At 46.4% G+C, this 288,358-nt stretch overlaps 2 protein-coding genes across 3 annotated transcripts; one reads left to right on the top strand and one right to left on the bottom strand.

Moving 5' to 3' along the window:
- Positions 1-102,048: 102,048 nt before the first annotated feature.
- On the top strand, positions 102,049-165,830 carry TYR (tyrosinase). Its single transcript, XM_035116603.3, has 5 exons — positions 102,049-103,039; positions 128,733-128,949; positions 145,655-145,802; positions 153,053-153,234; positions 165,179-165,830. Exons 1-5 carry the CDS (start codon positions 102,215-102,217, stop codon positions 165,397-165,399), a joined length of 1,593 nt encoding a protein of 530 aa, XP_034972494.1. The 5' UTR covers positions 102,049-102,214; the 3' UTR covers positions 165,400-165,830.
- Positions 165,831-176,455: 10,625 nt separating this feature from the next.
- On the bottom strand, positions 176,456-268,186 carry NOX4 (NADPH oxidase 4). 2 transcript variants are annotated; one of them, XM_035116490.3, is made up of 18 exons: positions 268,039-268,186; positions 263,913-264,008; positions 255,978-256,088; positions 253,800-253,884; positions 252,280-252,377; positions 250,735-250,762; positions 249,066-249,138; positions 247,253-247,333; positions 238,602-238,824; positions 237,426-237,593; positions 234,094-234,156; positions 221,318-221,378; positions 205,550-205,631; positions 188,146-188,265; positions 186,440-186,548; positions 185,279-185,347; positions 183,687-183,787; positions 176,456-177,026 (listed from the first exon to the last, which is right to left on the bottom strand). In XM_035116490.3, exons 1-18 carry the CDS (start codon positions 268,093-268,095, stop codon positions 176,906-176,908), a joined length of 1,746 nt encoding a protein of 581 aa, XP_034972381.3. In that variant the 5' UTR covers positions 268,096-268,186; the 3' UTR covers positions 176,456-176,905. The 2 variants fall into 2 exon arrangements, with proteins under 2 accessions (XP_034972381.3, XP_060129869.2); XM_060273886.2 differs by having other exon boundaries at positions 255,978-256,084; positions 268,039-268,184.
- Between the last annotated feature and the right edge of the window lie 20,172 nt (positions 268,187-288,358).

Raw genomic sequence — 288,358 nt, 5'->3', positions numbered from 1 at the left:
CATATTGCTGAAAATTATTCTCTAGCTGCTGTACATCATATCATTCACATTGCTAGTGCCTCTCCTCACCTTCTGTGATCTCGCCTGCCTTGTCCTACTTTTCATCTCCAGCTGACATGCCCGGTTATCTTGACCTCAACTAGAGCAGGACAACTCTATTTCACTCTTTGTCAGTTCCTAAAAAATAATAATAAATCACAGCCAAGTTCAGCCCTAAACAATTTGGGTCCAGAATACCTTAAGTGTCCTGGATAGCTTAAGGACAACTCCATAGCCAAAGAAGCCAGAGGCAGCAATGTTTCTGAATATTACTTGCCGAAAGCCACAGGAGAAGAGAGGGCTCTTGCGCTCAAATCCTGTTTGTGGATATCTCACAAGCATTTGGTTGGCCCCTGTGAGAACAGGAAGTTGGACTAGATGGGCCATTGGCCTGATCTAGCAGGCTCTTCTGGTGTTCTTATGATCACTGAGATCTGGATAAGCCTTTTAGCTGTTACCCAGTGTTACAGAATTGCCTTCTATATGTTTTGATGCCTCTTGGCATTGACTCCCACACCTACATCTCTGTCAACTGCCTATAGCTCAGCCCTATGCCAGAAAACTCTGACCCTAAACTCCCACTGCCTTGTGGTACACCTTCGAGAGAAGAAGAGGCTAAGCAGTAAACCCTACAGAAAACTGGAGTGGAGGCCCTAAGACGGTTGGATGGCGCCTTGTACCTTAGCTGCCAAGTACCCCGTTTTTCACGGGAAACCCCTGGATTTTAATCCGTTTCCCGCTGTTCTCCCGAACGGAGAAAAATCCCGGAAATCCCCTGGATTTCCTACCTGCCAGGGAGCCTCCATTTTGAGTGCCGCTCTTCCCATGTGTGGGCACCAGAAATCAGGCAGAGCAGCACCAGAAGTTGCTTCTACGCATGCCTGGCGGCCATATTGTTAGTGGCTGCATGGCGGCGGCTGTCACCAAGATGGCCACCGCTATGCGGTCACCACCAAGATGGCCATTGGGCATGCGTAGAAGCGACTTCTGGTGCCGCTCTGCCCGATTTCCAGTGCCCACACATAGGAAGAGCGGCCCCGGAAGTTGCTTTTACGCAACTTCCGGTGCCATGCCGCTGCTGATCCCCACATTTTTCAGCGGGAGACTTGGCAGGTATGCCTTGTACGCCTCCTTCCGGCAACTCCTGCAGCCAAGCTGGTGTCAAACATCTTGCTCTGTTTTGCTTTGGACCACATCAGCGAGGCTGAGAGGGGGGTATCTTTGTCTGAGGAGCCTAGGAAGTTAATACCCATTGCCTAGGCTCGTGCAACAAGGAGGTCACTTCAGTGCTGCTAACATAATGGTTTACTTCAGCCTAGGAGGCACACGTCACTGTCTCTCGAGACAGATGGATGTCAAGAACCCAGCTAGGGAAAGGCTGTAGGGAAAGGTATCAGGGATATTTTACTTGGGAAACCAAACCATTGTGCCAAAGCTTTCTGCTTTGCTTTTGTGTCAACAACACAGTTGCAACTTCCAGCAGTTGACAGTCAATAGACAATGGAGTCCCCTGGTTCCAGGTTATGGTCTGATGGCCCATGAGGTCACCACCTTGGTCTGTCTCTGGTCAGTGCCTGTATAGGGGACTGCTTGGGAAACCACATCTTGAGTTTCATGACAGAAGATGGAACATAAATATAAGATGATCATTTTTAAAAATAAAAGCATGAAGCTCCCGGCATGCATTTCCCCATTTTCCCAGAGCAGCAGTGAAGGACAAGCAGCTCAGTCGCTGACACTGCCCATCTTCCATTTCCTATTTGTCAGGCTCTGCAAGATTAACCTGTGTACGGATGGGCAATAACTCCATCCGTCCTCCAATCTTTCATTCTGCTGCTAGCACAGTTTCCTTCCTGGCAGTGGTGGAGGTGGGGAGAGGGGGATGCCACAGCAGGCAACTGGGCAGTAAATTATCAGGACAGAGATGAAAAAAGCATCACCGACAAAGAGAACGCTGGCAAATGGAGAGGCCAGCATCAGGGAGACTGGGGCTCAAGGCATCAGAGCCGCTGACAAATATTGCCTTTGCTGCGGAATCATCACTTTTCTTCTCAGCTGTCTCTTGTGTGCCCCTGTATTTACTTAACGTTTCACAGAAGGTGAAGAATTTGTTTAAGAAAAGGGTGGGGCATAGGAAGTGGAGGAGAAACCTTGTCTTAAGCTAGTAGCATCTGCATATGGTCGTAAAAACAGCAGTGCTTGCAAAGAGAGCCACAGAAAGGGCTGTACTAATAATGGAGGGGTGCATCCTGAACTTACAAATCTCTGCATGTAAAGAAGCTGTGTTTTGCATTTTTGAAGGGTGCTAAGTGGTGCAAAATTGCCTATTTGCATAATATATTCTGTCTCTCCTAGTTAGGGGTAGGAATAGGCAAAGCTGCCCATTTTGGTCTAGCCCCATTGATTCATTTTTCCAAGTACAATTCATTGTATTTCCACATCACTTTGGGACATTTCTTTTTAAAGTGCTCGTGCAAATTCATCTGCATATTGATGCTGCTTTTTCTTAAGCTACACATCAAAAATATTAATTTACTGTAAAAAAAACCCAAAATCTTAATGTTTACATGAATTCACTCTCTCCACTAAAACAAAATAATATGAGCAGAAGGGCAAGCTTACATAGAAGTAATAGGACTCGGCTACATTAGTAAAGAAAAAGTGTTATAAATGTGTTATAACACTGTGACACCAGATGGCACTATAGAGTTCCGTCTTTCGCCAACGTAATTTCCCATTATGTTGTTTACAACATGTTTTTGTGAGACATTTTTTGATGTGTCCAGCCCTAGTTTCCCGCCCTCTTTATTCAGTTTTAGCTACAAGTTAGGCAAAATGAGAGTTTATATTAACTTTGGAGATAGAATCTATGCCTTAAAAACCCTGCCAGCTGGGCATTTAATAAATGAGACCCACAAAGGGGTGGGTTGAATGGGGCGGGGATGGAACAGGCAATTCCCACTTACACATGTCCTGGAATTGAACCCCAGTGTAAGTGGCTTCCACAGCTGAGCTGCAGAAAGAATGTGGTTGGTCAAGGGAGCTGTGGACTCGAAAAGGTTGAAAACAACTGATCTACCTGTTGACTAATTAAACAAATGAAAGTGTCCATTCTGCCCGGATGCTGAGGTCCAGCACTGAGGGCCTTCTGGCAGTTCCCTCATTGCGAGAAGCCAAGTTGCAGGGAACCAGGCAGAGGGCCTTCTCGGTAGTGCCCTGTGGAACGCCCTCCCATCAGATGTCAAAGAGAAAAACAGCTACCAGATTTTTAGAAGACATCTGAAGGCAGCCCTGTTTAGGGAGGCTTTTAATGTTTAATAGATTATTGTGTTTTATTTTTCTGTTGGAAGCTGCCCAAAGTGGCTTTGGAAACCCAGCCAGATGGGTGGGGTATAAATAATAAACTATTTATATTATTATTATTATGAAAGGTAGATGATTGAATAACCAACTACAAAGTCTTCAGTTGAGCAACCTGATGCAGTTATTATTAGCACTTAGAATGTACTTTATCAACATTTCAAGATGGTCACATGCATTGGTCAGAGACTGCACCATCCAGCTTCTGCTTGAAAGCCTCGAGCTGTCAGGATGCTGTCAGCGGCTCCTGGCTGGTTGCCCAGGAAAGTATAAAGACAAGGGAAAGTTTCTTACAGTCCTTTTTTAATTTCAGTCTTTACAGAGAGAGGCTATAGAACCCAGTCTCTTGGATAATGGCGTTGTCCCGGGTGAATCTCCACCCACCCCCTGACTCTCCCACTTCCTCCTTCCTCCTTCTCATCATCTCCTCTATGGGTGCTGATACGTGCCCTTTGCCTTTGAACTCTTTGCTCTGCTGCTTTTAAGGCTTGCTGGGTTCTGGGTGGGTCAGGAATGCTTTCTAATGACAACCTGTCAGCCGGGTGTTGTTCTGGCTCTCCCATGATTTCCCAGCTTTCCCCCTCATCTGCCTCTGAGCTGTGACCTCTCTCAAAGCCCTGTTATAAATCTATACTGCCTTCCTCTCCCTCCTCCCTGGAAGGGTTAGGATGGGGAGGCGGTCTCTACCATTCCTCCTCTGCCCAGTCTCTGACACTAGCGAAGGGAAGTCCACCACCTTCCACAAGACACAGGAAGCTGCCTTATTTCTAGGCAGACTATTGGTTCATCTAGCTCAGTGACCTGTTAGATGGGAGTTGTAGTCCAAAAACAACTGGAGGCCCAAGTTTGGGAAACCCTGGTCTAGACCAGGCATCCCCAAACTGCAGCCCTCCAGATGTTTTGGCCTACAACTCCCATGATCCCTAGCTAACAGGACCAGTGGTCGGGGAAGATGGGAATTGTAGTCCAAAACATCTGGAGGGCCGAAGTTTGGGGATGCCTGGTCTAGACTGAGTGGTTTCTCTAGGGTAAATCTCTAGGATTTCTGACAGGGTCTCTGCCAGCACTACTTGGAGACACGAAGGATTGAACTTGAGACATCTGCTTGCAAAGGAGATGCTCACTAAGCTACAGCCATTTCCCTTGACAACCAAACAGCTTTTTGTCACTTCTTTGGGTCTTTCTTTTGGTGCAACAGAAAACCTCTGGTTTTCTTCTGTCAGGTATTTGAAGATGGCTATCATATCAGCTCTTAATCAATTGTTATCCAGGCTAAACATACCCTCTACCTTCAATCTTCCCTCTATTTTTTCCTTGTCCATCTTTGTCGCCCTCCTCTGGATGCATCACAGTTTGCCTTCTGTACAGCAACATACCCAAAGAAATTAGATGCAAACTGTGCCTGCATGGTGTGATAAATACAAAAATTGGGGGGGGGGCACGCAAAATAACAGGGAATTCCTGATACAATGGAATCTTACATCAGAAGCAAAAATGGGAAATTGAGGGGATGTTTGGAGGGGGAGAATTGTGCAAGCACCTGCAGAACAGATCAATTTGTCTCGCAAACCTCCTGGCCCTGTGATAGCTCTCTGGAGAATAGAGAAACTACTAAGGAGACAGAAATTGGCCACCTCTGCCCTAGAAAGCATTGGATGGTTTCCCTTCCCTTACTGTAATCTCCGGTGAGAATGGAAAATTGCCGCAAGTCATTTAAATTCCTTCTCACATACATACATACCAGTAATAATCTGCAGCTAAGCAATGCCTCTGAAGGTGCTCATTTCCTTGTCTTCCAAGAAGAGTTCCCTTCCAATTATCTCATACATAAGTCACATCAAACCAATGGGGTTAGCTTTTTATGCTCCCTATTTTATTTTATTTTATTTTGTTCCTTGTATATTTCTGTGTTGTTGTTGTTTTAATTATGCCAAGGCAGAATTCCTGAAAGTCAACTTTCTTAATGATTTTCTACTTTCCAAATATAACATTGATATTTATCTCAAATTTCTGCATTTTTTTATTTTTTTATTTTTACAACAACGTCTTGCATCACTGTTGGGTTGTTTGAATAAATGTCAAAGGATGTTGCATTAGGGTGTTTTTGGTGACCCAAGTGTTCAGCCTACATCAATACAACTCACTTTGGTAGCAATGCGACTCACCCAATGTAATTGGGGATGAGGGTGTAAGGTGACAGATGAGGAAGTGTGTCTGCTGTTTGCTATTGCAAACTTTATTTGGACATCCAGCTAAATTAGTGACACTAAGGCCCCATCTGCACTATATGTTTAAAGCAGTATCTTACCTTATTAAATCTCAGCCCATCTGTTAAGGGTGTTGAGAGTTGTTAGGAGATCTCCTGTCATACCCTCCAACATTTCTCCGATGAAAATAGGGACATCCCATTCCATAATGATAATTTCACTATTTATACCCCACACACATTTTCCTGGGTTGCCCCAGTCACTCTGGGCAGCTTTCAACATATATAATAACATAATAAAACATTAAACATTAAAAAACCCACCCCATACAAGATTGCCTTCAGATGCCTCTCAAGTCAGATAAGTACATCTTTTCCAGCATTTTTTCAATGAAAATAGGGACAATCCTAAGGGAAAATGGGACATTCCTGGATCAAATCAGAAACCGGAACAGCTTCTCTAAATCAGGGACGTTCCTGGAAAATAGGGACACTTGGAGAGTCTGCCCTGTTCCCATTGAAGAGGTACAATTCCCAAAATTCCCTGAAAAGAAGAATTGATTGATTAACCATTCTGAGAACTGTAGGTCTGTGTGGAGAATAGGGGTCTCCTAAGGACCCTCAGCACCCTTAGCAAACTACAGTTCCCAAGATTATTTGGGGGAAAGCCATGATTGTTTAAATTTGTCTCATACTTCTTTAAATGTATAGCGCAAAGAGGGCCTTAGATCTTATTGGAATCAATGTGGAAATTTAATCATGATGGCTTTATATTGTTGCAACTAGCCCTAACCTCAGCCCCATATGTTTATGTGGATATTCAGTGGGAAGGAATATTCATGGAAATAAAGGGGAAAGTTTTGCACATGTCTATGCATTGCACAAATCACCACACAATGGAAGTGGCAATTCAATTTATCTAAAGTTCCCAGCTCTCCATGGAAACAGGATCAGGCAGGCTTTTCAGCCATTGTTTCTCAAGCACTAGGCACACCGGGGTCCAAAATGAAAGTGAATCTAATTTTCATTCATTTATTCACTGAGATTTATATCTCACCCTTCACCCTGAGGTTGCAGGGTGGGTTACTTCAACAGAAAGAACAACAAGTTATAAACAAGATATGAAATATAAATGTTACATATGTAAAACCAGCATGCTGATATCTAATCTGATAAAAATACAGGATTGTCTCCAATGGAGTTCTAAGCAACCAATTTTGTTATCACAAGCCATTATGCATGTGCAATGGAACTTCCTACTCCTGTTCACTCCTAAAAGTGTTTTTGCAGTTCCAAATCCCCTGACTGGTTATGTTTGGCAGAGGTGGTTATTATTATCATTTTTAAAAAAATCCTTTTCTGGGGGGAAAAACCCTAATCTTTTCCAAACTGGAATAAAGTGTTTCTTGATTGACAGATGGATCATCCACATGGAGCTGTTTCTTTTACAAACTAGGAAACAAAGTCTCCTCTGAATTTGATCAGGGGCAGAATCATAAAATCTTAGAATTCTACAGTTGGAAGGGACCCTGAGGATCATCTAGTCCAGCCCCCTGCAATGCAGGAATCTCAGCTAAAGCATCCGTAGCAGGTGGCTACCCAACCTCTGCTTACAGATGCATCTGCCTACAGATGTGCCTACAGATATCCAACCAGTGGTGAGTCTGCTTCCATAGCAGTCTCACCACTAAAACGATGTGCCTTGGTACATGTCTCCCAATGTCTGCACATGAATTCAGAGAGTTTTGATGTAATTAGCTGAAACGGTCCTCTGTTTTTTCTTGAATCTTGTTTTCTCATAGCCATGCAAAATGGACTCATCTGCTCTGATAGTAATTTTTCCGTGGCTCATGATAAAAATAAAAATAATGGTAATAGCTGCCCCAAGGAATCCAGCTAGATGGTAGGCTTGTCTATGCAAGAGGTTCACGAGGTTTTTTTGATCATGTTAACCAGTGACTGAATTAGGTTAAGAGTCCTGCAGTTTAAAGCTACCATTTTCTTCCCTTTGCCTCCTACTGTCAAAATTATTTTTTCATAACTTTAGCCTACTTGGTATATTTAGTTTCTGACTCATCTCTTTAGAGAATGAGTCAAGGCTTTAGAATTCTCTCTCTCTCTCTCTCCTTTTTTTTCTGACTCATTTGGAATTATTATACAATTCTTGTATCGGTAGGGCAGGTTTTCATATTTCATTTTCCCTCTCAGATGCCACCACTAATGACTCAAATCTTGTGTAGAAGCAAGGTCCAAGGCACATGGAAGAAAGTTATGGACACCAACTGGTCATGTTGACCTCTAAGCCACTTAGGTGTGCCAGGCTGTGATTGTAAGAGAGAGGGGGGGGGGAGAGGTGGAAAAAGAATGTAGTTGTTTTACACTGGTCACAGGAAGAACCTGATGTGTAGCTTTTGGTACATCAAGGAGAATTGGACTAGATGATGCTTGGGTTTCTCTTGCAACACTACAATCCTATGGTTCTAAGAGGTGGTGCTGTTTCCACAGTAGCCCTTCAGACTTTTGCCTGCTTAAGAAAGCCTGAAACCGCCTCCAATACAATCTGAGGAACTGCTGCTAGAAGAGAAAATTCAGATAGTGGATATAGATCATGAGAAGACCCTGCTATATCAGGTCTAAGGCTCATCTAGTCCAGATTCCTGTTCTCACAGTGGCCAACCGGATGCCTATAGGCATAGCTGCCAAGTCTCCCGTATTCCCCGGGAAATCACCGTTTTTCCAGCCGTTCCCAGCTGGAAAAACAGATTGTTTTTTCCCAGTTTACTTACCGGCCGGGGGAGGCTGCTTCTGTGCATGTCTGGAGTCTCTGGACATGTGCAGAAGTGATTTCTGGCACGGCGGCCATTTTGGAACTGGGCGGAGCAGGCTGAGAAGCGACTTCTGATGCTGCTCTGCCCAGTTCCAAAATGGCCACAGCACAACTTCTGGTGTGGTGGCCATTTTGGAACTGGGCAGAGCATGCGCAGAAGTGACTTCCGGTGCTGCTCTACCCAGTTCCAAAATGGCGGCAGCGCTACTTCCGGTCTGCCGATTCCTTATTTTTCTGGCAGGAACTTGGCAGGTATGCCTATAGGTCCACAAGCAGGACTTTTCAGTGCAACAGCTCTCTCCCCATTTGGAATTCCTAGGAACAAATATTCAGAGGCACTGCCTCCAACAGTGGAGGTAGAACATAGAAATCATGGCTACTTAACCATCCAGGGGTCCTTTACCTTTACATTTAAAGTAGTATCAGACCACTTTAAATAATTATGGCTCCCCCCTCAAAGTATCCTGGGAACTGTAGTTTGCAAAAGGTGTTAAGAATTGTTAGTAGACCCCTAGTAGACTGTTACTGTTTTCAACGTATAATGCAGGTGGGACCTAATTCGTACTTTCTGAATTAGAACATGAACTGAAATATAGCTATTGCTAAGCATTTGCACTTCTCTGAATGTTTTGCGATAGTCCTCCTAACCCAAAATATAAAATTGCATTACGTTAGGCGAAAATATTAGGAGGAATGTAAACAAATGGGGTGTTTTTTGGTGAGGACTTATTTAATAATAATAATAATCATCATCATCATCATCATCATCACAAAGCGATGCAGTCAAAGGGGTGAACTGAACTGAAGACTGAGAGGAACTGAAAGTGACAGATCCGTCCATCGTTAGGTGCATATATGCTCCCACCTTGGAGCCATGCTACTGGAGAGCATTCTGGTGTTGCCATGGCATTGCGCAGAAAGGAGATACCCGGCAGATGGCCACACAGCCTCTGCTTAAATATATTCAGCAAAGGAGAGCTTGCCACCCCCAGAGGTAGTCTGTTCCACTGTCAAAATCCTCTTTTGGAAGTTTCTCCTACAGGTAGGGCAAAACCTGCTTCCCAGAAGTTTTTTTAGTATTGCTATTTCTTCAATTTATATACAGCTCTTCATCTGAAGATACAGGTCAGTTTGCAGCATAAAAATACAAAACAAAAATGCAGAATACATATATTAAGAACACAAAAGTCCCCACCACCAATAACCCCCTCACACAAACACATTAAAATGGCCATAGATTGTTCAAGTAGCCAAAGGCCCGGTAGAAGAAAAAGAATATTTTTGCTTTGCACCCAAAATGTATGTAGTGAAGGCACCAGGTAAGCCTCCCTGGGGAAAGGGTTCCTCAAACAGGGAGCCACTACAGAAAAGGCCCATTCTCATGTTGCTACCCTCCGGATGTCTTGCACACAAAAAAGGGCCTCCGATTTTGAATGCAGAGTCTGGGTCAATTTATATGGGGAGAGGCAGTCCTTGATATATTGCAGTAATGGACTGTTTAATGTGTTACAGGTCAAAACCAGCACTTTGAATTGGGACCCAGCAATGAAATGGCAGTCAGGCTGTCTTGTTCCGGTGAGCAACCTGGCCACTAAATTCTGCACCAGCTGAAGTTTCCGAACCATATTCAGAGACAGCCCCATGTATAGTGCATTGCAGTAATCTACCCATTGGTTCCACCCACAGTTTTTAGTCCTGTGGTCTTGGACAATAGAGGATGAGCTTGTTCCATCTTTGCTTCCCTTCAGAACCAGGGGGAGCTGGTCCATTAGGGCGAATGGCCAACCTCAGGAGTTCAAATTAAGCGAGTCCGAGGTAAGTAGGATTGTGATAGTGCCTTTGGCCAAGGCTGGAGCCAAAGCCAAATTAGGTCTCTTTGGAGACACCCGGGCATCCAATAAGTCAGGTTCAGGCAGCCACAAATAGCTATGGGTCAGGGTGGATCGCCCAGAGCGATCTGTGGTTGTCAGGGAATAGGGCATCAGGCAGGAAGGGGAGGCAGCCAGGGTGAGAAAATCCTGTGAAAACAAACTTACATCTGTTCGCTCACTGCATCTTCCAGGAGAAGGTAGGCCCCTAATTAATTAGCCCCTTCCAGTGGTGGAGCTACCTGGAGGCACCTGGAGTGGCATACATCCAGGGCTGTGGCTGGCAAGTGTCTCAGGGGGGGTGGCGCATCGCCCCTGGGGGGCATGGCACATGTCAGGGCGTACATGGCAAGCGGTGCGCATCCCAGGGCGTGTGTGGCAAGCGGTGAGCATCCCAGGGGTGCACGGCAAGTGCCGAGTGCCCCGGGGGCAGGGGTGGCCATGATGTCACCCCCCTCCAGGATGGCACCCGGGCAGACCGCTCCCCCCACCCCCACCTTTGTCTGCCAGTGGCCCCATCCCTGACTCGGGACTGGATCCAGGGAAGGGGTTGCTTCCCAGGTTAGCCCAGCTCAGGTAATTTCTAACAGCGGAAATTACTGGCATGAATTGTGCAGGGAATGTTACAGCCTTCGGAAATACATGGATCTTTTTTTGAAACTCAGATGACAAAGAAAACACAGTATCAACGAATGCAAGATAATGCATCTTGGTATCAAAAAACAGAACGATGAATGGCATTGATTTGCATTTGAAACCCCTTTAAAAGAAGCTGTATCATGGTGGGACTCTTATTAAGTAAAATAAATATAAAAAAATCTTGGAGAACCCAGGAAGGTAATTAAAAATATATACGTGCTTTCAAAAAGCAGAGAAAAAGAAAGAGGGAGAAGGCACGCCATCTACAAAATATAATTCAAGGGTTTATTTTAACCAGACAGGAGGGGGCCAACCCCTTAGATAAAAAACAGTTCACCTAGAGTTGATCAAAAGCAAAGAGGTTCCTATTGAACTCACAGAATACCATCTTACTGGATTTTCCCCCCTACCAGGGTTGGATATTTGCTGCGGTTTTTTTTGTGATTTCAGGTTTACACTATTCAATGCCCAGCACCAGAGTACAACCCAGCCATCAACATCATTAAAATTTGCATACCACCCTTCATTGGAAGAACACAGGGTGGTTCACAACATAATTATTTTTAAAAAATCTAAGCTGAGTCTTTGCTTCCACCAAGGTCAGGGATTACTTCCCACATCAGCACCATTAGTGAAGAAGGAAGAATGTTTCATAAATAAGGCTGGATATGTTTAGATGCTCGGGAAGCTGTGGAAGACAGGAGTGCCTGGCATGCTCTGGTCCATTGGGTCACGAAGAGTCGGACACAACTAAACGACTAAACAACAACAACAACAACATGTTTAGGTGCTATGGGAACACATGCCATTCCCATCACCGTGTGCTGGGGATCGGGATCTTGATGGGCTACAATTTCCTTCACCCCTGACCATTGGCCATGCTGACCTTTAAAGCCCTAAACAGCCTCGGTCCAGTATACCTGAAGGAGCGTCTCCTCCCCCATCATTCTGCCCGGACACTGAGGTCCAGCGCCAAGGGCCTTCTGGCGGTTCCCTCGCTACGAGAAGCCAAGTTACAGGGAACCAGGCAGAGGGCCTTCTCGGTAGTGGCACCCACCCTGTGGAATGCCCTCCCACTCGAGGTCAAAGAGAACAACAACTACCAGACCTTTAGAAGGCATCTCAAGGCAGCCCTGTTTAGGGAAGCTTTTAATGTTTGATGGATTTCTGTATTTTAATGTTTTGTTGGAAGCTGCCCAGAGTGGCTGGGGGAACCCGGCCAGATGGGCCGGGTATAAATAAATTATTATTATTATTATTATTATTATTATTATTATTATTATTATGGCTGAGGCTTATGGGAATTGATATCCAGAGGGCCAGATTTTCCCCATCTTGGCCCTTCATACATCAACCCTAGCCCTGACCAATCTAGTGCCCTCCAGCTTTTGGACTACAACTCCCCAGCCAACATGGGGGCATATATGAGTTGTAGTCCAACATCTGGAGGCCACTGGGTTGACAAAGGCAGCCTAACCCATTAGTGTGCCAAAAGCCTTGTTACAGAGAGGAAGTCCGTCCATCCATGTTTTCAAAATATGTGCTGCAGCGTACACGCAACTAAAATGAAAGGATCTTTACTGACGGGGGCACTGCTGCTTCAGAAACAGGTAGGCTTGTACAAGCTGGTGATTTTTCAAGAGCTACATCAGAGCATATGCTGTACAACCAAGCATGGAGGCACTGCCATCTATTTATTTAACTCGTCCATTTGATGTAGACCAAAACAGTGACTGAATTGGAATGAAGTGCATGCAAATGGAGGGGAACCTGCTGACTTGGCACTTTTGCCCATTGGTGCTTGCTTAAACTTTGAGAAATAAGACATAATGTCAGAAAGAGGCTGCTAGCCTCTTCCCTCCATGATCTATAAGCCTCAAAATGGTTCTGAGCTGGAATCACTTCCATTAATGCCCTTGGCCTGCACGATGGTATGTTAGCTCAGTATCTTGGCCCTTAAATTTAGGGAGTTTGTTTGTTTTCTTTTGTTTCTTTTTACAAATATGGCCAATGCGCGAGTCAGGATCCAGATCACAACCATAGCATAGAGGAGTAAATGTCCTGGCTCACATCCAAAACACAGAAAGGCTCTTAACTTGCAAGAAAGTGATATTTATCCAGGCAAGTAAGAGGACAGGCTCATCAGCAGACATAGAGCTCAGGAGTCACAGTTCAAGAGTGTCAGAGCAGGGCAAAAGATTCAGAACTGGCTGGAAAGTGTGAAGATGTCCCAACAAGTTCTGCTGCCCTTCTTGCCAAGCTTTCAAAGATGGGGTAGGGTTGCACGCACTTGTGAGACTCGCTCTCTCTGCAAGAATGTTGAGATTGCAAGCACATGCTCCCTTAGGGTAAGTCTGTTCCCCTTTGTGAAGGCAGTGCCTGGTTCTAGGTGACAAAGCTTCACCGTCCTCTTCACACTTTTGGTTGCTGCTGACTCTTGTTCAGACTCCATCCTCAACTGATCGAGGTCTTTCCCAGCCCCTTCTCTGTAGAAGGGTCAGAGGGGGGAGCTGACATCCATGCTCCCCCCCCCCCAAAAAAGCTGTTGAGGTGGAAAGAAGAGGTTCCCCCTCTTCTAATACAACTTCTCACTCCCCTTTTCACGTTGAATCCAAGAATGAAAAACTGGAAAGCAGGAAAGTATCTATTGCATTTTGATTACTCCTTCAAAATCTTTGAGTATCTTCCAGGCTTTGTTCAGGCACGAGCTGTCAATCAGCTGCATGACCGTGAGCAAAGAATCTCAGTGCAAAGGGGGGGGGGAGATGCTGTGCTTCTCAGTGCGAACCAAAGTAGCTGACTTAATGCTGTCAAGCCAGATTCCCGGAAGAGAATTCCACTCAGAGACCTGAGAATTCTAAGACATAAAAATGCCCATTAGGCAGTGACAGGCTTGGCGTAACTCTGGGCCGCTGCAGAAGATCAATTTTCACATAATATAATATAATATAATATAATATAATATAATATAATATAATATAATATAATATAATCCTCTCATCACATAATTGATCTGATGACCAGGGAAGTGGTGATTTGCACCCAATGAGGGTGCTGGATTCCACCTATCCCAATGCTTTGCCTCCCCCTTTTTTCTCACTGCCTCCAAAATCATTGGGGACTGCAAAGGCAGAAACATTTTCTTAGAGGTCAGTTCAGGCCCCTGAAATCATTCCTGGTGTTCAATAAGTGCCATTAGGATCAGTATACTGCCAGAGCTTCCTGTGGCTGCTATGGAGTTGTTTTTTTATGTTCTCTTTTAGGGTATAATATGTTTATTTGTGTTGTCAATCGATTCAGGATACCTTTGGGTAACAACTAATTAACAAGTCTAATAAATGCATTATGACTATTTGTTGTTTGAATTGGAATGATATGCATAGCTGTTTCATGTAAGTTTTTTTTTTAAAAAATGTTTGTTTGTTTGTTTGTTTGTTGCATTTATATCCCACCTTTCTCTCCAAGGAGCTCAAGGTAGCATAAATAGTTCTCACCCTCCTTATTTAATCCTCACAACAACCCTGTTAGGTAGGTTAGGCTGAAAGGCAGTGACTGGCCCATGGTCACCCAGTGAACTCCATGGCTCCCAGGTCCTAGTCCAACACTCTAACCACTATGCCATACTGGCTTTCCACTGCCACACTTGGAATTAAGCACCCAATTGCGTCTCTCTCTGTCTCTCTCTTGCCGGAGAAGTTCATGAGAGAGAGGTTGGTGCCTGTTCATTTTGCCCTGTAGCAATTTCTTCTTCACATTACAGCTCTCTCCATTAAATGACTTGAGTCGAAACTATTGATCTACTGAGCCATTTCTGAACTGCGTGGCCCTTCTGCTTTGCTCTGAGTTGCTAAAAGTCTGAATGTCGCTGAAGTTATGAAACATCAAAGTAAACCACTCAGAGTTGAACCTCTTTGCAGGATTCGCAGTGCAGGGATGCTAGGCGGTTGAAAATTGTAGACTGGAAACTGTTAAGAATCCAATACTGAGGAAATGTGAATCATGGGGCTCAAATGTATTTTCTTCAAAAAGTTATTGCCATAGTTTTCTCAGAATGCTGGTGCCAAATAATTTGTTGTTAGGTTCTGAATGTACAAATTTGCGCTAAATAGGTGTGATTATTCAATATTGATATTTGACATTTGATTGTCTTTGCAATCAACATTTGGTATTTTGCCAGTGTCTGTGGCATGCTGTATTTTACTGACAACACATGAGATCTCATATTTGACACCCTACTGTAATTCTTCAAATCAAATAAACTCAAGGTATATCAAGGAGCTCCAAAAATTCCCATTTACAATTCAAAATGTAAATTTGAATCTTCAGAATGTGAAGCTTTACTTGATTTTTTTTTTGAAATATAATTTCAGCTCTGTTTATGTCCATATGTTTCTCTAAACACTTCCCTCCAGATTCCCTGCAGATTTATATCTGTAAATGGGATTATGGATCGGTAGATCTGTTGATCCCCCCCCCCAGGTGATCATTTTTCAGATCTTAAATTCACTTCTCTACATCAGTTTGTGATTATTACTTTTTAAAGGAAAAAGGTCCTTGCAAATATTTGCCAGGGACCCAGGTGGCGCTGTGGTTAAACCACTGAGCCTAGGGCTTGCTGATCAGAAGGTCGGCGGTTCGATTCCCTGTGACGGGGTGAGCTCCCGTTGCTTGGTCCCAGCTCCTGCCAACCTAGCAGTTCGAAAGCACCTCAAAGTGCAAGTAGATAAATAGGAACCGCTACAGCGGGAAGGTAAACGGCGTTTCCATGTGTTGCTCTGGTTTGCCAGAAGCGGCTTTGTCATGCTGGCCACATGACCTGGAAGCTATACGCCGGCTCCCTTGGCCAATAATGCGAGATGAGCGCGCAACCCCAGAGTCGGTCACGACTGGACCTAATGGTCAGGGGTCCCTTTACCTTACCTTTTTAAATATTTGCCATTATTGCTATTGTGCATGAGGGAGACTGCAGGAGAGAGTTTGGAGTAGCCACACCCACTTCTTTAGGCCACAGCCTCCACTGACATTCAGCACCCAGTGAATTAGCCATGGGTGAATGTAGTCCTCTGGCCAAAGAAGTTAGCCCCTCCTTCTTATGCACTGTGCAAGTTTACAAAAGATGACTGCTTGGACCAAGTGTCCTTGTAGGGTAACTTGAAGTCTACACTTACCACTACTCTCCACTACGGAGGTGAAATCCACAGTCATGTCAGCTTTAAGCAGGAAAGCTTAAACTCGCAGTGTTGCTGGTCATATGGCTACCCCACATAGAATCATAGAATCATAGAGTTGGAAGAGACCACAAGGGCCATCCAGTCCAACCCCCTGCCAAGCAGGAAACACCATCAAAGCATTCCTGACAGATGGCTGTCAAGCCTCTGCTTAAAGACCTCCAAAGAAGGAGACTCCACCACACTCCTTGGCAGCAAATTCCACTGCCAAACAGCTCTTACTGTCAGGAAGTTCTTCCTAATGTTTAGGTGGAATTTTCTTTCTTGTAGTTTGAATCCGTTGCTCCGTGTCCGCTTCTCTGGAGCAGCAGAAAACAACCTTTCTCCCTCCTCTATATGACATCCTTTTATATATTTGAACATGGTTATCATATCACCCCTTAACCTTCTCTTCTCCAGGCTAAACATACCCAGCTCCCTAAGAGCACATAGCACAAAGGGTTTTTTATGACAGCAGCCGCTAGGCTTAGTAAGTGGCAAAACCAGTCAAAGACCAGATGGAAGGATTGCACCATGATTGGGGCTATATATGATACTATTGGGCTGTGGAAAGTCATTGTGCAGGGTTGGCTACTGGGTTCCTCAGCGAGAGTAACAGTAGTACAGTATTACAGTGGTACCTCGCAAGACGAATGCCTCACACAACGAAAAACGCGCTAGACGAAAGCGTCTTGCGATGTTTTTGGTGACTCGCAAGACAAAGTTTTCAATGCCCAAGCTTCGCAAGACGAAGTTTTTGGGCGATTGTTTGTTTGTTTGTTTTTGCCGTGACAACCCGCGCTTCACAAGACGAAATTATTGCTAGACGAAGCGACTTGTGGCACGAATTAATTTCGTCTTGCGAGGCACCACTGTACACTCTACTTCTCAGAGCAGTGAGAAGACAACATAGCACAGCAATAACCCAATTTGGTTTGGTTTCCTCTGAAAGGAGCTCCTTGGCGACTTAATAACATGTTGTAGCATGTGTGTTTGTTTAATAATAATAATAATAATAATAATAATAATAATAATAATACCGGTAATAATAATAATAATAATGTATTGTACCCCACCTATCTGACTGGGTTGCCTCAGATACTCTGGGCAGCTTTCAACAATGTACAGGTACAAAGGAACACACCAAAACATCGAAAATCAAACCTTCCCGATACAAGGCTGCCTTCAGATGTCTTCTAAAAGTCAGATAGTTGTTTATTTCCTTGACATCAGATGGGAGGGTGTTCCACAGGGTGGGCACCACTACCGAAAAGGCCCTCTGCCTCATTCCCTGCTACTTCACTTCTCACAATGAGGGGACCACCAGAAGGCCCTCAGAAGGCCCTCAGTGTTTGGGCTGAAGATAGGAGTGGAGACACTCCTTCAGGTTTACAGGGCCAAAGCTGTGTATACTTGAAAGTTGGGAACTTGGGACCTTCTGCACTGAACTCAGATGCTCTACCACTGAGCTACAGTCCTTCCACAAAAATGTGGTATATTGTTGTTTTCATCACCAAGAAACATTGTCCCTTCCCTGGTGGCTAAAGAAAGGAAATGTGGATGAGTGATCCGGCCATCACCTAACCTTCATGGGACACCTTTGTTACCACCAAGCATTATACCGTAGCTATCAACAGTCTTTTGTCACATCTAGGAGGCTCGCAAGATACTGCCTCAGGGCAACCCACACTTACAGAGAAACCCATTCAGAAAAACCCAATAGAAAACCGATAACAGTTGCTTTACTGCTGGAGTAAAAGTACTGCTCTTCTGAGCTGTCTGCACAGCCAACTCAATTTACTCCCAGCTGTGTTGGCAGAGCGGATAGCACAGTAATGAAGTATTTTTCTTGCTGAAGGAAACCGCTGCTGTTTGAGAGCCACTGGGCAGTGCAGACAATACGGAAATGAAGTACTTCATAGCTAAATGGCTCTATGACCATGTCAGCGAAAGCACATCCTTAGGTACCAAAGATTCTGGTTGCAACAAGCATACTCTGTGTCTGTTTGCACAAAAATCATAGAATCATGGAGTTGGAAGAGACCACAAGGGCCATCCAGTCCAACCCCCTGCCAAGCAGGAAACACCATCAAAGCATTCTTGACATAAGGCGGTTACTGAATTTCTTCTAAAAATGCAAAGATAATTTGAGAATTGTGTATCTATCTATCATCTATCTATCTATCTATCTATCATCTATCTATCTATCTATCTATCTATCTATCTATCTATCCATCTATCTATCTATCCATCTATCTATCTATCTATCTATCTATCTATCTATCATCTTCTGTCCTTCCTCCCTGAGGAATCCAGGGCAGCAAACAGATAAACAATTTAAAAACAAAAAAATCCCCAAAAACATCCTAAAGCAGATTAAACCAGTCTAAAAACAACCACAATTCAAAGCATCTAAATGCAGTTACAGTTTGAAATATTCTAAAAGCAATTGCAATTTAAAAGCACACCTCCATCTCAAGGTTACCGGGAACAGTATTCTTCCACCAAATACCAGGACAAGCAGGAATGTTTTCAGATTCTTCCTGAAAGTTAATACTGGTGGAGACAGGCACACTGGGATGGACATTCCACAAACAGGGAACAACATGGGTTCAGAATTGATCAGGACTGGTGCCAGGCTGGAGAGAGCCCTCACCTCTAAGGACCTTTCTAGCAGGGCCTTATTGGCATGGTTACTGGCTTAGGTGGGTTTACCTGATGGAAGCAGTGGCAGTACTCTTGTGATGGAGCACACCTCCTCTGCTCCAACTGGGGCTGGGTGGCCAGCTAGGAAGTCCCACAATGCTCTGGGGTGCCCAGTGTAGTGCTGGCTGAAAGAGACTTTCCCTGGCAACCTTGAAAATACTAGCAGGGAGTAGGGATGGGGGATTCTGCCAGTTTTGGTTTCTCATTTTTCCAGTCTTAAATTCAGTTCTCTGCAATAATAATAATAATTAATACAACAAACCCCAAGTCCTCGTAAAAACTGTCAGCACTGTAGTGTGGATTCTCTTGATGTACACATATTTGTATGCAATTTCTCTATATATCTTCCTGTTTTGCAAAGCAATTTACCCTTATATGTTATGTGCACTAATATATGCATCGTTAGGCACACATTATCCCATAGCATGCATTTCTGCACACATTACTGGGCTGGCAAACTGCATTGCAAAATTCAGAGAACTGCAAATTCCGAAGGCTGCTTCTCTTTCAGTTTGCATATTGTTTCAGAAGTTGCCAGATTCTCACCTATAAATGCAAATTGAATAAAATTTCTCCCCAAACCTTACTGCGATGGTTTTTGACTGCACTTAATTTTTTCTCCTTAAATACTTTTAACTTTTTAAATATATGTTTATTTTATTTTCCATGTACTCTTTAGCCACATGGTTGTTTGCTATCCTGAACTGCTTTGGGAGGAAAGGCAAGGGTAGAGCTGCAATAAATAAATAAATTACATATCAGCACTCAGCATTGGGCCCAGAAATGGATTGGAAGCCAGTGAGGATGGCAAATTAATTAGCATGATTGGCATCCTATCTCCTACTCTCACTTAGCAGATTTGCAGCCGTGTTCTGAACCATCCAAAATTGCACTCTGTGTTCAAGGGCAGCCCCAAGCACAACACATTACAGTAGTACAAGCATTTCATTCAATGGTAGTCACCAAGCCTGATATCCTAATGGACATGTTTTCACGTCAAGATGACATAAATCCATAATAACATAGTCACAACATGTCTCACTCACCAGTCACAAAGGTTTGCATAGCATTAAGCTAATGAAAAAAGTATAGAAGCTGGCACAAAACTTTGGAACCCCCTACAGCAGGCATGTCAAAGCTGCGGCCCTCCAGATGTTTTAGACTACAATTCCCATCTTCCCCAACCACTGGTCCTGCTAGCTAGGGATCATGGGAGTTGTAGGCCAAAACATCTGGAGGGCCGCAGGTTTGACATGCCTGCCCTACAGGTAGGGATGCGGGTGGTGCTGTGGTGTAAACCACTGAGCCTTGGGCTTGCCGATCAGTAGGTCGGTGGCTCGAATCCCCATGACGGGGTAAGCTCCTGTTACTCGGTCCCTGCTCCTGCCAACCTAGCAGTTCGAAAGCACATCAAAGTGTTAGGATTAGAAGCAATCGAGTTTCATCAGCAGAAACTGGTTGAGGAACTTGCACATAGAGACCAAGGCTTAAACAAATGCTTGGTTTAATGGAGAAAGGAAAAATTACAAAAATTAAATTAGGCTTACACAGAATACCCACACAACCAAACCACCCACCAAGAGCACACTGGGAAAACGCCCAGCACAGAGGCAACACACAACACCCCTGATATACCCTGCATCATCAGCTTCACAGCAACACCTGTAGAGCTGCTCCACAGCTGCAGAGCCCCAGTCATTAAATCTTTCCTGACTCTTAAAGGTACAGTGAAACAATAATGACACTTTTACACAATCATTCAACACAAAGTGCAAGCAGATAAATAGGTACTATTCTGGCGGGAAGGTAAACGGGGTTTCCATGCACTGCTCTGGTTTCGCCAGAAGCAGATTAGTTATGCTGGCCACATGACCCGGAAAAACTGACTGTGGACAAAACGTCGGCTCCCTCGGCCAGTAAGATGAGATGAGCGCCGCAACCCCAAAGTCGTTCGCGACTGGACTTAACTGTCAGGGGTCCTTTACCTTTACCTTTTTACAGGTTCAATGTTGTGAGAAAACGTTAACTATTTAGACTTAACTGGGAGTGAGGCCCATTGAACTCAGTGGGGTTAACTTCTATGTACAGGATTGCAAGGTTTCAAACATTTCACTTTCCAAGGTGTTTCAAGCACAAAGACTCTGGGAGGGGTACCACAGCTGTTTGCAAATCTTGCTACAAACAAAAACTTCCTCGAGATTTTATGCAAATGTATTTAAATTTAATCAATGAATGAATCAGATAAGAGGGAGATGATCAATCAGAACATCCTTTAATCAGTTGGTAGGTCTAATTCAGGAATGGCTACCTCTTTCAGCTGAACGGCGGTTTAGCAGCATTACAGCCAAAACAGCTCACTTAAATGAAGGGCAAAAGGTGTCTTGGCCTTCATTCATATCCTGTAACAGTAAGTAGGAGAAGATGGGGGAAATAAAACTCTGTAGTTTTCAGAGGCTGGAGTTCAAAGGGTACGTTTAGACTTTATTCTATAAATGTCAAGGTGACAAATGGCTGTGCCACACAACAAATGAATTTATCACACACACACCTTAGACCACCTCAGGACGTATTTTTAATCCATTTCACTTGAAGCTATCCCAAGAGATTTATGAGGTTAACTCAGGTCCAGAACCTTAGCATGCATATTCCATGAAATTCTCAATAATAGGAGTTGAGGTAAGACAAGATGTAAATACATTGCATCTTAGTGTATTGCTTATGGGCTAAAGTGGACATGTATACTGCTTTACAGCAGATAGTCGATTAATTACTTACTTAATTATTATTCTTATCTATTAAATTTATATACTGGCCTTCATCTGAGGAACACAGGGCAGTATAAAAACAAAAATATGTACAAGGTAATTACAAATGAAACAAAACCCCATCCCTGATTAAAAGGCCATAGATTGTTTAATTTGCCAAAGGCCTGGGAGAAAAGAAAGGTTTTTGCCTGGTTCCTAAATATATGTAGCGAAGGCGCCAGGCGAGCTTCCCTGGGGAGAGCATTCCACAAACAGGGGGCCACCACAGAAAAGTCCTGTTCTCATATTGCCACCCTCCAAACCTCAGATGTTGATCACAGGGTCTGTTGATTAATATTCCTCCCTTCTTCTCAAAGGAGCTAAGGGAGGGGAACGACAAGGGATAAAATAACAGAGCTTCTTTAAAACATCATAAAAACCATACTGATACAGAGGCAGACTGGGTAATAACACAAACCAATAAATAAATGTCAGGAAGGGAAGGGGAAATCTGAGAGGCAGATGCACGAACCTTTTCAAAAAGAATCATAGAATCATAGAGTTGGAAGAGACCGCAAGGGCCATGCAGTCCAACCCCCTGCCAAGCAGGAAACACCATCAAAGCATTCCTGGCATATGCCTGTCAAGCCTCTGCTTAAAGACCTCCAAAGGAGATCAATGGAAAATGAGTGAGGTCCCAACTAAAGAAGAATAGCAATTTAAGATGATGGAATATGCACAATTCACAGACTTAACATACAGAATAAGAGAACAAGAAGACTGGGAAATGTTTATTGAATATATGGGGGGGGAATTGTGTACACTTGAAAACGTTGGCAGCAATAAGATGAGTTCAACAGTGATAAGTTTTGATGGGTGTAATAATGGAATACTGAATGGTTTAGTTTATGTAAAATATGCAGGGATTTATTACAGTATATGCAAAGTGAACCATTGAAAGAGAAGAAGGGAAGTCACTGATATTTTAAGGATGTTTAAATGAGTATTCTAAGTGTTTGGGGACCCTGTACTAGACAGCAACGGGTTATGGGGGTGGGGTGGAGAGGCAGTGGGTTCCTGCTGGCCATGGTGCCACACTCCTCAGGATGTGTATGGGTCAGGGCAGCATGGCAGTGAGGTTAGGGGTACTTCTGTTGGTACTGGTTTGCCCTGCACACACTCCTTGGGGTCACCTCATAGTTCCCTTGTCTTCATGTCACCCCATCCCAAAGAGCACAATGCTGCTGTCAAACGTGTGCCACTGCCCACACACCCTGCACAAACCACCACTGGTGCTTGGCTAGATGTACTCTTGGTATGAACCTATATTATTAAACAGAAAGCGAAACAAATGAACAAACCATTGCTTAATAGTTGCATTTTTTTCACTCTGCTCCTTGTCTATGTTTCTTTTCTAAAGTTACAAGAAGTCTGTTAAGAAGTCCGGTTGGCTTTGCCAATTCACATGTGGATTCTTGCTGCACAAATGTTGCTTCTCAACCATGTTGATCTTGTTTTTCTTTGTTTCACCTTTACTTGATGGCACTTATGTGTGACAGCGCCATCACCAATTTCCCGCCAGTTCTATGTAGGTCACAGCGGGGCGAGCTCTAACCGCTCTTCGTGAGACTGCGCAATTCTGCACCATGTTAGAATTCCATTCTTCCCTCTTATTTGATATGTGTTAATTTGGGAGCCTAATGATGCTTTGATTATAACCATTCGAGCTCATAATCATAGATTGTGGACCTGCAAAAGGAAGCGACGGTGGTAATTTAAATGTAATTCCTGATTCATGTTGAGCGTGCGAACTTTCCTTAATGCTCCCTGAAATGCTAAGCAGACTCCAGCTAATTAAAGACAATGCACAAGCAAGGATGTTTTTGTCTTATTTTCAGTCTCGGTGCTGAGAACAGCAGAGGACTTCTGCATCATGGCAGGAGATACAATTGCTATGGTGTGTCTAACTCTTTTGTTTTTCAAAAAAAGCCAACTGAGCTGCTGACCACTATCACATTCCATGGCAACAAATTCCAAAAGTTAATTATGCATTGTGTGAATTAGGTAAGAACATCTGATAGCTATCAGTAGCTATTTATGCTAGGAGCCAAAAGGTATGTTGGGCTCCAATTGCCTACACCCCACCTGCTAAAAAGCTTTCCCAGTTCCTTCTGCAGCTTCCGAGTCCCACCTACATTGTCCACCTACATTCAGTTATTCTATTTATTTTCATAGCCAGGACCCTATAAACTTGGGGGGGGGGGCTGGGTTTTCTTTTTTAAGAGAGTTCAGATTCTCAGAATGCTGTATTCTGTACCCCCAAAAGCTGTGTCCGTATTGGTATGAGAAATAATCAATTCTGGTTTCAACTGATCCTCAGTTGTTTTTGAATGATTCCCCAGTTGCACAAAATCCCCATCAGATACCCCCCCAAACAACAACAACAACAACAACACCCCGCCCATCTGGCTGAAGTATAAATGAACAAACTCAAAATGTCCTTTGCTCATTTCTTACACCCTTGCATGAGTTTCTCCATAGGAGCCAGTTTTTCCTATCTACTCTACAGTGATGATTCATTTATGAACCTGCCTGAGTTCAATAATCTACAGGCACAAAAAGATTAGGAGTATTTTATGGGGGATTCACAAGGATGCGATGAAGTCTTACCTGTCTTACCACCCCAAAAGAAGTGAGTGTTTTAGTATGGTTTGAACAGATTGATTTAAGGATGGAAATAGAGCACATTCTACCTTTGGGTACATGCTATCCTTGAATGACTCTGCTTGACATTTAAGTGCTGAATAAACATATACACTTAATGTCCAACTTCACCCATGTTTCTCCAGCTTCACCTTATTAGCTTTCCAACTGCATGATTCCCCTTCTCCAAACTCTCCATTTTGTGTCCTGTTTTTGTTTAGGTGTTTAGGCGTGTCTGACTCTTTGTGACCCCATGGACCAGAGCACGCCAGGCACTGCCTCCCGCAGTTTGGTCAGACTCATGTTCGTAGCTTCGAGAACACTGTCCAACCATCTCGTCCTCTGTCGTCCCCTTCTCCTAGTGCCCTCCATCTTTCCCAACATCAGGGTCTTTTCCGGGGAGTCTTCTCTTCTCATGAGGTGGCCAAAGTATTGGAGCCTCAGCTTCGGGATCTGTCCTTCCAGTGAGCACTCAGGGCTGATTTCCTTAAGAATGGATAGGTTTGATCGTCTTGCAGTCCATGGGACTCTCAAGAGTCTCCTCCAGCACCATAATTCAAAAGCATCAATTCTCTGGCGATCAGCCTTCTTTATGGTCCAGCTCTCACTTCCATACGTCACTACTGGGAAAGCCATAGCTTTAACTATACGAACCTTTGTTGGCAAGGTAACGTCTCTGCTTTTTAAGATGCTGTCTAGGTTTGTCATTGCTTTTCTCCCAAGAAGCAGGCGTCTTTTAATTTCGTGACTGCTGTCACCATCTGCAGTGATCAAGGAGCCCAGGAAAGTAAAATCTCTCACTGCCTCCATTTCTTCCCCTTCTATTTGCCAGGAGGTGATGGGACCAGTGGCCATGATCTTGGTTTTTTTGATGTTGAGCTTCAGACCATATTTTGTGCTCTCCTCTTTCACCCTCATTAAAAGGTTCTTTAATTCCTCCTCACTTTCTGCCATCAAGGTTGTGTCATCTGAGGTTGTTGATATTTCTTCCGGCAATCTTAATTCCGTCTTGGGATTCATCTAGTCCAGCCTTTCACATGACGAATTCTGCATATAAGTTAAATAAGCAGGGAGACAATATACAACCTTGTCGTACTCCTTTCCCAATTTTGAACCAATCAGTTGTTCCAAATCCAGTTCTAACTGTAGCTTCTTGTCCCACATAGAGATTTCTCATGAGACAGATGAGGTGATCAGGCACTCCCATTTCTTTAAGAACTTGCCATAGTTTGCTGTGGTCAACACAGTCGAATGCTTTTACATAGTCAATGAAGCAGAAGTAGATGTTTTCCTGGAACTCTCTAGCTTTCCCCATAATCCAGCGCATGTTTGCAATTTGGTCTCTGGTTCCTCTGCCCCTTCGAAATCCAGCTTGCACTTCTGGGAGTTCTTGGTCCACATACTGCTTCAGCCTACCTTGTAGAATTTTAAGCATAACCTTGCTAGCGTGTGAAATGAGCACAATTGTGCGGTAGTTGGAGCATTCTTTGGCACTGCCCTTCTTTGGGATTGGGATGTAGACTGATCTTCTCCAATCCTCTGGCCACTGCTGAGTTTTCCAAACTTGCTGGCATTTTGAGTGTAGAGCACCTTAACAGCTACACCTTTGTGTCCTACTGCACACTAAAAGCAACAACACTGTTTCCTCAGGACACATCCACACAACTATTTGCAGTTGACTGGAACTCCAAAGCAGATCATCGGTGACTCACAAATACACATTTGTGAAGAAGGCCACTCTGTCGATGGCCAAAAGTGGCATGATGGCTCTCAACCACTACAACAGGAAGCAGCAACTTAATGATGGAAGGACCAGTTCAATATTTCCTATTCTTCTTGTTGTTTTCCTGCAGCTATCATCAGTTGGCCCCATCTGTGCCTACCTGAATTTCAATTTCACACTGATATCGCAAAGTAGACATCACAACCTGCTTCCTATACAGCCATACCATACCCTTACAGGAACATTGCCAGCACACCAGGAAGAGCCAAGACAACCAAATGTGGATAAATAGGTTGTTTTTATTAAATATAACAACCTGAAGATTTGCAAAACCAATTAACTAGTCAGATTCAACCAATGTAACCAAATCAACGAAAGTCCAGCCAGGCGTTCATTAATAGATGGGGGTAATTTCTACCCCCATCACCTAGGCAAGTTAACAACAGCACTCTGTGTGCACGCAGCCAGGTTTTCTAAGACCCTCCCTCCCCACAATGTGGACCTGGGTGTAAGAGACCAACATTCAGCCCCATGTGCCTGTCAGGTCAAAGGGCGCCTCCCAGCACCCATAGGCCATGCTTGACAACAGTGACTAAGAGATGCCCACAAATCAATACTGCCTCAAGTAATCATTTCCATTATTTCTGACATCTTCTCACCTGCCCAGACAACATGCCAATTAGCCAAACTGAAGGAATGCCACTCCAACAAACAACACCCAACAGTATGGAATAGGCAAAAAAGAAGACCCTGGTCAATTAGGGTCTCTTCCCCCACCAAATTCTATTCAGCCCTAGGAAAACAGTAGACTAGCCTGTAAGCCCACTGCAAAAGGGAGGGAGGGTGCCAAATAAAGAAGAGGGAGGAGTGTGGCGTGGGGCAAGCTTAAATAATATGTCACCACCTTTCCCCATTGGGCTAAATCGCCCATCAGATCATGACATTGTCACCTAGGGAGATACCACCTCCCCTCTTCTTCCAGGGGAGGAGGCGTGTGGCAAATTCATCTCGCCCCCTCAAAAAAGTGGTGGGAATGGCTCTAAGACTGAGGGTGGAGGGTTGGTGTTCCTCTAGACTAGGATGGGGAAATTCAGGCTCAGAGGTCAAATGTTGCCCCCAAACGTCCCTAGCTGTCCCTTGTGGGTCTCCTCAGGCCAAAGCCTATTTGAGCCACACTCCTCAGAATCCCTGCTCTTCACGCTCCTTGGGTGCTTTTGCCCAGCTGCAGTGTATGGCTGACTAAATGGAGTAGAGAGAGAAATGTGTCGCTGTGAAGAATCCAGCATATTGTAAAGTCAAAATTTGCATTTGTTGCTCTGATCACTTTGCCCAGAAGGGAATGTAGTCATCAAAGGGTTCACCTGTGTTCTTCACCTGTGTTCTAGACTTTGTAATCCTGTTCTAGACAGGACTACAGCTCCACCATCCTTGACCATTAGTGATGGTGCATGGGGCTGATGGAAGCTGGAGTCCAGCCATATGTGGCAGAACACAGATTCCTCTCCCTTTGCCTAAGATGCCCGAACCACAATTTGCCTACGCAAAATGTTTCTTTTGCTCCCAAGTTAAGTAACCTAGCATTGGGTCTGAGGAACAGAGAGCCTTCATAAAGGTTAAGAACAGGAAATTTAATGTGCAGACTGTGATCTGTATTATTAGCATCCTACTGTCTGACCTAAATTGAGCAGAGGAGAATATTGATCAGTATCAGAACTGCAAGCCAGGAAGGAAAAAAGGCGGATATGTGAAATTCACAAAATGTATGCATGGACACCTGTGAATCAAAATGAGTGTTTTGTACAGGGAACTTTAGCATTAATTTTGGTTCAGTTGTGTACTGTTGAATCTACAAATGGAAAAGAAATGTCCTCTCTAGGATAGCTAGGCATCGAGTGTCCATGGAGTCAAACAGTTCAAACAGAATCAGGCTACTTACGAGTGATGTTACCAGTTGAAATAAAATTACAATGAAAATTCTGTGTGTGCTGTTTGGGATTAAGGTTGCAATCCTGAACACACTTAACATGGAAGTAAGTCTCTTTGAACTCCAAAGAGCAGAGCATAGGATTGCATTGTAAGTGGGATTTACTTCCAAGAAGACATGGGTGGGATCATGGTTTACGCAAAGCTAGGTAGTAACACTTCCTGTATGGAAGTGAGAGCTGGACCATAAAGAAGGCTGATCGCCAAAGAATTGATGCTTTTGAATTGTGGTGCTGGAGGAGACTCTTGAGAGTCCCATGGACTGCAAGAAGATCAAACCTATCCATTCTTAAGGAAATCAGCCCTGAGTGCTCCCTGGAAGGACAGATCGTGAAGCTGAGGCTCCAATACTTTGGCCACCTCATGAGAAGAGAAGAATCCTTGGAAAAGACCCTGATGTTGGGAAAGATTGAGGGCACTAGGAGAAGGGGACGTCAGAGGACAAGATGGTTGGACAGTGTTCTTGAAGCTACGAACATGAGTTTGACCAAACTGCGGGAGGCAGTGGAAGACAGGAGTGCCTGGCGTGCTCTGGTCCATGGGGTCACGAAGAGTCGGACACGACTAAACGACTAAACAACAACAACAGGTAGTAACCACATCAAAAGTGTAGAATATTTGAGTCAAGAAGAACTGGTATTCTATTCACCCACATTTTGTTAAAAGTAAGGTTTGGACCAAAAAAAAATTATGTGTGTGGGTATTTTAGGGGGCATTCAGGGAAGTCAAAATGTTCCCCACAAACAGCAGATTTCTTCCTTTTTCTTCCTACACCTGGGTGGTCACATATTCAGGCTGATTTCAAGCAGATCCATTGACAGGACAGCATCATGAAGTCAACTCCGAGTAAGGGCAATGGTACCCCTTTGATGGCACTATATAGCCAACCAGATTTGGTCCCCTAACTGCATCATTAAGCCATCTCAGAGTGAAGGTAGCATATATTAATCTCTTGGTGCAGTATCTGTTTATGTGTGCTGTTTAAAACAAAAGAAAACATCTCTGAAATGGACAATATGTTTTAAATAGATAAACTGATAAAAAAACCCAGCAGTTTGCAAGGAAATGTAAAGATAAGAAGGATAAACATAAAATGTGCAGAACATACTATAGAGGGGTACATAGTAAATAATTATTTCTTACTTACATTTATTTACTGCCTTATTCCAACAGTTTAGGATAAGTTACACTTACCTACAGCACATCATTATCTGATGAAAACAAGCAGTTTATTCTTATCATAACAAAGGGGCAAAGGAAGCTGACTTGTACTGAGTCAGGGCACTGGTCCATCTAGTTCAGCATTGCCTACACTGACTGGCAGCAGCTCCCCAGGGTTTCAGACAGTCCTACCTGGAGATGCTGAAGGTTGAATCGAGGACCTTTTTCATGTAGAGCAGATGCTCTATAACAAAGACACAGCCTTTCTCCTTTCTAAAAATGTTGCCAAATCATGGATATTTGTAGTTACAGGTAGGTAGCCGTGTTGGTCTGTCGTAGTCGAAACAAACAAACAAAATCCTTCCAGTAGCACCTTAGAGTGCTAGTCTCTAAGGTCTCTAATGTGCTACTGGAAGGAAATTTTTTTATTATTTTGCATGGATATGTGGTCAGGGTTCGTGTCAGAACCTGGTAACCTTGGACAGACACAGATGCCTTAAGTAAAAAAGGTAAAGGTAAAGGACCCCTGGATGGTTAAGTCCAGTCAAAGGCGACTATGGGGTTGCGGCGCTCATCTCACCGATGAGGGGGACGTCGTTTGTCCACTGGTCATGTGGCCAGCATGACTAAACCACTACTGGCGCAACGGGACACCGTGACGGAAACCAGAGCACACGGAAATGCCGTTTACCTTCCCACCACAGTGGTACCTATTTATCTACTTGCATTGGCGTGCTTTCGAAATACTAGGTTGGCAGAAGCTGGGACAGAGCAACGGGAGCTCACCCTGTCACAGGGATTCAAACTGCCAGCCTTCTGTTCGGCAAGCTCAGTGGTTTAGACCAAAGCACCACCCGCGTCTTGTAGCAGGATCAGTGTCTGAAACCTGCCCTGGACCTCCCTTTTAAAAACCTGCATATCAGTAGCAGCTACTCAGATGCCCAGTGATGCTCCCTGCTCCCACTACAAAGTAAGATGATGTGAATTACCCTGAGATCTGGGGACCCAGGTGGCGCTGTGGGTTAAACCACTAAGCCTAGGGCTTGCTGATCAGAAGGTCGGCGGTTCGAATCCCTGCAATGGGGTGAGCTCCTGTTGCTTGGTCCCAGCTCCTGCCAACCTAGCAGTTCGAAAGCACGTCAAAATGCAAGTAGATAAATAGGAACCGCTACAGCGGGAAGGTAAACGGCATTTCCATGTGCTGCTCTGGTTTGCCAGAAGCGGCTTTGTCATGCTGGCCACATGACCTGGAAGCTGTACACCGGCTCCCTCGGCCAATAATGCAAGATGAGCGCGCAGCCCCAGAGTCGGTCACGACTGGACCTAATGTCAGGGGTCCCTTTACCCTTACCTTTACCCTGAGATCTATGGCTGAAGGGTGGTATACAAATTTTAATCATCATCGTCATCATCATCAGTGCTTGTTTCTAAAAAAAAGTTTAGAGGTACTCTCATTTTGACTCAAGAAAATCACCATTTTATAGTTCAAATTCAGATCAGGGCAAATAAATACAGTAAATGGACAAAAGAACAAAGTTTCACAAACTGTTTAGGGGTATGCGTACCCCTGCATACCCCCAGAAAAAGCACTAATAATAATAATAATAATAATAATAATAATATCAGGAGCCAATAACAGATGACAGGGTTCACTAAAGGACAATTTAGCCAAATCCCCTTGTGGACCTCACTCTGATTTCTGCCACTTCCCACATCAGTAAAGCAAGCCAATCAGGTCATCCAAAAGGTGATCACAGCAACCGCTGTATAGTCAGGGGGACCTTGTCATATTCTTTTAATTGTTTTAGATATCAAATACAGAGTTGGAAAAGCAGGTCAGTCATCCTTAATGGCCATTACGGCTCTTACACAGCTCTTAAATTTTCAGAGAAGGTACAATGAACAAAGAACAGCGTGCCATCATTTTACAAAACAGCTTACCTAACTTTTTATTTCGTTCAAAGCCTACTTGAGAATTGCCTTTTGTTGCCAGCAGAATAATGTTTTGAATCTGGAGGCCTGAATGACTGAAGGCCGGGGAAAGGCAGATATTTTGAGAGTGGCTGCCCTCAAAATAGGCATGCATTTTTTTCTGAATGTGCAGCGAACGGTTAAGAAAACCTGTTTCTGCAGGTCCTCACACATGGTTCATGTTGAGGTAAGGAAAAGTCAGATGCAATAGGCAAATATTGGCTAGTGCTCAGAACCTCACCAACCCAACTCCCCTACCATCCTGGAGCAGTTTCACAACTGGTTTAGTAGGTAACGATTGGCCAGTGCCCAGAACATCACCAACACTACTCCCTTACAATCCATAGCTGCCAAGTTCTCCCTTTTTTAAAAAGGGAAATTCCCTTATGCTGAAGATAGGCTTCCTCGTGAGAAAAGGGAAAACTTGACAGCTATGTTACAATCCCCAGAAAAGTTTTTAAATCGGATGTTTTTTTATGTATATAAAGTGAATCCATATATGCCAAGCTGGATGAGGTCAATGGTTCATCTGATCCAATATCCTGCTCCAGAGAAGCGCACACGGAGCAATGGATTCAAACTACAAAGAAAGAAGATTCACCTAAACATTAGGAAGAACTTCCTGACAGTAAGAGCTGTTCGGCAGTAGAATTTGCTACCAAGGAGTGTGGTGGGGTCTCCTTCTTTGGAGGTCTTTAAGCAGAGGCTTGACAGCCATATGTCAAGAATGCTTTGATGGTGTTTCCTGTTCGGCAGGGGGTTGGACTGGATGGCCCTTGTGGTCTCTTCCAACTCTACGATTCTATTATTCTGTTTTCACAGTGGAAAAACCTGCAAGCAGGACCCAAAAACAAGAGCACTCTTCCCTCCTGTGGTTTCCAGCAACTAATACTCAGAAGCATTTGTAGAAAATGAAATACTGACTGTTTGTCTGTATGACTGGCAAAAAATAACCCTGTTCATTTTGCAAACACTTTGAGGTTGAATGAGCATGCCCTTTGAGCATGCATAAAACTAGTGGGAAGACAATCCTTCAACCACTATGTCTTAAGTGCTATTTTTAAAACAAGTTTACTTCTTTTATAGCCCACCTTTCTTCCATTATAGAACTCAGGGTGGCAGACATGGGATTCCTAGGTGGTTTCCCTTCCAAGCCCTGACCAGACCCGCACCTGCTTAGCTCAGCAAGTTGGCATTATGACGTAACCTTAGACCATGGATGGAGAACCTGTGACTCTCCAGATGTTGTTAGACTCCAGTTCCCCAAACCACTAGCCTGTGGCTGTTCTGGCTAGGGCTGATGGGAGCTGGAGTCCAGCAACATAGCCATCTTCAAATATCTCAAGGGCTCTCACATAAAAGATAGAGCAAGCTTGTTTTCTTCTGCTCTGGAGGGTAGGACATGAACCAATGGCTTCAAGTTACAAGCAAGGAGATTCTGACTAAACATCAGGGAAAACTTTCTGACAGTGCAGCGGATAACGTCTTTGCCAGGCTTGTTTAAGCCTCTAAAATAAGTTTCCTGGTAATTCCCCTTATTCCCTCTTAAAAAGATTAGACATGACACAGTCTTGTATAAAAGTATAAAAGAGTTTACTCACACACATTCTGTTCACATATGGATCCCAGAAGGCAGACTTAAGTGACAAAATATATACACTTGTAATCTATCCCATAAGGAGATAGCTCCTTTGTCTTCTCTTGGCTGGAAGCATCTCAGAGCATCTCAGACTAAGAATATGAGGAATGGAGTCAGAAAGAGAGATGGCTGCCTCCCCTGTGCTGTTTTGTTACCTGCCCAGGTGAGGTCACGCCCACCTCTAGTCACATGCAGAGGAAGTCTGTTCCAGCCCAGGAGGAAACAGGAAGTTCTGACTGGCTGGTCCAGACACACCCTTTTTGTGTCCACTCTAGGAATGTTGCATTTGACTGCTCTGTGTTTCACATCCCACACCTATCATATACAGCCCTTCTGATTTATCAATCTTCCTCCAATACTATTATTCCAAAAATAAAATCAGATTTATTGAGTTCAAAGCACATCATGCTCTTAATAACCCCTGAACCCTGTAAGGTAGGTTAGTTGAGTATGATTCTCTCTGTATGGCAAAGGCTGGGAGACAGCAGTTTCCCTATGCACACCCAGTGACTTTGCGGGTGAATTGAGCCACTACCTGAAATCAACAGTCCATAATTATTACCCTTCCCTGCAAAAGAAGCTTTTCATTTGTTTCTTTTTTTTAATTGGGTGTTTTGTGTTGCTATACTATGGTGGGGCTAATTTTACATCCTGATTCTGGGGCGCAGACCAGCTTTAACCAGGCCCTTGTGAATTGCACCCAGAGGACAGCAAATGTCAGGGGGTGTGGGTGTATGTTTCTGGAATAAAGCACACATAAATCCTTGCTTTTATGTGCCACACTGCAGATTGCTCTGAAGTCACACACCATGGGTTTGAATGGTAAGGATGCAATTTACATAATAGACTTCTAATTCTCTGGAGATTAAGCCAGTGAGGCTTAAAAATGACAAGCGTTCCCTCGGAGAAGGAGCGAAAGAGTGGGCAGTGGCAATCAGATTCCACCCGTTCCTCCTCTGTGCTTCCAAAGCCAGGTCCTCCTGCCCTCCAACTTTTCAGTAATGGAAACAGGGACACATTGCAACTCCTTTCTCTCTCACACACAAGGCCAGATCTCAGGGGCATCCGATGAAATGGGATGGCAGGAGATTTGGGACAAGCAAAAGGAACCCCTTCCGCACACAGCATGTAACTAATGCAACAGAAAACCCCATGATGTGATGGGTAGTTTATATGGTTTTTTTAAAAAAAGAATTGGACAAATTCAGACAATGAATCTCTCAATGCCTATTACTCCTAGTATTATTTTTGAAGTTATTAGTTGCTTTCTCTTGCCACTAGCCTTGATGGCTATATAAAATCCCCCCAGGGGACCACCAGGGGTCATCAGGGAGCCCAGCGGGATGGTGCAAGGGCTCCAAGACACTGCGGCTTCAGAGCATCATCCCAAAGGTGATGTTGAGGCTCTTGCAGTGGAGGAGAGCTCAGGGGATGCTGACAGCTCACAGGAGCAGTGGGCAAGGTCTGAAGTGTCGAACCTGAGCACTGTGGAGGGAGAAGTGACAGTAAGAGCTGTTTGACAGTGGAATTTACTGCCAAGAAGTGTCATGGAGTCTCCTTCTTTGGAGGTCTTTAAGCGGAGGCTTGACAGCCATCTGTCAGGAATGCTTTGATGGTGTTTCCTGCTTGGCAGGGGGTTGGACTGGATGGCCCTTGTAGTCTCTTCCAACTCTATGATTCTATTATTCTAAGTGTCAGAGACCAGAGAACCTGCTCAACAGTCGAGCAGTTCAGGGGGGGGAAGGGAACATCCCGCCCCTTCACCCCAGGAATGCAAAGGGGGGGGACAGCGGGAACAAAAGCAGAAGCTGAGGGCTCCCAAGTTCCCTTGTTGGCGCCAATCTAGGCACGCGCCACTTCCGGATTCTGACTCAGACTAGACGGTCATGGTCATTATCGCCCTGTCTTGTACATATGTATATAAATAAACTCTGTAAAAACCAGTTACGGAGTTTGGAGCACGTTACTTGTGAGAAGGCAACACAGCGCCCTTACAGCTAGCATTCCCCCCCGCCTTGATTCCCTGCCCCCCACCAGCTCAGATGATGATTCAGATGAGGAAAGGTCAGTCATCACTGCTGCTATGCACTGGAATCTTCCAGATCAGAGCATGTTGCTCTTCTGGGCTCCTTGTACTCCAAAAGCCCACTCCCATTGCACCCCCATATGGTAGGCGACAGTGGCTACATAACAAGGCAATGGTCCTTTCAGGGCTCAGAGAGCTCAAACTGGAGTAGGGCTAACAGCAGACTGATGATTCTTCCAGAGAGTGCAGATCAGCCTATTTCTATTCCATGTTAGATTTTACAGGCACTGGCATTAGGAAATGGTCCCTGGTAAATAAGGACAAATGGAAAATGTGCCTTGTTAACCTAAATATGATATTCATGCTTCTAGTAAGAAAATAGAAATGGTCACTGATTTCTTGTCATTGGCATCTGTCTGCCTCAGGACACAATGGAGGAGTGTGCCTTTGGGAGTGAAGACAAACTGTTGGAGAGTTACAGCGTCTGCTGTGGCTGTAGAGACTGATACATACTGGAAAAGACATGTTTTGTTGCAGCTGGGGCAGATGAAGGCATCCAGTTGTGCTGATGCCAGTGTAGCATGGCATTTCTTCTTCCTGCACTCCTCCCGTGGCCACCTCTTCCCTGGTCACTGCTGTGGATGCATGGCCTGTCTCTCTCTGTTTCTCCAGGCACTGCATATATCTGCAAGGGATTCCCACATGGCAGGGCTAATGTTGCTAACTTTCATGTCTCCTTGTAACATCTTTGTAACACAGAGTTGGTCTGCCAATGGGCCTGGTGCCTGAGGCCAGCTTGGGGTCCTTGGGGACCCTGCCATCTTCTATTCTGTGACATGACCAAGTCAGTGTAGACATCACTGAGACAGAAATGGAAACATGCTGGGAATGTGAGCTTGGGAGAGCGCATCTTTGTTTGAGACAGGTGATGCCTGAAATCTTCCTGACACAGTGCATGTGGAAGGTGTTGAGGTGTTGCTCCTGGTGACTGTAAGTTGCCCACAATTCACTTCCATAACACAGTGTGCACTCGGTGTAAACAAGGCATAGATGGTAGCTTTGAACTCACCAGAACATCTTCACTTGCTGCTCACACCAGTGTTGACTAAGCACATAGGAACTGCATTGATATATATTGCCAAGGTCTATCGAATCTAGCACTCTTATTCCAGTTATCTCTCGGTATTCATAAGCAAAGCATTAAGGGGATGGTATTATCTTGTGGGTATGCCCACCTCTGGTCTCCAAAGTATACCGCAGCTGTGAACTTGTCCTTCCCTCTGCATAATGACTTGCACAATCTTATTAAAAAGTCACAGCAGAAAAGGACATGCCACCCACACCATCTCATCAAAGCAGCAGGGAAATAGCAGTGCAAAGAGTCGTATGCACATGCAAGCTTACTTCTGTTGAGCAAGGACTATGGCATTCTACTTTATCTATGCAGACCCGTACTACAAGGAGAAGAGTGCTAGCTCAGTGGTAGAGCAACTGCTCTGCCTTCAGGCGGTTCCAGGTTCAAACCACAGCTGGGCAGGAAAATTTAAATTATTTTATTGCATTTATATCCCATCTTTTTTTCACCCAGGAGCTGAAGTACATAGCACTCCCCATCATCATTTAATCCCCATAAACAATCTTTCAGGTTAGACGGAGAGGCAGTAACTGGCCAGAGGTCATGGAATGAGGATTTGAACCTTGGTCTCTCAGGTCTGACACTGAAACCACTACAACACACTAGGGTTAGATCTCAGCCTAACAGCTGGCTTGGAGAACTGCTACCTATCAGAGTTACCAATACTGGGCTATATGGACTAGTGTCCCAATTCCACATAAGGGCTTTCGTTTGTCCCATGATGTCTAGTCATGGTTCTGAGAGTGGTTTTGTCTTGTATTTTTGTCCCACCACTTTCCCCAGGAAAACCCGCTGTTTACTACCAAATACTTGCCATTTCTTCAGATTCAGCAGTAAACAGAAGGAAGGTGGCAGGACAAAAAAAAATCCTTTCAGATTCATGATTAGAAATCACAGGAGAAACGAAACTTTAGCTGGGCCCTAAGAAAGCTTCTCATCGTGTTTTTGATATATCCATCCCTTTCCAGAACTGAGGATCTCTGCTTCCGATTTGTTGATTCATGTAAATGTGCAAAAAGGAAAAGCTAACACATAATCCACATTGTGAATGCTGCTGTTCTTGAATCTGAGAGGCTGATTTCTGTCTTTCTGAACTGTGTTTGCACATCAATCACTATTACCGTAGCTTTGGTGTAAAATGTTGCCTCTGCACCTTACGCAGTTGCTAACTGAAGTCACACTTCTAAATACCTGAAATATAAACCTAACATGCTGTTTGCTCCTTACATCCTCATCCCTCAACAGATTCTGCAGCTTTTTAGATGCTTTGTTAAGGGAGAATTTAAAACCACTTCCTTTACATTGTTGTGCACACCCCAATTTTCCAGATGGTGTGGGGGTTTTTTAATCAAGCAAGCAACTTAGACCCCCTCTGCACAGCTGAAGCAGTATCATCTTAAACAGTCATGGCTTTCACCAAAGAATTCTGGGAACTATAGCTTGTTAGAGGGTGCTGAGAGTTGGTAGAGCATCTCTATTCCCCTCACAGAGCTTCAGTTTCCAGAGCGGTCAAATAATGAACCTTTCCCCCCAAGAAGATATCTGAACTATAGCTCTTTGAAGGGAATAGGGGTTTAATGAAAAGTGGGTTTTCACTCGGGATTTTGTTTCTTTGAAATGACATCACTGGAGTCTGACAGGCATTTTTCAATATATGGTTTATTTACACATAAACACAGGCTGAAAGTAGATGGAGATTCACAACCAATACTGCTCCCCATTTGTGGGGAGGGGCAGGTCCTTCTGAGCTCTCCCCAAATCCCACAGTTCTAAGTTATTCCTCAGACATATTCTTTCTGGAAGTCTCAACCTGCAATAAATGTGTGAGGTTGTCCCCTGAGAAGTGATTGGGAAGACAGACATACGCGTTTCCAGATGAGGTCACTTCCTGCTGGAGCTCAGAGAAGGATGAACTGGGAACATCTAGCGCACGTGCCCTGGTTCTTCCAAGGGCTGCAGGACTGGTGAGAGAGATGAGATGGGGAAACCCTCATGCTCTCATCCTGATGGAACTGAAATTGTATGACAGGGAAATGAATAGGACTAGAATGTATGTCAAGGATGTACCCACTATGAGCCACACTGAGGCACTTATGCCAGGCAAAAGACTGGGAGGGGCAGCAGCCCGCTTCTGATGCCTGGCCAATCCCTTCCAGGCTGTCAGAATGAGTGCACCCCTCTGGCCAGCCACTGGCATGTCACAGAAGCCCTCATTGCCTGTAGTTGCCTGGCCAGAAACCTTGCTGAAGCCTCACAAGACTTGTAGTGGCTTCTCAGCTATCTTTGAGGCAAGAAGCAGTTGCTGGTGCTGCAGTGTGCAGCAGTGGTGGGAAGAAGGGATGCTCTGCCTTGTCTTCCGTGGCAAGTGCATCATTTTGTTTCATAAAGAATCAAAATGGTCTTCATCCAGTTCTTTTAAGTTGCTGTTTAAGCAACTTATGGCTCAGTGGTGAAGCATGGAGAAAGTCCCAGGTACAATTATTGGCATCTCCAGGCTGGGTTTGGAAATATTCCTTTGTAAGCCACTGCTGGTCAGTGTTGACAATGCTAAACTAGATAGACCAAAGATCTGATGGTATAAGGCAGTGCTCTGATGTTTCTATGCAGTTAGAAAGAAGGGAAAAGACAAAATATATTCCATTCAAAGTTCTCGATCTATTACATTTCTTCTGTTTGAAAGCGAAAATGTATGAAGACAATAGAATCTTCTAAATGATGCACGACATTGATCGCATTTGCTACACTCAGTTGACTTGTAGCAATATCCCTCAATAGGCTGTGCTCAAGGAATGTCAAAATGTTTGTCAAGCTGTTGTTTCTCTGCTACGGTTTCTGATTTAAGAACAGAAGAAGAGTCTGCTGGATCAGGCCAGTGGCCCATATAGTCCAGCATCCTGTTCTCACAGAGGCCAATCAGAGACCTGTGAGAAACCCTCAAGCAGGGCATGAGGACAAGAGGACAAGAGGACAACCTCTTTCCCTGAGGTTTCCAACAACTGGTTTTCATAAACATCGCTGCTTCCAACCATGGAAGCAAAGCACAGCCATCCTAGCTAGCAGTCTTTGATTGCCCTCTCCTCCATGAACTTGGGTAATCGTCTTTTACAGCCATCTCAGTTGGTGGCCACCACTGCCCACTGTGGGAGTGATTCCAAAAATTATTCCAAAAATGGGCTTTAACGATGCAAAGCGACCCAGGGAGAACTTCAGGGAATGTACGCTGCGCCACAACCAATGTAGCTATTTTATATCTCCTACATACAGTAGCAGGAGAGGTGGCAGTGCAGATCAGATGCTCTGGTAAGAACATTGGATCCACCAATGCATTGCACCATCCTGACCTCACCACCACCTCGCCTGCCCCCTTCTTCACCCTGGGTTGCTACAACAACCCAGCTGGATGGAGGTCAGGTGAGCAATACAGCCCCACTCAGGGCCGTCTTAACCATATCTGGCGCCCTGGTGCCAAGATCCCTCCGGCGCCCCCCGTGAGTGAGGCAGGCAGGAGGGGCGAGCGGGGAGCTGAGAGGCGCGGAGGAGGCAGCCCCAGGCTCCCGCTCCCTGCGTGCCTCCGGAGAGCGGCCTGAAGCCGCTCAGCAGCAGAGGTGCGCGGAGGTAGGCACCAGCGTTCGGCGCCCCTTCCGCGCCCCTGATGGCCAGGCGCCCTGGTGCCTTGCGCCACCCAGCCTGGGCCTAGGGACAGCCCTGGCCGCACTACATCATCCACTACTGTCTACATGAGATATGTCCATCCTTGAATGAGTTCTCATCCCCAAAGAGAGGAGGATTTCCAGTAAAATGCATTCTAAGCCTGCTGTCTGTCTCCAGGTCACAAACAAATTGCAGTTTATTAACACACCTTAATCATTTCCTTTGATTAAGGAAATCACAGGGAATCTGTGGCTGTCCAGAAAACAATGAATTATAATCAAACTTTTGAAAGTCTTAAATTAACATTGCCAATTTTTCTTATTGATATTTTTGTAAACTGCTTTGAATTTCTTGTTTACAATCATAGAATCATAGAATCATAGAGTTGGAAGAGACCACAAGGGCCATCCAGTCCAACCCCCTGCCAAGCAGGAAACACCATCAAAGCATTCTTGACATATGGCTGTCAAGCCTCTGCTTAAAGACCTCCAAAGAAGGAGACTCCACCACACTCCTTGGTAGCAGATTCCACTGCCGAACAGCTCTTACTGTCAATCAATCAGTATATAGATGTTTTGAAACAAATAAATGTTTTGGGGGACAGTCATCTTGGGGCTTGCAGCGTTGAAATATCTAGTCCTAACTTCATAGGCCAGTTTCAGATTGGATGTGCGGAAGGGGAAAGGCAGCCACTAAAAGGAAGAAATCACATTTTCACTTCTTCTAGACCATAACGAGAGGCACTGCATGGGTCGTAGTACAACACAAAGGCCTTCATTTAGCCAGTTGAGTGGAATTGAGTAAAATAAAGCACTTCATCGTGGTAATTAGTTTACTGTTAGGCCTTGGAAGCACTGGAGAAATCCCATTCACCACAGACAATCAACAGGCCCATAAAACACAGTGTGCTGGCAAGGCAGCCACACAAAATTAGAAGGCTAACATTGATTGGAAGAATTATCTTGGTTACAATGGCCTTTCAGGTGAGAAGAATAAAACTGATGCACTACTGAATTAAAGGAGGTCTGGAAACGAGATTGCCACTCTATATATATATATATATATATATATATATATATATATATATATATATACATACATACACACACACACACACACACACACACACACACACACACAGATTCCCTATACTTTAAAATATTCCAAATAAATTAAAAATAAATAAATAACACAGGTCAACCTCCATTTTAAATACTGGTAGTTCCATGCAATACAACCCAGCACTAATAAAATTGCATTGTTCTAGAAAATCATATATGTGGTTCCAGAAAACAACTTTGGAAGTGGAATTAAGAGACCCAAACAGCATAGAAAGGCAGGGTGGGCATGATAAACTCCATGCCCCCAATGAAATCAGCTGGGATATAAATAAGGGTTGCATCAGATGTTGCATGCTGCCAAGCTCAGCAATCATGCTGCAGCATTCTGCACTAACTGCAGCTTCTGAATCAGATGCAAGGTCTTCCACTAGAGGGCTTCCTGTGGGTATCCCTGCAGTCAGAGGGGAGGCATCAGGCTACCACATACCAGGCCTTCTCGGTGGTGACACCCTGGCACCAAGCAAATACTTTTTTAAAAAACAAAACAAGACTTTTTAAAAATTCTGTTGATTGTGTGATGAACCTTTGATTTGTGGCTTTTTCTCGATCCCCTCCAAATGTATCTGTATCTGAACCAAATCCCCGCTTTTGGGGTGGCTTCTGCCAAAACTCGCACTTTCGTTATAAAGAGCCGACCCGACTCCAGAATAATCTGGCAGGTGGCTCAAGCTCAAAGTGCCATCAGAGGAGTTTAGCTCGTTCAGGTAAATAATCAGAAAGTGCCTCGGCTTGACATTGTAGCAAGCTGCTCGCCCCGCTGAGAAACAAGAGCCGCAACCCATCATGCTTCCTCTGTCCTTTGAACTGCGCAAGATGAAGATAATGAAGTACCAATGAATAATTCAGCAGCATGGCCTGCGAGAACACTGTGGTTGTTGCTTTTTTTAATGTTCAGAGACCAACAACTAAAATGGAACTGGAGTGCAGAAAATGAAGCAATCTGCATGCTAGATGTAGCTTTCTGGTACGCCTATATATGAACGGGGGGGGGGGGGATCTGCAAGAGAAATTGCCACAATCTGTGGCATGGGTGGGAAAAAAAGAAGAGTTTGGATTTGATATACCGCTTTATCACTACCCTAAGTAGTCTCAAAGCGGCTAACATTCGCCTTTTCCTTCCTCCCCCACAACAAACACTCTGTGAGGTGAGTGAGGCTGAGAGACTTCAGAGAAGTGTGACTAGCCCAAGGTCACCCAGCAGCTGCATGTGGAGGAGCGGGGAATCAAACCTGGTTCACCAGATTACGAGTCCACTGCTCTTAATCACTACAAAACGGCCTCCGGGTTGCGCAATCTGGCCCTTGGAACTCTCTCTAGGCCACACCCCCTCTCCTTCTTTGCACACTGAGTGTGCCTGCCTTGCTGGAACATGCTGTTGAACTCTGACAATGCCTCTTGAAGACCTGGCTGGAGGAGCAAGAGGGGCTATGAGTGTGTGAAGGTGCTGACCCACTGTACAAAGGTCAAATTTATATACACGTCTCTGATCACCACAGGCATGAGGTCCTCAGAAGGTTGTCTGAAAGGGAAGATTGCCTTCAGGGTGAAAACGGGTTCCCCACCCCTGATCTCATCATCAGAGATCCAAATCATTGGTCCCAGAACACAGCAGCCAAATTGTTAAGAAGAACTCAAGGGAATGATGAAACATTTTCTCAGTACGTGAAGGTCTTCTGTTGGCTCCCCAGTGGTTTGGGGGCCAAATTCAAAAAGTGTTGGCTACAATTAAAGATGAGTGGATCAGTCCATTCCTGCTCCATGTCATGTTCATGTGTCTTCACTCCTATGTCCCTTTCATCCTTTCATCAAGAGGGGCAGTGTGGTGCAGGGGTTATACAAAAAGGTAATATACAGAACAGGTTGGAGAAGTGGGGATGGAGAGGACAGCTCCAGCATCCTATCCCCTCCCATCCGCACCCTGCCTCAGCCAGGAGTGATGATATCTGCTGGAGTGCCAGTGTAATTGGCAGACCTTCCTGGCAAGTGAATGAGTCGATGACAAGGATTCTGTGCCGTTCTATTGAAAAGCTAAAGGTTGTAGTTCAGCTCAAAATCTTTTGTTAAAGATCAATGTGTTCTTTTGGGCATGGGCTTTCTTTTCAGGATGCCTATAAGGGCTGTCATTATGAGCTTCGGCACTTCAGAATCTAATTTGCCACTAAATCATCACTAGTTGACCTGGAAACTCAAGCATGGCTGGCTTATTCCCTTATCTATCATTCTACTAAATGCATGCAGTTCCATGGACAGGATCAGACAGTTTGCAGAAACAATGTTTGCATGAATGCAGTCTATATAAACACACACACATGCAAAGTGAGTGCGCACATAGTGTACTGTGTGTTCAAGAGACATCTAAAGGGTCTTAGCAGAGTCTAGAAAAGGGCTGAAGGCTAACTGCATGGTGGCCACTCCTGGCTTAAGGCATGGCGGTTTCTCCTCATCACCAACACCTTAGGATTTCTCAGTCAGTCTGATAAACGATGAAGGTCAGTGGTGGTAGAGCATCTGCCAAGTTTGGTCTCCACCAACTCCAGGTAGGGCTGGAAATGACTCCTGGGTGAAACCCTGGAGAGCTGCTGTCATTCAATGGGGAGACCACCAGGCTAGAAGGATGATGGTCAGACTCCCCATAAGGAATCTTTCTATGTTCATATGAATAAGGCTAACAAGAATATAACAGCAAAAGAAGTCTCTGCTAGATCAGACCAGTGGATCATCTGGTAAAGCACCCTGTTCTCAGAGGGGCCACCCAGATACCTAAAGGAAGCCTGAAAGCAGGACCAGAGTGGAATAATACTCTCTCCTCCTGTAGCTTTCAGCAACTGATATCCAGAAGCATGCTGCCTCCAGCAATGGAAGTAGAACATAAGCATCAGAGGTAGTAGCCATTGATAGCATCCTCTTTTAAAGCCATCCCAAGTCGGTGGCCACCCCTACATGGCATGAGAGCAAACTCCATAGATTAACAATGTGCTGTGTGAATAAATACTTTCTTTTGTATGTAGGTAAAAAAGGGGAAGGACCCATGGACAGTTAAGTCCAGTCAAAGGCAACTATGGGGTTGTGGCGCTCATCTCGCTTTTCAGGCCGAGGGAGCCACCATTTGTCCACAGTAAGCTTTCCGGGTCATGGGGCCAGCATGACTAAACTGCTTCTGGCACAATGGAACACCAGAGCGCACGGAAACGCCGTTTACCTTCCTACTGCAGAGGTACCTATTTATCTACTTGCACTGGCGTGCTTTCAAACTGCTAGGTTGGCAGAAGCTGGGACATAGCAACGGGAGCTCACCCCGTCGCAGGGATTCGAATTGCCAACCTTCTGATTGGCAAGTCCAAGAAGCTCAGTGGTTTACACCACAGCGCCACCCGCGTCCATTTTCCTTTTGTATGCAAAGTATCCCATCTATGCTTGATGGGCAAGGGTTCAAAGTACCTTCAAGTGGTTGCGGTGAGCTGATGAACCCAGAAGTACACATCTCAATCATAGGACATCATAAGGCATATCTTGGAAGCATCTCTCATTTCAGAAAGCTTCCTAGCTGCCACAATTTTGTTCCCCTCCACACCCTCCCCCCGTGATATTTGAATCTGAGTGGTGGGTGAAGGAGATGGCCCTCTGCCCCCTTTGCAGAGGGTGTTTAAGGACTTTGGGATGGAATTCCAAGCAGACATTTGATAGCATTGGTGCCTTGTGTGACACCATATTTTCTGCATGCAAAACTGCTGTCTTCCTGTTGACAAGCTGCCGAATGGCAAATCTGAAAATCTTCTGGGGATACCCGGAAGGCTTTGGAATACAAAGTCTCTGGTGCTTCCTTAATTAGGTAGCTCAGCAGCAAATCTAGTTAAGAGGCAAACTTCTCTTCCCAGGGAGAGTTGACAGTAAATATCTAAGCAGCTAATTTTGGTCTCAAGGAGTGGGGAGGGGGAACAAGCACAGGATTGTTTTAGCCTATCGGAGGCTATTGCTAATCCTGCTGTTTGGCTTAATTACTCCACCCAGGTCTTGGTGGCTTAGCATGGCCAGAAGACAGTCCTCTGTTTGAAGAGTCACCTGATCCAAATCTGGTTAAAAGAGCAAGAACCACTGAATGGATGAATAGTTGACCATAGTGGCATAGGAGGCTGATCATGCTGAGTGGCAATTGGTCCACCTAGCTCAGTACTGTCTTCACTGACTGGCAGTAGCTCTTCAAGGTTTTCTAGCAGGGTTTCAGAGGAGAGCAGGGACAGGAGAAAAACCAACCCACCTTCCACCTTGGCCAAAAGGAGCCAGCAGGACTAAGAAGAGGAGTGGCTAACCTATGACTCTCTGTGTGTTTTAGGACTCCCATCAGCCCCCAGCCAGTGTGGAGAAGGGACAGGGATTATGGGAGTGAGGTGGAATCCAGCAACCTCTGGAAGGTCACAGGTTAGCTGCCTTTGGCTAAGGACATAGTAATAAATAATAATAATAATTTATTTATACTCCACCCATCTGGCTGGGTTTCCCCAGCCACTCTGGGCGGCTACCAACAGAAAAATAAAATAAAATAATCTATTAAGCATTAAAAGCCTCCCTAAACAGGGCTGCCTTCAGATGTCTTCTAAAAATTTGGTAGCTGTTTTTCTCTTTGACATCTGGTGGGAGGGCGTTCCACAGGGCGGGCGCCACTGCCTGGTTTCCTGCAACTTGGCTTCTCGCAATGAGGGAACCGCCAGAAGGCCCTCGGTGCTGGACCTCAGTGTCCAGGCTGAAAAATGGGGGTGGAGAAGCTCCTTCAGGTGGTAGTCCCTCCACTGCAGAATCTCCCTGTCCCCACCATCTTAGGATTTCTCAGCCACAGCTCCATGGAAGAGTATCAGCTCCGCATGTAAAAAAAGGAGGAAAGGTAAGGGACCCCTGGACAGTTAAGTCCAGTCAAAGGTGACTATGGGGTTGTGGCACTCATTTTGCTTTCAAGCCGAGGGTGCCGGCGTTTGTCCACAGACAGCTTTCCCGGTCATGTGGCCAGCATGACTAAACTGCTTCTGGCTCAACTGGACACTGTGACGGAAGCCAAAGTGCACAGAAACGCCATTCACCTTCCCACTGCAGCAGTACCTATCTACTTGCACTTGTGTGCTTTGGAACTGCTAGGTTGGCAGGAGCTGGGACAGAGCAACGGGAGCTCACTCCATCACAGGGATTTGAACCACCAACCTTCCAATCAGCAACCTCAAGAGGCTCCTTGGTTTAGACCACAGCGCCACCTGCATCCCCAGCTCTGCATGTAGAAGGCAATGGGCTCAATCCTCAGCATCTCCAGGTAGGGCTGAGAGTGCTCTCCATCTGAAATCCTGGAGTGCCACTGCCAGCCAGTGTAGACAGTATTGAGGTTGATGGGTCAATGGTCTGACTCTGTCTAAGGCAGGTTCCTGTGTTCTAAATTTATTTAGCCTAGGGGGAAAAAGCTGGGGATGGGGAAAATCAGACTATTTCTAGTCTTTGTCACCTTTGAATTCTGTCCCCTTTCTGCTTTCATGTGTGCACATTTGTGTTTTTGTGGGGAAGCGACGAACCCAAATAAATATTTAGGGGAGCTTTTAATGTTTGATGGATTACTGTATTTTAATATTTTGTTGGAATCCGCCCAGAGTGGCTGGGGGAACCCAGCCAGATGGGCAGGGTATAATATACTGGCTTTTTGGAGATACATTTTAAAACATACCTTCTCTCAAAATGCACATTTTAAAACCTGCTGTGATATGTTTAAGCACTGCACCACAACGTTCAAGCATGCAAAGCTCAGTGAACATCTCAGTTGGGATTCATGCATTAGTCTGAGAGGTGTGGATCAGGTCAGCTGAGAATTTGCAAAGACTTAATTCTTTAATCATCCGTAGAGAAAGCGGATAAAATCTGTGCCAAACATCGTCTGAATAAACTTGAAAGATGACCAAGTATAAACCACCTCCAGGGGGTATCTCTAAAGCAGATCACGGCTTTGTTTAACCATACATAAGCGTGCCATTGGGTATAAGAAACCTTCATATGCAATATTGATTTTTTACTGAGCCTGTGATTCTATAGACAAGCTGTTGGACACCACTATTGATGATTAAATGCTTACTATTAGAGCAGAGCTAAACCAGCTTCCCTCGTTTCACATTCAGTTTTATGTTGGAACCAGGGAGTCACACCAGTATTGTCTCCTGGCAGTGGCTCTGCAGGATTGCAGGCATTTGTCCTAATTTTACCTACAGATGTTGGGAATTGAACCCAGGACCCTCTATGTGCAAATCAGATGCTTTACCCATGACCTATGGACCTTCACCATTTCCCACCCAGGGGCATGGTGTGGTGTGTGTGTGTGTGCCAGGGGGCACTGTGGCCCCAGGCGCACAATTTTTGAGATGGCAAAAACCAGGCACACACACCGCAGGCGATCCCAGTGTGGCCAGGCCCAGTGCTCCTTTCTGCCATCAGCTGGCTGGGCTCCCCTCTGTGTGGGTGGGCAGGTGGCTCAGCACAGCCCCGCTTTGCGTCAGTGTGGGTGGGGTCACTCTGGGGGCATTAGCAGCAAGGGATGGGCTGATAATTGCCTGCCCCGGGTGACAGCAACTGATGCTATGCCACTGTTCCTGCCTCCACACGCTTCAACCATATTCACATTTTCTTCTTCTTCTTGCTGTTATTTCCCTTCTTCCTTCCTTTCCATATTCTTTTATGTCATTTGCTCACCCTGATACTTAATCCTATTGGCTGCAGTGAGCCGCGTTATTTCAACAACAATGTCACAATGAATTTTGTATGTTTTAACTTGGTTATTAGCTAGTTCAAGGTCCTTTATGACTGAGAGTTAGGCAAATGTTTTAAAATGAAAACGCATGAATAAAAATTAAGGGAACACAGTAAAAAAAGAAAAACCACCAAAGTTCCTGGTCCAATTTATATGTGTTGCACTTACACCCCACTGAAGTCAATGGAGCTAAGGCATATTGAAAGGATCAGGTTTAATCCACAGCTGGGCGCGGGGAGATCCCTGTGAGAAATCCTGATGAGCCTGTCAGCCAGCAAAGATGGAGCAATAAATCTGTATAAATCAGCTCCCTATGCTACTACGCTGCAATCCTAAATTAACTAGGAATATGTCGCATTGAACCCAATGGGGCTGACTTCTGCACAGACATTCACTATTGGGCATGGCTTCAACATGCCCCATTCATTTCATTGGAAGTAGCTGGACTGGGGCCAGTGAGGGAGGGGGGAGGTGTCACCCATCTCATTCCCATTCAGAGACAGTTGTGTTTGCATTGTACTGTAGTTCCCAGCAGCATTAGACCATCAAATATTTATCAGCAAAAAAAAAACCCCAAAACCCTCTTTTGCACCAGCCAAGAGAGTTTACGATGCAGACTGCTGACTAGGCTTCTGGTGTGCTTGCACAGGACGTACGAGAGGAGAAAAGATACAAATCTAATACCAGCACTGCTTTTCAAATCAAATTGGGCAGAAACACAACCCGAGTCTATGGCAGTGGCAGGTAGCATGGGCAGCTTCAGGTGTTGTTCTGTTCCCATCACCCCTGAGCTGAGACTGATTGGCATCCAAAGGGCATCGCATTGGTCTATTGTGTCGTGGGAAACTCAGCTGAGACACTCCACTGCAGGCAACGATTTATGTGTGATGAAGGAGAAAGTTCCTAGTAGCAGCAAGGCAAAGCAAAACACTCTTTTGTTCAACTCATCTCACCTTTTGAGGCCGAACACCAGGGGCGTAGCCAGGATCAAAATTAGGGGGGGCAAGGGGCAAGGGGCATGGCCAAGGCACGGGGGAGAGGCCACAGTGGGGCAAGGAAATCCATGGTCGTTCAGGGGCGAGGGGGCGCCAGGATCAGCCCGAAATCGGGCTGCTCCGACCCCCTCCTCCCCTTCTCCCTTGCTGGCTGTGGGGCGGGCGGAGGGAAAGCCAGCCAAACGCTGGGGCTTTCTCTCCACCCGCCCCACAGCCAGCCAGGGAGAAGGGAGACGGCAGCGGGTGGCGGCGGGCAGTGGGGCAGGCTGGCCAGCAGCCCTGCTTCTAGGGGGGGCAACTGCCCCCCTGCCTACGCCCATGCCGAACACTCTCTTGATCCCTTAGAATCAAAGAATTCTAGAGTTGGAAGGGACCCATCTTGTCTAACTCCATCCAAACTCTGTTTAAAAACCTCCAAGGAAGGAGAGTTTACAACCTTCCATCGTTGTTTGGTTCACTCTTGGAACAGCTCTTACCATCTTCCTAAAATTTAATCAGAATCACATTTGAATCTGTTGGTCCGAGCCCTGCCCTGTGGAACAACAGAAAACAAGCTCGCTCCATCTTCCATGCGACAGCCCTTCAGATATTTGAAGATGCCTATTGTGAGGGACAGAAGCTATAGACAGCCCCCTCCCATCTTAAACACGAGCTCTTCGCCCAGCGCAAGTGGGAGCGGGGAGGGGGATGTTTCTAGTGGGGAATCAGGAAGTAGGAGCCAAGACGCCGCTTGGGAAAGGAAGGGGGAAGCAGGGAAACCGCGGGAAGAAGACCAATCCCAGCGACCCCGGAATTGCGCAGGAAGCGATGTGGGCGGTGATTTAGTATCCCCAGGCTACTTTGCTGGAGGAAAACGCGGGAATCTCCATTCGGAGGTTCTGCACCTGACTGACAACATGTACATTGCACTGTTTCAGCACTGTAAATAGACTGCACTAAATAAAAGGATAAAAATGAAGAGCTGTGAGGAGTCGTTACTCTAGAGTAGCCACCAGCGCCACTGTGACACCTATCATATCATCACTGAGTCTTCCCATCTCCAGGCTAGCCATACACAACTCTCTATCACTATACAATATTAACATTATATATTATTAGTATACAAATGCAAACACATTTATAAACAGAGCAAAAAGAGGGGAAATGCTTTTAAAGAAATCTTACATTAGTTCATTTCATACCATCCTATTTTATAAGGCAAAACATGATAGCAAACTTATTCTCAGATTTTATAAAGCTGTAAAATCTAGATGAATATAGAGTGGTGAATTATCTGAGGAAAAATTGTATCAATGAAAATAGCATTTATGGTTGAATATCAATATTACTGTTCCAGTGATAGAGAAATATTCTTAATATACTCCACTTCCCAATGAATTTTTCTGGTGCATATTATTCGTTAAACCTTATACAATATGGGAGTTTATAGTTCAGTCCTATGCATGGAAGTTGAAGCTATCAGTGGCTACTAGTCATGACGGTTGTGCTCTATGCCGATTGTTGGAGGCAACATTGCCTCTGCAGACCAGTTGCTGGGAATTGCAGAGTGGGGAGAGTTCCGTGGCACTCAGGTCCTGCTTGCCAACCTCCCAGAAGTGGCACCTGATTGACAACTGCTGGACTAGTAGACATTCCCCCGGTGTTTCCCAAACTTGGGTCTCCAGCTGCGCTACCATCCCTGGTCCTGCTAGCTAGGGATGGTGAGAGTTGTAGCCCCAAAACAGCTGGAGAGTTTGGGAAACACTGGTTTAGCCTGATCCAGCAAACACAAGTTTGGGAAACACTGGTTTAAGCCTGATCCAGCACAGCTCTTCTTCTGTCTACTCAGAATTAGAACCAGTGTGGTGTAATGGTTAGAGTGTTGGACCAGGACCTGGGAAACTAGGGTTTGAATCCCCACTCAGTCACGAAGCTCACTGGGTGACCTTGGGCCAGTCATTATGTCTTAGCTTAAACTTCCTCACAGGGTTGTTGGGAGGGTGAAGTGGGATCTTTGGATGATAAAGGTTGTATATAGATGTAATAAATAAGTAAGTGCAACTGAGTTCTGTGGGGCTTACTCTTCCTTAAGTGTACAGTCATACCTTAGCTCTCAAACACCTTGGCACATGTACGTTTTGGCTCCCGAATGCTAAAAACCCAGAAGTAAGTGTTCCGGTTTTTGAACGTTCTTTGGAAACCAAACATCCAATGTGGCTTCCATGGCTTCCAATTGAGTTCAGGAAGCTCCTGCAGCCAATTGGAAGCCGCGCCTTGGTTTTCGAATGGTTCCGGGAGTTGAACGGACTCCCAGAACGGATAAGGTTTGACAACCAAGGTACCACTGTACATAGGATTGCAGCTTGAGTTAGGAAGGCCACTGTGTAAACTAGCCCACACCTGTTTGAAACCAATGAAGGCCTAGTACATTTCTACAACACATGCTGTAACTCGTCTGTGTTAGTAAATTCAGTTCCACCTTAAGCATTATACCTTAAGGGTTAGCCATGTTGCTGAGATAGTGTGTCACATGTCTAGGCTTTTCCTATATATGCTGAGTTTGCTGTATGAGTTAGTAGTCTGAGCCGCATAGCCATGTTGTAGTCTGCTCTGCACTCTGAGCTGTAATGCTGTATGCTGTTACTGTAGAAGGAGGAGAAGCACCGCTCTCTCTCTCTTCCAAGTGTTCTAGGATGCTGTAAATAAACTGCTTATGAAAATACAAGATGCCTTTCATCTGCCTCGTCCTCTCCACTAACACTGCTGACCCTGCGTGGACAAGCTCTGCTAATTACATGCCCAGGCTACTGCGGTCCCTGGGTCATGTTCCACTTGAGACACCGGCTCCTGGAGGAAGAGAACAAGAAGGGGGTGCTGTCGGCTCCCCAGTTTTGGTGAATGTCTCAACAGTCTGGTGGCTATAAATAGGTTGGTCATTCTACGTTTTGATTCCTGCACACGGCAAAAGGATCAGTTGGACACTATGTTCTGTGTCCTGCTAATGTGGTCTATCCATGTGGTCCGTCTGAATCATGAAGCCAGGACTCCAGGAAGGAAAGCTATCACTTCAAAACAAATAAATTGGTGTCTCTCGCATCACCCTGCCTGCAGTTTCGTTTCCATCTACTGTAATTTAAGGTTACCAGATATTTTTTTTCAATGAATCTGGGGACACACTTCAACTTTAATGGATTTTGTATGGGGACTGATTTGTAAATCCGGGGACTGTCCCCAGGAAAACGGGGACGTCTGGTAACCTTAATCCACCCATTTCCCCAGCAATTCTTCCTCTGTTGTTTAAAGCTGCCATCCACGTGATGAATACTCCAACTGTTGCCTCCAGTGTTAGATTCATTAGGCTAATTAGCCAGACATTTTCAAAATGTCATCTAAAGGACTTCTGGGTCAAGCACTTTATTTAAGTGGCAAGTGACATGGAAAACCTTCTGCATAGCAACCAATTGCCAGGCACATGTTCTGCTTGCTAAGGAGATTGTGCCAACGGCATCACCCGAGAGGAACATCCTCTACAAATTCTCCAGCTGGGATGCCAAACAGGAAGGCAGGGGAACCACTGGCTTGTGGTTTGGATGAAGCCTGCAGTGGGTTCCGATCCGGATCATGGCCCCTCCTTCCTAGAAGACTGCAAATAGTGGGAAAGTTTGCTCTGCCTGGTGCTTTCATCCCCTCAGTGCCACATGGAAGCTGAGCAAGCTGATTTGGCGTGGGGGGGGGGAGAGAGAAATGGCTCTCTTTCTCCCATGGCAGCTCTTCATGGGAAGCTGTGTTATACAGAGTCGGGTCATTGGTCCATCTGACTAACACCGGCTCCTCCAGGGTTCCAGGCAGGAGTCTCTTTCCCAGCCCTACTTGGAGATGTCAGGGATTGAACCTGGAACCTTCTACACTCAAGGCAGATGTTTTACCACTGAGCTACAGCCCAGCTCGGAAAATGGAAAGTCTCTCTTCAACACCCAGCATGGAAGCCAAGCTTTTCCCTGCTGGGCGATGAAAGTAATAAAGAGGGAGGGAGGGAGGGAGGGAGGGAGGGAGGGAGGGAGGGAGGGAGGGAGGGAGGGAGGGAGGGAGGGAGGGAGGGAGTGGTATGATGAAACGGTTGGAGTGTTGAATTAGGACAATGGAAAGCAAGTTTATGGATTATGTTGAATCAGCAAAGCTAACAGCTAAAATAAGAGAGTCTAATGGTTTTTTTCTTGAAGAATGGAAGCTCTTTTCGGCTTATTTGAGGAAATATCGTAACATGAAGAATCCATGAGTAGGATGTGCATTATGATCAACAAAAAGAATTAGAGACTATTATGTGATGCTTATCATGTAAAAAGAGGGAAGACAGGGTGTGGCAGTGGGGGGATAAGAAAAAAAAAGCACGGAAAATGGGATGGGAAGTTGGTAATATTATTTTTTTATTTAAAAAATAGGTGTTGGATTGTATGTGAAATTACTGGAAATTTAATTTTAAAAATGGGGGGCGGGGGGTTGGACCATGGAGACCAGGGTTCAAATCGCCACTTATCCATGGAACTTTCTGAGTGACATTGAGCTGATTGGTGAACCTGCCCATGTATACAGGACAAGGAAACCTTAAAAAAACTAAAAAAAATTAAACGCAGTAATGCAGCTCTCTGTGGATCCAGAAGTCAAAGTATTTCTTGCCCCTCCACTTTCTCACACACGATAGTGTTTCTTGTGTTCTGCAATATATTATCGACATAATAATAGAGCACCAGTGGTGGATTTATTCTGCTTTATTGGCTGTTCTGTGGTGCTTTCCTAATCCTAGCACATTATTGCTGTGTGGAGGGGCTATAAACACACAAACTCAGAACATTTGCAGAACTTCAGCAGGAGGTTATAGGACATGCACTGATTTGAAACAAAATGGTAGGACTGCCGCAAAGGTTTTGTTGGCAGAAATAGTATTGAAAGCATGTTTGTGCATGATCACCCTGATAACATTATGAGCACAAATTATCCTGAATGGAGAATAAAAAAAAAGGGTCCATGGGTTTCACAAAAGATTTTGGAACAAGACACTAAGATCAGATCATAGCAAGAATTCTCAGAGATGGAAACCAAAAGACTTACCTTCAGTCCAATATTAGATCAACATATCTTTGTATGTATTATAAAGTGTGGAGAGGGAAAATCACAGCCAATAAACCTTTATTAATTAACTGGTACAAGTAGGATTGCCTAGCTTATTGTGGTGATGTGTGGTATTTTTATGTATTTATATATGTGTATCTGGGTTCCCCAATGGACACAACAATGCCCTCATACACACCCCCTAGTGCCCACCAGGGCCACATGCCCCCCCATTTTATATTATTTTTAATGGGGTGTTTGGGATGACTTCTTTTTATTGTGATTGTTTGAGAAGGGCTTATCCGTTTTGAGTGTGCTTCCTCCTTTTTTGTCTGGGTTTTCAAGTTTTTTGTAGGGTATAGGTGTTTGTTTTTAGTTTTGGGAACGGGGTGTGTAAACATCACTAGAGCTTATCCTCTGCGAAATGGGCATTTTTGCAGATAGGTAGGGTGCCCTTGCTCAGAAGCGGAGCAAGGTGGGTGTGGTGGGTGCGGTCCACCCTGGGTACCATCCCTGAGGGGTCTGTGACATCACCGCTGCTCCCCGCTGCCGGTGCACATCTCTGGGACGCATGTCGACACTGCGAGCTCCGCCTCTGCCCATCCCTATGGATGCCATGTGGCACCGCACAGCACACCCCTATGGGTAATTTGCCACGCCCCTGGGCGCACCGCCCCACGTGCCCGAAAGGCTTCCTCCGCCACTGCCCTTGCTGTATGTATTGTGATAAAGGGGTTCAAAATTCGAGGCAACAGAAAATAATCAGTTCTAGATCATGCTACTTCTACAAACCCAGAACGTATCCTTATTGCATGTGAATGCCAATGGGGAGATGAAATAAACGTTCTAACTTACCTTCGGTATGCACAGCAGAGACATAAGTCCAGTTGTATCTCTTAACTATGTCCACCATCGCGCGAGCCTGTTGCGCATCTGAGGGCACCACTCTCATGAAGTACTTGAACAAGGTCTTGTCGCTTAGGTCCATGCTCGTAGCAGAGTAAGCAATCTGAGGTATGTTGAAGAGCTGCAACAAGTTTTGGACCTGGATGGCCACAGAACTGGACCCAGGCCCGATGACGCCGACGATGGGCTTTTTGGAACGGAAGGAAGATGTCGAACCATCCACACACTTCATCAGTCCTTCTTCCTCTTCCGCCGAGATGAGAGAATCCCGTATGAACTCGATGCTTTGCTCGAGAGCAACCGCCGAGTGCCAGCACGAGTCTCTGATCTCGCAACCTAACGTTATGTTTGGCAACAAGGTTTGGTTCTGGTTAATCCTGTCGAGCGTATGAAGCATCGCCTCCACTCGCTGAATGCCATACTGCTCCCTCACCTCTCCGCACTTCCTCTCGTGGACTTTGTCAACAGATGGCTGGTGATGCACAGAGAACAGAGCCCCAATGATGATGTCACCTGGCATGTAGGCAACCACTCTCCTCTCACTGGACTGTGCAGAAACCAAAAGACCAAAGTTCCCACAGGCATCTTCCTTCAATAACAAGACTGCAAGGAACGACAGGAGGAGCATTTTAGGAAATGGTTTAAGCCAGTATAGGAAACATGGTGGGACCACAAGGTGAGAGCGTTTTTAAGCAGCAACGGCGACGTCTTTTGGAGGAGTCAAAGCAATCGAGCCGGCGGTCAACTGGTGTTTCCAAGCATTTTCTATAAGATGGCCAACATCTCCTCTGTTGATAATGAAGGATACAATCATAGTCTTCTCAGCCTTTAAGAGAAAATGGAGTGGGTTTTTTAAAAAAAAAAAATCACAAGCATTTCTAGAATATTTACAAACTAGAATGCCCATCAATATTTTATACCATTGTTTCCCAAACTTGGGTTTTCAGCTGTTTTTGGACTACAACTCCCATCACCCCTGACCGCTGGGCCCTGCTAGCTAGGGATAATGGGAGTTGTAGCCCCAAAACAGCTGGAGACCCAAGTTTGGGAAACCTTGTTTCAGACTAAAGCAGGGATGGCCCTCCAGATGTTGCTGGAACAAAACATCTGTCATCTCATGCTGACTGAGGGTGACTGGAGTTGGAACTACATCTGGGGGGCCACAGGTTCCTTATCACTGGACTAAAGCAACATTTGAAGTGAATGGAGAAACTTTAAGAAAGCCAAAACAATTTCTGGAAGAATAATAAAGAAAATAATAGTGGTTCCATACATCCCTTAATCTATTACCAGATTACACACCAGGCAAAATAATCTGATGACCACTACAATTATTGTTAACATTTATTTCCTACCTTTCACCTTAAGGGAGGTTACAACAATTTAAAAAAAAACCAATATTAAAAAAACAAAAACAGCATCACATAATATTAAAAATATTAAAAAATAGTTGAAACAATTTAAAATTACAGAAGTAAGGTAGTCCCTAAAAAGATACATTTTGTACATTTTATATCACTTCCCCACATGCTAAAGGGGTTTCCAGAAAGAGATCTATCTATCTATCTATCTATCACAACCTTAAATCACAATAAGAGCATATATAAGACCAGGGGCACCATCTGGGGGGCAGGGTTGAGAGAACAAGTGCCCCCCCCCATTTTCAAGGAGGGGACTGGGCCCCCTCAATAATCCACGGTGACATGCACACGCATGTGACAGGCTCACATCACTCGTAGATGCATGAAAACAGCATGAAACCAAATGCAGACTTCAGCTCCAAATTAAACCTGTAGCAGCAAGCAGAAATTACCAGTATGCCTCAGCCCTCTTTGAAACATGGGGCAAATCGTCACTTGCTGCCCGTGCAGTGAAGCAGTGAAGAATTTGCAAGGATGTCCCCATTATACAAGCTCCCTGCAGCTTGTCATGATCTGGAGGACTGGATCACTCCAGTCCTGCTCTGCAATGAAGCTCTCTGTCGTTCAGGTTAGCTAAGCCCACTTTAATTACAGCACAATCTGTTTTCTTCTATTGCAGCGCTTAACTGCTCATTGTATGCCTCTAAAGGCAATTCAGTCTCCTCTGCAAATGCCTAGGCATTTAAAGTGCCTTCCCTAAATTAATAGCCTTCTGTAATGCTTTGTCCCTGAACAGAATTTTCTCTTCCTACACATTTTCAAAGGGGCGATGCCTCCATTAGTCTTGACTGAAAACCCCATCACCATCATTATCCTATAAATGAACCTGTTTATTATTTATCATTTATTGAAATGACTGCCCTGTCATTCAACAATTTGATGATCCCGGTGTACAGAAACTAGGCTGGAGGTATAATGAAATTATTATTATTATTATTATTATTATTATTATTATTATTATTATTATTAGCGTAGAGAGCAATCCAAACCTACAATCTGCTGGGATGAGGGAGTTAGGATCCAGAAGATCTCTGGCTCATCCAGCCGATGCTAACTTAAACCCAGCTCAGCTCCAGGGTCTCATTCCAGGGGAATGGTGAGGTTTCTTCAGCGTGGTTACATGGCCTGGCAACCCAGCAGAACATACGCTAGCAAAAAGGGCTGTTCAAGTCGAACTCTATTTGAAAGGCATGCTTCCCCTCTGCAGGCTTAAGCAAGCTCAGCTGGCAGCAGCCCAGCTCCTGAGCAGAGTTTAGAATAGAGATAATTTTTGGCCCGCTTAGTTTAAAGCAGTGTAAGTTCTGCTGGTTTTCCATACTTAGCATTGCTCTGCCAAAACAGCAGATTTGCAATAACTACTTGGCAATTCACACTTCTGATCAGTCCCCAGCAGATGGTAGATGATTCATTACCCCAAACCCTACCCTACACTACTGTACAGAGAAGCCCTCCCATTTGTGCACAAGCAAATATGGTACATTGGCCCACAATGCATTGCGCACCAACCACCATTTTTATAGGGTCAGCAACCTCAGCTTTTGCCTTACATTTGTGAGGCAAATGTTGCTTTGAGATATGGGCTCAAAGCAATTCACAAAAAGAGGACTTGCTCCTGAAACATGGAAGGCCGGGTCTGTATTTGGAAGATGGACCTGAGTCTACTGTTTTAATTTTTGTGCTGATTTAATGGGATTGTTTTATTATATATATTAATTGCAGGTGCATATATTTTAATGGGATTGTTGTACTGTGCATTTTTAATTATGGGTGTTCATATTTTAATGTCTGCATCATACTTTGTAAACCACTTGGAAACCTGTTTTGGCATTAAGAGGTATTATAAATGGATATGATTAAAAAAATGATAATGATAATAATAAATTGTCACCCCATGTATCTGCCAGGAAATCTAGTCCTAGCCACTTCCAGTGCTTCGTAATTGAAAACTAAACAAAATAACAATTGGTGCTCGGTTTATTTCTGTTTCCCCCTTTTGTCTGAAGCAGTTCAATATTCTCATTTTATCCTTGCTTATCCTTTTTCTTACAAATGTTGTCTGTGTCGCTTAATTAATGAGCATTTGGAACTCCATTTGGCAGATGGGTGGTATGCAGATTTCACAAAGAAATAAATGCATACATGTTTTCCTGCCTCCTTTGTGCCTATACTTTAATGTGCACTAATAATAACACATGATTCATGTTACTAAGATATTATCTAACAGTGAATCTGTTGTAGGAGGGGAGGGGAGAAAAGGAGAAGTCAGCTGTACAGGCGATTCTAGTTCCGGAAAGGGAGCCATCCTGTCCGAAAAGTCCCGTTGTGAGCAGCATATTCTTGGCTGATGACTGGTTTTGGTGTGGGAAGGCAGCTCAGGACAGTTCCCAACACAAAGTCTGTATAAAAGTATTGATCATTCTGTGTTGACAATTTCAGAAAACACTTGTTTCTATTTGCAACACACAATTGTGCCAGATGGTCGTTACAGAAACAACTCTTTAGAAATTGGTGCCTGAATATTAATTTTTATTTTCCTCTTCCCTGCCCCACCCCCTTTCCCTTGTGTGCCGTTTTTAGATTATGAGCCTGTGGGTAGGGCCTGTCTTGTTTTAATTGCATGTAAGACGGGGACCCAGGTGGTGCTGTGGCTAAACCACTGAGCCTAGGGCTTGCTGATCAGAAGGTTGGCGGTTCGAATCCCTGTGACGGGGTGAGCTCCCATTGCTTGGTCCCAGCTCCTGCCAACCTAGCAGTTCGAAAACACGTCAAAATGCAAGTAGATAAATAGGAATCGCTACAGCGGGAAGGTAAACAGCGTTTCCATGTGCTGCTCTGGTTTGACAGAAGTGGCTTTGTCATGCTGGCCACATGACCTGGAAGCTATACGGCGGCTCCCTTGGCCAATAATGCGAGATGAGCGCGCAACCCCAGAGTCAGTCACGACTGGACCTATTGGTCAGGGGTCCCTTTACCTTTACCTTTTAAGACGCTTTGAGAGCCTTTTTGGCTGAAGAGTGGGGTACACACCCTTGAAATAAATAAAGAAAGAAGCAAACAAACAAACTGTGTGCAATTAAGTCAGGCATCCCCAAACTTCGGCCCTCCAGATGTTTTAGACTACAATTCCCATCACCCCTGACCACTGGTCCTGTTAGCTAGGGATCATGGGAGTTGTAGGCCAAAACATCTGGAGGGCCGCAGTTTGGGGATGCCTGAATTAAGTTTTCCAGTTGCATTTGCAGAGGAGTGTGTGAGATAGCACACCTCAGACTTTTTAGTTTAGAGAAAAGGTGAGTATTTCTCCCTCCCTTAGAACACAGGAACTTGGGGACATCAGACGACGTTGAACGTTTGAAGTATTAAGACAGATAAAAGAAAGTACTGTTTCACACAGCACATAGTCAAACTATGGAACTCTGTCCCCCCAGGAGCGGTGATGGCTGCCAACTTGGATGGCTTTAAAAGAGAGATTAGATAAATTCATGGAGGTTAATGCCATTGACGTCTATTAGCCATGATGGTTATGGTCTACCTCCACAGCTGAAGGCAACAATGCTTCTGAATACCAGTTGCTGAAAACCATGGGATGGGAGAGGGCTCTTGTGCTCATGCTCTGCTTCCTGGTTTCCCGTAGAGGCATCTAGTTGGGCCACTGTGAGAACAGGATGCAGGACTAGATGATAATAAATTTTTATTTATACCCCACCCATCTGACTGGGTTTCCCCAGCCACTCTGGGCAGCTCCCAACAGAAAATATTAAAAACAGGCTAAAACATCAAACATTAAAAACTTCCCTAAACAGGGCTGCCTTCAGATGTCTTTTAAAAGTCAGGTAGTTGTTTATTTCCTTGACATCTGATGGGAGGGCGTTCTGCATGGCAGGCGCCACTACAAAGAAGGCCCTCTGCCTGGACCTCAGTGTCCGGGCTGAATGATGCGGGTGGAGATGCTCCTTCAAGTATACTGGGCCGAGGCCGTTTAGGGCTTTAAAGCTCAGCACCACCACTTTGAATTGTGCTTGGAAACGTACCATTGACCTGATCCAGGTGTTCCTATGTTATGTTCTTAGTGTGATGCATATCTAAAGCATAGCTATAGCTAGGGTTGCCAGACTCAAGAGAGGACAGGACTTCTGTGCCTTTAATTGCCCTGCTCTCTTTTGAGTCTGGATACCTTAAAGAGAAACCAGCAGACCCTTTGCTTGGAAATTAAACAATGGGTCTGCTGGTTTCTAGACTCAAAAGAGAGCAGGGCAATTAAAGGCACAGAAGTCCTGTCCTCTCTTGAGTCTGGCAACCCTAGCTATAGCCACCCCTATCTATATATATGGAAACATTGCCGTTGATCCATTTAGCTCAGTACTGCTGACACTGACTGCTAATAGCCCTCTAATGTTCCAGGCAGGAGTCTTCCCCTAGCCCTACTCGGAGATGCTGAGGACTGCACTTGGGGCCTTTTGAATGCGAAGTCTGTGCTCTACCAGGCTTTCAAGCACTCAGCCACTCTGCAAAGGGCTTTATTTTATAAACAGGGTCTTACCGCATTCTGTCTAGGGATACAGCTCTGCATTTTTATATACTGGACTCGAAACGAACACAGTTAACCATCCAATGCATTTCAAATCATACGTTATTGTAACGGCACCCACTAGTGGTTCCACCTGATAAAAGCCTTTCTTCCTTTTCCATTATGCTTCACTCTCAAGTTCCTTATTACTCATCCCTAGACTCATTTAGGGAACTCTTGAAAAGAAAAGAGAGAAAGGGGGTGGGAAAGCAAATAGGATTTTTTTTTCCCGCCATTAAACAAATGAGGTAAGAACTTTAATGGCTATAGTCTAGTAGCTTTCCAAATGAAACGCTCTCTTAGGATAGCAGTAATCTCCAAAATTTACAACAAAGGATAGGGTCGCATTGCCTTCTAGGCAAATGTAGGGAGCTTGCATGCCCACAGTGGGTGAGGCCAGAGCCAAAAGTGGAAGGAGCAAAAAACAAATAAATTTTACCTTTGCAAAGTTGATTAGTTTCTACACACAGACACACTCTTTTCTCTCTATCCTCCATTTAGCCAAGCAAGTGACATTATCAGGGGCCAATGACATTCTAGCCAAGCAAATATACTCAAGGAGGGTGCAAAACATGACCAACAAGCAGTGTTATTTTTCTAGAAAAAGAGGTGCCAGAGCTAAGCAGATGGATAGCACAGTTGTTTTAGAGCATAGTGCTGGTAACACCAAGATTGCAGGTTCAATCCCCATATGGGACAGCTGCATAGTCCTGCATCACAGGGGGTTGGACTACATGACACTCAGGATCCTTTCCAGCACTACAATTCTTTTATTCTAACTCACCATGAACCCCTGTCTTGTTCTCTTATAATGGTAATGGCACCCACCTGAAAGGTGCCGGAACTGAGTTCAAGCAAGGTTTTATTTGGGGGGGGGAGCCCTGCCAATAAGAGGGGTGACTTTGAAAAGGGGGCTGTGGTCAGGGGGAGGAAAGTTGAGAGGGCCAGGTTTAAGGGGTGATATGATAGCCATGTTCAAATATATAAAAGGATGTCATATGGAGGAGGGAGAAAGATTGTTTTCTGCTGCTCCAGAGAAGCGGACACGGAGAAATGGATTCAAACTTCAAGAAAGAAGATTCCACCTAAACATTAGGAAGAACTTCCTGACATTAAGAGATGTTCGGCAGTGGAATTTGATACCAAGGAGTGTGGTGGAGTCTCCTTCTTTGGAGGTCTTTAAGCAGAGGCTTGACAGGCATATGTCAAGAATGCTTTGATGGTGTTTCCTGCTTGGCAGGGGGTTGGACTGGATGGCCCTTGTGGTCTCTTCCAACTCTATGATTCTATGATTCTATGAAGGCACTTTGAGGGCCAAATTTGGATCCCAGGCCTGAGGTCCTCAACCCCTGCCTTACAGCATCACTCTGTGGCAAGTTGCATAAAACCACCAGTAACATTCAATCTGATGTAGGTGCATGTTTTGGGGGATTGGTGTCCCACCATAAAGCTCCACAGAAGCCCCCAGTCCAACACAGAACTTCAATGGGCAACTACACTGACACACATCCCCCAAAGCTAACAACTAATATCCCTAGTTACAGGTAGGTAGCCGTGTTGGTCTGCCATAGTCACAACGAAATTAAAAAATTCCTTCCAGTAGCACCTTAAGGTAAAGGTAAAGGGACCCCTGACCATTATTTTTGATTGTATTGTGTTAGACCGACTCTGAGGTTGCGGCGCTCATCTTGCTTTATTAGCCAAGGGAGCCGGCATACAGCTTCCGGGTCATGTGGCCAGCATGACTAAGCTGCTTCTGGCGAACCAGAGCAGCACATGGAAACACCGTTTATCTTCCTGCTGGAGCGGTACCTATTTATCTACCGGTACATGCACTTTGACGTGCTTTCAAACTGCTAGGTTGGCATGAGAGTAGCACCTTAGAGACCAACTAAGTTTGTTCTGGGTATGAGCTTTCGTGTGCATGCACACTTCTTCAGATGCACTGAAACAGAAGTCACAAGACCCTTATATATAGTGAGAGGGTGGGGAGGGGTATTACTCAGAAAGGTGGTGGGAATGGGTGATTGGCTGATAGGTGTGGTAAACCTGTTGACGACTGTTAACGACTGCAATTGGTCTTACAGGAGAAAGCAAGGGGTACGTTGCAATTCAGCAACTTCTCTTTCCAGTCTATTGCAACTTATTACCAAACTTAAAACCATGGAGAGACCTGGTCTGAATAGAGACATTGGATTCTTATCTCATAATACATGACAAAGCTATTTTTTTGCCATCTCACCCCATGCTTTTTCCTGTAAGACCAATTGCAGTCGTTAACAGTTTTAGTCTATTAAAACTGACTATTGTTTTAATCCATCTAATTATTGTCTCTCAAAACAGCTCACATTAATGTCAATGAAGAGAGGCCAGCATCTTCATCAGGCTCACAAACATAAACGCAGGCAGGAAGTGGAAGGAAAAGACAGAGTTGAGAGAACAGTTATTTAAGGTCAGAATAAAGTGGTAAGTCATAAGAGGGCATTTATAACCACTCTGGCTCAGGCTGATTTTCTTTTTGTAAAAAACCTAATTTGGGGGGGGGGGTTCCCATTTTTGCGTACTGGTTCTTGATGCTTGAGTGTAAACAACTGCAAAACTGTGAACTTTGAGCCTTTCAAACAACACAGGAGCCTAGCATGTCAGAACGTGACAAGCCAAAGTACAGTGGTACCTCGGTTTGCAACCGTAATCCATTCCGCGGAGGTGGTCGCTCGCCGAAGCGGTCGCTCCCCGGAGGCATGCTTCTGCGTGTGCGCGAAGCACTAACAGAGTGCTTCTGCGCACGCGCACGCTGCTCAGATCGTTTCTGTGCATCCGCGAGCTGCACAGATCGCGTCTGCGCATCCGATGCCGCGGAACCCGGATGTAAACACTTCCGGGTCCGCAGTGGTCGCTTGCCGAAGCCGTCGCAAACAGAGGTAGACGTAAACCAAGGTTTGACTGTAATTGGGAAGTTGTGCTGTGATGCTGATATCTTGTGCTGTGCGGTACACTCACAGCTGTACAGATGTCTAATACATTGATCAAGAAGATTTATATCCCACCCTTCCACCCAAAGGAGAGCAAACATGCCAGTGCTAACACAATACAATTAAAAATAAAATACCAACATATTTAAAAACATTTACAAACAATCACATACTCATAGAGTTAATAATTTCAAGGTTATAGCCACAAGATGACTGGGTAAAAAGGAATGTTAATAAAGAATGGTGAATTGAGAAAGCTCATGAAGAATGTGCCAATCCAGAACTGCTATTCCTATATTTCCCCTTATATTCAGAATTACAGAAATCCTGTGGAACTAACTTATTTTAATGTCTTTCATACTCTATCTCTAGATGTTATGGATGGTTAATGAGACTTTTTTATTAAACTGATGTAAAAATATTTTATCACCCTTCTTGCCTTGTTTCTAAAATACACTCATACCAGAGCTCTGATTAACCTAAAAGTAGAGCAGCTACTGAGAGCACAGCTCATATGCAGGCTAAGAGCATCCTGTCTTGGGACAATGGAAAATAAATGGGGAGGCAAATGGATAGAAAATATGGCGGTATGTATATTTAAGGTGTTTTTTTTGCTCTCTGTGTCCTTTACAAGAGGTAATAGTGAGCAGGAGCAACATAAGCATAGGGCTAAGCCATTAACAAGTACCTATTAAGGCCTAGAGACTGCTGGTTAGGATTGTACACCCAGGCTCAGGTTACCAGTGTTGGCCAGAAGAGGACTCTGAAATACCGGTAATGCACCAGTCACCCGAAGACTAAGCCTTTGCTGAGACATCTTCCAAAAGCTCAGCTAATAGGGCCCACTGGAAGCTGGCCAGGGTCCTGATTTGCCTTGCCCTGCAGTATTAGTTACCATTTCCCTTGTGTTTCTCCAAGCCACAGCAGAACAGGATAGGTAGATGGAAAGAAGACTCCTAGACCCAAAAGACAAACAGATATAACTGTAATGTCTTCTGCTGGCTGTAGATAATTTTTGCACCCAAAATGGATGGCCAAATCCCACTCACCTATCTTTCCCGTATCCACATCCTAAAGCAACTGCTTCAAGTTGCTTCATAGTAAGGCCTGCCTTGTCCCCCCCCCCATCCACCCTACCTCGCACAGCAGAAGTAAAGGCATGTTAAACCTTAAACTGTAAATCAGATCGGATTCCCCACCACCACCACCTTTGAGTTGACCCAGGGATGCTGTTTAAGGCTTTTGCCAGCCGGATCTTGTTTTTGATGAGTCGCAAATGCTGCAGCTCTAAAACTCCACAGCTGCTCAGCACTGAACTCACACTTTAATGGGCTTTAGATTAGACCTTTTAAAGACCAGCCATATGACAGTACTGAAAAGGGAACGGGAGATGTATCATACACTACTGTGTTGTTACACTGATAAATTGAGAAAGGAAAATAAAGCCAGCAAAGGGGCCATCAGAATATTTATTGAGGGCTGTAAATGTTCAAATGGAGGTGGTTAACTCATGCTACTAACTATGCTTGTATTCCACTGTCCACAATCTTTATATTTTTTGCCTTATCTCCATTCTCACATATTTTTGTAGCCAGAGTTGACAAACACCTTAGTATAAAACTGTCTGCTGAGACCTCTATAAAGGTTTGAGACAGATCATTATTGCTCCTAGTTAAACATTATTATAGGGCTAATATAACAGCTAGGCTTTCCCATTCTAGTCCAAAAATGCTTACCCAACAATCTGCAATATCTCAAGGCAACATAATGGGGGAAGAAGCACAGATGTGGGAAGTGTCACGTCAAGCCAACTAGGAAAATGAATATGTTGGATATTTGGGGTGTCAGCACTTTTGTTGTAAAAACAAAAACGTTGTAATGGGAATGGAGTCAGGTGAGATCACCTTTCCCCTAGGTTTTATGAACCAAGAGCTAAAGATGCTTCTTCATAGATTTCTGCAGTGCAGAGGGTTCGACTTGATGTCCCTTGGGGTCCCTTCCAACTCTACAATTCTATGATTCAATGGACACTGATATCTAGATGATGTTTTCTTAAATCAGCATTTACAGCTGGTGTCTCCTAGTTATAAAACACCCTTCCACCTAACTGGATGGATGTTGAAGGCAAATAATTATGGCAGTTGGAACATAGTTCATGAAGGAGATACGCATTGGAGAGTTAATAAGATGTCTGGGAAGGATTGTCTTTGGAAGGGGAAGGCTACTAATAAAGGCTGTTTCCTTGAAAGTTGGCAAGACTAATGCTGCTTTGAAGACTGACACTGCCTGGCTGCCTACATCAACTCAGCAAATACATTTGTAAATAAACAGATACTACACACACACACACACACACACACACACACACACACACACACACCACCCATAATTCTCTGGCACTCTCTTTTCAAAAGCAAATGGACTCTTCAAAATTCTAACAGACCAAGGAAGTAAGTGAGCATGAAAAGATGCATTTAAAACAGTAAGACAGCAAGAAGATGCAACACCTGCTCAAGAGACTAAAAGATGCTTGAGTCGACCAAAACAAATGGGAATTAAACCAGCAAGACGCCTACTGCCTACCCACATCAACCTCCCAACAATGCCTCACTACTTTAGAATTACGTACATTCTGCTTAAATACTTGGGGGAGGCTCATACCTCTGTGCCAATAATAACTGTGTCACCAGGCAGCTTTGCCTTATTTACTTTGCTAAGGGATTTCTGCTGCTGCCACCTCCCAGATAGCATCAAGTAGCTCATAAGGTTGATTCAGTTATAAAGAGAGCCGGCCGTGCCACTGTCATTGTTGTGAGAGCCAAGAGAGAATTCCAGCAGCAAGTGTGTAAGTCTCAGATCGGCTTGTCTCCCCAGTGGCCTTTGGAACACAATAGCCCATGTATAGAAAGAGGTCTCTGCAAAATGGAAACCCCACACTGGCAATTCCAAATGGAACGGGAAGTATGAGCTGCATTTATTACTCATTGCCACATGCCAAGCCATCAGACAGCATTGATAACCTGTTGGGTGGCCAACGAAACTCACAGCAAACTGTACCTCCCTCTTGAGTGATTATTGCTCATGACTTTGGTGTGGGTCGGGGCAGTAGTCCCCAAACAGTGGACAGCCTTTTGTTGTGTTCCTTGTTCAAGGGATCAGTTACATTTCTGCAAGATTTAACCTAATGCTGTTTTGTTTTCCCCGTTCTAAGATGGTTTAAAGGCTCCACTGCAGTACAGATGCTGAGCAGTGCTCTTTATTGGGCACACCAGTGTTTGGGGCTCTAGCACTGACTGCCTATTAGCCACAGAACCTCCTATGCAAGTAGGCCATGTGACTTCCATATAAAGCCCTAAAGAACTCTGCACCAGGTTACCTGAAAAGCCGTCTTTCCCTCCACTGTCCAATAAGGGCATTAAAATCAGCCAATGGAACCTAGTTAGTTTTGCCGCAGCCGGATGAGTATCAGCTCATGGTAACACAGAGGCAGGCTTTTTCACTGGAAGCACCCATGTTGTGGAATGCTCTCCGTACCAAAATATGAGCGGTATTGGCATTCTGTTGGCTTTTGGAGACGCACCTGTTTGCACAAACTTGAATTAGACAAACCCTGAGTGTGAATTTCCTGATCTAATGACCTGAATTAATCTTTCAGCTGTTTGAATTGTTATGCTTCTTGATAGGCTTGGATTACTATACATTTTAATGATGGGTGTTTTTTCATATTTTGATGGAACTGTTTTATTGTATGTTTAATTTAATGCACGGGTGTTGCATAATTGATTTTACACTTGTAAACCACTTAGAAGCTGTTTTGGCATGCAAGTGGTATATACGTTAATAAAGAACAAAGCAATGGGTGCTATGCCCTTCCTCATGCTGTTACTTTGACTGTAGTTATCTATCGGTAGGTTACATCCAGCAAGTTACTCCTTGGAAATACATTTACAGCAACCTGGGGATAAATGCGGGAGTAATCTTGGCACAGCAGTTGACACGTACAATCTAATGTGAGTGCATTTCGGCTGTTTTTGTGAGCAAGACAATCTTGCTGAGCCTGATGTTTTTCATCAATAAAACTGGAAATAATAATAACTGTCCCTCCATGATGCTGTAGATTATTACCTTTACCAAACACACAGTGCAAAGTTATGCACCAACTAAAACAGATTAGCCTAGAACCTAGAATTTTAAAAATCCAGCATAGAAGAATCCAGAAGGGTACTTTTAGAGGTGGTAGGTCTGAAAGATCCATGTTACCTAATCTGAAAAAAATCCATGCTTGAGTTTGAAAATTAAACCTGCTCTGCACTCATATATGTGCAGTCCAATCATCGAATTTGGCAGCAGGTAGCAGGCTACCAGATTCTGCCTGCCACAAAGAGTATGATCACCAGCAGTTAACAAAGATCACTTGCCCCTTAATTCCTTTAAACTACCCTGCCATGCTCACAAAGATGGTAATTTTTCAAAATATCCTCAATGCAGGCTTGATTAGTGGGGGCGTCTAGTTCATGTGTGGAACTGTAAGGATGGTGTTGAAGATCTGTGTGCAGTGTGTGTGTGTGTGTGTGTTGGTTCTGAAGTAATTATCATGGAGTGCAAAGGCTTGAGCAGATGAACAAAACAACAGAGTCCACAAGGACCACAAGGACCACAAGGACCGACAAAACCCATTCCAAAGGGATCTTGAGTTACCTACTGAGACCTGCTAGCATCTGAAGACCTGGAACCCAGGGGTCACTGGGGTGAGCCAGTACAATGCATCCCTTTATTTCCTCACAGCCCAGGAGAAAGACATGCCACAGGTTCAGTCGATTTCCCTAGAAGGATGCGGCTAATCGTCTGAAGCCCACGGGTTAAATTTAAATGCCCTCTTTCCTTATCCAGGCGCACGCTACTCAATTCTCCCTTTCCCCTCGCTCCAGTTTTTTTTTTCGCCCAGCCGCTTGTGGGAGCTGTCCGTGGTTCTGAACATTCGACAATGGCTCAGCCAGCGACCGAGGCCAGCTCCTTGCTTGATAGGCGATGAACGAAAAGGAACAGAGGCTGGCATTTAAATAATCAAGGAGTGGGGGGCTAAGGCATCCATGACAACCCCTATATGCCAAAGTGTGGGGGAGGGAGGGGGGAGTTGCTAACGAAGTGGAGGCTCGCTTTTGCTGTTTTTTTGTTTTTGTTTTTTGTCATTCTATACATTGTGCAGATTTGTTATAGAACCTATATCATTTCTGCCTTCCTCATCTAAACCGCACCATCGAAGCTGATTTGTGTTTGCTCGGCGTTCCGAGAGCCTTCCGACATCCGCGCAAAGTAAGGTAGAATAGCAAACACCAGACCCGCAACCCCCGTACAACAGAAAGGAATCTGAAGCGCGAAACGCTACCCAGCGCTTTGCTCCCCAAGGTCACGGGAAGAGGTCTGTGGCATAGGGCATCGAGGGTGTGTGTGTCTGTGGGCAGAGACCCCCTTCCACACCGCCATCCCTTTCCCTCAGGCTCATTTCAGCAGCAGCATCCGCTACTGCTTTTTTAAGAAATCATAACCCGGACCCCCCCCCATGCACCCCCTGTCGTTTCCAATGCAAACCAGGACGGGATGCCAAGCCACCTTCTGAACCCCAATAGCAACTTCGAATTAACTGGATTTGCCCCTTAGATGAGCCTGCATTTACTACCTGGCATTGCAGCCTCAAGGAAGGCGAGCGTGCAAGAGGGTCATTTCCCCCTCCCCATCTCCCGCAACAAACATATACAGGTTGCATCCCTGATGCGACCAATTCAGGCTCACCTTTGGGATGCTTTAGGCAGAAACACCGCAAACACACACACACACACACACACACACACCTTCTCCCATCTCTATTACCTTACCCCTTTCCAGAATCCCAGACACAGCCTGGCGTGAAGTGGATGGCTCAGGAGAGAGAGGGGGATGCTTCAGCCGGGATGCAGAATTCCTTCACTGCCAGGCAGAGGGAGAAGCGAAACGATCCCCTGAAGCTTCGGGAGGTCTTGCCTCCCCTCCCTGGCAAGAGCCACTGGCTTTTCCTTTTTTTTTTCCTGGCGGCAAAGAGACAAACGGCTGGAAAGGAAGAGGGGAGAGCCGCCTCCTTCCCTCGCCGCTTCCCTGCCTAGGGAATCAGATCTCGGATCCCTGGCCGATACCAACGCCAGACCTTCCCTTCGCCCGTCGCCGCCTCCTGCTCGCCAGGTGATGGAGAGAGAAAGGAGGGAGGAGCGGCGCTCGGCCACATTCGCTGGGTTCTTGCCCGGCACGCGCGGAGAGCCGAGGCTCCGAAAGCCCAGCAAGAGCACTTGCCTTCTTCTCCTTCGCCTTCTCCTGGCGCCTCTCTCCGCTTCCGCCCCTCCTCTCCAGCACGCAACACGCGGCTCTCGCCACTTGGTCGAGTCCCGGAATCGTCCCTGTTCCTTAACAGGAGATAAAGGCAGGGGGCGATCCGCGGTGAGTGGCCCTCCTGAGGGCAGTCGTCTTGGACTGAAGGAGCCCCCGAGAAAGCCAAACGTTAGCAGATGGGTCAGACCAAGTTAAATCCTTGGTCCATCTAGCTCAGGAAGAACTTTCTGACGGTAAGAGGTGTTCCACAGTGGAACGGACTCCCTCGGAAGGTGGTAGACTCTCCTTCCTAGGAGCCGAGATTAGATGTGTCGCATCTCCATCAGGGTGGCCACCTGTCATGTATGATTTAGCTGAGATTCCTGCATCACAGGAAGTTGGATTAGACTATCCTTGGGGTCCCTTCCAGCTCTGCAATTCTATGGTTCTATGACCTGGCGGCTGCTCTCAGGGGGTGCAGACAAAAGGTCTCTCCCAGCCATACCTGGAGATGACAGGGATTGAACCTGGGACCTTCTGCATGAAAAGCATATGTCCCTGCCACTCAGCTACTGCTCGATCCAGGCATTGGCTAGCTTCACTACATGAATGTCTGGCCAGGTCACTAAAGCAGCCTCAATTCTCAATACTTTGAAATGGAAACAAAGGTTCTTTCTCTCTCTAGATTAGAAGGGGAGCAATGGCCTGATTTGAAGCTCAGGTCGTCAGAATATCTGCCCTACCCCAGGTTACCATAGGTGGTATGTACAAAGAAGACTCTTTGTACATGCAGAGAGACTTTCTATAAGCAAGGCTGGGAGAGAGTACATCTCACAAGTGTTGCAGGCAGAAAGTGCCAGGTCCAAACCCTGACATCTACAACTGGAAGGATTGGCTGGCAGGTGATGAGAAAGACGTCTGCCTAGTATCCTGAACAGCAGCTGACAATCAAGATGGACCATATCAAGATGGGTGGACACACAATATTAGGACAGGTGGGCAGATAGTCTGGCCCAATTTTTAACAGGGCCGAACTCACTGTACTGTGACAGACTTCTCCCAACTTTTGAGAACCTTTAAATATGTAAAAATAATAATGTTAATCTTCTTGAACATGTTTCAGAGACATGGGAAACATCCATACTGTTCTTTAAATCCAGGTTGTGGGAGGGGGAAGGCAGTGATGGAGGAAAACATCGTGTTGACAATGAAGGCTCCTGAAGCCATGTTAAACAACAGTATGAATGAGCCCATTATCTCTGTGCTCCATACAACAATTCAATAAGGTGAGATGTTGTTATCCTCTTGTTCCTGCTGCATCTGCGGGCTAAGCAATGGGGGCTGCTTTATGTCTCTGTCTGCTGAGCTGATGCAGTAGCAAGATCTGAACTCAGGAGTTGGCAGACCATACTTGCTACACCACACCAGGCATTTGCTTTTGGGCAGATTGCTTTCCACAGCACACTCAGTACCCACAAATATCAGGCTTTTGGAAGCAAATGCAGGCTTACAACTACTCAACAGCTGTAATTTTGGTAAGTACATGTGTCATTCAGGAAGCTATTTTACACTATAGTGGACAGACGGGTCAGAGTGATTCTGTTTAGTGTTAACGATTTGGGGGAAAGCAGCATAAAACATCCCCTTGTCTCCTTCAGCGAATTCCCAACCCATCCTTAGAAAACCTTGCTTACCTCCAGAGTAACTGAGGATAAGTAAGATCTTGCAGTTTGTTGGAAGGGAGCCAAAAAGAAACCAGAAAGAGTCCAATCCCTTGCTAAACAATGTTCCACTTACTAATCTCCCCAAAATCAACCCATGGCATTCAGTTTGCTGGTTTAGTGGTAACTACCTGTTTTGCATGCAAAAAAAAGAAGAAGGTTCCAGCTTCCAAACCAGCAATCTCTGTGAAGGGCTGGTGAAGACTGGAACTCTGGGGAGCCACTGTCAGCCAATGCCAACAGTTAGATGCACCAGTGGTCTAACCTGAAACCAGAAAGCTTCCTATATTCCTATGAACAGCTGTAAAAATTAACACTGTGTTTATTTTTTAATTCACTGGAACAGTTTGTATCCCATGTTTCCATCCAAAAAGGCACCCAGTGCAGCTGTCTATAATCAGCTGGACAATAAAACCATAATAAAATATCCATATTAACACAGATGCAGACAAAGGCAGAGAAGAACCACAATTAAAACAATGTCAGCTGGGACTGAAACAGCTGAAAGGGTACTGAGAATATGGAAGGGATTCAGCCCTAGACTCCTTGAGGTAGAAAAACCTTTGAGCCTTGCCATTCCGGGAATGCACTCTCTCTCTCTCTCTCTCTCTCTCTCTCTCTCTCTCTCTCTCTCTCTCTCTCTCTCTCTCTCTCTCTCTCCCCCCAGTCTCCCTCTCCCTCCCTCCCTCTCTTGCACACACACACACACACACACACACAAATCTTGATAGCTAAACCACCCACACCACCACCGCTAAAATTCACATGCCCTTTCTCGGTTGCTTCCATCCACTTTTCGAAACAGAACATAAGAAGAGGCTGCTGGATCAGGCCAATGGTGCTTCCAGTCTAGCCTCCTGTTCTCATGGTGGCCACTCAGATGCCTAAGGGAATCCTGCAAGCAGGACCCAAGCGGCAGAACACTCTCCCTTCCTGTGGTTCCCAACAACTGTTATTTAGAATTCCCCAACATTCGTTTCATGTATGCCATTTCCTCAGAAAACAGAGGTGATTTGTAAACATTAAAGCCCATTTCTTTTTCATTTTTTTTAGCGGCTCCTACCAAATGTGTGAAGGCAGCAGGGAGAGCAGTCTCTAAGTGGGTTTACCAAATAACTTGTCTCCTCCGGCATATAGGCAATAATGATGATATTCTCTGTGATCTTGACCCAGTGTTAAGTCTGGGGGTCTTCAAATCCTCTTGGCTAAAGAGGACCTTTCTTTACAGTGAATAGACTACAAAATAAGTAAAATCAGCATAGATATTCAGATCTCTCTCCTTCCTGGCTAACCAACTGATACTGCCTGAAATGGGAGGTCAATTTCCACTTAGCCTTTTACAAGTCCTGTATCTTTGGGGTCACAGCATCTGTAGATGGAATCACAGAATCATAGAACTCTAAAGTTGGAAGTGATCCCAAGGGTCAAGTCCAACCTCTTGCCATGCATAAATCCAAACGAAAGCATCCATGACAAATGGCCATCCAACCTCTGCTTCAAAACCTCCAAGGAAGGAGATTCCACAACCACCCCAAGGGAGACTGTTCCTTTGTCAAACAGCTCTTACTGTCAGAAAGTATTTCCTGATCTTTAGTCAGAATGTCCTTTCTTGTACCTAGAAACCATTGATTTGGGTCTCCAGAGCAGGAAAGTCCTTCAGATGCTGCATGTGTAGATTGCTATCATGTTGTTGTTGTTGTTGTTGTTGTTGTTGTTGTTTAGTCGTTTAGTCGTGTCCGACTCTTCGTGACCCTATGGACCACAGCACGCCAGGCACTCCTGTCTTGCACTGCCTCCCGCAGTTTGGTCAAACTCATGTTCGTAGCTTCGAGAACACTGTCCAACCATCTCATCCTCTGTCGTCCCCTTCTCCTAGTGCCCTCAATCTTTCCCAACACCAGGGTCTTTTCCAGGGAGTCTTCTCTTCTCATGATATGATTGCTATCATATCTCCTCTCAGTTTCCTCTTTACAGGCTGAACATCCCCAGTTCCTTCAACCTTTCCTCAAAAGGCTTGGTTTCCAGACCCTTGATCATTTTAGTTGCCCACTTTCCAGCTTGTCAATATCCTTCTTAGATTGCGGTGCCCAGAACACAGTGCTCTGGGCGTAGCCTGACCAAGGCAGAAGAGAGTGATGTTATTAGTTCCCTTGATTGGGACACCATACTTCTGTTGATTATGCTCAGGTCTAGGGATCAGATGCTGATGAACAGAATACTCATGGTAACCTCTTAGGGCAGAGCTTTCCAAACTTTTCATGTTGGTGACACACTTTTTAGACATGTATCATTTCATGGCACGGTAATTCAGTTTTACTAGCAAAGCAGAGGTTAAACTATGCCCTTTCCAGCCCCGGGAGGAACAGGGGGAGCATTCGCGTGACATACTAACAGTTTGGAAAGTTCTGTCTTAGGGACATTATTTTATAGGAGTACCCATAAAATATGGGTAGGACCAAACTGCGGGAGGCAGTGGAGGACAGGAGTGCCTGGTCCATGGGGTCACAAAGGGTCAGACATGACTAAACAACAAACAACAGCAATGCCTCTGGAGTAGAACAGTTCAGTGGGGAAGCAGATAGCAAGTACTGTAAGGGCAACACTTATAAAGTGCCAAACAAGGCAGACCAGTGGTGTAATGGACAGCCCATGGAGTAGTATCAGAACACAAGCCTTCCCATGCAGAAGATCTTAATCTCCATTCCTAGTAGTACCTCCTTCTCAAATGGTCTCCAAGAGAAGGCCAGGAAACCTGTAGCCCTCCAGATGACACTGAGTTGCAACTCCCATCATCCATAACTGTTAGGCATGGGCTGATGGGAACTGGGAGAACATATCTGCTTGAACCTTTTTAGCAGCATGCTGGACATTGGGCTTGCAAGCAGCAGGTGACAGCAGCCTGGCTCAGAGACAGCAACTGAAATCCTTTTCACACTTACCTGGAAGGAAGTCTTGTTCGATAGGAGTAGATATGCACAGACTTGAACAATGAGGTTCAAGTTCCAGGTCACCAGTGGCCTAGTATGGGTTGCCAGCACCCAGGGCCACACAGAGGGGTGGGAGGGAGGAAAATGGACAGAGTGTGCCTGCACATTCAATGACCTAACAGCATCCGCTTCACCCAGGAAATTGCAACCACAGAGATAAGAAAAGGAGAGTCGTTCTGTTGTCTAGAGAGGACATTTCCTGGTTTGCACAGAAAAGCTGTTTTCAAGGGAGCCCAGCGACGGAAGCACACAGCTGTACTGAGGCAGCACTGGGTGTTGAAATATTGCTCCCCTCACAATTTTGCGCCCAGGGCAAACGTCCCTGTGGTTTCCCTCTACGCCACTGGTCCATATCACTCCTTTATGCTGATAAAGCTAATGATAATCCTTACACCAAGTCAGAGCACAATATTGTCTATACAAGCTGACGTCAGCTGCCCAAGCTTTCAAGAAGGCCATCTTTCTGAGTCTTACCTGGAGATGTTAGGGATTGAACCTTCAAGCTGGGACCTGTGGCCAATCGAAGGATGTGCTCTGTGCCTAAACTACTTAACCCCTTGCAATGTAAATGCTTGAGATTGACAGGAAGCTACCCATGCCAGACAATTGGTCCAATTAACTCAGTATTGACTAGCCACTAGCTAGCTGTGTCTTTTCAGGGTTTTGGATGGGAATCTGCCCAGTCTTCCAGGAGCTGCAAGGACCTTTTGTAGGCAAAGCCTGGGCTTTACCATCCAGTCTCAAGTCTCCCGTTAGCATTCTTTCAATGGCGACAGGATTTGATGTGCAGTATCTCAGGACTATTATGAAAAGCCACCCTCCTGCTTCCTATTTCCATGCACAAATCCCAGTCTGGCTGGCTTTCCTTTTCAAGACCATGGCATTTTTTTATGCATTTAACATATGCAATAGAAATCAACATTTCAGACAGCATTTTTGAGCATTCCATGCCCACACTTTCCATAGCTGCCAAGTTTTCCCTTTTCTCACGAGGAAGCCTATTCAGCATAAGGGAAAATCCCTTAAAAAAAGGGATAACTTGGCAGCTATGACACTTTCTGCACTCCCTTTAAAGCAACCCAGCAAGGCAGGTCAGCCTTATTATCAGCCCTGCAATGCACACTGAAGGGACTCCTGAAGAGGGGTGAGCTTGAGAAGATGCATCTTGCATGAGGATCACTGGGGAGTTCCTGGTTAAGGTGAATTGGGGGCTTCAACAGGTCACACCCACACCAGACATTTAAGGTGATTGTATACCACTTTAAGCTGTTATGCAAGAGTTTACAGTTGGCAAAGGGTGCTGGGAGGTGTTAGGAGGCTGTTCACAAGCCACAGTTCCGAGAATTCTTTGGGGGAAGCCATGACTGTTAAAGCAGTATAAGAGAACTTTGAATGTAGAGTATGGATCAGGGCAGTCTCGAGCAGGTCGGGCGCCCTGGCGCTGAGGGGCGGAGATAGCTCCGGCGCCCCCGCCCTCCCAGGGCACAGCATGGCTTCCGCGCAGCACCCCGCCTACCGGCCCGGCGCCCCGCGCCACCGGGACTCTACCTAGAGCTGGCCCTGGTATGGATGTCCATACTTCCAGTTCATGTGCACAATTGAACCTCAGCTACAAGACCCGCTCTCCTGGCAAAGAGATCCACCATCTCTCAATTACAATGTTATGCCATACGGCAAAAAGTATCCAGTTCAGGAAGCCTTTTGTTTAATCTAATATGTAAGTATTAACCCCATGCCTAAACCTCAGCTGTTACGAGTTGCCTTGTATATTTTGTGTGAGTGTGTGTGTTTTGAATTTTAATTGGGCTGCCTCCAATGCCCATCATCCTCAACACAGACCCATTGAGATGAAAGGACATGCCTAACTTAACTCCATCATTCCAATGGATCTAGAGACACCCCAATGTTCCAGTTCTGGCTTTTCATGGTTGCGTCAGCCATCAGAAGGGCAGGGGGGGGGAATTATAGAATAAATTTCATCTTAAATTTATATATTTTATGGTAAAGAAGGGAAAGAGAGAGAGAGAGAGACTAAGGGCTCCTCCAGATGAGCTGCTTAGCGAGCATTTATCCTGATTTGTTTGCACAAAGCTTAAGCAGAGGTTAGATTATATCTAGTCCTCACTGAGCATCATTCATACCCTTTTGTTTGTTGATGGTCATAGGAGAAATTCCGTCCTGCATTCACCCTGATTTGCCTGGCAGGTCCCATCCGTCATTCCGTCTCATACTTTCCCCATCACTTTCCTAACCGCAAAAAGCCTGTTCATTTCTCCTGGCCTGCCAAAGTGGATTATTTGTCTCTCCTAGGGCGACTGAGCCCTTTCATAGCACAAACCTCAGGCGTTTAGATCCCGCCTTCAAAAAAACAAACAAACAAACAAACACCCAGCGATAAGTCTGTGCGTGGAGGCACTTCCCATCGCCAAGTGTTGCAGGGGGTGTCATCCTCTGCAATTTTGCCCTCCGGGGGTGGCGCACCCGGCGCCCGCATACTCGCACGTGCGCTCGCTTTGTCCGTCTGCACTACTGTATTGGGAAGCAGCGGCGTTGAGGAGGGGGAGAGGGCGTCTTTTGTCAGGAAGCCTCTCCAGCAACAAACAAACAAACAACAACAACGGAAGGGGGGATTTCTCTTTGGCAGCAAGCTATTACATTAAAAAAAAATCTCCTCCTTTTAAGTAACAGCTGATCTGGCATTTAACTGGGAATTGGGGCTCTACCCGCATTACTCCGCTCCCCCCCTCCGCCCCACTCACCAGCACCACCGCGATGCATTTGCAGCGAGAGAGGATTAGGCGAAGAAGAAGCACATCCATTTTAGAGAATTAACATACTTTAGAGAAGGCGGGGGCGATTTCTAGCATTGTTTATTCACACACGCACAGACATATACATTAGATTTCCCTCCCTTCCCCCCCCCCTCCAGCACGCATACACAAAGGCGCACTCCCCTGCTGCGAACAGGAGGTGACCCACATCTCACCAAGCCCACCTCCCAGAGAAGCCAGTAGCCACATTCATTTAAAAGCGAGAAGGGCGATCTCGAAGACTGGACACCTTAGGGAGGTCCTCAACCTTGCCAGGAACGACCCTGGTGGCTGTCAGGTCAAGGTGACTTTCTGAAACTTGCAGAGGTAGAGGGGCTCCCTCCCCGTGCAGGGGGCGGGGCAGAGGACGGAGGGGGAACTACTAGACACCTGGTACTACACACACACACACACACACACACACACACACACACACACACACACACACACACCTGTCCTCTTGACATCCATCTTTGCGCTCGGCGCTCTCTCCATCGCAAACGCGGGAGGCGGGGGATCCAGCTTACCTGTCCGGAGGTGGGAGGGCGGATCGTGGCGTTTCGGGGGGAGGGGGATCCCTCTGGCCTCACCAGAAGTCCGACCTGCGCTCCCTTAGCAGCCCGGTCGCGTTCCCCACGCGCTGAGAGACCCTCCCTGCTCTTCACATCTTTGCAACCTCGCACCGTCTCCTGCAGCAGAGAAGCCCGCGAGGGAAGCAAGCAGAGCCAGGCAGCAACAGCCTCCGCCTCGCCCCAATGCAGAAGCCGCTAAGCTAGCGCGTGTGTGTGCGAGGCGCACGTGTTTCCTCCGGCCGGCGATGGTGGCGGCGCGCAGCTGGGAGGCGAGGCGGCCGCTTCCACCGGCGAGCCATCAGTCTCTGGCATCTGCCTCAGGACGGCTTATGATTCTTGGGAGCGCAGGACGAGGGTGACGCAGCGCCCCCTTGCGGCCAGACCGGGGCGTCTCTCGCTCAGGTTTGCCCCAACTGCACACCTCCTTGCCTGGGCAGGACGGAAAGGCAGGTGAGAAATATAAGACACATATAGAAAGGAGACACCGTCTCACCTTACATCTTCATCGCTGGGTGACTTTCCTAGAAGGGACTCCTAGGAAGCGACCTCGACGAGACAGGTTAACCTAGATGCGAGAGCGCAGGCGGATATATTTAGCCAAGGCATTTAAGCGCAAATCAATGAAGGGAGGGAGACAGTCGAGGGAGAAGACATTTAATCCTTCTTTCGAGGAAGGTTTGTTGGAAGAGAGCCAGAGAGGGAAGAGACAGAGCTGGTCTGGCGGGGGTGGTGAGGGAAGTTGGGGTCACTTTCCCTGGATATACAGCTATTGTCACTGTCACATGCAGAGTATTTGTAGGAACACTTGTAGGAACTGCCTTATGCAGTCAGATCATTGGTCCATCTAGCTACCGGTATGCACTGTCTACACTGACCGACAGCAGCTTCTGGATTAAATCATAGAATTGTAGAGTTGGAAGAGACCCTGGGGATCATCTAGTCCAACCCCCTGCAATGCAGGAACATGCAGCATCCCCAGGACCACGCTCTAACCCCTTGAGCTATCCAGGCTGATGCAAAGTTCAGACAGGAGCCTCTGCCAGCCTTACCTGGAGATGCTGGGGATTGAACCTGGGACCTCCTGCTTGCAAGGTAGATGCTCTGCCACTGAGCTATGGCCCTTCCCCATGCTAGCACCACCAGGATAAGCAATGGTCCTTACCAAGCTGGGCCGGTCCACCCATGAGGCAAGGTGAAGCAACCACCTCAGGTGGCAGAATCCACAGAGGCAGCAGGTCCCACCTCCAAGGAATGCATCACCGGCTAACCTGCAGCACACTCCATGATTCTGACAACAACAACAACAACAACAACAACAACAACAACAACAACAACAACTTCTCATAGCCATTTTGGGCTGATGCCCATGGATGGTAGTCAGTCAAGTTTTACTCAGTATGGACCCATTGAACTTAATGGACCTAGCTTCACTGCGTTTATTGATTTCAGTGGGTTTTGCTCTCTGAACAAAACTTAGTTGGTCCCTTTCTCAAAATGTGTCCACTGCCCCCCAATAGAGTTGGCAGCCCCTGACTGAACCAACAAAGCTGCCAGTTGGTTGGAGAGGTTGACTCCAGACAAGCATTTCAGCACAGGGAGAACAACCAGGGGTATCGTGGCTACTGAGTGCATGTCATCCTCTTTAGAGATTCCCCTCTGAGTGCCCCTGCCCAGATGGTTAGAACAGCTGGAACAAAGATTAAAGCCTTGCAAAATCAAAAGGAGGACGAAAGCTTTGGCACTTGTCTACCTAATGTGTGTTATTAACCTTCTCATCAAATGCCTTACAGGGGGGGGGGGGAGTAGGAAGGTCTTTAATATTTGCTTTGAAAAGAAAGATGGACTAGGACAGGCAGATGCTTGTTAAATTTGATTGTATTCAGCAATTGGGTGCCCTGGCTGTAGAACCTGCCTCTTTGTGCTATGAACATAATCCTTTGTATGGCCAGTTATTCCGACTTCAGAGATTGGCTGGGACCTGCAAAAAAAAGTTGTAGAATGCAGTGCTTCTGTTCAGGGTTCTACCCATCCACCAGCCATGCTCTCTTCCATGATATTACGCAATTCCCTCTTTTTCCATTCCACATGCACACACTGAGTCCCCACCCCCATCAGTATGCTCAGTTTTCAAAAAGACGTAATGAAATTCACCTCCTTAGAGGTTTTACCCCCTCCCAGACCTGCCAACATCTGCATAGGTGTTGGTTTGACTGCATATGAATTCACCTTTGGAGAATGAATTTGCTATTCATGTCTACCACAAGGATTGGGAACTACTGGCCATCCAGAAGCTCAACTGGACTTCAGTTGGACATTGGCCATGCTGGCCAAGACTGATGGGAGGTGGACCAACACCATCAGGAGGACCAGAGGTTCTCCATTCCTGACATCAACAATGATCACAGTATGTCATTATTAACTAGCAGCAGTACAACGTCTGAAACCATTGCACCATTTAGTGCCCTGCTCCAGGGGAGCATTCAAACAGAAAGAGAGCTGTTGTCGAACCAGTAGGTTCAGGTTCCTGTCCATAAGAATGTGACCTGGCCACAAGACTGGTAAGAACCATTTAAAAGGGAAATTGTTGGCTGACTGTTAAGACAAAAACAGCTCCATGTAAGGTACAAGGAGGGTTCTGACACATACAGTACAGTAAAAATGAGTTGAGTAAGTTGTATTTCATGGACTGTGCTTGGACAAGAGATGGTGAAATGCTGGGGTGGCAGAAGGTACAGGATGAATAGCTAAAATGAAAAATATTTGCCTATACCAGGTGTCAGCAACCTTTTTCAACCGTGGGCTGGTCCACCGTACCTCTGACCATGTGGTGGACCGGACTATATTTTTTTTGGGGGGGGGGGGGAAATGAACGAATTCTTATGCCCCACAAATAAACCAGAGATGCATTTTAAATAAAAGCACACATTCTATTCATGTAAAAACACCAGGCAGGCCCCACAAATAACTCAGAGGTGCATTTTAAATAAAAGGACACATTCTACTTATGTAAAAACACACTGATTCCCAGACCGTCCGTGGGCCAGATTGAGATTGAGAAGCCGATTGGGCCGCATCCGGCCCATGGGACTTAGGTTGCCTACCCCTGGCCTATACCATGCATGTCCTAATGGAAATGCTCTCACAGACTCTTTGGATGCTTTCTGATATTACAAAATAAGCATTCAAGCTTCCAAGCAGGGCAAGAAGCTGTACTTTGTTAGACTCTTCTCTCATTTTTTTCTTCTCTTTTTATTATTTAGTCTACCCTAAACTAGGGGGCACCCTACAAACACAGATAAAAAAAAAATCATACAAGGAAATCAGATCCTGTATGACATAAATGCATGCACTTTTTGGTCTACATGTAAGTTTTGTGTCTTTTCAAAAATTAAAAACTTAGTTTACAGTTTAGTACCGTAAGTCTGCAAGTTACACACTTTTAAGTAACTCTTTAGTTTTCATTTTGAAATAATACGGTCAGGGCACCCTAATCTATTCAGTGCTTTAGGGTCTCTAAAGATCTCTAAAAGTCTTCATCCAGCCATGGTCTAACCCAGGGGTCAGCAAACGTTTTCAGCAGGGGTCCGATCCACTCTCCCTCAGACCTTGTGGGAGACTGGACTATATTTTGAAGAGAAAAAAACACGAATGAATTCCTATGCCCCATAAATAACCCAGAGATGCATTTTAAATAAAAGCACACATTCTACACATGTAAAAAACACACTTATTCCAGGACCGTCCGTGGGCCGGATTTAGACGGTGATTGGGCCGGATCCGGCCCCTTTGTCTTAGTTTGCCTACCCATGTTATAACCCCCCTGGTCTAAGCTTTGTGCATCCAAATCAGGATGGATGCTGAACAAACAGGCTGTCTGCTGGAGCAGCAGAGATCTTGCACAAGATGTCACCAGAAGAGCACAGGGAGGTGATTTCTGGGGAGAGGGAGGGTTGCTTCTTTCAGTACAGCAAAAACATTTGCGACCCTCTAAGCCAGATGGCTTAATAGGCAAGTCTCCAGCTCATAGCACCAATATGATGGAACTGATAGACTGGCTGACTATGATCAGGGAGGCTCAAGCTCAGATCGCTGCTCACCTGTACAGAAAGCAGTAGCCAGCAAAGCTCAGAGAATAAAGGAGCTGGCCAAGCTTGGAGAAATCATCTTCTCTGTGAACAGCGGAACCAGACTGTGCACTGCTCTTGTGCTCATTCTATTACTGAACCAGTTGCTGTATTCAGTTGTTGAAACTGTTGGTGGAATGGCTCAATGGTAGAGCATCCACATTGCATGCCAAAGGACACAAGTTCAATCCCTGGCATCTTCAGGCAGGGTTGGGACAGAACCTTGCCTGAAAACCTGGAGAGTCACTGCCAGTCAGTGTAGACAATATTAGCTAGGCTGACCGATGTCGTGACTCAGTATATGACTGTTTTCTATGCTCCTGTTTTGGTCAGAATTAGATGAAAAGATTGCCTCCACGCTAGAATCCCTCCTCTACAAAGAGCTATTACGGTATGTTCTAAACAAGTACCGTAAGGTAATTTGCTTGGAGATAACAAACCGCCTTCCAAAAGTGGCCTCTCTTTCTGGCCTCCCTAGCAATTGTTTTAGAAGGTAATTGAAGGGCAAGGCATAATTTGGCTAAAATAAAAGGGAATCAGAGGGTGTGAGTTACAGACAGGACATCCAAAGGGAAGTACAATTCTTCACATAGCACATAATTAAACTATGAAATTCCCTGCCTCATGAAATGAAGACGGCCACCAACTTAGATGGCTTTAGAAAGGGATCAGGAAAATTCTTGGAAAATAAGGCCCCCAATGGTAATTGGTGAGGATGATGAAATTGTCATCCAATAACAGAGGCATTATGCCTCTGAACACCAGCTCACTATGGATTCCTAGAGGCATATATTGGCTGACCAGAGTGAAAAATGGGATGGTTGACTAGACAGGATATTGGTCTGATCCCAAAGGAGTCTTCTCATGTGGACTTCATTAATTAAGCCTGTCTATAATCTTATTTGTTTCTCTCTCTCTGATTATTGTTTCATTATCTTTTCATTTGCTGTTCATTTTCCATTTCTTCATTGATGAGTTCCATCTTGTCTTCTGGTTTCCATACCTCTGGCATGGAATTAGTTGGTTTTATGCTTCTCCTCTAAAGCATCAAAATTTTAGAGCATTCCAAGGTCCTCTTTTCCTACCAAATGTATCCATTTGCCAAGCAAGCCATCCAGCTCCTCTTGTCAACGTCCTACAAGAAATGAATGGGATAAACAAAATGAAAGCATTTCATTCATGTCTCCCATTTGTATACAACCATAGAGATCACCTAGTTCAACCACTTGCTCCATGCAAGATCTGCAATGCAGGATGCAACTACGGCATCCCTGAGAGTTGACCTTCCAACCTCCGCTTAAAGACCAGAGGAGAGCCCCCCACTTCTCCAAGTGAGGCTGTTCGACTTTCAAACAGCTCTTACTGTTATGGATGTTTCTCCTAAAGTTTACCCCAAATATGCTTCCCTGCAATTTCCACTCACTAGTCCTCCATGAATGTGCCCCTTCCTTTGTTAAAGTCAACCAAGTTGTTGGCCATCACGGCCTCTTGTGGGAACACATTCCATAGTTTAACTGTGTGAAGAAGTACTTTACTCAAACCCAGATTCTCCAACATTCAGCTTCACCAGATGTCCATGAATTTTCATGTTACGAAAAGCAATTTTCTCCTTGCCATGCATGATTTTATGAATTTCTAGCCTTCCACCTCTGACTCACCTCTTCTCCAAACTAAAAACTCCCAAATGCTGCAACCTGTCCCCAGAGCTGCTCCAGCCCCTTGATCATTTTGGTTGCTCTTGTCTGAACCCTCTCCAACTCTTGTCCTGGCCTTTGGAACAACAGAGATGTCTTCCTCATGGCAGCCTTTGAAAACCATTATCATCATCATCATGTTGTTGTTGTTGTTGTTGTTTAGTCGTTTAGTCATGTCCGACTCTTCGTGATCCCATGGACCAGAGCACGCCAGGCACTCCTGACCATTATCATACCCTCCTCTTAATCCCATCTTCTCCAGGCCAAGCATAACTCAGCTCTTCCAACCATTCCTCCTAGGACTTGGTTTCTATATTTTCATTCATTTCTCACGGGAATGAAAGGGGATGAATTTGCTTAGCTCATCAATGAGTTTTGTAAATGAATGAACAGCCTGACTTCCCAGAGGAATCAGGTTAACCAATGTGGGAAACAGGATGTTGGCCATTGGCTTCATCCATCAGGGCTCTCCTTGTGTCCTTAGCTTTGCACATTCCACTTGTGTCCCTAAAAAACAGCCCAGAGCTCTCAGAGGTACAACAAGAAAAGAATCACATGGACTGGCCCTAATTCTGTTGCTTTACTGTTGCGCCAGCAATTTGAAAAACAACAACACACACCAGGTTTTTACACTTACAAGGAGGGGAAGGAAGAGAGGTCGACACAGAATATAAATAAAGTGATCTGCAGTCGTGTAGAACTGCACTGTTGCTATTGAGACAGGGCTGATGAAAACAACAACAACAGCAAGAACCAACCTCGCCAATGAGGCCTAATCAAAGCTCCCTTGCTTTCAGAGTTATGCCAGGACAAACTTCTCATTGATTCGAGGGACATTGGTTTGCTTGCCTGCAGATCTCAGGTTTCTTGTGCCAGTCTCAATCCTGTTTCACAGTTTGTTCAGGGGCATCCTCTGACTTTTAATGAGAACTTATAGCCTCTCTTCTTTGCCTTTATGGCCACCCACGGTCATTTAAAGGCTCTGCAGATGGATTGGCATCAAAGCCTAGGATTAATGGACCTTTACCGGGAGTCCACAACAGCCTCTACTGGGCTGCTGGTTTCTATTGGCTCAGGTAGATGGAAGATTATTATTCAGACAGGAGAGTGCTGTTAAAGTGCAGGAGTTGAACACTATTCTACCATTATAATGCCTCAATATGAGGGAGACATCCCTCTTCTAGGCTTCCCAGAGACAGCTAGCTGGCCACTGTGAGAACAGGAAGCTGCACTAGGTGGGCCTTTGGTCTGATCCAGCAGGGCTCTTATATACGAAGACCCTGCTGAATCAGCTCAATGGCCCACCTGGTCCAGGATTCTCTTCTCATGATGGCTACACCCTGGTGTCTGTGGGACATCTGCAAGCAGGACAACAAGCGCAACAGCATTCTCCCCTCCTGTGGTTTCCTGCAACTGGTATTCAAAAGCACTATTGCCTCTGATCATGGAGCCATCGTGGCTGGTGGCCATTGCTTATCTGCCATGAATTTGTCTAATCTTCTCTCCAAGTTGGTGGCCATCACTGCCTCCTGGAGGAGGAGTGAGCTCCAAAGTTTAACAATACCCTGTATGAAGAAGCGCTTTCTTTGTGGGATGGAACACTGGGGCAGACAAGTCACAACAGTTCCTAGAGTGTCCACTAAGAGGAACTCACCTGGCGAACACCTGACTAAGTTCCTGTTCCTCCAGATATGCAGATGAGATGGATTAGCTGGCAGACAAAAGCTCCCAGCCAGCAGCCATTCTCTCTCTTAGCCATTTCTCCTTCAACAGGAACACATCTCCAGAGAATCTCCAGTTAGGATGGTTCTCCCTCTTGGCCTGCCGCCAAGAGAGAGACCAGATGGAGCCTCACTTTACTAAGTAGTCTCCACATGTATAGAACTGTAACTTTTCTACGTAAACCTGCCTTTCTGAGATTATGCTGTTAACTCAGGATGTCATGTGAGTAAACTCTATCTTATTTTAATACTATTGTGTCATGTATTTCTTTTAAGAGGGACTAAGGGGATTTGCCAGGAAGTATAATATTGAAGTATAACATTGAAGTATAATATTGTACAGGTTTTAGCAAACCTGAACGCACACGCTTTGCTGCGCACAAAAGGGGAATGTCACTCTGCTGATATTGGAAGCTTGCTAACACAAGCTTGGATAGGATCTATCTAATAATATATCCTAATCCACATCCCTAACATTCCCACATTCTTTATCTGTCCCAAATCTCCCAACCTTTGTGTCCACAAATTCTAGTGGTATGAGTGATGTGCGCTAATGCTTGAATGTAGCAGCATGCCCAGTGGTTTTCCAGACATTAAAAATATTTAAAAGAACAACAACAACCCTGATAAGGACTATATATTCTCAGAAGCTGTGAAATGGTGACTGAGAGTTGGGAAAGAAAAATGGAAAACTTGAAGGGGGGACTTTCTCCAGGACTCACTCTAATTTCTCCATTTTAGGCATAATCTTATACACTTCTATCATCTCCTTTAACTAGAGTTTTAAAACCCAAAGCTTGTAACATTTACTCACGGAGGAGTTGCTTCAAGCCCTTGAAAATTTTGGTTCCTCCAACATCATTTGCATTCTGTGTGCAGTGATATATAATGTTACAAAAGCCCAGTGCCCGGCCCTCTCTCTGCCAAGATTTTACCGCTTGCACATTTCCAGAGGCAGCAGCGCAAATAACCTTCAGGCTGCTTACCTTAAAGATGGATCTCCACCCTTTCCCCCAGGGATCCCTGCTTCAAAACTCCCTTATCCTGCCTCTTCAAATACCGTATGGGTCCGAATAGAAGCCATACCCACAAATACAGTGGTACCTTCGTTCTCAAAAGCCTTGGTACTCAAACAACTTGGAACCCAAACACTGCAAACCCGGAATTAAGTGTTCTAGTTTGCAAACTTTTTCCAGAAGCCGAACGTGCTCCATTTTGAGTGTTCTGCTTCCATTCTGAGCACCACACTTCCATTCTGAGTGTTATGCTGAGGTCTGTCTGTTTTTGATATTTATTTTGCGGGGTTTTTTGGCTCTTTTTTGCTTCGCTTTTTGTGACTTTGTGGAACCCAGTTCAGCTACTGACTGATTGATTGCATGACTGCAAGACATTGTTTATTGCTTTCATTTCATGGATCAGTGGTCTCATTAGATAGTAAAATTCATGTCAACTTGCTGTTTTAGGGGTTGTTTTTAAAAGTCTGGAACGGATGAATCCGTTTTGCTTTACTTTCTATAGGAAAGCGCGCCTTGGTTTTGGAACGCTTTGGTTTTGTAACAGACTTCCGGAACAGATTGAGAACCACTGTAAGCCGCACTATTAAAATTGAGGTGGGGGGAGAGAAGGTGATTGGGCCGGATCCAGCACCTGAGCCTTAGATTGCCTACTCATGATGTGGATTCTTCATTTTACACGCATGGACCTCAAACAGATTGAAGCTCAACTCTGCTTCTTTTTCAACTTTCATTTGCAAGCCTTTTGAAACGTTCCTTTCCGGAGCTTTCTTGGGTGGCATTTTAACTCTTGGTATTGTAAAACAAATAAATTTGGATTTTGAGAGGAAGTGATCTCTTCCGGGTCAAGCTTGCTTTAGGTTTTCCTGTTGGAAGAGCTGATCAAAAGAATCTTATCTGCAGACTCGATTAGCATAACAGTTAGTAACAGCATGCAGATTTTGCAACCGGAGGATGAGTTCCAGAATTAATAAACTTCTCAAAGCACTGCAGAATTATGCCTTCGCTTATGTGCCAGGAGAACAGGGGATGGAAAATGTAGGGCATCTTTTTCAAATTAAATGAATGAATTTCATGCTCCCAGCAAACATTCTCTATATTGCTTGCATGGTGAACTCCTTTGAATGCAAGCACACATCCTTCTGAAATTTATTAAGGAAATGTCTCCACCCCTAAATAATTTGGCAACCCATCCTTCCTCTTACCGACACCGACACAGCAATGCAATGAGGAGTGTTATGTGTCATTATTCCACAGAAGTGCAGAAAAGCAAAGAACAATATGATATTTTGCCACATAATCCCACTTCCTGAGAATCTCAGCTTTCATTTTTTTTATATAAAAAAAGTCCCTAGACCTTAATTGCTTGCAAATCTATAATTGAGGCCTGCTGAATTCTTAGAAGCTATAGGAAGTCTTATTCCCAACCCTGAGAGGCTCTGCTCTCGTTCTTTCCTTCAGAGAGGTAAAGTTATCATCAGCTGCGAGAAGCCAAGTTACAGGGAACCAGGCAGAGGGCCTTCTCAGTAGTGGCACCCGCCCTGTGGAACGCCCTCCCACCAAATGCCGAAGAGAAAAACAACTACAAGACTTTTAGAAGACATCTGAAGGCCACCCTCTTTAGGGAAACTTTTAATGTTTAATAGATTATTGTATTTTAATATTCTGTTGTAAGCTGCCCAGAGTGGCTGGGGAAACCCAGCCAGATGAACGGGGTATAAATAAGTTGTTGTTGTTGTTGTTGTTGTTGTTGTTGTTGTTGTTGTTGTTGTTGTTATCATTATTTTGAGAGCTGGGCCTCTGTTGTGGTGCTGGAGTTATGGAATTTTGTATATGTTCTGCCCTGGTCTCCTTCACAGGGGAAAACACTCTGGGTTCGTAAGGAAAGTTCTTGCTGCTGTATGTACAGTAGTTCAAAATGATTGTGTTTATTTCCTCCCACCCTGCTTTTATACAGGTTTTGTTTATTTGTCCTTTTCAATTGCACACACACACACACACACACACACACACACACACTTCAATGAACATTTTTCATCGAAAGATGGTCTATATTGAAAATGAAGGAAGAGAGTAACAGTGCATTGATAGGCAGTTGACCGTGGAACCAGAAATGAGAACCAAGACACAAAAATGTACGGTAGATGAAACCTGGAGGTAGGCAAAGGAGTCAATTTTGGTTTCTCTCAGTTTTTCATTCTCTGGTTCTCCACATCAGTTTGTGACTTTACACACACACACACACACACACACACACACACACACACACACTTGAGTGTTAATGTTTCCGCCCCAAAGCAATTTTTACCTAACACAATGCAATTTGGGTATTACTTTGTTCTACTCCCAAGTTGCTTTTGTGGAAGATTATGGCCTGAAGTCCCACTGGTGACCTTGATTTCCTCTGAGTAGGAGAGCAGCTTTTGAAACCACGCCCCACGTTCTATTTTTGTTTTCCTTTTGTTTCTTTTAAAATTTACAGATCCAGCAACCTATGCCACCTTCCCCTGGCCACGCCGCTCTCATTTTGATAACCACTGGCGACCAGTTCATTCTTTGTGTGGGCACATGCTTTAGAACTTCCCAAACACCTACGAGGTTTTGTCAAAAATAAGATGCAATCACTCGTTGCCTAGGCAACAAGAGCACTGGGCATGCGTGCTGCTAACCCTATGTACCTCGGCGCTCAGTAACTTCTCTTGACTAGCATTAGCATATTTTCCTGGTGTCAACGTAATAAAACCTTCTGTATGCTGCAGCCAAGTGTCGACTGCCTCTGGCTAACAGTGGCTAAAACCTTTTCTTACTTCCATCCCCCAGAGATCCTTCAAACATCAAACCTCAGCATCTTCCAGGAGCACTGAAATATATTTAAGCTGGGCTTGGTTGGGGTGGGTGGCATTAAAAGGAAGGAGCTTGGCTCACATTGATATGTGGAATTTGCTCCATCTCTTGCTATTTAGGCCTTTTTAGCTCTTTATGGTTGCCAAGCCAGGACACTGTAGTAACAGTAGATGTCACATCTAGGGGTGCTCACCCTGAACGAGAAAGCTGAAAATGAACCGGGTCTCCTTGCGTTTCCCAGTGGAACATCAAAACCTATTTAATGAGGGTGGGCCTGAGGGAGGGGGTAAGGATGCAAAACTCTGTCAATTCCAGGTCCTCGTTTTCCTAACCTTTGATTCGGGTTCCATGGATTTCTGCCTCAATTTTATTTTGGTCCGAGAGACTGTTTTGAGATACCGGTAAGCAAAAATCTCTACAAATTGGTTCTGCATAACCTGATCTGCTTAGTAGTGATTTGTAATTGCTTCAACCCAATTGGCAGCCAGGGCAGTCAGGCCAGGACCGGTGTGATATGCTCAAATCGTTTTGTCCCAGTGAGCATCCTGGTCGCCGAATTCTGCACTAGCTGAGGTTCCTGAACTGCCTTCAGAGGCAGCCCCACGTAGAAGGTGTTGCAGTAATCTAACCTAGAGGCTTACCTTCCAAGTCCCGGACTGCAGAATCCGGGACCAGCAGCCGTGTGACACCGGAAGTTGTGTCAACGTAACTTCCGGTGTCGTTTTGCCCTTCTATGGGCACCAAAAATGGCCACTGCCGGCTTCGAAAGTCGCTTCTACGCATGCCAGGAAGTGCGTCGACGCAACTTCCGGTGTCGCTCTGCCCATCTATGGGCACCAAAAATGGCCGCATTTTTGGTGCCCATAGAAGGGCAAATCAGAAAGAAAAAAATGGCCGCCGGCAGGAGAAAATAACGGAGAAAAACGGGAGACGAAGTGATACGGGGGACCACCGGGAAAAGGTAAGTAAAAACGGGGGTTTCCTGGAGAAAATGGGGTACTTGGCAGCTATGCCTAGAGGACACCACCAGCCAAAGCCACTGAGGCCACCTGAGCCTCAAGCGATAGCAAAGGGTTCAGAAATAACCCCAAGCTTTGTACCTGCTGCTTCAGAGGAAGTGTAACCCCACCAAGAGCAAACAACTTCCTAGCCATCTGGTCTAGGGAACCGCCCACTAACAATGTCTGCTCCACCTACTTTTGTCTCTAGCCCTCCCACAGCGGTTGGGATGGAAAATGATCTATGACCACATGATTTCCCTGCCTCTTGCCATCACTGCGTTAGTGTTCTTGCCATTCCTCCTAGCAATTGGTGGGCGGGGGGAGAGGCTCCAAGGTTTTAAGAAAAGAATAAAAGTATTATACCAATTCTATTTGCATAGCTATTATCACTAACCACTGAGCGTATGTTAAGAGAAAGAAAAAGGCATAGATTATTTAGCATGCAAAAAAACCCTATTAACCTTCCGTAATTCAGCCTGACAGCGCTGCCAGGGTCATTTTCAGTCATGTTTTCAAATATTAAAGGTAATTTCAGAATTCCTCTTCCCCACCTCCAGATAGTCCTTTTGATGGAGATTGCCATTTCAATGACTGTGATTCTTATCAGTAATACATAGGACCTTGAGAAAGAAGAAGGGAGGAGGAGGAGGAAAAAGAAACATTTAAGAATCCAGAACATCACTTGCTTTGGAAGGAATAAAATAATATGTGGAATGAACATGCATAGAGCAAGATCCCTTAATTCCACCTGCTGCTGGTCAACGGCACTCAACTAGGGGAAGTTTCCGTGTAGAGCTAAAAGCTATCCAGAATGGGGCAGAGTGAGACAGTCACTTTGGGCAGCTGATTTGGGAGAACATGTAAGGGAGCAAACCGATATTGATTCAATTCCTTATGGTAGTATTAATTAAAAGTTCTTCTCCCTCTCACTTAACACTAGAATTCATGGACCACCTATGAAACCGAATGTTGGAAGATTCAGAAGAAAGTGCTTCTTCACACAGAATAAAACAATGAACTTATAAAGGGGGGGACAGTTTAAAACAATTATTCAAAACCTACAAGTAATAATAAAAGTCACGAATAAGTTAAACACCCGATTAAAACCTACATCACTATTCTACATGTCCAAACAGGCTTGCCTAAGCAAAAATGATTTTAGGAGGCATTGAAAAGGAGACAGTGAAGGCGTGAGGTCAACAAACAGGGAATTCCAAAGTGCTGCCTCATTAAAAGAGCTATTTCTTACACATGCAGAACAAGAATTACGTTGCATATTTAACTGTGCCAATTCCACAGATCTGAGCGGTCAAGAGCTCATGTGTGGGCTAATGTTCCTTCATGTCCAGGGGGAACCCAAAAACCAGACTGGTTGGCCAGTGATTCAGGGCCTGAAGATACTAAACTTTTGTATGGGAAGGAGTGCTACGCAAAAGTGTTGCAGTTGAATGGTGGCATTTATGCCTGACATGCAGGAAGTTCCAGGTTGAATTATTTGGCACTTCCAGGTCAGTCAAAGAAAGATTCCTACCTAAAACCTTGGCAGACCTCTACCAGTCCATGTAGAGCAGTGTTTCCCAAACCTGGGTCTTCAGCTGTTTTTGGACTACAGTTCCCATCATTCCTGACCACTGGTCCTGCCAGCTAGGGATGATGGGAGTTTTAATCCAAAAACAGCTGGCGACCCAAGTTTGGGAAACCCTTGGTACTGGTCTGATTCGGTACAGGGAAGCTTTCTGTGCATCAGCTGCTGCAGCCTCAAGTTTGTTGAGGGTTTTTAAACAGAGGTTGGATGACCACCTGCCATGGGTACTTGAGCTGAGATTCCTGCATTGCAGAGGGTTGGGCTAGAATTAGATGACCCTCGGGGTCCCTTCCAACTCTGCAATTGCGAAGGGAATCCATCTCATCCTTCTGTCTCAACGACTCTCTCTGGGACAAAAAGTCCTTCATGCTCCTTCCATCCCAGAAGGATCCAATGGCCAGCCTGAGTGGGCAGAGTCAAGCCAGATTCAGAAGATACCGGTATTTCATTGAGATGCTGTTGCTTGCAATTCAGTGTTTCGCCACAAGGGGCAGCTGCATGTATCTCCACCTGATGCAGACTTACAAAGTGAACCATCATTAAGATGTAGTTACAGGTAGGTAGCCGTGTTGGTCTGACGTAGTCGAAACAAAACAAAAAAATTCCTTCCAGCAGCACCTTAAAGACCAACTAAGTTTTTATTTTGGTATGAGCTTTCGTGTGCATGCACATGCACACGAAAGCTCATACCAAAATAAAAACTTAGTTGGTCTTTAAGGTGCTGCTGGAAGGAATTTTTTATATTTTGTTTCATCATTAAGATGCTTCTCTTTGTCTCTTGGGTGAGCGCTGGAGGTGATTTGCATGATTCTCCAGGCTGCTGCCAAATCCTCTTTGCTTTGAGTTTTGGAGCAGAGGTTCAGGAGCCCTATCCTGATTAAAGGCACCTGCAGCCACATCAATCAAGACATCAGGTGTGTCTTGGAGGATGAAATATACTCAGAGTCAAGAGTGAATTTCATGCTCTTTATTCAGCTCATAGTCATCAAGGAGGAGAAGAGAAGACGAATGGCTCTTTTCCCAAAACCATCTGCTTATATACATTATTTACACAATGGGCCTTGCGTGATTGGCTACTTCAGGGCTACACCTGTGGGCCAATTATATTATGGATTGACTTCTGCCTGCAGCCTGATTGGCTGCTCCTACAGGCCAATCAGGTAGCAGATTCACTTCTGCCAGCCGCCTGATTGGCTGCTCCAGCAGGCCAATCAGGTTGCGGATTCACTTCCACCTGGAGTTGGATTGGGTAGCTCCCGCTGATTCTGAATCCTATTGTTCTAGGATTCAGCTCAGTACATAACACCCCTCCCCTCTAAGTTCCAGTCCTGCCCGGGAAGTTGCATTCGTAGTCCCCAAGGTCTGCTGGCCGCCTCCGTGTGCGTTGTGGCCTGGGGTGTTCCTTGGTCAGGGGTTCTGGTTCTGGCTCGTGTTCCGAGGCTGCTGGCTGTGCCAGGGCTGTCTGGTCTGGCGCCACTGAACCACTAGGTTGTAGCTCTGGTTCCGGTGTCCTTCCAGCCTCGGGGCGCCCCTCTGTGCCTACTGCTTCTGCTTCCCCTGCCCACCCCTCTCGCTCTACAGGCCTCACTGCCCTGCTGTCCCCTTGGGACCCCTCTGTCCCGCTCTCCTCCCGGGTTCCTCCTGGGAATCGTCGCCGTAGCTGGTCGCAGTGGCGGCGCCAACATTGCCCCCCTTCCGTTAGTACCTCGTACGACACGGGACCGGTCACCTTGGTGACTGTTGCGGGTACCCATGCTGGGCCTGCCCCAAAATTCTTTGCATACACTGGGTCCTGGGCCACAAATGTCCGGGGGTTCCTGCCTTTCCCCACCACTACCTCATCCTGAGCTCTGTCGGGGTGAAGTCGGTCCAGTCTAGTTGCAAGGCGCCGGCCCATTAGTAATTCAGCTGGGCTCCGGCCCGTCGTTGTGCTAGGGGTGCTGTGCTGTGCTAGAAGAAATGCGGCAAGGCGGTATTCCCAGTCCCCTTGTGTCATGCGGCGGAGGCTGTCCTTGGTGGTCCGCACCATGCGCTCCGCTTGGCCATTGGTGGCAGGGTGGAATGGTGCTGAGCGGATGTGGCGGATGGCGTTCTGCGCTGTGAAGGTCTGGAACTCCTCTGACGTGAATGCGGTTCCATTGTCCGAGACGAGGGTGTCAGGGAGCCCGTGGGTCGCAAACAGCTTACGTAGTACCCGGATGGCTGCCGCCGTAGAAGTGGATGGTACCAGTGCGACCTCCAGCCATTTGGTGTAGGAATCCACCACTATGAAGAATGTTTTTCCCTGGAAGGGGCCAGCGAAGTCCACGTGCAAGCGTGACCATGGATGTCGGGCGGACTCCCAGGGCTGGACTGGGGCCCTTGGGGGATCCGGGCGGGATTCTTGGCAGGTCTGGCAGTGTTGGACCCAGGCCTCTATCTCTCTGTCAATCCCCGGCCACCACACATAACTCCTGGCAAGGGCCTTCATCCTCACTACCCCTGGGTGTGTCTCGTGTAGGGCTGTGAGGACCCTTTTGCGGAGGGGCTGGGGAACAACGACCCTGCTTCCCCATAACAGGCACCCCTTGTGGGCCGACAGTTCATGTTTGCGGTTTGTGTAGCCAGCGAATTCTGGCCCGGGGCTGCTGCTGGGCCATCCTCGCCACACCCAGTCCAGGACCCGGGAGATGACCCTATCTTTTGTGGAATGGTGCGCAACTTCTTGTGCCTGAATGGGTCGGTCGGGAAGCAGCTCCAGGGTCATAACCTCTTGCGCAGGCGCTGGGTCGGGGCCTGTTTCTGGTAGTGGTAGCCTGCTGAGGGCGTCTGCGTGGCCCATCGCCTTCCCAGGGCGGTGGATTAGTGCATACTGGTAGCCGGCAAGGAAAATTGACCACCTGAGGACACGTGGAGACAACACTTGGGGGGTCTGCTTCTCAGGGGCAAACAGGCCAAGCAACGGCTTGTGGTCAGTCACTATGGTAAAGGGCCGCCCGTACAAGAAATCATGGAATTTTTTTACGCCCTTCACGATTGCCAGACCCTCCTTGTCAATCTGTGAGTAGTTTCGTTCGGCTGCAGCAAGCGTCTGGGAGAAGTATGCCACCGGCACCTCTCTTCCATCCGGGAGTTGGTGTCCCAGGACAGCGCCGATGCCATAGGGAGAGGCGTCGCATGCCAGCACCACTGGCAGCCTCTCGTCGAAGTGTGCTAAGACCGAGTTCGAGACGAGCAAGTCCTTGACTGCCTGGAATGCGGCCCTTTGTCGCTGGCCCCACACCCAAGGGGCCCTTTTATCTAGGAGTCTGTGTAGGGGCTCCGCTACCGCTGCCTTATGGGGAAGGAAGGCATGGTAAAAGTTCAATAGTCCCAAGAATGACTGAAGTTCGGGCTTGCTCTTGGGCGCTGGGGCCTCACAAATGGCCCGTACCTTGTCACCGGTTGGATGGACCCCTTCTGCGTCCACCTTAAATCCCAGAAAGTCCACCTGCGGCACTCCCAGTAAACACTTTTCCCGCTTCACCTTGAGGCCCGCCGTCTGGAACCGGTGCAGGACGGAGCGGAGGCGGTCCTCAAATTCCTCTGGTGTGGGCCCGGCGATCAGTACATCATCGAAGAAGGGGGTGACGCCAGGAATCCCTTTAAGGAGAGAGTCCATTAGATTCTGGAATATGCCTGGTGCCACGCTAACGCCAAATTGCAGCCGCTTAACTCTGAATGCCCCTCTGTGCGTCACAATCGTCTGAGCCTCTGCTGTGGCTTCGTCCACAGGCAACTGTTGATACGCTTGGGCCAAGTCCAGTTTGCCAAAGATTTTTGACCCAGCCAGGGTGGCGAGGACATGGCTGACCACTGGCACTGGGTATGCATGGGCCGTGAGAGCCTTGTTTATGGTGCATTTGTAGTCTGCACAGATGCGGACCGAACCGTTAGGCTTGACGGGTGTGACAATTGGAGTTTCCCAGGGGGCGTTGGGCACCGGCTCCAGCACTCCTTGCTCCACGAGCCGGCCCAATTCCTCGTCTATGCGGGGTTTCAGGGCGAACGGGACCCGGCGGGCCTTGTGCCTGATGGGTCGTACAGCGGGGTCCAGCTGTAGGGCAATGGGGGGTCCTGTATATCGTCCCAATGCCCCATCGAAAACCCCTGGAAACTCTTTGCATATGGCGTCCACGTCCACTTGTAAGCTAGTGCGGTTCACCCCGGTAACGGCTAGCCCCAGAGGTCCAAACCATGCCAGTCCCAGTAAGCTAACGTAGGGGCCCTTAACTACCAGCAAGTCCAATTGTTGCTTTCGCCCTCGATATTGCACCCTGAAGGTCCCCACCCCCATAGTAGGGACCTTACGTTTCTGGGAGTCCCGGAGGGTGAATGGGGCCGGCCTTAGTTTGGGACCCCCATTAGGGCACAGTTCCCTTAATGTTCGGGCCGAGATTATGGATAGAGTTGAACCCGTGTCCAGCTCCATGCGGCATGGGGCTCCCTCTATCTGTACCTCTATATAAATTTTCTCTGTGCTGGGATGGGGCAACTGGAATACCTGGTAGTCCGTGATCTCCGTCGAGTTGCCTTGGTGCATGGTGCCGTGTGACCTGGGGCTCCTGGGTCGGTCATCTGATGCTTGTCGACGGGTGAGTCGAGCCCGACACACCCGGGCGATGTGTCCCAATTTTCTGCACTGCCTGCACTCTGCGTTGCGGAAACGACAGGTCCTCCTCTCGTGGTTCTCCCCGCAGCTTGCACAGTTCCCTCCTTCTCGTCGAGGCTGCTGTGGTGTGTGTGCTGCTTGAGTGCGCCGCTGTACTCGGTGTACTTCCTCCCTGTCAGATTCGGATTCGTCGGTGAGGTCTTCGTGGTAGACCCTCGGTTGGGATGGCGGGGCCGGTCGTGCCTCTTGCGTTGACCTCTCGGCGGCTTCGGTTGCCAGGGCTTCCTCCAGAGCAATCTGGAACGTGAGGTCTTTTTTGGCGTAGAGGCGTCGTTGCAACATCTCGTCCCTCAGGCCACCGACGAGGCGGTCACGAAGCATGTTCTCCAATTCTGAGAAGTTGCATAACCGGGCGGCTTGGCGGAGGGAGGTCACAAACCCAGTTATGGTTTCCCCCGGGGCTTGCCGCTTTGCATAGAAGGCATTTCGGCAAGCTACCACCGAGGGCTGTGGTGAGAAGTGCTCCTTCAGCCGTTCCATTATTGTTTTGTAAGAGACGGTAGCGACATCTCTAGGTGCAAGGAGAGCCCGGGCGATTTCAAACGTCTCCTCTCCACAGACGCTGAAGAATGTCGCCCTCTTCATGGCATCGTTGGTGACTTCTTTCGCTTGCAGGAGGAAGTTGAAACGGGCGGCGTACCCTTCCCAGTCTCCTGATGCTGGTTTGAATGGCGAGAAGCTGCTGTCGGTTGCCATTCTGGGTTCCTTGGGTCCTGGAGCTGAAGCCTGGATGCACGGTGCGATGCAGCGGTGCAGCAGGTGGCGGTGCTGCGGTGCAGTGCGTGGTGGCGGTCAGCTCAGCAGGATCCCACCTTCGTCGCCAGTGAAATATACTCAGAGTCAAGAGTGAATTTCATGCTCTTTATTCAGCTCATAGTCATCAAGGAGGAGAAGAGAAGACGAATGGCTCTTTTCCCCAAACCATCTGCTTATATACATTATTTACACAATGGGCCTTGCGTGATTGGCTACTTCAGGGCTACACCTGTGGGCCAATTATATTATGGATTGACTTCTGCCTGCAGCCTGATTGGCTGCTCCTACAGGCCAATCAGGTAGCAGATTCACTTCTGCCAGCCGCCTGATTGGCTGCTCCAGCAGGCCAATCAGGTTGCGGATTCACTTCCACCTGGAGTTGGATTGGGTAGCTCCCGCTGATTCTGAATCCTATTGTTCTAGGATTCAGCTCAGTACATAACAGAGGACATTAGCCATGCTAGTCTTGTGGGAAATTTCTGATGATCCAGGACACTCTGACAGATGCTCGGCTTCTGCCTGACATGCCAAGGAAGCCGGTCAAAAGCTGCCTCTTCTAAATTCCAACAGGTCCTCAGGCGTTTGTAGCCTAAGGTAATTTGAGTTCTGCATCCTGAATAAGCCAATCAAAAGGGTAAATTCTTCCACTCCAAGAAAAAAGCAAAGATTAGAGATGTATAAGGGTTATTTTGGTCACTTGACCTTCCACTTTCTGCTCAAGTGGAAGCTTAGCATCCAGATTCTAATTATAATAACACACACTAATGTGATAATTAGGGCTGCCTACAAATTGAAGTTATTTTTCTTACCTGATTAGCCAAGCTGTTGGAACTGATTAAGTGATCAATTAATCAATTTTATGAAACTTCAGAAAAATCTGATTTTTTTTTCAGCTGCAAAGAATTAAAACAAGAAGTGGGTGTGTGACTTAAGGGGTTATATTCCCACTATTGCCTTTAACAGTTGAGTGACAGGCAGATATCCAACAGATTGGGATGGCAGAGAAATTTGATTTCAGCTCACATTTAAAGGTGACCGTATCTCTTTCATGCTTTCTGAAACAAGATGTGAATCGAAGCAGAGACATCCTTCAGAATACACACTTTTGCAGTGCATAAAAATGCATATATGGTCATACCCTGGAAGTTGAACGGAATCTGTTCCGGAAGTCCGTTTGACTTCCAAAACATTTGGAAACCAAAGCGCAGCTTCTGATTGGCTGCAGGAAGCTCCTGCAGCCAATCAGAAGCCACGGAAGCCCCGTCAGACATTCAGCTTCCAAAATAGTTTGCAAACCGGAAGACTCATTTCCGGGTTTGCGGCGTTTGGGAGCCAAAACGTTCAAGAACGAAGCTATTTGAAAACCAAGGTATGACTGTACTGGTGTTTGTGTAATCCATATATTAGTGAAAACAATGCATAAAAATGCATGCTGTTAGGAAAATGCATGGCGTTGCAAAAATGTGTTCGCCTACTGGAAAATACCGCATACAAAAATGTGTGTATTAGGAGAATTTCATGCTGAAATGTGGAGAACTGAGCTTAAGATTGGAAAAGTGCAAAAGTGATAGAAAATCTGTAGCCTTCCAGATGGTACTGGACAACAAGACCCATCATCCCTTACCAATGGCCCTGTTGCTGGTGCTGCTGGGAGTTGGAGTCCAACAATAACATCTGGAGCAGGCATCCCCAAACTTTGGCCCTCCAGATGTTTTGGACTACAGTTCCCATCTTCCCTGACCATTGGTCCTGTTAGCTAGGGATCATGGGAGTTGTAGGCCAAAACATCTGGAGGGCCGCAGTTTGGGGATGCCTGATCTGGAGGGTTAAAGGTTCCCCACCCTCTCTTTTACACAAGGAGAATCCCAATAGGTACAGCCCTTCTGGCATGGAGATGCTGTGTGGGAAGCTGTGCCTGTTTGTAGGAACGAATTAAGACACTAGGAGAGGATATATTACTTAGCTATTATCTTTCCTTGCTCATGTTAGTGAGATCAGCAGAGTACCATCCTCTGCAGCTTAAACTTGGAAGTTAAGACAAGGTTGATTTAACCTTCTAGAAACAACAATCCAGGATGCTTTAAGGCAGGCTGGGTTTTCCTGGTATTATCCCTTTTCTCTTCAAAACCACAATCACTCACACAGTGTTTTGTGAAGAAGTAAAAGTAGCATTTACTTACATAATCTAGGTCTTGAAGCAGCGATGACAGTAGCAAAATGAAAGCACGTTTATGGCTACTATCTAAGTTACAAAAGTACAAAAAGCAAATTAAGAAATAGTGTCTGAGCTGCAGAGCTCAGGCATGGCATGTGTGGTCTGCTTGGAGGTATGATGAAGAAACAGAGGGGCGCCCAGGAAGGAAGGATGTAGTGTTACAGCTTCCTGCCCAGGCAGACAAAGGAAGTTACCTCACAGAGTTCTCTCTAGCAAATTTTTCAGGAAAGCTCTATGAGCCTCAGCACCTTCATGTGCCTATCTGGCCAAACATGAATTGTTGGTTTGACCGCAATAATGTCCTAGAGTTGCATTTCTGCAATTTTAGAGCAGCCCAAAAAGGCACAGAGGACATGTCTGTCTCCCTGTGTTGTGGGACAGTGTCCTACATTTTGACCTTTGTCAAGTAGCCGACTGGGTAATTGCCCCACAAATGAGCAATCTCTGGTTTTTCCTTCCACTTTATGTTCAGGATTCGATGAGTGGCAAAGGTCTTCAGGTTTTCTAATGGTTAAGCCAGCATGCAGAACGAAATAGTGCAGCAAGAGTGATTGCAGTTCGAGTCAACTTTTTAAAGTGTATGTTGGGGGAGAAAGAGAGAGAAAGCAGCCTAGTTTGGGGAGCTTGAAGCAGGCACAAAGACCCTGTGATAATCTGTCTGTGTTTCCTGAAGCCAAGGGGATTAAGGAGCCGCGTGCTACTCAGAACCATCATATGACGACCCCTTGATTCCTGCGGAAAGGCAACATTTTTCAGGCAGAAAGTTCACAGTCTAGAGAATGCTTTAGCGCTCAGGTCTTTCCCATCGTATTTGAGCCATGGGGCCTTTTGCAAATGATCTCCTGTTTTGGTGTATCATAAATCAGGTGGCTCGATGCGAAAGAATAGAAGGGTGGGGGCAGTGCTCCTGCAGCTCTGAAATTGCAGCAGAGGTAGCTGGCTGCCAACATTCTCTCTTGTTCACAACAATCGAAGATGCAGGAACCATGCCTTCTTTTTTTCACCTGGACCCCCTATTCCCCAAAGCAGAGAACGGTGCTTCTCAGCACCTCGGCAGGTGGTAGAAGCAGACCCAGATATTGGACTTGTCTTTCGAAGCCAGGATTTTTGTTAGGGGGGAGGGCAGGCCATTTGTAGGGGAGGCAGAACCTCAGTTTGCTAAGAATTTTTATTGATTTAGGGGGGACAGCTGCCCCCCCTGCCCCCCCTTGGCTACGCCCATGAAAGCAGCCATAATAAGGTCCTGAACCTCATTCCAGTAGATTGAGCAAAATGCAAGCTGAAAAACTCATCTACAGGTAGGGGAGGTTGCGTATATAAATCTAGAAATCACAGCATATTAAATATGCCTCTAAAAATGGAATAAAAGAGGTGGAGTAGCCTAACTCTTGATGCAAACTAATTTTAGTACTTCTTTATTTTTTATTGATTTTTAATGCAGAATGAACCTTTGTTAAAATAGCAGTTAAGCAGGTATGATAGTGATGATTATTATGATAGAGAGACTTTGCTTGGCATCTAAAAGCAGGCTGGCTTGTATTTTAATGTTTTGTTGGAAGCCGCCCAGAATGGCTGGGAAAACCCAGCCAGATGGGTGGGGTATTATTATTATTATTATTATTATTATTATTATTATTATTATTATTACTACTACTACTACTACTATTTTATTAACATGCCTGCCAGCATGTGCATACATGCGCATTTGACTTTGGATGTGCAGATTGGCGGGTGTGGTGATGTCAGGCATGCATGCCCGCGTGGCACGCACAGCATCCGTTCCCAAAAATTGTGGGTGCCCAGCCCCTTCATAGGGAATGTTGTGGGGGCTGGAGCACCCGGCCCCCAGCCCCAACCCAGCACCTATGTCTAAAAGACATAAGCATTGGCATTAGGAAGCCTTCACTGAGAGATCATTCCACAACTTGGGCACCAAGTTTCTCCAGCTGCCACTCTTGGCATCTCCAACAGGAACAAGCATCTGGAGAAGCGCCTTAGAGGATGAGCCGAACTTCAGAGCAAGTTTGTGCAGGAGTGCATGGTCTTTTATGAAAGTGTGCTCCTTTGTTCAGCAAGCTAAATTCAAATGGAGAACCCAAATGTCAATGTTCCCTATTTATGCCTTCTATTCCTCCTCCTTTTTTTATGGGATGGTTTTATGCATATTTCTTTATGTCTAGAAAATGCACAAAATCAGGCCTTTCTCTAAATGGCATGACTGAGGAACTCCAGGCCAGTTTTCTTTACCAATTTGCAGATTTGCTGCGCTGGGCTTGCTCAGCAATTGCACCAAGCTCTGTGGGATTTCCTTACCCACCCACCGCAGCCTTACCCAGCCCTCGATCCTCCTCCTTCCGCACAGAAACCCCATGAGGCATTATACCAAGCACCCAAGTTCCTGTGTGTGACCAAGGCTTCCACCCTTTGTGCTGCTGGTACATCAAAAGCGATCATGTGCTAGGCAGAAGATGAGATTCTCATAGTAAGTCTCTATATTAACTGGAGCCGAAGGGGGAAGGGGAGTGAGAGTTCCTTGGACGGAGCCCAGGACATGTGATAATCAGATTACAGAAAGTTGAGGGGAGGGGGAGGGATAGATGGAAGTGAGACTGGATGATATTCTGGAGAGATGTCGGGGAAATTTCTCAGGGCTCTGAAAGTGTAGGGACAGAAGCTTATTCCTTGCCAGCTGCCTAAACTGCTGGGCTCTAGGTCTGCTGCTGAATGAAGATGTCTCTCTTTAGCGTTGGCATCTTCCTGGGTATTCTGCCCTTCAGTTCTGGCCAGTTCCCTCGGGCATGTGCCAATGCCGACAGCTTGTTGAGCAAGGAATGCTGTCCCATTTGGTCTGGAGATGGTTCCCCTTGCGGGGAGCTTTCAGGTAGGGGATCCTGCCGCGAGATCCTACTTTCAGACGCCCCTCTCGGCCCTCAGTTTCCCTTCTCCGGAGTGGATGACCGGGAAGACTGGCCCGCCGTGTTTTACAACCGGACATGCCAATGCTCCGGGAACTTCATGGGATTCAGCTGCGCCGACTGCAAGTTCAACTTTGCCGGTCCCAATTGCACAGAGAGGAAGCTGAGGGTGAGGAAAGACATCTTCCAGCTCAGCACCAGGGAAAAGAACCAGTTCCTTGCCTACCTCAACCTAGCCAAGCATACCACCAGCAGGGATTTTGTCATTGCCACCGGGACGTACGCCCAGATGAACAATGGCTCGACGCCCATGTTCCGAGACATCAATCTGTACGACCTCTTCGTATGGATGCACTATTACGTCTCTCGCGACACACTCCTTGGAGGCACCAATGTGTGGCGGGATATCGATTTTGCCCACGAGGCTCCGGGCTTCCTGCCGTGGCACCGTCTTTTCTTGCTCATGTGGGAACATGAGATCCAAAAGCTCACTGGAAACGAGAACTTCACCATCCCCTACTGGGACTGGCGAGACGCCGAGAGCTGCGACATCTGCACGGATGAGTACATGGGAGGAAGGCACCCTAGCGACCCAAACCTACTCAGCCCAGCCTCTTTCTTTTCCTCGTGGCAGGTAGGCACAGGGAGGTGGGAATCTGTTTCTGCTGGGTTATGCAGAGGAGAAACCGTACCTTTAAGTCTCTTTGTGCACCAGAATGCCACGAATAGCTGTCGAAACAAAACAAAACAAAAAAATTCCTTCCAGTAGCACCTTTGTTGTTGTTTAGTCGTTTAGTCGTGTCCGACTCTTCGTGACCCCATGGACCATAGCACGCCAGGCACTCCTGTCTTGCACTGCCTCCCGCAGTTTGGTCAAACTCATGTTCGTAGCTTCGAGAACACTGTCCAACCATCTTGTCCTCTGTCGTCCCCTTCTCCTAGTGCCCTCAATCTTTCCCAACATCAGGGTCTTTTCCAAGGATTCTTCTCTTCTCATGAGGTGGCCAAAGTATTGGAGCCTCAGCTTCACGATCTGTCCTTCCAGGGAGCACTCAGGGCTAATTTCCTTAAGAATGGATAAGTTTGATCTTCTAGCAGTCCATGGGACTCTCAAGAGTCTCCTCCAGCACCATAATTCAAAAGCATCAATTCTTCGGCGGTCAGCCTTCTTTATGGTCCAGCTCTCACTTCCATACATCACTACTGGGAAAACCATAGCTTTAACTATACGGACTTTTGTCGGCAAGGTGATGTCTCTGCTTTTTAAGATGCTGTCTAGGTTTGTCATTGCTTTTCTCCCAGTAGCACCTTAGAGACCAACTAAGTTCGTCATTGGTATGAGCTTTTGTGTGCATGCACACTTCTTCAGATACTTCTTCAGATGAATAGCTGTGTTTTTCTGCATATTTGTATTGGCATGCGGAGCTGCCTTAATCTACCTTCGTGAAAGCTCATAGCTCACTAGTAAGTTGAGGTGGGAGAGAAGTTAGATTCAGTTTGCATTTAAAACCTAATTTACATTCACCAAAGCAATATGCGAACCAAAATGCTGGCATTCATTGATATTTGCACTCCTCCAAATTTTGCGGAGCAGTTCTCCAGCTCAGTGATGCTTCAAAAAAAAAAAAAGCACATGCATTGGTAAAGTCTGCACAGAAATGCAAAGATTAGTGAAAGTGGCATACAAAAATGCACTTTATTAGGGGAAGCTGTAATGCAAAAAAAAGCTGTGTGTTATGGAAAATTGCGTACAAAAATGTTTGGAGAAATTTGCACTAAAAGGTTGACGAGTTTTCATGAAGAGTTTGTTTTTCAAATCGCAAACATGTGGAAAGTCAAGGCTGGAAAAATGAGAAGCTGAAATTGACACATTCAGCCATCCCTTGCGGTAGAGCATTTCTTTGCATGCAGAATATTCCAGGTTCAATCCCTGGCATCGCTAGGTAGGGATTGTCCCCTGAGGGATTGTACCACTGCCGGCTAGTGTAGGACACACTGAACTAGACAGGCTATTGGTCTGATGCAATATAAGGCAGATTTCGATGGTCCTAGCTCAGGCCCCTGTATCTTGAGTGGCAAGGGCTCCCAGTCAGGGAGGCCTCCAGAGTCTGCCTGCCTCCTCCCACTCAGCCGCCCTACAGCTGGGGGGGGGGAGGCAGTGGGCAGACCGTTTGGGCAGTGTGGAGCCCAGGAGAGACACATGGCTCAGGCGCACTGCAGGCGGCGCGGTGAGTGCCGCCCAGCATTTTGTCAACCCCCCCCCCCCGTCATGACACCTGGGGCAGACCGCATCTACCGCACCCCCCATCCTCCACCCCTGCTCCCCGTCATTTCTATCAAGGGGTCTTCCCCCACCAGCACTGATGCATGAGATCCTTCTAACTGGAGATGCCCGTTTCCCAAGCGTAGTTCTGCTAGTGACTTACAGCATATTGAAAATGCAATGTGCTCTCCAAGAAGCAATTGGGGACTATAATATGTCAAAACGCAAACGACCAAAAGATTAAAGCAGCAGCAAAATCCATTTTGTCAGCTGGTTTACAATCCAGGCAGCCACACACAAACACCTGGGTAAACAGACAGCCTGAACGCCAGCAGGTAAGTGGCAGCTGATTGGAGGAAGGAGACGGAGTTCTATAAATGTGATTTTTACCTAATTCTCTCTGCTTCTGGTGATCAGGCTACAAGTTTATGTAGCCAAAATAGAAACACATGCACAAGGCAGCATTCTCCGCAGGACTGGGGGAACGCTAAGGTTTAAGTAAGTACAAAAAGGAAAGAAACCCTACAAAGGTGGAACCCCCCAAAATAGGCCAATGAGGACTAAGTTACTCAATGGCTATGGTATGCTAACTAGCTTTCTTGGGTGGGGAGGGGGGAAGATGCGTGGAAGGGAAAATTGGCTGGAATCCTGAAGGGAAGAACTCCATAATGCATCGTTTTGTTGGGAATCCCACTTGTACCAGTTTGTTATCTTTGGTAGCCTCTTTGCCTCACCATGAAAGCGGATAAACCAAAAGCTGATCCTTCAGCAAAGATGGGCACTTTGCAAGGTTTAAGAGGGGTTGTAGCCTCAGATGGGAAGTATAGCCCTGAGCACTCCTCCTCCTCCTCCTCCTCCTCCTCCTCCTCCTCCTCCTCCTCCTCCTCCTCCTCCTGCGATCACTCATAGCTGAGTAAGATTGTCTTCCATAAACACGGTTTTAACAATGAGTCCGTAAGTAACTAAGGAGGCCAATTCTGGATCCACAGTGGGGTCATTGATTTCTGAGTGGGAATTGATCACGGTGTGGATTTGCCAAGCGTGCCTTCCTCTTAGCACGTTTCTCCCTTGCGTCCTGAGTTCGAGTGTCCTCAAAAAGCCCATGACACCTTTGGTAAAGCCTGTTCTCCGACTGGAGCGCCCGCAGGCCAGTGTTCCCCAGTTGTCAGTGTTCATACTACATTTTTAAAGATTTGCCTTGAGACAGTCTTTAAACCCCTTTTCTTGACCACCAACATTACGCTTTCCATTTTTAAGTTTGGAATAGAGTAGCTGCTTTGGAAGACTATCAACAGGCATCCACACAACATGACCAGTCCAAAGAAGTTTGCCACTAACCAAAGTGCATATGTGATATCAAGCAATGGGATGTAACCCAATGTTGTAACTGCCCTGGGACCTGTGGGTATAGGGCAGTATACAAATAATAATAATAATAATAATAATAATAATAATAATAATAATAATGGTGTGCATTATATTACTTAGGAAGATTCACACACAAAAATCACACACACACACACACACACACACCCCTGTGTGTGTGACTTCAAAACAGGCAAAGGTGGGAGCGGGGCAAGAGGAGCAGGATGAATCAATGAGGCAAACAGGGGGCAAATTTTCCCAACCCCTGCTCCTTCAAACTTTGACTCAGAGGAGCTCAAGCCTTTCCACCCTCTCCATTTTTATCCTCAAAATAACCCTGTGAGGTAGGTTAGGCTGAGAGATGGTGACTGGCCCAAGACCACCCAGTGAGCTCTGGTCTTCCAAGATGCTAGACCAGGGTTTCCCAAACTTGGTTCTCCAGCTGTTTTGGGGGCTCAACTCCCATCATCTCTAGCTAACAGGACCAGTGGTCAGGAATGATGGGAACTGTAGTCCCAAGGCAGCTGGAGATCCAAGTTTGGGAAACCTGTACTAGCCCAATGTTCTAACTGCTACACCACACTGTCTCTCAGTATTTGGCTCTGTGATGGAATAAGCATGGGTTCGTTTGTTTTTGCAGATGGGGTTTCTATGTGTGCCACTAGGGTTGCCATATTTCAAAAAGTAAACTTTTTTGAAAGTTTACTTTTTGAAAATTTGTTGTTGAGCTTTGAACCAATATAGTCGAGCTTTATTGGGGAAACCTCTCCACAAAATAGTGATTTTCAGCTTTTGGAGCTGTTCCCACTGCTTTTACATCCAGGTTTTCCCTGACATTTTGCCAATTTGGCAAAATCCCCCCCTGACGCCATTTTTACACCCGGAAACCCGGACATGTCAGGCATTTTCCTGATGTAATATTCCAAGTCTAATGTGTGCCAAATTGCTTATGGCCATCAAGCTTGAAATGTTTAGAGCTAAAAGAGTGGAAACATAAGCACACATGTCAGCAACTTCTTTCTGCAAACAGGAAAGTCCCTCCAACTTTCCCCCAGAGCCAAGATTTTAGAAATGAATCAATTAACTCTATACCTTAACAGACAAGAAAGGAGTCTGAGTATTCTCAAGGGAAATGTCGATTCATTTAGCATCCTTTGTCGCTAGAGAAAGTTTTTGCTTTTTATTATGAAAGATAGTCCCAATTAACCTGTTTGGTAGAGAGCTGAGATTTTTGTTTTGTAAAGTGTGTCATTTTGATTATTGTTTTTTAAAAATCCAATCTTAGGGCCTCAAGCTATGTGGCAACGCTGAAAACAGAACCAACAGGATAAAATATAAAACACTGTCTACTGTGTTGTAGATTAAGCACTGCCTATTGTAGCCAGCTTTGGGGGGGGGTCATAGTATGGCTTTTATGACTCCGTTAAATCAGAGATGGAGAACCTGTGATCCTCTAAAGTCATAGTAGGGTAGAGTTGGAAGGGATCCCAAGAATGATCTGGTCTAACCTCCTGCAGTGTTGTTGGATTCTAACTCCCATCAGTCTCAACTAGCACAGCCAGCGGTGAGGTCTAATGAGGATTGTATGCCAATATTTGGAGGGTCTACATTCTATGCTGTTCCAAATAAGGAAGTCTTATGGGGCTTCGGGAAAATGTCTGGGCAAGGATTGGGCAGAAGCCGATGGTGTGGTGGCACAGTTCACCTGAGCTCTGGTTGGTTGCATATGCCTGGGCTGGGTGGCACAAGGCGCCTGGCCACCAGGGGCGCGGAAGGGGCGCCGAACAGCTGGTGTCTGGGAGCAGCTGCTGCCGGCACCCCCCACCACGCGCCTGCTGCCACTCTAGGCAGGAGTCTCGCTGATTCTGCTTCATGGAGGAAGCTCAATGACCGCGCGCCACTGTCGCGCCACTGTCGCGTCCCGGAGCACCCGGAGGGGCCGGTCCAGGGCGGGAGGCCAAGCAGCCCCCTCTGCGGGAGATGGGCTCTACTCCCAGGCCAGCCCCCTGCAAGGTGGTGCGTGCAGTCCAGGCTCCGCCATCTTCCATCTCCGCCCCTTAGCCACGCGCTACTGCCGCTGTGGGGGGGGGGCGCCAGAGGATTATTGAACCATGGTGCTGGATACCCTTAAGACATTACTGCAACCAACCAGAGCTCAGGTGAACTGTGCCACCACACCATAGGCTTCTGCCCCATTCTTGCCCAGACATTTTCCCGAAGCCCCATAAGACTTCCTTATGCTGATTACTGGGCAAAGCTGCAGTGAGGACAGCATGGTGCAAACGCACTCACAGAGCCAGTCGGGTGCATTTGCACTGCGCTGACCTTGCTATCTCCTACCCCCCTCTCCTTCAACCTCCCAGTGACGTGACTGACTAGAGTTCTGGTTAGTGGTGCTGCCCCAGCCCATTGCTTTGTGGGCAATCTCACAGGGGTGTAGTCGTTTGCATGCCAATGGTGCGTGTGGCCACAGGCAAAAGTGGGCGGAGCAACAGAATGCAATTTTCACTTTTGTATAGTAGGCTATACAGTGGTACCTCTGGTTAAGAACTTAATTTGTTCCGGAAGTCCGTTCTTAACCTGAAACCGTTCTTTTAAATAAAATAAAATAAAAATTAATCATTTTTTCAATACAACAACCACAAAAGAAACATACTGTACAACATAAACCATAATAACAATAATAACACAATTTGACAATTAAGATTTGAATACACTGATATACCTATGACTACACCTTTTAAAAAAATAAAGTCTTTATTGATTAAAATGATTAAAATGAAGATTTACAAAAAAGCAATCAAGGAAAAAGGAAAAGATAAGAAAAGAGTAAAGTAAACATACATACACAGATACAATCACAAAACATACAAATTCAAACACTCATACTAATACAAACACATTTCTCTTTCTACTATTTACATTATTTCTACTTTCCTTTGACCTCCAATTATACTTGCTGCATTATATATTAACTGGGTACTTCTGCACAGTTATTTATCTTAGTTACCTTTTTCCTTATTTTATTCATAGTCTCTATCATATTTGTCGTTTCATATAATAATTAGTCACCTTTTTAACAATATTTTCCCACCTCTCTTTCCTTCCCCTACTTCCCACCACTATCCGCCTTATCACTTAAATATTCGTTCAAGATTTCTTCATTATTATCCATTTTTATTTTGTGTCAACATGCAATTCGTTCGTATGTAGCTAACCTGTCCATATTATCAATCCATGTGCTCAGTGGAATCTTTTTGTGGCTCTTCCGATTCATCAAAACAAGGTTTTTTTTGCTTCTAATATAGCAGGGTACATCTCTCTTTTTTTGACCCCTTGAAACCATTCTTAACCTGAGGTACCACTTTAGCTAATGGAGCCTCCCGCTGCCACCGCATGATTTATGTTCTCATCCTGAGGTAAAGTTCTTAACCCGAGGTAGTACTTCCAGGTTAGCGGAGTCTGTAACCTGAAGCGTTTGTAACCCAAAGTGTTTGCAACCCGAGGTACCACTTACAGGGGAATCCCTGCTTAAGTGGGGGTTCCATTCCTGGCTACCCCATACACCCGTGGGACACACAGAAGTCCCAGTCCAGTCCACCCCTGCCTTGGCCTGCTCCCACCCCACCCCACCCCACCCCAAGCCACCCTATTCCTCCCCTGCCCTACTCCCTTTCGGCTCAGAAAACGGTGCATGTTCCAGAGGTCATGTGCGTGATGATGACACACATGTGAGGGAGGGACCTGTATTGCAGTCATGCACATGTCAGAGGCTTCCATTCTTCATCCATATAAAGAAAAGGTGTTAATATATCGAGTATATTGGACTCCACAATGTTTGCATAGATATGTACTGTCTATTACAGACAGGCGCTGGAGTTTGAATGCTGAGAACGCCTCTTTTGAGACACGTGACGTGGCTTGGTGAATTCTGTTTGGTCTGAATCAGTTACAGTGGTACCTCGGCTTGCGAACACAATCCGTTCCGCGGAGGCGTTCGCTCGCTGAGGCATTTGGGCGCCGAAGGCACACTTCTGCGCATGCGTGAAGCACCGATAGAGTGCTTCTGCGCACGCGCATGCTGCGCAGATCGCGTCTGCGCATCTGACGCTGCGGAACCCGGATGTAAACACTTCCGGGTCCGCGGCATTCGTAAACGGAGGCGTTCGTAAACGGAGGTAGGCATAAACCGAGGTTCCACTGTACAGAAATGTTGTACTGGGGAAATCCGTGATATTTGCAAGTGTCCGTGTACTTTTAAACTATATTCCTGTAGTATGGGGATTAATGGCTGCACAACAAAAAATGGATTTTGTGAGCTCTTATGGTGGCTAAGAGACTTACACTTCAAGCTTGGAAAGATAAACACCCACCATTTTTTTAATTTTATTTTTTTGCAATGGTCCTCTGACCAGGCTACACTCAAGCATATTTCAAATGGGCATCAATTTTGTGTTGATACCCGTGTGCGCAACTGCAGGGCTGATATCAGCTTAAAATTCCTGAACTGTACCCGCAATGTGGATTGGTGGTCTATTGTTATATTATTTGGTTATTATTGTTGCTATCTATTTCCTTCTTTTTTCTTCTCGTCTCGTTTTGTTTCCTTCTTTCTTTCCCGTGATAAATCTGCAAATAAAAAATTATTGCTTTTTTTAAAAAAGGGGGGCAATTCTATGGCAAGATCTGTTGGGATGAGCAGTTTAGGATGAGCAGAAGATCTCTAGCTCAGTCGCTGTTAAGTCCCCAACTCTGAGTCAGCTGAAGATACACTGGTTTAACTTGCTCACCCTGCCTCAGCCTGGGCTGCTGTAAATCCCTGGCAAAGGGGCAATGGCGGAGCTTTATGCTCAGGCAGTGGGGCAGAGAGCAGGTGGGGACTGGGTTGGTGTGTATCCTAGGGGCGGGGCGCCCAGCACGGGTGGGGGGGGCACCCACGAAGGCACCCTGCCAGGATCGAGTTGCCGGGGGCGGGGCACTCCCCCCGCACTCCTCTTCCTCCGTCAGTGCAAAGGGGGAATTCCAGGGGTGTGACTCAGATGGGACCCTCAAGAGAAGAATTAGGCTGGATCCTAAGCCCTTTCAGCTCAGTCACGTGGCCTGGCTTGTTTTCCTTTCGGCAGGCTTAGGCAGGGCAGCAGCTGCCCCACCGCTGAACAGGGTTTTGATCTATCTGGTGTAACTTAATGCCAAGTTACACCAGGTGGCGCTGTGCGTTAAACCACTGAGCCTAGGGCTTGCTGATCAGAAGGTTGGCGGTTCGAATCCCTGTGACGGGGTGAGCTCTCGTTGCTCGGTCCCAGCTCCTGCCAACCTAGCAGTTCGAAAGCATGTCAAAATGCAAGTAGATAAATAGGAACCGCTACAGCGGGAATGTAAATGGCGTTTCCGTGTGCTGCTCTGGTTCGCCAGAAGTGGCTTTGTCATGCTGGCCACATGACCCAGAAGCTATACGCCCGGCTCCCTTGGCCAATAATGCGAGATAAGCGCGCAACCCCAGAGTCCCTCACAACTGGACCTAATGGTCAGGGGTCCCTTTACCTTTACCTTTAATGCCAAGTTAACCTACACCAATATGCTTTGCACCAGCTTCTTGTGCATAGGATTGATGACTGAAAAGCAGGGAGTGGGATCTTCCCAAAAGACAACAACAACAACAACAACAACAACAACAACAACAACAACAACAACAACAACAACAACAACAACAACTTGTTATTTATACCCCGCCTATCTGGCTGGGTTTTCCCAGCCACTCTGGGCGGCTCCCAACAGAATATGAAAAGCACGACAAAACATCAAACATTAAAAACTTCCCTAAACAGGGCTGCCTTTAGATGTCTTCTAAAAGTCTGGTAGTTGTTTATTTCTTTGACATCTGATGGGAGGGCGTTTCACAGAGAGGGCGCCACTACCAAGAAGGCCCTCTGCCTGGTTCCCTGTAACCTCACTTCTCGCCGTGAGGGAACTGCCAGAAGGCCCTCAGAGCTGGACTTCAGACACTCCTCCAGGTAACTCTCCTTGCAGGCATAATAAGGACAAGGGTTCCAAAGAAGATGGCAAAACTATTTATGTATGTGACAACCACAGCTAGAAAATAATAATAATAATTTATTATTTGTACCCCGCCTGTCTGTCTGGGTTTCCCTAGCCACTATGGGTGGCTTCCAACACAGATTAAAAATACATTAAATGCACAGAAATGGAAAGGAGAGCAGGTTGCAGCAAAGGAAGAGTGGCTTTTGAAAGTGATGGACTATGCAGAAATGGCAAATCTGACAGTGATATTAAGAGATAAAAATGATGATTTTTTTTTATATAGAAGACTTTAAAAAAAATACTATAGTCAAATGAAATTGTGGGCAGGATTTGAGATAAAAGAAGCAGAAGGGAAATGATAAAATAATTGCAACGGAGATTTTATCTGTTTTGTAATAGATAAAGATATACTGTAGCAGAAAAGGTTTGAGGATAAACACTGCAGAAGTGGAGGTGGGAAGTCAATTTAAGAAGCAATGCAACTATTTGCACAAACTTGACATGAGTCAGCAGTGTGATGCAGCAGCTAAAAAAGCCAATGCAATTCTGGGCTGCATCAATAGGAGTATAGCATCTAGATCAAGGGAAGTACCACTGTATTCTGCTCTGGTCAGACCTCACCTGGAGTACTGTGTCCAGTTCTGGGCACCACAGTTCAAGAAGGATATTGACAAGCTGGAACGTGTCCAGAAGAGGGCAACGAAAATGGTCAAAGGCCTGGAAACGATGCCTTATGAGGAACGGCTTAGGGAGCTGGGTATGTTTAGCCTGGAGAAGAGAAGGTTAAGGGGTGATATGATAGCCATGTTCAAATATATAAAAGGATGTCATATAGAGGAGGGAGAAATATTGTTTTCTGCTGCTCCAGAGAAGCGGACACGGAGCAACGGATTCAAACTACAAGAAAGAAAATTCCACCTAAACATTAGGAAGAACTTCCTGACAGTAAGAGCTGTTCGGCAGTGGAATTTGCTGCCAAGGAGTGTGGTGGAGTCTCCTTCTTTGGAGGTCTTTAAGCAGAGGCTTGACAGCCATCTGTCAGGAATGCTTTGATAGTGTTTCCTGCTTGGCAGGGGGTTGGACTGGATGGCCCTTGTGGTCTCTTCCAACTCTATGATTCTATGATTCTATGATTTGATATGAAGATTATTGTGAAAAAGAATTAAAAGAAAATTATACTAATAATGCAAAAGTGGGGAGCAGGCATTAATGCAGTTCAGTGAGACATTTCAGTCAGGCAAAAGCAAAAGCAGTCAAGATGTGCATTGAGCAGAGAAGGTATTGCTTGGGGCATGTCCGCTGGGGGCCACATTTCACACATACACACCCCAAGTCTGAGGTTTACCACTCCTGACTTAGGCAATTACAAAAGATTCCTGCAAGTTTTCACACAACCCATTAAACAGCTTTTGATCCCTCTCACATTGGGTAAGTTCAGAATTCAGGGAGATTTCTTGCAACTCCCAGCAGTGTAAACAAGAGGAGAATGCACTCGAAAATGGGGTGGAGGGAGAGAGATTTAATGCCAGAAGGCTGTCAAGTCCAGAACAAAATGAAGAAGAAGAAGAAAAGGATGAAAGAGCTAGGAGGCACACTATTCAGGGCTTTGTGGAAATTCAATGGGCAAATAAGAAGCAAAAGCATCTTTTTTAAAAAAAGAAAACACTTTCTTTGACTGGGGAGTCTCAAAGAAACAGCTTTTTAAACTACAAAAATATAATGACACTTACACGGGAGATCAGGGAGCACTCAAGACTTGTTGTGGATTTGTTGTTGGGGGGGGGGGGTATGTGAAGTATATCCATTTCAAACTCTGCTTCCCCTCTTCGAAAGAAAGGAGAGCCTACTTTATTCCGTGGAGATGTTGCCATGGAAACAGCGATAACTGTGAATGCATGCTAAAATGCTGACTTCTCCCCCACTCCGCATGCATCCCAACCTTTTCCTTTTTCCCTCAGCCAACTGTTGTTACTCCTCTGCATTTGCAAAGCATGCTTCCCTCGTTTAGGGTCTTCGGAGGTACCTGCTCCTGCGATCAAAACTGTCAAAAACAGTTTATGTTCCCACACACAAACACATCCCTCCGAAAGCTAATCTCTTTTTTAAAACAACAACAACAACATGGATTTCATCTCCTCTCCCACGCTGCTGGACTGATGAACAAAGGGGGACTGAGGACTGAGGAAAACCTAGAAGCACTTTTTATTTAATTTTTTTTAAAAAAAATCTAACGCTCCTAAGAGATGCAAAAAGGCATCACCTCCCATTTCACCCTGTATTAGTAACACACAGCCCTGTTGCTGTTCTGCTGCAATTTGCCTCCCGCCCACCTCGTAGTCTGCTGTGGCAAAATTTCAAAACTTACATCACTTATGTAATTGACCACATCATCATTGTGCTATTCAACCCATTCATTGCAAAGGAAATGCAATACAAATTAGGAGTAGGGGAAGTAATCAGTTCCACACCATTTTCAGACGTAAAGCAACCAAAACAATAAATACTGATTCCGGACATGGGATGGATAAGTGAACACCACCAATTTCTGCCAGAGACACCTGGCTGCCCCCAAGATTGAGGAGTCCTGGCATGCGTCATGTGCATGTAACAACATGCAAGAGCCGTGCACACATTGCCGCATCATCTAGATACAGTGGCACTTCGCAACGAAAAAATCGCAAGACAAAAGCGTTTTGCGATTTTTGTGAAGACTCGCAAAACGATGTTGCCTATGGCCGTGCTTCGCAAGACGAAGTAGCCTCACCACCCTGCGCTCCAGAGGAGGCTGCGGTTTGGATTCCGACGGCGACGGGAAGTGAAGCCGCCGCCTCCGCCGCCACCGGCTGGCCCTCCGGCTGGCCCGGGTGGGCAGCACAGCCGGCAGCAGGCCTCGTCTGCGCCTCCCCACTGCCACGCGCCTGCTTCGCGACAGGAAGTGAAGCTGCTGCTGCCGCCGGCTGACCCTCCGTCTGGCCCGGGTGGGCAGCACAGCCAGCAGCAGGCCTCATCCGCGCCTCCCCACCGCCGCCCGCCCGCTTCGCGATGGGAAGAGCCTTAAAAACATCCGGCCGTGGCGGGTGAGTCGGCACCTTTTTTTTTTTTGCTTTTTTTTTTTGCTCTCTTTTTTTGTCCATAGGAACGCATTGATTAAATTTCAATGCCTTCCTATGGGAAACCGCGCTTTGCAAGACAAAATTTCGTGATACGAAATGACTCGTGGAACGAATTAATTTCATCTTGCGAGGTACCACTGTAAGGCCAAACACTCTGTAGGATCTGATTGCTGAAGCTGTGATACACAACACTAGGATACACAACCTATGACTTTCCAACGAAGATTGAAGGGGCCAAAGACACACCAACTCCCACAAGTTGGCACACCCAGCAGCGGAGGAAGCCGCTTGGGCACCTGGGGCGGCACGCCCAGGTGCAGGGTGAGCCGCCCATAGGGGCAAGGCGAGGGTGGGGCACACCGTGGGGCCTCCAGAGTCTGCCTGCTTCCTCCCACTCAGCTGCCCTACAGATAGGGGGGAGGCAGCAGGCAGAACATTTGGGCAGCACAGAGCGTGCCCACGCCCAAGCCACTGCATCTCTCCCAGGAGAGACGCGTGGCTCAGGCGTCCTGTAGGCCCCGTGGTGAGTGCCACCCAGTATTTTGTCACCCCCTCAGTGGTGACACCCGGGGCAGAACGCCACCCACCGCACCCTCCTTCCTCCGCCCCTGGGTACACGTGATTTCTGCTCAGTCTCAGATCCGAGAAGGCAGGCCAATGCAGAATGAATTTAGACAAAAGGTCTGTTGTCAGGATGCTGTCAGCGACTCCCAGCTGGTTGCCCAGGAAAGTATAAAGACAAGGGAAGGTGTCATACTGTCCCTTTTTATTCAGCAATGACAGGGAGAGGCTATAGAATCCAGCCTCTTAGATAATGGCATTTTCTCGAGTAAATCTCCACCTCCCCGTCTCTCCCACTTCCTCATTCATCACTTCTACGGGTGCTGCTACATGCCCTCTGTCTTTGAACTCTTTGCTCTCCTATTTTCAAGGCTTGCTGGGTTCTGGGAGAGGGGGGCCTGGAATGCTTTCTAAAGACACCATATCTGTCGGCTGTCGCCCCTCTGCTGCCTCCTCCTCCTCCTCCTCCTATTGGAAAATAATATATATGATAAGAATAATATTGGAGAGAACTGAGTATTGAAACTTGTTTAACCTAAATGGTATATCCCAGTTTCCAGTGGCCCTTTAAAGTATGCTTCACGCAGAGTATACACAGTCAGAAGTCGACCTGGCTAAGAAAACACCACCAAGAGCATAGGGAATTAATCTCCCTTATATGAAATCCCTTAGTAGCTGCACACTTGTAAAAGTATGCAGATGAAAATACAAAGTGTTGGGTTTCTTTAACTGAAAAACAAACTGACTCTAAAGAGACTTTAAACTAAAGATAAATGCTTTCTCTCTTAGCAACATTCCAACCTTCAACCCATTCCAAACCTCCCACAAACTCCCACATAACTCCCATTAAACTACCCAAGAATTAACAGCAAACTAGCATTATAACTAAGCAATCATACTAAGATTCAACTTGGAATCACTTAAACTGAGAACAACTGAGAGAGTGATCTACTAAGAGATGAATCAAACTGAAAGATCTAACTAAGAGATACAGAAGGCTTTTTGGCAGAGCCTTATATGCAAGAAGCAGAGCCCACGCCTGTGAGCAATTAACAGAAACACCGGCACCTGTTTCTCTTAAACAGACAGTATTTACATTAGACCGGCTCTAAAGTAACTTGACTATTCAAAAAATCCAACACTCTCCCATTATTTCCCATTCCCCCCCCCTTCTGCCTCTGAGCTGTGACCTCCCACAAACCCCTGTTGTAAATCTAAACTGCCTTCCTCTCCCTCCTCCCTGGAAGGGTTAGGCTGGGGAGACGGTCTCCACCAATCCTTCTCTGCCCAGTCCCTGACACCTGTTCAGGCATTCACTTAACCATATGAGGGCGTTGGGTATGTTTAGCTTGAAGAAGACAAGACTGAGAGGTGGTATGGTAGCCATCTTCAAATATCTGAAGGGCCACCACATGGTAGCAATCAATGGATTCAAATCACAAGAAATGAGATTTTTGACTAAATCTCAGGAAGAAATTCCTGATGATAAGAAATGTAGTTGCAGCACATGGCTCCCCCTAAGAATCATGGGAACTGCAGTTTTATCCCCATGGTGCAACCATTCACATCCCCCTTAGCAAACTACAGTTCCCATTATCCTTTGAGAGAAGTCATGTGTTTTTACAGTATGGTGTGTACAAAGTCTTAATGGCTTCCCTGAGATGGAGAACTCCATCTTAGCCTTACTCAACAAAACATGCTTAGAAACCATTTCAGACTTTGGGCTGAACGTATGAAGATCTGCAAAGAAACCCCCAATGCCCAGGTACATTGGGGTTGCTGCTTGTGTGCACACCCCTGCCACACCTCCACATTCTATTTTTTAAAAAATTATTTTTATTGGATTTTACATAAAGAAAAATACAGAAATATAAAACAATATCATCAGATCTTGTTTCTTCAATGTTCTTCACTTATAAAAGAAAAATACCCACATTAATAATCATACTTTTCAACTCTAAGTCTAAACATTTCGGACTTCCTCATCCCCCCTTCCTGAGTTCTCAATAATTCACTAATTGTTGCAGTTGCCAACTCAAAACTCACATTCTTTCTTCCAAATTATAACTTCTTTTTAACCATTAACTCTTCATACTTCACATTGCCTTTATTACCCAATATTCTCTACCCTTTCACCCAAAAATGTTCAAAGTTAATTAACAAACTCTTTTACCCCCTTTTTATTCCCACCCACAAAACTAAGTCTACCCCCTTTCCTTGGAATCGGTGTCTCCAGAGATTTCAGCCAGCTCCTTAATACATTCCAAATTCAGACCATTTTTTTTTATCAACCAATAAAAATTAATACAATTCCCCCTCACCCCACTCCTGCTCTGTCCCAATCTAAATTTTGCTGAACCCTTCCCCCCCCCTGCTGTATTCCCAACACTTTATTTCCAATCTCACACACTTCCACATTCTAAACTCTCGTATGGTCCGGCAAATTCCTGAACAAGGCTAAAGATTGTTCTCATTCACACTCTTTTGAAAATGACAGATTCCGAGATAATGTTCCACAATATGCTCTGCTTCCCCTGCAATCTGAATGAACAAAGGTATTGAATGCTAGGGGACCATTGGCAGCCGTAAAATTAGAATTGATTTCATACATTTGTTGAATGCCTTTAGATGGGTGCGAAATGTTTGCATACCTATACTTTATTTATAGAGAAGAAAACATGGTTATAGGAAGGTTAGAATAGAAGTCAGGGTGGGCGTTTCTTTGGAGGTACGGAGACTTGCTGGGGAGAAACACTGTTGTCATACCAACATGAATCAAAGGCCAGATTTTGAATTGCTTTCCTGCATGGATTCTGACAGTGACACTGTAACAGGAACAAAGGATGCTGCATTATATACCAGAGTCAGATCGCTGGTCCATCTACCTCAGCAGACATTGAGAGGAAGAGGCTCTCAAAGCAGGAGTCTTCCCCACCTCTGCTTGCAGACATCAACAATTGAACCTATGACTTTCTCCCATGCAAAACATGTGCTCTCCCACTGAGTAAATAGGTAATCAGTTATGTTTTACTCAAGTTACTCACCAAAATTGCAAATGCTTGTATGTATTACCATGTATTTAAATTTGATTGGTTGGTAACTGAATTCCAGAGAGTTCTTTAGCAGTTCTCATGTGATTGGCTAACATTGGTCACATGGGAGGTATCTAGTGAAGGAGAGACGCCATTTTATGTGAAGCAAGATGACTGTGTTTTAGAATCCACTGTGAACACTGCTAAGTTGAACAGAGTGTCAGAGTGCTTCTTCTCTGCTTGGAAGAAAGAGAGCAAAGCTGCAGGAGAAGATAAAATTAGAAACCCTCACCTAGGAGCTGCAAGGCAGGACCTAACTGAGATACAGAAGGCTGAAAGTGCTGAGCTCTGGAAACAGGAAAATACAGTTGTTTGGAAGTTAGAAGAAGAAACCATAAGCCCATGTGACTGTAAATATTATAGATTCAGGAAGGTAGCCGTGTTGGTCTGACACAGTAGAAATATATATACATATACATATATACATACATATATATATATATATATATATATATATATATATATATATATATATGTATAATGTCCAGTAGCACTTTGGAGACCAACTAAGTTTGTTCTTAGTGTGCATGAAAGCTCATACCAAGAACAAACTTGTTGTTGTTGTTTAGTCGTTTAGTCGTGTCCGACTCTTCGTGACCCCATGGACCATAGCACGCCAGGCACTCCTGTCTTGCACCGCCTCCCGCAGTTTGGTCAGACTCATGTTGGTAGCTTCGAGAACACTGTCCAACCATCTCGTCCTCTGTCGTCCCCTTCTCCTTGTGCCCTCAATCTTTCCCAACATCAGGGTCTTTTCCAGGGAGTCTTCTCTTCTCATGATGTGGCCAAAGTATTGGAGCCTCAGCTTCATGATCTGTCCTTCCAGTTAGCAGAACAAACTTAGTTGGTCTCTAAGGTGCAACTGGACAATTTTTTAAATATGTGTGTGTGTGTGTGTGTGTGTCTTCCCTTCCGAGTCCCGGACTGCAGAATCTGGGACCGGCAGCCTTGTGCCACCGGAAGTTGCATCGATGTATCTTCCGGTGTCACTTTGCCCTTCTATGGGCACCAAAAATGGCCGCCGCCGACACCGGAAGTTGCATCTATGCACTTCCAGACATGCGTAGATGCGACTTTTAAAGCCGGCGGCAGCCATTTTTGATGCCCATAGAAGGGCAAATTGGAAAGAAAAAAAATGGCCGCTGGCAGGAGAAAATAACGGAGAAAAACGGGAGACGAAGTGATACGGGGGACCACCGGGAAAAGGTAAGTAAAAACGGGGGTTTCCCGGGGAAAACGGGGTACTTGGCAGCTATGGTGTGTGTGTGTGTGTGTAAATAAACATTATGTTTTAATTCATCCATAACAATAAGTTTCTGCAAGTAAAGTTTTTGAATGCTAAAGTCTGGACATTGGCTTAATGTCTAAAGAAGGGTTTCAGTCATTTGAGCTTCTTAGCTGCGATTTCGCTACTCTGACTTCAACATTGACATGAACGGACATGATGACATTCGACCCGTTCATTTCAGTGGGTCTGCTCTGACTAAAGCGTAGTTGAATACCACCCTGAGTTCCAATGTCATGATTTCTAAGAACATAAGAAGAGACCTACTGGTTCAGGCCCTTCTTGTCCAGTCCACTGTGCTCACAGTGGCCAACCAGTTGCCTCTGGGAAGCCCCAAAATGGGAACTGAGTCCCTTTCCCCTCCGCCCCCCATGGGATTCAGAAACATTACAGCCTCTGACAGCTGAGGCAGAACAAGGCCATCAGGGTTAGCAGCTGTTGAAACTCTTTTCCTCCGTCAATTTTCTTTTAACATCATCCAAGTTGGTGGTTATCATTACATCCTGTGAGAGCAAGTTCCATAGTTTAACTATCACTGTGTCAAGATGTACTTTCTTCTGCCTGTCCTGAATCTTCCAAAATTCAGCTTCATTGGAGGTCCGTGTGTCCTGGTATTATGAAAACTGCAGAAAAACAACTCTCTATCCACCTTACCCAGTGTGCAGAACTGGACACAGTTCTCAATGTGAAATTTCATTATCAGGTCACTGTGGGTTGCATCCAATGGTAGTCCCCACGCAGGGTAGGCTCAACTATATTTACAGTGTTTCCGTTCCGCTGCAGTTCAGTGCCTGCTGAATATTACGTTTTCCATCTCACTGTCTGCTATTTAACCTAAAATGAGTACTATATGTAAGTTATGCATATCTCATAAAATGTATGCCTTTCATCTTAATGTATATGGCCTCTATTTCAGTGCAAAGGAACTGTGATTTAAATTGGGGGTGGGGAGTAATCAATTGTGCATCATTTTTGGACTGAAAACAACCACAACCACGTATGACAACCATTAATTGTTGGACTGATTTCTATTCCAGAAATGGGACGAATAAGTGAACACTGGCAATGTCCACTTTTGCTTCCACTAGAATTCTCCAACTTCCTTTGTCAACTCTGAGTGGGGCTAACATTGAATAAAGTAAAATATTTCTGTTGATGCAACCTAGAATTGCACGAGCTCTTTTGCCACTGCTAATTCACGCTTGGCTTGTCGTCTACCAAAACCCCTGCATTCCTTTTCACAAACACTGCTGTGAAGCCAAGCTTCAACCATCCTATATTTGTATATCTAATTCCTCAGCACCACCACACACCCACCTAAATGCAAAACTTAACATTTGCCTCTACTGAAATTCATTTCTCTTAGCTTTTGGCCCAGTTTCTCAACCTGTCAAGATCATCTTGAATCTTGTTTCTGTCTTCTAAGACACTAAAAACCCACAAGACATCATTTTCAATCACAAGTAGATGTGATAGGAAAATATCTCGCAGCGGCAGGAAGATAGTTATTTTCATATACACTATGTGTTACATAAACCCACGATCATAGCAGGGGTTGTGAGTGCAGAAGGAGGGGGAAATTGATATTCTTTGCACTTATTTTATTGATTTATTGACTTTTTAAAATTTATATCCTGCCCTTCCTTCCAACGGAGCCCAGTGCAGAAAACAAAAAATGATGAACCATTAAAACATCTTAAAAACAATTCCAGTTTAGATTCACATTGTTTCTCTATCCCCCAAAAAAGGCTGTTTGAAAGAGGAAGGTCTTCAGTAGGCACCAGGAAAATAACAGGGACTGTGCCTGTCTAATATTCCAAAAGGTAGAAGCCACCACACTCAAGGCTTGATTCCTACATTGTGGATCTCCTGGTAGAGTGCAGCAGTCGACCGGGTGCATAAGAAGTGAGGATCTTTCAGGCTTCCTGGTCCCAAACTGTATAGGGCTTTATCTGCAAAAAAAAAACAGCACTTTAATCATAGCCCAGGATGTAATGGCAGCCAATTACAAATCCTCCATCATTTCTGGGATAAAAATAGGGACGTCCTATTCCATCATCATCACCACCACCATCGACATAATTTTTTAAATTTATACCCTGCCCATCTGATTGGGTTACCCCAGCCACTCTCAGCAGCTTCCAACATATATAATAAAACTACACAGGGCTGCTTTCAGGTGTCTTCTTTGTCTTGGGGGGTCACATACTCCATACCCTCCAACATTTCTCCTATGAAATAGGAACATCCTAAGGCAGTGATGGGCAACCTTTTGAGCTTGGTGTGTCAAAATTCGCCCAAAAACCGAGCATAACTCAGGTGGTGTGTCACTTCGAGAAAGAAACCATAATTTCGTGATATTTATAGTTTAAATAACAAAAAATGTATAATTGTAATATATAACTGTATTTAAAAAACTAAAAACTAATTATTTAACCAAACCAAACCAAAAACCCCTTATTTATCACAAAGTGCCCAGAGTTGTGGAGCTTTTTTGGGGGGGAGATGCTGACTGTTATGTACTGAGCTGAATCCTAGAACAATAGGATTCAGAATCAGCGGGAGCTACCCAATCCAACTCCAGGTGGAAGTGAATCCGCAACCTGATTGGCCTGCTGGAGCAGCCAATCAGGCGGCTGGCAGAAGTGAATCTGCTACCTGATTGGCCTGTAGGAGCAGCCAATCAGGCTGCAGGCAGAAGTCAATCCACAATATAATTGGCCCACAGGTGTAGCCCTGAAGTAGCCAATCACGCAAGGCCCATTGTGTAAATAATGTATATAAGCAGATGGTTTTGGGAAAAGAGCCATTCGTCTTCTCTTCTTCTCCTGGATGAATATGAGCTGAATAAAGAGCATGAAATTCACTCTCGACTCCGAGTATATTTCACTGGCGACGAGGATGGGATCCTGCTGAGCTGACCGCCACCACGCACTGCACCGCAGCACCGCCACCTGCTGCACCGCTGCATCGCACCGTGCATCCAGGCTTCAGCTCCAGGACCCAAGGAACCCAGAATGGCAACCGACAGCAGCTTCTTGCCATTCAAACCAGCATCAGGAGACTGGGAAGGGTACGCCGCCCGTTTCAACTTCCTCCTGCAAGCGAAAGAAGTCACCAACGATGCCATGAAGAGGGCGACATTCTTCAGCGTCTGTGGAGAGGAGACGTTTGAAGTCGCCCGGGCTCTCCTGGCACCTAGAGATGTCGCTACCGTCTCTTACAAAACAATAATGGAACGGCTGAAGGAGCACTTTTCACCACAGCCCTCGGTGGTAGCTTGCCGAAATGCCTTCTACGCAAAGCGGCAAGCCCCGGGGGAAACCATAACTGGGTTTGTGACCTCCCTCCGCCAAGCCGCCCGGTTATGCAACTTCTCAGAGTTGGAGAACATGCTTCGTGACCGCCTCGTCGGTGGCCTGAGGGACGAGATGTTGCAACGACGCCTCTACGCCAAAAAAGACCTCACGTTCCAGATTGCTCTGGAGGAAGCCCTGGCAACCGAAGCCGCCGAGAGGTCAACGCAAGAGGCACGACCGGCCCCGCCATCCCAACCGAGGGTCTACCACGAAGACCTCACCGACGAATCCGAATCTGACAGGGAGGAAGTACACCGAGTACAGCGGCGCACTCAAGCAGCACACACACCACAGCAGCCTCGACGAGAAGGAGGGAACTGTGCAAGCTGCGGGGAGAACCACGAGAGGAGGACCTGTCGTTTCCGCAACGCAGAGTGCAGGCAGTGCAGAAAATTGGGACACATCGCCCGGGTGTGTCGGGCTCGACTCACCCGTCGACAAGCATCAGATGACCGACCCAGGAGCCCCAGGTCACACGGCACCATGCACCAAGGCAACTCGACGGAGATCACGGACTACCAGGTATTCCAGTTGCCCCATCCCAGCACAGAGAAAATTTATATAGAGGTACAGATAGAGGGAGCCCCATGCCGCATGGAGTTGGACACGGGTTCAACTCTATCCATAATCTCGGCCCGAACATTAAGGGAACTGTGCCCTAATGGGGGTCCCAAACTAAGGCCGGCCCCATTCACCCTCCGGGACTTCCAGAAACGTAAGGTCCCTACAATGGGGGTGGGGACCTTCAGGGTGCAATATCGAGGGCGAAAGCAACAATTGGACTTGCTGGTAGTTAAGGGCCCCTACGTTAGCTTACTGGGACTGGCATGGTTTGGACCTCTGGGGCTAGCCGTTACCGGGGTGAACCGCACTAGCTTACAAGTGGACGTGGACGCCATATGCAAAGAGTTTCCAGGGGTTTTCGATGGGGCATTGGGACGATATACAGGACCCCCCATTGCCCTACAGCTAGACCCCGCTGTACGACCCATCAGGCACAAGGCCCGCCGGGTCCCGTTCGCCCTGAAACCCCGCATAGACGAGGAATTGGACCGGCTCGTGGAGCAAGGAGTGCTGGAGCCGGTGCCCAACGCCCCCTGGGAAACTCCAATTGTCACACCCGTCAAGCCTAACGGTTCGGTCCGCATCTGTGCAGACTACAAATGCACCATAAACAAGGCTCTCACGGCCCATGCATACCCAGTGCCAGTGGTCAGCCATGTCCTCGCCACCCTGGCTGGGTCAAAAATCTTTGGCAAACTGGACTTGGCCCATATTTCACTGACCAAAGTTTTTGGAGGGTTTTTTGGGGGGGAAAGTTGCTTTGCTTTTTTTGGGGGGGTGCCCCAATGCTGCTGCGCTTTTGGGGGGGAGGGAAGAGAACAGAAATAAATGACGAATAATACCTTTGCTGGAACTAACACGCAGCACCGACATAGTCTGCCAAAGCGCTAAAAACCCCCAGCACAGAACGGTTTAAAAAATGAACGCCGTTACACCCAATCACTGTCTGCCAAAGCGCCAGAAAAAAACAGCACAAAAGGGTTAAAAACCAATCTCTGGCTAACAACAACAACAACAGGATCCGGGTTTTAACAGAGGAGACAAGCTGTAGCGTGAGGAGGAGCGGGAGAACAAATGGGGGGGGGGACAACAACAACAGCATGAATGGGCCGATGGGGCGTGTGGCAGCAGTGAGGGCTCTGCACATCACGTCTGACACGCGTGTCATAGGTCCGCCATCACTGTCCTAAGGAAATGTGGAACATGCCAGGATCAAATCAGAAACCAGGATGGCTTCTGTCCCTGGAAAATAGGGACACTTGGAGTGTCTGGACATGTATTCAGCATATGCAGCGCTGTATCTGCTCTGCTGCAGTTCGGCTTCTGGCAAAAACAATTAGCTACCTGCCATATCTATTCATACCTTGTGGGCATGTCCACAGTCAGAACCTCAGGGGGTTTAAAAATAGGTACAGCTCTAATTCTGAATGCAACTGTCGCAGTTGAGACACGATACATAAGGATTCTGTAGTTGGATGCATGTATCCCCATGTATCAGATATGGTGGCCTGGCAGGTGAGATTGAAACTGCACCCTCCACCTATGGGGAGTAACTGCCCCACCTCTGGACAGCCCCATTGCACCAGCATGGATAAGTAGACGCCATGTATGAAAGAAATCAGCTCTGTTAGGTTCGATTCACACTTGTTCAGTTCTGAGCTTTAATGTACCGTGTTTCCCCTTTTTTAATACGTAGTCAAAAAGTAAGCCAGGGCAGCCATTTTAAGCATTTGAGAAATATAAGACATACCCCGAAAATAAGACATACCTCCATGCCTGCCAGCTGGGGGCCTGGAACCAGCTGCTGCAGCGTGGAACGCTCAGCAGCGGCGGGCAAAGCAAGGAAGTAGAGCGCGGAGATACAGATAAGTTGTAGCGGGGAAATCAGCTGTTCCTGGCTCCTGTAGCACGCGCCTAGTGAAGTCAGCCCTGAGGGAAAATGGCGTTTAAAAACGCCTTTCGAAGTGATTTCAGCTTGCCTCCATGCCACCCGGAACCGGCTGCTGCAGCGCGGAGCGCTCAGCAGCGCCGGGCGGAGCACCCAGCAGCGCCCAGGTGGAGCGCCCAGCAACACGGACGGAGCACTCAGCAGCACCAGGAGGAGTGCCCCACCGTGCCGGGCGGCGGGGTGGCAGGCTTCCTTGGCAGGGCCAGGAAAAGACGAGGCCGCTGGCTCGGGCGCTCCTGAGTCCTGACCCCAGCCGCTTCCACACGGCAGCAGCATAAGAGCCGTGCGGCCACATGGAGAGGCGAGCGCCCGAGCAGGAAACGCGCTCTCTGCAAAGCTCTGCACTCACTTCATCCGCCCGACGGGAAAGCGAAGTGGGGAAGAGAAAAAGAGAAAAAACCGAAGCGGCTCTTTTTCTCTTCCCCACTTCGCTTTCCCGTCGGGCGGATGAAGTGAGTGCAGAGCTTTGCAGAGCGCGCGTCTCCCACTCGGGTGCTCGCCTCTCCAAGCTCTGCACTCGCTTCATCCGCCCGACGGGAAAGCGAAGTGGGGAAGAGAAAAAGAGCGGCTTCGGTTTTTTCTCTTTTTCTCTTCCCCACTTCGCTTTCCCGTCGGGCGGATGAAGTGAGTGCAGAGCTTGGAGAGGCGAGCGCCCGAGTGGGAGACGCGCGCTCTGCAATGCTCTGCACTCACTTCATCTGCCCGACGGGAAAGCGAAGTGGGGAAGAGAAAAAGAGAAAAAACCGAAGCGGCTCTTTTTCTCTTCCCCACTTCGCTTTCCCGTCGGGCGGATGAAATGAGTGCAGAGCTTTGCAGAGAGCGCGTTTCCCACTCGGGCGCTCGCCTCTCCATGTGGCCGCACGGCTCTTTTGCTGCTGCCGTGTGGAAGCGGCTGGGGTCAGGACTCAGGAGCGCCCGAGCCAGCGGCCTCGTCTCTTCCTGGCCCTGCCAAGGAAGCCTGCCACCCCGCCGCCCGGCACGGTGGGGCACTCCTCCTGGTGCTGCTGAGCGCTCCGTCCGTGTTGCTGGGCGCTCCACCTGGTTCCGGGTGGCAGGGAGGCAAGCTGAAATCACCAAGCCTTAAGACATCCCCTGAAAATAAGACACCGTGTGTTTTTTTGACGAAAAAAAGTTATAAGACGGTGTCTTAAAAAGGGGGAAACACGGTAGGATACGATTAGGGACATTTAGGTTTATATCCAGTGGGTCATGAATTTTTTTGCACCTGTCTGTTGTTCAGATGTGCCCACCCTAGCCCCCTCCATTTCTGAGTTAACGTGTGAGATGGCCTCTGGTCCATCGTCATTTGTTCATTCAGTTTCCAGTGTCTAAGTATCTCCTTTGTTGCGGGTGAATAAAACAGAATTTCAAAGAGATGATCATCATACTAGGACATGAACTAACCCACCTTGAGAATTGCAGGTGTTTTAAGAATTACTTCTTTAACAAAATTCCACATGTTCCTTCATGTGTCATGGCTGGAAGTTATGGGAAGGACAAGTGGATCCTTGTTGTGGTCGAAAAAGTCGCAGATTTCGAATCTGATCGAAGGAAATGCCCTTTCGCTTCATGCGTAATGAAACAGCAGAATGTGTTTCCATGGTGAAACAAAAGCTAACAACTCTGTCAGATTCCAGCAGGGATTGGAGATCCATATTGGTGAAAGGGGGGGAGGGGCAGAACCAAGCTGTGTAATGATGCACTTTGAGAAGGAATTAAGAATTCTCCTGCTTCAGAGCTAAAACCTCTGACTGAATACGGATTATGGTGAGATTTTAAAAGAGTAGATTATCTCACATCTGCCTGTCCTGAGGTTCTTGCATGTCGGTGGAAGCATCTGGTGATGGTCAACGGCAGATAAGGGGAATTGAATTATATTGGCCACAGGTCTAGTCCCGTGCATAGAATCATAGTGTTGGAAGGGACCTCCAAGGGTCATCGAGTCCAACCCCCTGAAATGCTGGAATCTCAACTAAAGCATCCAAGACAGATGGCCAGCCAACCTCCCCTTAAAAATCTCCAATGAAGGAGAGCCCACCACTTTCCGAGGGAGTCGATTCTACTGCCAAACAGCTCTTACTTCTAGCCATCAGAAAGTCCTTCCTGATCTTTAATTGGAATCTCCTTTCTTGCAACTCGAAGCTATTGGTTCGAGTCCTATCCTCCAGAGCAGGAGAAAACAAGCTTGCTCCATCTTCCATGTCACAGTCATTTAGATATGTGAAAATGGCTCTCATGTATTCAGTTTATTCTTTTTTTTTCTCCTCCAGTCTCTCCCCCGATCTCCTTGGTAAATGCAGGTATGGATTATACGCCAAATATCCTCTCAATAAATTAAGCCTGGTAATCTGCAGCCTACAATTCCCATTAGGTTTGTCCATAATATGCATTTAAGAAAGTGTACTCACTTGCATGCAGTGTACATTCAATGCTGGATGCAGGCACCTTGGGGGACTATTGTATGCGGGGCATCATTCCTATACTGTTCCTGTCCTACACTATTTGTCAATCACAATGTCTTCAAAAGTTGGGTTACAAATCGAATAAATTTGGTGCAAATGGATAGCATTCATACTTTGACCGGGATCTGATTTTTTGGCCCACAGATCCAGTATATAATGTTTGGGTAGCTTTGCTTACATGCACAAATCTCCTTAACTGAAATGGGGCATCGGAACTTCTAAAAGCAACCTTACTTCTCAATGCACTGGTTGCAATACTATATGTGTATCTCATAGGTGATTTGCAGCCGATCAGAAGAGTACAACAGCCGCCAGGAGCTCTGCAATGGCACCAACGAAGGTCCGGTGCTTCGAAATCCTGGGAACCACGACAAAGGGAGAACCCCCAGGCTTCCATCTTCAGAAGAGGTCGAGTTCTGCTTAAGCCTGACCCAATATGAAGCTGGGACCATGGACAAAATGGCCAATTTCAGCTTCAGGAATACTTTGGAAGGTAAACCATTTTTCTTTCTCCTTCCTATTGTGTGACAGTTGTGTGCACAAATATTACACCTGCCCCCAAATAAAGCTGTCAAGGTTGACTTCAGAGGAGCTCTTCTTTTTCGGGAAGGGATTTTCCTGGTTTAGTGCAAGATCCTTGTGTGAAAGAATAGACATTTTGTATCGGGGTTTTGTTTGTAAAATGGTTGGTTTTGGTGCGCAGAAGGCTCAAGTATACTGGAAGGTTCAAAGCAGAAGGGTATGCTTTGCTCAGGGAGTAGTTCAGAAGAAGGTCAAAGGTTCATCCCAGGAATCTGCTTGTTAAGGAGCAATAAAAACCTAACTCTATCCAGGGCCGGCTCGCCCATTGACTCCAGTGGCGCGGGGCACCTGGGCGCTGAGGGGGGCGCTGAGGGGTGCCCCAACAAGTGGAGAGCTGCACGGCAGCCTCCCTTTTCCCTCCACCAGCCGCGCCGCTCAGGATCTCCGCTCAGGGAGGTAAGGAGGGATGAGCCTAGGATGAAGATTGGTTAAGCTAGTAAATAAGTGCCTAATGACAAGGTTGTATAGTCAGAAACTTGAAGAGTTGGAGTTAGAAATCTGCCAGAGAGGAAAGGGGCTGATATACTTTAAAAGAATGTAAATACTGGGAAGTGTTAGAGAATTGCTGGGCACTGCAGGAGGAAGTAACCAGGAGAGGACCATGGACCCAGAAGCTGAACTGATGGATGCAAATTGATAATTGGCTTAGTTAAGGAAGCAGTCTAGAAAAGTTATAGGGGAATGCATTTTTTCACTGTTGAGTTTTCTCATTCAATCTTATGAGTAATTACTCAAACTGTAAAATTAACTTCCCTTCCTAAAACTATTGTATCAAAAAAAGGTGTTACCTTATTAAATCCTTCAGTAAAAGCATAGCTGTCGAGTTCTCCCCCTTTTTAAGGGAAATTCCCTTATGCTGAATAGGCTTCCTTGTGAGAAAAGGGAAAACTTGACAGCTATGGTAAAAGCTTATTTTTGGTGGGGGGCATGAATTGGTCTGAAGCCATTTTATTTACTCCACATCTGTGTGCAGTACTACTCTACCTAGTATTGGGAGTAGGTTGGGCCCGTTGAAATCCAGATGGTTTAAGGGCTGTTTAGTGGAGGCAACCTGAGAAAAACTAAGTGATGGCACTGGTGAAGTTAAGAGGAAAAACAAGGGGTTGGTTTGTTTGGTGTGCTTGCCTCCCATTCTTCTCACAATGCAAGCTAAAGCCCATGCTATGGGCAAATAGAGCTGGTGTAAAGATCCTGGCTCGCTCTGAAACTGGAAACCATTTCTGACAAAATGCAAAGTGATGGTTAAGTAGAGACATCTTGGTTGAACGAAGCCACACTGTGATGGAGGAGCAAAAGGGTTGTATACATGGGCAAAAGGCTTGCTTATATCTTGGCTGATTAAGATATATCATCTAATGTCTTAGTTGCATGCCAAGTCTGTGCTATGTGAAAACCTTCCACTTGTGGATCTCTGGATCCAACCCAATGCGTCCTGGTAATTAATTGTACAAGGAAGCCTGTAAACCAGAAACATATTGCTCTGATTTCATGGGGTATAATTGCCCAAATAACCGATGCCACGGTTCCTCCTGCACAAATTGAAACATCTTCATGCAGCTGCATAAGAGGCCGTAGATCATGACCAAGCAGTAGCCATGTAAGAATCACAACTGCCAAGAATGTAGGCTGAGGCTGAGATTCAAAATGCTACTTCAAGTACGCCTAACGCTTTGAGTACTCTCAGCTGGATTCTGAGCCTTCCTTAGTTCTAGCTCCTCTTAACCACAGGGATTTCATGCCTTAGGAAAATGTCCTTACAGTCCAAAAAAGTGACGTCATAAGTGGCTTGAGGTGGGCGTTGAACGGGCACTGTTCGAGAAACATAAACTGTTTTCTAATCTTACCCTTATAATTTCAGGACTACATCAAGGAGTAACTGCATTCAGTATATTGTCAAAGGGGAAGGGTGTTGATCACAAGAACATATGCTTGATGCTACTGTTTCACATCCCAGTACCCAAGCTGCTGTTAGTACTGCTAGCATTACAGTTGGAGTGTGCCACCACTGGTCTGATGGTCAAATGTTTGCAACATTGACAAGAACCAGTGTGGTGTAGTGGTTAAGAGCGGTAGACTCGTAATCTGGTGAACCGGGTTCGCTTCCCCGCTCCTCAACATGCAGATGCTGGGTGACCTTGGGCTAGTCATACTTCTTTGCAGTCTCTCAGCCCCACTCGCCTCGCAGAGTGTTTGTTGTGGGGGAGGAAGGGAAAGGAGAATGTTAGCCGCTTTGAGACTCCTTCGGGTAGTGATAAAGCGGGATATCAAATCCAAACTCTTCTTCTTCTTCTCCCCTGTGCTCAAGCCTGGTCAGTGTGTACGGAGGTCCTAGGCTGCCAAGATGACAATACGCCACTCTCATCCTCACTGTGGTCCAAAGGAAAGCAGAGCAATGTGTCTGTCACCAGCTTAGCGGCAGGAACTGCCAGAAAGAAGTGTACAAGGCAACATCCAACTGCCTTAGGGACTCCGCTCTGGATTTGTGTAGGGTTTACTCCTTGGCCCTTTCTTCTCCCATAGATATGCTGCAAGGCAGTGGAGGTTTAGGATCAGAGTTTTCCTTCTCCTAAATGGGCTACCTACCCAGGTTGGTGAGCCCTGTCTACCCCTCACTTCCCTCTACAACAAGTGCAGAAACTACTTTCTTGATCATGTGGGAATGTTGATTAAGGTAGGAGAGAATATATTGATTAAATATTATCCCTCTTCATTCACGCTAGTGAGCAAGCAGCAGAGCACATTGATGGATTCATTATAATAATTTAAACTAAGCAATCCAGTCTGGATTGGTCCTGGTAAGTTTCCCCTTGATAATAATAAAACGACTGTCTTTTTTGAAAGTAAGAGCAAAGTTTACTTACATTCAGTTCACAGCAGTAATCTGAAGGCAGGCTTTATCTTGTGGTTACAGTTACATTTGTAGAGAAAAGAAGGCTGAGCTATGCCTCGGACTTTCTACCTTGTGGCTTCCATCGTCTGTAAGGATGAGCCATGTGCTGGATAAGAGCCAGAAGAGGACTCCAAAAAGAGAAAATGGAAAAAGGGAAGATGATTGTGTAGCTTGGCCTTTAACAGGGTCTGCTAGGGTCATGCCCATCTACCTGGTCACACACAAGGGGGGGGAGGAGGAGGAGGAGGAGGAGGAGGAGGAGGAGGAGGAGGAGGAGGAGAGTTTGGATTTGATATCCCGCTTTATCACTACCCGAAGGCGTCTCAAAGAGGCTAACAATCTCCTTTTCCCTTCTTCCCCCACAACAAACACTCTGTGAGGTGAGTGGGGCTGAGAGACCTCAGAGAAGTGGGAGTAGCCCAAGGTCACCCAGCAGCTGCACGTGGAGGAGCGGAGACGCGAACCCGGTTCCCCAGATTACAAGTCTACCGCTCTTAACCACTACACCACACTGGCTCCAGAAGAGGTATTACAGGAAGTCCTCCCTGTCTGGAGCCACATTCCCCTGTGTGTCCACTCTAGGCATCAGGAAAATGTTGTACTTGACTGCTTCAGTGATGATACATCCCACAGATCATTGGATACAGTGGTGTAATTGCAGCATTATAGATTTCTCTCCTGTTGCTCCATGATAGGACCTGAATCAATGGATTGGACTACACATTAGGAGGAATTTCCTGAACGTTTGAGCTGTTTGATTCTATTGTAGGCTTCTGTGACGTGGAACGTTCGTGGATTTTTCCGAGCATCATATTAATGTTTGTGTTGAGACAAACTGTAGACACACATGCAAGTTTGCCATTCCTTTCGAAACATACACAATTGTGAAAGTGCATCTTGGCAATCTGGTGGGTAAAGATGCAACCAGTGTGTGGGAACTATGATGACTGTGCTTCCAGTTGTTGGCAGATGCCACTGTAATCCTTCCCCCTCCTCCTTACAAAGCTCCAGGGTGAGGGCAGGAAGCCTTGACCATCACTGCTGATGTCATGTGATACCATCATGAAGCCAAATCAGAGTGAGGACAGTGCTTCTTGCCTTCACTATGGAGGAATTGTCAAGGTCCGGTGGGTGGGTGGTTGAAGCCCTGGCTGAGGACGTCGGGACCAGAGGCAAGATGGTGGTGTAGAAGCAGGAACAGGTGTAGGGCTGAGGGTCCAGCAGCAGGCAGTCGCAGGGTCAAGGAGCAAGGCAGAGGCCAAGGTCTGGGAGTGAAGGAGCAAGGCGTTGGCAAGGCAAAGGTCCAAGGGTCGAGGATCAAGGTGTCGGCAAGGCAAGGGTCAAAGGGTTGAGGATCAAGGCGTCGGCAAGGCAAGGGTCAAAGGGTTGAGGATCAAGGCGTCGGCAAGGCAAGGGTCTTTTATCCCTCCCAGCTCCTGCCACCAGGTTCAGTGAGGTATCACGTGGCTTCACCTAAGTGACCACTCCTTGCCTCTCCAGCACAAGCTGAGGTCTTCACCTGAGTGGCCACTCCTTGCTTCTCCAGCACAAGCTGAGGCAGGCCCCAGTCGTGCAAAGCACTACAGGCCCCAGAGCCTGACTCCTGCCCATACTCCTGACAGGAATGTAGAGAGAAAAGAACGGCACCTGCCAGCAGCTGAGGGCTCCCACTCTCAACCAGGCTGTGAAAGAGTTGCCAGAATTGGTGGGAAAGGTGCATTGGAGCAACTTCGTGAAAATTTTTGCTCATCTCCCCAGAGCTGAAAGGAAAAAGTTCAGCAAAGATCTTTTCCCAGTTACATGCTTAGATTCAAATCCAGTCAAAGTTAAATGCTTTCAAGGACACCTCAAAACCCACCAGCAATGTTACCAGGGGCACCAAGTACAAAAGGGAATACGTTATATTCCCTGTTGTGATTATTAGGGATGGGAAAGAAACTCAACTTTTGCATGCATTTTAATAAGATACTACCTAATTTTCACTTTTTGAACCAAAATGTGAGCCAGAACGATTCTTCTTTGAAAGTCAACCCCCCCCCCAAATTTTGCAATGCTGTTGCCCAACCAAGCAATACATAAGAATGCACAGAACAGGAGAAAGTGTGTATAAAAAGGGCACACTTATAAAAGGGGAAAGTGTGCAAAACAATACATACGTTAGTGAAAGCAACATACCCAAATGCTGATCTTCGTTCCAAGCAAGCCAGACTCTGGGCAAGAGTTTTAACCCCTGGAATCTCTCACCACTCAGTGACTGGGGTGGGGTGGGATGGAGCAATAATAATTACATACTGATGTGGAAAAGTGGCGAAGTGAATTTAAAACTGGAAAAACGAGAACCAGAGAGGCACCAAAACAACAGATCCATCCATCCATAGCTGGATGGGGAAGGGTTAACTTGATTGTGGTAACCTGCATGGGAACCTTATGGTGAAGATACACTACCAAATGTCATAAATCTCAAATACACCATTTCCCCAGGCCGAAGGAATAACAGTTCATCTTTTTAACAGATAAAAATGACACATATGCAAATTTTGAAAATGTCAACAATTTAGCTGAATATTTGTTAGAAAGGCTGGCTACTAGAAATAAAATAAAATAATAAGGTCTTAAAATAATAGAATAATAACAGAATAATAATAACTACGACTCCAATCTATTTTCCCATATAAAATCCCTGTGCAAAGCTGCTATTTGTCTAGTGAAGTGGGAAAAGCCAGACATCTTATGGGTGAGATATGTGCACATTTAAAGCAGTTCTTCCAGACATCATGGACTCAAAACACCTCTCCTTTTTTGACATTGAAAAGAAATTCGCAGCCTCTCTGCTTCTGTGTAGCTTATTTTCCAAATGCACTCTTCCCTGCAGTGAGATTTGTGAATTACCCCGTTCTTGAAATCCATCGAAACCTAAAGCTTTCTAGGTGGTGGTGGCACAGACAACAGGCGGAGGCGAGTGCCCCAGAATGAAAAGGAAACTTACAATCTGTCTCTGCCGGCACTTAAGTAATAGGGCTTATAATATATAACATCAACATGTACAGCAGATAATGGAAAAGAGATTTGACCTACTGCCTTGGAGTCAGGGATTTAGGCTGTGGCAAGGCAATAATTGCATTTAAAACTTTTGTTTTCGTGGAGGAGCAGACACATTTATTTTCCGTGCCAGCTTTCCATTACCCCTTAAGTTTTCTGATCCTCTTAAGAGATTTATTTCCCCAGGATTGAAACCCATCTCTCGTTGCAGTCCAAGCTGAAAGGTGTATAAGCCACGGCGATTTCCTGCTTGGTAAACTGGAGGGTGCTGTTGTTATGCTTTTATGTCCAGAGGCCTACCAAACGTTGGGAATCTGTGTGGGGATGTAGCGATAAATAGGGTCCTCCCGAAGCAGAGGGAATGTGTTGCGGTGGGACCTGGCAATCAGGCCTTGTGTTGTGGGTGGGAACATTGGAGCGGCCACAACACCCTATTGGTGGTCCCTTGAACTTGGGAGCAATTGGGCTAGCGGGATGCCAGTCAAAGCAGTTCGAGGGACCACTACTTAAGCTGGTGCACGTGCCCTGAGCTTCCTCTTTTGGGCTCTTTGCATTGGAACACCTGCCCACCTCTCCCTATATTTAGGGCTTGCACTTGACCTTGCTATGCCGTTGTGTGTCCCCTGTCGTTGGGGCAGGGGAACGGCAGGAATTTCCCCCACTTGGCTGATTGGCTGGTGCCACTTGGGTTTCGCCTACCGCGTAGCAAATCGTCACAACTTGTAAGGTTGCGGATAGGCTCTGGTTCTTGTTGATAGGGGTGGCAGGATGCCTAGCCATCCCTATGTGTTGGGCATTCCTTTAAGAAGGAATCCAAGGACTCGTGGTTGGTCTTCCCTGTGTAGGGTTGTGCCCTGAGCCAGAGTTCAGGGCTCATTTGGGGGAGGCGTGGCAGGCTCCCCGCTTGCCTCTGTCCCAGGTGTTCACCCAAGGCTGACTTATGGTTGGTGCCCAGAGTCAGCGCTGCCTGCAGGGCTGCAGGGAGCTAGTCGAACCAGAGCCTATGCAACCACTCACTTGATTTGCAATCAATGAAGTTGTCACCTAAATTCTGCCAGAAACCAAACCAAAAATTTGAGTCCTGTCTGAATTTTTTTCTAGGCCTGGTTAAAAGGTCTCCACACGCAAATGAGAGCTGCAGTCGAAGGCGCAGGAGGCCTCAGTTGTGGACTTTGGGCTTTAAAATTTCAGCAGCACCTTATGCGCAGGGGCATAGGAAGGGGGGTGCATGGGGTGTGGGCCTCCCTGGGTGTCATCAGTGAGGGGGTGACAACATGACAAAAATATGAGGGGTTTTTTTAATTTAAAAAAATGGGCTCACAAAACTTTTTAGTTCAGTCCAGAAATGTAACGTAGAGCGGCTGGCGCTAGGTACCTGCCCACCACCTCTCCCTCAACCGCCCTACAGCTGAGGGGGAGGCTGTGGAGAGGCTCCACGCAGCGCCCCTGCCTTGGCTCATCCCTCCCCCATGGACAGCTCTTCTTTCTCTCTGGCTTCACCCCCCTTCACCCCTCCCTCTCGCCCACCTCCCGTATTCGCGTTGCTTCCATCTCCCCCCCTAGTCGTCCTCCTTCCTTCGCTCTTGGATTTCTCCCCACTCCCTTCTCTGCTCCCCACCCTCACATCTCTTTCATCTTCTCTCCCCTCACCCACCCCACCGCCTCTTTTCTCTGCAGCGCCCCCCCCATCTGGTTTGCTGGAGGAGAGAAGTTGGAGGGCACCCGCCCCGCCCAGTCAATTGCTGTGTGCAGCTCTCTGCTTCCTGCCTCCTCCTCCTCCTTGTCCCGGGCTCCCTGCAACCTCAGCAGCAGCGAGAGCAGCACCGCGGGGGCATGGCCAGACGGGAAGGGCTGAGAAGGGGCGGAGCTGCTTGTGCGACACCAACATTTAGCAGCGCCCACCCTTCGCCTTAGCTTCTCCCTCTAGCAAGGGCATTGTGGGTGCCTGGCACGAGCCAGTGATGCCACACACGCAGCGTGTGTGTGTGTGTGTGTGTGTGATGTCATGTGGCAGGAGGAGGTCCAATGGGGCCCACCACACCCACAAGGCGGCTCGGTGGGGCCCCTTGGGGCCTCCAGAAGGTAAGGTGGCATGAGGCGGAGAATGGGAGCAGCAGCAGTGGGGAGTAGTGGTGGCACAAGGCGGCGGGCTCTGAGGGCTGAGCCACAAGCGGAGGAAGGGGGCAGTGGGGGTGGGCCACCCCGTGTGTCATCACTGAGGGGGGTGACATTTGGCGCACTGCCCACGACTCCCAAGCCTACCCCGAGCCGTCGGGGGAAGGAACGGAGCTGCCCCACCTTGCCGGCGGCCTTCCCCCCTTCCTCCTTCATTTTGACAGCTCGGGGGAGGCTTGGGAGTCACAGGCAGGTGGCGCACATAGCTGCCAAGTCTCCCGTATTCCCCGGGAAACCCCCGTTTTTCCAGCTGCTCCCAGCCGAAAAAACAGATTTTTTTTTGTTTTTTCCCGGTTTATTCTGGCACGGCGGCCATTTTGGAACTGGGCGGAGCATGCTCAGAAGCGACTTTTGATGCTGCTTTGCCCAGTTCCAAAATGGCTGCAGTGCGACTTCTGGTGCGGTGGCCATTTTGGAACAGGGCAGAGCAGCATCAAAAGTCACTTCTGAGCATGCTCCGCCCAGTTCCAAAATGGTGGCAGCGCTACTTCCGGTCTGCTAATTCCAGTTCAGTCCCTTATTTCTCAGGCCGGAACTTGGCAGGTATGGTTGCGCACCGTTGCCCCCCACTTCCAGGCTGGTTCCAGGGGGGGGAGCCTCCCCTGAGCTGTCAAAAGGAAGGGGGAAGGGAGGAAGGCTGCTGGCAAAGCGGCCCGGCTCCCTCCCCTCACCCCCCCCCAGGAAGCAGCCCACCACGGGCGGATCACTCCACCCCCCATGGGCAGCTCACCCCTTGGGACGCTTGCCCTTCCCCCATGGCCCTGCCCCCAGGTGTACAGCTTGTGCGCCGCTCCGGGTGTCGCAGCAGCTAGCTCCACCTCTGGGCTGAGCACCCACAACAACAAAAATGTGGGTGGCCAGGCCCCTCTGGTGTTGGTGCTCCTTCCCTCGGGGAGGTGATATGGACTGGATCCAGAGGCAGAGGAAATGGGCACTCTCAGCAAGAGAGGAGGCAGGCAGGCAGGCACCTCTGAGCTCACCTCTCTGCTTCTAGCTCAGACATCCTTCAAATTGCACGGTCTCTTTATGCATCCCCCAAACGGAGCCTATTTTTAAGCACCTCAGCCTCCATCAGTGTCCTCCTCAAACCTTCACATGGCGCAGTTAGTTGTACAGCCTGCTGTCTCAGCTCTGCCTGGCTGCCTGCTATTAGAGACATCGACTGCTCCAGGCCCTTCAGTGCTTGCAAAGAGTCGCCTACCTTCTGCCTGTCATGGCTCAGCACAAATCTATCTCAAGTGCTGTCAGGCCTCCCTGCTCTATCTTCAATATGCTGCCTGAGAAACCCAACTTTAAGGTAACCTTTAAACCATTTTTTTCTTCTTCTTCACGCCCAAACACTTCATCCCCTTCCAGCGCCCACATGCCAAAGGTGAAAGTGGGTGGACAACGAATGCAGGAACTTCCCCTTCGTACAGCAGGCTAGGGTTTTTAAAATATGTATTCTTTTCCGATTTTAACAGAACCACAAAAGAAAAACCATGAAATAGCAGGATCCCACCCCCAGAGACGCAAATCTCGCTACATCATACTGCCAGTTGTGTGGCAACATTTAATTGCAGTGTGCAATCATCCCAGCCAGAGAATTCTTTAAAGGGGACCCACCCTTTCCTCTGCTGCTGTGTACTTAATAAAGGGGTGCCAATCTATTGAAAAAGTGTCGTTCAATTTCATGCCTTTTGCTATTTTTTTATTTTATTGGTTAGCTTCTCCCTTAACACTAGTTTCTAGGATTTCCTGAACTGTGAAGTCAGCACGGTATCGTCCAAAAGTTTCCAGTATCTGGCTACTTTTAAGAAGCCAAGATGGGCAAGGGTCACGGACGCAGGAGGCCGGCCGTACTTCTTCAAGCAGTTTGCCCACATCCTGAGGCTGCAGTGATCTAAACTGATCCTGTATGGATGGAACAGACAGTTTCCTGGACCCTTTCGCTGGACTTATTCTAATTGTGGCATCTGCATCTGCCCAAATCCGAGCAATTTTGTCCCTACAGTGCCTTGCAAAGTTGTCACAGCAGGCCTCATGAAGGTTGAGTAATGCTACCTCCTTAGCCCCATTATTGCTTTCATTTCCCTAAACCAGTGATGGCGAACCTATGACACGCGTGTCAGATGTGACATGCAGAGCCCTCACTGCTGGCACGCGCCCCATTAGCCCATTCGCGCTGTTGTTGTTGTTGTTGTCCCCCCCCCCCATTTGTTCTCCTGCTCCTCCTCACGCTACAGCTTGTCTCCGGTGTTAAAACCCGGATCCTTTTTTTGTTGTTGTTGCTGCTGGTAGCCAGAGATTGGTTTTTTAACCGTTTCTGTGCTGTTTTTTTCTGGCGCTTTGGCAGGCGATGATTGGGTGTAACAGCGTTCATTTTTTAACCCCTTCTGTGCTTGTTTTTTTGGCATTTTGGCAGACTATGTCGGTGCATACCTGCCAAGTTCCTGCCGGAAAAATAAGGGATCGGCAGACCCGAAGTAGTGCTGCCGCCATTTTGGAACTGGGTAGAGCAGCACCGGAAGTCGCTTCTGAGCATGCTCTGCCCAGTTCCAAAATGGCCGCCACACCGGAAGTCGCACTGCGGTCATTTTTGAACTGGGCAGAGCAGCACCGAAAGTCGCTTCTGAGCATGCTCCGCCCAGTTCCAAAATGGCAGCCGTGCCAGAAATCGCTTCAGAGACTCCAGACATGCGCAGAAGGAGCCTCCCCCAGCCGGTAAGTAAACCGGGGGGGAAACAAAAAAATCTGTTTTTCCAGCTGGGAACGGCTGGAAAAACGGGGTTTTCCCGGTAAATACGGGAGACTTGGCAGCTATGTGTCGGTGCTGTGTGTTAGTTCCAGCGAAGGTATTATTCGTCATTTATTTCTGTTCTCTTCCCCCCCCCCATAAAAGTGCAGCAGCTTTGGGGTATCCACCCCAAAAAAGCAAAGCAACTTTTGCACCCCCCAAAAAAATCTCCCAAATTTGGTCAACAGCTCCCCAAAAAAAGCTCAACAACTCTGGGCACTTTGTGATAAATAAGGGTTTTTTGGTTTGGTTAGGTTAAATAATTAGTTTTTGGGTTATTAAATACAGTTATATATTACAATTATACATTTTTGTTATTTAAACTATAAATAGCGTGAAATTATGGTTTTTTTCTCGAAGTGACACACCACCCGAGTTATGCTCGGTTTTTTGGCGAATTTTGACACACCAAGCTCAAAAGGTTGCCCATCACTGCCCTAAACCGAGGAAATTCGCAAAGAAATCCAGGAACAACCACATGGCAGCCCTAAATAAGGAGGGCATTTCACAGAGGATGACCTCTCTGGAGCCACACACCCCCTTTTTAAATAATTTTTTAAAAATCACACCTTCTGTGCATTTGACCCACAGAGCTGCAGAATAAATGATTCAAAATAGCAATAAATTGTGGAATAAAGTACACCTAGTGAGGTCAGTTATGCAAATTGTTTGCACAATTTATTCCGAATGCATAATTCAGCTTTTTTTTTTTTAAGGCAGGTGGCAGATTCCAGTTACTCTCTCAATAAAGTTTCAGGACTTTGCTTTTCTTTTACATGAGTGGCATGATCCAGTTCGAGATTAACAGCAAATGCTGAAAGCTTTCACACCCTTTCCCTGCCGTATGCAGTTTCTCCATTTTTCCTAAAGAAAAGATTCCAAACTAGGCTCTAAGTCGCAAAATCTAGCTTGAAAGAGAAAGCAAATTCCAAGAAGGAACCAATGCATTTTGGGTGGCCAACTTTTCAACCCAAAATGTCATGCGTTCCAGTGACCCTGGTGAGATCTGCGGACATGTGCAGGTGATATTGTTTGCCAACGTGCCACGAAAAGCTTCTGCTGATTTCTGGGCGTGAGCTGCTCTGAAAGGCACGAGATCAAGCCAGGCCCACCCCCTTCACATCATTAGATGCTTCAGCCCCATAATGGGTCATTGTGGGGGAACCTTTTCCACCCTCCTTTGATGAAAAAGCAGTTATGGAGAATAGCACATGATTGAAGCTTCAGGCGCTGAAATCTATCATGCGATACTTTGACCTCACAACAGGATGCCAGGGTACAAAAGTTCCAAGGCCCGTTCAGATTACATTAAGAGGGGCATTGTTTCCAAGGCTTGGGAAACGGCAGAGACACAGGAAGTTGCCTTAGGTCACAACCACACGATACATTTAAAGCCCTATCCCACCTTACACAATCATGGCTTCCCACAAAGAATTCTGGGAGCCAGGGTGCTGGCTCCCAGAGGCCGAGCCCTTTTGCTGCCCCCTATATATTTTTTGGGGTAGCCCCCCCTCCTTGATGTCCCAAAAGCACAGAGCTTTGGGGAGGAGACAGGAGGGCTGCAGCGTCCTATCAGAAGCTTCTGCCCAGCTTAAGGTGAAGGGGCCCCTGACCATGAAGTCCAGTCGTGTCCGACTCTGGGGTTGCGGCGCTCATCTCGCTCTATAGGCCGAGGGAGCCGGCGTTTGTCCGCAGACAGCTGGTCATGTGGCCAGCATGACAAAGCTGCTTCTGGCGAACCAGAGCAGCGCACGGAAACACTGTTTACCTTCCTGCCGGAGCGGTCCCTATTTATCTACTTGCACTTTGATGTGCTTTTGAACTGCTAGGTTGGCAGGAGCTGGGACTGAGCAACGGGAGCTCACCCCGTTGCAGGGATTCGAACCGCCGACCTTCTGATCAGCAAGCCCTAGACTCTGTGGTTTAACCCACAGCGCCACCTGGGTCCCTCTCTGCCCAGCTTAGGAAGGGTGATATGATGCTCTGATGGGGTCCAAGACCCCTCTTGCCAGCTTCCCAAAACCCTTCTGGCTGTGGCTCTCCCTGACATCCTGACATCATGCACACAATGTTGTCGTCGTCCCTCCATCACCCTCATAAGCTGGCATTTCTGCAGGAAGCTGTATTTTGATAAGGGTGTAGAGAGTTGCTGGGAAAGCCCAGCCCCCCGCCCCAGACCTGCAATTCCCTGAGTTTCATGTGAAGAGGGATTGTTAAAACACTCAGAGAATCGTAGCTCTAACAACTCTCAGCGCCCTTAACAAACTACAACTAAATTCTTTGCAGGAAGTCATGACTGTTTAAAGTGGTATCATAGTGTCTTCAAAATATTGTGTGAATGTGATCTGAGTCAGATCCTTGACTGACTGTGATTTGAAGCGGTTCTCCAGGATATCAGGCAGAGATCACACACACACACACACACACACATTTTGACCCTTTGGTTCTAGTCCTGCCCTCTCACCAGGAGAGAACCGGTTTTCTCCATCTTCTATGTGATAACCCTTTCAGTGTTGGAAGGCAGGCATTTGGTGAATGGCAACTGAATGTGTGAATTCAATCCAGTGGGGATGGGGAGAGAGCAATGAATTTGAATGAAGATGTTGCATCCTTGCTGGATGAGGCAGTAATAATATTGTCCCTGTTCAAATCAGCCTCTGGTGTTTAGAAAAAGAACCAGCTTCAAGAGACAGGCTTTCATGTCTTTGGTGACACAGGGTCATGGATTTTTAGACAGCAAGCAAAAATCAATACAGGGAAAGACTGATATACTGGGCTTTTCCTGTGACCCCTTTAGTAACCCAGACTAATTAATACCCAGGGTGCTCATTCTGAAATCATATGCCATGTACTGTGTGTTCAGTAACAAGTGAAAATCACAGAAGGGGAGGTAAAACAAACACACACACACACACACACACACACACACACACACACAATGTTAAGCCCTTGGCTTAGTATAAACCATTCTGCAAACTTGCAATGGGTGGCGCAATTTGGTTTCAGGATATCCAGCAATTTCTGTTGAAAATGAATCGGGTTTGGTGAGATAATAAGGAGCAGAGAGAAAGCTGAAATCACTGAAATGCCCAAAGATTGGGGACACATTTGTTAAGACACAGGCTGAGCACAATGCAAGAGTTGCACAGAAAACGTACATTTTTTCTGGCTAGGTATGAAGAAAAAGTACTTAGCCTGGCATCAGCCCTCTGTTTCTATCATTCTTTATCAGGTACCTACATCCTTTGTCATCAAGTATCTCTCCAGGTGAGGGACACTTTGAGGAGGATTTGAGGGCTAGCAGGGCTAGTGACTCACACACCAGCCCTGCGGGGAAAGTGTGCCAAATCCTGCTGTCATTGTCCTCTCTGGATTGGCAAATACGTAGAACTGGATTTTCCTATCCAGACTGTCCATTGGAAGGGGTTTTAAATGGCTTCCTGTTCCATTTGACACCTTTGGCAAGCCTTTGGTCTTGGTTTCCTCCTGTGTTCTCACTTGAGACAAAACAACTGAACGAACTTCTGTCTTGCTCATTGCTCCGGCCTCCTGGTTCATTCTGCGGTCCTGACTGGTGATTTCTCTCCTGGCTCACCTCAGACTGCTACCCACAACCTTTTCCTTACAGATAGCATCCCCTCGAGGGCCTGATTTGGCCTAAAGCTCTCTGTTTGTAAAAACGGTGTGCAGGGCCTTCTTGGTGGTGGTTCCCTGTCTCTGGAATGCCCTCCCTGGTGAGGTGTACCTGTCTTCTTCATTATTAACATTCAGAAGGAATTTAAATGCATCCCTGTTCACCTGGGCATTTAATGACTGAAAGAGACTATTCCTGGCAACCTTGAAATTATTAGCTTCAAGGATATGCAACTGTTTGTATTCTATTTTATTTCACACTGTATCGTTTTCCTGCTTTTTGTTGTTGTTCTTGCCCTGGACTTCTTTGGGAGGAAGGATGGGATTGACATTTGCTTATTCAACCAGGAAATAAAATGAAATGTGCCAGTTGCTCTTGTGTTCAGCATTGTTAATGCATTGTTTTATGCTGTCACAACGATCCAGGACTGTGCTTCTTAATACACATGAGTAAACTCATGAGCGACACGGATGGGCCAAATGAGGGGAACAGTCATGTTCTAAAGCAAATCATGCCTCATTAGTTGTTAATACCGAAAGTTATGTAAAGCCGTTCTCCCATAAAAAGAATATTAAATAGTCAATTACTGCAGATTTCAGATTTATGCCAAGTTCCCATTGATGACTGAAATTCTATTCTCTCTGGCAGTCTTAGGCTGCTTTTAAAAAACTGTTCAGAAATGCCAGCTGGTCCAGAAAGTGTTTGCACGGTTATTAACCTGTATAAATCACTGGGCTCGACGCTAGGTCTGTTTTGATGATTTCCACCCTCAGGCACATGCCAAAGCAAGCAGCCACCTCCTACCCGCCCTCTGCCACCTACACCCACACCACAGCGTCCTTTTTTTCCAGGACCTAGTGAACTTGTCTGAAAGGCAGGATGGACAAAACCAAAGGCTTCTTCCTTGCATGGCGTATAATGAATTACGACACGAAGGATGGCTTTGTTGGTGACTGTTAGCCATGCAAGCTAAATCTGGTGCCCCTGTGTTCACATAGCCATAACCTCCGAATATCCGAAGATGGAGACTTATCAGTAGCTGGGGGCTTGTTTATCTTCTGAGGTGGACATCCTGACATCCTTTCTGTGTTGTGGAGCTCTGTTTCCATGGATGCTGCACCCGTTTGTCCCACAGAGGCTTCAGACTGAGGGTGCCCAACAGTGCGCACACACAACATGACATCATGCCATGCCACATTGTGCGTGCCCACTGCTGCCGCTCTCTGGTCCATGGTGGCAAGTGGGCCAGGGCTTCCACCTCCACTGCGGGCCACTGGTGGGGCCGCCACGGCCATAGATGCACCCCAGAAGCATGGCCATGGCCCCAACGGCCCCCAATAGAGGCCCCACGGCTCAGCTCTGGCCCAGTTGCTGCCGCGACACCAGAGAGTCAGAGGTGGTGGCATCTGGTGAAGACCAGGCATCCACAGTAAAAATAAATAAATTCTGGGTGCCCAGGCCACCTGCAGATGTATCCAGTGGCCTCCCATTTGGACAGAAGAAGTGGCACTTGGCTGAGATGCCATCACCATCAATACTTCCATTTACCAGACAAGTGAGTAGTAAGCAATTAAGGAGTGCAGATGACCTCCTTGGATAAACTAGGCCACAGTTTGAGTGCTGGGGCGACAAAGGTCTCAATTCTCATGGTCACCCACCTGACTTCAGAGAACAGGCTAGGAGCCCATAGAGCAAATCCTCTGGTGTCGATCTAAGCATATGGGAATGTATGAATAGGAAGAGTGCACTGGGTGGTAGCCAATGCTAGCCCTACTCAGAGTAGACCCACTTAAGTTAGTGGGCATTGGGCAGAGTGAACCTAGGTTTGTTAATTTCGATGGGTCTACTCTGAGCAGGACTTCACTGGCTGTAGCCCAATAATAATAATAATAATAATAATAATAATAATAATAATAATAATAATAATAATAATATATATACCCCGCCCATCTGGCTGGGTTTCCCCAGCCGCTCTGGGCAGCTCCCAACAGAATATTAAAAACATGATAAAAGCATCCCTAAACAATGTGTATTGCAATTAACACAATGCCTATTGCAAAGAACATTGCCATTCACTGCTCTGTTTCCTCTCCTCCCTACAGGCTTTGCGAATCCAAGCACCGCCATATCGAACGTGTCCCAAAGCAGCCTCCACAACGCCCTGCACATCTACATGAATGGCTCCATGTCCCAGGTGCAAGGCTCAGCTAATGATCCCATCTTCATTCTGCACCATGCCTTCGTCGACAGGTAGGGAGGAAGCTTCCTGGTAAGGGTGATGCCTTCCGTGAATGCAGACAAATATTAAAGCCATTGATACGTCAGATCAGGCGTGGGGGGGGGGGATTTGTCATACCAGAGGCTGCATTTGATTCTGGCGCATATCTTCCAGGGCCCACAAGCCAATGGTGGGAGGCAACCAGAGGTGAAAGTGGGTGGAGCCATGTAAATTTTACCTTTGGTTTCCACCCACAAGTACACACATCTCTCTAGTTGCCATCTGGACAAGCAAGAGCCATCGACAGAGTTCAAAGATGCCGTCAGCTGAAAACACCCCATGGAGGCATACAGCAGGACCATGCAGAGATGCAGCTTTGAGGGGGATAGGGGCAGAGGAGCATAGCTGCCAAGTCTCCCATATTCCCCGGGAAACCCCCGTTTTTCCAGCCGTTTCCCGCTGGCAGCCCGGATTTTTTAAAACCCCGTAAATCCCCCGGATTCTTTCCGGCCCGGGGATGCTCCTTCTGCGCATGTCTGGAGTCTCTGGACATGCGCAGAAGCGATTTCTGGCACTGCGGCCATTTTGGATATGGACAGAGCATGTGTAGAAGTGACTTCCGGTGCTGCTCTGCCCAGTTCCAAAATGGCCGCAGCAGTGTTGTGCCGCTGCCAATCCCACATTTTTCAATCTGGGAGTTGGCACCTATGCAGAGGAGAGGGTATGGGGCAGGTTCTGAGAGCCAAATAGGAAAATTACTGGGTTATATTTGGAACGTGGCCCATCTAGTCCAACATCCTGTTCTCACAGTGGCCAACCAGATGTCTGTGGGGAGCCTGCAAGCTGGGCATGAGCGCAGCAGCCTTCTGCCCTCCTGCAATTGCCAGCAACTGGTATTTAGAGGTATACCAGGGGGTGGAACATAGCCATTATGGCCAGTGGGCATTGATGGCCTCCTCCTCCTCCATGAATCTTCCCGCTCTTCTTTTAAAGCCATCCAAGTTGGTGGGCAGGAGCGAGTTCTACGCTTTACGCACTACGTGAAAATGTGCTTTCTTAGATGTGGCAACCATGGGAGTATGTGCTGGTATACATAATAAGCCCCATTCGGGTGAACTGTGTACTTATAATAAGATGAGCAGGAAGCAGGAGTTCCCCAGCTGATCCCGCCCCCAGTGCCACACAACCATTTACTCCCACCCTCGAGTGTTGGCATCTGCAGTGCCAACGCCTGCAAGGAGCGGAGCTTTGTAAATACAGCTGTGCTGTGTGTGCAATATACGTCAGTGCCAGCAGGTGGGGCTAATCAGCGCATGTGATGTCAGAGCAGGCACAGAGAAACATTGATGAAACAAGGGAACTGTTTGCCATGGATGGAGCTACAGATGTCTTGCCGTTCTTTCATGCCAAACCGACAGCAATGTCTTGGTCCTTCAGTATTATCCTTAGCACTCAACGGGATCCTGGAACTGTAGATGCGGGAATCTCAACGGGAGTGTTCTGTGCTAGAATTCCTTTCTGTTCTCTGGATTCCCCGGAACTGCTTAGCTGAACTTTGTAGCCTGATCCTTCATAGCAGGGATCCTTGCCTTTGTTTCTCTGTGTGGTGCTGAGTTCAGGCTTCTCCCAGCACTGCAGTGGCCTGGTTCCTTACCCCAACCACAGACCACAGCTTGGTGTGCTTGGTCCTCTCCACTTGTAAGTAACCTGTGTCAGTGGACAAGAGCATAGCTGCCAAGTCTCCCGCTGAAAAATGCAGGATCAGCAGCGGTGCGGCGCCGGAAGTTGCTTCTACGCATGTCTGGACATGCGTAGAAGCAACTTCCAGTGCCGGCACCGCCCAATTTCCGGTGCCCATACATGGGTAGCACGGCACCGGAAGTCACTTCTACGCATGTCCGGACATGCGTAGAAGTAACTACCGGTGCCAGCGCCGCCTGATTTCCAGTGCCCAGGCATGGGTAGTGTGGCACCGGAATTTGCTTCTACGCATGTCCGGGCATGCATAGAAGCAGCTTCCGGTGCCGCTCTGCCCGATTTTTGGTGCCCAGACATGGGTGGAGCGGCACTGGAAGTCGGACATGCGTAGAAGCGACTTTCGGTGCCGCGCTACCCATGTCTGGGCACCAGAAATCAGGCGGCGCCAGGACCCAAAATGGAGCCTCCCTGGCAAGTAGGAAATCTGGGGGATTTACAGGATTTTTTTTCCAATCCGGGCTGCCAGCGGGAAACGGTTTAAAATACGGGGGTTTCCCACGAAAAATGGGAGACTTGGCAGCTATGCAAGAGAGCGTTCATAAGCACAAGAAGAGCCTGCTGATTCAGGCGAGTGGCCCATCTCGTCCAGCATCTTGTTCTCACACTTCCCTGTGGGAAATTTGCAAGCAGGATTTGAACACAAAACCACCCTCCTCTCCCCTCTGGCAACTGGTACAGTGGTACCTCGGGTTACAAACACTTTGGGTTACAAACGCTTCGGGTTACAGATTCTGCTAACCCGGAGGTAATACCTTGGGTCAAGAACTTTACCTCAGGATGAGAACAGAAATCGTGCAGTGGCAGCAAGAGGCCCCATTAGCTAAAGTGGTACCTCAGGTTAAGAACAATTTCAGGTTAAGAATGGACCTCCGGAATGAATAAAGTTCTTAAACAGAGGTAGCACTGTATTCAGAAGCATTGCTACCACTGCAGAGACAGAGTGTAGCCATCGTAGGCATCAAGAGCCTTATCCTCCGCTAATTTGTCTAATCTCCATCCAAGCTGCTGGCCATCACAACCTCCTGTGGCAGGGAGTTCCATAGTTTAACTAAGCGCTGTGTAAATAAGTGCTTTCTTTTATCCATTTGAGGCTGGCCCAATGGCAAAAGTGTGATTAAACTCTAATAACCAATATTTTGAAGGAGGTAGGAAGTGCATGAGGGGGGTGACGCTGTGCTGTCATTCTGGAGACAAACTACCCATTGCTTCTACGGCTTCTGAGTCTATCACCTTCCTGTACCCAGGGCATACTGAAAAACTCCCCTCTTCCTGTGGGGCGATCCACTTTTAGCATGCAGATTGATTGATTAATATTCATGCTGCAATTCAGGATATGCTTTTCTAAAGGCCCTGCGTGCATGCCAAGTATTATGATGATGATTATTACCTTGATCGCTCGGTATTCGCACAGCGAGCCTCAACTGTTTGCAGCCCTCGCCTCGCCCTCCAGCGCCGAAATTTGCTCCAAATGATATGCTGTCGAGCTGCGTGAGCTGTGGCTCAAATCCACAGTAGATCTGCAAGACAAAGGCAGGTCAAGAGGCGGCCATTAGCGTTGGCCTTCCGCCCACAGTTACAGTAAAATCTGTTTTCATATTTATTTATTTTATTTTAAGAAAATAAAAATCTGAGTTGCCTGAAAGGTTTATCAACTCGGGGCCCAGATCGGCCTGTATTTTACATGAAGAGCGCTATTTAGTTTTGAATTCATGGGAGGGGTAACTGGAAGCAGGATTTGAACACAAAACTACCCTCCAGCAGGAGGTAATACTTGGCTTTGCCCCTGGACTGTGGCAAAGGACCTAGTACATCAGCATAAAACTCTTGCCACAGTGCAAGAGTTTGCTAACACAGTTACAGCTGATGCTGTTGTAAGCGGCTCAACACAGGCCTCAAAACCCGGAGTCCAGAGAAGGGTACAGAGTTTGTCCTCAAGAGGCAGTAAACCATGCCCAAAGGCTGTATGGGTAAAGACCATTTTCCTTGGAGAAGGAAACTGGACCACGTCCAAATGGCCGTGTGTATCAACAAAGCCAACTGTGCAATTTCCTGATAGTCAAAGTGCTATGACACCACGACTTATCAGAAGTGCAAAATGGTATGTCCCAATGCCAATCCAGTTGCAGGTAGTTCCGAAGGTGAACTGCAGCACAGGGTATAAATCAGGGGAGGTTGTTGGGAGATTCATTCCCCGTCTGCAGTCATAGGTTTATTGTGTATCATATGTGTTTTCATTCCACAGAGTGGATGTGACGTAGACAGGAGGTTTGTCTTACTGTCTTCCTAAGTGGGACTGATGTTCCTTTGTTCTCTCTGTTTACTGGCTGTGATGCCAGAGAGAGGGAGCCATAATGTAGAGCTCCCATCTGTTTATATGTAAATAAACTAGCTTAGCCAGAATGCTGTGCTGTTACGCAACTGTGCAAGCCTCTGCAGATGTGGTAGGTGTGCTAGTGCTTCATCACACCAGTCACTGTGATGTTCGGGCTGAAGAACGCTCCAGAAGCTCCCAAACGATCTCCCAGGAGGGAGGGAACATGCCAGTCAGGTATGTGTCTCTGCCATGGCCCTACTCACGAGTAGGCACCCTCCTGGACATGCCGACAGTAACTACCGGGGGGCGGGGCGGGTTGAGTCAGACCCCATTTGCACCGTACATTTAAAGTGTCGCCCTACAAGGTCAGCACTACATTGCATTTTAGGCCACATGCACACCTGACAGTCATGGAAAGAGTAAGCTGGCAAAGGGACAGCCCCAGAATTACGAAAGCCACCCCAGCTTTTGATCTGATACTGGAATGTCCCTGTTTTCTGTGCTAGCGTTGCTGCCAAGCTCAGGGAGGAGAATAGGCATAGGGCGGGATATAAATTCAATAAATAATAAGCCGGCACTTGTCCCGAGCAGCGGCAACGGCAGTGGCGGCTGCGAGCGAGCATCCCATTGCCTCTCCATGGCTTCTCCATTGCCGCTGCTGCCAACCTCCTCCCTTGGGCAGCTTGCAGTGGCTGCTGGAGAGCAGGGGAGGAGGGCGAGAGGATGCTGAGACCCAAGTCCCACATGACACACCAGCTCTGGGGTGCAGGCAGAGGGCTGAGCCGCCCTAGGCAGGATGAAAGGGGGATCTGAAGCGGAGTGCAAGGAGTCTTGATTTTTTTAAAAAAGAAATGCTTTGTGCATCCGTGTCTAATCTTGCCTCTTTTTTAAAAAAAGTATTTAATGGTGTGCATTTTTCTTTTTGTAAATCTACCAAAGAATAAAGTAAAATCGGGATTAAGAGGTTTTTCTCAGGGCGGTGGAGGGTCTGTGTGCTGTGTCTCGTTGGTGAAGTGATGGTAGCACTTGCCCTTCTTCTGATAGGAAATGGGGGGGGGGGTATGACAAAAAAGGGAGTCGAGGCAAAAAAAGAAAGAAAAGAAAGGCACAAATACAGGATGGGAGACACCTGGCTTGGGAGCAGTACATGTGAAAAGGATCTAGGAGTCTTGGTAGACCACAAACTTGACATGAGTCAACAGTGTGATGCAGCAGCTAAAAAAGCCAATGCAATTCTGGGCTGCATCAATAGGAGTATAGCATCTAGATCAAGGGAAGTAATAGTACCACTGTATTCTGCTCTGGTCAGACCTCACCTGGAGTACTGTGTCCAGTTCTGGGCACCACAGTTCAAGAAGGATACTGACAAGCTGGAACGTGTCCAGAAGAGGGCAACTAAAATGGTCAAAGGCCTGGAAACGATGCCTTATGAGGAACGGCTTAGGGAGCTGGGTATGTTTAGCCTGGAGAAGAGAAGGTTAAGGGGTGATATGATAGCCATGTTCAAATATATAAAAGGATGTCATATAGAGGAGGGAGAAAGGTTGTTTTCTGCTGCTCCAGAGAAGCGGACACGGAGCAATGGATTCAAACTACAAGAAAGAAGATTCCACCTAAACATTAGGAAGAACTTCCTGACAGTAAGAGCTGTTCGGCAGTGGAATTTGCTACCAAGGAGTGTGGTGGAGTCTCCTTCTTTGGAGGTCTTTAAGCAGAGGCTTGACAGGCATATGTCAAGAATGCTTTGATGGTGTTTCCTGCTTGGCAGGGGGTTGGACTGGATGGCCCTTGTGGTCTCTTCCAACTCTATGATTCTATGAGGAGGGTCAGTTGGCGGAGGGTGGGGGTGAGAAATGTCCCCATTTTCATTTGAGGAATGTTGGAGGGTATGTTAGCATGTTGTACTCTGCCTGGGGAGTCCTGGGTTCAGATCCTTGAGCAGCCATGAAGTTCATTGGGTGACCGTGAGCCAGTCGCTGCCTAAGCCTAGCCTACTTCACAAGGCTGTGGTGAAAATAAAGCCAGATACCCCACACCGGTGGCTAGCAGAAGCAGTCTGTGTGTGTGTGTTTGTGTGTGTGTGTGTGTGTGTGTGTGTGTGTGTGTGTGTGATAAAGGGCAATTAGCAACATGCTGCATGCACATTGGTTGTTGCAGAATTAAAGCTGAGAGCACACAAAAAACATTGCAGCGAGGCGGGTGAAAATACAGATGAATTATAACCACCATCAACTTTTGGACTCCTAAGCTGGGAACAGGTGCTCTTTTGGCTCAGGTGAATTTCAGCAATGTGAGATCTCTGGCCCTGATTGCTTTCAGCATAATTACGTAGCAAACTGCTGACTGCCCTTCATGTACCGCTGGGTACGTGATTCATGTTTTTATTTTGAAAAGGTTAATTTTGGTCTCTCTTGGACTCGAGAAATCTGAGCCACCCTCCTTGTTGCTTAGAGGACGGAGAGCTATCTCCGCAAAACATTGATCTGGATGAGCTCTGCATCTGACATCCAGTCTCAGAATGTATCCTCTTTCTCCCCCTCGCCAATCTTTTCCCCCGTCTTTCATGCCATGCACCGTTCTGTACAAGACTTAGAGAAAACTGGCAGGGCAAAGTGGCATGCTACCAAGAGCGGGCACAGACGCCAGTGGAAAAAATATTCAGGCCTCTCAACAAGGGTGGAACAGCTTAAAATATTTACATGTATATACAATAATTGTGTGGTCTCATTTTTGTGTTAAAAATAAATATCATAATATTTGCACCTGTTGAGGATTTTAAGATTGGAATGACCAACATCAATAATATAAGCACCAACACAATCATTGCTGAACTAACCATACACTTTAAACATAAAACTTGTAGATGTAACGCAACACAATGAGCATCACGCAACAAGACCTGTAGTGCTCGCTTACGAAAACATACAAATGTGGCTGCACATAATAAGATGAGACTGCAGTGCTATGCTGTCAAAGCGCAGAAGCAAATGTTCATGTAGAGTTGGAAATACTCTGAAAGAAGACGGGGCCTTTTATGTGGTGGCACCAAGGTGATGGAATTCAATACTTAAGGAGGCTCACTTTGTTCCTTCTTGTAAGATGTTGAGTGAAGATGGTATTACTGATGCTTCTATTTGACCTTTCCACCTTGCCTTAAAAATGAAGTTGCTCTTGGTGTTACAATACTGATATGAGTGTTTCCTTTCACAGCATTTTTGAGCAGTGGCTCAGAAGACACCAGCCCCTGCGTGAGGTTTACCCTGCAGCCAATGCCCCTATTGGACATAACCGTGAATCTTACATGGTCCCCTTCATTCCTCTCTACCGGAACGGGGAATTCTTCATTTCTTCAAGAGATCTGGGATACGACTATGAATACCTAGTAGAGCCAGGTAACATAGGAATCTTGAGGCAGTTGCCTTTGTTTTCTGAACGTAAGCTCTTTTGGTAAAGCCAGATCAAAAGATGTGGTGGAGGCCGTGTGACAATACCATGAATTGAGATACTAGATTGTGGTGTCCCTATATGCTAGGACAATCTGGAGGAGCAGCCTGTTGAGACTTGGCGCTCAAATACGACCTAAACATCGGTGTGTGTGTGTGTGTGTGTGTGTGTGTGTGTGTGTGTGTGTGTGTGTTAATTTTTCCATACACTTTAAAAATAATAATTTAGAATTATTTGTTGGATTTTTTGAATAGTCAAGTTACTTTAGAGCCGGTCTAATGTAAATACTGTCTGTTTAAGAGAAACAGGTGCCGGTGTTTCTGTTAATTGCTCACAGGTGGGGGCTCTGCTTCTTGTATATAAGGCTCTGCCAGAAAGCCTTCTGTATCTCTTAGTTAGATCTTTCAGTTTGATTCATCTCTTAGTTAGATCTTTCAGTTTGATTCATCTCTAAGTAGATCACTCTCTCAGTTGTTCTCAGTTTAAGAGATTCCTTAGTTGAATCTTAGTATGAGAGTTGCTTAGTTATAAAGCTAGTTTGCTGTTAATTCTTGGGTAGTTTAATGGGAGTTATGTGGGAGGTTTGGAATGGGTTGAAGGTTGGAATGTTGCTAAGAGAGAAAGCATTTATCTTTAGTTTAAAGTCTCTTTAAAGTCTCTTTTTCAGTTAAAGAAATCCACCCGTTTGTATTTTCATCTGCATACTTTTACAAGTGTGCAGCTAGTAAGGGGTTTCATATAAGGGAGATAATTCCTTACGCTCTTGGTGGTGTTTTCTTAGCCAGGTCAACTTCTGACTGTATATACTCTGCGTGAAGCGTACTTTAAAGGGCCACTGGAAACTGGGATATATGATTTAGGTTAAGCAGGTTTCAATATCCAGTTTTCTCCAATAGGAGAGGGCTCTTGTGCTTGGACCCTGCTTGTTGGTTTCCTACAGACATCTGGTTGGCCACTGTGAGAACAGGATGCTGGACCAGATGAGGCATTGGCTTGATCCAGCAGGCTCTTATGCCCTTACGCTGAACTCCCAACTCCCATCAACCCTAGCTAGCATGGTCAGTGGTCAGTGATGAAGGCAGTTATAGTCCAGCAACATCAAGAGAACATCCCATTGGCTACCCCATCAAAATACAGCAGGAAAAACCTTCTCCAGCATCATACTATAAACACGGGGTGCGGGTGGTGCTGTGGTCTAAACCACTGAAGAAGAGTTTGGATTTGATATCCAGCTTTAACACTACCCGAAGGAGTCTCAAAGCGGCTCACATTCTCCTTTCCCTTCCTCTCCCACAACAAACACTCTGTGAGGTGAGTGGGGCTGAGAGACTTCAAAGAAGTGTGACTAGCTAGCCCAAGGTCACCCAGCAGCTGCATGTGGAGGAGCGGAGACGCAAACCCGGTTCACCAGATCACGTCTACTGCTCTTAACCACTACACCACACTGAGCCTCTTGGGCTTGATGATCAGAAGGTCGGTGGTTTGAATTCATGCAACAAGGTGATCTCCCGTTTCTCTGTCCCAGCTCCTGCCAACCTAGCAGTTCAAAGCATACCAGTATAAGTAAATAGGTACCGCTGCGGCGGCATGTAAATGGCCTTTCTGTGTGTTCTGGCACTCGTCACAGCCCTCTGTGCGCCAGCAGCAGTTTTAATCATGCTGGCCACATGACTTGGAAAGCTGTCTGTGGACAAACACCAGCTCCCTCGGCCTGAAGCGAGATGAGCGTCGCAACCCCATAGTCTCCTTTGACTGGACATAACTGACCAGGGGTCTTTTACCTTTACCTTTTTTATCTATAAAAATAAAGCCGATGAGAGAAGGTGTGCATTAGTCTAGCCTTGTATTTAAGCACTCACCTGATACCCACGAAGTTTTAAAGAATCCCCTGCAGGCAAGTGACCAGACAGGTGGAGGAGAGATGAAACGTCCTGTCCTTCCTCTGCAACCACCATAAAGGGAGGAAGGGAGGCCTCTTCGTCCACATCAAGCATAGAAATGTACCAGGCTTCTGCAAGGGGCATTGTTATGTACTGAGCTGAATCCTAGAACAATAGGATTCAGAATCAGCGGGAGCTACCCAATCCAACTCCAGGTGGAAGTGAATCCGCAACCTGATTGGCCTGCTGGAGCAGCCAATCAGGCGGCTGGCAGAAGTGAATCTGCTACCTGATTGGCCTGTAGGAGCAGCCAATCAGGCTGCAGGCAGAAGTCAATCCACAATATAATTGGCCCACAGGTGTAGCCCTGAAGTAGCCAATCACGCAAGGCCCATTGTGTAAATAATGTATATAAGCAGATGGGTTTGGGGAAAGAGCCATTCTTCTTCTCCTCTTCTCCTTGATGACTATGAGCTGAATAAAGAGCATGAAATTCACTCTCGACTCCGAGTACATTTCAGGCATGAAGCTCTCCATCCCACCTCTGCCAGCCCCCAGCAAATTGGTAAAAGTGGCTAGCCTGCAAGCAATTTTGTGGGCTGGTGTTTAAGCCTGGATTAGTCAGCAAGGCTACCAGATCTTTGAAGCAAAGTAAATAAATCCAGCCACAGTGCTCTCTAGTGCCTGGTGCCCTGACATTTTAGTGCACCATAAAACACCCAGCAGAGCAGCTTTCACTTACCCTGGGATACCAGGAGGGAAGCTGCAGCAAATAGCTGCAGAGGGAGGGGGAAGAGCAGAAATTCGGGACCAGGGGGCAGGGGAAAGGCTTGTTAGACCCAGGCTCCACAATCCTGCAGTCCCACTTTAAATTTGGGGACCCACTTCTATAATTAAAATAATAATTATGAACAACACACACACATATATGAATGCACAATACTATCATGTCATGGTCAGTTTCACCCTTTGCCATGGTTCACGTTGGAGCAGAGAATTGGCTCCCCAGAAATCGCTCGGAGGGGAGAGCATGAGTCGACAGCCGGTTCCTGATCAAATGACTCCATCTGAAAAGGCGTCTCTCTCCCTTGTATCAGCACTGGCCCCCTTTAGGGGCGTTTGGCATTTGGGTCGTTCGCTTATTTGGTTTATTTCTCTCAAAGCAAACCGATAAGAGCGGAGAGCGCTACCCATTACCCCCGCCACCCGCCGTTTCCAAAAAACCGTGTGCAATTTGTTTTGATGTTTGGCTGGAAATTCAGCTGGGAGCCAAGAGATCACTAATCATAGGCCAAAGGCAGCAGAAGCGTTTTAGCGGCGCTAATGTTTAAATCGTGCCCCCTCCCTACACACACACACACACACACACACACACACACACACACGGCTCCCTCCCTCACTGCCACCACATAGACATGCTGTCAGAAAGATCACTTATCACTCTGGAAGATGTCACCCCATTTCATTAGGCAAGAGATGAATAGCTCAGTTGGTTAAAGCGTGGTGCTTATAACACCAAGGCTACAGGTTTGTGATCTCTGTATGGGACAGCTGCATATTCCTGCATTACAGGGGGTTGGACGAGATGAACCCCAGAGTCCCTTCCAGCTCTACAATACAGTGGTACCTTGATTCTCAAACGCCTTGGTTCGCAAACACCAAAAACTTGGAAGTAAGTGTTCCAGTTTTTGAACGTTTTTCGGAAGCCAAACATCCGATGCGGCTGTTGGCTATTGTTTCCGGGGCACCTGCACCAGTCGGAAGTCATGCCTTGGTTTTTGAGCATTTTGGAAGTCAAATGATTGATTAAGATTGATTACGTTTGGTGCTTTTGTTTTTGCTATTTATTTTGCGTTTTTGAAGCTTTTTCAGTGAATTTGTTTTTGTGACTGTGTGGAACCCAGTCCAGTTACTGATTGATTGATTGATTGATTGATTGTGTGACTGTGGAAATGGATAAAAGCACCTCATCCAAACAATGACTATCATCAGTGCAGGTAAGGGAGAAAAAAATATTTTTATCAACTACAATACTGTATTATTTACTTTATAGTACAGTGCATTGATTATTGCTTTCATTTTGTGGATCAATGGTCTCATAAGGTAGTAAAATTCATGCTAAATTGCTGTTTTAGGAGTTCTTTTTAAAAGCCTGGAACGGATTAATCCATTTTGCATTATTTCCTATGGGAAAGTGCACCATGGTTTTGGAATGCTTTGGTTTTGGAATGGACCTCCAGAACGGATTAAGTTTGAGAACCAAGGTACCACTGTACTATCAGTGTAGGAAAATATGTTTTCTTCTGGCTCTCGGAGGTAAGTGGATGTGTGTTACTTGGGTTTTCCATAGCAAAGTGGCCCCAAATAGCATCCAGCCAATCCCTTTTCAAGTCTCCCTCCAAATAAAACCCAGCTGAGGGACTGATTCAGTGGAGAAACATTTGTTTTAGTCTATTTTCTTTCCTAGGTAGTTATTCTGCTACGTGAGGAAAGAGGGCTGGGCTTATCACTGCTGACTCAATGGCCGTTTTAGGATGTTAAAACTGGAGGAAGGAACGCCTGGCATATCATTGGCGCATCTGTCTCGGTATTGTCTACAAGCTTGGGTCTTCAGATGCCGTTGGATTACAGCTCCCACCATTCTTGACCATTGGCTGAGTCAGAAGGGGAGGGTGGAAGTTGTAGTCCAACAACACGTAGAGACCTAAGGTTGAAGAATCTTGGTCTATTCCAACCGGCATCAGAAGCAGAACTAAAGCAGTGTGTGCAGTGATTGCTTCCCTGGCTTGGGGAAGGAGGTGTAAGGGCTCTAGGACCCTGCAAGAGTCATACACCTCATTCCCAATGACTGGCTTAAGTTGGTGGAGAGGGCATCAGTTGGCCTTGCACAGGGCAGCATATTACCAAAGTCTGTCCCTGCTGGCAGCTGCTCTCTAGGGTTTGAGACAGGGGGAATCCTTAGCTGGAGATGTTGGGAACTGAACTGGCATCTTCATGCAAAGCAGACAATTTATCACTGAGTTACTGCCCTGAGTTACCAGCAGTCATTCTATGGTCCTCCATGCCTCTTGTACCTTAGGGACACCCATAGGAAGCTGCCTTATTCTGAGTCAGACCATTGGACCATCTAGCTCAGTATTGTCCACACGGACTGGTAAACCAACCTTACCAGATAAGCTTGGCTTATCACTCAATATCCAAAAAACCAAAGTGCTGCACCAGCAAGCACAAAATAACCCCTCTGCAGCACCACAAATCCAACTCAATGGTGTAATGTTGGAAATGCCAATCACTTCTCCTACCTAGGCAGTTCTCTTTCCACAAGGGCCAACATTGATGCCAAAATCCAGCATCGCCTGAGCTCTGCAAGTGCAGCTTTCTCCTGATTGAAGCACAGAGTGTTTGAGGACTGGGACATTATCGGGGATGCCAAAATGCTTGTTTACAAAGCCTTTGTACTACAAACAGGTGGCGCTGTGGTTAAACCACTGAGCCTAGGGCTTGCTAGCTCCCTTTGCTTGGTCCCAGCTCCTGCCAACCTAGCAGTTTGAAAGCACGTCAAAATGCAAGTAGATAAATAGGAACCGCTACAGCGGGAAGGTAAACGGCGTTTCCATGTGCTGCTCTGGTTTGCCAGAAGCGGCTTTGTCATGCTGGCCACATGACCTGGAAACTATACACCGGCTCCTTCGGCCAATAATGTGAGATGAGCGCCGCAACCCCAGAGTCGGTCATGACTGGACCTAATGGTCAGGGGTCCCTTTACCTTTACATTATCGGGGATGCCAAAATGCTTGTTTACAAAGCCTTTGTACTACAAACTTTACTGTACACTTGTGAAACATGGACCACTTCGAAACTCCATCTCCAACTCCTCAAAAGATTCAATCAATGGTGTCTCTGAACATTTTTACACATCACTTTGGAAGACAGACAAATGTCAGTGTACTGAAAGAAGCAAAGACCACTAGTGTCAAAGCAATGATTCTTGTTGAACTTCGTTGGACTGGTCATGTTGTTTGGATGCCTGATTATCATCTTATAAAGCAACTACACCAGGCATCCCCAAACTGCGGCCCTCCAGATGTTTTAGCCTACAACTCCCATTATCCCTAACTAACAGGACCAGTGGGTGGGAATTGTAGGGATGATGGGATTTGTAGTCCAAAACATCTGGAGGGCCGAAGTTTGGGGATGCCGGAACTACACTATTCCAAACTTAAGAATGGAAAGCGATGGACAACAAAAGAGATTTAAAGACACTTCAAGGCAAACCTTTTTTAAAAAAAGTGGTATAAGCACTGATAACTGGGAAACACTGGCCTGCAAGCACTCCAATTGGAGAACAGCCTTTACCAAAGGTGTCATGAACTTTGAAGAAGCATGAACTCGGGGCAAAAAGGAGAAATGAGCTAAGAGGAAGGCACACTTGGCAAACCCTCACCATGATCAACTCCTGCCCGGAAATATATGTGCCCACTGTGGAAGGACATGTGGATCCAGAATTGGCCTCCACAGTCACTTATGGACTCGCTGTTGAGACTGTGTTCATGGAAGACAATCTTACTTGGCTACGAGTGATCACCAAAGAAGATACGGACTAGTGGCAACTCTGCAAAGCTTCAAGTAGAGGGCCTTCTCATCCCTAGTGGAAGATGCTGGAGATTGAACCTTCTGCATACCAGAAAGAATGTCCTACCACTAAGCTATAGCCAGTTCCTTCCATAAGGCAAATGAAGCTGTGTTATGTTGAGCCAGGGTGTCAATGAGTCCAGACCACTGTTGTCTACTCAAAACAGCTCTACAGGGTCTTAGGCAGAGAGAGGTCTCTCCCTGTCATGCTACCTGAGATACTTTAATTGGGGGTGGCAAGAATTGATCCTGCAGCCACTAACTGATTATTATATGTGGAAAAATCTGCCCGCAAGATGTTTTGGACTCCTATTCCCATCAGCCCCAGCCAGTGCGGGTTCAAAACATATGGAGGGCACCAAGTTGGGGGGGGGGGGTCTGGTGTGGAATCAGAGGGCATTACTGTACTGCTTGAAAGATTTCACATAAAGTTTCACTTGGGCAGCCCAGAATAGGTCTTGATCACTCGATACCATATTCAAAGAAGGGGTCTGACACATTGACTTAGCATCTAGTTCAAATAGAGAATTTTGCACTTTGATATTCTCTTTTGATCAGCTTGTGAGGAATGTTTTCATTGTTTCCCTCCTGCTAACTAGCTTTGAAATGAGGAGGTCCTTTGCGGGGCTCGGTTTCCTGGGAAGCCCTGGAGACTTCCTGAAAGATCTGTTTTATTTACAAGCATGCATGTTGGGCGAGTGGGGGCAGTGGAAGCCAGCACCCATTAGGACTGGTAGGGAAGCCATTGACAGGCGGAGCCAGCTGACTTAGATTTTATCCCCTTCCTGTGTCCTGCTGAGTTGTACAAGGGCAAAACTTGAGACTTAAGGAGAAGGAAGCTGGCATCCAGATAAAACCCCTGGGCTGGTTGTAAGTAAGAAGGCAGGCAAGCAGGTGAGAGCTGGCTGGAGGCAGAATCAAGAACAGGTGAGCATCCAAGTTGATAGTGCTAGTCAGTGCTTTTTTTCTGGGGGGACGCAGGGGTATGCGTATCCCTAAACATTTTGTGAATCTAACGGGAGAAGAAATTAAAAAAAATTAAACTTTTTGGTTTCTTCTCTAGCATGGTGAATCATCAGTTCCATTGCTATCCCTGATGGCGGTCTCATTTCCTGTCACGGTGTTTCCTGAGTCTCAGACAGAAGCGAACTTTTAATGTGTGAAGCAGTGTGGAATGTGGATGCATGGTGTTTTACTGATGAAAGTTTGGCCAGTGTGGAAGTTAACTGTGAGCTGTCAGCTGCGTAATATGATATAATGTTATCTGTACTTTTGTCCATTTACTGTATTTATTTTCCCTGATTTGAACTATAAAATGGTGATTTTCTTGAGTCAAAATGAGAGTACCCTTAAACAATTTTTTTTAGATTCAGGTCCGACCTGAAACTATATTAGATCCCCCAACCTGAAACTATATTATGAGGCAGCCTGCTTCACATGGCTGAAGGAATGGTGCACTTTGCAAGATCCTGACCTTCTAGATCTGGAGGGATTAGACAATCGATGGGTTTGGCACGCATACTTGATGTAAAAGAGCTAAAATACACAGGAATTTTATGAATCGCATAACCAGGAGATCACTTTTTGCAGTTTGGGGAAAATATAAGGACTTGTTAGAACTCAAAGTGCTGAGGTGGACATCTCCAATAGAAGCCTCTGCAGTTAAAAGGAAGAATACTCAGAAAACCTGGCCTACATAAAAAGTACTCCTTAAAGAGGAAGACAACCAATTAAAGCTAAAAAGCTTTGAGGAGCTAAGAGAGCTTGTATCTGATTGGTTCCAGTATCAATCACTGGAAGAGCCTAACCACATAAAACAGGCTGCTTCTGTTGATTGTTTTTTTCCTTCAGTGCATGGGTAGCAGGGGGAAGTAGGTGCTGACTGGGACACAGCAGTGGGCCTGCAGCCTGTGGGGGCAACTCCTCCATCTCATGGCTAATTAATATGTGGTTAATTGAGTGAGGATATAATGCTTGACTAGAGTTTACTTTTCAGTTGGATGAGAAGTGGAAACCGCAGCTCAACCATGGTTTCCTTTTCTGGTTCTCATGGAAACTATGGTTTATACAAGCCATGGTTTGTATGGCTCAGAGGAATAAGATGCTTTGCTGGGAACAAGGAAGTTGCAGAGGGAAGCACAAGACTCATTTATTTATGACAAAATAATGCTTTGGTGTTTGCATCTGAATTGAGCCTTTGTTTTGACAAGGAATAGCCAATATGGTTGCTTCCAGAGGTTGTAGGACTACAGTTCCCATAGGTCACCCACTGGAATGCCAAGGATGATGGGCCTTGTAGTTCAGTAGCATCTGGAAGCAACCATATCAGCTATTCCTCATCAAAACAAAGGCTCAGTTCAAATGCAAATACCAAACCCTTATTTTAGATTTAGATTTTAGGTTTAGACTTTCCTGGTAGGATTGCATGGTCATTTTATAGAATGCTGTTGTTTCTGATTTATCCCAAAGTTCTGTGGGGTTTTGCCCCTTGAAGGGAGAACTGGGACAAACCACAACAGCATGAACTATTTTGCACAATCTCATTCCAGAAAGAAACTGCTTTTGTGGTCCTGACTGTGAAGTAGTACCACGGGGATAAAATAAAATGTCAATTAATTAGAATTGACAGTGCATCGGAAACATCTCCCCAGAGAGAGGTGTCTGTGTGTTTAACTCACAGTAAGGTGCGACAGGAGAGAATAGGAATTAAAATGTCAAGCTAAAATAAAAGATTAGGAAGAGGACTTTAGCCACTGGGATTTCTTCTGGCTGTGGCGGGAGAGGAAAATAATGGTAATTGAGAAGAGAAGTGTAGGAGAGGGGGAGGAGGGAATCCCCCTTATGGGGGGGAATGCACATTCAAAATGGTGTAGCTTATTGCAAGTGTTATCTGCATTGATTTAATTAACATTAACGGGCATAAACAGCCAGTTTTTGGAAAGTAATTATGATTTCCTTTCACGCCTTTTAGAGCAGGTAACTATCAGCTGGAGAGCTCAGAAGTGGGCCTGTTGTGAATATGATTACAGATGCAAATATTTCACGGAAGATGGAAATTGGGAGCAAAGGAGGGAAAACCAGGAACCGATTATGAAATCAACTCTCCTGAGCTTATGCACTAATGGAACCTTTAACCCTTAGACTAGCAGACTCGTTTCTTCATGGCGTAAATGGACAGTCGTTTTCCTGAGATTTTGCAGAGATTCCTGCATTGCAGGATGAGATTATTATTGGCATCCCTTCCAGCTCTACAATTCTATGATTCTGCCAAGGGCTTCACCCCCTTGAGGACCATCTGTTGGGGGTTCTGTGCCAGCAGTAGGCATAGGTAGGAATGGGCACACCACTCAATTTCACTTCTCCAAGTTTCTCATTGTTCCAATCTCAACTTCAGTTCTTTTCAGTAACAATTTGTGGAATGCCCCCCCCCCTGATGAAAATTGTCATCCTTCTAGTGTGAAATTCTCCCAAGCAACACGGTTCTCTATGCGGTTTTAACCAGGCACTTTTGGCAAGCATTTATTGCCGACATATGCATGCTTATTAAGCACATTTCTCCCCAATACAGTGGAACCTCAGTTTTCAGAAGCCGAACACCGAAAACCCGGAAGCAATTGCTTCCATTTCTGAAAGCGCCTTGGAAGTCAAACAGTTTCCGCTGCATGCTTTTCTTTTATCTCAGTGGATTTTGCCAACAGCCCATTGCTCCTTGGTTTTTGAACTTGGAAGTCAAACGGTCTTCCAGAACGGATTATGTTCAAAAACAGAGGTTCCACTATATACAGTGGTACCTCGATTTTCAAACAGCTTAGTTCACGAACAACTCGGAACTTGTACGTCACAAACCAGGAAGTAGGCTTACCTTCCAAGTCCCGGACTGCAGAATCTGGGACCGGTAGCCATGTGACACCGGAAGTTGCGGCGATGTAACTTTCAGTGTCGCTTTGCCCTTCTATGGGCACCAAAAATGGCCACCGCCGGCTTCAAAAGTAGCTTATATGCATGACCGGAAGTGCATCGACGCAACTTCCGGTGTCACCCCGCCCATCTATGGGCACCCAAAATGGCCGCCGCTGACACCGGAAGTCGCGTCTACGCACTTCCGGTCATGCGTAGATGCGACTTTTGAAGCCGCCGACGACCATTTTTTGTGCCCATAGAAGGGCAAATCAGAAAAAATGGCCGCCGGCAGGAGAAAATAATGGAGAAAAAAGGGAGACGAAGTGATACGGGGGACCACCGGGAAAAGGTAAGTAAAAATAAGGGTTTCCCGGGGAAAACGGGGTACTTGGCAGCTATGGGAAGTAGCTGTGCCTCAGTTTCCAAACATTTCAGAAGTCGAACGGACTTCCAGAATGCATTCTGTTCGAAAACCAAGGTACAACTGTATGTGTTGCTTAACGTATTGCTTGATTGGAGAATTCCATTGCCAAGTTTGGGCATGTGAATTGCAAAGGTGTTTCGGTTTGTGTGTTGCTTTGAGAAGTGTGAATTAGGAAGTTCCTCATCACAACACAAACATAACTGAATTTCTTCTTCATCCCTAAACAAGGCTGAAGATGGCAGTGGACCCAAAAGCTGGTGGGACCATCTCATTTCTCTCTCCTTCTGACACACCCTCATCACTCTCTTTAACACCCCTTCTTGCCCTTTTTCTGACCCTCAAGACTCCCCAGTGCACTTAAGAGTACGAGTTGTAATAGTAGGGTGTGTCATTTTAGGGGTGAAACTTAATTTGTGCACATTTATTCAATGAGGGGGTCTTAAAAATATGTATTTTTGGGTGAGAGGAATTCAAATCTGCCTTTTTTTGGTGATCGGGCAACATTAAGCTCGGTGAGGCTACATTTGATAAAGGAGCACATGAACAGCTTTCGGAAAGTCAAAGATTTTAATTTTCCCTTCTGAAATTGTCAGGTAATGCTAAATAATATCGCTGCAAGTGCTTGGCGATCAGTTTTTAGCAACTTCTGTGCCAATTTTTTACACACATTTCACTTGCAGAGCGAAACTAAATTATATTAAGTTAACCAAAGCATCTTTTGAATTCCCAAGTCATGTTGCAACTTTTTATTTTTAAGCACCCCTCATTTTTTGGAAATTGAAAGCTGAAAAATGCAACACACTCTATTGTAAAAGGGGTATTTGCTGATTGGCACTCCTACAAGCCCTGAACTCAAGTCCGGTTTTCCACTAGTCAAATGTTCAACCTGGCGCATGAGTTGTGTGCACTATGCAACTGTAAGGTGGAAGGAGCGCAACTGTAGGAACCACTTCACTGTGAGAATTTCGCCCCATTTCGAGCTACAGGTTGCCCAGTTATTTCTGTTTCTTCATGTATAACTGAGAGCATTTTTCTCCCCTTGTCTCCCCTGTGCAGCCAGCCCCTTCCAGAATTTTCTGGTGCCTTATTTGGAGCAAGCCCGCCAGATCTGGCCTTGGCTGTTGGGAGCGGCTGTTGTGGGAGCCATTATAGCGATGTTGGTCGCTGGAGTCATCGCTCTCGGTTGTCAGAGGAAGAAAAGAATCTCGGAGGAGACACAACCTCTGCTCATGGAGGGCGAAGATTACCAGCATGTAACGTATCAGTCACACTTATAATAGCTGGCCAAGCCCCTGTGGCTAAAGTCAACGCCATCATAATATGGGCGACCACAATCAGATGCCCATAATGCATTTTCCAAAGTTTGATGGTGGCTAACACAATATTGGACCTCAGCTGCAGTGGGGAGCCATAGGGTATCAAACCTCCTTTCTCCCAAACATATTCCCAGTCCAAATGCCTCCCTCTCCAAGCAGCTAATAGCTGCCTTTACTTCAGCAAGATGGCTATTAGCAACTCAGGGGGAAAACTGGTCAAGAAGATGAGTTCCCTCCTCATGCCCTCCTGATCCAATCCCACACATGATAAGAATGGTATCTTTGTGCTCTATATCCATTTTCTGTGTGTCCATTGATAATTCTGCTCCATACCATTTCCCCATAAGTGTGTGGTGTGTTTTTTAAAAAAATAAATCGAAATAAATGCACACAAATTTGCTTTATTTTTTATCTTTACAAACAAGAAATACATTTCAACCAATAGCATGTAACTTTACGTTCCTTTTGTGTGTGAGAGAAAAGTTTTCACAATATTCAGAGAGAGATACAAAGGTCCAGGAAGTACCAATAAGGATGGTTTCTTTACAAATCCAGACCAAATGATATCACTGAGCATCCCTACCCCATGATTAATTTTAAGCCTAGGAAAGACATCAGGTGTTACTATCACATGCCTGCCATACCACGGCTACAAATGTACTTAAGTCCAGCCATGAAATACAGAACTGTCGCTGAGTTTTCTTAGTTAGCGTTGCCATATTTCACCCAAAGAAATTTCTTACCGATTTCCTGAAATTCCCCCCCAGACACTAATTCCATCCTTGGAATCCCAGACACATTCAGGAAAATCTGGACATGTGGCAGGCCTATCTTAGCCACCCAGACAAAAACACAGTGGCAAAGTAAAGCTAAGAAGGATACTGAGAAGCTGGAACGTGTCCAGAAGAGGGCAACCAAAATGGCCAAAGGCCTGGAAACAATGCCTTATCAGGAACGGCTTAGGGAGCTGGGTATGTTTAGCCTGGAGAAGATAAGGTTAAGGGGTGATATGATAGCCATGTTCAAATATATAAAAGGATGTCATATAGAGGAGGGAGAAAGGTTGTTTTCTGCTGCTCCAGAAAAGCGGACATGGAGCAATGGATTCAAACTACAAGAAAGAAGATTCCACCTAAACATTAGGAATAACTTCCTGACAGTAAGAGCTGTTCGACAGTGGAATTTGCTGCCAAGGAGCGTGGTGGAGTCTCCTTCTTTGGAGGTCTTTAAGCAGAAGCTTGACAGGCATATGTCAAGAATGCTTTGATGGTGTTTCCTGCTTGGCAGGGGGTTGGACTGGATGGCCCTTGTGCTCTCTTCCAACTCTATGATTCTATGATTCAAACAAATGGGTCTGCAAGAGTTCTGAAATTCTTTTCCTATTTAAACATTCCAGTGGCATTGTGAGTTTGACGAGGTTTGCTGCAAAGCTACAAACAGTTTCCTGACCGTTAACAACCGGGGAGGGTGGGGAGAGAATATTCATTGCTTCATGAGCACTTTGTCGAAAGCTTCTCTTTATGGTGATCCATTTTCATAGTGCTGCAGCTCTCTGCCAAGCCCACTCCTGGCAACTGCTGCAATCAATATGAGTAAAAGCAGGTGGCTGCGGAACCTTTTAATCTCAGCGGCCGAGCCACGCAGAAAGTTTTCCTTAACTTCACAGACTGTTAATAGGGAGGCACAGTAAAATCCACACCTTGAAACCATTGTGTTGGCAGGCTAAACCAGTAATTCAGTGGGAAATGGCAAAGGGGTGAGCTGGTTTGTGTGTGTGTGTGTGTGTGTGTGTGTGTGTGTGTGTGTGTGTGTGTGTAAATCAGTGTGCCAAAGGCATCTCTGAACCAAAAGATACGAGCAGGGAAGAAAATAAATGACTGCAGTGTGTAACTTGGAGCAGAGGAAAAGAGACTTTGAGAAATACTGGCATTTTCTGGATAAAGTCCTAGGGTGTTTCTGAAAAACATTTTTGGGGAAAGCATTCAACCTTGCTAGGCAGCTCCCAATATCAAAACAACTTACGATTTCCACAATGGCAGTAATTAAAACCAATTGCATAAAATTGCAAAACACAGCAGAGCAGATAAAATCCCACAAATGGAGGATAAAGTTGGAAGAATTAAATGCCATCTAATGTCTGAGCGGACATGCCGGTTTTTACTAGACATTGAGAAGACACCAAAGCATGTCCCTAGGAAGGGGACTTCCTAGTACTTCTGCTGGAGTCCCAGTACTCAGCAGGCCCACATATATGCTCATGGCTTCTTTTCGGCCAGTTTCTTGCAGCTTTCTGATCAGTGCAGGTCAATTGGTGGCTTGGCACCTCCCATTTCAATGCCGCACAATGCCCCCAATGTTGCATCACTCTGAGGCATTGTGGGAAATTGGTGGGTCCCAGATCCAGCTGCCCAATGATGGCTGGTGTTTCTGCTGCTGCTGCTGCTGCCACCACCAGGAAAGTCCAGTGATATAGGAGAAGGGCTTCCTAGAGGGCACCTTCCCAGCACTCCCCCCCCCCCCGAAACCCTGCCAGATAGGGAGTTCTGCTAACAGAGGGACAACCATGTAAATATCCCTGTCCTTGCAGCCACTCAGCTTACCTCGTAAGTAAGAGTAGCTTGATAAAAACCTCAGATGAATAAGCTAATGCTCAGGCAGGCTTGGATGGGAAGATGCAATGCATCGCACAGTGTGGTCCCAGATCTGGTTGCAATGACGGCTGGTCCATAAGGGAAAATGTGGCTCTTCCCCATCAACCTCAGCCTGCCCTTAGCCAACCTTCCCTTCGTACTTATAGCCACATTCGCCAACAGCGAGGTTCTTCCACTTTAGTCTCAACAGAAAGGAAAATGGGGGGGGGGCAGGAATGAGTTGGCTCTGCTCTTGCGCCACCTACTGTTGGTCTCCCTCCTTTCCGGCCCACCAGCCACGACTGGTGTGTTTAACTTGTTCCCAACATTTTCCAAGGTACATATATCGTTTATTTGTATTTATTTTACCAGTGAGATTTCTTCCTCTCCAATCACTGTAACAAAAGAATTTCAGAAATAGACTGGAAAGAGAAGTTGCTGAATTGCAACTTATCACCAAGCTCAAAACCATGGAGGGACCTGGTTTGAACAGAGATATCGGGTTCTTATCTCATTATACATGATAAGCGATCTTCAGCCATCTCAACCCTTGCTTTTTCATGCAAAACCATTTGCAGTCGTTTGCGGTCATCAACAGCTATCAGTCAGTCAATCACCCATTTCCACCACCCTTCTGAGTGATCCCCCCTCCCCATCCCCACCCCTCCCCACCCCTTCTCTACATAAGTGCCTGGAAACTTCCATTTCACTGTATCTGAAGAAGTGTGCATGCACACGAAAGCTCATACCAAAATAAAAACTTAGTTGGTCTTTAAGGTGCTACTGAAGGAATTTTTTTATTTTAAAAACAAGACAGACAGTCATAAGAACAGACAAAACAGTTGCACTTATTAAAAAGTGTTGGTACTGACTTTTAAAGCCCTAAACAGCCTTGGCCCAGTAGACCTGAAGGAGCGTCTCCACCCTCATCATTCGGCCCGGACACTGAGGTCCAGCTCTAAGGGCCTTCCAGCAGTTCCCTCACTGTGAAAAGTGAGGTTACAGGGAACCAGGCAGAGGGCTTTCTCAGTAGTGGAACGGCCTCCCACCAGATGGCAAGGAAATAAATAACTACAGTATCTGACTTTTAGAAGACATCTGACGGCAGCCCTGTTTAGGGAAGTTTTTAATGCTTGATCTTTTATTGTGTTTTAATATCCTGTTGGGAGACACCCACAGTGGCTGGGGAAACCCATCCAGATGGGCAAGGTATGAATATTATTATTATTATTATTATTATTATTATTATTATTATTATTATTATTAAACACCCAAGTCTTACGCAAAGCAAGTCCCACAAAACAAAACACCTAAACTGTGAAATGCCAAGGTAAAGAAAAGCATCTTCAACATGCTGGGAAAACTATACAGTGGAACCTCGGTTTATGAGCACCTCAGTTTACGAATTTTCGGTTTACGAACGCCGCGGATCCATCTGGAACGGATTAATTCACTTTCCATTACTTTCAATGGGAAAGTTCGCTTCAGTTTATGAACGCTTCAATTACTCCGCGGACCCATCTGGAACAGATTAATCCACTTTCCATTACTTTCAATGGGAAAGTTCGCTTCAGTTTATGAACGCTTCAGTTTATGAACAGACTTCCAGAACCAATTACACCCATGCTTTGGGTTAAGTATGCTTCAGGTTGAGTACTCCGTGGACCCTTCTGGAACAGATTAATCCACTTTCCATTACTTTCAATGGGAAAGTTCGCTTCAGCTTATGAACGCTTCAGTTTAAGTACTCCGCGGATTGTCTGGAACAAATTAATCCACTTTCCATTACTTTCAATGGGAAAGTTCGCTTCAGTTTATGAACGCTTCAGTTTATGAACAGACTTCCGGAACCAATTGTGTTCATAAACCGAGGTACCACTGTACAGTGGTATCTCTGGTTAAGAACTTAATTCGTTCTGGAGGTCCATTCTTAACCTGAAACTATTCTTAACCTGAGGTACCACTTTAGCTAATGGGGCTTCCTGCTGCCACTGCGCTGCCAGAGCACGGTTTCTGTTCTCATCCTGAAGCAAAGTTCTTAACCTGAGGTACTATTGCTGGGTTAGCGGAGTCTGTAACCTGAAGCGCCTGTTACCCGAGGTACCACTGTACAAGGAAGATGTTGGACATACCTCTTTGAGGAGGGGGTTCCATAGTTTATGATCTGCCACAGAGAAAGGCATCTCCTGGGCCACTTCTGAGGGTGGCAGAACTACCAAGACAACCCTTCTGCTGATCAGAACATCCAAGAGAAATTGTTATTAAGGGCAGCTGCTTTTCAGGTATTTGGGACCTTTTTATAGTTTTTTTTTGGGGGGGGGCGTGCTCTACACATCACAGATTTGCAAAATAACAGCAGCGGCAGCAACAACAACATCAACCCCCACTTGCTACAAATTCTGAACTGAATTTATCCACCCCACCATTTTACCTCCTGAAAACATGGTCCTCAAATCAGCCTTGTTTCAGAAGCCTTTAAAGTGTGTGTAAGAAATATTCTCTCTTGAGGGTGCAGGAGAAATTGACCTGCCCATTCTAATTGCCTGGTGGTAAATTTACAAGAAAACAGTGAGGCAGAGACTCTCAGGCAATCAATGGTACTGTAAATTTTCCTGGAGAATGTGACTTCACTTCTAAACTGGTGTGTGTGTGTGTGTGTGTGTGTGTGTGTGTGTGTGTGTGTGTTTAAAAGAAGTCATGTCCTTTGACCAAACTACAATGCTGTAGTAGTTTCTATGGAAAAATGACGCTTTGGCAAGTGATGACAGGAAAGCAACGGCAGGGTGGATTCTGTTATATCGCAGGAAACAAATTCTGGTGTTCAGTTACAATTTTGGATGGCTACTGACAATTTCATGAGGGCAACAGGATTGCGATCGTAAGTGGTTCTAAACCACTTGCGATATTGTACCCTCTTCTCTGCCCACAATTACTTCCCTCCAAATTGCTGCCTCTAACAATCCTCCCCTCCACCACCACCACCCCTGCTTGCAAAACCCCAGTGCAAGCAAAACAACATTCGGCAGCTGCTACACCTACAATGGCAGCCACCTTTCAAGAAGCAGCACCTTCAGCTTGAAAAACTGAGTGGTGTTGTAAGCCAGTACTTTCTCATTTTACCTCCCGAAACAGTGGCCTCTGCAGGCACAGAGAGGTATCAGGGCATGCAGTTTATCATTGCAAAGCGAACAGTTGCATAAACTCCTGGTTTTTTTAAACATGGTCATAAAGAAATGGGACATGGGCGTACCCAGCGAGGGGCAGGGGGCAGCTGCCCCCCCAGAAGCAAAAATATTTTTACAATCGTCCTGCTTCATGGTGGCCACGGAGTTGACGAAGCCCTTGAAGAGCTCTCGGCGGCGCTGCAGCTGAGCTGGACATGCGTCGCAGAGCCGTCCTTTCCTTTGGGGTTACCAGGGCGCCTGGCCTCTAGGGGGTGCCCCAGTGAGTCCTGCCAGCTCCCTGCAAAGCGGCTCCCCCTCCCCCTCCCTCCCCAGCTGAATTCTGCAAGTCAGTGGCTCGAGTTGCAGGCAGCAGCCTTGGCAAAGCTGCTCCTCTCCCTTGGGCTCAGCTCTTTGGCCATGATGACCTCAAAATCCCGGGCGCACAGATCACCTCCACGGGCCCAGCGCGCACAGCTCTCGCTGCTGCTGCTGCTGCTGCTTCCTCCTCCATCCAGCCATGCTCCACCTCGCCAAGCGTATCTCCTCCCCAGGCCCGCCGCGGCTCTGCACGCCCGAGGCATTCGGGAACAGAAACCGCCGCACACGCATGCTCTCCCCCGGGGCGGCGCCCAGGATGAAACTTCTTCCCGGTGTCAGTTTCACCTGGGCTCCGTAGCCCCGCCCACATTCCCACTTCATGGCCCCTCCCCTCCCGTGCCTTGGCCCCACCCCTGAATGACCATGGCTTGCCCCCCCCCCCCAGTTTTGATCCTGGGTACACCCCTGAAATGGGGTACACGGATGACGTGAGGGTCATGCTCACATTGACCATGTGAAATTCACCTAGAGGTGCCGTGTTATTGGAACCAATTGCTTGCAAATGTAACAAGCCCATGGGCAACCAATCTCTGCACAGCCAGCATATATGGTAGACATATAGACATACACACAACATAGGCTAACTGATCATTATTGGTTGCCAATAATCCCATAAGATCATCCCAGGGCTTCTGTGCTTCTCCCCATTGCGTCTATTTTCTTCTGTCTCTAGTGGCTTCTTCCCAGGAGTTTCAGGAGAGCACCGCACAGCATCCCTAATCTCTCTCTCTCTCTCTCTCTCTCTCTCTCTCTCTCTCTCTCTCTCTCTCTCTCTCTCTCTCTCTCTCTCTCTCTCTCTCTCTCACACACACACACACACACACACACAGTATTCATTGTGAGTGCACACATTCTCACCGGAAGAGGCTGCCGGGAGGCTACGTATCACTAGGATTATTAATGCCAGGACTGGGGTATTCACCCTCTACAGATCAAGGCTGCAGATCAAGGCTGAATCGCTCAGAGTTCAAACACCCTCTTCCTTGCAACGGGGTGGGTGGGTGAGAATGACAAATTGGACAACAGAATTTATCATGATGCAATCTTCCCCAAAGGGACATCTAGGGCCAGCGATGCCCTGCGACAGATTGAAGATGCATCGCTCCATTTGTCAGCAGGGGGAGGCTTGCCTTCTCATTTTCATGCCCAAGTTCTGTGCCCAAAGGGAGGAGGGCAGACGAGGATCGGAAGACTGGCGCAATGACCTTGCAATGACAGAATTTTAATGTGTGGCCCGTGCGACTGAAGCAATGCAGCAGCAGCAGCCTGCCAGCCTTCTCTCTCTCTCTCTCTCTCTCTCTCTCTCTCTCTCTCTCTCTCTCTCTCTCTCTCTCTCTCTCTCTCTCTCTGCCTCTCTCTCTCCTCCTTGTGCTCCAATGTACACCAGACATTTATGTAACTCCACTTCTCGCCTTCCAACTTGTCCTTACCTGGGGTCAGCAAACAAATAGCCCAATATTTATTTATCAAACCGTCAGGTCTGCTTACACTCAGAGAACTGCTTTACATAACTGGTGACAAAGGAGTTAAGAAGGCAGTGACATTCAAAAGCCAAATGCAGATGCTTAATGCAGGCAGCAGGCACACGCGCATTGGCCTCGGTGATGTTCTTTGCCAGATAGTTTATTCACCTCACACCCAGCCCAGCAAAGTGTGCACCAGTCGATGCAACACAGAGGCACATCATGATGCTCATTCAGTCCGTGTTGAACGCGGTTAGATGTGCATGCAAAGACTTATCAGTAGCTGCTAACCCTGGTGGTTGTGTTTTACCTCCACTGTCAGGGGCAGTCTGCTTCTGAATGCCACTTTCTGGGAACAACAGGAGGGCAAAGTTCTGTTGTGCTCAGGCGCTGCTTATGGGCTTTTCGCTGGCTCTCCAGAATTCTTTCTGGAGTTCTGCTGAGTTCTTTCCATCCTCAGGTATTGGTCCAGTCCTTGGTCTTGGACCTACCACAGGTAAGGTTGGTCCAGGAGATGAGATCAATGAACCTAAGTTCATAAGATGAGTCTGCTGGAAAGGAAAACAAGCGAGGCCCCAACCAAAGAAGAATGACAACTCAAACTATTGGAATATGCACTGCTTGCGGATCTAACTTGTAGCATAAGAGAACAAGGAGAACATTCGTTTAAAGAAGATTGGAAAATGTTTATTGAATATATGGGGGATAATTGTGCACACTTGGAAATGTTGGCAGCATTAAGATAAATTCAACAGTGTAAACAAGTTTTGATGGAAGTAACAATGGAATTACTGAATGGTTCAGTTTATATAAAATATGCAGGGATTTATGTTATGCAAAATGAACCATGGAAAGAGAAGAAGGGAAGTCATTGATTCTCACAGTGCCCAACCAGATGCAACAGTCCTCTTCCCATGATTTCCAGCAACTGGTATAGTAAGGTATACTGTCTCTGACAGTGGAGGTACTACATAGCCATCTTGTTTAACAGCCACTGAGAGCCTTATCCTCCAATGATTTGTTTAACCTCCATTTATAGAACCATAGAATTGTAGCATTGGAAAGGACCCTGAGGATCATTCTAGTGCAAACCCCTCCAATACAGAAATATGCAACTGTCTCATATGGGGATCGAACCTGCAACCTTGGCATTATCAGCACCATGCTCTAACCAACTGAGCTAGGATTTAGCCATCCACATTGATTTGCATCAGTATATATTGTGGCTGCGGATGCCAGAGTTTAACAGCGTTCAGTGTGAAGAAGTACCGGTACCACTCCTGGAAAGTCAGGGATGCAGAACTCTTCGAACAACTGAAGTGTCCCTGACGCTCTGAGGTCAGACCACTTGTGGTGTCTGTTCAAAGCCCTGGCTGTTCTGTTAAAAACACACCCTCCCCCTCTTGCATTTCTTACACAAGCACAGATGATAAATCAGGAGGCCTCTCTTCCCATTCAGCAGTATATTGATCAATATTAACATCCTCCTATCCTTTTCTGACTTCCTGAATTCTTCTGCGACTTCTTTTGTCATTTGATAAATGTGTTATATGACACAATTTACCTGCCGCTCCAGGACCTCTCCATGGTTTCTCTCCCCAGCAGGAATAATACAAATCACCAGGCAAAAGGTGTAGATTTAAGAACTAAAGGTGGGAAAGTTGTTTTTTTACAACAGGAACACTGGAATGTAATTACATTTCCCCCAATATGGACGGAATCTACAAAGCATTGAATGTCATTGCGTGCAGCGACGCTTGCATTTATCAATATGTTTAAAAATGCATGCAAAAAATATATCAAAGAGATTTCCCCCCCCTGAAATTCTCATAAGGTGGGAACACATTATTATTATTATTATTATTATTATTATTATTATTATTATTATTATTATTATTTGCTTACCTTACTTTTGAAATGGCCAATAGGTGTTTGTCAGCATCCTTTATTCTCTCCTATATATCATCTCATCACTTCAGCCTTCCTGGGTGCCCCATGTAGTGTACTGCGGCATTCATTCATTTATTGAACTTAAACCCCACTTTTATCTCCAAGGAGCTCCAAGTGGGGTACATAGCTCTTCTCTTCCTCATTGAATCCCCACAACAACACTGTGAGGCAAGTTAGCTTGAGAATCATCAGCGGGTCCAGGGTCACCCAGGGGATGGCCAAGTGGGGATTTGCGCCCTGGTCTCCCAGGTCCTGCTCTGATATTCAAACCACTGCACCCGACTGGCTTACTTTAATAATGCTGCACATGTTCAGTGGGAAAGCGACCGTTATGGGAAAGCAGCTTATATGACCTCATCGAGGGGATGCGGGTGGTGCTGTGGTCTAAACCACTGAGCCTCTTGGGCTTGCCGATCAGAAGGTCAGTGGTTCGAATCCCCGTGACAGAGTGAGCTCCCGTTACTCTGTCCAATCTCCTGCCAACCTAGCAGTTCAAAAGCACGCCAGTGCATGTAGATAGGTACCACTGCGGTGGGAAGGTAAACGGTGTTTCCGTGCGCTCTGGTTTCAGTCACAGTGTTCCGTTGCACCAGAAGCAGTTTAGTCCTGTTGGCTACATGACCCGGAAAGCTGTCTGTGGACAAACGCCGGCTCTGTCGGCCTGAAAGGGATATGAACGCCACACCTCTTAGTTGCCTTTCACTGGACTTAACCGTCCAGGGGTCCTTGACCTTTTTTACCTTTACCATAACCTCATCACAGTTGGGGTGGTGCTTGTTTTCTCCTTTCTGCAGGCCCCAAACACTTTGAAACAGGATGGGGGGTGACGCTATTTTGTGTATGCATTTGAAACGATGTGTGTCATTCCTCAAATGACGTGTGTCATTCCTCTGTCTCTTTATGGTGTTTCTGTGGTTTATAAGGGCTTGCAATTACTTTTCTTGGAACAGCACATTGGAAACGAGGTCTTGGGGAAGACCCTGCCAGGGCCAGTTTAAGAGACAGAATTTGGGTGAGGGGACCGTGCTCCTGTTAGTTAACTGTTAGATTGCAATTTTTGCGACTGTGATTTAATTTGCCTTATGTACGAAAACCCTCGCATAGGGACCCACTGGAAATCCCTTTGCTAGGGTCTTCCTTCCCCTCGAGGTGCCCGCCTTGGCCGTTTCAGCCATTAATATTGATCCTTATCAGCGGATCTCATGTGATACAGGTGGACATTCAAACCTCAGTAGACGTGGAAAAGCATAATGTGTAAAGAGGTCTTCAGTCTCGTGGAACGCAGAGTAAACACGGTATTGGAGCGAGTGTCTGCATATATAGCAGGTCTGATCTGTTCCCTACAAACTATATGCAGGAGGGGGATTCCCCCATAGGACCTTGCAGAACCTTTCCCATCTGTATTAATCCTGCAACAATTTTGCTCAAAGCCTTTCCGTTTCAAAATCGCTTTATTTATTTGCCAGCGCAGAGCAGCATTTTGCTTCCAATACATTTCCCCCACCCCCTCAGCCTGATCAATCTGCTGCCCTGAGGTGGAGAAACTTCAAATAATGCACAGATTGATCTTAAAGCCAGCCATATAAGCCACCCTATGCGTCTCTAATCGTCTTCAGCTAATTCAGGCCCTCTGTAAAGATGAACGGCCAACTCCTAAGGTATTCTGGCTTTCGTGCTAGAGCGTATTTCGTTTTGTTTCTTTGCCTTTCTAGAGTTTTAAATAGTTATAAATTACACACACACACACAAATACAAATGCACATACGAAAGTCTTTGGCTACTCTTTGGTACGCGACGTCAGGCTGACGCCGCTGCTCGTTTTCGAAGTCTTTTCAATTGCACTCAGGTCTTCCAAACAGTCCCTATTAAGCCCCAGGAGCCTTCAGCTAAAGGACTCTTTGTTGTATTCAAACCTCGTCCCATAGGGGTTGCTGCTGTTGCTCAGCTTGTGGAGGGCTTTCGAGATTCCACTGGGTCCGCAACAGAAAACGCCAACCGTCTTCCTGTGGAGATCGAAAACAGGGTCACCCAACTCATCCATGATCGCTCAATACATTTGTATGCCTGAAGCAGAGCCCAGATTCCCTCTCCTCCCCGAGCTAGAAGACCTTAAAACAGAGGTCAGGAACCATTTTGGCCCAATGAGGACCAGATCCTTATCTCACCACTGGCCAACTTTGACAGGTGGTTTTTTTGCTTGACAAAATAAATTTCATTGGCTTGTATCCAATGTAGTGCAATGTAACTCATTCCATCAGAGCAAGGATTTCCACTTGCACAAATTATTATGGTTATGATTAAAATGGAACTTGCCCATCTCCTCCTCCTATGTGGCCCCTAAATCTGTTTTAGGTTCCCCCACCGGCCCTCCAGAGCAGAGTTTTAAGAAGGCATGGGGCACATGGTGAAAGAGGAGGGGGGAATTCATTTGCACAAGTATATCCTTGGATTGATGGAACAAGTTTGTTGCATACTTCCATTATTCTTCTATGCAGCTGTGTACAGCTTTCTGTTTCCAAAGGAAGCACAGTAAGAGTGAAAAGAAACTTTGCAAGAGCTGGAGATTGCTGCTATTTCCCCCAGCCATGATAGCAGTGGTGTCACAAGGTGGGGGTGGTGTGCCCCGGGTTCCATGTCTGGGAGGGTGACAAGAAGGCACCCTGTGGGGAGCTTGCCCTTTCGCCCTGGCCCGGGGGTGCGAGCAGCCATTGCACCGTCGCAGCCGCATGTGGAGGATCCGCCGTTCGCAGCTGCAGCCGTTCGCAGAGGATCCCGCCACCGTCCATACGGCTCTCGGGCGACGCCGGCGGCAAACCGCTATGTACAACGCATGTCTGGTGTTGCACGCATGCACTGTACGTAGGGACTCCGCACATGTGCTGTACATAGCGGTTTGCCACCGGTGCCGCCTGAGCACCGGACGGATGGCGGTGGGATGCCTCCGCCGCTGGCAGGAGCTTCTCCTGAAGCCAATTGGAAGCTGCGGAAGCCCCATTGGATGTTCGGCTTCTAAAAGAATGTTCGAAAACCGGAACACTCACTTCCAGGTTTTGATTGTTCGGGAACCGGTTTGTTTGGGAGCCAAGGCATTTGAGATCCAAGGTATGACTGTATCTTATTTTTATTATATATATATATATATAAAACCTGATTCCCTTTTCTGCACATTTCCCTTCCCTGTCATATCTCTTTTGATGAGGACAATGCTCACTATTCCAAGTGATACGGACAGCTTTATTTTCTTCGTTCCTAACAATCTCTAGCATGAAATCCGCCTTTCTCATAGGTACTGCATACTGAATCAAGGTTTTCACCGAGTTATCCTCCCCGCAGCCCCCAAATCTCTTATCTCAGTTCAGAGGGTTTGTTTTTAAGACAAGCCAGGTGGCTTTCACACTTCACCAAACCTGCCCAGACAGACCTCTACGGGGCCAATGGCAGGATGCACAAATTCATTGGCATCTGTCCATCTTCGTAAGGCACAAGGCTTCCAGCATCCCAAGGGGAGGCTGTAATTAGTTTAATTGGTCTGGTGCCCGAAGAAGCTGATCCCGGATTGACAGGGCCCACCAAGGGTCTCCCGCCCATAATCTCCTGTGAGAAAGTCACAATTAACCATTCTTTCAACACTGCCAGGGCCACTTCATATGTGACGGCCCAGATATGTATGATGCCAGATGTTCTAATCACTTCCCAGGCATTAATGTCATTTTTCAAAGAAGACTAAAATTAAAAAAAGCCTCACCAACATCCTTTTTTGCAAATTAATTCTACCCAAAGATGCAGACTGATTAGTTAGTTTTTGAATCACAGTTTGCATTTCTTTCTGTTGTTATATTTTGCTGAATGCTTCAATAAAAGTGGTTGGTTTTTCTTTTGTTTTTAAAGGTTTGGGCACCATATAGCTCTTGTTCTTTGCCAACGTTCTGAGTTATTCTATATCAACATTATTCAGCCAACTGAGAGACCCTAGAGGGGTTTATTGATCAACCCCTCTTCCCAGGGAACTCTGAGAATTGTAGCTCTCTGAAGGGAATAGGGTTCTCCTAACAACTCTCTGCGTCCTGAACAAACTATAGCTCCCAGAATGCTTTGAGGGAAGTCGCGGCTGATTAAAGTGGTACCACAGTGATTTAAATGTGAATGTGGCCTAGCTTCATAGTGACTGGCAGTGGCTCTCCACACTTTAGGACTGGGATCTCTACCAGCCTAATCTACAGATGGCAGGGATTAAACGCAGGATCTTCGACCATAGCTGCCAAGTCTCCCGTATTCCCCGGGAAACCCCCGTTTTTCCAGCTGTTCCCAGCCGAAAAAAACCAATTCCCCCCCCCCGGTTTATTCTGGCGTGGCAGCCATTTTGGAACTGGGCGGAGCATTCTCAGAAGCGACTTTTGATGCTGCTTTGCCCAGTTCCAAAATGGCTGCAGCACGACTTCTGGTGCGGTGGCCATTTTGGAACAGGGCAGAGCAGCATCAAAAGTCGCTTCTGAGCATGCTCCGCCCAGTTCCAAAATGGCGGCAGCGCTACTTCTGGTCTGCTACTTCCGGTCCAGTCCCTTATTTCTCAGGCTGGAACTTGGCAGGTATGTCTTCGACATACAAAGCAGACACTACCATTCAACTATAGCCCTACAGCAATTGTTGCCTTGAGATTTTTCCTGTCGTGATAGCTGCCCTATGACAACATTGTACCAATGAAGTTCAAGCTTATGAACTTAGGTGCTATCTACTAAATCAGACTCTTTGTTCATCTAATCCAAAATTGTCTCCCCTGATTAGCAGCCAGGGATGGGGGAGGAAGCTGATTCAGCCCACATTTGAAGGAGAATGTATCAGTTTTGTGCTTTCCGAAACAACACATGAACCGAAGGACAGCTATCCTTTGAAATTCACTCTTGCCCAAATTTCACAACCAAATTCTCCAACCAGACAACGTTCACAAAAATACCTGCGTCAGGAGAAAGTGTGCATAAAAAGGAAGATAGTAGTAAAATAACACCCAAAAATGCATTATATTGCTTGCAGAAATGTGTACTTTAGCCCAAACGTTGCACGGACATGTTTTTGTTAGGCAAAATCTGTGCTAAAAAAGGGATGAATGCTCGTCAGGATTTTTTAATTTAAAAAAATATCACAAATTGCTGCAGGAAATGCAGATTACTGAATTAAGAGTGAAATAATGAGTACAATTGCAATTAACAGACCCATCCATCCCTATGATCAGCCAAGGCCTTTCCTCCCTAGCAGCCCATGTTCCTATTATCTTGAAAAGCAAAACTGTACCTGGGACCGTCTGTATGTAAAGCATCCAATATACTAATAAGCCAACTCATTCTGCAAGGGCTGTTCCTTAGGTAACCCAAATGTTGCTACTGACACACAAGAGAGAGGTCTTTGCAGGCTTGTGGGAACCCCACGGTTTGCAGAGGTACCTTGAATGTTAAAGGTGCATGCTAGCTTGTCGCCAGTAGATGGCACACTTTTGCTCAGCACTGTTCAAGTGAAGAACGAAGGTGCAAAGTCCTGCTAAAATAATGAAGGCATCCGAAGGAATAGGCTGTGAAAGTTCGTACCACATTTCATTTGCTGGCTCTGATGGAGTCGCAAGATTCTTCGTTCCTTGTGATGCAATGTGGCAAGAATTTATCCCTAGGGTAGCTGTGGACATGGATCTCTTGTACAATGAGCTAGCTGGGTTCCTAGAGGTGGCTGAACTGCGGTCCCCACATCCTTAAAAGTGTTACATTTTTGTGCCGGCGAAAGAGACAGCAAGAGGTGTACATCACGGAGGAGATAAAAATCATCTGGTGAAATGGATTGGTGGTGGATTCAGGGCAGGCAAAACAAATTACCTCTTAAAACACCACATAATGGACCCGTGGAACTCCTTGCCACAAGATGGGATCGTGGCCAATAGCTTAGATGGCTTTTAAAGGGGATTGGGCAAATCCACCGAGATGGGAAGGGGTCGAGTAGCTTTTAGCCGTGGTATTTATAGAGAGACTCCAGGTTCAGAAGAAGGATGCAATTTAGCCCTAGTAACTGGGAGTCAACAGCAGAGAAAGGCATTAACAGTGGGCTTCCCAGAACCATCTTTTTTTTTGCCATTGTTTGAAACAAGGCACTGTCTTGAGTTTGGCCCTTGTTCTGGCCCCCAGGGCCCTTCTTATACTCCCATGAAGGGTCTATGTGTGCTTCTAGGAGCAGACAATTTAGCAGCCCTGTATCCAGGTGGCGCTGTGGGTTAAACCACTGAGCCTAGGGCTTGCTGATCAGAAGGTCGGCGGTTTGAATCCCTGTGACGGGGTGAGCTCCCGTTGCTTGGTCCCAGCTCCTGCCAACCTAGCAGTTCGAAAGCACGTCAAAATGCAAGTAGATAAATAGGAACCGCTATAGCGGGAAGGTAAACAGCGTTTCCATGTGCTGCTCTGGTTCGCCAGAAGCGGCTTTGTCATGCTGGTCACATGACCTGGAAGCTGTATGCCGGCTCCCTCGGCCAATAATGCGAGATGAGCGCGCAACTCCAGAGTCGGTCACGACTGGACCTAATGGTCAGGGGTCCCTTTACCTTTACCTTTATCATTGCCGCTCTAAGCTGGAATTGGGAGACCAACTCTGCTTCCAGACTTCTAGAGTGCCAATAACATCAGAGGCAGCCAGCATGGCGCCCTCCAGAAATTTTGGACTAAAAAAAGGCCCATCGGTCCCAGCCAGCATGGCCGTCGGTGAGGTCAGGTGGGAGCTCTAGTCCACAGGATGCTACTCTCTTGCATACAGGTAGGTAGCTCCTCTTTCTACAGCCCTAAATGTTGAAGGTGGGTGATTTCCACTGAGACCATGGTGTGGGGTGCAAGGCTTTCCAATATGGCACCCGTCTCTTGCTACAATCTCAATTCTTACTGCCCACCTGGTAAGGAGGAGAGGGAAAGAAATGGATATAGGGATTGTGTTATTTGGAAAGGAAAGTGTTAAAGCAGTTGATTCCTAGAGAGCAGAGATGGACTGTAGAGGAAGTGCTAGTACAAGCTATGCAGGTCACAAAGGGACAAACAGCCTACTGAACAGCTGTGCAAGGGAACATTTGCCCTTGGAGAATTGCACCGCTGTTCCATTGTATTAAAACAAGTTGGATTTTCTAAGTTTTAGGGGGCAGGAAGGGAAGCTGGACAGTAAGAAGATGGGAGGGAGGGCATTTTGACCACAGCACCATGTAAAATGTGGCTTTTCTACATTAAAAACTCAGTTTAGAAGCAGCTGCTATCTTCAGAATTCTCAGAATTTTCATTAAGGCAAAATTATTCCTTGAAAAGAAAAATAGCACATGTTCTTTCTTTCTTTGGTATATTATTATTATTATTATTATTATTATTATTATTATTATTATTATTATTATTCCGCCCTTCATCATAAGATCTCAGGGCACTTCACAGAATAAAGTACAAGATAAAAACAAGTAAATAATGATAAAATAAACAGCAAAACAATACCCCCTTCACACAGACACACTTAAAAGGCTGTAGAATATTAATCAGCCAAAGGCCTGGTTGAAGAGGAATGTTTTTGCCTGGTGCCTAAAAATATATGAGGAAGGTGCCAGGCGATCTTCACCTGGGGAGAGCATTCCAGAAACAGGGAGCCACCACAGAGAAGGCCTGTTCTTGTGTTGCCACCCTCCAGACCTCTCATAGAGGAGGCATACAAAGAAGGGACTCAGATTATGAATGCAGAGTCTGGGGTGGTTTATATGGGGAGAAGGGATGTGGGTGGCACTGTGGTCTAAACCACTGAGCCTCTTGGGCTCGCTGATCGGAAGGTCGGTGGTTCAAATCCCCACGACGGAGCGAGCTCCTGTTGCTCTGCCCCAGCTCCTGCCAACCTAGCAGTTTGAAAGCATGCCAGTGTAAGTAGATAAATAGGTACCACAGCGGCAGGAAGGTAAAAGGCGTTTGTTTCCATGCACTGCTCTGGCACTCGTCACAGTCCTCCGTGCGCCAGTAGCAGTTTAGTCATGCTGGCCACATGACCCAGAAATCTGTCTGTGGACAAACGCTGCCTCCCTCGGCCTGAAAGCGAGATGAGCGCCGCAACCTCATGGTCACCTTTGACTGGACTTAACCATCCAGGGGTCCTTTAACTTTTTATATGGGGAGAGGCAGTCCTTGAGTTACTGCAGTCCTGAGCTGTTAAAATAGAGGACAGCACTGTTTGCCAGGGAAAATATGGCCAGATCGCTTAGCGGTCCTCCGGTGCAAGCCCTACTGAAATCTATGGGAGCCTCGTGCAAGGGAAATTCCCAGTGCAATGCACCCTAAAACAATTTGGGACAAACCATCTGGCAGCGCAGAACCAACCTATAATTGCCGGATAAGGCATTTCAATATGGAAGAATGGAGCGATACACAAAATCCCTATGCATGTTATGAAAACGTATAAAGCTTCCACCGGCCCCAGTAGTTTTCCAGAAGACGAACTGTTCCGATTGTGGAAACTGACAGTTCTTTTGTTAAGGCCCCATTTCTCAGATGCGACATATTTGATAACGCCAAACCACCAGGCGCTTGGGCGCATTAAGTCATTTCCATGCAAATACAGTTTATTAAACTCGCCCGATTTCCCTTTCTCCGAGATGCTGCGGGAGCCGGGTTAGGAATCTCACTTACTGTCGGTTGCACTTGGCGATTTCATTAAACAGGAGTTTCCAGCGAGGCCGACCAATCAAAAGCCGGCGGTTCAGCACTTGGTATTTCTCGCCAATTATTTTCTGCAAGAAACAAGACATCCCCTTTGGTGCGCCTCACATGACTTGTGCTGCAAATCAATCACAGGCCACTTTGTGCGTCAGCATACAAGGATGGCCTGCTAGGCAGCTCGATCCATTGCTAACACCTGCACTGGCGCGGTCGGATTTGAAGGCATGCATTGGTACATGCAAAAGGATTGCTATGGGAAGTCTGCAGGGGACCAGCACCCCTGTGCCCTGGCAGGGCCGACTGCGGAAACCTGCCCTGGGACCCACCCTCTAACAAACAGCCTCTGGCCCCATAATGGAATAAGAGTCTAACACTTTTATGGATTTCAATAGGGACAAATGTAAGGTTCGACACTCTGGCAGGAAGTACCAGTTGCACAATTCTAAGATGGGGGACACCTGGCTTGCCGGAGTTGTATGTGAAAAGGATCTAGGGGTCTTAGTGGACCACAGGCTTAACGTGAGCCCACAGTGTGATGCAGCAGCAAACAAAGCTAATGCTTTTCTAAGCTGCATCAACAGAGGTCTAGTGTCGAGATCAAGGGAATTAAAAGTACCACTCTATTCTGCCTTGGTCAGACAACACCTGGAATATTGTGTCCAGTTCTTGGCACCACAATTTAAGGAATCATAGAATCATAGAGTTGGAAGAGACCACAAGGGCCATCCAGTCCAACCCCCTGCCAAGCAGGAAACGCCATCAAAGCATTCTTGACATATGCCTGTCAAGCTTCTGCTTAAAGACCTCCAAAGAATGAGACTCCACCACGCTCCTTGGCAGCAAATTCCACTGCCAAACAGCTCTTACTGTCAGGAAGTTCTTCCTAATGTTTAGGTGCAATCTTCTTTCTTGTAGTTTGAATCCATTGCTCCGTGTCCGCTTCTCTGGAGCAGCAGAAAACAATCTTTCTCCCTCCTCCATATGACATCATTCCATATATTTGAACATGGCTATCATATCACCCCTTAACCTTCTCTTCTCCAGGCTAAACATACCCATCTCCCTAAGCCGTTCCTCATAAGGCATCGTTTCCAGGCCTTTGACCATTTTGGTTGCCCTCCTCTGGACACGTTCCAGTTCGTCAGTATCCTTCTTGAACTGTGGTGCCCAGAACTGGACACAGTACTCCAGGTGAGGTCTGACCAGAGCAGAATACAGTGGTACTATTACTTCCCTAGATCTAGATGCTATACTCCTATTGATGCAGCCCAGAATTGCATTGGCTTTTTTAAGGAGGATATTGACAAGCTGGAAGGTGTGCAGAGGAGGGCGATCAAGATGATCAAGTTTCTGGAAACCAAGCCGTATGAGGAACAGTTGAAGGATTTCCATTAGCAGACCATTCATTTTTCGACAGAGCAAAGTGTGGTGGGTTGGGTTGGGAACTCTCATCTCCCCAGTAGCAACAGAGCCACAGTGCTCTAGCCCTGCGGCAAGAGTCTCTTTTATGACCAGCTTAGTTTCCAGTTGTCTCCCCAAGGCCCCTCTGCAGCTGGGCATACCTGCATCCCATCTGTTCGACTGAGGTACAGTTGAATGTTTACAAAGTCTGGTCGATTTTCTTGCCAGAGCTGAAACGGTAAGAAAAAAGAGTAAAGTGTCTGTGCGGAGGGGAGACATTAAGTGAATTTGCACATTTCCTCTTAAGCAGAAACAAAGATTCTCTTGCCAAATCCCCAACAGAGACAAATATTTAACCCATCATTTCTCTGTGCCACATGTTGGGTGGTGTGCAGCTAAGCTGGGCCAAAACGCCCTTGGACATTAAGTTTAAATTCAAAGATTCGTTGAAATCTCATAAATGATAATGATGAATATGTTGATAAGGATAATGACAGTAGAGTGGTACCTCGGTTTTTGAACGTCTCGGAAGCCAAACAATGCTTCCATTTTCGAATGCACCTCAGAAGGTGAATGGCCTTCCAGAATGGATTATGTTCGAAAACCAAGGTACCACTGTATTTTTGGTCCAAGTGTGTTTGTGTGCATAAAGGTAAAGGTAAAGAACTCCTGACAGTTAAGTCCAGTCGTGAACGACTCTGGGCTTGCTTCACTTATCTCATTTTACTGGCCGAGGGAGCTGACGTTTGTACGCAGACAGTTTTTCCAGATCATGTAGCCAGCATGACTAATATGCTTCTGGCACAACGGAACACTGAAACCAGAGCAGCACACAGAAACATCGTTTACCTTCCCGCCAGAGTGGTACCTATTTTATCTACTTGCACTTTTTGGCATGCTTCTGAACTGCTAGGTTGGCAGCAGCTGGGACCGAACAACGGGAGCTCACCCCGTCGCGGGGATTTGAACCGCTGACCTTCCAACCGGCAAGGCCAAGGCTCAGTGGTTTACACCACAGTGCCACCCGCCATACCTATGTGTGCATACACACATGCATGAACACACACCCTGTGGATGAGTGTATGTGCACACAGGAACTAAGCATGTAATGCATGTTGCTGTGTACACACAAAATCACGCCCACATACTGCAAACCACCAATGTCTGCATGGCTTTTTTAAAATACATGCTTAATTGCCAAGTCTCACTTAAATTCAATACCCAACACTCAACAGGCTATCTCAAGAACAAGCGTGCTTTCAAAGACAGGATTGAGGTTTCCTTCAAAACCAAGCCCAGGGAAATATTTTTATTCCTCTTACCTTGTTATGCAGCCTGCAGAGCAGATCAGCAAACCAGTGGAATGACGCAATGTCCCTGCACACCCATATGAAGTAGAGCCTTCTGAGCTTGTAGCGTTCCCAGCCGTCACTTTTATGCAAAGGCCATGTTTCAGGGAGGAAGGAAGAAATTGCCATTTCAGAAAGGTGTACAAGCTTTGAGAGGCATCATGTTTATGGCACACGGTTTCAGTTGCTGCAGTTCAACCGGAGGATGCACAGAACTAATATGGACCGCTCTGCATCTCAAATGGGACTTGCATTCCTACGGTGTGGGGTTGTATGACTCACCTGTGCATGCAGGAGACAGAGGCTATCTATTGAAATGTTAGGGGAAGCCGCCACTGATGATGAGGTTCGCTGCCAAGGAAGGGCAGACCGGAAACCACAAGGCAGTTGAGGTCTTGAAAGTGGCAGGACCAAAGCAGATGCAACAGCAGTTGTGCATTACCATCCCATATTCTCCTTCTTTCTTCCCTTAATATTCTGTTGGGAGCAGTGCTTGTCCTTGCTGTCAGCGGCAGGGGGACAGGAAGGAAGGAGGAGAAAGCAGCCCTTTCTCCTCCTTCCTTCCTCTCCCCCAGCCGCCGACAGGAAGGAGACATCTCAGGGTTCGGAGAAGCGCTTGCACAGCGCTTCTCCGAACCCTGGGACCTGTCCTTGCTGTCGGCGGCAGGGGGACAGGAACGAAGGAGGAGAAAGGGCTGCTTTCTCCTCCTTCCTTCCTCTCCCCCAGCCGCCGACAGGAAGGTGATATCCCGGGGTTCAGAGAAGCGCTTGCACAGCGCTTCTCCAAACCCCAGGACCTGTCCTTGCTGTCGGCGGCAGGGGGACAGGAAGGAAGGAGGAGAAAGCAGCCCTTCTCCTCCTTCCTCTCCCCCAGCCGCCGACAGGAAGGAGACATCCCGGAGTTCAGAGAAGTGCTTGCGCAGCGCTTCTCCGAACCCCGGGACCTACGCCGGGGAGGAGAGGCTCCTTCCCCGCCCTGGCGGCATTGGGCTCCGGGGCTGCGGCGGCAGCGGGAGCCGGACTAGGTTCCTCAAAAGCGCCCTTCCTCCCCCCATTCACCTCCGCCGGCCTCCACCCTCGCTTCCCCGACGTGCCCTGCAGTGAGGCGGTGTCCAGCCGGGAGCAGCGGTTGGAGGAGGCAAAGGGAGGGGGAGTGCACGCGCGTGCAGTCTCTTCGTACAGTCCCTGTGTCCGTGGGGCACATGCGCAGTAGCGCGGACACAGTGAATCTGGACGCAGAGACACTTGCACATTATTATATAGAATTATTCCTTCTATGACTGTTTGTTCACCTTTGGTCCCCACCCTGCACTCAGCTCTCTCACCTTTGGCTCCTTTGCACCCATTTCCTTCTGCACTGCCCCTCCTGAAAAGCCCCATTCTGTTTTATTTTTTAAAAACCCTAACTCAGGCACCCCAAACTTCGGCCCTCCAGATGTTTTGGGACTACAATTCCCATCTTCCCTGACCATTGGTCCTGCTAGCTAGGGATCATGGGAGTTGTAGGCCAAAACATCTGGAGGGCCGCAGTTTGGGGGTGCCTGCCCTAACTCATCGTTTTGAAATTCTAGGGACTTGGACTTGCCTGTTGCTAGGGGGGTGTATCTAGGAGGCAAATTCTAGTAACTCCTGCAGCAGGTGGGAGAGAGGAAGGCTTTAGTGCGACGAGGCTTACATACAGCAGGGTGTTGAGGATCGACGCAAAGGGAGTCACTCCGATGCCTCCAGCCACACAGAGGCTAACCTCGTAATGGAAGGACTCCTCAAAAGGGCTTCCGAAGGGACCGTCCACATACAGCCTGCAGAAGAATGAGGAAAACGGGGTTTTGAAAATTAACACCACCACCATCCTGTTCAAAAGATATCATAATATATCATAGGGATATTCCCCCATTTAATTCCTGCTTTGGTTGTATGAGCTCCTTTAGAGATTTCTATGTTTATTCTGTGTACCTGGTTTTATAAAAGGCTGGAGAGCCGGTTGATATTTTACATCTTTGAGACATTTTGGGGGGAGAGGAAAGCAATGAATGAACACAATAAACAGTAACGACAAGGGGCACATTCCAATTATGGTGTGGCTTAAATGGAATCTTTTCTAACACCTTGTGTCCAGACCGGTTTGACGATCAATCCCTCTCCCCAGGGAAGTCTGGGAATTGTAGTTCTGGGAGGGGAATAGGAAGCTCCTCATTGCTCTCTTGATGGCAGAAAGTGAGGAGGAATTAAAGAACCTTTTAATGAGGGTGAAAGAGGAGAGCGCAAAATATGGCCTGAAGCTCAACATCAAAAAAACTAAGATCATGGGCACTGGTCCCATCACCTCCTGGCAAATAGAAGGGGAAGAAATGGAGGCAGTGAGAGATTTTACTTTCCTGGGCTCCTTGATCACTGCAGATGGTGACAGCAGTCACGAAATTAAAAGACGCCTGTTTCTTGGGAGAAAAGCAATGACAAACCTAGACAACATCTTAAAAAGCAGAGACATCACCTTGCCAACAAAGGTCCGTATAGTTAAAGCTTTGGTTTTCCCATTAGTGATGTATGGAAGTCAGAGCTGGACCATAAAGAAGGCTGATTGCCAAAGAATTGATGCTTTTGAATTATGGTACTGGAGGAGACTCTTGAGAGTCCCATGGACTGCAAGAAGATCAAACCTATCCATTCTGAAGGAAATCAGCCCTGAGTGCTCACTGGAAGGACAGATCGTGAAGCTGAGGCTCCAATACTTTGGCCACCTCATGAGAAGAGAAGACTCCCTGGAAAAGACCCTGATGTTGGGAAAGATGGAGGGCACAAGGAGAAGGGGACGACAGAGGACGAGATGGTTGGACAGTGTTCTCGAGCCTACCAACATGAGTATGACCAAACTGCGGGAGGCAGTGGAAGACGGGAGTGCCTGGCGTGCTCTGGTCCATGGGGTCATGAAGAGTCGGACACGACTAAACGACTAAACAACAACAACATTGCTCTCAACACCCTTAAGAAACCAGACCTCCCAGAATTCTTTGGGGGGGGGAAGCCATGACTGTTTATACAGTGGCATGGTATTTCTTTAAATGCACAGCATGAATGCAGCCTCAGTGAGACCAGAACCTCTTCTGTTCTGTCACATGCTTTGGGAACCTTTAAGACCAGCTGATACCCTACTTGCCTGGCCACTGTCTCACCAGAGTGGTACATAACATGGAGGGTGTATGGGAATCTTGGGTGTGAGCTCAGAAAATCTCCGCTCCATCTCCAACATTGTGAAGGGTGATGCTTTCAGGATGGGAAAGGTCTGCTATGAAGGTGGGGATTGGGTAGTTATTTTTTTGACACCCAGTAGGTTTCGTAGCTTCCTGCATCACTTCCACCAAAGCATGATTGTCACGCTATTCCTGCTGGCTCCAGCTTTACTACAAACTAATCGAGTGTACAAATTGTTTCCTTTGAACGTCTTCTTTCAAGGCAAAGGAGAGCCCGCAGGGCTTTCTACTCATTGGTAGGCTTTCCTTCTTTTATAAATCTCAGCGAATTTAAGGTATTTATCGGCACAATGTCTAACTTACAGCGAAGCATAAAACCCACTTGAATCAGTTTGCTTCAGACTTTATTTTCATATGTATGGGTGATATATTTTACTGCTTTTTTTTTAGATGTTGATTTCTTTTCTCTGGAGGAGGCAGTCTCAGAGGCAAAGGCGGCAATTTCCTCATCCGGGGTGAAAAACGCACCCTTTTTGCCCAAGGAGTTCATAATCTCCTTTTATTTCTTTTGGACAGAATCAGGTCTGTTTGTAAGATGTTCTGCTTGCTTTTAAATTTGCAAGAGGAAAATAAGGATTTGCTCCCTTCAGAAATCAGTCATCAGGATTAAAAAGAAAAAAGCTATTTAGGGATTTCTCTCTTTTTGTTTGTTTCTTGTAGAGATAAATAAATGTGCAACACCACTGCATTTATAGCAGGGTTGAGGAGCCTGTGGCCCTCTAGGTGTTGGTGAAAAGGGCTGTTTTTCAACATTGTGTGATATATCACCAGCTATACTTTGTGATACAGTTGTACCTCGGTTTATGAACACAATTGGTTCCGGAAGTCTGTTCATAAACTGAAGCGTTCATAAACTGAAGCGAACTTTCCCATTGAAAGTAATGGAAAGTGGATTAATCTGTTCCAGACGGTCCACGGAGTACTTAAACTGAAGCGTTCATAAACTGAAGCGAACTTTCCCATTGAAAGTAATGGAAAGTGGATTAATCCGTTCCAGACGGGTCCACGGAGTACTCAACCTGAAGCGTACTTAACCCGAAGCATGGGTGTAATTGGAAGTCTGTTCATAAACTGAAGCGTTCATAAACTGAAACGAACGTTCCCATTGAAAGTAATGGAAAGTGAATTAATCCATTCCAGATGGGTCTGCGGCGTTCGTAAACCGAAAATTCATAAACCGAGGTGTTCGTAAACCGAGGTTCCACTGTATACCGATATATCACAATGTCTAAAATAAGAATGGAGCTATGTTGAGGCATTGGCTGGCTTCATAGTTTTTCCTGATTGTGATTTTTGCACATACACACATATAATGATTCACCATATATGCCAGGTCAAAAAAAATATGAAACTGATATCACAACAAGGGCTTCAAACCGGTTTCAGGTGATATATCATTCAGCCCTAACACATGTCATGATTCACGATAATTGCAGTATATTACTTTAAACAGCCATGTCTCCCCCCAAAGCATCTTGGGAGCGGTTGTTTCTTAAGGGTTCCCAGAGCTGTGAGGAGATCTCTATTCCCCTCCCTCTTCAAAGGGAACTCTGGAAGCTGTAGATTTGTGTAGGGAATAGGGGTCAGCTATGAGCTGTCAGCACTCTTAGAAAACTACAGTTCCCAGAGTTCTTTGGAAGGAAGCCACGACTGTTTAAAGTGAAATGGGCCACTTTGGACCCTTCCCTACTTCTGTTGCCAGTACTTTCTGCACTATTCAACCGCCTTCCTCCAAAATAAATTGGGAGATGTTTGGCATTAGCCAAACGCCAGCGCTGCTTCTGAGGTTCACAGCCCAAAGGTCAAGGCTCCATTAGCCCAAGGAAGCTTCCCCCCCTACATTTCATTTTCCAACAAGCCAAGGTCAGCCCAGAGGCCAGCTTGCAATGATTACTGCACGGGTGAAGAATGCTTCCTTCCTCCAGCTCCACAGAAAGCCAGGCAGACTTTTCCTTCTCCTTCTTTACTTGAGAGATATTGTAGCTGGTGACCCAAGCTTCAGGTCGGCTGCTATTGCTCTACAAACTGGGCCTCGCTGTGTGCCTGGAGGCAGAAGACCTCGCCTGAGTAGACTGTTTCTTTTATCTCTTCACTGAGCAAAAGACTCAGGTCGACAATTAGTGTAGAGTTCAAGCCACCCTGTCAAAGGCAGACGGAGAGGAGCTGGAAAAGGCAACTGCTAAGTGGTCAGGGTTACAGAGCACTGTCCGCAAGAGGCCAAGCGAAGACAGGCCTGACAACTTGAAGCCCACTAGCCATTTCACGAAGGCCTATTCAAGGGCTTGAAAGGACAGATGCCTGGCTAGAAGGACAGATGAAGGTGGTGATGGTTACTGAGCACCTGGATGGCCCTAATGCATGGGCGACAGGCCATGCCTAGAATCATAAACTGTAGAGTTGGAAGGGAACCCAAGGGTCATCTAGTCCAACCCCCTGCAATGCAGGAATCTCAGCCAGCTAAGGCATCCATGACAGGCGGCCATCCAACGTCTGCTTAAAAACCTCAAAGGAAGGAGAGTCCACAACCTTTTCCACTGTCAAACATCTCTTAATGTCAGAACCTTCTTCCTGATGTTTCATCAGAACCAGGGGCGTCTTAAGGTTATCTGGCGCCATGGTACAGGGATCCCTCAGGCGCCCCCCACCCCCACATTTCCCTCTGGGTGGGCAGCACCTCTCCTTCGGGCCCCTCTGCAGCCCACCTTGCTCCCCCCCCATGCCGGCAAGGCACGCCTTCTGCTTCTTGTCTGCCATGGGCAGGACCGACGGCAGCCTCGCGCTCCGCTGGGCAGGGCCAAGCACGGCGGGCCGCTGGAGGGGGTGGCCCGACGGGCAGGGATGCTGCCAACTGTGCTCTGCCTCCATCTCTGCCTGCTCGGCAGAAGTGGCTGCCCGGTGCTGCCGTTCAGGGAGCCTTTGCTGCCGCTCCGATGGTAGGCTCGCGACCAGCTTCCCCGCAACAGCGCCCACAGTCCAAGAAGAGGCGGGCGAGGGCAGCGCTGCCAGCAGGAATTGAGGCAGCTCCTCCAGCAGGGAGGAGGCTCTGGGCGCGGCACGGCAAGGCGGAGGCGCCCTCCAGTGCCCTCCAGAACTTGCTGCCGTGGCGCTTTGCGCCAGTAGCCTCTATGGCTAAGACGCCCCTGATCAGAATCTCCTTTCCTGTAACTTGAAGCCATTGGTTTGAGTCCTACCCTCCAGAGTAGGAGATCACAAATTGTGAGGACTACTTTAACCGCAGGTTCTGGAGGTTACAGCAAGAGCGTGCACCAGCAACGACAGAGCCTGAACCTGAGAACATAAGGAGAGCCTGCGAGATCAGCTCAACAACCCATCTGGTCCAGCATCCTTTTCACACAGTGGCCAACCAGATGCAAGCAGGACTTGAGCGCAACAGAGCTCTCCCCTACTGTGGCTTCCAGAAACCGAAATTCAGTAGCATTGCTGCCTCCAACTATGGTGCCAGAGCACAGTCTAGTAGCTACCTCTGTCCTCCGTGAATTTACCTAATCTTCTTTTGAAGCCATCTAGGTGGGTGGCCATTGTTGCCTCCTGTGGGCACAAGTTGCATAGTTTATTCATTGCATGAAGAAGGACTTCCTTTGATTTGTTCTGAATCCTCCGACACTTAGCTTCATTGGATGCCCACAGGTTCGAGTGTTATGAGAGAGGAGGAAAAGCAAAGGAGCCCATGGAAGCTCTCTCCCCACTCTTCCCCATAACATTAGAAAATAGTCCTCAGCTTCATGGAGCAGAAACATAGGAAGCTCAGGTCATTGGTGCATCAAGGTGAGTACTGTTTACACAGACTGACAGGGACTCGCTATAATTTCTTCCAGCTCTACATAGAGATACCAGGCATTGATTTAGGGACCTTCTGTGTGCAGAGCAGATGGTCTATCACTCAGCTGAGGTCTTTGTGCATATATTTTGGATCAAGGTACTCTGTAAATGCGATGTCCTTAGATGGCACCAAGAAAGAAAGAACAAAAGAAAGAGAAAGAGAAAGAAGAGAGAAGGAAGGAGAGAGAGAGAAGAGAAGAGAAGAGAAGAGAAGAGAAGAGAAGAGAAGAGAAGAGAAGAGAAGAGAAGAAGGAAGGGAGGGAGGGAGGGAGGGAGGGAGGGAGGGAGGGAGGGAGGGAGGGAGGGAGGGGAAGAAATAAGAGAGAGAAGAAGAGAGGGAAGGAAGGAAGGAAGGAAGGAAGGAAGGAAGGAAGGAAGGAAGGAAGGAAGGAAGGAAGGAAGGAAGGAAGGAAGGAAGGAAGGAAGGAAGGTTGTATTCTGTGCTATACTTCAATTTTCTTTTCTTTTTAAAGTAGCAGCCCAAAATAAAAATATTGGAGGAAATCCCACTCAATTCTGCATTGCTACCAACAGGCCTATAGCCTGACCCCTCACCCTACTGATACCCACACCCTCAATGCAAAAAAGAAGAAGAACAAAACCCCAACCCTTTCACCCTGACAGCTTCTGCGCCTTTTGATCTCAGCACAAAGCAGCTCCAGCTAGCTGGTTAGACACCACTTGCAATAGCTTTGGCACCTAATTTCATTGGCTGCTACTGCTGTTCTGTGGCTGCTAGCCACATTCCCCAGCTGCTAGCTGTCCAGCTATTCTGCAGCGCATCTGATTTTTGATTGGGGACAAAACAACTAGGTTGCTGGAAGATGCCATCAATGCTTGAGCTCTGGAGTGAACTGGAGAAGCAGGAGGGTAACAAAGGGCTCTGCAAATTCATATTACACACATTGCATATTTCCTTGCTTGCATCTTTCACTGCTTTTCCTCTAGAAGGCCCCCTGTCACTCAGTGGTAGGACAAGCAAAATGTCCCACATTCAACCCTTGGCTTCTCCAGGGAGGGCTGAGAGAGACCCCTGACTGAAACCCTGGAGAGTTACTGCCATTCAGTGTTGACAGGACTGAGCTAGAGCTTTTTAAAAACCCAGGTGGCGCTGTGGTTAAACCACTGAGCCTAGGGCTTGCTGATCAGAAGGTCGGCGGTTCAAATCCCTGTGACGGGGTGAGCTCCCGTTGCTTGGTCCCAGCTCCTGCCAACCTAGCAGTTCGAAAGCACGTCAAAATGCAAGTAGATAAATAGGAACCGCTACAGCGGGAAGGTAAACGTCGTTTCCATGTGCTGCTCTGGTTTGCCAGAAGCGGCTTTGTCATGCTGGCCACATGACCTGGAAGCTATACGCCGGCTCCCTCGGCCAATAATGCGAGATGAGCGTGCAACCCCAGAGTCGGTCACGACTGGACCTAATGGTCAGGGGTCCCTTTACCTTTACCTTTAAGTGTCTTAGTAGACCACAATCTGAACATGAGTCAATAGTATGACGCAGCAGCAAAAAAAGGTAATGCTATTCTAGGCTGCATCAACAAAAGTACAAGGAAAGTAATACTCCCACTCTGTTCTGCTTTGGCCAGACCACGCCAGGCATACAGTGTCCAATTTTGGGTGCCACAATTTAAGAAGGATGTTGACAAGCTGGAACGTGTGCAGAGGAGGGCAACCAAGGTGACCACGGATCTGGAAAGCAAGCCTAACAGGAAAGGTTGAAGGAGCCATGGATGTTTAGCCTGTAAAGAGGAGATAGATATGATAGCCACCTTCAAATATCCCAAGAGATGTCACATGGAAGATGGAGCAAGCTTGTTTACTCCTGCTCTGGAGGGTAGGACCCCAAACAAGTAAGGAGATTCCGACTAAACATCAGGAAGAACTTTCTGACAGCAAGAGCTGTTCGACAGTGGAACAGACTCCCTCGAGAGGTTGTGGACTCTCCTTTCCCTGGAGATTTTAAAGCAGATGTTGGATGGCCATCTGTCATGGATGCTTTAGTTGAGATTCCAAATACTAAATAAATTGGAGTCCTTGGAGAGTAGAGGAAATCAAATGAAAAAGTTCCAAGAGCCCTGGCCAGGTAGTAGATTAATTTTTAGAAAGTTTTAAGAAAGTTGTTGAAGGAGAAGTCTGTCGTTGTTCTTCCAGTGAAAGCGGGCTGGAGATAGTTTCCATATTACGAAGAACAAAAAAAAATCATTCTCTCTGTGTTTGTGTTGGGTGTAATGTTCAACCAATGGTGCCTCCATGATCTGATTACGAATCCTTAAGCGGTGTTCGCTAAGTTTTATGGGTCTGGAACATTTGCCAATGTACATTTTTTGGCATGGACAAATCCATGCATACATGCAATTTTTAGTGTTACAGTTACTGAAGTGTCTTAAAGTAAACTTGAACTTAGATAAGGCATCAGAAAACTCCCTCACCTATAAAGAATATTTGCATACATTGCATCCTCCGCATCTGAAGTGGCCAGCTGATGAAGAATGAACCGAAACAGGGCCTTGTCCTGGATTTCTAAAAAACTGGATTGCCACTGGAATTTGTCTTATTATTCTCTACTTAAAACTTGTCCTGGATTTCTAAAAACTGGATTGCCACTGGAATTTGTCTTATTATTCTCTACTTAAAACTTTCTAAAAATTAATCTACTACCTGGCCAGAGCTCTTGGAACTTTTTCATTTAGTTGAGATTCCACCAATGCAGGTGATTGGACAAGATGACCCTTAGACTCTGCAAGTCTATGACTCTTAAGATTCAACTGCCACTTCATCCTTCCGTCTTTCCCCAACCCCTGTCTGAGAGAACCACCATTTCAAAGTTTCAGTCTTGAAGAGCTTGGTCTCTAAAGTTGCAGTGTGCCATGCTTCATTTCTAAACAACCCACACTGAGATCCCTTTGAGGCCAAGAAGCAGATGCAACTGAGCACAGAGGTGGTCAATATTCCAGCGGCTCATGGCACAATTCAAACAGAAAAGCTTCCCACAGGAAAGCTGAGCATGGAGATTGGGAAATGTCACAAGAATGCCAAATGAGAAGCGGCAGGGAGAGGGGATGCCTGGAGGAGAGGCCTAAGAGTATTTCATTTAAATGCTCCTCAGAGAGGTGCTTGCAGCCTCTCATCTTGTGCCAGCTCCACGGTAATGAGAAAACACAGCATGAAAAACCTGTCGCCGACAACGTACCTCACTGAGAAAGGTCCCTGAAAAGGAGGCTTGATGGAGCATTCTCCCCTCACCCACAAGAAGATGCTGTAAAGCAAGGGCAGCTGAGATTGTGCCCTTCAGATGTGGCTGGACTAGAACTCCCCAAAGCCCCAGGCAACAGCGCCAATGTCCGGGGGGCACAAGACTCCAGTAATATCCTGGGGACACCACATTGACATTGACATTGATGTGGAGAGCTTCTTTCAGTTCTTTTATTTACATCAACAGACTAAACAGAGAGGCCATGAATTATGCTCCCTTTGGTCTCAAGGCGTTGCTCAGAGCGTCTGTTCCACCCACTAAACCTTGTTTCCAAACCTAGCTTCCAAACCCTTCCTTACTCCTATGGTGGCTGGCAACCGAATCTTTCTGTTTCTGTTTGGCTCTGCGCTCTAAGATACAAAGGGATCGCCTGATCCTCAGAGAAGGAGGAGGTTCTACCAGGCTTTCAAGTCACATAATGTCCACTGTCTGCTGGACTGTTTCTCCCACTTCTGATTCCTGTCTCAGTTCAGGACTGCGGCATCTGCTAGCTTGCTCCTGTTCCTCATCCTCTACTATTTCCCAGCTCTTTGCTTCTTCTCCTGAGGTGTGTCCTGTTTGCCACCAGCACAAACCTGGGTCCATACTATCGTCACCTTCCTCTTGAGGTGGAGGTCTCTCTCTCCCCCCCCCCACTCCTCCTCATTAGCTTAGCCCCTGACACCACTGTACTTCCAGAAGCTGGCACTGTTTCTGGAACTGCAATGCCAGCTTTGGGAAGTATATCCACTGAAAAGGGATGGCAGAAGGGGGAAGAAGAAGAGTGGGAGATGCACGGGGGCAATGTAAGTTGGCACATCTTTCAGTTCTGTTCTTTGGTCCTGCGTTCTGCTGTGAACCAACTGACTTGTGCCACAGCGCGGGACCAAATAACGCTTGGTCTTTTGGCAGTAGCCAAAACGAGACATCCAGATTTGGGGTTGGAAGCCGGGGTGGCTTCTGTAAATCTGGGGTGTCCCGCTTAAAACGGGACAGTTTTGCAATATGTAGGAAGAAGCTTCAGGGACTGGACTGAAGAGGACAAGATTGAGGAGGAATGGTGGTCATCTCTCCCTCCCCTCCCTTCTCCAGGAGCTTCAAGAGAAGAGGAAGGCAGTATTGAATTACAGCAGTGGTTTGAGGAAGGTCACAGCTCAGAGACAGGCGAACAGAAGAGTTGGAAGGTGTCGGGAGAAGGGAGCCAGAGACAGAGCAGCCAGCTGACACGTTATCACTGGAGAGTATTTCTGACCCCCCCTCCCCAATTCTCCCAGAACTCGGTGTTCATTGAGGGTGCAAGAGCAAAGGACTCAGAGACAATTAGCCCCTGGTGGCCACCGTAAGGGAAAGTGTTGTTACCAGGAAGGGAGGCAGGAGGAGCTCAGTTGGAGCAACGCCATTAATGGGAGGCAGACTGCATACCTTGTCCCTCACTGTAATGATTGAATAAACTCATTAGTAAGAACGCTCTGTTTTTCTCTGCTCCTTGCAGCCACTGGGGGAGGGAGAAAATTCTGCTCAGAGCACCAGGGCGCCCAGGACAGGCATCTGCTGTGGGTCCTGCCAGATCATTGGGGCTCTGGCAAAAAAAAACCCAAGGATGTCAACTGCTAGCACCAGTCCTGGCTCTGGCATAGCATGTGCTGCTGCTCATAGGTTTGTTGCCTAAGCACGGGAGCAATTCAGCAGGTGTAGTCAATGGTGCTGTATCTTTTACCCTCTGGCTCCACATAAAGCAACGGACACATAATTCTCCAAGTCTAGTACATGAGGCTAGACCTCATTTAGTTGGAAAGTTTGCACTAGACTTGGGTCAGTCCATGCAGCTTGCAGAAGACACACACATTTGTGCACAGCCATGGTGTCACAGAGATCCAGCTTTAACAAAAGTAGAGCAAGACTTCTCATAGTCCGTAACTAAACTGGCACCTCTACACGAATCACTGAGCGTCAGAGACTGACAGCTTGATAAATGAACATCTCCCTCTCCTTTTCGAAACCTTTTCTTTTTACGGCTGATGTCAACACTTTCAGATCACTGAAGTGCTGCTCTTTTTTGGTGTTACTTTTTAAAATGGCAGCTATCTCCGAAATGAGAAAGGATATTGAGTCATGTCAGAGCTGGTTTTCAATCTGTGTTCTCTGCTCAAAAAGAGAGAGAAGAAGTAAGAAAAGAGGGGGGAAGAAAAGAAGAGGATGGAAAAACATTGATCTTAGGTGCGAAGAACAATGTCACATTGTAAGTGTCCACATTGTACATTTAATGCAGTATCATACCACTTTAATCAGTCATGGCTTCTCCCTAAAGAAACCTGGGGACTTTCCAGAGTGGTTGAAGCATCCATCTTCACCACAAGCATGCTTAATGCCATCAAATCCATTAAAAAAATCCACTGCACTTGGCAAAACACATGACCCTGGCAGAGTATTGGGGGGGGGCATTTACATACCCTGGCTTAAAGTGTGGATCTCCCTCCCCACAGAGTTGTGTCTGGCACCTCCATTATTTTGGAGAATGCTGAGGACGCACTTGAATTGTATGTTCTCAGGACCCACATTATTTCTATGGTTGTCTTAAGCTGCTTTTCATAGAATCATAGAATCATAGAGTTGGAAGAGACCACAAGGGCTATCCAGTCCAACCCCCTGCCAAGCAGGAAACACCATCAAAGCATTCTTGACATATGGCTGTCAAGCCTCTACTTAAAGACCTCCAAAGAAGGAGACTCCACCACACTTCTTGGCAGCAAATTCCACCGTCGAACAGCTCTTACTGTCAGGAAGTTCTTCCTAATGTTTAGGTGGAATATTCTTTCTTGTAGTTTGCTTTTAGTATTGTAAAGTCCCTGGGACTTTAGGGTGAAGGGCAGGTAATACATTAAAACAAGAGCAACTTTCAGCTCAGCCCTAATTTTTAATTCAAACTCTGTTTTTCATAGGTTTCATAAATTTCTTCAATATTAGCATGGCTGTGTTTGTAGACTCTCTCTCTATAGCAGGCATCCCCAAACTGCGGCCCTCCAGATGCTTTGGCCTACAACTCCCATGATCCCTAGCTAACAGGACCAGTGGTTGGGGAAGATGGGAATTGTAGTCCAAAACATCTGGAGGGCCGAAGTTTGGGGATGCCTACTCTATAGGGTGTAGTTATATATAGTCCTCAGCTTGTTTGCTAATGAGCTGTGATGCCAACGAACCATTTCCTGTAATGAGCATACAATTTATTGCAAAAGATTAATTATATTATAAACGGCAGCCAATGGCTCAAAATAACATATGTAAAGATTTCTCTTTTAATGAGCTGCCTAAGTGTGGCTGACTCTCCCTGTGTGGAAAACACAGAACAAAACGAAGCAAAAGAAAGGGAAGGAGAAGGGAAGGCAACCAGTCCTTATTCTTCTCCGGGAAGGGCACCGTTTCAGCCAATCCTGTTGCTGAGCTATAATGAAGGACCATCATTATCATTTCAAAGAGTGCTACAGCTCAATAATCTAAGCAGCATGAGATGATGGTTCAAAGAGTTTGTGGTTTTAAGAGAGGGAGAGTACCCACTGCTTCTGTGGAAATGAACAAGGAGTTGAAAATGTTCAGCAGATCTCGCCATTAGCTGCCAGGAGACTCAAGACCTCAAGCAGTAACAGCAGGAATCTGCTCCTTGCATCTGATTATATGACAAATACACACACACACACACACACACACACACACACACACACACACCACAACTCTAATTTTTTAAAAACACACATGCACACACATAGATTTGGAGGCTGGCAAATCTATCCCAATATTTGAAATTCACCAGTAAAAATGAGCCGCCATTTCTTCTTTTTTTAAAAAAATGTGTGTTTTTTTTTTGGGGGGGGGGGGCAAATGAGCAAAGCAATTTCTTAATACCTGGAAGGCGAATGCATTCATAAGGGATCTCTGCCACACCTTACATTGGCCTATGTTGGTATTTTCAATGAATTTGAACATACTGAGAATGTCTTATGAGTGGTTCAACATGCTTCCGGATCGCTGGCTATGCACCTAAGCTTGATCTGTCTGGACCCATTCCTTTTTTGCATTGCAAATGAACACACATTGACCGCTTTAGTGTTGCCAACTTTTCAACTGCCACCCACTGCTGTGCCTTTTCTATACACATCAATTTCCTGCTTAAGACACAAGAGCGACTTAAGGTTCTCATATTTTGCTGTTTCATAGGCCAACGCTACTTTGCATGCAATTCCAAAAATCCCCAAGCTTTTTCTTTATTCAAATTAGGCATACTCTATTCCTGTGCACCAAACTACTCATGAAACCAGATTGACACTTGCAAACCCACTGGGAAAATTCAACATCAGTTGATTAGCACCAGTGAAATGTTACTCATGCAGGTGGACTGTCACCTTCTGCATCACCTTAAAGCTCTGGTTGAAAGTTGTCACAGAGGTTTGTAATTACCTGGCTTGAAATGCAAACTCGTCCAGCTTGCAAAGCTTGGCTAGGTTACAGACTGAGCAGCATTTTCAAGCAAAGTTTCTTTCTAGCTTGGAATCAGAGCCCTCCCTCTTTCCCCAAACACTGCAAGGAGAGAAGAATACAGATGGACATGATGATCACACTTTTCCAAAACTTCGAGGAGAGCCACATAGATTAGTCATCCACAGCCCCCAATCTAATGGACTTAACATACAGAAGCCTATATCTTGGCTGAACATTAGAGGAAATGTACTGATGGTAGGGGGACGTGGGTGGCGCTGTGGGTTAAACCACAGAGCCTAGGGCTTGCCAATCAGAAGGTCGGCAGTTCAAATCCCCGTGACGGGGTGAGCTCTCATTGCTCGGTCCCTGCTCCTGCCAACCTAGCAGTTCCGTGCGCTGCTCTGGTACGCCAGAAGCGGCTTAGTCATGCTGGCCACATGACCCAGAAGCTGTACGCTGGCTCCCTCGGCCAATAAAGCGAGATGAGCAGCGCAACCCCAGAGTCAGTCACGACTGGACCTAATCATCAGGGGTCCCTTTACATTTACATTTACCGATGGTAGGGCTTTTCTGTGCGCTGCTCTGGTTTGCCAGAAACGGCTTAGTAATGCTGGCTACATGACCCGGAAGCTGTATGCCGGCTCCCTTGGCCAGTAAAGTGAGATGAATGCCGCAAACCCAGAGTCGCCTGTGACTGGACTTAATGGTCAGGGGTCCCTTTACCTTACTGATGGTAGGAGCCACCTGACAATGGAACCAATTATTGGGGTTAGGGAGATTTCCACCTCCCTGGAGGTCCTCAAGGAGAGGCTATCTATAATCTTCTATCTATCTATCTATCTATCTATCTATCTATCTATCTATCTATCATCTATCAGCTGAGGATACTTTAGCTCAGGGGCTGAATTCTCTGATTCCAGGCCACATCATTTTTTTAGTATGGATCTCAGAAATCCAGAAAATTATATGCCCCAAAGCTCATGAGGATGCTTGGCACCATCCTGGGCACAAGGAGCCTTGGGAAATGCTGTTCCCAGGGCACCCAGCATTTCATTGGCACAGCATTCAACGTGCTGGAAGAGTAAATGGTAAAGCAATCAGTTTATACAGTCCACGCCAGAGATGAATTTGGCAATGAAATGTTCAATTGGTAATACAGTTGCAATTTCCCCCCTTAAGAGTATTATTTCTCAAATATCCAAATGCAGAAACATATATGCATTATGTACACCGAATCAGACTGTTGGTCCATCTATTGCAGTATTGTCTACTTTGACTGGCAGTGGCTCTCCGGGGTTTCAGGCAGCAGCAGCTTTCCCCAGCCCTACCTAGAGACATCTGGGACATGTTGCACGCCAGGCAGAAGCTCCACCGCTGAGTTACAGCCCTTACAATCCTAATCTGGAACAGATTATTAACTTCCCTCTGCAATGTTCCAGGCCACAACCTAAGGGATCGTTCATTATTCAGTTTTTAAAGTATGTGGCAGGTCTGTGCACTGGATTTGGCCAAAGCCTGGACCAAATTGAGCTGATTCAGGGAAGATCCAGGCTCTGGCTGAATCAGGTGGTGACAGACATGGATTGCTCTGGGGCTGGGATTGGGTTGGCTGTTTTCTGGGTCGACCTGAGTCAGATCAGGTGTGTGTGTGTGGATGTGCCTAGTCCTGGCATGTGTTTGAATGAACCAGGGAAACATTTCAATTCAGAATGCTGTGAGGGCTTCCTTCTCAGAGCCAACAGCTCTGCTGTTTCTATCTCTGCTTCTGGAGCCAGTTAAGAACAGTTGCCCTGTTGGTTTTTGAAGCCATTCTTGGCAGTCATCTATCTGTTTTGATGAAATCTTTCTCTCTCTCTTTGGCCCAATCCCTCTTCCTTCTGTATTCTTCCAATGCTCGGCTTCCCTGGTCTTGATCCTCCGCTCAATCTGGCCCTGCTGTGTTCCAGAGAACCTTCTCCCCTTCATCTCATGCCACCTGGAACAACCTCCTCACATCTTCCCACTGCACTGTTTCATCTCAAATTTGTGGCAAAAAATGCCCTCTCCCTTCCCCCTTCAGCTTTCTTCATTTCAGTTTTTTGTTTTTTTAAATCCAACCTCGGTGTATTTTAACTAAACTCAACGTGCGAAAAAAAGAAATATTCACACAGTTGAATAGCAGCAATAAAGGCTGCTGTGAGGACAAACACAATGCAGTTGATAAAGCATACTGACTACATGAAGTACTACAGATGATGATGATGATGATGATGATGATGATGATGATGATACTAAAACATCATCAGAGAAGGAGGAGGAGGAGGAGGAGGAGGAGGAGGAGGAGGAGGAGGAGGAGGAGGAGGAGGAGTTTGGATTTGATATCCCACTTTATCACTACCTGAAGGAATCTCAAAGCTGCTAACATTCTCCTTTCTCTTCCTCCCCCACAACAAACACTCTGTGAGGTGAGTGCGGCTGAGAGACTTCAAAGAAGTGTGACTAGCCCAAGGTCACCCAGCAGCTGCATGTGGAGCAGCGGAGTCGAGAACCCGGTTCACCAGATTATGAGTCTGCCACTCTTAACCACTACACCACACTGGCTCTCAAGCAGAACCATCCTATGTCCACTCAGTTGGTTCAATGGGACTTCCTTTTGAGCATGCATAGGACTGAAGTCACACTTCTAGTAAATGTTCATCAGCACTATATATTCTATAAAATGCATGAGGATTTCTTTGCTGTTCCAGGCTCACTTCCTGCTTGCAGCGGCTCAACCTCTCCTTCATTGAACACCCAACCCACAAACATGGCTAAATATCATTGAATGGCAGTAATAGACACCTTCTGTTCTAAACACAAGGGAGGTGCAAAGAGCTTCTCTCTGAGAGACAGTGTGGCAGTAGCTGAGGAGAGGCGCTGAAAGACCATTTTGCAATCCTATCTCCTTTTCAGGTCTTTTAGATGTGGCAGCCATTTTGTGCTATGCCATGCTCCCATGGCAGCCATCTTGCGACTAGAGCTCATGGCACTTTCACAAAAATCCAGATAGATCCACCAGCCCAAACATGTTGGTGGCCTCCGACTATATAAATACACAGATCGATGTAGACCAAGTAAACCAAGAGAAGATACAAGAAAAGCAGGGTCCTGTTACCCCATATCTGTGCTACCTCTTAGTGAGCATGGCAGTTGCCATTTTGGCTACCTAAGGGGCAGCACACAGAGAGATCGTTTGGAACTGAAATACAGAGTAGGTATAGAGAAAGCCAGGTCTCAAGCATGCCAGAGGGTGGATCTTCATACAGGGAGAAATATGCTATAAATAAGTTATAAATTAAATCGTTATAACAAAATAGGAAAAACCGCAATGTAAAATCACATAGAAAAGTTTTGTGCTCTACAGCGCCATCTGGTGCCGCATGTTTATAACACATTTAAAACACTGGGGTTTTTTTACTAGTGTAGCTGAGTCCCAAGTGCAGAACCTGGAATGGGGTTATGCAGATGAGAAAATGGAGCTATGCGGATGAGATGAGGCTTCCTTATCAAAGGCTATAGGTCGCCAGGGGCAGGGGGCAGATTTAGCCCCCATTCCTCAAAGGATGTATTTCTGTATGGGGAAAAATAAAATAAAAACCACTCCATTTTGGGATACTGCTACGCTGAGGTCAAAACCGAACCTCCATCACTGACAGTGTGACCCAAAGACATCATGCATGCCTTGCCTGATAGGAAAAAAAACCTCAAGATCTTTGCAGCATGTGAAGCCCCCTCCCCCACAGCCCTTGATAATGACGGACACCTTGTTAATTAACAATAAAAGTGGCATCTGATTCTGATGGGCGCGTTCTAATTACGGGTGCACTCTCACCTATCTCTGTCTTACCTCTCTTTCTTCTGAAAACAAGCAAGCTCTCATTAGAAGGTGTCTCTGTTTACGACTTGGCTGCCGCAAAAACCAGGTTCCTGATTCAGTCGGCTTGCATGTTTCAATCGTTGTAGCAGGCTGTGATGTCTGTGTGCGTGCGTGCGGCACCTACCTAGGATGCCTTGTTAAAAATCCAGGAGTGTCTATCATCACGAGAGAAGGAATACCAAAAGATACGCAGAGGGATTAACCTAACTAGACCCTTCCCTGTGTCGATGCACAACGTCAAGCAAAGCAAGATGCAGTCCAGACGCCGAGATCAGTGGCTTATCCATCAGTCTGGGAGCGCAGAGACCAATCTCTTTTGCACCACGGGAAACCACAGGACAAAACGTGCCTTTTTTACTTATCTAATTCTTCCGAAGGAGAAGGTAACGTTTACTTACTTAGGATAATGCCTCTGCTGGAAGACCGGCAGGATCTCAGCATCCCAGGTGGAATGTAGGAACAGCAGGTCCCGAAACCTCTCTGTCAAACAGCAATAACAACAAAAATGATGCAGCGTTTTGTTGCAGAAGGTCATGGGCTGTATCCAACTAGCTCAACTGCATCGGTGCAAGGCTTTTATCATATGTGGTGGACTTGTAAGGTAATAAAAGCTTTCTGGGAGATGATATACAATGAAATGAAAAAGAAATGCTTGAAATAACCTTTGTTAAGGAACCAGAAGGTTTTTTTATTAGGAATTATAGGTACCAGCATCCCAAAGGAACAGAAAAGACTTTTTATGTATGCAACAACAGCCGCCCGGATGCTACTAGCCCAGAGATGGAAGGAAGATGAAGTCCCTACCAGAGAGGAGTGACAAACCAAGCTGATGGGCTATGCCGAGATGGCAAAACTGACTGGAAAACTCAGAACCCAAGAGGACAGAAAACATTATAAAAGAATGGGGGGAGGGGAGGGGAATTATAAGTTATTTAGGAGACCACTGTAAGCAGATGGAAACATTACCGGTAGCAGGATTGTTATTTCGCTCGTAGTGTAACAATTACCATGGATAATATGGCTTGATATAAAAACTGGAGCATGGAAGAATATGTAGTATTAAATGTTGAAAATGGGACCCCATGGAGGGGGTTGGGGGAAAGTCCTGAGATTCGGAGGAATCTCTCTATGTGGATATAATTTTCGATTCTTTGTTTATACTGTAACTCTGTACAGTGGTACCTTGGTTTACGAACTTAATCCATTCCGGAAGTCTGTTCTGAAACCAAAGCGTTCCTAAACCAAGGATTTCCCATAGCAGCGTGCTTTCCCATAGCAGCGGGGGACTCGGTTTACAAATGGAACACACTCAACAGGAAGAGAAACATGTTCTGCTTCCAAGGCAGAAATCCCAAACCAAAACACTTACTTCAGGGGTGTTTTGCAGCGTTCTTAATAGAAGTTGTTCATAAACTAAGCTGTTCTTAAACCTAGTGTCAGGGATTATTGCGACTACTCCTGAGTAACGACCTTCCACATGCTTGTCTTTCAAAGGTCTTTATTAGTGCACAGTATTTACAGTGTAGTGAGCGGTCGGTTTCATGTCTCCTCATTCCGAATCAGAATCCGGCACTGCCCCCTTCCGTGATTTGGACCAACATAAAAGCCTCGGGACAGTGAATCTCCTCCCCTTTCTCCTCCTCCTCAATTCCGGTGTCGGGGGGAAGGGTCTGCGTTCTGCCTGTGTCCTCTCCTCTCTTCCCCTCTTCCTCTCTTCCTGCCTGTGGAGCAGGGGCTCCTGGATGTTGCCAGAGGTCTGGCACTCCCTTTCCGTCTCCTGACTTTCCTCATCCGTCCCTTCACTTTCATGACTGCTTGGAGATGGGCTGCTTCGGATGAAAGGGGGGTTCTCTATAAGCCCTCCCCCTTACACCTAGGTACCACTGTATTCGTAAAACCAAATAAAAATGAATTTTTTATATAAAAAAACCAGCTCCAGAGGTTTGGGTGGGGGGGGGGAGATGGGGGAAGTTTTGTTGAGGAAGCGTAATTCCTTGTGTTGATGGGATGAGTTTCTTGGATGCCACCCCAGGCCTGCATGCCGGTACATAAGAAGAAGAAAAACACAAAAATCCACAGTTGGGCAATACCAACCAAAATGTCAGTAAACAATGACAAAGTTTTTACAGCAGCCAGGCTATTCCTGTCCAGGAACTGTTGTAGCTGGAGAAACAGAAGCTAGGAAATGGCACTGCTTGCCACAGAGGACACTTGGGCCACCAGTGACAAAGACCAGTATCCAGGAGTACCCCCAAACCACACGCTTGCGCCTTCGGAAGGAGAGCAACCCCATCCAGAACAGGCAACTTGTGGACCCACCTACCCAAAGAACCTCCATCACCAAGATGGCCGCCACCTCCACCACCAAGAACCTCCACCACCAAGATGGCAGCCAACATGCAGCCACCACCAAGATTGCTGCCGGGCATGCGTAGAAGCGACTTCCGGTGCCGCTCTGCCCGATTTCCGGTGCCCACACATGGGAAGAGCGGCCCCGGAAGTTGCTTCTACGCAACTTCCAGAGCTGTGCCGCTGCTGATCTCGCATTTTTCAGCGGGAGACTTGGCAGGTATGGTCTCCCTCCCCTCCCAGCTCAGCGCCACACTGGTGAAGAAAATACTCTCCCCCCTCGCCACAACTTCTGCTGATCTGCATATTTACCGGGGGGGGGATTAAAAACAATATTGAGCTGCACTAAATCCAGACACTCCCATAGAGTTGTGGTACCTGACACTCCTGAGCCATTGATAAAATAAAATTAGACCAAACGGCAAATTAGCAGTCTTGAGAAATTTGGCCCCTAGACACTTCTAGCTGTGAGGTTTTTTTTCATTAGCCTTCAGTTCTCACAAGCAGATGTCCACGGGAAACTTGCAAGCAGAACCTGAGTGCAACATCTTTCTCCTTACCTATGATTTTCCACAACTGCTATTCAGAGACCTGTTGGCACTGAGAGTGGAAATAGAACATAGCCTTCATAGTTAGCCTCATCCTCCATTGATTTGCCAAATCCTCTTTTAAAGCCATCCAAATTGGGGGACATCGAGTCTTCCTTTGCAAGAACAAATTCCATTGTGTGTGTGTGTGTGTGTGTGTGTGTGTGTGTGTGTGTGTTCTGGACTGTTTCTGTCTCTGGGTTTCTATGTGGTTTCAACGTGGGGATGCAACCCTTCCACCAAAATAAAAACAGTCACCTGTGTAACAAATGGAAAAGAAACAATGGCTCATATTATTCCCAAATTGCTTACTCTAGAGTCACACTATTAAAACTTGAGACCTTGCAGACACCAGATATGATCCACAGCTTTGCAGCTGATCAGCACACAGCCTGGAGTCAATATTCTCTGAGCAATTCCCTGAGCTGAAACACACACACACACACACACACACACACACACACACACACACCACCACCACCACCACCACCACCACCAAAAGCACTTTGAAAACTCCTTCAGTTTCATCTTCCTGGATTGCAGCTTCAAATCGGGGCAAGCGGCAGAGGGAGGGGGAGAATCTTGCATGACTTCTTCCCGTTTGTATTTTGAGATAGGCAGTCTGATATTTAGCGGAAGAAGGATGGAGAAATAGAGTGGATAAGAGAGATATCTGAGAGCTTATCCACAATTCCCCTTGTCCCGTAGAATTCCCCCCCCCCAGGGGAAAACAGCTCCACAGCACTCAATAATAATTAAATTTTATTATTTGCTAGATTGGAGTAAACAGCGATTTGAGTTTCCCCCGGATTTCCCTCTGTTCCGATTCATCACCAAAGAATGGGTTTTCCCTTGGGGAGGAGTGGGGCAAGAGGAAAACCTGCAGAGAACCATGCTTTCTAGGGACAGTTCAAGCTGCAAGAAGTTGCAAGAAAGCTTTGAGGAAGAGGAAGGCTCCCATTCACTGTTCAGTGGACCTGTCTGGCTGGAAAAGCTGAAAAGTCTCTCTTTAAATGCTTTCATTCAGCAGCTGCTTTGAAGCGAACGGGGCAGTGTGTACAAGCATCAGACCCCAGCTGGATTCCAATTAAACTTCCTGTTCACATTAACTTGGAGAGTCTGCTGGGATGGGTGGTCATGCATTTTCCCAAGACCTGGTCTCTTTGGAGGTTCCATTTCCTGCTAACAGCTGACTGGAGTGCAATGCTGAAATCCTTGAGAATCGTTTGTTGTGGGAAACTCTTTCTCCTAACAAAGAAAACAAAACGGAATGAACCTTCTCCCAGCCCCCTCTGGGCAAGAGAAGCAGGAAATGTTCTGTCTAGGGAGAAGAGCCCTTTGATGAATTACCTCGGCAGATTCCCCTCCTTGAGGAGGCTGCCCATCGTAGATAGTGAAAAGTTTTTCTTCTCTCGTAAAAGCAGAAATCAGGGCCATCCAAGGAAGCTGGATATTGGGAGAGTCAGGTCAGTCCTTTGGTATTTCATCTTGAAAAGATTATTTATGTATGCGTCAAAAGCTGCAAGAATGCTTTCTGCCCAGAAATGGAAGGAAGAGAAAGTATCAACAAAAGAAGAATGGATGATCTCTTAGGATCTGTTACTCGCAAGTAGCAGAGACACATGGCCAGCTGGCATGTTCTCTCCCTCCTGGTCGATCGTTCGGGAGCTTCAAAAGCTTTCTTCAGCCCTAACATCATAGCGACTGATGCCAACTGACATCAGCACACTTACAGATCTGCAGAGTTTGCGCAATTGCGTAACAGAACTCAGTAGCTCAGCATTTGGCTAATCTATGTTTATTTACATATAAACACACACGGAGCACTGCAACATGGCTCCCTCTCTCTCTCTCTAGCATCAGACAGCAAAGAGAAAGAACAAAGGACATTAGTCCCACTTCAAGAAACACAGCAACATCCTGTTTCCGTCACTTCTGACTCTGTGGAATGTAAACATATACCATCATGTGATAGACAACAATCCCATGAATGCAAACACGGGGAATGAATCTCCAACATAATCAAGATGATGGACTGTGCCGAAATGGCAAAAATGACCGAGAAGATCAAACACCAAGATGACAAGAAATTTAGTAAAGAGTGAGATCACCGTAGAAATTTAGAAACATTAGCAGGATTGTTATAACACTTAAAATGTGACAAGGCTAAAATTGAAAATGGATATAAAACAAATTTGAAGAATGTAATTAGATGCAGTAGAAAGAAATAGAGAAACATTGGAAACTAGGGACCGGGACCTGGGGATTCAAGTAATCTCAGATGTATAAAAAATTGAAAATGATTTAATTGTATAAGGATACTGTTAAAAATGGAAATATATATATATTTAAAAAGAAAGAGTCAAGGCAGATAAGTACTTCTTCACCAGGCACATGGTTAAGAGATGGAATTCGCTCCTTCAAGACAGTCAGAAACTTGGATGGCTTTAGAAGAGGGTTAGACATCCATGGGGAATAAGGCTGTCATGCCATGATGAAAAAAGTTTGCCTTGTTGGCCGCTGTGAAAACAGGATGCTAGATTTAGGTGAGCCTTGGGTCTGATTCTGCAGGGCTCTTGAGTTTTTAGGTAAATCCTACTCAGTTCAGTGAGGCTTGGTCCCAGGAAAGTGGCTTTCGGTTTGCAGCTTTCATTGTCCATTTTGTGCCTTCTCCAGCTCTTCCTACCTTATTTGAAAGGCCCATTGTTGATTCCAACTCAACACCAGGAAGAACTTAAGACAGGAGTGCCTGGCGTGCTCTGGTCCATGGGGTCACGAAGAGTTGGACACAACTAAACGACTAAACAACAACAAAGAATACTTACTTGGCTTGCATGGTTTTCTTAGAAATTCCCTACACAGCAGCTACAGATCTGTGAGTGGGCATGTGGCCAAGCAGAGATTTGCATACCTCTGGGGCTTGAATCTTGTGTTGTAAGCACAAAACGACATCTATTCCCATGAAAGAAGTGTGTTTGGGATTTATGTTGTGGCTGGCACAGAGAATTGCATTCCTTTTTAAAAAGATAATTGCTTTTTGAGTGTACACCTTGGAAGAAGCCCCACTGGGAACCAGTGCAGGATCAGTGAAGGAACAAAACCAGATGGAGGCAGGGAGTAAAAAGGCAGATGGCAACTAGCTGACCAATCTAGCACAAAGTCAAGAGGCATGCAACATTCTCCACTTCCTTCCTCTATTTTGGAGGTAGCTAGTACTATCCAGGACAGTTACGAGGACAGTGAGGGGAACCTTCTGCATGCAAAGCAGAACCTATTGTTGTTGTTTAGTCGTTTAGTCATGTCTGACTCTTCGTGACCCCATGGAGCAGAGCACGCCAGGCACTCCTGTCTTCCACTGCCTCCCGCAGTTTGGTCAAACTCATGTTAGTAACTTCGAGAACACTGCCCAACCATCTCCTCCTCTGTCGTCCCCTTCTCCTAGTGCCCTCCATCTTTCTCAGCATCAGGGTCTTTTCCAGGGAGTCTTCTCTTCTCATGAGGTGGCCAAAGTATTGGAGCCTCAGCTTCACGATCTGTCCTTCCAGTGAGCACTCAGGGCTGATTTCCTTAAGAATGGATATGTTTGATCTTCTTGCAGTCCATGGGACTCTCAGGAGTCTCCTCCAGCACCATAATTCAAAAGCATCAATTCTTCGGCGATCAGCCTTCTTTATGGTCCAGCTCTCACTTCCATACATCACTACTGCGAAAACAGTTGTTGTTGTTGGACTACAACTCCCATCACCCCTGACCACTGGTCCTGCTAGCTAGGGCTGATGGGAGTTGTAGTCCAACAACACCTGGAGACCCAAGTTTGAGAAACACTGACACCATAGAGCTTTGGCCCTTCCATTAGCAGAGGTGTGCAGGGCCTTTGACCTGCCTGGTGCAACCGAACTACAATTCCCATCAGCCAAAGCAGAAACTTTTCTCAACCAAGGGCCAGTGCACCTTATTGGGGCAGAGGACCACCACTGTGAAGGGTTGCTGAGGGAATGTTAATGAGCCAACACTTTATGCATGGGGGGAATATCTATTGGAGCCTGGAACCATGGTTGAAGTGGAAGACATGAAGATTTCTTGCAGGGACCATAACTTGTGACCAAGGATGCCATCACAGAGAGAGGCCATTCCAAAGAGCTGCCCCATGCTTGGAAAACCCAGCTCCTATTTTATTTTGTAATAGGATATTTATTAAAGTTTTTCATAATATAATAAGCTAACAACTGCCACAAAATACAAATAAATACAAAAAAACACACAAATAAACTGAGTAGCATATAGAGTCCTCTCTTAAAGGGACTTCTTAGCCCTTACCACCCACAGAAGATCGTAGCTCCTCCTTTCCTTTCTCCTCCCAGCCTCTCACCCAGGGAGATCAACATTTCCCTGTCTCCCGTCCAGTGCTCTCCATCAACCACCGACCACCCGCAGGAGTATGTGATCCCTGAACCTTAAAACAGACCCCAGACATAGGACTCCAAAGCGGGGTGGGAACAAAGACAGGAGACATAAGGAAGGAAGGGAAGGAGAAAAAGAAGAGAAAGAAAGAATAAAAAAAGGTGGGATATCGAGAAGTTGGGGTGATTGAGAGGCTGGAAACCCCAACTTCTCAGTCCTCCCACAGTGCCATAACAAAAGAGCGCAAAGCTTTTCTGGCTAATCTGGTGGAATCGCAGCAGAACTGTGCCACCCTGCAGAGCTCCTTTAGTAGATGTGCCAGGAGGCGCAGCGGCACTAATAAGCAGCAGGGGTGGCCCAGCTGGCAGCCACACACAGCAAACCCTTTCCATGTTTGGATTCAGCAGCACCTAAGCCCACCTTTCTGCCATTCTCCCTTCCTGTCGCGAGGCTGCCTTCCAATGCCTTATTTCTGAAGGGCATCAGTGTGTGGGATTGCTCATGTCTTTAGGGCGCTGGCAAGGTCCAAGATGAGGACATGAAAGGCACAAGGGGGCCACCGGGCTGCCATCCCACAGGTGTAAATATGCAAAGAGGCATCTGCCACACAGAGGGGGGAGAATTCACTGCTTGCAGATCCACCTCAGCTATGGGTGTGTGTTACATTTCTCATTCTCCGAGCATTGGGATTGGGGAGTGGGGGGATCGATTCAATTTGCATTCAAAGGTGAACCTATTTAATTTGCACTTTCTGAAACCATCTGCCAACTGCCATCCTTTGGAATTCGCAGCCATCCTTCGCAATCAGCACTTCTCTGGATGCTGCACATACCTGCCAAGTCTCCCGTATTCCCCGGGAAACGCCCGTTTTTCCGGCTGTCCCCAGCCGAAAAAACGGATTTTTTTTTGTTTTTCCCCGGTTTATTCTGGCGCGGCGGCCATTTTGGAACTGGGCGGAGCATGCTCAGAAGCGACTTTTGATGCTGCTTTGCCCAGTTCCACAATGGCTGCAGCGTGACTTCTGGTGTGGTGGCCATTTTGGAACAGGGCAGAGCAGCATCAAAAGTAGCTTCTGAACATGCTCCGCCCAGTTCCAAAATGGCGGCAGCGCTACTTCCGGTCTGCTACTTCTGGTCCAGTCCCTTATTTCTCAGGCCGGAACTTGGAAGCTATGATGCTGCAATGCAGCCGGCCGGCCAAGAAGAGGGTACAAAATTGCATATACCAGGGTTAAGTGTGCATAGAAATTCGTATCTTAGTGAAAACAGCGTGCAAGTATACATCTCATTAGTGAAAACTGCTTTGCAAGAAATGAGCATTTTAGGCAAGAGTGCATACAAAAATGACAGTATTAGGAGAAATGATCATCCAAAATACTGATGAATTTTCAAGAGGACTTAAAAAAAAACACCCACAAATTTATGTGGAAATGTGGAAAACTAAACTTAAGATCCAAAAATAGGAAAGTGAACCCTCTACATCAGGGGTCTCCAGACTACGGCCCGGGGGCCGGATGCGGCCCAATTGGCCTGCCAATCCGGCTCGCGAGGACCCCCGCCGCCCCCCCGCCGCCCGCTCTTATGGCGCGCGGCGCGGCAGCGCTCTTCCGGGTCAGGAAAAAAGCGCCGAAAATCCTTTGTGCGCATGCGTATGGGCCTCTCCCGACCCGGAAGAGGTCATTTCTGGTGCACTTCCGGGTCGGGGGAGGCCCATACGCATGTGCACCACGGATTTTCGGCGCTTTTTCCACCCTGGAAGCGCACTCCCCCCGCCCTCCGGCCCGCCGCGCGATCGGCGCGGTGGGAACCGGCCCAAACGCCGGTAAGTCTGGGGACCCCTGCTCTACATGAATGCTGTTGGGGGGAAGGAGGTGCAAACAGAAAACTGGAAGCTGCTTTATACAGAGTCAAGTTATCGTTCCAAAGAGCCTTTACTTGCCTGCTCTGCCTTGTCTCTGGCAGAGACCTTTGATATCACCTGCTACCTTTTTTTTAATAACATTGTTTTGATTTTTCCAAAAAATAAAAACAATACAAAAACAAAACAAAACAGAATGACTTCCCTCTAGTCCCTTCCTTGGTTCTATTATTTACCAACTTACTGCATGCCCATTATTAAATTTAAAACCTGTTTAAATTGTCTGTTATCCATTCATAACAAAATTACAAGTAATCTTAAAACCCTGCTAATGTATTAAGCTGCGTACAATGCTTTTGTATATATACAATAAACACCTTCCATTCTTCTTTAAATTTGGGGTATTACCTGTTACCTGATCCATTTGGAAACTGGAGATGCCTGGGACTAAACCTGGGGCCTCCCACATTGGTCACTGGTCCATCTAACTCAATATTGCCTGCACTAGCTGGCAGCAGCTATCCAGGGACTCAAGCAGGGGTCTTTCCCAGACTTACCTGGGAATGCCAAGAATTGAACCTGGAACCTTCTGCATGCAAAGCAAATGCTCAAGCCTCAAACCAGGAGTTGCAAATGTTCCACTGTTTGTTTGTTTGTTTCTTACAGCAGCTGAAACAGTTGTTCGGAGCTGCCACCCCCCATTTCCTCCCCTCTCCCAAATACCCATAAAATATAACTGCATAATCACATGAGTCATTCCATGGTGAATCTTTGACAAGAGGCTTGTCGAACCCCTCCCCTTCCCTGCGTTCCATCATTCTGGTTAAAACAGTTTTGTCTAGACAAGCTTTCCTATATAGGTTTTTCTGCTGAACCAACATTCCTGAACCAATGGGTGGGTAACCCAGTGCACCTGGCACCCTTATCTCAGAGCATCCAGACATGGGGGATGTGCTGCTCAAGACACGAGACCGAGCACTGTGCAATCTAACCCGTTGTTTACATTGCCCCGGCACAATCCCCCTTGAGCAATGCTTGGGGACACCCTGTCATTCCAGAGGCACCGCAATGGGAAAATAGGCCACCAGGACGGGCGCCATGCATTTTACCCTCTGCACTTCCGTAACTCATGGCTCCTCGTTGTGAAAACAAGCTGACCCACTCGGCCATGAAGCTCACTGGGTGACCTTTGACCGTCACTGCCTCTCAGCTTAACCTACCTCACAGGGTTGTTTTGGGGATTAAATGAGGAGCGAGCAGCGCCGTCCTAAACGCCCCTGTCGCCATGGTGCGCCGGATCTCTCTGGCACCCTTCCGCTCTGTTTCCCAGCGCTGTGGGCGGGTGTGCGCGGCGGGCGGGCGGGGAGGCACAGCGCGATCTCTCCGGCGCCCTCCCGCCCCGTTTCCCAGCGCGGTGGGCAGGTGGGCGCCGCCCGCAGCTGCGCAGCGGACCGGCGGACCAGCCGGCCAGCGGGCGGGCGCAGCTCACGGCGCCCTCCTGGCAGGCCGGCGCCATGGTGCCCTGCGCCACCGGGGGTCTACGACGAGCCGGCCCTGGGAGTGAGTGCACCAGGTACACCACCTTGAGCTTAGAGAAAAAGATGGGATATAAATACTACTACTACTACTACTAGTAGTAGTAGTAGTAATTGATTATTTATACCCCGCCCATCTGGCTGGGTTTCCCCAGCCACTCTGGGCGGCTTCCAACCGAATATTAAAAACAGTACAGCATCAAACATTTAAAACTTCCCTAAACAGGGGCGCCTTCAGTTGTCTTCTAAAAGTAAAATAGTTGCTTATTGCCTTGACATCTGCTGGGAGGGTGTTCCACAGGGCGGGTGCCACTACCGAGAAGGCCCTCTGCCTGGTTCCCTGTAACCTCACTTCTCACAATGATATTATTATTATTATTATTGACAATAAACAACAGAGATACAATTATTTATTTATGCCTCTTACTCTATTCTTCTCCCTCTCTGGGAGTAACTCCTGTAAAGTTGTTTTGTTTTGTTTTTAACACTGAAAGAAAAATGAAGCTCTTGCAGAAGGAAGCTCGAAGACAGATTAAGGTGATAATTGCTTGATCTGTGTTTGTTTACCACCGTTCATTAGAAGTTTTTTTTCTCCTTTAAAAAATCACAAGCAATTAATGAAAGTTGGCTAATGAGCAGGCCTCATTCTGAAGCCACAGTCTTATTTCTCGGACCCCCTGCCCGCCCACTAACTCCTGGACCCCCACCAGCTTGGATCCCAACGCTGTCAAACTGTGGTCACTATCGATTACGTGCTTCAGTTCTTCAGCAGCTCTAATCACATCTCTTGGGTTGCGGAGGATGATGCATTGCTCAGCGAACAGCTCTGACTTTTTATCGCTAAATCAGTGCAAGCAGCAAAGGACCTCAGTAGCCTTCCAAGCACAGCCCCTACTCAGTAGGGCCAGCCAGCCCCAGGGTTGAGGGGTCCCTCAGAAAGGTACTGGCCACTGTTGGCCACCGTGATTTGTGGCAGATGCTTGCTGTTGTTGGGGTGGTTTTTTTACCCACAATGCACCAGAACTCTGGCACTTCCAGAGAAGTGCATTGTGGGAAATTCAGATGGTAGACGCCAAGTTCTGTCATTGATGGTTCAGAGGTGCTAGTCAGCAGCCAGAACTGGGAAACGTCCGTGATTTGGAGAGTTGCCATCAGTTGAGACAGAGAGAGAAGAGTGGGCTAAGCAAATGAATGGCTGATTCAGTATTCAGTATTAAGGTGTACCACACTTTCAATTGGCAAGAAAACTTCTAGATGTAAAATCTGTGCTCTGCCACTCTGCCTCATATATTGGCAATCTTTCAGGGCTGTACCCAGCTAGAGTTGACTCATTGGAATAAATGGCCCTAAGTTAGTTATGCCTACCAATTTCAGTGGGTTTACTCTGAGTAGGAGTAGCATGATACATGACTAGCAAGATTTGTTTGTTTTTTTAAAATGGGTAGTAGGGTTTAAACTCCTATAGCCTAGAAGCCCTCCTCCAGAGTCTACTGGTCCCAGTTGCAGTTATTTGTTGCTATTAGAAGTGCACTCTGCACATGCTCAGTTGAGGAACATTTGTTGATGTCCCAGGACTAAGCTGCAGCACAAACTCGTGCTCTCACACACAGCTCAGATGCTGACCCCAGGCACAAATTTTGCTGTGAACATATGTGTTACATAGGGAAGGACCTGGGGAATTATTCCACGCAGCATGAAGCGAGTCTTGCAAGCAAAACTATCAGATTAGCACCCATCCTAATTATTCTGTGTACTATATAGTTTCTATTGTAGTAGACTGTGCAATGTCGTACAAACATACCTTATAGTATTAATGTCAGCCTGAAATATATTTAGAAAAGGAAGCAGGAGGGAGGTTAGAATATTGCTCAGATTTGCAGAATGCTTTTTTATGTAGTGTTTTCCTGGCTGTTGCATTCTTGGAAAGTAAAGACAAGCCCTCTGGCCACAGCTGTCTTCTAAGGATGCCAGCCTTAAAACAAACATTACATGGTACTAAAAGGTGCCGCAAAGGGATGCAGATCAAATAAAGGTGCAAAATGAGTTGGAAACAAGTGACGTTATCTACAAAATATTTACCACAGCTAAGCAGTCATGAAATTAAAAGATGCCTGCTTCTTGGGAGAAAAGCAATAACAAACCTAGACAGCATCTTAAAAAGCAGAGACATCACCTTGCCAACAAAGGTACGTATAGTTAAAGCTATGGTTTTCCCAGTAGTGATGTATGGAAGTGAGAGCTGGACCATAAAGAAGTCTGATCGCCGAAGAATTGATGCTTTTGAATTATGGTGCTGGAGGAGACTCTTGAGAGTCCCATGGACTGCAAGAAGATCAAACTTATCCATTCTGAAGGAAATCAGCCCTGAGTGCTCACTGGAAGGACAGATCGTGAAGCTGAGGCTCCAATACTTTGGCCACCTCATGAGAAGAGAAGACTCCCTGGAAAAGACCCTGATGTTGGGAAAAATGGAGGGCACAAGGAGAAGGGGACGACAGAGGACGAGGTGGTTGGAGAGTGTTCTCGAAGCCACCAACATGAGTCTGACCAAACTGCGGGAGGCAGTGGAAGACAGGAGTGCCTGGCATGCTCTGGTCCAGGGGTTCACGAAGAAAGAGTCGGACACGACTGAACGACAGAAGAAGAAGAAGAAGAAGAAGAAGAAGAAGAAGAAGAAGAAGAAGAAGAAGAAGAAGAAGAAGAAGAAGAAGAAGAAGAAGAAGAAGAAGAAGCTTTCATGGGCAGAAGAAAGTAGCACAGGTCATGTTCATGAATGCAATGATGGTACTTAGCACCTTCATGGTACACAAACCACATGTGTTTTGCAGTCAGCTCCCAGGCTGTTGTAGCAATTTATGGGGTATCAGGCCCTGTGAGGCTCTTCTTCATATCCTCATTCCTGCCCACACCACTCCCCAGACTGGGAGGCAGGGCAGGTGAGTAGGAATACCTTGATCCAAGTGGTCCCATGAGCCTATCTCATCAAAGTGATGCAGGACCTGGTCACATGGCAAGCATGATTTGTGTGTGTTTGTGTGTGTCAGGGTGTGTGTGCTGTGCATGCCCTCAGGGCTATCACACAGCCAGAGTAACTGACCTACCGGTAAGTAAAACCTGTTATTTGAACACCCTCCTCTGTCAACCCTTACAGAGGGTTACCCACACAGAGTTTGCCGCAGCAAAAAGATACAAAGAGAGATTTGTGTCACCTTAAGGACTAATGAATTGTGTCATGTGCTAAGCCAGAAATGAGCAAACTGTGGACCTCTAGATGCTGTGGTGCTAATATGCATATATTAATCTGTTTGCTCCCCATGCCAGGCCTGATCAATGGGAACTTTGCTTCAATGGGACCTTTTTCTGTAGAACTCCAGAAGTTGTTGAACTCCAGCTTCTATGGATCAAGCTGGCTGGGGATGATGGGAATTGGAGCCCGGAATATCTGGAGGGCCACAGGTTGCCCAAAACCTGATGTAAGCTTTTTCTTGAACTAGAAACTAGATAGATACATCTACAGACAGATAAATATTGGGCTGGATACAGCAAAGTCGATGTGCTAGTGGGAGCCAGCACGAGTCCCGCTAGTGCAACAGGACTTGCCCCCTCCTTCCCTCTGTGCATCCCCCCCCATGTCCCTGCTCCCCCAAATTGGCTCTGCAGGGTCAGGACAACCCCCAGTTCAGCAGGCAGGCGAAGAAAATGGGAGATCATGCTGTTGACCAAGCAGAGATGGTTCTGCCGATGGCAGGTTTGTGTTGAATTCCACCCACTACTCTGAACAGCAGCGTAAAAGCACAGTTTATGACAATTCAATTAGAGCTTGAAAGGGTGCAAACCGACCCTTCACTGCAACCGGTAATAACAGGGGTTGGCAACCTAAGGCCCATGGACCACAAGCGGCCTGCGGAGGTGGTTTAACTGGCCCACGAGTTGCCTCCGAACTGAGTCACCCGCTCGGTGAGTCCCTGCACACTGTGCTAAACAGGGACTTGCTTCCGCGGCACCGGAAATTGCGTCTGCGCAGACGCAGGCACTGAAAATCATGGGGGGGGCGCGTGCGATCTGGCCCATGGAGGGATCTCTGCTGGAGTGATGCGGCCCAGCCAAGGTAAACCTTGCCGACCCCTGGGTAATATAGTAATCATCTTAGCCAAGGAAAATGAGAATACAATCAGCCACTGAGGCTGTTGGCCTCCATTTATATATGTGGGTCCCACCACCACCCAATTTCATCCTCCTCCTCCACCACCACCACACACTCACCCATGACTCAAGTTTGAGCAAATTTCATTTCATACTCCCCTTGCTATCCAGCCTTTCGAATTCCCCTCCCCGCAGGAGGTTGTGGACTCTCCTTCCTTGGATACTTTTAAGCAGAGTTTGGATGGTCATCTGTCATGGATGCCTTAGCTGAGATTCCTGCATTGCAGGGGGTTGGGCTAGATGACCCTTGGGGTCCTTTCCACCTCTACGATTATACGAAAATTCCTCAATTTCTGCAGAGGCCCAGTGGACCCCAGTGACGTTCTCACAGCCCGAGAGAAGCATATCGGAACATGAAAGCAACTCCGTAATCTCAGCATGACATAGGTGTTAACTAACCTGGAAGCCAACCAAGCGGCTGGCATTAAAAATCCCCTTATCTAGCAAATGCACATTTCAGCAATGACTTCCGCAGCCACCGCATGTGGCCCAAAGGCAAGCAGGTTGCTGCACACGGAAAATAATATTTTGAAAGGAAGAAAGAAAATATCCAAGACATGGACGTATTATTAACGATTAGCATGACAATCAGAACAATTCGCCAGGACTCAAAACAACAACAACAACAACAAAGAGATATGTATAAGCACAGCTGAATGAAGCCATCAGCACAACCACAATAGAAATTGCCCGGGGGGGTGGGGGGCAAGCCCCTTGCAATCATGCTCTAAGCAGTGTATGATTTGGAATTGCCATCTAGAATCATAGAATCATAGAGTTGGAAGAGGCCACAAGGGCCATCCAGTCCAACCCCCTGCCAAGCAGGAAACACCATCAAAGCATTCTTGACATATGCCTGTCAAGCCTCTGCTTAAAGACCTCCAAAGAAGGAGGCTCCACCACACTCCTTGGGAGCAAATTCCACTGCCGAACAGCTCTTACTGTCAGGAAGTTCTTCCTAATGTTTAGGTGGAATCTTCTTTCTTGTAGTTTGAATCCATTGCTCCGTGTCCGCTTCTCTGGAGCAGCAGAAAACAACCTTTCTCCCTCCTCTATATGACATCCTTTTATATATTTGAACATGGCTATCATATCACCCCTTAACCTTCTCTTCTCCAGGCTAAACATACCCAGCTCCCTAAGCCGTTCCTCATCTAGATGGAAGCTGCTGAGGAAAGGGGGTTTCAGGTCAAAGTCATCTGTTAAGAGAGAGATTAAACCAACATTCACCTACCTGTCCAGTCGCCAACGACCTTAACATGGACTCCAAAAGTTGCTTCGGAAGCTGTTGGGCACTGGGGGGGGAGGGGGGAATAAAATGAAGCATGTTGATATGCAGTTGTTGGGGGGGGGGAGTAATTAGCAATACATCAATAACATGTGAAGGCCTCTTCTTTTCTTGCAATAAGATTTTTATTTAGATTTCCCTGTAATACGAGATAAGATTACAACTGAGACAAAACAAAACAAAAGAGAATCGAAAGTGAAAAGAGATAATAGAGAAAAAGAGAGAGAAAAGAGAAAAAGAGATGGGGGGAAGCAAAGCAGAAACAGAGAAACATTAGCAAAAAAATTACAAAAGAGAGACTTCTGATTTCTATTCTATCATTTCTATTCTAATTTGCTGGTCACACACTAGAAGAAAATATTACTTCAAACCATCTATCAATACGAACTATCTACTCTACTTTCTGTTAAACAATATTTCCTCTAAATTACAGGGTCTTTTTAAAAAATGGAAATGGGATACTGGACATTTATTTGAATGAATGAGAGGATGCTTGGTTACACACACACACACACACACAGAGAGAGAGAGAGAGAGAGAGAGAGAGAGAGAGAGAGAGAGAGAGAGAGAGAGAGAGAGATCCCCCTGAAAAGGCACAAGACGAAAGAGCCCACAAAAACCAGAGCTGCCTGGCCAGAAAAGAGAATTATGCAGAAATGCAGAATTTGGTATGGGAGGAAGAACCGTAGGTCCCAGGTACCCAATAAAAAACAGCGACCAACAGGTACTAGGTGATGGGAAAGATCTATCTTCTCCTGAGACCCTGGAGAGCTGTCATCAGTCAGATTACACTGACTAGATAGACAAGCATCCTGATTAATGTAAGGTAGCTTCCTTTGGGACATAGCATCAATTATCTTAAGAGTCCCTTGTTTTCATTTTAAAGACAGAGCCCTCCTGGGAAAGAGAGGAGGGGGGATCATAGCTGCCAAGTTTTCCCTTTTCTCGCGAGGAAGCCTATTCAGCATAAGGGAAAATCCCTTTTAAAAAAGGATAACTTGGCAGCTATGGGGGGGATGCCTCTGTATGTATCATATAGAAGCAAACCGGGTGTGATTTTTTTCCTAATTATTATTATTTATTCTTCCTTCTCTCGCCTGGAGATTTAATTAATGGAGCTATCAGTTGACAAAAGCACATGACCAATTGACTAAGATTACAGTACTATAACCACTTCAGCAATCATCATCATCATTCAATAAATGGAGACTTAATTAATGGAGCTATCAGTTGACAAAAGCACATGGCCAATTGACTAAGATTGCTATAACCATTTCAGCAATTACTATTATTATTATCATCATCATCATATTTTTATTTTGTTGATTTTATTGATTGATTGATATACCACCCTTTATCAAAAGATCCCAGGGCATTAAAACCATATTACAGAACAATAATGATAAAGACATAATAAAACATAGTAAGAAGTACAACAGCCCTGTAAGGTAGACCAGTATAATCAACCTCAGTACTGCGAATGGTGGGAGGGAGATGGTGCTGAAAGAACAGTGGCTTACCTAAAGGTACCAGACAACCTGGGTGAAATTCAACTATGTTTTACTCAAAGTAAACCCATTGAAATTAATGGACTTGGTCAGGTTCATTACTTCCAATGGGTCTACAACATGTAAAGCTTAGTTGAAACCACCACCAACACCCCTTTTGCCAAACTCTTGCCTTTCTTATGGTCATAGCTGCCAAGTTTTCCCTTTTCTCGCGAGGAAGCCTATTCAGCATAAGGGAAAATCCCTGTAAAAAAGGGATAACTTGGCAGCTATGCTTATGGTTTGCAAGGACTGCATTTGAGCATTTATAAGCCTTTTTCTCAACACTTTGTCTGCCATCAACACTTTTTTTTTAGATGTTGATTGTTATTTTTTGACATAGTTTAGTGCTTTTTCTAAGGCAGGATATTGCTAATTGAAATACATGCACGCCACACTAACCCTGCTTGCCCGATTCCCACGGAACACTCCAGTGGCATCACTTTAACAAATTACTCGTAAAAAGCCAGATTCCCCTCCTCTCCCCTTCGGAGTTTAGGAAGCATATTTCAACACTGTCTACAGATCCTCAGGGCTCCTTCGGGGATTCTTGGATACCTTGCTCTGCTGATAAATCCCGCAGAAGGAAATGTCATCTACAAACTAGACAGGGAGAATCCAAGTTTTGGCTAATACAGTGTAAACACATACACACACATGTGCCATGTTCTCTTGCATCTTTCATCTGTGTAATGCTGTACCAACTGCGTCCCATCAAGACTACTGCAGCCACCAGCCCGTCAAGTGATTACATTTCTATACTGCCCTTCACCCAAAGATTGCAGGGCAGTTTGCAATATAAAAACACAAAGATATATATACCATACAGTGGATGCTCAGGTTGCAAACATGATCCGTACGGGAGTCACGTTCACAACCCGCAATGTTCGCAACCCGCAGCGCTGCATCTGCGCATGCACGGGTCGTGATTCGGCGCTTCTGCGCATGCACAAAGTGCAATTTAGTGCTTCTGCGCATGTGTGAGCGCCGAAACCCGGAAGTAACCCATTCAGGTACATTTCCCCTGTGGGATGTTGGGAGGTGTGTGCCACTGGCTGAAGTTAGGCTACCCCACACAACCCCATTGCAGCCATTTAACATATGTGTTGGGGGTGTGTTTTGTGAATCTCCCAACCGTTAGATCAGAAACCCTGGCTAGATCTTGGTTCGTTCACACTAAATAGGGTTAAAACCAACCACGGTTTCCTGCATTTAGATGTAACAGGAAACTGTGGCGGAAAGCTTTAAATTCCCCTTGTGTGCATGCAGGAGGGAAGCTTACATTGGTTCTAACATTAGGAGGATGAGAGTAGTTCAGCATTATAGCATAGAATCATAGGAGTTGGAAGGGACCCTATGGGTCATCTAGCTCAACCCCCTGCAATGCAGTGGTCCTGCCCACAGCCGTCCCTGGTTGGGCTTAAACAACCAACCTTCTGGTTAACAGCAAGACACACTGATCCATTGTACCACACGAGGCGAATCCAAACAGCAAAGAGAACACACAGCTTCCTTTGTCCCTTTCTAAAATTTGTTATAGGGAGCTGGCTGGGATTGAACCAGGAACTTTTGTGTGTGTGTGTGTGTATAATATAAATTATTATTTTTATTTTTTATTAAATTTTATGTTTTACAATTTAAAATGCTCATTTTTACATCCTTAAGAAATCAGTGATTTCCCCTTTCCTCTTTCCATGGTTCATTTTACATATCATAAATCCCTGCATATTTTACAAAAAACTATGTCATTCAGCATTCCATTATTGCATCCATCAAAACTTATTCACACTGTTGAATTTATCTTAATGCTGCCAGCGTTTTCAGCTGTACACAATTTTTTCCCATATATTCAAAAAACGTTTTCCAATCTTCTCTAAACATATGTTCTTCCTGATATCTTATTCTAAGTCTGCAAGCTGTGCATATTCTGCGAGAGCTTAAGTTGCCACTCTTCTTTAGTTGGGCCCTCGCTCGTTTTCTATTTGGGGGCTAACGAAACAGAGGCCGGCGTAGTGGCATACAAAAATAACCTTTTTTTTTGACACCTCGAAATATCAGTCTGAATTATCCTCAACAGAAAGGACTCTGTGGGTTTTTGGGGGGGAAAGTACTATTAAACATTTTTTTCAATTCATTATGAATCATTTCCCAATACGCTTTTGCCCATTTACAAGTCCACCACATATGAAAGAATGTTCCCTTCACCTCTTTGTATCTCCAGCACTTATCTGATTCAGTCTTCTACATTTTAGCAAGCTTGATGTAGGCTTGAACCAGGAACCTTTTGCATTCAAAGCCTGCACTTACACTGTTGAGCTATAGAGATTCTCTATAGCTTTGAACCAGGTCAATATATTGATAAATCTGAAAGCTTGGAGCAGGCCAGTGGGGGCGGAAGAGCTCTTGCCTTCTGGCCCCACCGCCAGAATGCTTCACTTTCACCCATAGTTCTTGCTGAACAAAGTTGATGCACATATAATTTGTATTCACAGGCTGTCTCTGTGCAATCAGGGAATATTCATTTATGAAGGGAATAAGGTTTCAGCTGGTGAATGTATAAAGACCTGCTATGTGTTTATATACGGCACATCTCTGTTTATAGAGAGCTTGCACTGCCAAATTTCCATGGAAATCCTTAAGATCCATGCAGGCCAAGATTTATTTTTATATTTGTTTAAGCCCACAAAACAAAACATGCTGTCTTAGGATAGTTTCACGCACCTCTTGCCACAAAAATGGTCGTGTTCCGCTCTCGTTGCTTGTGAGAGAGCGGCTGGATGTGTACGAATCAGCTGTTGACAGTATAGCCATAAACATGATCAACTTTGGCTAAATGTCACTTGTCAAGCTGTGGGACCCAGGTGGCGTTGTGGTTAAACCACTGAGCCTAGGGCTTGCTGATCAGAAGGTCGGCGGTTCGAATCCCTGTGACGGGGTGAGCTCCCGTTGTTTGGTCCCAGCTACTGCCAGCCTAGCAGTTCGAAAGCATGTCAAAAATGCAAGTAGATAAATAGGAACCACTACAGCGGGAAGGTAAACGGCGTTTCCATGTGCTGCTCTGGTTTGCCAGAAGCGGCTTTGTCATGCTGGCCACATGACCTGGAAGCTATACGCCAGCTCCCTCGGCCAATAATGCGAGATGAGCGTGCAACCCCAGAGTCGGTCACGACTGGACCTAATGGTCAGGGGTCCTTTTACCTTTACACTTGTCAAGCTACTACTAGCAGCACAGCTACAGAGGCCAATTGATAAGTTGGCAACGTTGTCAATAAAACATGCACACAGCCAGTTCTCCAACAAGTGTCAGGTAATATCAATTCTAAATAAACAACACACAAAAATAATAGAGTTTAGTTTCAGAAACTAATCCCAAATTACTTGTTTAACGCAGCTCCTGCAAACAAATGCCTATCATGAGGGAAGAGAGTGGCAAAACTAATATTCAAGCTAACTCTGAAGTCTGCAGCCCACCAACTACTGTAGATCATAAAACTGTAGAATAATCTAGTCTGATCCCCTGAAGAATCCCAGACAGATGGACATCCAACTTCCAGTGAAGAAGGGGCCAACCACTTTCAAGGTAGTCTGTTCCCCTGTCAAGCAGATCTTACCATTAAAAGCTTCTTCCTAATGTTTAGTTGGAATCTCCTTTCTTGTAATTTGAATCCATTGGTTAGGGCCTTCCCCTCTGGGGCAGCAGAAAACAAGGGATGTACAAACACCTGCATTTTCTACAACTAACTCTGCTTATGAAGGTCACAGAACAGACAGAAAAAGATGAGGGAAGAAGCACTTCATTCCCACCAAGGCACACCACAAATAAGGACCAAACATCTTCACCTTGATCTGGTGTGCCCCTTCGATTATACAAAATTTGTGCTTGATTCCTTCCATCTGTTGCTCTGGTAGCCGGATGAAGGCAGGGGTGATTTTTATGCATCGATATATAGATATAGATGATATAGATGATATAAATATAGATGAAGGGACGCAGGTGGCGCTGTGGTCTAAACCACAGAGCCTAGGGCTTGCCGATCAGAAGGTTGGTGGTTCAAATCCACGTGAAGGGGTGAGCTCCTGTTGTTCTGTCCCAGCTCCTGCCCACTTAGCAGTTTGAAAGCACGTCAAAGTGCAAGTAGATAAATAGGTACCGCTCTGGGGGGGAAGGTAAACGGCGTTTCCGTGCACTGCTCTGGTTCGCCAGAAGTGGCTTAGTCATGCTGGCCACATGACCTGGAACCTGTCTGTGGACAAACACCGGCTCCCTCGGTCTATAGTGCAAGATGAGCGCCACAACCCCAGAGCCGTCCGCAACTGGACCTAATGGTCAGGGGTACCTTTACCTTTACCTTTATAGATATAGATATAGATATAGAGATTTCCCATGATATAAAATGAGCTTCTTTGTTACTAAAATAACTCTCAGGATTCACAGCAACTGCTGAGGTCACACAGAGCCCAAACAGCCAGCAAGCAGCCAAGCCTGACGTTCACACAAAAGAAAACTCACAGCTGTGATGGGAGTCATATGCACTTTGTCACTGGCTATAAGGCTGAAGCTATTTATATTTTAAAAAAGGATGCTCTATTGGATACCTGTTAAAACTGATCAGCCTTTCCCAACCTAGTACTCTCCAATTATTTTTGAACTACAATTCCCATCAGCCCCAGACAACATAGCCATGAAGCTTCAGGCCAAAACAGCTTAGAGGGCACTAGGTTGGGGAAGCCTGTAAGTAGAGGATTGCTTTCTGAAAATGAATGCTGGAGAACTATCAGCCGCTGCATGGGGGAATTGGGGTGGGAAGAATCACCACACTAATTGCCAATGGGGACAAGGTACTCGGGAATCTCAGAGCCACTTCTTAGGAGATAATTTGGTACTCAGAAACAAGTTATTCATGCATGCACTACTGCAGGAATGGAAAGCCTTGGGCCCTCCAGATGGTGCTGAACTACAACTCCCATCAGTACTAGTAAGCATGGGCCATGGCTAGGGATGATGGGAGTTGTAGTTCAGCGACATCTGGAGGGCCATTAATGGTCACTTCAGAATGGAAGCTAAAAGAAGTGAAAATACATCATACATAGGGGTCCTGAAAGGCTTATTGAATTGAATTTATTCTTACGGTCACAGACCAGCTTACAAAATCAGAAGAATCATAAAAATCATAAAACACAAAGATAATACACTAAAATTTACACAACAGGAACAATGCACACATACAGGCCCGGTGCGTCCATTTAGGTGGACTAGGACATTGCTTAGAAAGGAAATGCAAGAAGGCAAAATGGCTGTCCAACGAGGCCTTACGAATAGCGGAGGAGAGGAGGCAAGCAAAATGCAAGGGAGATAGGGAAAGATACAGGAAACTGAATGCAGATTTCCAAAAAACAGCAAGGAGAGACAAGAGGGTCTTCTTAAATGAGCAATGCAAAGAAATAGAGGAAAACAATAGAATGGGGAAAACCAGAGATCTGTTCAAGAAAATTGGAGATATGAAAGGAACATTTCGTACAAAGATTACCATAATCAAGGACAAAAGTGGTAAGGACCTAACAGAAGCAGAAGACATCAAGAAGAGGTGGCACGAATACACAGAGGAATTATACCAGAAAGATATGGAGGTCTCGTACACCCCAGGTAGTGTGGTTGCTGACCTTGAGCCAGACATCTTGCAGAGTGAAGTCAAATGGGCCTTAGAAAGCACTGCTAATAACAAGGCCAGTGGAAGTGATGATATTCCAGCTGAACTATTTAAAATTTTAAAAGATGATGCTGTTAAGGTGCTACACCCAATATGCCAGCAAGTTTGGAAAACTCAGCAATGGCCAGAGGATTGGAGAAGATCAGTCTACATCCCAATTCCAAAGAAGGGCAGTGCCAAAGAATGCTCCAACTACCGCACAATTGCGCTCATTTCACACGCTAGCAAGGTTATGCTTAAAATTCTACAAGGCAGGCTTAGGCAGTATGTGGACCGAGAACTCCCAGAAGTGCAAGCTGGATTTCGAAGGGGCAGAGGAACCAGAGACCAAATAGCAAACATGCGCTGGATTATGGAGAAAGCTAGAGAGTTCCAGAAAAATGTCTACTTCTGCTTCATTGACTATGCAAAAGCCTTTGACTGTGTCGACCACAGCAAACTATGGCAAGTTCTTAAAGAAATGGGAGTGCCTGATCACCTCATCTGTCTCCTGAGAAATCTCTATGTGGGACAAGAAGCTACAGTTAGAACTGGATATGGAATAACTGATTGGTTCAAAATTGGGAAAGGAGTACGACAAGGTTGTGTATTGTCTCCCTGCTTATTTAACTTATATGCAGAATTCATCATGCGAAAGGCTGGACTAGATGAATCCCAAGCAGGAATTAAGATTGCCGGAAGAAATATCAACAACCTCAGATATGCAGATGACACAACCTTGATGGCAGAAAGTGAGGAGGAATTAAAGAACCTTTTAATGAGGGTGAAAGAGGAGAGCGCAAAATATGGTCTGAAGCTCAACATCAAAAAAACCAAGATCATGGCCACTGGTCCCATCACCTCCTGGCAAATAGAAGGGGAAGAAATGGAGGCAGTGAGAGATTTTACTTTCTTGGGCTCCTTGATCACTGCAGATGGTGACAGCAGTCACGAAATTAAAAGACGCCTGCTTCTTGGGAGAAAAGCAATGACAAACCTAGACAGCATCTTAAAAAGCAGAGACATCACCTTGCCGACAAAGGTCCGTATAGTTAAAGCTATGGTTTTCCCAGTAGTGATGTATGGAAGTGAGAGCTGGACCATAAAGAAGGCTGATCGCCGAAGAACTGATGCTTTTGAATTATGGTGCTGGAGGAGACTCTTGAGAGTCCCATGGACTGCAAGAAGATCAAACCTATCCATTCTTAAGGAAATCAGCCCTGAGTGCTCCCTGGAAGGACAGATCGTGAAGCTGAGGCTCCAATACTTTGGCCACCTCATGAGAAGAGAAGAATCCTTGGAAAAGACCCTGATGTTGGGAAAGATTGAGGGCACTAGGAGAAGGGGACGTCAGAGGACAAGGTGGTTGGACAGTGTTCTCGAAGCTACGAACATGAGTTTGACCAAACTGCGGGAGGCAGTGCAAGACAGGAGTGCCTGGCGTGCTATGGTCCATGGGGTCACGAAAAGTCGGACACGACTAAACGACTAAACAACAACAGGACATTGCTTAGGGCGCGAAAATGGAGGGGGCGCTGCCGAGCCTGCCCCGCAAAACCCCCGTGCCACCGCCGCCCTCCCAAGGCGCGCACTTGTGCTCCTCCCGCCTATGGAGGAGACACCTAGAACTCCCCAGCGGCGGAGGCCGCAGCGAGCGAGCGGCGGCGGTAGTGGCGGCAAGCGCCCGCAGCCGAAGCCTTCAGCTATGGGCGCTGCCGCCGTCGCCCACCCGCTCGCTCGCCGAGGAGCCCCCAGCGTCCCCTCCATAGGCGGGAGGAGCGTGAGCCAAAAGGAGAGCTCAGTGCCCTCCTGCCCACGGAGGGGATGCTGTGAGCTCCCCAGAGGCTGCAGTGAGCAAGCGGCAGCAGCGCCCGCAGCTGAAGCCTTCAGCTATGGGCGCTGCTGCAGCCGCCGCTGCTGAGAAGCCACAGGCGGGAGGGCGCCGAGCTCCCCCCTTGGCCCGTGCTCCTCCCACCAATGGAGGGGACACAGGGGCATCAGCGGCGTGTGTGCGTGCGTCATGATGCATGCGCCCGGGGGGCGCCAGAAAGTGTTTTGCTTAGGGCGCAAAAAGCCCTAGCATCGCGCCTGCACACACATATATATGTATACAGCACAGCAGCATTAAAAATGTATAAATTGGAACTAGGACACTAAAATATAGCCTAAAGATTACCATTTGGGGTCTTATTCATTGCGGTAGCACCGCTTGTTCTCTGAGCTTCATGGCTGCTGCACAGAATTTGGCCACTTTTAGCGTAATCTCAGGGTCCGTATCCTCTACAAGGAGTTTAAGACATTGGAATTCATTTAAAGAATTTTGTATAACCGGGTAAATGAAAGCCCAGCGTATGTCATTATAAAAACGTGAGAGGCAGATTCTACCGCCGGCAGGCCGCAGGGGCAGACTCGTTCCGCATATGGTTTACCTGCGAATCTTCCCTGCAATAAGGCAGATGGCAATACAAGGGTAAATGCCCGTCTATATTTAGGTATTTGTAATTTTATCAAATACTTTGCTGGGGAGAATCATACGTAGGGGTCCTGAAAGGCACTGAGCCCTATGAGGAGAAATGGTGGCATTATTGTACAGTATTTTTGTTTTTGGGGGGTTGCAAATAACTTTGGCGCTCCTTCTTTTTAAGTAAGAAGCAGTGTATAAATTTGATCAACCTAAACCAGGCATCCCCAAACTGCGGCCCTCCAGATGTTTTGGCCTACAACTCCCATGATCCTTAGCTAACAGAACCAGTGGTCGAGGAAGATGGGAAATGTAGTCCAAAACATCTGGAGGGCCGAAGTTTGGGGATGCCTGACCTAAACCAACCTAAACCAAACCCAATGCTACACATTGCTGCAAATGCATAACCTGCATAACCTGAGGCATCTTTATATAAACTACATGGCAGCAGCAGGATTGCCAACTTAAAAAATAAATAAATGGTACCGCTCTTGGGAGTACAATTCTATGGTTCTATGTTCCTAACTTGCATCAGCTGCAGCCAGCAGGGCTGATAGGACTACAACTCCCATCTTCAGTGGTGCTTATCCACCCTTGCTACCAACTTGCATCCTCTATCACAGCATTCTCCAACCTGGTGCCCTCCAGAGGTTTCGGGGCTACAAATCCCATCAGTTGTAGGCAGCATCCAGAGAGCACCAGGCTGGAGATGGCAGAGAGACTGAGTCAGCATCACATCATTTTTCGGGGGGAAATAGTGGGATACAAGAGAAACTAAAGTATGCTGAGAAAGCTGGCAAAAATTCTCATGCTGCCAGTGTTGCTACTTAGTCAGCGCAAGTAGGTCAGACAGGAGCGGGAGGGGAGGCAGACGACAGTATTAATATATTGCCTACATTTTCTATGAGCGCAGCCCCAAGTCTCGCATTACACTCAAAGCAGGGGGCACTCACACATACAAATCTCTAGGCAAAAGAGCAGCCCCAGGCACAACACGACCTAGGATTTTTTTTAGAGGAAAATTTCTGTCCGTTCCTTTGGCTGGGCAGAAAAAAAGGGGTTAGAGGTTTCTGAAGTCTCACCCGTCATTGGAATGCCATTAAAAACAACAACAAAATTGTATTTTGTTCAAAAGTAGCAGACATGCAATTAAGAGGCTCACAGTATTGCCGGAAATACAAAGCAGGAGGTCAGAATTCCAGCGACACATTTAGGCTTCTCTTCCCCAAGCACTGACTCCTACTACTGTAGTGGCATAGAAGGTACGCACTGGGGAATCTGCCAGCCAGCTTCGGAGAGGGAATGGCAAAGGCTTGCATCTCTCGAGGGACGTGTCCTTTTTAGGTTGTGAGCCTGTGGCTAAGGATTGTCTCGTTTTGATTGGACTTTTTGGCTGAAGAACAGAAGTACAAATTATCCAAATGGAATCTCTTTGGCCCTGTATACCTGAAGGAGCATCTCCACCCCCATCGTTCTGCCCAGACACGGAGGTCCAGCTCAGAGGGCCTTCTGGCGGTTCCCTCCCTGCGAGAAGTGAGATTACAGGAAACCAGGCAGAGCGACGTCTCAGTATTAATGCCCACCCTGTGGAACACCCTCCTGTCAGATGTCAAGCAAATAAACAGCTATATATGACTTTTAGAAGACATCTGAAGGCAGCCCTGTACAGGGAAGCTTTAAATGGTTGATGTTTTATTGTGTTTTTAATATTTGTTGGGGGACACCCAGAGTGGCTGGGGCAACCCAGTCAGATGGGTGGCATATTATTATTATTATTATTATTATTATTATTATTATTAGTGAGATTCATTTCAATCTTTATATTTTTTTAAAAATATACGTCTATACAACACTCTGTTTTTGTTTGTAACAAAAAAGAAAATGATGGCAACTGAAGCAAGGATACTTTGTATAACTCACAATACACATGACACTACAATTTATGAAAAGGGGGGAAAAGAAAGAAAAGGAAAGAATGAAAGAAAGAAAAGAAAAGATAAAGATAAAGAAGAAAAAGTAGTTGAGGTTTTAAAAGACTTCCAAACATTCTCATTATATGTTAACAGTTAAATACACTTTTACCGCACAGTAACTTTTTTCTTCTATTTTTTATCGTATTTCTATGTAGATTGTCAATTACCTTTATATACTACAAGGCTCAGTCTAGGTCTGCCAGGACCATGATTCTTCAAATATTCTTTAAATATTCTTCATTCCTTGTGGACTTTTTTGTTTTGTTTGGCCTCTAACTCTTCCCGTCACATTTGCTGCCACTATTATTATTGTTGTTGTTGTTGTTGTTATTATTATTATTATTATTAGTCCCAAAGGACACCCTCCACCACTGCCTGCAGGGCCGTCAAACTATCACAGCCATGTCATGTGAGTTGGGACACTGCTATTGTGCCACTCATGGCTTTTAACATTAAGGAAAGGTTAAAAATGGGTTTCAATAACCATATGGACACATGGCATCCTACTTTTAACGTTCATAATGCATTATAAAAATGGGACACCACAGGCTGCTGCAGAGCAACCAGCAACCGGCAGTAGGGAGACAGCATTTTGACGAAAGAAACAAAGGTTTTTAAAAAAGCTTTATTTTTACAAGTACGCCCTGTGATGTTTTAGAACAATATAGCTAATACTGTTCTAATAACATTAAGCAGATCTATATAGATCCTGCCCAGGACTCAGGTAGGGCATACCTAGATATGATTCTGGTGTTTCATCCGTGTTCAATCTCACCTATTTCCTAAAGCCACCATGTTAGTTCACAGGAGACACACACTCTCAGGCTCATTCCCAGTGGGGGTGGGGAGAAAATACTGCCCTGCCTTACAGGGTTATTGTGAGGCTTACAAGAAGATGGTGCATGTGAACAGCTCTGAGCAACAACGTTCTAATTGGTGACGGGGTACAAAACGAACCAGCAAATTTGACAAAGGAAAATATCGGCGCATTCGTTTGCCACAGATGCGTAGAGAGCAAATACCAATAGCACAAATATTAAAAGTTATTCCTTACCAGAGTTAGGGTGAATGGGTGGCTTTCTACCGATGACACGCTGGGACAATGCAGAATGATGTACTGAAATGGCAAAGATGTCTCTTAGAGATGCTGCTTCTAATATGCACTAAGTCTTCCCCACTTCCCTCCAGAAACTCAGACTCCCAATCAGATTCCCCAACCCTGTTTGTTTTAGCTCTGCAGATTTTATTCCTCTGACCTCATTTGTAAAATGCTTTGTTGCAGCATAGTTCCTTTTAAGCATTCATACATAACGCGCCCACTCCAATTGCTTTCTCTCAAGCTGTTGTTTTATTAGATGGCTGGTGTTTCTAGCGATATTTGGCACTGGAGTTTGTGGGGTGGATAATAATAATAATAATAATAATAATAATAATAATAATAATAATAATAATTTATTATTTATACCCCACCCATCTGGCTGGGTTTCCCCAGCCACTCTGGGCGGCTTCCAACAGAAAAATAAAACACAGTAATCTATTAAACATTAAAAGCCTCCCTGAACAGGGCTGTCTTCTAAAAGTCTGGTAGTTGTTTTCCTCTTTGCAACATGATTACCATTGGATTTTATTATCCAAATATGCGGCAAAAAACCAACACATTTTGAGTATCAATACAAGGAGCCCAGTATAAACTGCTGCTATGGTACAGCTAGGCTTAACAACATTTATTCAGAGATGTGATTTAAATGTTGGAAGTGCTCAGCCACAAAAGCTCATCTGCTCCATACTTGGGGGGATCACCAAGTGGCATTTGGTTTTTTTGGAGCAGGAGTATGGAATTGGCTCTGCTGATGCATTTACATCAAGATAGAGATGTTCAACAGTGAAACGGTCTCCCTCAGGAGGTTGGGGACTCTCCTACCTTGGAGGTTTTCAAGCAGAGGTTGGGTGGCCATCTGTCATGGATGCTTTAGCTGAGATTCCTGCACTTGGGAACATTGGCGTCCCTTCCAACTCTATGATTCTATGATATCGCTTTAAATGTATAGTGTAAATGGGTCCCAACCCAGCAAATACTAGTTGCTGGGAAGAGATAGTCTTCTTGCCTTGCCTGTTGTCTTCCCAGAAGCCCAGGGCCGGCTCGCCCATTGGCCCTAGTGGCGCGGGGCACCATGGCGCTGGGGCGCTGAGGGGGCGCTGAGGGGCTCTGAGGGGCGCCCCAGCAAGTGGGGGAGCTGCGCGGCAGCCTCCCTTTCCCTCCTCCTGGACGCCCGCCAGCCACGCCACTCGGGGGAGAGAGGTAAACGAGCGGAGCAGGGGCACTAGGACCCTGTTCCGCTCTGCAGTGCCAGGGTCATCCCTCACCCCGGCGCTGCGTTTCATTGGTAGAGGTGATGCCACATGGCAGCAGCTCTACCAATGAAACGCAGCAAGGAGGCGATGGCAGGAAGGTGCCTAGCGGGGCCCGAGCACTGGCTGCAGCCTCAGCTACCGCCGGCGCCACGTCCTCGTCTTCCTCCTGCTCGGCTGTGCTCCCCGCGGCAAGGGAGGCCGTCAGCCGGCCAGACTTGCACCATGGAAGGAGCGCTGCTGCTGGTGCTGCTGCGTTAGCGGCACTGCCCCTGTTGCTTGGGATCCTGCCCGAGAGAGAGCGCAGACGCCGGCAGAGGGATGAGCGGTAGTGAGGCGCCCCCGGGCCTGGCTCAAGCTCGGCGCCCTGCCGCTTTGTGCACTACTTTGTGCTGTGTGGGATCGATGCCGACAGCTGGCTGGAGCCGAACGAGCTGGCGGGTAAGTCGAGGAGGGAAATGGAGACAAAGACGGGGGCTGGGCTGGGCTGGGGGGGATCCTGTATCCGTTTCTCCTTGCGAGGCACACAGTCCCTGCTCGGCCCTGGTTCGCTGCTGCCTTGCTCCTTCTCTCCCCGCACTGCTCCCCAGAGCCTGCTTGCATCCCCTCCCCTCCAAGGCTGTGCGCTCCCACAACGGCTCCCACAACAGCTCAGGAGGAGCCCTCTTCCAAACACCGGTCCCCGGTGTTTTTTTTTTTTTAAGAGTGGGGGTGGGGGGTGCCTGAGGGATCCCTGCACCAGGGCGCCCGATGAGCTTAAGACGGCCCTGCAGAAGCCCCTGGGTTGGCACTCTTGGAAGCAGGGTGTTAGCTGAGACGGACCCCTGGCCTGATCCAGCTATGGTCTTAAACACTCAGTTTTTACTGAGTTTGGCTCTCTCTGAGAACACATGGATTGGGTTTGCAGCCTAACCTTAATTCCAGTTTCCGCTCCTACCCCACTCTCCTGCATCTTCTCACTCACATGTAATACTAGACCTCATGGACATCCAACAAAGATGAAGCCTGAAGAATCATAGAATCATAGAGTTGGAAGAGACCACAAGGGCCATCCAGTCCAACCCCCTGCAAAGCAGGAAACACCATCAAAGCATTCCTGACAGATGGCTGTCACACCTCTGCTTAAAGACCTCCAAAGAAGGAGACTCCACCACACTCCTTGGGAACAAATTCCACTGCTGAACAGCTCTTACTGTCAGGAAGTTCTTCCTAATGTTTAGGTGGAATCTTCCTTCTTGTAGTTTGAATCCATTGCTCCGTGTCCGCTTCTCTGGAGCAGCAGAAAACAACCTTTCTCCCTCCTCTATATGACATCCTTTTATATATTTGAACATGGCTATCATATCACCCCTTAACCTTCTCTCCTCCAGGCTAAACATACCCAGCTCCCTAAGCCATTCCTCATAAGGTATCATTTCCAGGCCTTTGAACATTTTGGTTGCCCTCTTCTGGACACGTTCCAGCTTGTCAGTATCCTTCTTGAACTGTGGTGCCCAGAACTGGACACAGTACTCCAGGTGAGGTCTGACCAGAGCAGAATACAGTGGTACTATTACTTCCCTTGATCTAGATGCTATACTCCTATTGATGCAGCCCAGAATTGCATTGGCTTTTTTAGCTGCTGCATCACACTGTTGACTCATGTCAAGTTTGTGGTCTACCAAGACTCAGAAGATGCAAAACGAAGTGATTTTTTTCCGCACCGTGCAGTGCTAAACTGTGGAACTTGCACCTCCAGGAACCAATGACGGTCACTGATGTGGGTGGCTTTCAAAGGAGATTAGACAAATCCAAGGAAGATAAGGGAATCAATGTCTACTAACCATGATGGCCATTCTCTGCCTCCACAGTTGGAGGCAGCAACGCTTTGGAATACAGTTCCTGGAAGCCAGAGGAGGGGGAAATGCTCTCGAGTTCCGGTCCTGCTTGCTGGTTTCCCAGAGGCATGTGAGAACACTGGCCTGATCTAGCAGGCTCTTCTGATGTTCAGAACACAAGAGTTCAGTGGCCGGGAATAGCATCCGACCATTAGCTCACCTGTCCAGGTCTGGCTTTGAAGTCCTCCTTCACCATCCGCACCTCAAGGACATCGCAGGGGTGGCTGACGGCCGCAGTTATCGTGACAGGTTTGTTGCTACTACAGATGTAGCGGTAAAGCCTTTCGGCACAGTACAAACACAATGGTCCAGAGATCCAGAGCCATGTCTGAAAAGTGGGGGACATGACAAAAGTCTTCTAAGCCAAAGCATTGGCTAGTAAGCCAGTATTCAAAACCCAGACTCACTACTGTAGGCCACAGGAGAAGCCACAAACTATCGGGATATGCTTCCATGGAGTCACAGATTTGAATCTGGGTCCACTCAGGCCTTCTCTGACACTCTAAGCACTACACCGCAGTTACAGCAAAACACTTCATCTTAGAAGAGGCATTGCCATCTCTTGCAAAGAAAAGAGGGAAGTCCCCATTTAGAATTGTGCTTTGCACTTGCAGTTGTTATAAATACCTGCATTAAAAATAAAACTTTAAAAAGTCTGCTAACAAAATACATTTACAGTGGTGCCTCGCTTAACGAATGCCCTGCTTAACGAAATTTCCGCTTAACAAAAGGATTTTTCGAGCGGAGGTTGCCTCGCTAGACGAATTTGTTTTATGAAAAATTTGTCTAGCAAATCGTGGTTTCCCATAGGAATGCATTGAAATTCAATTAATGTGTTTCTATGGGCAAAACAAAATCCCCCCCCCCAAATCAATGCATTCCTATGGGATTCGCTAGACGAATTTTCCGTTGTAAGAAAAGACCTGTGGAACGAATTAAATTCGTCTAGCGAGGCACCACTGTAGTCCAGCAACCTTTAGTTTAACTGACAACCTTTAGTCAGCTGTTTTAGTTGCAGCAATCCCTATTCACTGATTAAACGTTGCGGCAGACTTCTGTTTAGCCAGATTGCCTCCGGCTTGTATGCCCCTTAGTCCCTCTGCTTTATCTTCCAAACCATCTCCTCAGACGTGAAACAGAACCACAAAGGCACACATACGTAAGTTTGAAATATTGGCCTAAATGACCATTTCTCCTTTCCTCAAACTTATCTGGAAACAGCTCCCCCCCCCCAAGGAGTTGGAATGTTTAGGAACATTCCGTGCTTTCACATCAGCAAAGCCAATTGGTTTCTTCGCCACCACAAGCAAAACACAGCGAAGGTGTCCATACAAACCTCGGGGAAATGGGCTTGAAATTTCGGTTCCTCGGTGCACACAAAGCTGCTTTGAAGAAGCGGTTCCAGCTCCACCAACCCTCCAGGGAGAGGCTCCAGGGCATTTTCAGGGGGCAGCTTTTCAAAACCAGCCGCAAATTGCGTCTCCTCTTGAATTGTTGCATTAGGGTTCAAACACCCCGGCGGGTGCTCCTTTAGATTAGTTTGGTATTTCAGAACTCCCCTAGAGAAATACAAAGAGAGAAATGTTTTGTTTTCTTCTCCTTTTTAAAAATGTGCGCTTTCTCCATCTGAAGTTCTGATGTGCAAAAAATAACTGATCAAAATGCACAACCTTGATCATCATAAGCCATGCATATCTTGCAGTTTCCTGTGTGAGCCAGATCTGTACACTCTACACCTGTTCCCCCCACTCCGCTGGCCTGGGCGGCGGAGGCAGCCTCCCCGCTGCCGCTGCTTCCTCCCGCTCGACTCTTGGCCACACGCAACTGTCTCAACGGGAAGGAAGGGGCATTGCCCAGAGGCATCCGCGGCTTCGGATTGGCTGCAGGAGCTTCCTGCGGCCAATCCGAAGCCGCGCCAGCATCGTGGAAGTCAGTCCCCACGCAGCAATGCCGCCACGCCACGCCGGTTTAGCATGGGGACTGACCGAGTGGGCAGCAGGGTCCACAAGGTTCACGGGCCGGATTAACAAGCCGGGTGGGCTGCATCCGGCCCCCAGGGCTTAGTTTGCCGACCCCTGACCTAAGCCCTCAGCTCAGAAAATCAGCCATCAGCAAAAGCCACCTCAGAGCAGAGCTTTATAGTATCAATTCTTTAGGGAACGATCCTGTCCTTCTATTAATTTTATGGTTAGCGGCATATTATGCTTCAGCGGGAGAGAAAGGAAGGGAAATAACTTGTCTTCTATTGAAACAAGGCCAATATTGGCCTTTGCAGAAATAATATGCCTGAGAGCCCTGGTTTCAGACTTGCATTTATATTAAAATGAAGGGGATTTGAAGACACAGTTAGGAATCAGGGGGGGGGGGCAATACAAGGAAATCCAGTTCTGCCCATAAAACACACATGAATAGTGAGGTGCCAAGGTAAGAAATTCCTCTGGGTTCCCCTCTTTTTCCAATAGATGTTATTGCATATAATAAACAACACTCTTCATTGAAGAAGATGTGAAGCAACACTGGAAAAATGTAATAAACTACATCCTGTGTTATCCCTCTTAAGGAGGGAGGGAATAACTCAAAGGCAAATATTCCTCTGTTTGGCTTCTGTTCTGTACGATCAAATAAGTTTTCTAACTTCTGTTTTGCTGGAGTAAACACAATAAAAATAAAACAAAGGAAAAGAAATAACTGACTTAAAACTACCTGATTTGTTTTTGAAAGCTAAAAGACCACAGCCATTCTATTATTTATTAAATTTGTACATCGTGTTCCATTAGGGTTGCCAGACTCAATAGTGGACAGGACTTCTGTGCCTTTAATTGCCCTGCTCTCCTTTGAGTCTGGAAACCTTAAAGAGAAACCAGAAGACCCTTTGCTTGGAAATTAAACAAAGGGTCTGCTGGTTTCTCTTTAAGGTTTCCAGACTCAAAAGAAAGCAGGGCAACTAAAGGCACAGAAGTCCTGTCCTCTATTGAGTCTGGCAACCCTATGTTTCATCCATAGATCTCAGGGCATTTTACAACTTAGCGGTAGCATATGCAGTCAGAAGGCAATCCCTGGTATCTGCAGGTCTAGGGAAAATGCATGTTCGAAACCCGGGAGATGGGTTGCCTGTTGCTGGGTTACAACTCCCAACATTCCCGGCCAAAGAGGTTCCCTGTTCTGTCTCTGTATGAGGTGCTGCTCAGGGCTCATCTGCTACCAATCAGGAGGGATGCTCTGGCTAGTGATTTATTCAGGGGGTGGGGAACTGGTTTGGGACTTCTTGGAGATAGACCACCCTAACCTTACATGCTTGAGGGGAGGAAAATGAAAACCTTTTTCAGATGCAGGAGTATATACACAAGACATACTCTCCTGAAAGGGACATGTTGCAGTGAATCATTCTACTAATGCCCTGATCCTCTGCCAAGATATACAATCTATTATTGCGAATTTAGAAACGCACAAAGCACTTGACAGCAGAAGCAGTGCTACATTATTCATTTTCGTCGCCGGCGCTGACTTAGGAGACTATACCTAAAAATGCCAAAAAATACAGTGGCTCTGCTTAGTGCTGGGCTGAAACCCCTCTCCTAATTTTGCATCCCCATTCACAAAATCAGGAGGGAGACATGGGGTCAAAACTCATGGGCACTCCTCTTCCGCCATGGCTTATGGGTGCCATTTTGTTTCCCCCAGAATACCCGTGAGAACCATGCTAAGTAATCATGGATATATTTTCTCAGTGGTGTGAGTAGGATACTCTAGTTTGTGTACATTGACGGAATTGTGAAGAGGGGGCTTGGGATAGGAACCTAGGAAGCTGCCTTAAACCAAGCCAGACCAATGATCCATCTAGCTCAGAATGGCCAGCAATGATTGGCAGTCGTTCTCCAGGATTTCAGACAAGGTTCTCTCCTAGGAGTTGCCAAGGATTGAACCTGGGGCAGCCTGTATTCAAGACAGGTGCTTTAACATTGAGCAATGGCCCTCCCCAAAATCTTAGGAATGTAGGGATTCAAGTGCAAACATATTATCCAGGCCGTGTGAATGAGTCGACTTGCAAAACAATTGAAGGAAAGCTGGGGTTTATATTTAAGGATTTAACGGCACATATTGGCTGTTGACCTCAAACACATGCATACAGCAGCCACTCATATCACAGATCACCTCTAGCAAACAAGATTTGTTCCCCATTGAGCAGGCATGGAGGTTGGTCCTTGTGCTTTCAGGAACGGGATATTTCCATGTTATTTGATTCCAGGAAAAGATCTCTTTGCAGCCTCCTTAACCTTGAAAATCGCAAGAGTAAAGAGACCAAATTTGGGGTGGTACACAGGCATACAAATCCCAGGTTCAATCATCAGTCATCTGTAGGCAGGGCTTGGAATATCCACCCTCTGAAATCATGGAGAGCTTTGACCAATGAGTGAAGACAATAAAAACACAAGAGGTTAAAAAAAAGTAAAGGTAAAGGATCCCTGGACAATTCAGTCCAGTAAAGGCGACTATGGGGTTGCGGAGCTCATCTCGCTTTCAGGCCGAGGGAGCCACCGTTGGTCCACAGACAGCTTTCTGGGTCAGGTGGCCAGCATCACTAAACCGCTTCTGGCACAATGGAACACCAAATCAAAGTTTATTAAACGGTCATAGACCAAATCAACTCATACAGCTATTCAACAAGGATAGCACAAAAATAAACAGAAGACAAATTCAATACAATTTGGCCAAAACCACACTTTAATATAATGGACCAAGATAAAATTAGATAATCGCATTCGCCTGCGCACTGACATTGGAAAACTCTTGTTTCCTGCGTCTGATAGCAGAAACACATAATTTGGCAGCATTGACCTTGTCTTCTACCAAGGCTTTCAGGCATTGGAAATCTGATTCATTTTTAAGCTTTTGCAAGGCTGGGGACAACGGAACACCATGACGGAAACCAGAGCACACAGGAACGCTGTTTACCTTCCTGCCACAGCGGTACCTATTTATCTACTTGCACTGGCATGCTTTCAAACTGCTAGGTTGGCAGGAGCTGGGACCGAGCAACGGGAGCTCACCCTGTCCTGTGGAATTGAACTGCCGACCTTCTGATCGGCAAGCCCAAGAGGCTCAGTGGTTTAGACCACAGCACCACTCACATCCCTAAGAACACAAGAAGAGCCTGCTGGATCTAATTCAGTATTGTCTTCTCACAGTGACCAATCAAATAGCAGCAGAAAGATTGTTTTCTGCTGCTCCAGAGAAGCGGACACGGAGCAATGGATTCAAACTTCAAGAAAGAAGATTCCACCTCAACATTAGGAAGAACTTCCTGTTTGGCAGTGGAATTTGCCACCAAGGAGTGTGGTGGAGTCTCCTACTTTGGAGGTCTTTAAGCAGAGGCTTGACAGCCATCTGTCAGGAATGCTTTGATGGTGTTTCCTGCTTGGCAGGGGGTTGGACTGGACGGCCCTTGTGGTCTCTTCCAACTCTATGATTCTATGATTCTATGAAATAAAAAAATTCCTTCAGTAGCACCTTAAAGACCAACTAAGTTTTTATTTTGGTATGAGCTTTCGTGTGCATGCACACTTCTTCAGATACAGACTTCTTCAGATACAGACTTCTTCTTCAGATACAGTGTGCATGCACACGAAAGCTCATACCAAAATAAAAACTTAGTTGGTCTTTAAGGTGCTACTGAAGGAATTTTTTTATTTTACTTCGATCCAGACCAACACGGCTACCTACCTGTAACCATGATTCTATGAAATATCCTTCGGAAACCTGCAAGCAAGACCTGAGAACCAGAGCACAATCCCTTCCTGTGGCTTCTACAAACTGCCATTCAGAGGCATACTGCCTCCAACCGTGAAGCCAGAGCAGAGCCATCATGGCAAGCGTCCATTGGTAGCCCTCTCCTCCATGAATTTGTCTAACCTTCCAAGTTGGTGGCCATCACTGCCCCTTGTGCGAGAGAGTCCCATAGTTTAACTATGTGCTATGTGAAGAAGTACTTCTCTCCCCCACCCCACCCCCCATCTGTCCTGAATCTTTCGAAATTCAGCTTCACTTGTGGTCCATCAGTTCCAGTGCTTTGTGAGATGGAGAAAAACTTTTCCCTCTCCACTCTCCACACCATGAATAATTTTATAAATTAGTATCATTTAGGGACGGGGTGAGCTCCCGTTGCTCGGTCCCAGCTCCTGCCAACCTAGCAATTTGAAAGCACGGCAAAGTGCAAGTAGATATATAGGTACCGCTACAGCGGAAAGGTAAACGGCGTTTCCATGTGCTGCTCTGGTTCGCCAGAAGCGGCTTTGTCATGCTGGCCACATGACCTGGAAGCTATACGCCGGCTCCCTCGGCCAATAATGCGAGATGAGAGCCGCAACCCCAGAGTCGGTCATGACTGGACCTCATGGTCAGGGGTCCCTTTACCTTTATCACGTCGCCTGTTCTCTAAAATCAAACACTGCAACCTCTCCCCACAGGGAGGAGTCTTGGTTGCCCTTTCTTTTTGGCTAGGTGGCTCAATGGTCTGAGTATAGGACAGATCCCTGATCTCACATGGGCTTACACATTTCCCCAACCTGAACTGAAGAAATCAACTTGCTTCTCCATGGGGAGGAAGGAGGGGAAAGTATTGTTACGAACTTGCTCCCCATCCCAACTTTATTGCAGATCCACTAATTGCTCCCCTTCCACACTCTCGATGTCCAAGTATTCATTTTCATCCGGCGGTTCTGGACTAGATCAAAGCCAGAGCAGATGAAGTCTTAGGAAGTGTTTTGCCCATCTGGCTCTCGTTGTGGCAATGACTCAGCCATCAACGTATAGGCCATTTATCCAGGCAGAGAAACTGGCAAAACTCCATCGCACCAAAGAGAACAAAGGTGATTAACACCAGCTGAGGACGTGGTCCCAGAGGCTCCCATAAGTCCAACGTCTGCTATGTCATTTATTGAGAGCATGTGTTTGGGCCCTGGCCAGCTTGGCTATTGTTGGCTAAACTCAGAGGAGGAGCCAGTTTAGGCTCGACCAAACATTAGTCACCCATTGCACTTTTTTTCTTTTTCAGAAACTGAAACAGCGGAGTGAGAGAACATAGGAGCATTTGGGGGGGGGGTTACCATTCCAGGGTTCAGAAGACCCAGAGGCAAACTGCAAAAATATCAAAAGGGGATGGAATGCATGACATAGGCGGCCAAGTTGAAGGATGCTTTCAAACAGCCAAAAAAAGAGGTCAGGGAGAACAAGTGGAGTCAAGTCTTGATGGAGCTACATGTACTAAGCTCGGATGGGGGGGGGGGCGGAACTAATGTTTTGCATGTGGCCTACATTGTGTAAACCCATGTAATCTGTTTATTTGCACATCAATTCATTGTGCTCTTCTTAGCCATGGGGGTGGGGGAGGCAAAGAACTATGCAGAGAGCCCCATCCACTGAAAATCCTGCTAGTTTGGGAGATTTCACTCGAAATGATCGCAAGTTTTGAGGCATAACTTTATAGCCTTAAGGACTAGAAACTCGCCCTGAAAAATACATAGATACTCTTTATAATTATTAATAATATTTTGGACAAGACATACATGGACAAATAATACAAAAATGACCCTCCTTAGCTTGTATGTCAGGAATCATTCCTTGAAATGCAGGCCTAGGACCATAGCTGTCAAGTTCTCCCCTTTTTTAAGGGAAATTCCCTTATGCTGAAAAGGCTTCCTCGTGAGAAAAGGGAAAACTTGACAGCTATGCCTAGGACCCTCGTACTTACGGGACTGTCTCTCCCGGTATGCCCCACGGAGGACCTTAAGGTCCATAAATAGTAACACCTTAGAGGTCCCGGGCCCGAAGGAAATCAGATTATCCTCAACTAGAACCAGGGCCTTCTCAACACTGGCCCCGACCTGGTAGAACGCTCTGTCTCCTGAGACCAGGGCCCTGCGGGACCTGATTTCTTTCCGCAGGGCCTGTAACACAGAGTTGTTCCGCGTGGCATTTGGCCTGGAGCCAACCTGATCCCCTCCCCCATTTCCCCTTTCTTTTCCCCTTTTGTATGAGGCTGCATTTTTAATTTTCAATTTTCAGTTTTTAAATTTTTAATTTTAATTGTATTTAGTCTTGTTGTTGAATTGTATTTTAACTAGTTAGTTTTATATTTGGTGTTAGCCGCTCTGAGCCCGGACTTGGCTGGGGAGGGCGGGGTATAAATAAAAAATTATTATTAATAATAATATGTTTAGGGAAGCTTTTAATGTTTGACGGACTATTGTATTTTAATATCTTGTTGGAAGCCGCCCAGAGAACCTGGGGAAACCCAGCCAGATGGGCAGGGTATAAATAATAAATTACTACTACTACTACAGTACTACTACTACTACTACTATTACTATTACTATTTACCCTTAGTTTGCACCCAGATCCTGCTATGACTCTCCTGCTAAGAGGAGGCACACTGAGAAGGGACTTAGAAGATGATTTCTGGGTCCAAGTAGGTCCATATGGAAAGAGGCAGTCCTTGAGGTATTGTGGTCCTGAGCTGTTTCAGGCTTTATAGGTCAAAACCAGCACTTTGAATTGGGCCTGGAAACTAACTGATACCCAGTGCAGTGGGACCAAAATTGGTGTAATATGCTCAAACCGCCTCCTTCAAACAGGCACAGACCACCCCCTCTCATAAAGAGGCATTGATCACCTCCCTGGCCCAGCCAGCTGTTCCCTCCTTGCTGTTTTTTTATCAGCCAAGAGGGGCAATGGTCTAGAGCATGCATCCCCAAACTGCGGCCCTCCAAATGTTTTGGCGTACAACTCCCATGATCCTTAGCTAACAGGACCAGTGGTCGGGGAAGATGGAAATTGTAGTCCAAAACATCTGGAGGGCCAAAGTTTGGGGATGCCTGGTCTAGAGGCCAAGTGGTCACCCTGACTGATCCGAGCACCTTGTCCACATCCTCAAGCCTTACCAACTGAAACTCATCCAACACAACAGGACTAGACTGTGCTCTGGACACCCCATGAGATTCAACAGCTATAACAGCTGGGTATGGTTTTCCCAGTAGTGATGTATGGAAGTGAGAGCTCGACCATAAAGAAGGCTGATCACCAAAGAATTGATGCTTTTGAATTATGGTGCTGGAGGAGACTCTTGAGAGTCCCATGGACTGCAAGAAGATCAAACCTATCCATTCTGAAGGAAATCAGCCCTGGGTGCTCACTGGAAGGACAGATCCTGAAGCTGAGGCTCCAATACTTTGGCCACCTCATGAGAAGAGAAGACTCCCTGGGAAAGACCCTGATGTTGGGAAAGATTGAGGGCACAAGGAGAAGGGGGCGACAGATGACGAGATGGCTGGACAGTGTTTTCAAAGCTACCAACATGAATCTGACCAAACTGCGGGAGGCAGTGGAAGACAGGAGTGCCTGGCGTGCTCTGGTCCATGGGGTCACGAAGAGTCGGACACGACTAAACGACTAAACAACAAAGCAGCTGAGTCAAGGTCTTGGTAGATGCAAACAATTTTATCCCCAAAATGCTTTGCAAACAAGTCACAGCGAGCTACCGTTGGTTCTATCACCTCCTTTGGGCCAGCCTGTAAAAGGCCCCGTACAATCTGGAAAAGCTCTGCTAGACGACATAATGAGGATGCAATGTAGGTAGCAAAGTATGTCTTCTTTGCTGCCTTCACTGCCACTAAGTAGGCTCAATAATGAGCCCTTACCAGGTTTCGGTTGCATTCATTCAGATCTTTCCTCCACTTGCGTTCAAGCCGTCTCTCCCAGCTTGTTTCCTCATTAAAACCAACCAACATTGTGTCTTAAAACCAGTAGTAAAATCCCAGCAGCAATGCCCCTAGCATGGGTACTGAACTCATCTTTCATTTCAAAACTTTCCTTTGAAATATGCTAAATTCACGCAGCTCCAGAGCTGTAGTTTTGTCTGTCCTGCCCTGGCGTGCTTCAGTTTTTATGGCATGCTTCTGTGGCTGGGCTTCATCAAAAGGGGCGATAACTTACCCAGAAACATGCAGCATCAGCAGAAAGTAGAAGACAAAAAAGAGGTTGTGGGTGTACCAGAAGATGTCATAATCAGAAACCCTGAAAGGAACAAAGTACAGTTAAATGTTAGGCAATCAAAGCATTTTGCATTGTTGAAGTAACTTATGCTGAGGAGGCCATATTCCGAGTAGTTGCTGCTCAACTTAAATCTGGATACATCCTAGATTTTTATTTTTAAATCTGAAGCAAGCAAAAACAGATTTTGTTGGCTCTCAGTGGAGATGGGGCGGGGGGAGTGAGCATGATCTAGATCACTGAAGGACTGGACCAGGAGATGAAAAGGAAGAAGGACTGAGAAAGAAAGGAAGAAGGTATACTCAGCCCAGTATACCTGAAGGAGCGTCTCCACCCCCAAGGTCCAGCTCCGAGGGCCTTCTGGCGGTTCCCTCCCTGCGAGAAGTGAGGCTACAGGGAACCAGGCAGAGGGCCTTCTCGGTGGTGGCGCCCAACTTGTGGAACGCCCTCCCATCAAGAAAATAAACAACTCTCTGACTTTTAGAAGACATCTGAAGGCAGCCCTTTTAATGTCTGATTTCTTTATTGTGTTTTTAATATTCTACAGTGGTACCTCTACTTACGAATGTTTCTACTTACGAACGGAGCTCCGTCCACCATCTTGGATGCGGTTTAGATAGGATTTTTTCTACTTACGATTTTTTAGATAGGGTTGCTTCTACTTACGAATTTTTTCTCCCAATGCATTCCTATGGGATTTGACTTACAATTTTTTTCGACTTACGAATGTGTGTTCAGAACGCATTAAATTCGTAAGTAGAGGTACCACTGTATTGGGAGCTGCCCAGAGTGGCTGGGGAAACCCAGTCAGATGGGTGGGGTATAAATAATAAATTATCGTTATCGTTATTATTAAGTCAGCGAGACAAGTTCACAATGGCTGTGCACATACTTTGTACTTCAAAGAGTCATTTTTCTCCATCTGGAATTGTCCGCACTTGTCCTCTTTGGGCCACTTTCAATCTAGATTAATTCTAGGTCCTACTGTCCACAAGAGCAGGTTTGACTACTTGATACATGTTTGAAAACCCTCCCCTTGATTAGCTGATCCACAGAGCCAGTCCGTCTGTGAGGCAGACTGTGGCATAATCCAAGGGCACGCACACACACACACACACACACACACACAAGCAAGGGGAAGTGGCTGTGGTGGCTTCCAGGTTTTGACAAGGACTCGCTATGGCCCTGCAAGATCTGAGGGCTCCTCACAATCTCACAGGGCTCTCGTACAATCTGAACAAAACCCGGAAGTCGCAGTCACACGATCCTGGTAAGCGATGCTTCAGCGGGGATGGCATGAGTGCAGGATGGCACCTTCCTGTTTCCCCTCAGGGGGCGAAACAGGCCAGGCTACCCCTGCTTACCCATGCCTTTTCCTCCCAGCACATGTCCCAGCTGAAGGAAGAAGGAAGTGGCAATTGCGATATTATGGGATATGCAGTTCTGCAGGTGTGGATAAACCTTTCAGCGCCGGGACCTACCGCCTCCATCCATTTTCAAAAGGATGTGCCGGGGGTGGAAATGCAGGCTCAATTTGTACTGAGCTTTCCTTTCCGGTGTGAAACTTGTTTGGGAAAAGGCGCTTTTCAGGGGTATAAAATATGAAACAGGTCCAGATTGTGGGTGGGCTCGGTAGGAAAATAAAAGCGAGATCTCCGTGTGGAATGAACGCAGAAAATAATGTTGCGTGTACACAGCTGTACTCACTTCACTAAGAGTCATTTGGTCAGATTAAAATAAAAAAATAAAAAATTACCTAATGGCATAAGTAGAGGCTGTAGACATTAGGAAGAGCACCAACACCATAAGAACCCCAGTTAATCCAGGAACTGAAAAAGAAATAGGAACGGTGGTCATAGGTTGTATTGAGGGAAAGTACACCAGTCTTAGCACTGCTTAAAAACAAAAACAAAATTCATCATCTCAGACTCTTCTCTGTGTACACTCTGTGGAGGGTGTGGACACGAAAAAGGGCCTTTTCAGTGGTGGCTCCCTGCTTACAGAATGTTCTCTCCCCATGGAGGTGTTATAAGTTTTCTTGGTTGCAATCGGTCCTAGTCAGTTTATGCTGTTCTGGTTGGGGTATCTATCTACCAGGATAAAAACTGGCAGTAATTCTACTGCAAGAGTGGTCAGAATTTTATCAGTGTGGGATGTTAGCATCCAAAATGCATTTGTGAAAGGTTAGTGTTTGAAAGGGCTGTAGAACCCTGTGAGGTCAAACACTCTGGGGTAGCTATTTCAGACAGTTCAGTGATTAACAGTCTTGTGAGTTTTAACAGCTAGAACAGCAGGCGTATTTTGTGTTGTGCTGCATTAGTAACCCAACAACTAGTAAAAAAAATTATTATTATTATTTTAAAAGCGTTTTAAATTAATTCTAACACAGTGACACCAGATGGCGATATAGAGTTCTGTCTTACGGGAAGCTAATTTCCCATTATGAAGTTAATAACGCATTTTCCTGAAATGCTTTTTTTTTACATGTCTAGATCCAGCCTTAGTCAGCCTGTAAATGTTAGCCTGTAACAGTTTTACCTATGTAAGAGAAAGATCCACCTGCATTGTATCATCAAATCATAGAATTGTAGAGTTGGAAGGGACCCCAAGGTTCATCTAGTCCAACCCCCTACAATGCAGGAACATCGGCTAAAGCATCCAAGACAGATGGCCATCCAACCTCTGCTTAAAAACTTCCAAGGAAGATTAATCTGCAACTGCAAGTACATTAAGAAAAAGCTATATATTCTTTAAACTAAAGAATGAGAGTGTCTTGCGTAGTTTTTATATGAGGCGAAGGAGAACGAAAGGCTGTCTTCCACATACTCTGCAAATGGGAACAAAAGTCTAATTCCCAAAATAAGGAGGGCAGGTATTGGGAAAACCAGCAGTATTATTATTTACTGCATTAGTTAAATTTAAGTTTTTGCCTGCCTGCCTGCCTGCCTGCCTGCCTGCCTGCCTGCCTGCCTGCCTGCCTGCGTGTGTGTGGACAGGCCTGCAATCCTATGTAATCCTATGTAACTAAACCCTGAGAGCAAGTTATAGTGAACCCAGGGGGACTTTCTTCCAAGTAACTAGGAATGTCTAGGAATGGTCCATGACCATTCAACAGAGTGAAGATTATAGCAAAAAGACACTGTGAATCCATCTTCTGTACGGAGCAATTATGTGTCACATCTTTGGAATGGAACAAATGTTACTGTGATTTTTTATTTCATTAAAAAAAAATCAAAGTTAAAAAGACAAGACAAGACGTCGCTGCTCGTTTCAACAAAGGAATTCTATTCTTTGTTCCAGCTAAGAACAGCGACGCTGCTGCAATATCTAGTAATTTATAATACTAGTCCATTTCTGTTTTTCAAAGCGTAGCCTGGAAAGTTAGCTGATTCAACACAATCCTGCGGTAGCTTTTGCTGACTTACCTGTAGCAAAAAGGAGTTTCCTGGGATCCTAGAAACCAGAGACAGACAGTATGAATTATTTAGCAAATTTACCCAGGGATAACTTAATCTGTATTCTGAGCAAGAGCTGGGACTTTGAAATGCTGACTTCCTCAAATCATAGCACTTTCAGAATGCTGATCAGGAGCACACTCTCTCTGTGTGTGTGTGATAGACCACAGCAGTCTTTGCCAACCTGGTACCCTCCAGATATTTTGGACTACAACTCGCAGCATCCCCAGCCAAACAGGGAGCAAAGGCAGGGAGCAAAGAGCATCCCAGGGCAATGAGGAAAGTCAGTTAGGAAAGATGGGTTATCCGGGATGAGAAAGAAAAGTGGGGGCCTGTCCACACATTCGTTTCTCCCACGCTTTCTTAGAATTCGTGTCGGATCCATAGCACTGGTCCCCAAAAGCTTTTCATTTATATCAGGCATAGGCAAACTCGGCCCTCCAGATGTTTTGGGACTACAACTCCCATTATCCCTAGCTAACAGGACCAGCGGTCAGGGATGATGGGAATTGTAGTCCCAAAATATCTCGAGGGCCTATGCCTGATTTATATCCCGACACAGGAACATGAAAAAATGTTTTTTTGCCACTGTGCCGGAACAAAACAAACAAAAGCCACTTAAAACCTAAATAGAAACTTGTTCCTATTTTATTTCACCTGGGTCAAAGACTCAGTTGGGCATGTGCTTTGCACACATTAGCACAGACACACACACAGGCGAGGAGCCCTTCTCAATGGTGCCCTTCTGGGGGCTTCAATCAGGGCAAAAACCCAGTAGCTACGGCTCAGCCCCTTCCAATCCCCCTATTGTGGTCATACAGTGGAACCTCGGTTTATGAACACCTCGGTTTATGAATTTTCGGTTTACGAATGCTGCAGAACCATCTAGAACGGATTAATTCATTTTCCATTACTTTCAATGGGAAAGTTTGCTTCAGTTTATGAACGCTTCAGTTTATGAACAGACTTCCGGAACCAATTACACCTATGCTTCAGTTTATGAACGCTTCAGTTTAAGTACTCCGTGGACCCGTCTGGAACGGATTAATCCACTTTCCATTACTTTCAATGGGAAAGTTCGCTTCAGTTTATGAACGCTTCAGTTTAAGTACTCTGCAGACTGTCTGGAACGGATTAATTCATTTCCCATTATTTTCAATGGGAAAGCTCGCTTCAGTTTATGAACGCTTCAGTTTATGAACAGACTTCCGGAACCAATTGTGTTCATAAACCGAGGTACCACTGTACTGGCATTGCGATCGACGACACATAAGTGAGCTATGTCAGTAGTGTGACCCTGGTGCAAAGGTGGCCAATGAATGGGGAACGGACACCATCCAATTTGTGCCTCCTTCCTTAGCTAGAAGGAAGCAGTCTCCAGCTTGACCTTTGTGCCAGATGCCACAAAGCCTGCTCCACCGACCACCTGAGCTCACCGCTTCAAAGCGCCACCTAATGATGGCAGAATGAAAGGCAGCAATTTCAGGGAGGAAAGAAGAAGTCCTGCCCACCCACCTCGCCATGGTAGCTGGCTGCATTGAGTGCCAGGAACTCTTCGTTGTAGTTCACAGAGAAGTTCAGAGCATTCACCAGGTGAGCAGCAACGTGGATCACTAGAAAAGAGAGGACAGCTCAGCTCATCAAAATGCTCTCGGAAGGTTTCATCCCCTGAAGCACGGGTAGGGGAACCTTTCTTTCGTGTCCACGTTTCCCTCTGGGCAACCTTTTGTGGGACACCTGCCAGCAGTGGGCGGGGCCAGAGGCAGAAGTGGGCGGAACAACACATGCACATTTTACCTGGATAGTTTCTGCATACTCTCTCTCTCATACACTCCACCATCCTCCCTCTATTCATCATCATCACCACCATCACCATCTATTAAGTTTATATACAGTGGTGCCTCGCAAGACGAAATTAATTCGTTCCACGAGTCAATTTGTTTTGCGAAAAATTCGTCTTGCGAATCGCGGTTTCCCATAGGAATGCATTGACATTTCTTTTTTTGCCCATAGGAACGCATTAATTAAATTTCAATGCATTCCTATGGGAAACCACAATTCGCAAGACGAATTTTTCGCAAAACGAATTCGTCTTGCGAGTCACCATCAGATCACCATCAGATCACAAAACGCATTCGTCTTGCGAAAAATTCATCTTGCAGGGCATTCGTCTTGCGAGGTACCACTGTACTGCCCTTTATCAAAAGATCCAACATTAAGAACACATTTTATGGAGCACAATGATAAAAACATAATAAAAGCATAGTTATAGGCAGCATAATAATAAAACAATCATAGCAACAGCCCCCCACCCTAGCTTTAACAGGTCATAGATTATTTAATGGCCAAAGGCCAAAGGAATGTTTTCACCTGCCACCTAAAGACATGTAATGATGGCACCAGGGGAGCTTCTCTGGGGAGAGCATTCCACAGTCAGGGAGCCACCACCAAAAGGGCCCATGCTCATCTTGCCACCCTCTGAAACTCTCAGGGATAGGGGGCATAGGGAAGGGCCTCAGACGACAAGCACAGGGACTGGGTCGGTTTGTATGGGGAGAGGTGATCCTTAAGGTATTGAGGTCTTGAGCCGTGTAAGGCTCCAGCACCAGCACTTTGAACTGGGCTCGGAAACTGGGGCTCTCCCAGGGCTGAGGTCCCCCACCCCTGGCCTATCAGGGAGGGTAACCGTGTCTCCTACTTTGGTCCACGATTTTGAAGAGCTGTCCGTCCTCGATTCGAAAGTGAACCGGCATCCACGCTGCATGATTTAAATTGGATGCACGCTCAACCTGATATCCGTTCTACACCAGCAAGCTTTCAGCGGGATTTCATGTGCAGTATCAAAGACAACTCTGCAGAGCTTGGACTCCCCATGCACCCAAGCGTAGACCTCCTACTCCTCCTCCGAGACACTGACAAATCTGAGAAAACTCTCACAGGTGGGTAAGAAGAAGTGTGGAAAGAGGCCACCGCATTGTGTACATCTGAAGAAAAGCCACAGAGCACTTGCTGCTTATGTCAACGGAGGAACCTACTTGAAAAGACGCATATCGTCACACCACATGTCACATGGAACGTTTTGCTTTTGTCCAGAAGCCTCCTGGTTTTTCGGCTTGCCACCTGGAAAAAGAAGTCCGCAAGTGAGCCAGTGGTTCTCGCCTCAAAGTGAATCAGCAGTTTGTGGGAAGAAGACAGACCCAGCTCTCCTGGTAAATACTGAGTGATTTGCAGTAGATCGGCAAGGATTTCTGAGTCCCGGTTGTGCAACTAAAGCAACAATAAAAAACGAATCCCCACCACTGCACCTTAAATTATATTGATGAAGCAAAGGAAGCTTGGGTTTATTTTATTTTTACAGGAGGGCTGTGAGTTCTCTTCAGCTCTGGTGCTCAAAAGGAATTCATGGGCACAGTGAATTCTCAGTGTATGTCTCTCGCTGGTGGATCCCAAGGCTCTTGGACAAAACGAGTCTGAAGCCCACACACTCTTGGTCTAACCTGTGGCTCTCCAGATGCTGGACTAAACAGATCCCATCAGTATAAACAAGAAAGACCAAGGGTCAGGGATGAGTCCAACAACATCTGGAAGGCCACATCCCTGCTCCCTGTTGAACTACAGCTTCTGTCAGCTGTAGACCAGTGGCTACATTGGATGGGGATTATGAGAACTGTATTCCAATGACATCTGGATGGCCAAAGGTTCCCCAACCTTGCTCTAAGAGCAGAGTCTTCCAATCTTGGGACTGCAGGTGTTGTTGGACTACAACTCCTATCCTCTTTGACCACTAGCTAAGTTGTTTGTGGATGATGAGAGTTGTAGTCAAAACACATCTGAGGACTAATGGTTGAGGGACACTGCTCTGGAGCAAGGCTGGACTCCAACTCCCATCAGCCCCACCAGCAGACCCAATGGTCAAGGATGGAGACAGTTGGAGAACATTTGGAGGGCCAAAGGTCCCCCAGCTCTGCTCAAGAGGATCACCAGTTCCCCACCACAGAGATCATTGTCAGAAAAGCTCTTCCCTGATCATTAGCCTTCCTGGCTGTAGCTGATTAGAACTGGAGTCCAGGGATATTTTTTGGGGGGGGATACAGGAACCCCATCCCTGCCCTCTGAGTGTGTCTTTAATCTCCAATTAGCTCACACATAGCATCTTCAGCCTTGGGTATTCAGGTGTCTCATAAATTGTGTCTTGGAGGAGGGATGGGATACGACTGCAATTAAAGTGACTCATTAAATGTGGAAACAAAATAAAAAATTAAAAAATTCCTTCCAGTAGCACCTTAGAGACCAACTAAGTTTGTTATTGGTATGAGGTTTCGTGTGCATGCACACTAGGGTGGGTCATAAAAAAACTTTTTTTGGAAAATGTTTCCTCCCTTGATCTTATATCAGGCGTATGGTATAAACATAGTCAAATTTCAAATTTGGGACAAATCGGTTAATATTTAGACCCTGTTCCTACAGATTGAAATTTTGCCTCACTACAAGTGATGAAAACATAGGAATTTGACTCATTTATTCTCAGTATGTTAAATTGTGAACTAATAAACATAAATTTTAGATTTTATGTAGAGCAATAATAGTTGCATACTATTATTTTCTGCAATATTTATTTAATTAAGATAAAACATGTTGATAATTTACATGAAAAACCAATGGTTTTGAACAAATTATATGGAACAATTAAGCAAACGGTGTACTAAACAAGTAAATATAAACATTAAACAATAAAACACCACTCATATTATGTGTTGCATCAAAACATCACATTATACTTAATTACTTAGGTATAAATTTCAGTCTGTAGGAGCAGGGTCTAAATATTAACCGATTTGTCCCAAATTTGAAATTTGACTATGTTTATACCAAACTCCTGATATAAGAACAAGGGAGGAAACATTTTCCAAAAAAAGTTTTTTTTATGACCCACCCTAATGCACACTTCTTCACATACACAGTGTGCATGCATACAAAAGCTCATACCAAGGACAAACTTAGTTGGTCTCTAGGGTGCTACTGGAAGGATTTTTTTTTTGTTTCGACTACGTCAGACTAACACAGCTACCTACCTGTCATTAAATGTGGTGATACAACCTTCCTGCCACCCCACAAGGAACTGAAAGCAAAGGTCAGAAGGGGAGCTTGTCGCCTGCAGCCTCCCATTGGCTTTGTGCTAGCTCACTGGCCACACCTGCACAGTTCTTTCTTACCTTCCGAGATCCTCGGAGGAAGGAGAGGAGAATCCGGCACATGGGCAAGAGGACTAGGCTGCAGTTAAGGTTCAGGACCGACGCAGAAGCTCTGCTGAGGCACAATCCTAGCTAAACAAAAACAGCAAGGGTTAGAAGCAGGCCTGCTCAGGCTCCCAAGCCACCAAGCTGAAAAGAGCCCATCTTGGGACCTGTGGAGAGACCGCAGCTCAGGGGCAGAACATCTGTCTTGCATGCAGAAGGTGCAGGTTCAATCCCAGCCATTTCCAGTTACTCAGGGTAGCAGGTGATGAAACAGACCAGGGGTGAGGGACCTATGGTCCTACAGATGTTGCCAGAATCCAGCTCCCCTCACCTCTCACCATTCTGCATGCTGGGTGGAGTTGATGGTAGTTGGAAGTCCAGCAGCAGCAGCAGCAGCTTTCTCACCCCTAGAATAGACACTTCCCTGCCCAAGACCCTGGAGAGCTGCTGTCATTCACACAACAGAGGAAAATACTGGACTGGGTGGACAAAACAGTTTCAGCTTGAGTTAGACAGTTTCCTTTGTAACCATGCTTGGCAATACCTCTGTTATTGCAGCCCCCGCCTAACAGGGGAGGGGGAGTGAGCTGCCATATACAGTAAGTGAGCTGCATTCAGCTGGGTAGCTCATGCTTTTTATAGGCCTGTTCCAGTACGAAGGGAGCTTGCATTATGGGATAGGATGAAGGACAGTTCTGGCTTTTTTCTGGGGCCTTTTGCATCAGGCCCATAGTCAGAAATTGTGGGGTGTAATCCACTGGAGCAGTCAAATACAACATTCCTTATTTCCCTAGAGTGGGCACAGGCAGGTAACTTCCTGTTCCATTGGTCTGGAGAATTTTTCCCCCTGCATGTGATCTGGGAGATGGGCATGGCTCTGGCTGACTCCACAAAAGAGCCAGGTCGCACAGCCATCTTTCTCTTGATGCCATGCTGCTCTCCTGCAGCCATTTTGCTCTCTTGATGCTGTTCTCTTCATGTATTTTACTGTCTGTTGGCTCTCAGCCAGCAGCACATGGGCTCAATCCCCATATGGGACTAACTCACACTATGTTCTGTTAAGGGACGCGGGTGGCGCTATGGTCTACTCCGCTGAGCCTCCTGGGCTTGCCGATCGGAAGGTCGGTGGTTCGAATCTCTGCAACGGAGTTAGCTCCGGTTGCTCTATCCCAGCTCCTGCCAACCTAGCAGTTCGAAAGCACACCAGTGCAAGTAGATAAATAGGTACTGCTGTGGCAGGAAGGTAAACGGTGTTTCAGTGCACTCTGGTTTCTGTCACGGTGTCCCGTTGCACCAGAAGCAGTTTAATCCTGCTGGCCAAATGACCCGGAAAGCTGTCTGTGGACAAACACCAGCTCCCTTGGCCTGAAAGCAAGATGAGTGCCACAACCCCATAGCTGCCCTTGACTGGACTTAACCCTCCAGGATGTATTTTAATCTTTGTTGGAGGCTGCCCAGAGTGGCTGGGTAGGCCTAGCTGGATGGGCGGGGTATAAATAATAAATTATTATTATTATTATTATTATTATTATTATTATTATTATTATGTACCCATCATTAGTCGGTGCCTACATAAGAGCTGATACTTAAATAGGAATCTAATAAGAGCACAAGAAGAGCCTGCTGGATCAGGCCAATGACGCATCAGGTGCAGCATCCTGTTCTTACAGTGGCCAGCCTGTGGGAAGCCTGCAAGCAGGATCTGAGCTCAATGGCACTCTCTCTGCTTCTGATTCCCAGCAACTGGAATTCAGAAGCATGACTACCTCGGGCTAAGGAATAAATCGTACACAAATCCAGAGTGGAGTCCCTTAGAAGGTTGGATATCATCTTGTATGCCTCATTCCAGCAACTCCTGCAGTGAGGCTGGTGCCAAACGTATTGCTCTGCTTTCTTTTGGACCATATCAGCGAGGCCGAGAGGGGGGTCTTGTTGTCTGGGCAGCCCAGGACCTCCATACACACTGCCTAGGCTTGCGCCCAGGGGAGGTCACTTTGGTCTTGCTAACACAACGGTTTGACTTCACCCCCAGAGGTGCACTCCATTATATCTCGAGATGGACAGAAGCCAACAACAACTACCTCTAACTATAGAAGCAAAGCACAGCTAGAAGCCATTCATAATCTGATCCGCTAGGTTCCCCATTCCTGCCATAGATCGCTGGAAAGCAAAAGGGCTACAGAGGCTTAATCTTTTTCTCTTTTTTTCTTAATGAATGCTAAAATCTCAGGGAGAGGTCCTAGGGCACACACAGCAGTGGCCCAACTTCCTGTACTTCAGAGCATGGTCTACAGAGGCCAAGGGAGATCACGCGGCATCCCACGGACAGCTGCTGCCTGGAGGAGCCCGAAAGCCAAATAGCAAAGCTCGTTCCTCCTCTGGAAACTGTTGCTCTGAAGGCTCCGCGTGGATGTTTGCATTCCCAGCGTCCGAGCACATGTCTGCACCACCCACAAGCGATCCTGCGTATCCGCTTTCCAGGGACCTCCAAATGGCATTTGCAGCCGCTCTCTGCTCCCAACATCAACGGGAGAAGTTCAGCAGGCATGCAACCCTCTCGGAGATTCGGAGCCGAAACACGCACTCGGCAGAATCCTGCAATGCAACCAGCTTGGCTGTGTTATTTCAGACTGTGAAGTGGGGAGGGGCTGCTGGTTGCCTGACTGACGGCTTTACATAGCAATCCGTGCAGACAGAAAAGCATTATGTCAGGAAGAAGGACCTCTCCCCTGAAACATTGACTTTCTATCTGCAGGGTCACCCACCTGTCAATCATCCGAGGGCACATACAGGCAATTAAGAATATATCCTTCCACAATGGTTAATTGATGTCTGTTTTTAAAACCCAGGGGGTTGCCTGGGATTGAACCTGGGACCTTCTGCATGCAAAGCAGATGCTCTACCACTAAGCTACAGACCTTACTCGAATGGACCTTTGGGCTGCTATAGCAGGGCCTTTCTAATGTTCACAACTGTGCTAATCTTTAAGGTGCCACGAGGCTCTGTTATTTTTGCTGCATGGCTTGCCCTCCAGAAACAGAAAGAGGAGAGCGAGCATTAGTCTACAATTGGTGGGTCCAAACACGCATCTGCCTCAGAGTCCGAACTGTGGTGGGTTATCCCAATGGCTTTACCATCACACATACAGTAACAAATTAGGAAGTTGGTCCCACCATTCATGTTGGGGCTAAAAGTGGCTCTCGGGTCTGCAAAGGTCAAAGACTACTGGAGTAGAGTCTTTCAGCCTGGGAAAGAGGAGACTGAGAGGAGATATGATAGCCACCTTCAAATATCTCAAGGGCTGTCACATGGAGGATGAAGCAAACTTGTTCTCCGCTTCTCTGGAGGATAGGACTCGAACCAATGGTTCCAAGCCCCAAGGAAGGAGATTCCGACTCAACATCAGGAAGAACTTTCTGATAGTAAGAGTTGTCCGGCAGCGGAATGGTCTCCCTCGGAAGGGGGTGGACTCTCCTTCCTTGGAGGTTTTTAAGCAGAGGTTGGAGGGTCATCTGTCATGGATGCTTTAGCTGAGATTCCTTGCATTGCAGATTGTTGAGCTAGATGACCCTTGGGAACCCTTCCAACTCTACAACACTAGTCTATGACTCTGCAGTGTGAGAGTGTTTCTCTCGGTGTGAGAATCTGGGCAGTGCAAGCAGGTCCCTATCTTCATTTGGCAGAATGAGGGAGGGTCTAGGTCTGCGCTCCTTCACCCCACTGTTTCAAAAGCCAGCCTTGTACTACAGGGACCAAGGAACAAAGCATTTATACCCCCCCTCCACTACCATGATGTGGAGGTCTCAGAGAAGATTGAGTCTCCTCTCGTGTTGGAGCAAAGGACGTACAGAGGCCTCCTTATTATCTATCCCATCAAGCGGCAGCAAACTGATGGGACATCTGGGCCATATTGCAGGCGAGAAAATTATAAAGGATGCAATTGTGACGCAATGAGAAAGCTTTCTCCAGAGAAGCGGCAAGACAGTGGTGTAAACAAAGGAAGGTCTTTCATTCCTAACTGCAGAGCTATATGTGCCATCGCTTCCTGAAAAGTGTCCTTCCGGCATGCAATGAGGGTTTGAAGCAAAGCAGGTAATTCCCTCCATTAGCATCTGAAATAGGATTATTTATTTGAGATTATATTTCATCATAGAATAGGAAGGGACCATGAGGGTCATCTAGCACAACCCTCTGCAATGCAGCAATCTTTTTGCCCAACGTGGGGCTCAAACCCATGACCCTGAGATCATAGAATCATAGAATCATAGAGTTGGAAGAGACCACAAGGGCCATCCAGTCCAACCCAAAAGAGTCTCATGCTCTGCTGACTGAGCTATCCCCGGTATGTGCTTGAGGACCCTGTAAAGGGAGGGTGGAGGAATCTGTTGCCCTCCAGATGCTCCCATCAGCCCCCAGCCAGCATGGCTAAAAATAAATAAGAGAAAACCCAGCAAATTGGTTCATTCTTTCTCACTGCCTTTTGCCTCTAAGGAAAAGGCTCTACTGCAAACCTATGCTCTCTACCCGCCAAGCCAAGTCTGTTCTTCAGCTTGTACAGGAAAATCACACACAAGCAAATGCAGTTGAGCTGAACCCAGAACGAAAGACAAGATTCTTGCTGCTTTTCCTGCCCCTTTTGAAGGAGAAACCTCCTTCCTCAGACTTTGACTATCCCACTGTCCTCAGCCAAAGGACTGTCTCCCGGTCTTCTTTTACATGTTGCTACATCAATGGCCACTTTGATAAAGCACTATGATGTGGCCTTAAACAGCCATGGCTTTGTCCAAAGAATTCCGGGAAGTGTAGTTTGCTTGGGCTGCTAAGAGTTATTAGAAGACCCCATATTCCTCTCGAAGAGCTACAATTCCCAGAGTGGTCTAATAACTGATCCCTCTTCCCTCTTGGCTATTCCATGAGCATTCATTTTTATTTGTTTTCAGGGAGGTTCGATGACATTATATCACAGCAAGCACATTTTCTCCCATAACTGTCCTTATTGCACAATGCCTGATCTTTCGGCGAAGTTGGCTTGCTGCACAAGACCACAGCTATAGTTATAGCGTAGCCATCTTCAAATATCTAAAGCAATGGTTCCCAATTAGACCCCTGTTTTTCAAAAAGCCAAGCCATGGAGCCCCTAACTTTTGAAAATTTTGATATCTCTGTAATAGTGTTTGTTATGTGAACGGTGCCACGGACCCCTGGGTGTGTTACGTAGACCCCCTGGGCTCTGTGGACCACCAATTGGGAACCACTGATCTAAAGGAAGATGAAGCAAGCTTGTTTTCTCCTGCTCCAGAGAGCAGGACCTGAACCAACAGATTCTAATAATGATAAAGGAAATTCCAGCGAAACATCAGGAAGAACTTTCTGATGGTCAGAGCTGTTTGACAGTGGAAAAAGATCACCTTGTGTGTTGGTGGGCTCTCCTTCATTGGAGATTTTAAAAGAGAGGTTCAACTGTGATTACTGCATTGCAGGGGGTTGAACAATATGACCATTGGGGTCCCTTCCTACTCTACAGTTCTGTAACTCTAGGACTTTATCTCCCTGGAGTTGAAGGACAAGTGCATTCCACACATGCTGATTTAGCCCAGTATACCTGAAGGAGTGTCTCCACCCCCATCGTTCAGCCCAGACACCGAGGTCCAGCTCCAAGGGCCTTCTGATGGTTCCCTCACTGCGAGGTTACAGGGAACCAGGCAGAGGGCCTTCTCGGAAGTGGCACCCACCCTGTGGAACACCCTCCCATCAGATGTCAAGGAAATAAACAACTACCTGACTTCAGATGTCTTCTTCAGAAGACATCTGAAGGCAGCCCTGTTTAGGGAAGTTTTATTCTGTTTAATATATCTGTTGGGAGCCGCCGAGAGTGGCTGGGGAAACCCAGACAGATGGGCAGGTTATAAATAAATTTATTATTATTATTATTATTATTATTATTATTATTATTGCCATCAGCATCATCATCAGACCAAAAAAAGTGGGAAAAGGAAAGGGACATCATCACAACCTAAAAGAAAAGCTGAGCTGCTTTTCACCTTTCCCATCTCATGTAACGCGATTGCAAATGCGGACAGCCGCCATCACAGATTCTTTATGTGTGATTCCTGCATTGCAGGAGGTTGGACTAGACGACCTTTTGCAACCCTTCCAATTCTACAATTCTTTAATTCTATAATTGCACAACCGGAGCTTGCCGGAAATACAGTCCAAAAGCACCCTCAGTTATAAACCAGCTTGATCTGAATAGGAAGCCCTCCATCCCATTTTAATTTTTATTACTTTAGACAACCTGTTTTGAACAGAAATCCCAACATACATTAAAAAGAGTGCCCCCTGCCTTCTTCTCCCCTCAACCCCCCACAAGGGATGACAACAGAAATGGCTCTTTGAATTTCAGAAGGTTTTGGAATGCCTGAAATCAAAACAGGGGCAATTATTCGCTTCCTAAAGAAAGGGAGAAGTGTAACCCGCTCCTAGGAGTGTTTGCTCAGAAGTAAGTCACACAGTGGATTCCAAAGCAAGCATGTATAGCAGAGCACCTTAGCCGCTGAGGCTAAAGCATCATTTCCCCAGAGACAAATCCACAATGAGAAAGAAAAACAAAAACCAGAAACATTTTCTGCATCTGAATATTACAGGATACATTCCCCTATCCTTGTTATCTGTGCCTCATAAAAGCTGCAGAGTGCAACAAATGCATCAGAACTTTTACTTCCATTATTAAAAACAGAAATCAACTTTCTAGACCTTACGATGACATGGGCGGCCATTGCATTTTAAAGGCAGGGTGTTTTTTTTAAGTGTCTTGAGCCACCTTGCGACAGGGAGAAAACCAGCATGTGAAGATGCTGTCATTATTATACCTCCACATAAGAAATAGCTGTTCTTCCTGGATTTCTGCCTGCCCTGGAGGTTTTAAAGGAACATTGCAATTGAAAAGAAGGCATCACCCAATGGGTGAAAGGATGAGTTTGAAACTGAGCGAGCAATGCCTTCGCTGCTTTATTCAATACAGGTGCAATAAACAAAGAGACTTTGAAGTGTAAAACACATGCACAGCACAAATAACACGTGCACATTTGAACATCTAGGTTTCCTTGCAAAACACACACGCAAAAACAGCAATCAGGGGAGAATCTTGCCTGGGGTGCAAATAGCCGTCTCTCGGTCTTGATTCCGACTGCAGAATGGGAATAATGTTGCCCTATTATTGTTGTTTCAGAAAAGTGTGCATCCACCTTTAAATGTAAGCTGTGTCAAAATTCTTCCCCACCTTTAGCTAAAACATCCTGGGTAGACTCTCCCCTTCCCCCAATTTTTTTTCTTTTGGCTGACAGAGTTTTCCGAAAGAAAACCGCACCAGGACTCACGAGAGTACGATGGAAAGGACGGGAAGGTTCATTTTATTCCAAGAAAAGAAAAGAAAATCCCTTCCCTTGAGAAATGCACATCAGGAAAAGCTGGCATGTAAGCGCTCGCCGGAACAGGCCCACGAGGTTGGTTAAAGTTACCATGACTAACAGTTGCAAGCCCAGCCATCCGCTGAGTGGGGTTCACATGCCAGAGTCCAAAAATGATGCCTGCAGCTGGGAGCTGGGGAAGAACGGACAAACCGGGATCTCTCTTTTCCCAGACCCTGGACAGAGTCATTCCCTTCATTCAGACACAGAAACAGAGTCTCCAGCCTATTCCTTTCCCTCCCATCCATCCCTGCCCTTACATAACCCCTCTTCTACCCCCCCCCAAAAAAACCCATTCACCCCTTCTCCTTCTCATGAGTCACCAAGAAGCCTCGAATCTGCCCGGTTAGCCAAAACTTTCCATTTCCTTCTTGTTCCCAGAGCCCCAAGGAAAGACAGCAGGGGAGAGGAAGGGAGCGGGGAGAAGCAAGCATCTACCACTTACCCCCAGCATCTGATGCAGATAGTAATACTGAGGCCCCCGATAATACATCCGGAAGGTTTTCCAAAACAGCCCCACGTTGAGAGACAGCCAGAGCAGCTGAAGGAAGTAAAACAGGCGGGGGGGGGGAGAGAGAGAGAGAACAAGGAAGAAGTTATTACTTTTATTACATGTAGAAACGGCATGTGCAAAACCAGAACTCTCTCCGTCAGAGAGAAGACACAGGCAACAAACTCTCGGGGCAGGGGGAGGCTCAAAAGCTGAGTGAGAAAACGAGACAAAGGCTTTTAAGAAATAAAATGGGGGGGTAGTTGGGCCCCACCAGCTGTGTTTTTGGAAGGTTTCCAACAGCGATGATCTCACTGTAACACGGGATGCTTTCAGACTCTCCCTATTTTCTGGTGGGATTCTCTCACATATCAGAGAATTCAGATTAAATTCTATCTCCCCCGCCCCCCAATGTGTACATGATCCTCCTTTAACACCCACAACAACCCTGCGAGGTAGGTTAGGCTGAGAGGCAGCAACTGGGCCAAGGTCACCCAGTCATGGGGCCAAGGGACGTTTTGAAGCCTGGTCTCCCAGGCCGACACTCTAACCACTGCACCACCCTGCCTCTCTCAATTTCAGCTGATTGGGAGCTCTTGTGCAATAAAGCCACTCCCCTCCCCACCCCCCTCTCAAAATAATCAGGCTTTTTGCAATAAGGAAAGGGACAGGAAAATGCACTGGAAAGTGGGGGATAACTCTCTTGATGGAAAGTCATCAATCCTCAGAGGTCTGTGTGTGTGTGTGTGTGTGTGTGTGTGTGTGTGTGTGTGTGTGTGTTCACAATGATTATTCAATAAATAACCAACACTGTCTAACAAATCAAAATGAATGCTCAGTAAATGGGTTGTCTGGAAGAACCATCCTGTGTGACTGAGAATCCCCAATACACACTGGACTCCCACCACAAATATAGGGTTGGATCCAGGTTGGATCGGCCACACTTTGGTCCCACGGAAAGCAATGAGACAATAGCAGCGTACGTCCCGTTGAGTTCAGTGGACACTAAGTGCAACTAAGGGCTTATCCACACTTAGCTTTCACCTCGCTCTTTCCAGGCAGAGGTTCGCGCTTTAGTTTTCACCCCAACGTAGTCATGGCTTAAGGGGTATAGATGTCAGTGGGAACTAAGTGCAGCTAGTTCAGTGTGTATTCAACCCAACAGAATTTACAAATAAGGAGCCACGATGGCGGGGAGTGGGAGGGGGGAGCAAGCATATTGTCCCAAGCAACTTGTTTCAGTGGGGTCTGTAATTAAAAATGATAAGAGATCGCTTTTGGCGCTGAGGCTAGCAAACATGATGAGCTCAGGTGGCTCTAAATGGACCTGCCAGCTGCAATACATGATAACAGGGCAATCATGCAGTCTCAGCCATCCCAAGAATGCACCCTTAGGCAAGATCTTCAAGTTTTGGCTGGAGTGTGTGTGTGTGTGTGTGGATAACTAAGAGGAGACCTGATAGGAAGTTGTCATAATGGCTGTGTTCTCCCTCCACTGTCAAAAGGACATATGCCCTTGAATGCCAGCTGCTGAGAGCCACAAAGGGAGGGAGTGCAATTCCCTCAGGCACTGCTTGCAGGCATCCCATAACTATCTATTTAGGTAAAAGGTAAAGGTTGGATGATTAAGTCCAGTCAAAGGCGACTATGGGGTTGCGGCGCTCATCTCACTTTTCAGGTCGAGGGAGCCAGCGTCTTGTCCACAGACAGCTTTCCGGGTCATGTCAACAGCATGACTAAACCGTTCATGGTGCAACAGGAAACCGTGACGGAAACCAGAGCACACAGAAACGCCGTTAACCTTCCCGCTGCAGTGGTGCCTATTTATCTACTTGCACTGGTGTGCTTTCGAACTGCTAGGTGGGACAGAGCAACAGGAGTTCACTCAGTCGCACGGATTCGAACTGCTGACCTTCTGATCTGTGCAAGTAATACAGAATTGAGCACTAAACCTCTGCTATTGAGCGCTCTTCTTACGTTCTTTTGTTCTTACACCCCAGGGAGATCTGGTTTACGTGAACTATGGAAGCATAGATTTCCACAGGTTAGAGCGAGAGCTCGGAATTAATTGCTCTGGGAAAATTGCCATTGCCAGATATGGGAAAATCTTCAGAGGAAACAAGGTAATGGTGGTATGTTTTCGAACTGCTAGGTTGGCAGGAGCTTGGACAGAGCAACGGGAGCTCACCCCATCGCAGGGATTCGAACTGCCGACCTTCTGATCAGCAAGCCCAAGAGGCTCAGTGGTTTAGACCACAGTGCCACCTGCATCCCCAAGTATCTGTTTAACCACTGTGAGAACAATGGACTAGATGGCCATTAGCCTGCTCTGAAAGGCTCTTCTTTGGTTCTTATGATAAGATCAAAGGTCTAGCCCAGTGTTTCCAAACTGGGGGTCATATGGCCCACTGCGGCCCCCAGGATATTCCAAGGGGACCACAGATAAAAATTGCATAAATGGGGGGCCACAGCATGAGGCTAGGGGGCCACAGAGGGAAGTGAGAAGTGAGCGGGGGGGGGGGATAATTTTTTTAAAAAATCCTGATTGGCTGCCCAACCACTTGGCCAATCACAATCGGGTAAGGAGGAGGTGACCCACCATTTTTGGCACATGTGCTTTTTTTTGAACAGTCCTGGTTTCTTTCCAGCAGCAGAGGGCCATCACTGAGACTCCCGTTTTGACCAGTAGAGCCCACAATCAGAACCCCAAGTCATGTAAGTGCGGTGGTGGGGTGGCAATGGATAGGGCTGGGTAAGCCAGAGCTGCTTGTTGCTGCTGCCAGTGCTGGGGCCGGTGGCAGCTTGGGCCTGACTCTGCAAGGCACAGGGTGCAATCCACCACAACACCTAGTAGATCAGGGCTGTCAGATGTTGCAGAGGGGCGCAGGGCCTGCTGACAGCATCAGCAGGGCACAGGGTGAAATTCACCCCAGCCACTAGGTGAGTGAGGTCGTCCGGTTGATGTGGGTTTCTCTGTAGCAAAAGCCAGCGCAGTTCAACAAAGGAGACAGTTAACAGGAACCTCTGTCTCAAATTCCAAGCTTCCATTAATGTGTGACCCCAAAATTTTGGATTCCCCCCCCCAAAAAAACCTGATGCCAAAGTTTAGTGCTAGTTTTGTGCCGCGAACCTCGCATTTCGTGCCACCTCCCAAACAGAGCACTGTAATTGACACAGCAAATCTGTCACAAAATCACTACTTAGGCTTCAAACCTACACTCGCATCTGAGAGTAGACCCCAATGAGCCCACTGACTTACTTCTGAGCAGCCCTGTCTAGGACTGTGTTGTTAGGCAAGCCTGTCATTCTGACATCGCAATTAGGATGGTGATGATTTTACTTTATTAATAACCTCCCTTCACCCTAAGGTCTGAGGGCAGATGACAATAAAAAAGAGATACAATGTTAAAGACAGTTTTAAACAACTTACAGGGTGGGTCCTAAAAACAGACATTTCCGGTGTCAAAGACCAGGGTAAAAAGGGAGGAAATGTGAGGGGCAGTAACGCTGACCTACCTTGCAGGGCTGTTGTGGGAATAATGCAAGCTGATTTATGTGGGGAAATAAACACATATCTTATATCCAGTAAGGTCTTGGCTCATCTAGCTCAATATCATGGCTGGCAGAATTTCTCCAAAGTTTCAGAAGTCTTTCCCAGCCCTACTTGGAGATGAATCTGGGGCCTTCTACATGCCAAGCAACTGCTCTGCCACTGAGCTATGAGCCTTCCAGAATGGAGGCAAATATGGTTTGCTCCATTACTGTATATCTGAATCAAAAGAATTGATCCTCACCCTGTGACCCTGCGCGTAATGCTCAGAACCTGCCCATGCTCAGGAGCGCTCTCTCCGTCCTCTCCCCTTCCTCTTCTTCCTGGCCTTTTCCCACAGGACGGCTCCAAGCTCGGCGTTCCCGAGCAAGGCTTAGAGACCCAACCCTGCGGGGAACCCTGCGGGCAAGAGCGCTCCTGAGCATGGGCAGGTTCTGAGCATCTCACGCGCGCAAGCGCAGCGAGAGCAACATCCTTGCGATGGAGGCGGCAAGGCTGCGCGCACCCCCGAAAGGCAAAGGTCTCTCTTACCAAAAGGAGGTGTTTGCTGCCCTCGTTGGCGAGCCAGCTCTGGCAGGAGGCAGCCATGGTCCCGGCCGATGAAGGAGTCCCGCCACCGGCTCTCTCTCTCTCTGCTTTTGTACTTTGGGGGAGGCCGGAGGGAGAGGCTTGGCTTCCTTTTCAGCCGCTGGAAAGCCAAGCCTCCCCCCTCCCCTCTTTCCGGCCTCCCCCCTCCCTCCTTCTCTCCTCTTCCCTGGACCCCCTCCCCTCCTCCCCTCCTGCCCCGGGGGAAGAAATCTAGTCGCTTCTCCCTCCCTCCCTCTTCCTTCCCTCCCCACCTTCCCTGCGCCTAGCATACAGCTCCAGGATGGCGCCGACGGGCTCCTTTGTCTGGGACAAGGAGGAGCGAGTTTGCTCCGCGCTTGGAGTTGGGGGGTCTCCTGTGCTTCGATGAATTCACCGTTCGCTCGCTCGCTCTTTGATGTGGGGGGGGGCCCTCTTTGCGCGTGCAACGTTTTCCCTGTGTTTTTGCACACCCGTCCCATCACCCTGGAACTTTATTAGTAGTTTGATGCCAGAGTGCGAAGTTGTGATTTTACTTCGAACAACAAGAACAGCTTCAACAGGGTTTTTTTGTTTTGTTTTTTTAAACAGTTGCAACACAAAGAAAAAGAAGTTCAGCAGGTGAAGCTCTTACCGTCTTGCACTGCAAAGCGCCTCTATCTCCAGACTTGCGAAAAGCTCTCCCAGTTGGTTGCCTAGGCTTGCAATCCAACTATTTTTTTAAAGAAGAAAGAGAAGCAGTAGGACCTCTGTTTCAAGGAAAAGAAAGAAATTGCATTTGGCTCAGTTTTGTTTTGTAATCACACCAGCCGCAGTTTCTCCAAGCATAGTCAATAGATTTTATTTAATTGATCGACTGCTTAATTAATTAATTGTTCTTAAAATGATAGAGGATCATCTTTCTAGTCCAATGCCCTGCAAAGCAGCATATTTTTTTTCCGCCCAATCTGGGGCTTGAAGTGATGACCCAGAGATTAATAGTCTCATGCTTTTCTTGCACCTCATGGGGAGTACGGAGTACCTTGCAATAGAAAGAATCTAGTGAAAAAACTGAAAAAGTAATAAGGCAGCTCTTAGCTATAATACCACAACACGGCAATGGTGATGAAGAACAACAGCCAAGTCTACAGAAGTGTTGTTTACATCTCAAATCCTTGAGTGTATCTAGTATGGGAAACAGATGAATCTCTCATTAGGAAGAGAGTACCATTTAAAAGGGTGTCACCCCTGAGAAGCCCCTGCCCCATTTCCCACCCTGTAAGATGACCCTCAGGGACCCCTTCCAACTCTGCAATTCTACAATTCTATGACTGTACAGCGGTACCTCAGGTTAAGTACTTAATTGGTTCCGGAAGTCCGTACTTAACCTGAAGCATACTTAACCTGAAGCGAACTTTCCCATTGAAAGCAATGGAAAGTGGATTAATCCATTCCAGACAATGAAAAACACCCCCTAAAACAGCAATTTAACACAAATTTTACTGCCTAATGAGACCATTGATCCATAAAATGAAGGCAACAATCAATGTACTGTACTATAAAATGAATAAAACAGTATTGTAGATTTTAAAAATGAAGATTTACAGTGGTACCTCAGGTTAAGTACTTAATTGTTTCCAGGGTGCCATTCGCACCCCGAAAAGTACTTAACCCGAGCGGCAATAGGGCACGTGCGCGAAGTGCCGATAGAGCGCTTCTGCACATGCACAAAGTGAGCAGAACGCTTCTGCGCATGTGCGTGCAGCAGAACCCGGAAGTAAACACTTCCTGGTCCGTGGAGTACTTAACCTGAAAGTACTCAACCTGAAGCGTACTTAACCCAAGGTATGACTGTAGTTCCTTAAGGGTGAGGGACAAGTGCATTCCACACATGCTGATTTGAAAGACTGAAAATGAGGAGAATGACCAAAACATCTTCACAGCCTAAAAGAAAAGGTGAGCTTGCTTTCAGCTTTCTCGGGCGGTGTAAAGACATCATAAATGAGGGTGGTACCATAACAATACTGTGCAATAGCAGAAACCCATGCAAGCATGGATGAAAATGTAACTCTTATCATCTGATAAGTTCTGTTTTTAGTAACAGTGCTTGAAGCAACGAGACCAGAGATATACTGCCACATTTTAACATCTGAGCAGAAAGCTGGGTGGGTAACTGAGTGCTTTTAAGGAAAAAACAAGGGTCAAATGGAATTAAGTGGGATAAAATGAGAGTCCAAGCTTCTTGTCTGAAGTTTTTTCTAGTCTGCCACTCTGCTTAAATTCAGTTTGAATCGTTCTCCCAAGAACATTATCATTTTCAAAAGTGAAGAGAGAACAGTACCCATCAAGCAATTAATATATATTATTTTCCCCAGTCTAATGCACTCAAACAAATAAGGGCCCGAACTGGCCTTTGCTCTAAGGTGTTTCCCTGATCTTAGGCCAATAAATGTGGAGGAGGGATAGGCAAAAAAATGTTATATACCGAGTCAAAAAAAAATTGGCCGAAATCTTCTGTTGTATATTTTGCAGTATCTGAATTCACCAGCAGGAGAGTGTGAAACTCCAGCCCCCGGATTCCACACCCCAGGAGTTTCATTTCCCTCCCTTCCTCTTTGAAGCATGAAGGCCAATTTCCCTCGCCAGAGTTCCATTCAAAATATAACATAAGGTCACCCAGAGCGATGTCCTCAAATAACCCCTCCCAAACATTCCTACCTTAAAGGAAAATGAAAAGCGAGGAGGCAGTGGCTGCCATGCATGGCAGCAGGGCTGGCAAATGTAAACAGAGTGGGATGGGAATGCAAGGAGCATGTGTGCGTGGGAACAACATGACATCAGCAAGCCAGGACAAATGGCTAAAAAGAATCAACTGGATCTATTTGGTCCTGCTGTCCGGGTGATATTACATTTCATCTCAGTTCCCAGCGTATAGCTTTAGGAAATCAACACAGACCCCCCCAACACATTATATAAGAAATGAACATTACATACCCTCCAACATTTCGCCAATGAAAATAGGGATGTCCGAAGGAAAAGCGGGACGTTCCAGGATCAAATCAGAAACTGGGATTCTGTAAATCCGGGACTGTCCCTGGAAAACAGGGACATTTGGAGGGTCTGACATTAAACACAATTATTCTTATGGATTGCTTAGGGACGTGGGTGGCGTTGTGGTCTAAACCACAGAGCCTAGGGCTTGCTGATCAGAAGGTCGACAGTTCGAATCCCTGTGACGGGGTGAGCTCCCGTTGCTCAGTCCCTGCTCCTGCCAACCTAGCAGTTCGAAAGCACCTCAAAGTGCAAGTAGATAAATAGGTACCACTCCGGCGGGAAGGTAAACGGCGTTTCCGTGTGCTGCTCTGGTTCGCCAGAAGCGGCTTTGTCATGCTGGCCACATGACCCGGAAAACTGTCTGTGGACAAACGCCGGCTCCCTCGGCCTATAGGGTGAGATGAGCGCCGCAACCCCAGAGTCATCCGCGACTGGACCTAACGGTCAGGGGTCCCTTTACCTTTACCTTTACCTTTACCCCCTGAGTCAAATGTGCAACGACAGTGTTTGAGTTGCACAGAGGATGGCCTCTTCTTCCCAGGACCAAAAACCAGCTTATATGTAGATGGTCCTTTGGTAGCCTTCCATGTAGGACCAGATTCACTTTGTTTCCAAGAAGAGGATGCGGGCAAGACTGAAGTTGCCTCCACCTGCCATTGGTTCTGGCTTCACCTACGTACGGTTGGTCCTTCTGCCCCACCAGTCTCAATGGGCAGCAGCCACCACTGTTGTCTTCCCTGACTGATGGCAGCTCTCCACAGACTCTGGCTGGGGCCATTCCCATCATTCCCTGCTCTCCAATCCTTTCAGTATGTTTCCAAGCACAATTCAAAATGTTGGTGCTGACCTTTAAAGCCCTAAACAGCCTCGGCCCAGTATACCTGAAGGAGTGTCTCCACCCCCATCGTTCTGCTCGGACACCAAGGTCCAGCTCTGAGGGCCTTCTGGTGGTTCCCTCCCTGCAAGAAGTGAGGTTACAGGGACCCAGGCAGAGGGCCTTCTCAGGAGTGGCGCCCACCCTGTAGAATACCCTCCCATCAGATGTCAAGCAAATGCACAACTATGTGACTTTTAGAAGACATCTGACAGCAACCCTGTTTAGGGTTTAAGTTTTTAATGTTTGATGTTTTATCATATTTTTTAAATATTCTGTTGGGAGCTGCCCAGAGTGGCTGGGGAAACCCAGCCAGATGGGCAGGGTGTAAAATAATAATAATAATAATAATAATAATAATAATAATAATAATAATAATAATAATATTTTAGCTGCAGGTGCCAGTGATGGAACCTGGAGCTCTATCGCTGAGCCCTAGTCAACTCGTCTATAAGCTGCTGTGATGAAATGAACTGGAATATGCAGTTTGCAAGCTGGCCATCATAGATCCATGCACAAGGCTCATGTGGGGTGCAGAAAATAATTTATTGCTTAGCTGATTTGCAACACATTTCAAATGTGCACATTCTTCCTCTGGGGAAACATTAGGAGATGCAATTAACCTTCTGTTCTGACATGTTCTCGTCCAGATCACATAAATGTAGACAGATTCCCCCACCCCCAAAGGTAGAAATAGGAAAAGAACATTCTTCTCTGCCTTGCTGCTTATAGTCACAGTCACTTCCAAGACTGGTTACGCTCCACCCCAACTATTTTTATTGGGTTTTTTTTAAAAAAAGAAAAAAAATTTTTTTAAAAAAAGAAAAATAAATACATGTAGCCCATCAGTTGATGTCTCCTCTCTCTCAACTGTCAGTGGGAGAGATGGAAAGCAGAGCTCGTTATCATATTTTAAATATTCTGTTGGGAGCCGCCCAGAGTGGGTGGGGTATAAATAATTAATTAACAACAACAACAACAACACTCCTTTAGCTTTGGTGTGACAGTTCTATTGGGAAACTCTTACCACTGAGCTACACAAGCTGGTAGTTACTATAACGGTAAAGGTAAAGGGACCCCTGACCATTAGGTCCAGTCGTGACCGACTCTGGGGTTGCGCGCTCATCTTGCATTATTGGCCGAGGGAGCCGGCGTACAGCTTCCAGGTCATGTGGCCAGCATGACAAAGCCGCTTCTGGCAAACCAGAGCAGCACATGGAAACGTCGTTTACCTTCCCGCTGTAGCGGTTCCTATTTATCTACTTGCATTTTGACGTGCTTTCGAACTGCTAGGTTGGCAGGAGCTGGGACCAAGCAACGGGAGCTCACCCCGTCACAGGGATTCGAACCGCTGACCTTCTGATCAGCAAGCCCTAGGCTCAGTGGTTTAACCACAGCGCCACCTGGGTCCCTAAGTAACAGTACTATAACAGTAACAGTACTATAAAACTCTGTGCCTGAGTTTGATTTCTTTTTCCTCTTCCCTCCCTGTCCCTTTCCCCTTGTGTGTTGTGCTGTTGTTGTTGCTGTTGCTGTTGCTGCTGCTGCTGCTGCTGTTGCTATTTAAGATTGTTTGCCTGCAGGCAGGGATTGTATTGTTTTAATTGATTGTATGGGAGCCCTTTCGCTGAGGAGTGGAGTACAAATGCTCAAAATAATTAAATTAATTGCAAAACACAGGAAGAGTCTCACATCACCAGGAAAGGAAAACGATCACGTTAAGTTACAACAAAGCAATAACAGGAGCAGGGAAGCAAGTCGGGAGAAGGAATTGTGCCAGAATGAAAGCTGAGGAGTGGGGGGGGGGACACTGAAAAAATAGCTCTTTCCAAAGAGAAAATCATGCCCATCAAAATGCAGTCCTTTGCATATTCACACAACAATTTCAATTTATTCAATGGGCCTCACTCCCAAATAAATGTGCAAAGAGTGGCAGCAGGACCTGAGCGCAACAGAACTCTTTGCACACTGTTCTGTGCCCTGACAGCTGAGGGTTTTTCCATCAGCATTCCCCCAAATTTCCAGTGGAGAAAACTACCAAAACGAAGCAACAATCACTACGACCTCTATTCTTCTCCTGACTTCCCCCTTCCCAATTTTCCTGGCTCATTACCGCTCTGGTTCCACACCTTCACCATATCCCTGGACCCAAAATTAGATGTGTGCCTTCTCAGAGTTAACACGGTATCCATAATAGTATGAAGTCCTCCCTTGTTTGTGCATAGTCCCATGTATACATGCATGCAGGGTGAAAGCGCCGAGTGGCAGCTTTTTCTCACCCTTGCATACATTCTCACAATGGGGAAAGACTCCGAAAAGGGGAGTCCCCCACCTTCAGCCTGAAGTGGTACATTCCATCTCCATCACCTCATTCTCTTCAAGAGTTCTAGAGCCATCAGAGGATGTCCTTCATCTCCAGTCATTAACTCAGTCCAGTGGAGGCTGGTCCATTATGGCAAATGGGGCACTGTCCCATCAACCTCATTCTGCCCTCAGCCTGCAACCACTTGCCTTTCCTCCTACTTACAACCAGTGCACTGCCTGCCAGCTCCCTTCCTCTTTAGTCTCAGGTCTTGCCCTTGTAGAACGCAACAGGGAGGAGGAGGGGGGGGGGACTAAATTAGATATTGTTGGCTCTGCTTGTCACTGGCACTAGCGCCACCTACTGTTCAGCTCCCTGCCTTTCATCCTACCAGCTGCTATCACTGCTATTGCCCTATTTCCCCTATCTCTATGTCAAGATTCTAGCTTAAAAACTGGAGTGTGAAACCTTTTTGTTTTGTTGAGGGACACGTTCCTTCAGAGACAATCTGTTGGGGGCCACAAGCTGACAGTGGGTGGGGAGATTCAGAGCCAAACATGGGCATATTGGACAATTCTCTCTCCGAATTCCTTTCTGCTATTCTCACCTAGGCTTTTAGGGTCTAGATGACATTAGGGTCCCCTGGGCTGCACCCCTGGCCTCGAATAATGCACACTTATTGCACACTTGCCACTCTGCCTTCATAATATTGCTCAGAACTCCAAACATCTCCCTGGCAACTACCTATAAACAGCAGGGCTGATTTCTGAACTCATAAAAATCTACCATGAATTATAAATCACTTATTCCTGTTTTCATTTCATTGGAGGGGAAGAATCATAATTATATGGCCTTGGAGAGGAGGTTGGTGCAAACTGTTGCGTCCGCTTCCAAAATAAAAATTCCTACCCTATTGCTCACGCTTCTTTCTCTAAGATATTATGAATGCTGTGTAAACTAGAATAGCCAGGAAATGACATTAATTTCTCCATTACCGTGGCCTCTTGTTATGGTTTTGTTTTGCATGTTATCTTTTGTTGATCATTGTTACGCAATTCCAAACCTGAATTTGAGCCACAGGTCAGGTCTGGAAGTTGGGTTCCTGCTGCCCAAGCACAACTCTGGAACAGCTTAAGCAATGTAAAAAGGGGGAAAGAGGGACTCTGAGCATGTGCTAAAAGGATTATTTGGGTGGGGTCTGGTTTCTGGATAGTACTGTGTAGCTACGCACACTGAAGGAGCTGAGTATGTTTAGCCTAGTAAAGAGAAGTTTGAGAAGTGACATCATCTTCAAATACCATATCTAAAAGGCTGGTCATGTAGAAGATGAAGCAAGCTTGTTCTCCGCTGCTCCAGAGGTAAGGACTCAAACCCATGGATCCAAATGACAAGAAAGGATATTCTGGCTAAACATCAGAAAGAACTTTCAGACAGTAAAAAAGGTAAAAGTAAAGGACCCCTGGATGGTTAAGTCCAGTCAAGGGCGACTATGGGGTACAGTGCTCATCTCGCTTTCAGGTCGAGGGAGCTGGCATTTGTCTGCAGACAGCTTTCCGGGTCATGTGGCCAGCATGACTTAAACCGCTACTGGCACACAGAGGACCGTGACGAGTGCCAGATCGCATGGAAACGCCGTTTACCTTTCTGCCACAGTGGTACCTATTTATCTACTTGCACTGGTGTGCTTTCAAACTGCTAGGTTGGCAGGAGCTAGTAGAGCAATGGGAGCTCACTCCCAGGGGCGTAGGAAGATAGGGGTGGTGGGGGCGGTGCAGCCCGAGCAACGCGATCCCAGGGGCGCCATCGCCACTGCCCGCCCTGCCCCAAAATGCACGCCACGTCACTGGGGGCAGCGCACCTGCTCTCCGCCACTGCCTCCATTGCGGGGATTCAAACCGTCAACCTTCTGATTGCCAAGCCCAAGAGGCTCAGTGGTTTAGAACACAGCGCCACCCGTGTCTGACAGTAAGAGCTGTTTGACAATGGAATGGACTACTTCGGAAGGTGTGGGGCTCTCCTTTATTAGAGGTTTCTAATAACAGAGAAGAGAAGAAGAAGAAGAAGAAGAAGAAGAAGAAGAAGAAGAAGAAGAAGAAGAAGAAGAAGAAGAAGAAGAAGAAGAAGAAGAAGAAGAAGAGGAGGAGGAGGAGGAGTAGTAGTTTGGATTTGATATCCCGCTTTATCACTACCCGAAGGAGTCTCAAAGCGGCTAACATTCTCCTTTCCCTTCCTCCCCCACAACAAACACTCTGTGAGGTGAGTGGGGCTGAGAGACTTCAGAGACGTGTGACTAGCCCAAGGTCACCCAGCAGCTGCATGTGGAGGAGCGGAGACGCGAACCCAGCTCCCCAGATTATGAGTCTACCACTCTTAACCACTACACCACACTGGCTCTCAGAGGTTAGATGGGATTCATTTGCTGTGATTCCTGCACTGTCCCTCCCAACTCTCGGATTCTATTCTTAGCCCTGGCACCCAAAAAGAGCACAAAACAGGATATTGATTTGAATTGAATTTTCATTTGCTGATTTATATGCATATATGCAAAATTAAAAAATGATGATTAAGCCTTAAATATAAATAAAACACAACTCAGCAAAGTGATCAAACTGCTGTCCGAGAGCTAAGTGTTAACTGGCAACTTCAGGATCCCTGCTCTCCCTCCTTGTGGTTCATTCGCTTTGATCCTGGCCTGCACCCGAATCCCCCCAGATCCCGAAAGGATGGGGAATCTCTGGTCTGGGTCTAAAATGCCAAAAGCGAAAAAATATCCTGGGCAGATCCGATAAGATGGGTGGGGGGTGGAGAAGCTATGCCTCTTTGCTGTAACTTAAGTGTCTTCTGATGGGGCATTCCTACTTTGTTTAAAGTAGTTTTAACATCACTCCGTAGTTCACTGAGGAGGGCAAGTCACCTTTAACAGATAATTATCAGCATGTCCACTGGATTCTTTGGAGGCAAAGCCATGACAAGCTGGTATCAAACTGATATAAGTGGCAGTGCAGATAATAATACACCCTTAAAAGCAAGCAGGAAGAGCTTGCTCAGGTATCACTAGACAAAGCATGGCCAAGAATACCCATGAGATTTAGACTCTTGTCATTTAGATGCTTCCTCATCTAGGCTTTCCTTTTTAGTTAATTGGGAGGGTTGAGTACATCTTGAGTTTCCCACTGAGCTTCCTACAGGAGTAGTCGGTAAGAGCTGTTGGAGCAATGTAATCTTCCAACATATTTCTATGATGTAAACAAGAATGTGTTCAGCATGCAAAACTGCACAGCCAAAGAGGGCATTTGACACATCTTTGGGGCTCAAGGTGTCTAGAATCATTAATCTATGCTCTAGATCAAAGGGTTCAAAAAGTGTCTCTCCGGGCTTAAACTTGCAAGGATGCTTCACCATCAAAGGTCAATCCAAAGGCAACCATTTGGAATGGCTTTGGACAATGCAGCAGATTGCCCGTTGCATTCCTGACAAGTACCTTCCATCCCTTCAAATCCTCCTTATCCAAACAAGCTAACATTCTCCTGTTGCTTAAGGATGAGAACAAAAGGGAAGAATAGGACGCAGCTGTATTGTTTGTTCATAGGTGCCAACTCCCAGATTGAAAAATCCGGGATCGGCTGCGGCGTGACAGCGGAAGTCGCACTGCGGCCATTTTGGAACTGGGCAGAGCAGCACTGGAAGTTGCTTCTACGCATGCTCTGCCCATTTCCAAAATGGCTGCAGTGTCAGAAATCGCTTCTGTGTATGTCTAGAGACTCCAGACATGCGCAGAAGGAGCCTCCCCAGGCCGGTAAGAATCCGGGGGATTTACGGGGCTTTTTAAAATCTGGGCTGCCAGCGGGAAACGGCTGGAAAAATGGGGGTTTCCCGGGGAATACGGGAGACTTGGCAGCTATGTGTTTGTTTCCAGGAGAAGTCATCAGTGTAGAAGTTGCACTTGGTTGATGATCCCACGTGCTCCAACTGTCCCTTACTGACCAAGGGCAGTTCCTATCTGCTCAGGGCTGTGTGCAAATGGTTGGTCCCGAGTGCAAACTCTGACATTTTCAGCTCCGGCCTGAAACCCTGCAAAGCCACTGCCTCTTCTTTGCAGAAAACACTGTGCTCGATGAACCAATGGTTTGGTTCTGCATAAGGCAGCTTCGACTGCAAAATTACTGCCCCAGTCTCTGCCTTCTTGGACTGGTTTGTTAAAATATCACAGCTGTGATTTGCTGAGCATCTTCTTCTTCACATCCAATGGGGTGTAAGGGTTAGCTGTGGGACTCAGGCTAGAGAAACAGGGGTTCCAGATAGCCATGTAGCCTTTAGCAGACCTCCATCAATTTGTCTAACTACCCCACTTGAGAATAACATTGACTTCATGCAGTGCATAGACTCAAATTGCTGGGCTCCACCCCCTGACCTTCTGTAGGCCCTGTTCATCTGCCAAACGCCCCATCAAGCCAACAGCATTTTTGAAATGAATTACTGGCCTTCCCTTTGGTGGAAGAAAGTCAATTGTGAGGACCTTGATGTTTCATTCATTAAAACTCCTTGATAAACTTTGCTATATGCAGCTGTTACTGGAAGGCTGAGACCTGCCGACTGTCATTCATGAGCTGGTGGGAACCTCCAGATAAGACTACTGTACTACAATTCATTATACATGGGGTTGCCACTGAAGATAGTTCAGGAACATCAGCTGGAATAAGATGGGGCAGCCTACCTTTTAACAGGTGTGCATTGATATTTTCATATATCACCTGTATATATATATATATATATATATATATATATATATATATATATATACACACACACACACACACACACACACACACACACACACACACACACACCTGCACTGACTGGCCAGTTTGTTCTTGGATCCAACTCGAAGTATGCATTCTTTGCTTTGAAGTCCTGCACAAATTGGGTCCTGATTATTTCTGGGAATACGTATTTTCAAATCTCAATGCGATTTACAGCTAATGAAGAGAGAAAAGCCTAGTATTATGCATCAGTGGCAAAAACATCCATTATGGGCAACAGAAGCAAATTTAAAAGCCAGCACACAGATTATTAACAAAAGCTTTCGCTGGACACAGAGCTTCTCGAATAACTTTTAAATTTATTTGTGAGATATCCCTCTTTTTTGCCCCCCCCCCCAAATAGCTTATCATCAAATTAAAACACAGTCAGTCGCAGAAACAAAACAAGACAAATTGATAAAAATCTGTAAGTAAAAAAAGAGAAACCAAGAACAAGCCATACATCTTGAATATTTCCAATCCCAATAAAAAAATTCTGAAGGGTATCTGAAGAAGTGTGCATGCACACGAAAGCTCATACCAATAACAAATTTAGTTGGTCTCTAAGGTGCTACTGGAAAGATTTTTTGTTTGTTTGTTTCAACTACGGCAGACCAACACGGCTGTAATCCAATCCCAATGGAAAGGCTGCCGAATAGCTTGGGTAGATGTTTATTTATATATTTTAATACACACATAAATATTCCCAGCACAAGCAGCTGACAAATGGGAATACAATAAAGGTGCAGGATGTACGTAGCATCCTTGTGGAAGCCATGAAGCTCTACAATTGGCTTGCATGGAATGCTTCCTATGAACTCAAGCCTGGCCTTAGGATCAGTCGAATGAAGTTTTTAAGGTCGGATAGCCATCTGTCCAGGATTCTTTAGTGATTCCTGCATTGCAGGGGGTTAATGACCCTAGATGACCCTCGAGGTCCCTTCCAGCCCTACAATTCTATTGTTCTGTGACACGCACTGATTGGAAATGAAGCAGTAAGTACAACAGCAAACATTTGCAAGCAGAAACTGCACTGAAACAAGGAGCACAAGTCATCCTGAATCATAGAACCATAGATGATCTCTCCCAGCGGCTGCATGTAGATGTTAAAGAGCATGGGGGAGAGGACAGAGCCCTGAGGCACCCCACAAGTGAGAGCCCAGGGGTCCGAACACTCATCCCCCACCACCACTTTCTGAACACGGCCCAGGAGGAAGGAGTGGAACCCCTGTATGACAGTGCCCCCAGCTCCCAAACCCTCTAGATGGTCCAGAAGGATGTTATGGTCAATGGTTTCAAAAGCCGCTTATGAGATCCAGCAGGACTAGGAAACAGCTCTCACCTTTGTCCCTAGCCCGCCGAAGATCATTGACCAGCGCTACCAAGGCAGTTTCAGTCCCATGATGAGGCCTGAATCCCGACTGGAAGGGATCCAAATGGTCCGCTTCTTCCAGGCATGCCTGGAGTTGTTCAGCAACCACTCGCTCAATCACAACATATCTAAAAACATAATGAAAACATCAAGCATTAAAAACCTCCCGATAAAGGGCTGCCTTCTGATGGCTTCTAAAAGTTGCATAATTCTTTATCTCCTTGACATCTGATGGGATTCTTTAGTGATTTCTGCATTGCAGGGCGCTGGACCAGATGACCCTTGAGATCCCTTCCAACCCTACAGTTCTATTGTTCTGTGACGCCACTGATTGCAAAACATGTAGGATGCACATAATTCACAAACTGCAGCCACCAGGGTATACTGTGAACTGTTGTAATGTGAAAATGGCACTGCTTTCTGATAAGTGCAGTGGGTGGCTAAGAAATTTCAGACTACATCTCAAAATTGCCCATTTTCATTCTTTGTTCCCTCTACAATAATTTCAGGTTTCTTTTTTTAAAAAGAAGAAGAAGGGCAAAGTTAGATTAGCTGGGATTATGCCCATTGTTTGGTTTTTCAGGATATTTCAGTTCCTTGCTGCATGCATACTATAATTTTTTGGGGGGAGGGGGCTTTGCCAAAGTTACATTTGCAATCACACAAGGCGTCTTAAGCCAGGCCATTAAACCCACGAGTTTTAGCCCTCTGCAAGGAGAGCGATCAAATGCAGACAATGAGCACGTTTGCAGCCTATGGCAGCCATTATTTTATGAACCCACCTTCCAATTGAATCCGGAATGAAATACAGAAAAATAGCCCTTTGTGCATGGAGCGCTCGAAATAAGTGGCATTTATTATATGGTGGCTTTTAAGCTAGTTGTTTTGTCATCGCCGGCTTTAGGAGAAAACACAAGTATAGTTAGAAAGGGAGGTTGAAATGCAGGAGAAAGCATTCAGAATGCTGTATGTAATTGCTTTGCATTCCCACCTCAGCCCTGCTAGCAGTTCTCTACTATTCTTTGGAAATTCACTGGGGATCTGAAGGATTTTCTAGATGAGCAGTTGAGCCAAGGAGACGCCATTGCCTTTCCTCATTGCTCTCACCGCTGCTTGCTCTGACCATCCTGAGCTGAACAGGAAGGATAGGTCTAAAAATGTTCACAAACACACTAGGCTTTCCCACTTGATGCAGAGAGCTTTGGGATGGAGTAAGCAGAGGTGGGAATATGGAGGGGGAAGGGATTGCACACACGTTCTTCGAATGCAGAAATGGGACTTTTAACAGCCATCAGGGAGTTTGGCTTCCAAAGGCTGGAGGTATACAAAAAGTAGTGTTGGATTAATAGACCTTACTTAGATTCTGAATGTTGACAGAAGAATTGCAATTTGGGGGTGGGGGTGGGGGTGAAAAGAAAGGTCACAGCAAATGGAAAACACCTCCGTAAAATATATTGCTGGTTGGTTGTTTGGCAACAAGTACATCGCGAGAACTGTATCTGATCTTGGCTTTCAATAATTTAGCAAGCTCTGGGGATTTTAAAAAAAACGGGCTTTGGATGTGTCTGGAGGATAACCTCATTTATCAGGAAGCCTTTTGCCTAAGATTAGAATGATTTTAGAGCTGGACCAGAAAATCCATTGATGAAGATGCATGAAGAAATTTGGATTCTCTCCCGCTTAAAAGAAACAAATGATTTGCATGCATTGTCTTGCATGCTCACCCTAAATATAGTTACTCAGAAATAAGTGTTTGTTAGGGCCACAAATGTAGGTGTGTGTGTGTGTGTGTTTTCAGACTTTGGGTGTGGCCAGATAATACTTTTACCTGCTTTGTATGTGGGACCCAGGTGGCGCTTTTTATGGGACCCAGGTGGCGCTGTGGGTTAAACCACAGAGTCTAGGGCTTGCTGATCAGAAGGTCGGCGGTTCGAATCCCTGTAACGGGGTGAGCTCCCGTTGCTCGGTCCCAGCTCCTGCCCACCTAGCAGTTCAAAAGCACATCAAAGTGCAAGTAGATAAATACTTCCCACTCCGTCGGGAAGGTAAACGCCGTTTACCTTCCCGCCAGAGCAGTACCTATATCTACTTGCACTTGTCGTGTTTTCGAATTATAGTTGGCTTTAAATGCTGCTATGCTTTAACCTGCTTAAAATGTCTTTATTTATTACTATGCTTAATACTGCCGTGTTATGAGCTGTAAATAGCTTCAACAGAGACATGCAGATAATAGCATTATTATTGTCAATTATTAGATATATTAGCCACTTGTTACCAACCAAGGTCTCCAAACAACTTGCATTTAAAAACCTAAACCTAAATATATTATACCATAAAAATTCATAGAAAACATGAACATTCTCATTCAAACACCTGCAATTCATTCACTTGTACATACACACACACACAAAAGCACACACATGCTCACAACAGCCACAGGAAGCTTTTGGGACAAGTGACAATCTTACTGGGGAGCCATAGTTCTGAAATCTCAGTGAGCATTAAGTCCACATAGTTGGCCATCTAGTAGGCTGGCTCTTAGCCTTCTTGCTTTTCGGAAATGAGCACTGTTTTGTCTGCACAGTTCTTGTCAAAGATAAGACCATTTATCCCCTAGAACAGCCCTGTTTAGATCTATTGGTATGTCTAGCATTTGCTGCATAAATAGCAACGGGTGAGGTACGCGACTGGCAGCATTTTCCTCCACAAAACACACAAACGAAACACAACAGGGAAAGTTCGGTGGTTTGTCTGGGCAATTCATTTCTCAGAAGAGGTGCCAAGGTTCAAATATGGGCAGATTTCAGGCTTGCAGATCCTACTTTGCTTTTAAATCGAAAACAGGGACTGCCATACGTCCGGATTTCCCCGGACATTACCGGGATTGTACTGAATTGTGTCAATGGAGAATTTCACACACAAGACCAGCTCAGGGTGCTTGGATACCCAAAAGGAAGATAAATAAATTGTTGCTTCTGCTGCTGCTGTTGTTTTACTGCTTAATTCCAAAATAGGCTTCTAAGTTGTTTACTAGTGTTCAAGCATTTAAAAAACACAGTGATGCAAACATTAAAATAGACATGACATTATGGATCTACACCCAAATTATTTATATCACAATTGACACTTTATGTTTATCCTTCTACAACATGATGGTGCCAATGAAATATGTTATGGATATTGATATGAACTGCAAGACTGCTCTGTATTGAATTGTTGTATTTTGGACTGTTAATCATAAAAACTGTAATGAAAACTTTTTTTAAAAAAAGAAAGAAACTACTGCGTTAAATTTCTTTCCAGAATCTTGGTTTTCCTCACTGCACTCCAAAGTGATTTCTGGTCCCACACAACACTAGGAGAAAGGAAAGGAAAAGAGAAGCACAATTGCCTCCCCACCTGTTTGTATTGCCTCAAGTATCTACAACAGGTGCGTGGATATCGTGCATCTCCCTGCTGCCAAAGGCAACTGGTTGTGCTGTCTATAGCGGTGTTTGCCAACCCTTTTCATAGAATCATAGAGTTGGAAGAGACCACAAGGGCCATCCAGTCCAACCCCCTGCCAAGTAGGAAACACCATCAAAGCATTCTTGACATATGGCTGTCAAGCCTCTGCTTAAAGACCTCCAAAGAAGGAGACTCCACCACACTTCTTGGCAGCAAATTCCACTGTCGAACAGCTCTTACTGTCAGGAAGTTCTTCCTAATGTTTAGGTGGAATCTTCTTTCTTGTAGTTTGAATCCATTGCTCCGTGTCCACTTCTCTGGAGCAGCAGAAAACAACCTTTCACCCTTCTCTATATGACATCCTTTCATATATTTGAACATGGCTATCATATCACCCCTTAACCTTCTCTTCTCCAGGCTAAACATACCAAGCTCCCTAAGCCGTTCCTTTTCTGACTGTGGCCCTCTTCCAAACTTGTTTCCTTCCTGTGGCCCCCCATTGGCATAGTTAAGGAGGGGCAGCTGCCCCCCCCCACAAGTAAAAATCAATACAAATCTGAGGTTCTGGCCCTGCTAACAACAGCCTGCCCCCTAACAAAAATCCTGGCTATGCCCATGTCCCCCCATTCCGACCGGTAGAAAGGTAGCTATTTCAATCTTTTGTTTGTAAATAGAATATGTTTTATTTTTAATTTTTTTATTATTCATAAAAAAATACAGTTACATAAAATGATAGGAACACAGTGAAATATTGTTTGAAGCAGAAAAACATAGAATCATATTTCTAGTGCAACCCCATGCAATGTGGGAAACTCTGCTAAAGCATCCATGACAGATAGCCATCCAACCTCTGCTTAAAAACCTCCAAGGAAGGAGAGTCCACAATCTCTGAGGAATATCTATCTTCTATGTATTATAAACAAGTAAACAACATTTATTTGATCCCGGTTGCTTGACACAGAGGGGGAAACCTACAGATACCGTCCAAAAGGCACAAAGGGAGTTCTGTATATATGGGAGAATTTTAAAAAGCAAGTGATGCTCACTGACCTGGTGCAAAAAGGATCTTGTCATGCCGCCTAGCTCCCCACACTCTTACCTGGGAGTAAGGCCCACTCAACTCAGTGCAGCTTTCTTCTGAGTAGACACTTAGCTATTTACTAGATGCAAGTCAGCAGCACCAGATGACCCCGCTCACCTAGTGGCTGGGGTGGGTTTCACCCCATGCCTTGCAGAGCCAGTCTGATGCTGTCAATGAGCCCTGCACCCCTCGGCAACATCTGAAGGCCCTGATCCACTAGGTGCTGTGGTGGATTGCATCCTGCGTGTTATGTACTGAGCTGAATCATAGAACAATAGGATCCAGAATCAGCAGTCTGATTGGTCCGCAGGAGCCACTGAATCCAACTCCAGGGGGAAGTGAATCCACAACCTGATTGGCCTGCAGGAGCAGCCAATCAGGTGACTGGCAGAAGTGAATCTGCAACCTGATTGGCCTGCAGGAGCAGCCAATCAGGCTGCTGGCAGAAGTCAATCCACAAACTGATTGGCCCACAGGTGTAGCCCTGAAATAGCCAATCACGCAAAGCCCATTGTGTAAATAATGTATATAAGCAGATGGTTTTGGGGAAAGGACATTCTTCTCTTCTTCTCCTTGATGACTACGAGCTGAATAAAGAACATGAAATTCACTCTCGACTCAGAGTATATTTCACTGCGCCTTGTAGAGTCAGGCAGGGGCGTAGGAAGATAGGGGCAGTCGGGGCGGTGCGCCCCGAGCGACGCAATCCCAGGGGCGCCATCGCCGCTGCCCGCCCTGCCCCAAAACATGCGGCCCACCACAAAACGCGCATCACATCACAAAACATGTGCCACGTCATTGTGCACGGCGCGCCCCACCCCCAGAACGTGTGCCACGTCACTGGGGGCAGCGCGCCTGCTCACCGCCCCCGGTGGTGGAGCATGAAGCTCCGCCACTGGAGTCAGGCTCAGGCTGCCACCGGGGCCAGCACTGGCTCATCTCGCCCTACCCATTGCTACTCCACCACCACACTTGGGGTTCTGATCACGGGCGCTACTGGTCAGTACGGGAGCCTCAGCGTTTGCCCTCTCCTGCCAGAAAGAAACCAAGACTGCACCAAGAAAGCACACATGGCAAAAATGAGCACTAGGCCCTCCTGGTGGGTCGCCCCCTTACCCGCTTGATAGACAGCCAATCCATATATATATATATATATTCACTTCTCACTTCCCTCTGTGGCCCCCTAGCCTCGTGCTGTGCCCCCCCCCCATTTATACGATTTTCACCTGTTGCCCCCTTGGAATTTCCTTGCACCCTCCAGGGGGCTATATGGCCCCCAGTTGGGAAACACTGGTCTATAGGGTTACGAGAGAAATTCACCTCAGTTTGCATTCAAAAGGGAACGTACCTAATCTGCACTCTCCTGAGTAATAAACGAAACGAAACTCAGCCATCCTTTGAAATTCACGCTTCTCTGAATTTTGCAGTGCAGCTCCCCAGGCCAATATGAAAAATGCACATGCCATGGTAAAGTGTGCATAGGAATGTATATGCTCTACCCTTCAAGATCAGAGGCTATATGCTTCTGAATACCAGTTGCTGGAAACTGATGGAGAGAACAGGGCTCTGTCTCCTGCTTGCAGGCTTCCCACAGGCTCCTGGGTCCTGTGAGAAGAGGGAGCTCTTCTTTCATTCTTAAGGGCTCTCATGCTCTGCTGCTCTGCAATTACTAACATTGCTAAGAATAATTGGGAAACGTGTTGGGTGATATATGTTGACTAAAGGTGAACCTGAATCTCTTCTTGAGCCTAAAGGAGAACGTTGCTTTAAAACCTGATGAGTCTCACATTTGCCTTCTTGGAAGAGAAGGAAGGAGATAAGCAACCGAAAGCAACGACATTATGGAACGATCGAGGGAGGTTAGCAGTAGCCAAAGGAGAGAAAGTGGAAACAGGAACTTTGGCTGATCCATTAGGTCAGAAGGAAGCATCCGTCAACAAAGTCCTGCGGTGAGGCCTTGAAGAATGTAATTTGCGAGTAGCTAAAGAGGGAAAGGGCTTTGTTGACAAGCAAGTCCAAGGCAGCCCCATATATTCAAAGAACCCGCACAGTTCATCTTTGCAGAAGGAAACAAGGATGAGCTGGAGGCATCCCCACCCAAGAAAGATCACACATCCATTATTACCCCTGTAAATGTGGAGGGTGGTGACTAACACCAGCAAGAGACAACGGGAGGAAAGGTCACTCAGAAGAATGCATGAGCACAGCACAGTCCTGGAACAGAACAGGGAGGAACTTCTTGAACTGCCACAAAGTGCATCCTTCAATCCATCAAAAGGGAAGGCAGAGAATGAAAACGATGGACCTCGAGGTCATCGAAGCCCTCAGAAGTGAGGGGCGACCATTTATTGCAGGGATGGCAAATCCTTTGACCCTCCAGTTTATGGCTGGGCTATAATTCCCATCAGCCCTGCTGACTGGGCCTGATGGAGGGTGGAGTCCATAGCAGGAGAGGGACCCAGGCCATGCAGAGCTTGTCTGACGCATGGGGCAGGAGTCTTGTTAGAAGAAAGTTATAAACTACAGGGTAAAATGTCAACTCCACCTACCATTCAGAGGAAAGGAACAGCATGGGGGGATTCTCTCTCTCTCTCTCTCTCTCTCTCTCTCTCTCTCTCTCTCTCTCTCTCTCTGTGTGTGTGTGTGTGTGTGTGTGTGTGTACATACACCTTCACATACAACCCACCCCCAAAATGCATCAACTTTCCAAAGCCAAAAACAATGTTACATTGTGCAATTGAGGAATGTCACATCATATCATTATTATTTCAGCCAAGATTAGGATGTTCAAATATTGCAATGTTCCTAGTTTATACTGCAGAATACTTGGGGAATCGAAAGTTCTTGAGAAGACAAATCATCCAGAGGACAAGACTGAGATAAACGTGGTCTAGAGGAATACAAAGTAATTAATTTCCCCTCCTAGCCTGAGCCAATGTTGTTATTCCTTTTTGGACAAAGTTATTGCATTTCCTCATTATATTTGCTTCGGCAGAAACCCTACATGTTCTGAAGGTAGAAGGAACAGTTTCCAGAACAACAGAGAAGCACAAAAATACCCAGACTTTGGAAAGGAAGAAATTTGCCAGCTTTTGGCATGACTTGGCTAGATTCTCACCTCTCCATGCTAGGCTACACCAAGATATCCTAAGTGGAGGGAGCACTGTGGCACTCAGGTCCTGCTTGTGGGTTTCTCTCTGGTTGGCCACTGTGAGAACAGGATGCTGGACTAGATAGATAGGTCACTGGATGTTACTTGAACTCCAACTCCCATCAGCCCCAGCCAGCGGAGCCAATGAGCGGGGATGATGGGAGCTTCAGCCCAACAACATCTTGAAGTCCACAGATTCCTGACTCCAGCTTTAGAAGCAGTTCATGT

The sequence above is a fragment of the Zootoca vivipara genome, chromosome 4, assembly GCF_965207765.1.
Source record: "Zootoca vivipara chromosome 4, rZooViv2.hap1.1, whole genome shotgun sequence".
In the NCBI taxonomy this organism is placed as follows: domain Eukaryota; kingdom Metazoa; phylum Chordata; class Lepidosauria; order Squamata; family Lacertidae; genus Zootoca; species Zootoca vivipara.
Note: the sequence above shows the minus strand (reverse complement) of the source record. Positions and strands in the feature narration are given on the sequence as shown.

What these genes read in the sequence shown, in the direction of transcription:
- TYR (XM_035116603.3), top strand. Translation starts at nt 102,215, where the DNA reads ATGAAGATGTCTCTCTTTAGCGTTGGCATCTTCCTGGGTATTCTGCCC. An exon ending in CTTCAGGAATACTTTGGAAG is followed by an intron (nt 128,950 to 145,654) that starts GTAAACCATTTT and finishes TCCTCCCTACAG; the next exon opens with GCTTTGCGAATCCAAGCACC. An exon ending in TGAATACCTAGTAGAGCCAG is followed by an intron (nt 153,235 to 165,178) that starts GTAACATAGGAA and finishes TCCCCTGTGCAG; the next exon opens with CCAGCCCCTTCCAGAATTTT.
- NOX4 (XM_035116490.3), bottom strand. Translation starts at nt 268,095, where the DNA reads ATGGCTGCCTCCTGCCAGAGCTGGCTCGCCAACGAGGGCAGCAAACAC. An exon ending in TCTGCAGGCTGCATAACAAG is followed by an intron (nt 185,348 to 186,439) that starts GTAAGAGGAATA and finishes TTACCGTTTCAG; the next exon opens with CTCTGGCAAGAAAATCGACC. An exon ending in GTCGAACAGATGGGATGCAG is followed by an intron (nt 183,788 to 185,278) that starts GTATGCCCAGCT and finishes TGTTTCTTGCAG; the next exon opens with AAAATAATTGGCGAGAAATA.